Raw genomic sequence first — 243,793 nt, 5'->3', positions numbered from 1 at the left:
AATACAGTTACGAAATATTGTTATAAGTCAATCTTTCCAGTTTTTTATATCTTTCGTTATTCTTTAAAATTTATGTATGCAGATTTAAAAATATGAATTGTATATTTGTTATTATAACTCAGAACAACGCTTATCATAAAATCTGAATGCAATTCTTTTCTTAATACGACAGATTTTGTTACTTTTTGTTATACATTGTTTTAACACAAGCTAATACACAAGCTAAAAGTTAACAAGTTAATGTGTAATATATTTAAAATTATTGTATGAAATTATATATATGTATCTTATCAGATCACATATCTGAAGGAGATTTGAATAATAATTATAATGTAATTACTGATCATTAATAAGAGACCACATGCGAAAGGAAATATGAACAACGTATATGAGACGCGGGTGATTTGCTTGGTGATTTCAATGCGTGTCAATTATTTGAATATACATTGGAAAATGTGTATAATTCAAACGCATTGTTTATGTCACATTTCCTTACAAAAATATACTTTATTATTTTCCAGATGCATTGTTTTGAAAAATAAGAGTTTGACTGTCACCCTCAAATGTAAATTAATAATGCATATTTCTGATATTTTCATTTACTCATAAATATTCGTTTGAATAATATTATAATATAATTTCTATATACATACAATTATTAACTATAACAATAATTACTATCATTAGCCTATGACTTTTCGCGATGGCAATTATGGCTTGCTTTTCTTGCTATTCTTCTTACGATTGTACCCGAGGCACGTTAAATATCGTTAACGCTCCGATTGATCGTAAATTTTGTGTACGGGCAATCGCATAAATAAATTTAATCATGCGTGACTCACCGGTTCATGCGGAGAAATACCTGTGTAATACACCCTTGCATGAAATATCCATCCCAGCCGGCCGCCGCCGCATGCAATTCTCAATCTGCGCGGCAATATCGCGATTGGTTCCCTCGTTGAGTTTTGCTTCGTCTTAAGACGAGACAAATGGTATGCCGTTCTATCACCGTCGTTGCGCAGAATAAAGCTGGAGAGGGTCCGAATGCATTGTGCGAAGTAGGAGGTACCCGATCAGCGACCAATGGAAAGAGCCGCCACCCACGAAGTAATAAAAATTAATTTATCACATGGATCACCGCCTACGCCATTGCTCCGTTCACGCGAGCGAGACTTTGCAGCATCCCGCGAGATAGCGTTATCTGTCGGGTATTCAAAGCAAATAATTTCCACGCTCGTACGTTGTATCTTTGCATCAATGTACAGATACTAGATCAAATAATCGGCATCATTACATTAATTTTCGTTAGGCATATCTTTTATCTGTAACAAAGAAACACATAATTAAATTCATCGTGAAAATATTTTTATAGAATAACGCTAATATACAAATAGTAACACACACACATGATTATACATATAATGTATACATATAATTTGTCTAAACATCATATATATCTTACATTTAATTATTAAATTATTAAAAAATGCAGATACGAATGTTATGCACTTTACGATTACTGGATATATTGTTTTAAGCATTCGAAATTAAAAATTTCGAAAAATAATTGTTATTTTAACTTTTTTGATATACGACCAATATCGACACCAACGCACGTAAACTGTAGTCGACGGTTTTAAATTCAAGATGATATATGCCGGGCAAGTACCCGCTGTATCGAAAAAGTTAATATAATGAAATATATACATACATATCCAAACTTAATCGTGTTTCTCTTCTTGTAATATTATCCATTGATGCTTTACTCGACATTACGGAATAAGAAATTCATTATTTTTACAAGAAATATAAACTTTCATTAAATTTTTAGAGGGAGAAACGTATGGCGTGTACTTCAAAAAGAAATGGACTAGTGCAGGGAATTGAAAGTTTGCTTCAGATGGCGCCAGGTTCCGGTACAAATTTTGTACACGTCGATAATTTTCATCTTATCTTACCGGAACTACTTTCGTATCTTATAAATCAATCCCTAGAAAGTTGCAAATTATTTGCGCTAAAATATACAAATGTCCACTGACACACGGATCGATATATGAACACATTCGTTAAATATTATCACAAATGAAAAATTTATCGTATGAAGTTATAAAAAAATTGTTATAGTTTCTATCAATTTAAAAATATTAGATTTGATTAATTTCTTATGATTATTATATCTCTACAAAAAAAAAAAAAAAAAACTATAAAAAGTAAAAGTTTTATGAGTGTGGCACAATTTGAAAAAATTCATTGCATATATGTTCTATAACCAACGTTATGGAATAAAAAAAATAATAATCAAACATAGACAAAATACTATTAAAGATAGCTCGCCTCCTAATATTTGAAGTTTCACGATCCGGCGGAATAATCGGAGAGCTTTGACATAACCGATCGTCGATATTGCGATAACTGGTATGTGGCTGTAATACAAAACATTGCATAAAGCTAAAGGTTTATTCAAACATCAGTTATAATGCACCAACAACCAATCACGTACGATACATTTGTTTTACGAGAAGTAAAATATTAAAGGCCTATACTCTTGCATGATCACATAATGCATATGTATTGAGAGAAATCGATGAATCATATGTCTAATGTCTAATTTAAAGAATGCCGCTTTCATTGGTAGATTTTTTTTGTATGTACATACAACCGTATGAATAGGCTTTAAGTCAGACAGGCTTGCCAGAGATTAATCAACCTCGCGATGCTGTATCGTCAGAGAAATTGGTGGATTGTTTTCGCGCGGCGGTGGTCGTGAAAATTCGGGCATGAGGCATGTCGCATTTGTGACGATTGACGAAAACGTGATAGACTGAGAGGATCTCCGTCTTCGGGATGTGCGATAACTTTTGGGAGCCCTTAGCCGAAATCTACATCGCGGATCAGGAGTCCTCCGATCCCGATGATTACATTTACTGTCTTTGCAGTAGAGTATTTATTCGGTAAGTGTATGCGTGCCTCTAGTCAATAAAAAATTCGACCTTTTTTTTTTCTTCGACGATTTATTGTCTTTTTTTAAACAAAATATTCGATGCACTCACATAATAATTAGATATGCCAAACGCTGTGAAGTATTAACCCGCGCTTATTGATCAGTGGTATGAAACATGATTTAACCTTGACATCCACTCCTCCATCGCGAATAAGTAAGATTTCACGGTCAATTTTTTGAATGCTATTCTCTCATATGGCTCTGTGAATAATTAAAATTTAGAAATCGATAAGATAGTTTAGTTCAAACTCTTCTTTGTTTTCACTTTTCTAATGATAATCACATGGTGAATGGTCATGTTATAATTTTAGAATTTGAAAAATGATAACTTTCTCAAGATGTGAAGTATTTTATCTTTCTCTTCATTCGATGAATAAATTTTACAAAATTTTATCGAAGTGTAATACTATGCATTATATAGTTTTCATTATGGGAAGAAAGAAGAAGATTTGAAACTATCTCTACTCGATCAAGATGTTTAAATATTGATTTGTATCTTTTAAGTTTACTTTAAAATAAAATGTAGAATAGAATTCTATTAATAATTTTTATATTCAAAATGTACAGAAAATAGTTGAAGAAGTAAAATATATGCATGTACAAAATACATTTTAGAATGTATATATATGTTAAGGTATACAGCATATAAAACTAAATAAAATTTCTCTCTTGAATTTTTATTGCAAATTATAAATTATATATAGATTATAATTATAGATTATATAAAGTAAACTTTATAAATAAAACAAAGATATTTTATTATTTCTTAATAGAAAAAAAGAAAAGATTTCTTGTAATATAAAATCATAATAGCAAAGAAAGAGCTGATATTGAAATCTGCATTTAATTTTAAAAAATAGATTAAAACTTTTGACATTTTTTGTGCTTATAAATTTTTATATTGAAATTTGCTATAAATAATTATATTTATATTATCATATGCCATTTTTTTTTTTAGGAGCCCTGAGGTTTATACAGTCTTAGCTTCAGAAGATGCCAGTGAAGGGGAAGATATTGATGGAGATTATGTGGGAGAGATGTTGGATCTTTATAAAGAATCTGCGATCGAGACACAATCTATAGAAAAACATGATGTATGAACTAATATTTTATTATATATATATATATATATATATATATATATATATATATATATATACTTTTATATTACTTATATATATGTATATATATATATATATATATATATATATATATATATATATATATATATATATATATATATATATATATATATATATACAAAATATAATGAATAGGCAGCTTATATCTATTGTTTTTATTTTATATTAATTGTCAATTTTTTGATATAGGAAGAACCAGTAAGCTGTTATTGCAGTGCATCTCACACAGATAACAATTACTCTACAGATGAACATGACTCTGTACGTGATTCGGCTCATTGGCCCACTGCACATTCCTTAACCCAAAAACTAGGTCTGCATCAGTCAGATTCTGGTGCAGACCTCTCTGAATATCACGATCAGCATGAAGCGAAAAGTATACAGAATCTTGTAGCATCCTATGGAAAGACTTTCCAAACTGCAGAGACTGAAATTGAAAACAATTACGAAAATGTAGATATGCTAACTGAATATAAACATGTATCAGGTAATTCCACTAAAAAATTCTTAAAAGACTGTTTAAACTCTGTAATTTATCTAATTAAAGAGGATAAATATATTGATGTTTTTATGTGTTTAGATGACAAGGAATCAATGGCACAGAATTTATCAGAAAGTATCACTATGTCAAATGGAGAAGTACACAACAAAGATCTCATCTCTTTTATACAATATAATTGCGATTCTTATAATTACCCTTATTCTGCATATTATGGAAGTAATAAGAGTGCAATGGATATAGCATGGGACAAATTTTGGGCTAGAAATGGAGAACAATTAATCTGGGCATCTTGGATTGAAAAATATGCAGATTATATCAATCCTGATTATTTTCAGAATAATGTGCATATAACAGAAGATCAAAAATCACAGGATGCTGAGATTAATGAAGTAGCCATAGAAAAATATTTTGAGCAAAATACATGTTTTCCGAATCAAGCGCACAAAAATTGCGAACTTCTACGTTCTAACTTTGCAGGAATTTTCAATAAAAATAATTTGAGTGACGGCGAGTTAAAAGTCGCGGCAATATCTTCCTCGAATACTAGTTTTTCATTTGAACAAATGGGCAGGCAAGAGGTTAATGACAAAGATGCAGATGAAAATAGGAAGAAAATTATCAATTTTGAGATATCGCCGGAAGATGCTGATGGCTGGAATCCTTTAAGCCCGTTCAGTATAGAAGAAAATTATAATCAACAATCTAATGCAGAAGATGAGAGATTATTAACGAGGTGCGACTCTATTAATGGCTCGATAGCGAAAACAAATGCAACTTCTGATTCCATGACAAATGTTACCAAAATGACGCTAACTAGTTCTAGTTGCGATTCCAATTCTGTTCATTCGTCTAGTCTCATTACTTCTGTTACAAGTTCCATTGAAAGCAGTATAACCAGTAGCAGTTCCGATCAAGAAAACGAACTTTCAGTGGAAGATAATGATAAATATTGGCAACATTTGTGGAAAGAGAATTTTCAGATGCAATATCAAAGACAGTATGAATTATTTATAGCTAATTACAAAAAAGAGCACAATATAGATTGTGATCAATTATATTTTAACAAGTTAAATGAACCAATTGCAAATTCAGTTGTACTTCCACGAGATGATGTAACTTTTCAGCAACAAGAAAATATAAGTAGCAAAGAAGTTTCAGGGATTGATATCCATGAAAACCGAAAAGATGAAAGCACAGAGGTACAAATTGACAAAACTACATCAAACAAAGTTAATTCATCTGGAAATAGAAATACAAAAAAAAATAATGCATTATATTCGAAATCTAATAAATTGAGGACACAGAGGCTAATTATAGATTCAGTGGGTATGCTTATGAGAAATCTAACAATAAAGGTAGAAGAGAATGAGTCTATTGATACTGTTGAGGAAGAAAAATCATGCAAAGGACAGCAACATACTAATGCCCAAGTTTCAATAGTTCCAGAAACCAAAACAGAAACAATAGCTTCCAATAATAATTTTAATAATAATCAACAAAAATCTTCTGATGGAGGAGATGAATTTCATGAAGAAGTTCAACAAAGGTATGTATTTAATAATAATGAAACAAGTTATATAACAGTATTAGTAATAATAGTTTTTTTGCAAAACATAATAAATCTTTATTCTTCATTTTTCTCTCACCTTTCTTATTCTACTTTAATTAATTGTATTTCTATTTTTCTGATTTAGTCACGAGGATAACTGTGATGATAATGAAGATGGTTTAGAAACTGTGAAAAAAGCCTTCTCATTAATGGGCTATGGCTTAAGTGAATATGATAGCCCAAAAAAATTGCAAGGTGAAGTTGTTTATCGGAAACGTAATATTAGGCGACAAAGTTTTCAATTAATGGCAGAACTTAAACGATTGAAAACTACACATAAAACCACGTTTGATGATGTAGAAATGATTACCAAACATACAAATAAGGTAAAATTTATTCTTTGACATATTTTATGATTTTTATATGTCAAATAAGTTGTAGGTATTGTTTATTTTTTTAATGTATCTAGATTTGTGTGTGCAAATGTATCTTACATATTTAGTCATGATAGAGAGCAAAGGAACATAATTTCTAAACATTAGAGATATATAATTGGAAAATGTTAACATTTTCAGCTATGCGATATAAATATTTATATAATTAACTTATATATATTGCAATATTAATTTTATAATTTATATATTTATATTAATATTTTGTATATACGTGTACGTGATGTATATTTTTATGAAATGTGAAATGTATGTATGTATGGTTATTACATACATACGCATATGCGCATGCGCTCAACGCACACTATATATGTGCGTGGAATATACATGTGCATATGAACGTTGTTCCATCTTTGTTATTTACTGAAACTTGAACAAAGATAGAATGACACTCATATGCACACGGGTACGGGACGGATAATGTTTGTGGCGCAGCCATGTAAACATGCGCATGCCTATGCTGATTTAGAGGTTAGCAAGCACTTGTTCTGATTACAGATAAACAAGTATTTATCCTGTGATTTATCATCGGTACCTGCAGAAATCGATGTACAGTCTAATGACAAAGGTTCCTACACAAAAGCACAAGCTACATTCACATCAAGCTCTGATGATGAAGATAGTATAAAAAAGATGCAAAAGAAAAAGAAGAAGAAGCAGGTTAAAAGGTTGAACAAAATCCTCCCAAAAGAAATAGCTAATGACTATAAATTATGGAAGTATTATATCAAACGATTTGGCCTCTTCAGCAGATATGAAGATGGAATTAAATTAGATCGTGGTAGGCACTCCATATATCTCTTAAAAATTATAAACATCTTTTGTATGTATGAAGTGATAATAATATTAAATATTTCTTGCAGAAAGTTGGTTTTCTGTAACGCCAGAAGAAATAGCGAAGAACATAGCAGAAAGATGTAGATGTGATACAATCATTGATGCATTTTGTGGTGCAGGCAGCAATTCTATTCAATTTGCATTTACATGTGAAAGAGGTATGTCTATTACATAAAGATTTATAAACAAAAATATTTATGTATTGTGTTTTACAGTGATTGCAATAGACATCGATCCCAATAAAATTAAAATTGCTCGACATAATGCAGGAATTTATGGTGTAGACGATAGAATAGAATTTATTATTGGAGATTTCCTGCAGTTAGCACCACAATTGGTTGCGGATGTTGTATTTTTAAGTCCACCGTGGGGTGGTCCTGATTATATAAAGAGGAAAGTGTTCAATCTTGAAAATATCATGTCTCCCATTGGTGGGGAAAGTGTATTTAAAGCAGCAAAGGAAATTACGCAACATGTGGCCTATTACCTACCCAGAAATTCAGATCCTCTACAGGTAAATAATTTTGACATAATATGATTAATAATTTAATTGCAACTATATCATAGCTAATACTTGCACATATGAAAAAAAGAATATCCTTTTTTGCTGCAACTATATCACAGCTAATACTTGCACATATGAAAAAAAGAAATCCTTTTTTGTTGCATATCAAATATAGATATAAATAAAATTACAGATTATCAAATTAGCTGAAAAGTATGGTAAGGTGGAACTTCAGCAAAACATGCTCAATGGCAGGTTTACAGCTTGTACAGCTTATTATGGTGAATTGGCCAGAGTATAATTTAAAAGAAGAATGAAGAAAAGAAATCTTTCAATTTACATTTCAGTTATATCAGTTGTTTTTACTTTGTTTTATCAGAATCAAAATCTTGTTACACATTTTTGTTCATTCAAAAATATTTTATAATTCTATTGTAAAATGTAATACTCAAAAGGATAATGTAATTTACATTTTATATCTTTCAGACTATTATTTTACATTTTTTATGTAGAATACTTTCACAATTTTAATTATTAATAAATATACCTGCAAAAATAAAAGCACATTTTATGATATATACACTTTAAAATTGTAAAAAGGAGAACTTATTCAAGATTTTATATATATATATATATATATATATATATATATATATATATATATATATAAAATTTATGAAGAGGATTATTGATAAATTATTCGATTTTTATTTTTGATTTTCTTTTAAACAATATCTGTAATGTTTACTGCAGGAAAAACAGAAGAATGATATATTATAAAAAATAACTCTTTGATACTAGCAAGAGAATCATAATAGTTACAGAGATCATTTTATTAATTTGACATTAATTATTAATTATTATTTGTATAATTTCATGCATCAATATTAATAGTTGTCACATTTGTTTCTTCAATATCACTGGTTGTCATGTTGGTGTCTTCAATATCAATGTTTCTCACATTTTTTTCCTCAGGTTCTGCGGGTATTGTTATACCACCAGTGTCTATGCTTTCTTCCTCTTCTCTAGGAATTTTTAAAAAGCAATGCATTGTCTCATCATCCTCTTGTTCAATCGTAGAATGAGTTTTGTTTAAACTTTCTCTTGTTGATAATGAACTCTCGAGATGCTTTGATGGTATTTGTATCGTAATTGTTTGTGAAGTACCGTCAGCAGATGTTGAGGAAGACATCAAATTAGCTTCTAATGTATTTCCATCTTTCGAAAAGGCACCAAGACAGCTGTAAACTAATTGTGCTGCTGCAATGTTACCAGGAAAGACTTCTACATTCTCACTATCTGTAAAGTAATAAAGAAATTTAAATAAAAAATTCATTAAATTATTAAGAGTATATGCATGCAGTTTAACAGAATTTCAATATTACCTTTTTTTTGCACATTAGATTTTATTAAACCCTTTTCATGATCTCTTACATGTTGAATATAGCTTTCATTTTTCACTGTTTTAAAAGGACACAGATCGCACGTAAATAAGCCAGACAATAGAGGATGCCTCGATTTTAAATGATTTTTATAACTACTACTTTGTATTGCAGTATATGAACAATGTGGACATTTATACGGTCGAAATCCTATGGTAAAAAATCAAATTGCTCTTTCATAAGTAATAATAATCATATAGTTCAAATATATTTTCAGTACAATTACCCGTATGTTGCATAATATGCCGTCGTAAAGAGTTATGGTCTCCAGTCTTATATTCACAAATCTCGCATCTAAAAGGTTTATCTCCTGTGTGTTGACGTAAATGCATTTGTAACATCGCTTTCCTGGCGCTAGAATGGCCGCAAACATTACAAACATACGGACGTAGTTTCGAGTGCACGGCTTGAATGTGATTCTTTAAACATTTTGAGTTTGCATAGGTTTTACCACACACGTCGCATTTCTTAGAAGTATACCATCGGGTTACTTCTAAAGTTTTGCGATCTAAATGCATTACACGATGATTACGCAATTGACTAGCTTGCTTGAAACATTTTCCACAATCAGGACATTCATAATCACGAGTATCACTGTGCACTCTCATGTGTGTTAAAAGTTTTACCATGGTAGCGCTTTTGTAAGCTTCACATATTTTGCAAGTGAACAAACCTATATCTAAATAAAAATAATTTTGTCAATATAAATTCTTTTAATATTTTTTATACACTGTTTAGTTTGTGTATAAGAATGTTTTTTATACAAACCAATTTGATGCTTTTTCCACAAATGTAAACTACATTGACGCCACTTTGTAAATTTTACATCTCGACATACACTGCATTTGAATTTTGTCGTAGTTTCAGATTCTGTGTGACATATAATATGTTGCTGCATAATTTCTTCTGAGGCGAATTTGTATGGACAACTCTGATACGAACACCTTGTAAAGATTACATAAGTAAAATAAAAAGGACATATCTCTACAGAATATATTTCTCATAAAATAACATACTTCACATTTCTTTCCGTTAATTCTATCATTTTCTTATTACGCATATATTCTAAGCTTAATGTTTTTGGGATTTTTACTGGATGTTCTACTTTACTATTTTCAATAGCTTGATCTACATGTTCGGATATTAAGTCAGGATTTGTCAGATCAGTCAAATTTTCTTTTCCTGCTTCATCACTTCCAATGTCTGTTAATTGATGATCCTAAGAGTAAAATATATTTTATCATATTGTTCAGAGATAAAAATAAGCTGCATTTCAAAAAATTCAATTTAATTACATTAATCATATGCTCTCTGCAGTCCTCAAAAGAAGGGAAACAATTGGAACATTCGGCACACATATAAACTATCCTTACTTCACTCATATTTTTAGATTCTTCCTTTGGCTATATGCAAAACAAATCATTTTATACATTATAGATTTTTTATTATCTTTATTAAAATTATAAATTATAGTATTTAAATAATTCAGATTATTTACCTCAATATTTATAGTAGAATTTAGATGTATTTTTTGAATATGGCTTAATAATTGAATTTTATTTTGAGTTATATAAGCACATATCTTGCATTTAAAAGCAGTTACAATTTCTACAAAATCATTAACATTAACATTATCATCCTCTGTAACAAAATCTTTCCCTGCTTCTTCTGTAGTAACTTCATATTGCTCTTCCGAATGTTCATTTTTAAATATTATATTTCCATTAGTGATATATTCATTCCCACAATTTTCATTTCCCATATCCTTTGATACTAAGAGTGTTTTTTCCTGAAAATCTGTCTGTTGCATAATCTGATTTGTGTCCAATTCTTGAAGCATTCCATTTTGAAACGCATACACTTGCCCATTCAAATAAATCAAAGAAATTGACTCTTCTTCATTTTCCAGCTTAGCTTCATTTTCCTTCTCAATATCATCTGTATTTTGCTCTTCACTAAATGTATCTTTTATCATGTCCATTGGATATGGCGCAATTTTGTAAATATATTTTGTGCCATTTATATCACAACTCAAATAAGATACATCTACATTTGTTTCTTCACTCATTGCTGATAAGGATTGTAGAATGATCTAACTAAGCATTATCATATTGTTTAAGATTCAGGATATTTGCACAATTAACTTACAAGCAGCTTGCAATACAAATTCCAATATATATGAATTGTGATATATATAGATGTACAAAATTATTTGCTATAATATACAATACTCTATTCCTCAACACACACAAAAATCAATCTGTAATTTTATATTTTAAATATGTAATTCATGTAATGTACATTCATATCTGGAAACAAAAACAAAAATATTTATATTCCGCGCTGTTACAACGAAATATGTAAGCAGATTTATTTTAATATTCACGATGATTATAAATATCACAAAATGACAAATTTAAATGTACACAACATCAATATAAAATAATGAGGTTATCTCTGCGAGTTATAACAGTAAGGCTAGCAATATTGCGAGCAATAATTCAAGTCGGGATCGACATACTGATAAATTGAGTTTTTCCTACGATGATACATTTGTAAAAGGAATAGAAAATACACATTCAAAAGTATATTCGAATTCGAAATCGTATTTCGCGAAGAACCTCGCGCATACGAGCGTCTGGTTCGAGATTTCCAAATACAATTGTATTACAAAATAATAAGGGAAGTTTGTCATAAATAAAACATTGTATAAAAAAATACAAACTCACGGGAGGAATTACTTTACTTAAGTAGAAACTATTTAAGTAGAGATTATTTTAAGATGTGAGAGATATACAAAAAAAAAAGACATAAATATCAAATTTTTGCACGCACACGTGCAAACACACATTATCACGTGATCATATATGTGTGTGATGTACGCGTATATACAATCACGCATCAAACTGCTTGTTTATTGTTCTCATATATTTTTTTCCTCGCGATTAAGCGGCTTTTCTCCGATGATAGATAATTGGAAAAATATATAAATAAAAATAAGTAATTTTAGGCGAATGTAAAAATAGAATGATAAGATAGCAAATCTGATTGGCTACGTCATGTTATTATATCCTTTTTATTCGCTTTCTCATGTCGATCATGCGCACACTGATATTTTCATGTGAAGTTGAGAGAGAGCAACGTAGGAACAGAAATTAAGTTTACTGAGGTTACAGGTTGGGGAGATTTAAGAAAAATTTATTAAGAGAAATTGAAATTCCGATAAAAAGAATATCAAATCTCAACTGTATAAACAATAAAAGATCAATGACAACAAAGAAGGTAAATTAATATAAGTGCATTAAAATCATTGATGATATTTGTATATTTTTGCTGATACTTGTATATATATATATTTTTTTTTTTTTTTCAGGAACACATTAAACAAACACGTCTCAGCATTGACGATCGTGTTAAAATTTTAGAACGTCTTGATAAAGGAGAGAAAGGTGTGATTCTGGCACAGGAGTATAAAGTATCTACATCGGCAATAGCAAACATAAAGAAATCGAAAGAAAATTTGCTGAAACAAAGAAGTTCACTTATTATGTGTCAAGGAAAAACGTCCAAAAAAAGATGCACAGGTGTTGAAAATAGTCGTCTTGATCAAATGTTATATGAATGGTATCTCCAGGAGAAAAACATGGGGATTCGTGTCACAGGACCAATATTGCGAAAGAAGGCATTGGAATTAAATAAAATACTTAATGGTCCAGAGACTTTCAAAGCATCTACAGGCTTTTTGAATAAATTTAAAGACAGACATGACATTATTTTATCAGTTCGTGGAGAGAAAGACACTGATGGGGAAAAAGACTCTACTGTTCAAGATGCAAACGATGACTTCTGTCAAGAATTGACTAATGACCATGAAAAACAAGACGATTGGGAAATATTAAATCAAGTGGTTTTGCCTGAAAACTATGAAAATGATATTGATGAAAATGATGAAGGAAATGAAGAAATAGAAATAGAAATAGAAAATAAAGAATATATAGATGATCTTAATGATCTTAATGATCTTACAGCAAAGAATGCTTTTGATGCAATTAATACATTTATCTGTTGGTACCAAAACCAAAATTATTGTTCATCCGAGGATTGGCAATATTTATGGAAATTTTGGAAACATTCACTAGACCAAACTCTTCTTGCAAAAAATATATAAAATAAAATAATACATTTATTTATTTTTGTAATATAAAAAATAGAAAATTATAAAAAAATACAAAAATATAAAAGATAAAAATATATGATAAACTAATCTAAGATCTTATATTAATTTTTCATGACATCAAAATTTATTTTGTGAAGAAATGTTATTTTACACTTAGAGTTTATTCTTAAACAACTATATATGTGATTAATTATTCATTAGGATATGTACAGTATATATATAACTCCATATATATTATTTTTTACTTATTTAGACTTATATAAATTATATTTAAAGGATTTTCCGAAAATGAAAGTAACTTGTTCAAAAACTTGTTTACTTTATTCAGGTTGTATACTTGGGTGTTCTTTCTGCATTTTGTCTAGCAATTTCAGGAAAGAATTGCGAATTGTATTTCTGTTTCATGACAGGTTTAGGAGTTTCTGGTATTATAATAGGTATTGGTTCACCTCTCACTTTAGCCAAGAGTGCTTCAGTTCTTAGCTTTTCACTCTGCTCTCTAAGTTTCCTTTCTGTTCTTAATTTTTCTATATCTATACTATTTTGATTTTTGATTTCTTTTTCCATTACATGCTTGTATTTTTTTTTCTCATGTTTTTTATTTTTTTTGTGTTTCTTGCGTGTACTATGAGTTTCCTGATCGGAATGAGAATTATCAGAATTAGAATATTTTCTTTTAACATCATTTGTTTTTATTTTTAGGTCATCTTCAGGTTTAGAGCGCATAACATTCAAATATTTTCTTATATCAATTATTGGATCATTTAAAGCTTTTTTCTTTGTCTCTACTTCTACATTTTTCTCTGTATCTGTTAGTCTCTTTGGTAATTCCTCATACCAATTTTTCTTTCCAGTTGCTTCATTAGTATCTTGTCCCAGATATGTCAGATATCCGATTTGCTTTTCATATTTTTCCTTCTCTTCCTTTTTTTCTTTCTCATGTTGTACATTAGGTTTGTTATAATCAATCTTTCCATCTTCAAGCTCAGCAAAGAAGTTAACATGTTCTAATTTCTCATTGGAACTGGCAATTCTTTCACGACCATCATACTTGGATCTTGTTTGATGTCTTAATAAATTTATTCTCGCTTCAGTTTCCTACTTAAAAAAAAACCATAAAGATTACAAAACTATAACAAAGACAAGATATAATTTTGAGAAGCAAGTAACTCGATAAACTATTTTTAAATAATATAATCAATATATAACAAAAAATTTCGATAATCAATATTTTATATAATGTATTACAGACATACAGCTTTCTGAATTCGCTTCTGTTTAATTTTTTCCTCTTCAGCAGCTTTTGCTTCATCTTGACGTACACGAGCGATATTCTCTTTAGTTCGGACATGCCACCTGAATATATTACAATTAGAATATATGCAAGATATATACAAAAATACATTTAATAAAAATAATCCATACCTTTTCTTTGGTAGAATATTCATTATTGCCACTTTACACGAAAACAATCGTTTTAATATAATAAACTTAGACTCAGTAAGGTTATTTAGATGATTGTTTTGATTTGATGAGCAAAGTATAATAAATAAAAGTATAATAAATACATATAATAAATAATTTTCCACAGCGTATGATTGAAGATTTACAAATTTGGCGATATAAAGGCAGCTTTCCAACAAAAATACATATAGACACAATATCGCACGATTGGTCATGAAATAGAAAGTTTTTCGGGACTTCAAAAGGTCTCTAGTCGATAGCCAATTGCGTGATATTTCATTTTTTCTTACTGGAAAACTCCCAGAAGCAGATAAACTTGTGAATTTTTATTTTGCAGATAGTAACTTATATGATATACCAACATACGCATATGAATTTTCGAAGAAAGAGATACATGCGAGACAAGCAGTGCGCAGAGTGCGCTATAAAATTGCAGAGTACAGATGTTTTCCTCAGCAGAAACGTTTGTATAATAATCGAGGTTATAGTTGGCGTAAATTGTGCTTGAACAAATTTTTTATTTATATTCTATTTAAGAAGTAAGTAGAAGTAAATATATGTACATATTTTATATTCATAAAAAATAACACGCGCTTTCTATTTAATATATTTCAATATATATATATATATATATATATATATATATATATATATATATATATATATATATATATTTATATTAACGTATTTTTATAACTTAATTTTAAAAATTGACTTTCGAAAAAGGGATATATTATTTGCTGTTTGCATAAATGTTTCTTAACTGGTAAGAGAAGCTGATAATTTATCATAACCACTAAGATATATTTTCAATAGATATTACTATATTGTAAATATATATTTTAAATAATATTAAAATGTGTATTTATGTATATATATAGTATTTTATTATAAATATACTGAATACAGATTGCAAATGCGCATTTGTTACATAAATATATGTCTTTTTTAAATTTATATTACAGATTACCTACCATGGCTGCGACAATGCCAATAAATCCCAAACCATTCCTCAATGGTTTAACTGGGAAACCAGTCATGGTGAAATTAAAATGGGGCCATGAATACAAAGGTTATCTGGTTTCTGTAGACGGTTATATGAATTTACAGCTGGCTAATACTGAAGAACACATTGATGGCAACTGTACAGGAAATCTCGGTGAAATTCTAATTAGGTGTAACAATGTCATGTATATAAGAGGGGTAGAGGAATCCGATGAAGAGGGTGAAATGAAGGACTAAATAAAATATATTAAGCTTAAGTTTAGTATTATATTTTATCCTTATATTATTAAGTATTAACATAATTGGACTAATAAAATTACTTTTGTTAAATCAACAAGCAATTAAAATATTAAGCATTATACAGTTAAATTCACATGTGATATGTATATATTAACATGGTTTTGGAACATTAGTTACTATAGATTTTGGTCTTGATTTAAATAGAAGTTTCTTCTTTACAATAGCCTTTACAGTGTATTTTGTCTTTACAGTTTGATCTTCCTCTCCAATTGTTTCATCTCTTATATTTTCACGATGCTTTTCTAATACAACTAAAGGTTTTTCAAGTGTTATTTCCTTCCCATGTAGTACATGAATTCCAATAATCAAAATAGGTACTCCTGCTTTTGTAAAATGAAGGTCGCCAATTAATTGATTATCTGAATTTTCGATTCTTTCAAATTTTAAATCGCCTTGCAGATCTATGATAGCCCACTCTTCTGTAACTCCATTTCTAAAAAAATAATAAAAATAAGCTTTTATATATCATAAAGAAAGTTGTCCATATTTATGATAAATAATCCATTTTAAGATATATAATCGCTAAAGATATATCAAAAAAAGATTTACTTTTTAATCGGTATGATCATTTTCGTTAAATTCTTCTGTGTTCTTTTTGAACTTCTTTTGGACGATTTATATACACACTACTTCATTAGGTTAAGTATCAAATACCGCCAAAAATATCAGTCGTTCATAAACTTATACAAAAGTGACACATAAGGATAGAGAAGGAGATCACGCTGCTGTTTTTCATGCTTTTTTTAGTTGATACAATAGCGTCAACTAGATTCATTTTACAGCCGGCGGAAATACATGTTCAGATTCACTAAAATAATTATGGTTGATGTATGTGCGTGCTAATAGTGCGTCCATAATTGCGAAATTAAAATTGTGGAGAAATATTACCGACTTATTAATGTTTTTATTAGCTGCGCATGATGTTTTACCATTCTAATACTATAATTATTGAAGTATTTTTATGTATATGCACATGACAAAATAAATTTTTTAAATATTTTTTTTATTAATTTTTAAATATATAACGTAATATATAGGAAAATATTTACAATAAATATTTACAATAAATTTACAAAATTTTATTTTTTTCTTATTCTTGAAATAAAAATTAAACTATCAAGCAATATCAATTATTTTAAGGAATATTAATTTAATTCATATCGCTTTTTATAATTAATTATCAATTAATTATTAATTATATTATTTAAGTAATTTTTTAGTTTATAAATTCAGTTGGATGCATTAGTGCGCATTAAAAATTATTATATATAAGTTAATTTATATAAGCATAATTTATATATAAGGATAAGTAATTAACACGCATAATATTAGCATATTATAAACATAAGATAATTAATACTATACAATAATAATTTGGAAAAACATCACGCGCAGCTAATAAAACATTAATAAATCCATAATATATAATTTCTCTGCTAATTTTTAATCTACAAGTATTTAGCACGAACATCAATTAGCCATTTTTACCGTGACACCGAAAAATGAATCTGGTCATATAATTCCGCTGGCTCTAAAATGGATTTAGTTGATGCTATTGTATGAACTAGAAAAAGCATCTATCGAAAAACTCTTCTCTTAGATTTCTTTCTGGTATAAGCATTCCCTAGAAACTATAATGAGAAATAGCATTTCTTCTAATTATGAAAAACGTAAACTTTTAATCTGAAAAGAAACTTTTTGTGATTGAAACACTTTTAATAATTTGAATATAGACATGTACAAATATTTTTACACATAAGTCTATCATTGATGCAAAAATAAATTTCAGATTTTACAAAAATAAGTTTTTAATAAATATATTGTTTAACAAATATTTTTTATGTGTACAAAGTTTTTATATATATATACATACAGAGTGTTATCTTTTATAAACATTCGATTTATAAAATTTATGATTGAATTAATTATTAATAATATTATAAAAATAGAATAAAAACAGAAAGAAATTATTAAAGGATTAACATCTATATTATAAACAAATTATGTGAAAATGAATAGAAGGTCTATAGGAATAAATATTTTATTAATTAGATAGATGGAACGTGCAAATTTGATTTAATGTTGCATATATATATTTTATTTTCAATTTTCTTCACATGGAAGTAAATACATTGAACGCAAATCACACAACACATTTTCGCTCGAATAAATATTCATGTATCGACTGTAATAGTATATCGAAATGAAAATAGAAATGAATGCTTATAAGTGTATTTGTTATGAGTATACTATTGTTGAATCTGTGAGATTCATATATTTTAAAATAAGATTTTGATGTGTGTTCGTTTATATATCATTTTACAGATATATCTATATCAATCTTATTTATATACCATACATAAAATCAGATTTTTAATTAAATTCATCGAATTAAACATATTTTCGATGACTTGGATATAAAAAAAAAATATGCGGATATAAAATATAAATGATTTTTATTAATGAATTTTGGTACTCGATTCTTATTTCTTTGGACAATTTGATGAAATGGAGCACTTGGCATCAAAGATTAGCGATTGTGATTAACGTGAACAAGTTTTACAAGTTATCTTTTTTCTCTTAACATTTACATCAGATATACAATATATATATATATATATATATATATATATATATATATATATATATATATATATAATAGCCTCTTTCAAATGTAATTAGTTTTGATTATCTATATTGATCAATCGAGAATTAGGCGTTGAAGCTTATATAAGGAATACTAAGGCAATATCATTTGCAAAATAACATGTGCGTAATGTACATATGTTCGTGTATATATTCATATATGTACAAAAAGTTTTATATATATACGAAATATCTTCTCTCTAAGACTAGAGTACAAAATATTTTAGGAAGATAACTGTGCGGTAAGACGATCAGAAATAGGAGTGATACTTTCATTCATTTTACTCTAGATAATTATGCTGCTTATACTACAAACAATGTAAAGATTTTTAACTCTTAAGTCAAAACATATATTTTTTTACAAAAAAAAGAGATAAGCCCACTAAAGAGTGATTAAGATAGAAATGCCCTAAAGAGTGATTAAGATAGAGACGCCCTTGTGCGATTGTATTTTTTATGCTTTGTTTTCTCGTTGTAAAAAAGCATTGGCATCTAATGTTAACAGTAAATTTTAATTAATTTCTAATATCCCTAATCTAAGATCGCTTATTCTTTATATTTGAAATGCGGCATACATTTTAATATCGTAATAGTGTTACGTAAAAAAATAGCTTTACTTAACATAAGAAATTCAAAATGAGGTGCATTGTATCTCTCTCTTCAGAATATATAATTTTTTTCTAATAAATATATTTTAATTTATTTCGATGATTATAGAAGATCATAGTCAAAAATTTAATTGAAAAGTCGAGATAGATTATTTAAAGATTTTGTTACATTAACATGTGAATTATAACAATTATTATTCTATCGAACTTCTTTCTTTAAATTATTTATTAAGTACAAAAAATAAGTACAAGAAATCAGTTATAGATTCAACAAACTATTTTAACGGACGGATAGATTTGTGAAAGCAAGAAGAAGTCTTATAAGTTTAGAAGTACAATCTATGCATGATTTTTTTATAACATTCTCATGTGAACATGGTATGTAATAGCATAGTAATAATGTAGCGTTATTCGTGCTTTCATTAAGAGCAATTGATAATGCTAAAGTGTATAGTAGTATAAGTGCTTTCTATTACGGCCTCTCTGACCATATATCGACGATTTTCTATAATAAAGAGTTTGAAAACTAGAAATCTTCAAGTTCAAGTTCATAGTTTTGAAAGAACATTAAATATTTTTGTAAGTTATATTATATCACGATAAGGTACGTAAGCGTATTAACCTACCTTTCATTATATTTTTCCGGATCACTAATGTCTTTTCGGATGGATTTTTATCCGTGCTAATGTTCACGTATGAAATTGATAAGGAGAAAGGATAGTAATATGTATATATTGATATTTACAGTATGATGTTATTGAAATGCATTAATTATTAATGATTAGCAATTTCGTTGACTTTATGAAAAATTGTATATATACAATAACAGCAATGTGTCGATGTACATATCATAATACCACTTAGTGAATAGTCAACAGCATTATTTAATACTATGCATAAAATGACTTTAGTATTCATTAATAATTGTATGCCTCCTGTCAAATTATAATATATCTATAATTGTAAATCAATAAGATTCTCAATTGCTCAATAAGATTTTCAATTGCTTTTAATATTTGCAGAATAAAAATTTTATGTATGTCCGTTTAATTAAAAATTTAACAAAATATTCAATAACTTTTTGTTAAACGTAACATTAAATAATATAAAAAAAGACATGTACTTTTATAGATTATCTTATAGTTTACAAAAAAAATGTAATTATAATTATTCTGCATTTTCTAAATATATTACAAACTTTTTCATGGTGTAGTCTTGTTTTCAAGCAAGATATTTGTGTGTACACATTATACATTTTTTTTATATTACATACATATAATTACTGTATATAAAATATAATATTATATAATTAAATTTATATAATATTATATATTTACAATAATTATGTCTATGAAATATATATATATATATATATATATATATATATATATATAATTTAATTTTTCTATATACATAATTATAAACATAATTTACACTTAACACGACTTTACACTTCAGAAGATTTATTTTCTTAGAATCTTCTCACAGTTTTCGCGAGGCATAATATATCGTAGTGATAGAATAATCATTTATCAGTTAATTTTTTAATTTGCTATTTATTTTTTATAGCGAATTCGATTAGATGTAAAGCACTAATGCGCACAGATGTATACTAAAAACCGATGTACATAAATTTCATAATGTACACAAATCGACTATCAAATTTTCATTGGTCAACGTACTTATATTATAATTTTGAATAACTTTGTAGTCAATTGTATTTAGTTTGCACCAGTGCGCAAAAATTACTGTCATCATTATCATATAATCATAGCTTCAAGTTACAGCACCGCTGCCTTGAGATTTATTATAATATAATTCGGCCGAGAATAACAGATAACGATTGGATTGGTGCTAAGAGATTGGCCGGTGATTAAGTATAATCTACAACATCATCCGTTGACATCTTTTAGGAAATAATCCTTCGATTACATACAACAAAGAGTTAATCAAAATAGCATACACTAAACTAATATATACTAGGCATCATAAATATCTTAACATTTACCAAATATATTTTCCGAAAAAAATGCATCATATTTGACATGTATCATTTTGATCATATATTGTATCTTAAATAAAACATCTGTTATTTTATAAAACTTTTATAAAATTTTTGTGAAATGTTACTTTCTTTTGTTAAAGTGCTAGCTGATTTGGAAACTGCTAACATCTAGAGATTGTTATGACATTTATGATGCCTGGTATAATTATCTTCTATATTTTTCTCTAACGTCTTCCAAACACATCGACAGCATTGAGCATTCAATAATCGCGACATTTTAATGCCTCTGAAATACATGTGGTGAGGGTTGCCGCCGATACTTGGAAGACTGAGTCGAGAGATCTGAAGATATCACTCTAGATTTCTTTACACAAACGCACACAAACACAAAAATAAATTACATTCTCTTTTGTCTTGCAATCCGATCGCGTTCAGCACCGATTTCGTGGACTTAAAAATTACCCTGAGTGCATCGCGCGACTTGAAAAAGTCTCTTTTAAGTATATCCAATACTTTGTTGAAAAAAGATAATGCCGATTTAAGCAATCCGTAATCGTTGATTTCGTTACGGTTTTTTTCGCACATTCTATGTTGAATTAAATTTGACAAAACTTGATCCAACTTTCACCCACCTTGACTAAACTTTAGACTCTTCATCGGGATGTTTCTTCGAAGCTTTCAATTCTGGCGTTTTAGGAACATCCTTTTCGGGGCTGGGACTAGGACTAGGCGAGGAACTCGGCGATCTTGAGCTGCTGCTGGAGCTGGATCTGGCACGTTGCTTTCGCTCCAATTTCATCTTATAGTCGTATAAAGGACCGCGAATAATTTTCAGAGTATTTTCTAATTCGTAGGCTCGATCCTTTAACGAATTATACAAGTTAATGTCGAGACCGATCTTTCGTGCTCTTCTATGAAGTACTATGAGATGACGCCTATTCAGCACATCCGGCAGCATATATTCCTATATGAACATATAACAAAAAATAGTTCATTTGTTTCAATATTATACAATATTATACATAGTTTTAACACCATATAATGTATTTTTAACAATTTTCGTAATATTATAGATTTCTATGTATTATTTTATTATAAAATTAACCTGTCTGGTGACGAGGTAATAAATAAACCACATCATAGTAGTGCCATAAGTGACAAAGTAGGTGACGGGCTCCATTATATCCCATGAATATTCCCACCAAGTTAATCTGGCTAATGCTCCAAATTGGATTGACATCATAATTAGGAATGTCCAGATAAAGAAATTTGCCCTTTTATAAGCAGCATTTTGTATTTCTTGCAATTTCTAGAATAATTAAGAGAATGTAAAATTCACGCTTTCTTCTACTTCTTTTTTTCATTGTTTATGATGTATCGAACAATAAGTAATACGTTTTTGCTATTAAAAATATATATTTTATTTTCTACCTTATTTTATATGTAAATGAGAAAAAAGATGTGCGGATAATACCAAAGTTGGATAAATTTATCAAGAAGGAGGCTATGGAAGCTAAACTTCAGCTTCCACAATTCTTCATTAAAGTTATGTTTTCCCCGCTTTATAACTTCATAAAAAAAGAAAACAAGAACGTACGAAATATTTTATAGAAAATCTATGACATTGCATAATAACGAATATAAGTGAAATTCGCACGAAGATGGAATTAGAAAAGTATTGCTGTTTCTTCAGTCACTTGTGCGAAGCGCGATGCGAGTGTGCTAATTAGAAGAATATGGCAATTAAGAAGAGTCATAAAACCGACGCGTAGTATATGAGAAAAGACTGACAATAGAAGCGTGGCCGCATTTAAACTAATTTATGCGCGTTTACGATGGAAAGGTAATCGATGCATGCGCTTCGTTTAATTACTATTAAATCAATTAAAGAATCTATGTACTATTTCGCACAAATATATCCATGTCTTATGAATGTATAATTGTATGTCTTATGAGTGTACATCGCCAAATTGTCGCGCAATCAATAATATAAAATATTATTTTCACCTGTTCCAAAGGTAATAATTGTAATCTAATATCTTCCAGCTCGGCCACAACCGCTCTTTCCATGTCGACTTGATACTCTCGCACGTGGAACGCTTCGTAAAGTTGTGCGACAAGTGCTTGTATATCTTCAAGTTTTTGAAGATCCTCCTGCGAAAGTGAGAAATGTAGAATGATACTTGTAAGTATTATCGTTTGATCCGACAAGGAAAATATACGAACTGTAAAAGATATCGCGGAATGTGAAAATTATGATTGACCAAAATTCGTTTAAAATTCTAATCAATTGACATTAAGCAAAATATGTCACAATAACGCATTTCTAGATTATATATTAAAAATACAAAGAAAGAAGACTCGTCTTTATGTGATAACTCACTATCGTGCACCTTTCTTGCAACGGCGGCGAAACAATATATTCGTTATCGTTTATTATTAATTTGAAATCCTCTTCTAAAAGCGATTCTATCGTATTACTGGAAGATATCCTGACGCCATCTGAGAAACAATCAAAGCTTTTATTTTGCATTATTATACAACGATCTATTCGATTCCGTCATCCGTCTCTAATACCTTATTTATCAAGTAGTCATTAAAGGAAATGATTGATACGATACCTAACGATGTTATGCACGCTCGATCGATGCCACGATCCTCTGTCTTTAACATATCTAAAAAATTGCCGACTGTGTGTGTTATCGGCTTCATGGTGAACGAGCAATTTTCTCTTCTAGATGGAAGAGGCACCGTGATTCTGGGAAGCCCTTTGTAATATGTCACAGTGACATCTGAATCTATACATAATATATATATATATATATATATGTTAATATATTTATACATTACGTTTTTCTCTCTGCAAAATAAAACATAATTGTTTTTACTACGAATAAAATTAGCAGGTCTTGTGAAGACAGATTTAGAATTAGATTCTATGAATATTTTTATAAGATTTTATTCTCTTATTTCTTTTTATATGTATATATAAATCTCGTAAAACAATATGCAAAATATATATATACATATGAAAAAGCTTAGTTCTTTTTGAAAACCTATTTTTCTGTTAATGTTAATAACTGTTTCTAGAGTATTTTTTAAATCCGTATATAAGTACTCGATTCGCATCATGCGAATATCTCTCGATTGACAAAAACATAACACAGTTTGCACATGAGAAAAAGATGCATGCGTGCACGTGTACAATCGTATCATGAATTGTTCGTATATCCATTGTCGAAAGTTCGGATGGGAAATGTCGAGTTCAAACATGAAATTTAGCGTTGCGAGCGATACTCAACTTTAATTTTATCGGTATTTCTATTCAATAATATTAAATTGTATAAGATCTGTAACACAATGCATATCTCGTAGAAGCATTTTTGCTTTATATTAATATCAATTTTTTTAAAGCTTAATTAATCGATTAATCAATGCTTATAATCGATTTATTCCTGACAGTTCAATTAAATAATGTCAAAAGAATGTTAATTATTAATTATGTACAACAATTAAAATTATAACGTAGTCAGAACGGAACGTAACATCGAGGCAATGGAATATACGCAATTATAAAAGCACATTAGTTAAACATTAGTTACACGCTACATACTTGCTTTATCTGTATTGTCTATTGTATATACTTAAAGTTATATCTGTGCAATATAAATCTATTAAAAATATTTTCAACCTTTCATAACGGAACAACTCGTCGAACAATATCATTTTTTGACGCAAAACTGTTTCCTGTTTCCCTTAATTAATTAATTTAATATTGAATATTTCTGATGAAAATATTGCAAATGAAATGAAATAAAACAAGTATATAAAAAAATCCAAAATTGATAAGAATGTATTGCCTCAACTATTAATTATTTATTTAAAAAATAATGCAACAAGTTCTATATTAAATTCTCAATCTATTTGCGAGAAATTTTTGTTTAGTGATTTTTTAAATGTATCCATGCATTTTTCAAAACTAGAAAAAAAGAATGATATGGGGGATCGGTAAAACACACTGTATCCGCGATTTGCTCGCGTGATAATCGCGCAATTGAGAGCTTGACTGTGTGTATTAACCTGGTTACGAGCCGTTGATATGAAGAAGGTATTAGAGTGTGGAGAACGGAACGAGACGACCGAGGTCTTTCCGCTGTAAGCAGAACGGAACCGAGCATTAATCCGCTTGCGCTAACGATCTCTAAAAATGCATCTATAGGCGCAAGAGCCATCTCCGTTAAGTTTTTCTTTCCATTAATTTCTTCATCATTATAAATTTTAAGCTGGCAAAGAGCAATAAGACTAATTGCAAGAATTACGTCATAGAATATTGAAATTGCAAAGAATATTGTGGACGAGAAATGAAATGGTGAACGATTAGCAAAAAATTAATATACTTTGTAAATAAAATAAATAAATAAAAAATTTAACATATAAACTCTAGCTAAAATAAAAAAAATACATATTTTCGCCATACGCACATATAAAATCATATGAATCAATATGTTCTGAAATAATTTCAAAAACTTGTATATTTTAAATATCTTTAAAGAAAAAACGGAGATACAGAAATTCCAGCTTTTAATAAAATTAATTAAATTTTAATAAACAGGACTAAAAATTTCCGAACAGAAATGCGGCAATGCAGAGTTTCTCACACCTAAGATTATGAGACATAAAAAATTAACGCGTGTAACGTGTTAATGATGAAGCGGAAGAATTGCTGCTTCCGATCGAATAATTTGTAAATGTGTTGTAGAAGATACGAGTGCATATGCTATTACGGTACATTTTACATTAAATATGATTCATCAATAATTTGAAAATTATATATCAGGATTTCTCTAATTATGATTGCTGTGATAATTTTTTCATGATTAAAGATATAATTTTTTATAGCAAATAAAAGTATGTAATATTTTTCGAAAAAAAATGAAAAAAAGTATTATCTTTTATCTTATGGAATTGTCAAAAACAGAGATATGTATTATAATGGCATCGTCAATATTGTATTATAATGGCATGTCAATATTGACAAGTATACAATATATACTTCAATCATATATAAAGAATTACATTTATATTTAAAGTATATTATATAATATTTCGATATTATATGCATAATATCATATCATTCGACAATATCATTTTATACGCGAGAAAAATCTATGAGGTAATCATTAATCGTTCGTCATGGAGAGTTCTTGTCCCGAAAGGGAAACAGCGACGAGTTAGGCTCTCTCGATTCAGGACACTCAAGGAGCGATCGGTAGTGATTGACTGTAACTCGAATAGAAATTCAATATTGCAACTAAGATAGAAATTTAATGCCGCGATAATTGCGTGTTCTTTAAACGGACAGGTAACGTCCGACAATTAATACGCCCCCACGCACATGACAGACGATCGGCGGACGGTGATCCGTGTGCATCGCCCGGTAGTAGGTTGGCATACACAGGTGTGGAAGTGGTAAGAAATCTACCATCTCCAAACCGTTCGCTTCCCTTCTTCTAGTATCCGTGGTACAATGCGGTGGTGAAGTTTTCTGTGCCGCCACAGTCTACCGTAAGATCCTGCTCAATTAATAAGTGACGTGAACGTGGAACTAAGGCAACGTAGTTATTTTTTTTTTTTTCCGACAGTATTCCAACACTCCCTCAAACTACTCTGGACCTCGATTTTGCTTTATTCCTCGGAGATGTACGACTGATGATTACCAAGGGAATTTCCCGAGGGTAGGTAGATAGATATTTATGAGATTGACTACTCACAACTTATGGCATTCCCGAAGAACCATTGCCGTTAGCACTCAAGTAATTGCGTGGTCAGGATTATAAATTGAAGGGTTGAAGATAGAAGATATAAAGGTAGAGTTATATAAACTATAACGTTTATTTTAGATATTATTTAAAACGGATTTTATAAAAAGAAGATAGATTTATTGCACTAAACCCTTTGATTTAAATATGTTTATTTCGTTTTTTATGCTTTATTAAATTTAATTACAGCTATTTTTCTGAAATCTAATTTGCTTGGAGTATTATACGCTCTAAATATTTTATTCATATAACAGACCGAATACACATGCAGTTGAAATAAAAAGAATACATATATTTAACTTTAATCTCTATATAAAGATATTTATTATGTTTTTAATATAAAAACTCTTATAAATAGAATTAAAGAGTGTCTGTAGAATTAAAGAATGAATATAAAAACAATAAAAATTTAATTCACTATTTAATTATTAACTATCATCTTTTAAATATAAATTTTTTACTATATAAATTTTTAATCGTAAAAATATTATATTAGTAATATAATATATGTGCATGCACAAATAATTAAAAAAAATAAATATATTCTTGAAATTTCGTCTAATAGGTAATTTAAATTGATAGGCAATGTGTTTCTAAAATTATAAAAAAATCTTTTATATACAAGCTTCCTTACATACTTTTTAAAAATTTCCATTCAACTTTCAACCAAATTATGAAGAGATTTACGCGCTATTAATCGTCTAGAAAGTTTCTGATATGTTGACATGTGGTAAAATATTTTAAGTCGAATGAAAAAAGCGTATATTCTTGTGTAATTAATAAACGTTGCGTGAATTAAATTCAACTCGGAGAAATCCCGTATTACCAGAATTTTAAGCACGAAATTATCTTTATTCTTTCATCGACCAGTCCGTTATTCGTATATGCAATTCGCGGTGATAGTAATGTAATCTTGGGGGACGTATGTGTGGATCGCAACTATCTAACTGACAGTTTGCGTGTAACCGTACTTGACATGCTTGCAGTTTCATTTCCTCTTTTGGAAGTTACACTATCGTACTCTACCATATGAGATGTAGTGATCATTGTCTGCGATGTTTGGGACATCTCGATAATATCTTTGATAAAAATATTAAGTTTTTAAAAATATGAAAACTTAAAACTTTTATTTTTTTACGTAATTAAATTTTTAATATTTTTTAATATTTGACTTTTTAATTTCCAAATCTGCAAAATATCTATCTGTAGATTTAAAGATTTATATCATTCAGAATTTTATGCTATTTTATTTCGGAGCAATATGCAAAGTGATTTATATAAAAAAAAAAAACTACTCGATTTTTCGTGACGTGAATCCTCATGGGCTGAGGCATCTTAGGTATGTAAATAATATATGACTCTGGGATACTTGACGCTGCAGATGGATATACGTGATCGCTTGGTTGGAAGTATTAGACTATATATTGCTTATCCATACAAGATATTTCGAGCTTATATTACTTACAAAAAAAAAAAATATTTCTGCATAAAATATTTTATATTTTTTCATGGAAAAAACAAGTTTTTGATTTATTATATATAATTACTTTTTGTATAATAAAATTAAAGGACAAATATATAAATATAAAACGAAAACTCCCCAAAAATTGGATCTAATATTAATCAAGATTTTAAGTTTCGCGTAGGCGTTAAGAAATCATGCATTTTAAAAACATCTAATGTATATATTTTTAGCTATTTACATTATATATAGTATACGATCAAGACCCTTTCCGGAGAAAGTAAATGTTTACTAAAAAACAATATTTAAAAAGATATATATATATATATATATATATATATATATATATATATATATGTACATATACATCTTATCATATATATCTTTTTGATTATTGTTTTTTAATAATATGTAAAATTAAATACAAAGTAAATTAAACTCAGAGTACATACTATATAGAAATATATATTGCATGTACACTGAATTAAACAAATCTAAATTTTTACAAATCAATCCAAGAAATATTTTAATCTCTACTATCCTCACCGCGAATCATCACTAACTACATATCTCATGATGAAGAGTATAATTTTCAAAAAGTAGAGTAAAATTTAATCAAAAAACTTATCAAAAGAAAAAAATAGAATATTTTTTTGTTTTAATAATTTTATTGGGTCTGAAACCTGACGGTCAAGACCCTTTCCGGAAAAAGTTAACGTTGGAACATCCTCGGTTCGCAATAAACATATCTCTTGTACGGTCTCGTTTATATACCCTTCCTGGATCGATTTTATTCACGAGAAAGCTGCATGCTAGTGTCATCTAGTAGCAGGTCTCGGTACGAGAAGCGGGCTGACTGAAAATTTATATAACACGAGAAAGACGTAGACTAGAGCAACGAGAAAGGACCTTCATCGTAAATGCCTTTACGCTCGAGCTGTAACACATGCGCCTGACAGATCTTTCGCCTTATTTTTGTCTTCTCAAAATGTTTCCATTTCTTCAAGAATATTAAATGTACCTCGAAAATGCATATATTCCCTCCATTAAATTTCATAGCGCCGTGTTCAGTCTGTCGACAAAATTGGATAATTTCGTACTCGTTAAACACCGAATAAATATGTTGAAAACGAGGTTGACAATATGCTCCTAAATGCCTTTCACGTTATTCTGTGTGTATGCGACATAGGCTTCTATTACATAGCCAAACAGAGCAGAAAAAGCATCGAATTTACATCATCGTTTCGATAGTATCAGTTTTGTTTAAGCATACGAAATGTTCTATGGGCTGTTTATGCATTATGAATCTAAATCACAGATTAGGAAATGTATCTCTTTCTTTCTATTATCCAATGTGCCAAGAAAGTTAAAGAAGTTTAACATTGTATCATAAACTTTTAACGGGACTTTTTAACATAAATTGGAAAGTAAGTTAAGATATCATTAATCACACATACATGTAAGAAGGGAGGAATTGTATATATTTATTTAGTAATAATTGTGCCTTTAAATCTTTTATAGCTAAAGTTTTTGTTAGAACTAGCAACGTTCTTTTGTAGTGCATTCTAAATATATTATAAATGGATATAATTCTAAATATATTATAAATGGATATTGTTGACTTTAGAACTATATACGAAACTTTTATCGAAGTTTATAATGACTTCACGGCAAGTACAACGATCTGTATATCAAGCCCATTGAATAATTTATTAGAAATTTTCATGATAATATTAATACGTTATTTATCCGATTAAATGAAATAATTCGTTTAACCATTAATTTGAATACCAGTTATATGCATTTCAAATAAAAATTAATAATCGATGATAAATGAATAATAATTAATAATAATTAATATTATAAAAGATATATACAATGTTATCATATTTTATATTTCATATATCGCGTATCCAGCACAATTTATCGTTTTATCAGGTGTTTAAGTAAGGTGTGAACTGTCAAAATTATGTTATCACCAAACTTTTGAAAACATTTGCAAATTATTTAACAATATAAAAAAAATACTCTCGATGCCATTCAGGCATTAAATATGAAATTGTATCAGGTCTCTTCGTGGTCGGCCATGGGCGGTGTGCAAAGTGGAACTCATAATCTTGGCGAGGCGTTATGGGTACAGGAACGACAACGGCAGAAGTGCCATCGGTGAGTAACAGGATTTTTAATAATGCATGCAAAGTTGTGTGAAATACAGATCGATATAGATACATGGGATACACGCTGAATAAGTATTAATCCTAATTTTTAAATTCATTCCTTTTCCTATGACATTAATCCAAGAGTCTTAATAAAACTTTGTATGTATAGTCTAATTAATTACTCGCGGCGTGTCTTCAAACTCGCGTGTCTTCACCTAATCCTAAAGACTGATGAAGAAACCTTAATAGCCATGCTGAAGAATGTCTCTCTCCATTTGGGCCAGCAATTCACTAATTATTCAAGCGTCGGAAAGTTCCATTAATTATGAGGTGATCTCCATCGCGAAAGTACGAAACTAAGTCGCGTCTCAATTTATTCATATTCAACGAAATTCCTTTCACAGTTGTGATAATTGTGGATGTCCTTGCGTTCGTGTGACTGTTTTTAAAATAGCGATAGATGAAGCTTTCCTTCGGACTCTTCTCCGCAAAGCGATCCCAAAGACCGAAATAAAATAGCTATAACCGGGACAAGGCTGGCACGGATAATTTAAAAGTTAAGAGAAAATTTTTGTGCGCGCTCTCTTCCGAACTCTTCACTTTAAGAATTTAGAATTGTATTTGTTTCGTGGTTTTCCGAGACGATGCGTCACGATTAGTAATAGTTATTAGTTAATTACTGCCGTGTATATTGCCACGGTCAGGCAACGCTTATTAACACGGTTGTGGTCTAATTACTCGACTTCGTAATTAGAAATAAAATTAGGAGTCCATTTCTATGCAAGGAGAGATTCTATAGAATATTACGCAAATCCCCATTCTATTTCGAGAATTAACGAAATAAAGTTTTACATGAGTTGCAATTTATCATTTAGGTGTAAGCAATACATGCCAATTATATGGTATAAGCTAAATTATCTTCTAACCACATTTAAAATTCTTTTCCAAGAGCAATTCAAAAAATTACATTGATATTGTCTCGCAATTTTATCAACGTGTACAAAATTAATATGTTTGTCATGAAAAATACTAATCATAATTTCGCAAATATATTTTAATAATTTAGTCAGAGTGCTTTGTATAAATTGGAATATAATTTCAAGTAGAGTTCTAGTGACAAAATTATTTCGAAGCTAAACTTGGATTGTGTCCCAAATGATTCAAACATCAGTTGTGTTCCTAGATTATAGTATTCTCGTTGCACCGAATTATATTCCCAATTGAGGGATAAAATATAATAACTTGCAACATGCATAGCGTATCGACAGCCTTAATATTGCCAATAAATCATAGTAACCGTCTAAATTATAGTAACATATCAGTTTCAGTAATAATAATATCAGTAATAATCAATAATATCTATAGAATATATTTCTACATAAATAAAAATTGTAATATTAAGATATTATTAGCGTAAGCGAATAAATCTATCAAACATATGCAATATTTGCCATAATTAATTTTGAAACAAAGTTTCTTGATTCTTTCATAATGGATTAGATTACAGGCTCAAAGAATGGCGGTCAATGATATCGAACAATTATTTGACGAAATCGATTCAAATTAAATAATTCGCACAATCATTAATTAGCGCGAAACCCGCGCAGTACTATTGCGTTATGGCGTGATCGTAGTAGCGGAACACCGGATATCCGTCTTTGCACATCCGAATGCCACTCTCTCTCTCTCTGTTTCTCTCTATTTTCCTCCTGCTCCGTCCCTTTCGCTCGTAATACATACGCACACGTGCTTACCGTATGGAACAAAGGGCTTTGACAAACCGCGTGTGTCCCCTGCACATTGAAAATCATTCGCATCGCGGAGTGTTGTCAGTGCGAAGTGCCGTAGCGGCTCGGATCGCGACGCAATGTACGTTGTCAAGATTGTCTACTGTCAAGTGACGATGGAGTTCGTCGACCAGGATATTGGGAGATCGAGGTATATTATAATCGATTGAAATGTTCATTTTAAGAAGAATTATGATAACAGCGACATATTTTAATTTTAATTTATAATTAAAATTTTAAAATTATTTATATGTTTAGTTTATTTTTATCTATTTAATTTTATTTAATTTTATCTATTTTGATATTAATTTTCTGCTAAAAAAGAAATGATGAATAATAAATGTATCGAGAAATATAATATAAAAAAAATATAATAATTTTTAAAGAATAAAGTTGTAAGATGGAAGTAAGAAAAATATTTAAATTCATAAGTATTTTGATATTCTTATATGCCGTTATTTTGGCGAATTTCTCAATTTTTTTATCTATATATTATTATATTTTTATCATTAATCAATTTTATTAGAGTAATGAAAAAGTTGGCTGAATGTAAATTATTGTGAAATGCATGAAATAATTTTACGGATTTTAATAATCTGTATTGGATTTACAAACTATATTCATTGAATCATTGTGATTTAATTTATCATACTAAATAGATTGCAATCAGAAATTATCTCAAACTTTACTTAGTTATCATTTAACTGTTTGATATTTAAAAAAAATTAATAGTATAAAGATACCTATATAAACATTTTTCCTCTAATTTGTATGCGGAATTTGCGTATTTTTTTAACTCAAACAGTTTATATTTGAAGAGGAGACGCTTCACGAATATTGAGGTCTATCGATGAAACGAACTTACGCTGACGTTTATCGTCGTCTCGAAATATCCCTGGATTCAAGGTGTGGCATCGTGTCGTTCAATTTTACAGCAGATCTTCTCGTTAAGTCCTGCTCGGACATATCTATTTCTTTAACGTGACGTGATCGGATTAACGTAGCGATGTACCAACCGGCACATAATTTCGCGACCATCAGAAGAACATATTCCCATAATCTCACCATGTCACAAGTTCTATGGCGGCTCTTTAAGCGTACTGCTTTTTTAAAACGTAGTCAATTTTAGTAATTCAGAGTCGCATAAAAGATCCGAGATTTTTATGGACATTCTACGAAAGATGAGAGGAATGCGACAATATCGTAACGAGGGAATCGAGTCCTCATTAATAATGTTATCAGCATATATATTTCCCCTGTGAGAACAAGAGTATATTCTCTATTGTATAATTTCCTGTCGCTTCCTGTGGCCTCGTTTCCTGACCTTTTCGAATCGGCGGGGAAAAATCATGCAACTTACCGGAATAATCGGACCTACTTTCCGTCTTGTTTAACAAATAACGATATAGTAGATCGTCCGCTGAATCATGAAATTTAAATATAAACTCATCGTAGTTTACTCTCGAAATTGTTCTAATGAGATGCTGACGCAAACGTTTTTCAATACGGTTTCGTATGATTGAGTTCCAACTGTTGTATGCCTTCGATTTAGACAATTTGCAATCGGTCTCGTGAAGATTTTCGCTTATGTAATAATAAATTTATTACACGGGCAATGTTTTTTTTTTTTATTCGCGATGAACGTTACGTAAAGGAAGCAGTCATCCTTGAAGTGCGGTAGCATTAAAATCGATAGTCAGATTAAGTAAGAGCGATTTCTCGATTAAATATGATTTCCTGATCCATCCAAGATCTAATTTTGAAAATTGCTTGCTATATTCATATAGAAAATATATAAAGGTATTTTGATGTAGAAAAAATGGCAAACATATAGATATTGAATATTAAACTAGTCTAAAATTATTCTCACAGTTAGTGAAAATATTTTTATGAAAAAAAAACGAATAATTAATTTTTCTAAAATATTATAGCAAAGAAAATATTATCTAATTATTAAAATTTAAAAAAAATTAGTATTATTAAAATTATTAATGATAAAAATTTTGAAAATTTTTAGATTGTCAATCACTTATAACTAAAAAGTTGTCATTTTATAATTGAATCTAAATATTTTAATTAAAGAAAACTCAATCTAATATAAGAAAAGATTGCACGAAAAAAAATGCAAGATGATTATATGTAATAAAAATAATAACATTTAATGTTTTTTTTTTAGAAATATATTGTTATCTTGTTTATAGAAAGTGAATCAGAAATTTTGTGGGTGTCAATGACCCAGGATTAAATTACATACGTATCACCTCGCTTTCACACCTGGGTTTCTGGCATAAGCATCAATTTCTCCGGAATACTCTCGTGATAAAGTGCGGATCGCCGACCACATGGAATTCCTAACGATGTTTCGGGTAATCAAGCTTAATTGGTTCCATCATGCGTATTGTCGGTTAATTCGTAATTGGTTCTGAGAGGTTTTGCGAAAATTCCGTAATGCAATTGTCGGTGAAACGATAAGAACCGGAAGAATAACGAAAAATAATGAAGATCAATGAAAATCAATTCGTGCGTGAAAGTTTTATCTTCGAACATGATCATTATTGCATTCTTAATTGCATCTACATTGATTGTTAATCGCAATATTCGAAGCACAAGGGAAAAAATATTCATAAAAAAATATAATTTATCTAACAAATTAAATATCTATCAATAATAATATCATTCGAAATGTATTATGAGCTGATTACTGATAAAATATTTGCATATCTTTCTGAGGAAATGGAAATAATATATAATAATCACCTTTCTTTTTCTCTCTTTAAAAAAAGTAATTATTTTCATACCTCTATTAATAAAAATTAGTTAAGTTTTATATTTTTTATTAAATATAAATGTCAATATACAATTATAAACTATAATTGTGTATATAATATCGCAAATGCGAATATAATAAATGCTATTTTTAAACAATTCAAATATAAAATTCAGCTTCAAATAAATCGAATAATTTCTGCGAAATGTAATATTTCTAGATATTCTATAATATTAATATATGCATTTCTAAAAATGAAAAAGAAATGATTATGTTTCGCGTTCCTTGCAAGTTTTCAACGTATGAAATAACAGTGACGAGTTGAGTCGAAAACCAAAGACAGGTGACTCTTGGAAGGTCACTCGTGTATGCTGTATTCAATTGTATATGTTTTGTTTCACATGGGGTGAGATGGTTTCCTCGACAACCTTCTGATTCATCGATTTAAAACCGAGCAGAGGGGACGGAGCGGTTGTTTGCGCTCTTTTTCGACGTGATACCCCAGTTGCATATCGGTTGCATGCAACGGCAAATCGGGGTGTCGTTTGATCATTATTTCCATCATAAACGCGTATCTTGATGAAATACGAGAGATTTTTTACTGGATATATTTTCATGCTGGAAAGAATATACAGAAAATGTTGTGCGTTATATCAGGTATTTATTACAAAGGCAAAAATCTTCTCAATATTTATAGTCCATTGCACTACTTTTCCATGCATACTAATTATCTCAGAGAGTAAAAGGTATTTGAACAATTCGTTTTCATAAAAAGATTGAAATCTATGAAATTTTGTATCACTAAGATTGTTATTGTATTTTTACTTTAAATATTAATATGTTGTTGAGAACCTGTGTTAGTATAAACTGCAAAAATTTAATTAAAAATTTTGGGAATTTATGTTTCACAATCTTGGAATAACATCGCTTGTATCCTTTAAATTTCCAAAGAAAACTGTTATTTTTTATTCCAAATAGTATAATAAAATTTTGTCGAATTTTTATTTTATTCTTATTATACTTTATTCTCTTTTCTATTTTACATCCTATCGTGTTCTCTTTATCCAATTCAATTGCTTTCAAAAATATGTTGATCAATTTAATATGTACAATGCTGTTGAATTTCTACAAACATTTCATGGATCATTCATTAAAAGAAACATAAAAAATGAGCGTTACATTAAGCCGTCAGAGAAAGCGTGCAATACGTAGAAACACGGCTCAAATACGTGCATCATTAAAGTTACATGCCACGAATACTTTTCTTTTAACCGTTATGGCTGTTCCGTGCTCGAAAATATGATAAAATCTCCACAAATGTGTTGCGCTTTGTAGATTCATATCTTCTGTTCATATAAATATAAATAATGTTTTTTTGGCCAATTATATGTGTATATATTATTTTTATACTAAATTTAATCAATTAGTTCTTTGTTCTCGTAAAAATGATATGTTTCCCTAGTTCCTAGTTAATTGTAAAGAATTATAATAATCGATATTATACGCAGTTGATAATAGTAGTGATCAAGATCGACAAAATGTGGAGAGAAACTTTAAGCAACGTCAAATATTTTTAAATACGCTTTTCGTGGATAATAACTTTTAGACAAATAATAGTGTTTTATCAAATATTTTGTGTATATAAACTGTAAAAGAATATAGAAATGCTCTCTTCTGTGTATAATCAACTTTAGAAACCACGCCGACTTTCCCATCAAAACTTTATTCACATTTTTATAATAGAATTTCAGTAAAAATTGAATTTTCATGTTTGATACCCAAATGCTCTTTTTGTTCGGAAAAAGAAATAATCGATCTGCTTCTACTTCCATTCTCGAAGTTAATGAAACTCTGAAGAGAAATGCGCTACGATTCTTCAACTTGATGAGACTTTGATTAGAAGTTTGTGTGATTTTACAATATGAATTGCGACGTACCATTTTCCCTTTGCAACTCGATATAATACAAGGATTTTTAATTCATCCAGAACTAGGAAATATATTTGGATGAACTTTAGTGTGTCCGTATGAACTAAAATAGAATAAATAGAATAAGATAATTATAATAAAATAGAACACATAAATTAAAAAAAAAGTTTAATATAAAAAAAATTATGTAATCCGCGTAAATTTAAGAAAAATTGATTTATAGTTATAATATTATTATCTGAAATTATATTAATTAATTAAATAATTGCTGAGCACGTTATTTACTTTTGTTGTGATATGTATTCGTCGCGATAGTCGTTTTAACATGAGCGTGATAGCTTCTCATGGAAAAGAGGATCAAGTGTCAACAAAAATTTGTGGAGAAATGCGCAGTACCAGAATGTAACATGAGTTCGAATCAGGAAGGAAGCTGAGAAGTCTTGCTAACCAAGGAAAGTATCCCAACAACGTGTTTAAATGGCAGCTAGGCCAAGTGCCATGGTCACTTTCCTCTCTGTAGTTTTATACGACGCGCTTGTCGACTCGAAACGGAATCCCTCATGTGTTTGCCACGATGCACTCGTTTCTCTTTCATGTTCACCATCCATCTCTCACGAATCAAATCATTATAGAAAGTGAATCGCACACCGATAATAAACAGTCGTCTGTGCTATTTTTTAGACATGTTATATATTTTTATTTTTATGTAAAAGTATATTGAGAAATTAATTCTGATTAATATACGATAATTATACATATAAATTATATGGGACGAGTATATACTTAATGAAATTTTAATTGTAATTTTATTTAATGATTGAATACAAAGAAGAATACGAATTTCAGAAAAAATATATGATTCCATTTTCATAAAAAAAAAATTAATAATCTGCCATTACAATATGTTTTGTAAAAATGGAATATTTTATTATAAGATACAATTATAGTTCTTTGTCGTGTTCCTTGTTATTAATTATCTTAGTTGGCGTCTTTCTATGATGATGTTCTTGCCTCGAGATGTGCTAATTAATGATAACTTTAACAGGTCACAAGAAGCCTGTATTAATCATGATGAGAAACAATGATATGAAAATTATCAGACTTCTATAGATATTTCCACTTCACAATATATACTTTAGTTGACAGAAACGCATTATGATAAATAAATATTTTCAATAATTAGTTAAAATCATCTTATAAAGAAGGGAATATAATAAGAATAAAATAGAATAAAAATTCAAAAAATTTTAATTTTATTTGGAATTGGCACTAAAAATTCTCTAAAAACACTAAAAAAAATAATACATTGTCCCAGGATTGTAAAATGCATGTAGATATCAAGAGAATTTTTTAATTAATAAAATTTTAAAATTTCATTATTCTTATAAATATTTTAGGATAAACATAAACAAGTAATAATTTCAGTATTTCACGTAATTATAAAATCATGTAAAAATTTTGGAATAAGATATATTATAAAATATGAAGCATAAAATTTTATAAGATTTTACGAATACTTATATTCTCTTTTATATTTAAAAATGTTGTACCAAATAGATATTGCATACAAAAAGAGTATTGAAAAAAAAAAAATATAAGATATGATAAATATTTTATGTGAAATAAATAACATAATTTATTAATTGTTTAAATTATTCAACATTTTTCAATTAATTATTTATTAAAAAAAATGAAAATTATCAATGAGTAACAAAGATATCCATCTTTCGAAGCTAATATTTAAAGTTGCATGAATAATCTGTATTTTTCAGTATATATATTATTTCTTTCTTTCTAATAGTAGGAGTAATATAATTAAGAGTTTTCTCTTTAAGAGTTAACTAACATATTAATATAAACAATACAGAATAGTGAATCATACAAATTTTGTTCCTCTATTTGTCTTTTGAGTATTATTACAAATTAGATCCGAGATATGATAGGTAAATCTTTAATTTGTATTAATTCTCCGAAAGAGCGAAGTAAAAGTTTGTTGATAAAAAATTTTTCTCAATCTCTTGCGTAAAACTTCTCAATCTTTCATATGTAAAACAGTATCGTGTACTGCTTGGCATATTGACCTTGACATAATGTCGCAAGTTTAAGTTTACTAAGAATAACGAATCGGCTTCTATATGCAGTAAAGGTGCTTTCGCAGAAGAACAGTAATAACCTCGTGGATAACCTCGTGGATAACGAAGGAGATATCTTCGTAGGATACCTTAGAAGGATCCACTCGGCGAACTTTCGACACTTGATATGTATTCAAGATAAAGTATCTCTTCGTCACTTCAAATTTTGAATTGTAATTTTCAAAGATTACTTAGCGCTTTGAGAATGGAGGATTTATCTTGGTAGATGGAAATGGAAACGTTGAAGATTGAATTGTTTTAGCGAATTAAAATGGCGGAAATAAAATTGTTATAGTAAAATTTGCATGTCATTGCGAACAAACATAAAGGATTGCTTTTGTATCAAAATAGATTTAATTTCTAGATTAGAATGTCATGATAATACTTAAATAGTTAATAGTTTTGATATATTTTGATAGCTTTGAAATAATTTGATATATCGAATTCCGCAAAAATGCAGGAATTTATATATTAAATGTTATAGAAAGTATAATTAATTTTATTTTTACACGTGTATATATTGAATATATATTTATATATATTTATATATTATAATAGCACAAATTTTATAATATTTATTGCCAGATACATTAAAATAAATATGCGCAAATTTTGTAAAATTTGTGATATTTAATCTATTCGCATATAGCTTATTAATTTAATTAATGTTTATATGCATCGCGTTTTTATAATGAATTCTTTGCCAAATCCAGTACATGGTCATTGGCATTTAACCCTCATTTCTACATACATAATTTGTTTGGTCCTTCGAATCTCATTATTACCTTCGATGGTGACTATATCATCTCGATGCGTCATCAATCATGCTGGGAGTAATAATAATTATTTTAAAATTTCATAATATATATATTATGAAATTGATACTTTTTTAATTAGTATAATTTTTATTAATATCCTATGAGGAAATATATTATCGTAATATATTATTATTATTATTATAAATCATAATAATCATTTTTCGACTTAATATAATGGTAAATAAATATTATAAATAATGATTTAATAAATCATAAAATCATATCAAATTATTTTAAAAATAATAATCAATTTAGAAAGTTGAGGTAAAAATACATATTTATGAATTAAATGGAAATATTTCTTATATAACAATTCTTATATAACAAACTTCTAAAATTTATCATATAAATTCAGCTCATATACAATAACTCAAACAGACTTATTTTTTACTTCCGAAATTATAGCTTATCTCCACGTGACTACTTTTTTAACACAATCATATTTCTGAGGACAATAGTGACGTCATTGTCTAAAGTACGTTCTACTCCCACTATATAGCAGACACACCGACGGTAACAGGTGCACGGTGGCGATCGGTCTGCAGGTACAACAATACTTCGCGCCAGTCGGTGCGCAAACGAGAAAGTGAGGAGCCGGTACTCGCGATCCGACTGATAGAGCACCTCGCGCAAGATTAGCAATCATTCCGATCCTTTGATTCTTCCAGCGAGATCCGAAACCTAACATCCGGTGCGGTTCCGAGCAATCGTGTATGTGTGAGTGTGCCAGAAATTCTTTTTTTTTTTAAATTCTTCCTTTATCGATAAACGAAGCTGACCTTAATTGAATTCTTTGAAGAGTTTGAATCTCTCCTCATTACGTGAGAGGAACAATAAGGATCGTTATCGACAGATCAGTGATAGTTAGCGTTTCGACTTCATTCTCATTACATCAGTTGTTTAAGAGTCATTTAGAAAAACCGTGAGTTATCTAGATTAATTTATCTAATGTTACACATCGCGTGTGCTGATTAAGTGTCTTTCATAGCAAATGTGTCAAGTAAAGCCTTTATGTGGAGTGCTTGAAAAAAAAAAAAAAAATAATGATGTAGTGGTCTGCTTATTTTTATTGAATTTGGCAATGGAGCTATCTGTTAATTTTTAATAATATATAACATTGTCTTTAATACAAATAAACACAGTGTGTCCTGAAAAAGATTTTTGTTTGAATAAAGTTTACGCGCGAATCTGAAAGTGAAGGTTCTACATTTTATATTTTGTCGTTGGTCACCTTAATCTTGACCCTCATTTTAAGCACAGTATCATTAGTCATGGTGGAGGGTTTTGTTCATGATATTTAGATTATATGTGATATTGCATAATCATCGTTTTTTCGTCAACAAACATTAAAGGCACGAGTTGTTGAGGATCAAGGTAACGTTTCTTATTAGGATAAAAAAGATTTTTACGGTGACTCACTCAAGCTGTTCTGTCCACAAACACACTGACAACTCAACAGATTTATTTCTTCTATCTCCGGTATAATCAGTTATACGATTTGTTCTTATTGCTTTCCGCAGAGTTCACAATTTCGCCTTGATGATGCTGAATAATCGGAAAGCGAGGGAATATTTACTTCGATGCAAATTTTTCCAGTTGATATAATAATAAAAGAAAGATAAAATAACAATATTATATTAAAAATAAATAGTATAATTTTATTTTCGTTAAATTTATATGAAGAACTGCTATTAATGATATTAAAAAAAAATTTATATATACATATATATATATATATATATATACATATTTTTTTTGAGGGAGGGAGGAGAACAAATATACATACATTTACATATAGATTTTATATTCCTGTTTTAAATTAAAAACAAAAATATATATTAGTACTAAAAAAATATTATGCTACCAAATTAAAAAAAGTCGCAAAGTTGAAAAAATATTCCATTTACGAGTATATATATCATTCGTGCCGTAAATTATTTTACTTAATTATGCGAGTTGACATAAGTCTCCTGAAACGCGAGATAATCTTTAGTGTGTAAATTTTATCATTTTATAAATGCCGCGAACAAAATTGCATTTCAACTCGTAAACTCTTACGGAGACAACTAACTTTGTCGTCAGTCGGATGTCAACCATCGGCTGTTCACGTTGCGGAACTTTTTCCGGTCCAGTCACGTAGAATATTCCCGTCGCGTTTCGCTACGTGCAAAAGTCTTTAGCTTTTCTTTATGCCGTGCAGCGTAAGTCTATTGACCGGAAATCGCGACTGATTTTAATTCTGTCGCTGCTTGCGCACAGAACAAACGTTCAATGTACAGCAATGCTGTAATGCTTACGCGCATATCAAAGCGTTTTCCATCTTTCTTCTAATGTATATCAAGACATATATAATGTGTTCTAGCACCTTAACAAAGCGACTGCCTTTCGCAGTACTGGAGAAATTCTTCCGTCTTTGAATTTTACATCAAAAGAAAAATTTAGCTTATTTTCACAAAATGGAGATCGTTCGAGATATTTGTTCTTCTCTTTGACATTTTACGCCAAACTATTTATTCTATTTAAGAAAATATCAGATATTTCTTTTCTATATCAAATATTTTATTTCATAATTTTTAGAGAACAAAATAATATAGCTGTATAATGAAAAGGAAAATTTTGCGCTTTTTCTTTATTTGATAATATAATAATATTTTTTATGTTTTTCGTACAATCGAGATATTTTAATAATATTTTAATAATTCACGATTATTCAATCATTATTCGATAATATGATCATTCAGTTCAAATCTTCTCATTTCCACATTTCTGTAAAAAAGTCAACTCGATACAGTACAGGAATATTAATTGCTGAATAAATTAAAATAAAAGGCAATTGGAGTCTTTTCTAGTTTTCGCGAGCGTGTAGCAGTTGGCATGGCAGTTTAGAATTTACAAGTATCAATGAATTCACAAATAATTTAAATAAATAATTAAAATAATGTGATAAACTTTAGTTGGACATTTTGTGCCCTGACGCTAAAAATTGTTGATTATCTTTCGTTAAAGAAACATAAAGTAAAATTAATTTTATATTAATCTCTTAGATTAAAGTTTCAATTGCAAATCATAAATGTTATAAAGTGCACAAAAAGTTTTGAATAATATTCGGATAATTAATATAATAATATAAATTCTGCATTAATTTTTTTTATTCTATTCTATTAATAAATCTAATTGATCACATCTATAAAATATAAAATTAATAATATAAAAGTTGTACCTTCTTAAAGATGTAACATTTATAAAGATAACGTAACGTGAAGATGTATCTCATAAAAAGAAAAAAAAAAGAAAAAAAACAAGAGAAAAATGGACACCTGAGAATAAGCTTCTTGCATATGCATTGAAAACGACGTGCAAAGTTACCCGAGATAACTCGTGATAATCTTACGTAACCAGCTGCCATGCTCAGGCGAACACAATGAGATGACGATACGCAGTTTGCATTCGGACCTCAAGGATTCGTTCGTTAAAACGGGCAGCCAACCAAAAGGACACGTTTCTTTTCATTATGTTCACGGTTGTTCAAGTAGAAAAAGCCGTACTTGATATATAAACTGGTTGTATTGCGACATCCATTAAAAATTTTTAAAAATATTTTTTTTTATAAAATATGATAACACATATACACGCACACACAACACACACACACACACTTGTATTGTCCATTTTTATTCTGTGTTTATGTTAATATAATGTTATGGCACATTCTCCGTTTGTGCATCTCGCTAGTATAAGCTCTTTGAGCTTGAGCATGAATTGAATAGCGGCATGTATATAGAAGATCAAAGTGAGGAGGTAATAACATGTCATCCTTACATCCTTGATTTTGTCCCGTGTAGTCGAGATATACATGCAAATGGCAATGGTATAAATGTTTATTCGTTATTAATTGAAATGATATACATGCATCTTTTTATCAATATAATCGAACCGTTAGTTTTAAGAAAGCAAATTAGGCGTAATGATATTCCGCTTTTTAATTCATGTTGCATGACTAATCAACCAAAATGCAAAAAAAGAAACATCAAAATTTTTTTATTTTTCTTTTCATAAACCTCATGTGTGACGTTAGAAAATAAGAAAAAAAACATTTATCGCAAACACTAGCATAGTTTTTGTTCTACGTGCAAATGACGTTTGTTGATGAAAAATTCGCGAACTAGGAACTGTAAATGGGAGCAAGGTGAGCAATTTGATTTCATGACTGAAATAATAAAAGCACTAACGCTGGAGAATGTAGACTGTCAAAAATTTTTATTTTATTTGATAAGAATTTCTAACGCGGAAAAATGTATTTGCGTAGAATTAATATTATGCATGTTATCTAGAAACTAAATGTTCTCTCTCTCTCTCTTTTAAATATTTTAAAAACAAATCAACAAATTTTTAAATAAATGTAAGAAATTACGTTCAATCCAAGAAATTTATTTTACAAATGCAATTCAAATTCATATTAGGCAAAAATAAACCAGATACTGTGTCAATCTCATTCTAGTAATTCTAGTAATCCGATACTAACAATTTATTTGAATGAATATATAAATAGAAATTTAATGTAGCTATTACATTATAACTGTAAGATGCTTAGTTAACAATTCATTACGAGTACATGCACGTGTGCATTCAGATGCAATAAATTATAGCGAAGAAAACAATAACGGGAATTACGATCTGAATCGGCCTATTCTATCCGATAAAAAGAAAATTTTTTAAAAATACGAGTTAAAAATAAAGCCAGTGATGAATTTTATTTTAAAAAATTGCATAAGTAGTTGATTTGCACGGGCATTCTTCTCTTTACAAGACTAGGAAATTCGCCATTCGCAGAGGAATTCGCGAGCTATTATTATGCATTCTTTCCTCGTGTTTAAGTGCATAGAAATTTTTCCGGTTTCTTTCACTAATATATATTCAAATAACTTATTGGTACAATGTTAACAATTTATTCTATGATAGAAGAAGATATGAATATGCATCGGTACGTATTTACATATTAATGAACATTTTGTTCATCCAAGCCACTCAAGACAATCAACAAACTGACTCTACGTAATTTTATATCCTATCTTATATCGATATAGGACATACTATCAAATATAGTGATTGCATTGCTGCTTCATAAGCATTTATGACTTTATTACATATTAAGGATTTGCATATTCATATTACATTTCAGTAATGCATAGAGTATAGATGATTTTACGATTGATTCTTCCTAAGAGAAAATTTTATTCGCGTAACGCACAATTATATAATCCTGTATAGCGTTTTAATAAATCTTTATTAAATGTACATTCTCCGTTAATTAAGATCTGAAAAATTCTTAGATACAGACGGAGCATTTAATTAATTAAAACAAACTGAAGAGAAATTCCTAAGATTCTATTCGTTTATAATGAGATTCAAAAATTAATTCTCTACAAGTTCCTTTGATTTTTAAAATCTTTAAACTAAATTATATAACTTTTTAATTATAATTTCATAATGATTTTATTGAGGTAAAAGTACCATTTCTCTCACATTTACTCTCGAAGATCTGTGATTGAAGGAAACTTCGCAAACTCAAAAAATCTAATTTTAATGAAACTGTACAGACATGTAGGGGTGGAAGGGGGTAAATACATAAATTTAAAAATTTTCAGTTACGGCCAAAAAACGGTTTTAAGGAGCAAAAGTACCTCTCATTCTATCAAAAAAAAATTTTTTTTTTGAAAGAATTATTTTTTCAAATATTTATTAATGTAGTTAAATAGAGCTGTTTTTACATGAAACTTTTATATAAAACATTTTTTGATATCTCGTATAGTTTTCCGAGATATATCGAGAAAAGCAAAAAACCGCTCTACATATGAAAGGTTTTATCCCTTAGAACCGTTTTCGGATCGCAACTGGAACTTTCTAACTTCATTTATTGACCTTCTCTATGTATCTGTAAAGTTCCTTCAAAATCAGAATTTTCGGATTCGCGCGATTTCCTTGTGAGAAAAAGAGCACGATTACTGATACAAAGTCTGTAAAATATGTTAATTACACGCGTACATTGCACCCGGAAAACCTGTGCCGGTGAAAAGTTGTCATAGCGTATGATTTTAATATAATTGCGTTTTCTATTATTTAAACTCGTTATGCACAATTGCGCGATGTTAATTGCAGAGAGGGCAGTCGCTACGATTCCCACTCGGCGCAGTCGACGCAGGAGCGCAGCAAGCTATTGAAGCGCACGAGGAGTCTCGCAGTGATATCAGAAGACGATTCTCGGCAAAATCGAGAAGTGACAGAGCACTTTCGACTAGGCCAATCGAGCTTCGATCTGCCCAGGAAATTTCAATTGATACCAAGAGCTAAGCTGATCGATCGAAATTCTCTCAAGGATAGGTGAGCCATTATTAGATACGAAAAAGATTAAATCTTAAGTTGGGTACTTTTAATTTCACTTATTTTTTAATTAACAAATTATAATCACTACATGAGGGAAATAAAAAAATAATGAAAGTTCTTTTCAAGTTGTTCTATTTGCTCACGCTCATGTCACGTATAAATTGTTAAATTAAAAAATACATAAATTAATTAATTTGAAGACCTTTTGAAGTATTTGAAAGTTGCATTTAATTTTAATTAAATAAAAAGGTATTTATATTTTAATTGAATAAAAAGAAATCTTTCTTAACAAATAAAGATCAAAGATTTTTCTCATTTTATATTATTCGCGTATTTTATATTTAAAAAAATGCAATTTCAACAATTTTATAATAATTTCAGTGAGATAATAATAAATTGCTGACCATCAACAATATCTATTGTAGCGACATGTTTTTCAATTTGATCCCTTGACCGTAAATATGCATTAAATGCTTGCGGCGATTAGTAAAGTATTGCAATTCGCAATTTGAAACTCAATTGATCCGATGTGTTCAATAAGAACTTTAGAAAGAAATAGAATTGCTGAAATAGGATTCTAAGCTGTTATGAAATCAAAAACCGAATAGTGGCTCACGATCGACGAGCAAATTTTTTGTTATTTTGATCATTTATTTACGGTCCATTGGATGCAATCTAATTCATTGCATAGTCATCATTGATGGATAAAAAACAGCATTATTCTTTTTATCTGCATTGGTTTTTTTACACGTACATCAGAGCAATTTAATAAGATAATCATTAATCGAGATAGAAATATTGAACATTTTTGCGATGCTTTACAATAATGAGACATATTTTTAATAAAATTAATAATGTAGCTGTTTTATTACTTACTGGAAATAATGTAGTCTAGTTTACCAATTATTTTTATCGAAAAAATTTAAAAGAAAAGCTCCATAAATAAATTTCAAACAGATTTATATAGAATCTGTGTAAAAAAAAAAAATTAAATTAAATTTAAAAAATGGTAACACAAATTATAATATTTTAAAGTATTTTCTATATCTTTTCATTCCATGTAATATGTAATCTTTCTTTTAATAATTTTTTATTAGCCAATGTTATTATGCAATGTACAAATCTAATGAATCTAAATCTTATTATTAAGCCATTAGATTTTCGTACAATTTTTTTTTACTATTCATATTTTACAAGAATTTTCGAATTTCGAGCTTTACAAATACAAATTTCATGAGGACTATCAGTTAAGAGATTTTGCATTTTGCTGTTCCAGACTTTCCAAGAGTCAGCAGCATCTTTCAGATTCCTTCGAGAAGTTCAACGAGACAAAATCCTATCATTCGCGTTCGACGTGCGGTCTTCATTCAATTCCGCCGGGTCTCGCGTCTCTTCCAGATCCATTACCATACGTTCGAGGAAATCGTGCCAATCCTAATCGGCTAAATATCCTCGATTGGCCGGATCCTCCAAGACGATATTGCAGTGTACAGAATTTAGATACCGTAAGCGGATTGATCGACATCGTTGAAGACACTTGGCCCATTGAAGGCAATCGGAGTATCGACTGTATATATACGCAGGTGAAATATTTTTCTTCTCGATAAAATATCAATAATTTGAGATCAGAATATCAAATATATTAATTTATTTCACACAGAATAATAAAGATTTTTCATTCGCCCTTTTGTTATATCGAGCGGAATAATAAATTATTTAATCAATCAAACCTAGTTTTGTTATCGATGTTTACGTCAAAAATAATAATCCATCACGTTTAATTAAATTAGTTTATAATAAATTCTTTATAATGTATATCTCGATAATCTAATTTACAATGATGTATATGTAATGTAACATATTAGAAACTACTAAAATAAAATTTTCACGTAATTAGAATTTACTTGATACAGTGATGTATTGCCTTTGAGAATAGTGGTGTCGGTGGATTTCTCGATATAGGAACAAGATTAAGAAGTTTGTTGCTAACTTTAATTAAAATGATACAGATTATATCCTATCGTCTTCATCACACATACACGCAACAATTAGCTTAATTAAATATTTCAACTGAGATTAGACATTTGATACAGTTCTGTATAAATTAAACAAGTATTTTTCCACGAATTTCGTACAACTGAAATAATAATCGAATTATTACTTAAAAACTTATTGTTCTTTATTATATGACAAAAATTTAATTAAGACGGTTAATTAAATAAGAAATTTATTATTTCATTAATTTTAAAAATATGTCATTGCATTTATCATAAAAATACTTTCGGTACGAAAAGTGTACATTTTACTCGTCCTGAAAAAGGGATCAATTATAGCATTTTCTATAGGAGAGAATGTATGAAAAGCACGCGTTTAGATGTGCTTTTCTATTCAGGTGAAGCGCAAACATAAGGAGCATAGGAGTTTAGACAGCATCGCCTTCGAGGACGACGCGGAGTTGGAATACTTCGACGTATTGAATTTACTGCCTCTTTCTAACATACGGTTGGGATACGACGAAGCTGTCTTGTCGAAAGACAATAATTTTACGGCAAAGACGAAACAGGTGCACGGTTCGCGACACTTAAGAGTACTCGAACATAACGAACCGAGCAGCGCGAGCGAGGTTTCACCGACAAGGAGCAGCAACGCCACGGACGAGGAGAAATGTAAAGAGCACACGGTAAAAGAGGATAATCCCGCTTTAACTGATAGTTCTGAGAAAAAGGTCCGCGATCTCAATTTGTCCAAGGCAACGGATTCGAGACGACGAGACTCGGTGAAACGAGAGCGTCGTAAATCTGATGAAAGTCTCGAAAAAGACTCGCAGATTAGCTTGACGAATAAATTTGCAGATCAGCGCGTTCTTTTCTCCTCGTCCAAAACTGATCAGAATCATAGGAAAGCCGATGTCGAAAATCTCGTGACTTCCTGCGAGGAGGATCGCAAGGTCGAGGAGGTAGAGGATTACAAGTCGATTTGGATCTCGGATAACGAGGATCACGAGATGTCACGAAGACCGCAGGTACTCAAAGTCGTCGATAATGACGTCACTAAAAGACGCCATCGGCGTTCCGTCGTGGAGATTGATGCCATCGTCGAGGACATGCCAAAGGATAAAATATCACAGAGCATTACGAAGGAGACGAACGAGCGCTTCGATGTCTCCGTGATTAAATCAAATAATGCGAACAAGGACGATGAAGTTCATGGAAAAAATGCAAAGGTTAGTATAAGATAATAAATATAATAAAACATTTATATTGATGAGAAAGAGAGAGAAATTATTTTATATCTTAATAAGTTTGCTACTATTTACAAGATTAAAATTTTTTAGTCTTTGATTCTGAGATTTTTTATAAAAATAAAATGTTGAAAAAAGAAATAAACTGAAAAAATATGAATATATTTTTCTTAAAGAATTTCAAAAGCAAAAGCTGTTTGAAAAGAATGCGAAATAGAGACTCTGAATTTGCTGCACGCACGCTGTACGTGCACTTTGAAATTTTGAGTAGTTTCTTGAGACTTCACCAAGAGACTTCATGCTACTTTAACTTCTATATTTTCGTAAAATTTTTATTCAATTTCCGTTAAACAATTTCTAATGTTGCACTTTGCAATTTTATCTTCTCTTATATTTTCCGTAAAATTTAATTATTGATAAAAATTGATATCTCGGAAATAGAGCAAAAGTGCATTAAATTGACAAATTAATTTTATAGGACGCTACGCTGCCGGAAAATGTGGCGACGGTGGAGGATGCGAGAAATTTCTTCGAGCGGAAAACTACGGAGAAGGAAACGACTCGAAATAAGCAGAACGAGGGCAGATTCGAGAGGATCGTGAAGGAGACATCTAATATTCTCGGCAAGGCGTGCAACGTCGTAAAGGGCAGTTTAGGCTTCGAGGCGAGATCGGAAAGCTCCGATCTCGGTCTCGGTTCTGAATCTGGAAGTGACTCCCGTAGACGATCGATGGATGACGGTGCTGAGGATGATCGACTGTCCAGAAATGTCGAGAACTCATTGTCAGCCGCACCAAAAATCGGTGACGGTAAAAAATCTCATACTAATCTGACGAGATCAAGGAGCTGCGTGGACTCGATAGAATGCCAAGACGATGGTCCGGAATTCGATCACGTGCGCTATAAAATCGTCAAGTCGCATATGTTCAGCAAGAATATGTTTAACACCGCTCGGGGCGATGTCACATACGAAGGACTAATGCAGTACCTGCGCGAATATTCGTTCCAGGAATTAATGATGGACAACAACGTCGTCATCATCGAGCCGGTTCGTGCCGAACCAGTTGAACGAAAATCGTCACCATTGACCAGAACGGAACCCACGTGCAAGATTGCAGGCGCGATTCAGAAAAAGATGGAGAACTGTGAGAGAAATGATGAGCAGTCCGAGAACAGGAGCACTGGTAAAAGCTCCAGGCAATCGTCCATCAGAAAGCACTTCTTCTATCATCCTATACGAGTGAACCGCGAACTAATTGACGAGGAGCTACCGGATCCAGATACAGTAAAAAATGTGAGACGTATGTTCGAAAACACTCTCGAGAAAAAGAAGAACGCATCCGACGCCGAATTTTCTGGGGATTGCAAGAATAGGAGAAGCATTAGCATGAAGGATTTGACTAGCATCGACGACAGTCGATATGACGAAATGTCTGACAAAACACACGAAGAGTCAAGGTAGTGTAATATTGAATGGCATCGACAAACATACTTTAATTATTTACGATGCAGACACGAGTGTTTCGATAAACATATTTTAAGGTAGATTATTTTTATAAAAACGAATTAAATTAAGTATTTGAGGCGATAATACTCTAGATATAATTGAGCCTGAAATAACGTTTGGTTTAATGGAATTGCAAATTGTAATGAAGTTTATATTGGAACGTTCACATCTATTCGATTCAATTATTCGCGATTAAGATAATAATTTTTCCTGAATTCCATTAAAGTTTAATTAAGCAGACATTAATTAAAAGTAAGCCATTTACTCTGAAACTCTAATGTAAGCCAAGTTTTCACAATCTATTTTCACATTCTTCGATCACTTGTAAATAGTATAGCATAATTTCTATGTACTATGTTCAAATCCAGATGTTCCAGTAGGGCGAAAGATCTTACGAGGCTTTTCGAAACCAAGTCCGCGTCATCAACTGCCTTTATCGTTAATAAGGAAGAACCCGGAAGTCCACGAAGCGAGTCAAAGACGCGAATTCTCGCGCAAAGTTTCGAAGCTCGGAGTAGGAACTCGTCGCCAAATGGTTCAAACTGTTCTAAGAATAAAGTCGGCCGTTATCATCATCATCACCAAAACTGGGATACCGGGAGTGTGAGTTCCGGCGTATCTAGCGATTATCTTGACACCGATCCCGGGAGTGGCGCTCACTGTACATCATCTGATGATGACGATGTGAATTGTAACGATGATGACGCGAATGAGAATGGTCCGGGGCACTACGTATCGCAAGACGTCCTGAAGAAAATTCGCGAATGTGGCACTTCGGTAACTTATTACGGCGGGAAAGTTGTGAACATGCACAATGGACCGTTCATATCACCGCTGATTGGTAATAGCTTCAAGCGGGTCAATAAATCGAATGATTATGTCAAGTTCAAATTGGTGAAGAGCAATTCGTGCGATAGTAGACTAGAGCTGACCGGCAGACTCATTGAGGAGCACCGCAATTGCGATAGAGATGCTAATCTCAGGCAATGCACCATCGCGGAGACACCTAGCATCGAGATCACGACGATCGATAGCAGGCAAGAAAATGAGGAGCAGAGAGATGACGGTATCGAGCAGGTCGAACAAATGAAGAGAGAACCACCGGTGGTGATTGGTCTGGAGCCGAAGAAAGAAGATTCTAAGGAGACGAGGAGGACTTTCAAAGCTGACTTTAAGCTGGGCGATCTAGACGACTTGAGATCCAATTATCCGAGCAAGTTTATGCCGAGTGCGTTAACGAGATGGGAAGCAAACACGAGCTGGAGAGTCGGAAATGACTTCGGTAAAATGGAGTTTGAGGAATTCGAGGTGCTCGAGGATAGTCTGAATGGGATCGACGGACAGGATCAATATGTGCAGGATCAAGAGTCCTGAATGAGAAGTTTCTTGTACAATATGGTTATTTCTTTGATGCGCGATAGCGAGAATGAACGAAGATTGGAGATAACGCGATTATTATTCTTAATAAAATTAAATAAGATTTCATGGTATTAGTGAAAATAATCGTCTCTTTTGTAAGAATGATATGTAGTTTATGAAAAAATTATTTCCAATTGTACAAGAATAAACTTTGTTAAAAAAAGTTGAATATTGTTGACAAAAGTTTCTAATTTTGAAGGAAATGTTAAAACAAATGTTTCTGGCAGCAAATAGTAAAAATGCCGCAAAAGAACATTGATAGTCAAGATAATTTATTATTCAAGTTGATCAATTAATCTATTGCAGGTGGATAAATCCACACGAGTCATATTTTATAGCGATATACATAGCAAAAGTTAAATATGAAGTTATAGTACATATATATAGTTTCCATATAATATTGTATGTAGTATACAAAGCATAGACAAACGATCAACATTTGAGTGTAATGTGTAATAAATAATGTATGTAATATGTGTGTGATTTTATTTAATTATATATTAATTATTGTCTATCTTTGTAAATTCTAAAAGATTATATAACTATTAAATATTCTATTTTTTTCCAAATATCGATGAAAAATTAAATTGTTCGATATTTTACATTATAATGAAGGTTGCAAGCAGTTGTATAAAAATAATATTGTATTTACAAATGGTTTATCTCTAATCTATATTCAAACTATAATATCACGCAGCTTGAAATAGAATGAATGACATAGTCAGGAAAACTGGCTCGAATACATGGCACATATTTTAAAACGCAAATTCCGAATTAAATGACATGTTGGAAGTGCAGGTGACGCGTCATTATTTTTGGCTATATATATTTTCAGAATAGCGCTGTTGATTTATCGATTCTTTTGAAGACTTAATCGTAAATTTCAAGGGAAATCTTGGCAAGCAAAATCCATCGTTTAGTCTGATATGTTTTAAGATAAATTTATGTCGACTTGTATCGAATAGTATTGCAAATAAAAAATCTAATAATCTACAATATATGTATATATATATATATATATATATATATATATATATATATATATATATTTGTTGGTTATTAATTATATATAGATTAGTTAAATATGATTATTAATTATATATATATTTATTTATTTATTTATCTAGAATAATATTTTATTATTAATAAAATATTAACAAAATAATAATAATGATAAAAATAACAAAAAAATTTTCAATAGAAAAAATCAATAAAATCTACTATTTTAATATGCGTATAAGTATAGCATCTTGTTATAATCTAAAGAAAAATTTATATAATATATATAATTGGTTCAGTTTGTTCATTATAATTAGCGCAATTATTGATCTATTTTACAATAGATGTAATATAGTCATAAAAGTAAGAGTTGTCATAAAACTTTCAGTGTGAATTAAGCCTTACAGCCACTGCAGACCAGGCAGTGCTATAAAATGAATACCGCAAGCTTTGTGCCGTGTGACGTATACGGAAAAGTGATCTCTTCTCCTAGATACTCTCTCGTTGGACTTAGAGTAGATCATTATGGAATCGTTTCATGTCTGTGTCTCAAAGAATTCAATTCCTTTACTTCGCGGAGCTGAGAAATTCGCAAAAGTTTCGCATAAATGCTCTTAACTGATACATGACTACGTCATAATGTAAGATACATGCCATATATATTCCCTTTAACCTTTACATTCAATAACGCGGAATGTACCAATTTAATGTTTTAGTTATATACATATGATGAAAAACATTTTGCATATCACACTGCAAAAATTGATGCATGAAACGTCCTAGTGACATCAAAAACTTTAAAATTTGCATATGTATATTTGAAACTCTAAAATCACACATTGTGCAAATTAATTTCGGAACAATTTCAAACATCAAAAACTCAACATCAAAAATTAAAAAAATAGATTTATCGAGTTTTTGTTATAACGATAAATTTTAAAGTTCCCATTTTTATGTTAAACATGTTATAATTTTGTAGTTTCATATGTTATATACATAGCAATATGGAGAGAAATAATTTTATATTATATCTCCTATTATAAAATACTGCGCTTATTTACTTTTCTTTTAGAACAGGATATAACTTACCCTTCAAACATTCAATATCTATCTTTTCCGTTGATGTAGCTCTCGCATTTCTCTTCGCTTGCTTTTCTGTGGTGTTAGGCTCTTTTAGTTGCTTCATCAAAAGCGGATTTAACCTCGGTGAATAAGAACTGGCCGATAGAGAGAGACTCCTTTGAGAAATATGCCACCATCGTCTGCACCACGTTTCCTGAAACGTGCAATAACAATGTCCGTTGTTACTTATATGATATTTCCTGGAATATAAATATGATATATATAAAAATATACAGGTAGAGCGTAATTTTCGATTATTCCGTTTAATGAAGCCTGTAATCATGCAAGTTTACCGTCATTTCACGGTTTCTCAATGACTTAACTATAGTTCATCGATTATCCGATAAAATATAATAATAATAGATTTATAGATAAATATAAATATAAAAACATAATTAAATTAAATACATTAATAAGGCCAATTGTTTTCTTTAATCTGATTAAAATGTTTAAGTAATGTCTATTGAGTCTCTCGGAAGAGTTATTAATTATATTCATTAAAATAAATATGTATGTATTTAAGATATATTAGAGAGGTCTTATTTTTTTAATATATCGCAACAATAATACAAAATAATTCATCATGTGTACAACAATAATACAAAATAATTCAAATATGTATAGTATAATATATAATATATAAATATATGTATAGTATATAATATATAAATCTTATTATGTATATTAAAAATTTTAATTTTTCGTTTAATGTATTTTTTTTCTTTTTTTTTTCGAGAAGAAATTTCTGAAAACAAATTTTTCGTTTACTTTAAGGTATTTAATTTTTTGCATATAAATATTCGAGAGTATGTCAGCTGAGATACCTATGGAAAGCACGCCTAGTATTTACTTCAGAACACGGAAATGCAATATTGGATGATGGAAATCTTGTGCAAAATTTGCAAAGAGGTTTAATGTAAAAGTATAATCATGATACCGTAAAAATATGTTGCAAATTCTTGACGTTTGATAACATCGATAACAACTTTAATGTAACGTTTAATATAAATACTTTTTTTCAGCTTTTTTGTAAAGATCGGATTTTAAATTTGATTGTACAAACAGCGCGTGGTGCGTGCATAAATGTTTTTCGTTAGCGGATTAAACCGAATCAGATAAAACAAAGTGAATTCAAATTCTCACAGGAATGTATCCTCTTTCGATAGCGCTGCATCGGTTTTCAAGAGATAGAAAGAGAGAGAAAGAGAGAGAGAGAGAGAGATCGTTGTTTTTTTTTTTAGATAAAAACAGATGTGTAAAAAAAGTTGATTTCAAGAGAAAGCGCGAGAAAGAAATAAATAATACATAGGAATTCACTCCGCAAATCAAAGCACATTTTTTTTTTAAACTTTATTCCAAAGTAGGTAACTGCCTTCGGAGGATGTGTGTATGTATGTTTACCACTAATTCTAAAAATAACGAGCAAAAATAACAAATAGATAGAGATAACAAATATATAATATATATCATGAAATTTATATATATATATATATATATATATATATATATATATATATAATAGGAATATATATCAAATACTTAAAAACCTTAATTTGCTTTGTTTTCTTTTGACTCCTGCTAATTTTTTCAATGATAAAATCGATACCTTATAGAGAGCTAATATATATATAAATAAAAATATATAGCTTGATATATATAACAATTTCTTCCAACATGTTATTTTACTGGCTTCGTTAAATAACTTTCCTTTTGCGCGAATCGTGAGCGGACTGTAATGCCCTGTAATCCTACGTGTGTAGAATTAAAGGCGTTGACAAGTTGGCGTTGCAAGTAAATTTTTAAAAAAGTGACTAAGAAGATTTGGAAAACTTAACGCGAGAAGATTCTGAAAACTATACCCTATCATCTATAATCCGTCTCTTTAACTTCGAAAGCATTCAATCTTCAATTCTCTAAGATTCTTATATATGTTTCGTCAGGTGTTCGTACCGGTGGCCTAGTTTCTTATTTCTATGTCTCCTCTTACTTTTCTGATGCGTTTACTTTGACGATCTTTGTGAACTGTCGCCATCGATTCCACTGCGGCATTCGTTGGAATATTTGCATCGTGTAGCAAAAGCTATAAAATACAAATGCGTCTGACACCTGGATCTATATTGACCATATCTATCACTGTGCAGCGTCCATCGTGCATCTCAGTAGTCATTATTTATGCATTATCAAATGACATGAATTTTTAAATAGATTGTCTTTAAATAGAATACGCGTGTAATGTCTATAATGCGAATTGAAAATTCAATCAATATACTCTGTTGTGTTGCATTATTAAAGAAAATCATACTAGGAGATATACTATCATTGATTGTTTAATACGTGTTAAAGTGTCTTTTTTGATTGCCAGTAAAGTGTCCTTGTAACAATGGTTTGTGGCTTGCTTTGTAAAAAAAAAACATCCGAATTAATGAGAAATGAAAAACTATAGTCAAAATTAAAACATGAATACATTTCTATGAATTTCTTAAGGAACAACGCTATGCGTCCATTTTTCATTAATTCTAAAAGTTTGTATATCGATATTTGATTTCTAAAAATTAAATTGATTATGTTTATATAATCTTCATAAAATGTGACATTTCGTGACACTAATAAACCATATGCTCTTAATTTAAGTAGTATTTCTAATTATAGTATATAAGTAGTTATATGAGCATTCAACACGCGCGTACAGTATGTTCAAAAGTGATTGTCTCTAGTTTGGTCGTTAGCCAAAGCTAAAATATCCGAAAAATTTTTGTGAAAACAAAATTTATCCTTAAGATTTTGTATGATTATTTAGAAAAAACTTGCCACATATTTATATGGTCTTTATTCAAAAATACATATTTTATCATATTTTTATATATCATAGATATGTATATATTATATATATATATATATATATATATATATGATGTGTGTGTGTGTGTGTGTGTGTGTGTGTGTGTGTGTGTGTGTGTGTGTCAGTGAAAGTATATTAAAACAAGAAATTTTATCAAGAAATAATTTTTGCACAAATTATTAAATAAATTATTAAATAAATTATCGTTATAATGTATGTGGATTATATTTTCTAGATCAAACAATATTTTATACCACATTTAATGAGATATGCGTATATCATATTTAATAAATCTTATTTCAATATTATTCTGATGATAACTTCCTTATTGGCTATCTGTAAAGGCTGAATCTCATATATGCAGTTTCTTTATGAATTTTCCTCTTGTTAGAACATTAAATTTTTTGAAAATCATGTCGGAATACACTCAATATTACTATTCACACATATTCACAGTAACTTTTCTTGTCTCATGCATTATCAATAGTTAGAGTAGGTGTATCTATTCATATAAAAAAATTAATTTGAATTTGTACAAAGCTTTTGAACTTTTATCAAAAGCATAGTTTGAGTATCTCTATCGAGCAATAAAGTTATATTGTGATAGCAAAGTTGCAATAGAATATACTATACATTATATTATACATTATATTTCGTAGCTTTGAATTAATATTGAAACTACTTAATTTTATCCATACTTCATCTTTCGATTCTCATGCTATATCTAGATATAATTTCATTATTAAATATTATTAGATATATTATTAGATACAATTTTAAACTAAGTCATCATTTTTCTACAAACGATGACGGATATGTAACGTATATTTGTCAATTAACAGTCTTTAATGACAGATAATTCGCGATTTGTTGTAAAAAATACAAAATATTTTTAAAAATACTGTGTTTTTTTCTTCATCCATATACGATGTGAAAAGCGAACTATAGAATAAATAGGGAAATTATATATTTAAGTAGGATAAGAGATGTTAAAGTAAAAAATCTAGGGCAAAGCGTTTTCTTTCTGTGAAACGGCGAACATAATAACCCGTACAATAACCCGTAGAAAAATCAATTCTGAAAGAAATTATTATGAAAGAAGTTATCGTTCTCCTCTTTTTCGAGATACGCAATAAGCTTTTTCCGATAATAAAGAGGATGGAAGAGTATTTTTATATAGTACTAGCTTTGACTTATTGGACAATTGCAATGCAGTGTTAAATAAAATGTCCACACATACAAATAGTGTATTTATATATAAGTATAAATATTATATATTTATATATAACTTTAGTAACGCGCTTTTTAATATTTACAGTGGTAATTTTTGTTTCTGTATAAGTGAAGATAAACATTTCATTATTTCGTTGTTTCGCAGAGCCGATAAGCTCTTTCGGTCAACAACGCTTCAACCACCATTATATGGGCTGAAAATACTTTCCACGCCCTATGTTGAGCGGAGCTGGACGTTAGATAGGATCGATGGAATGGTGTAGTAAAGTCAAGTGCACGTTTCAAACTGGGAGAACCGGGGAGAACTCTTCGTATTAATCCGTCCAACGTGGCACTTCCGTTTGTTGATGCTTGTGAAAGTACATACCAGGAGCGTACACGCATCTCTATATTTCGCGTCTCAAACTTTAATTTTCACCCTTCCATTCGTGCTACATTCGCGTCGAGTAAAGGGAAAATGTACATTAATTCTATTACATTCGCACAGAACATTTTTTTTTTATTTTCGCAAGCAAACTGAATATTACACGGCACGTATTAATATTGTAACATACGTTCAGTTTTTCATGCATTTCTACGTAATTTATCCCGAACAGTTAAATGAACATTTAGCGTGTCTCTCTAAATTTAGCATGAAGGGGATCTGGTGATAAAGTAGCGCTTTCATCGTATTGCTTTGAAGCATTAAAGGGCTGTCGACAAAGTCTGTTGCTGAGCTGAAATTGACATCGTTAAACTACCCATGACATTAAAAGTTTTATCGATTGATATTAGATGCTATTAAATAAAATGACACGTAATTATATAACAATGTTATATTATCACAAATGCATAATTATCAAACAATAAATTTTTATATCAGCTTATATCTATTGTCACTGGCAGAATTAAATATTCTGTTTATAGTATAAAATTTTTAAATAATTTTATATTGCCAATATATGACCAATATCATGTATATTTCGTGAAAAAATATACGAGATGCGTAGCTTTTTTCCGATTAACAGTATGTAACTGATATGACGTTATAAATCCCCAAAATACATGTTGAGTTGACGCACATGTATGATGAGCCTTAATGTATGCCATCAAATTTAATATCAATAGATAAAAATGCTCGCTGAAAATTCAGAACGATTAAGTAATATTCATTAATATCATAAAAATATTTTCTCCTTTTTTATCTGATCATGATCCTTGAATGATATTCATAATGTGCATTGAAACGACAATGAAATACGTACATACGTACAATGAAATGTTATTTTGTACGAACCCTTAAAAAGTTACAACAAATGCAATCTAATCCACAGTGTTTATGTAAAATAGCTTGTATAATAGAATAATAAGTTTATTCAAATTGTAATATCATCCACAATCTATCATATCATATTATATTTTTAAGTATATATGAAAGTGTTCTAAGTGTATAAATAATTAAGTGTTCTAAGTTTATAAATAATTATAATTCGCAATGCTGCTGAGATAAGCTCCAATTGAACTAAACGAAAATATATAATGAAACAAAATGTTAATGCGCGAAGAATAATGTAATGAAACATCCGTGATCGAAAGAGGATTGCTTTCATCGTAAGAGAATACGATCCGCGATACATGAGATTCGAATTTATGACCCTCCAACACTTGCAGCGAACATACACGGTGAATAATGTGCGATGGTTCACGCAGATGCGTCCTTTAGAAGTGACAGTTCATCTCCATATCAGTTCATTTCTCCTGTCTATGTCATGAAAAGATCTGATAACATGTAATTTTATATGTAATCATATAAAATTATGTTGTATCAGATCTTTTTATAAATTATGTATATTTACATCTGTCCATTATATTATTTTTTTCTGTCCATTATATTCTATTTTTTTCTGATGTTTATTTCTCTCTGCTTTTTCTCCTTCATAAATATTTTGTAATATAATTGTCAGTGCTGTCTGACATTGAGAATTATGCTCACAAATCGTACAATTAAAAACATTTCACTTTAATCAACAAAATAAAAAAACAATATGGCAAAAATTATTAATGTGTACATATGATTGTGATACACATGCCTAACATATAAATTTATATCTAATTTACTCTAATTTGATTGCATGAATTTATATATATCGTGTATCAAATAAAAAAGATATAGCTCTTCGTTTATTCGATTTAATATAAATATTTTATTAATGTGATATAAGTCAATATGTTCGAATATCTTCCAAAATGGAAATGTATATGTATATATATATATATTTATATTTATATCTTTTTTACATACTCAATTGCTTGTTGTAATTTTCTTAGAAATAAAGATAATAAAAAAATTACAATTTCTTCTGTATAAATTTAAAATATGTTGAGACGTTCAATGTGACGCAGTAATTTATCTGTTTGAGAATTCAAATACAAATCCCTAGGAAAATTGGAATCTCCATTATGAAAGGCAATCGCAAGATACCTCGAGTTTCGCACAACTCGATTATCATTCTCGTTCATGCTTTTCTTTGACCAGAATATTGTTCGGAATAACACTCTACGAATCGAGAAACTCTTGTCAATGTGTATTCGATACGTCAATGAGATATACGTCAATGGGAATCAATAGAATCGCGAATTTGTAGTATTTGTCAGTAATTGTATTCGCGGCTAGCTGCAAATTGGGTCATCACAGAACGTTACTGTTAGATCTCAACGAATAATAGCTTTCAATATTGTTATCAGCTTCATCCCATTACAGTTTTCGTTTGTCTTTCATTTATTATTTGTTGCAAGTAAATCAAGCTGTTTGTTATCTTTTTAATGCGAAACGTCGAGCGAGCATATCTTTTGAGCATTCGATGTAATTATTTACTGATATAAATATATAAAGAGAAGGAATATTGCGTTGGCGAGCGTCCAACTGTCAACTGTCTTGACGAAAGGTTTACTAGAAATGCGTAAATATAACTTCTAATTTTGACTTCTAAATTATTTCTCAATTTATTGCGCAAAGATATCAGTTTGAATGAATTTTATCACATTAATAAAACTTTGTATCTATGAAAATATAGCAAGGAATGACAACTATCGTTATAATAAAAATCATAAACTTAATCAATAAATTGTTTGGATGTGTAGACATTTATAAAAATATATATATATATATATATATATATATATATATATATATACATATATATTTAAAATATTGTTAGCTCGAATACATAATTAAAAAAATATACATAATTAAAAAAAATTAATGTAAAAATCGAATTCATAATTTTAAAAAATCGAACACATAATTAAAAATCAAATACATAATTAAAAGAAAAAGAATACATAATTAAAAATCATAATACATTTTTAATTAATAACAGAAACAATTCAATTTATGTAATTATGCTGTATATATGTGATATATATGTATTAAATGGTTTAGATAAAACAATGTAATATGGATTCTGTATTGTCTTACTGTTATCATTGTTAAGTTCATTCATCATTAAATTAAATTTATGGAAGAAAATTATAACTCGATTACTTGTTTTTAATAGGTACTAATTTTTATAATCTTTACTTGATGCAGATACACGTGCGAATACACAGTGCACTTCCTACAGCATCAAATGTACTCGATATTATTTTTGTAGACATGTTATTTAACATTATGGAAGATCTATTTTTTACACTTGGAAGAAGTTTATTACATGCCCAATAATTTGAAACTGAAACTCGTAAAACACTGTTGTTACATGATATATAGGTTAACAGCCAATAAGTTAATACTCGCAAAATTCGCTTTGTTTATTACAAACAGTGGCTTTTTATGCATGTTATAACGATTATTACATAATAAATAGTGGCGGCAAAGTAATTTCCTTTACTCAATTACGATCATAATGTTCAAAGAATATTTCCGTAAAAAAAGCCAGTTTTAACCTCGCATATTTGTTTGTTAATTCTCTTTTTTATTCTTATTATCTTAACGAATTATATATGCTTGATATAAGATAATTTTAGGAGCGTTGTATGAAATTCTATTCAAGATAAATTTGATAACGTTGTAAATAATATATAAATAAACGATAGATTTATACAAATGATTTAATTTATATACGCAGCTGCTTTCAAAAATATTAGTTTAAAGTGATTAAATTAATTTTATACAGCAAAATTCTCGTAATTGTTTTAACTATTATTGAAATTACCAAACAAAATTTATTTTTGGAATAATTGTTTTCCTATAATCAAATATTAATTTAATTGTTATTTATTATGGCATACCGCACATTCAACTGTAAATGAAACCGAAATCAGAGACAGATCTTAGATCTTGTATTACATGATATACCATCTCCATTACTACAGCAGATTTAAAATTTCAATTACGCAGTGAGGAATAAATCTCATAGCTGAGTTTTAATTTCAAATTACTGCGGTTGCTTCGTTCGTGTCTCGGAATTTGCAGCAAGATATTATACGCAATACCATCGCAAAAAACGAATTTCATCTACGTCGAGATTAATAATATAATATCAATGTTGGAAATATATAAAAAGTCTCGATAAAACATTTGTGCGCTCGATCGCGTGCTAATAGATGCAAAAAATTTATTACACACTTAATCTATAGTTTATGTTATGCAAGAAAATGTCGAGGATCCGCTTAAGAGAGAACGCGAGTACAACAACAATTATCTATCTCCCCCGATGGAACCGGTCGAGGTGGAGGGAAAGCGCAGTGGAACAGATCGATGCCCATGGCGCCTGCCGCAACCTCCGCAGTCTGGAACCCCTTAGACAGCTACCACTTCGTAAATTCGTTAGATTACCAACTTTCACACTATGGTTGCGCTTGATTACTTTTCACTCAACAAAACGCGCGTCTAATATTTCTCCTTAATTATCCAACGGCTAATAGCTTGCATGTCGATGAGCAGTATTGTTGAATTCAACGGATATAATAATCTTCTCACATATAGCTGCACCTAGCAATTTTATTTCAATATAGAGGATAGCCTACTAAGTCTGATTAATCGCTCATAGTTTATGAGTGCTGCTCATAATCAATAGATTTAGTATATTAAATTTGAACGTCAACAGAGCAAACTCTATTAGCATTGGAAATCGACGCTTTATTAAGATTTACGATGATATCATGCTTGTAATTACTGAGTAATTGATTTTACGAAGTGATACGAAAAATAATTAGAGAAGATTAATGATCTCCCTATACAATGTAGCATTACAAAACATTATTCGAATAATTTTAATTAATGTTTAAGAAAAAGGATCTAATCAAAGCTAAGCAAGTTAAAAATTCCGTAACAAAAGTTAACATTAGCGTTTAATTAATTTAAGTATTGCAAATACACGATTATTTTAGCGAGCTGCTTCATCTTCAACATTCGTTCAAACATTAAGTAAAAACGATCTCAACGGCTTATCCAAAGCTTTATTTTTGCGATGCAATTGTCAGAATGCATCTCTTTCTTTCGCGATGTAGCATTCAATATTTATTGACAAGAGTAAAGTAAGATTTTCCCGGCTTTTTCTGGAAATAACAATGCTTAGCTAATTCTTTTCTTTGACGTGTCCATAGATTTAGCAACTAACATTGTTTATTAAAACTATTAGATAGTGAAAAACGAAGTCAAGTAAATAAAAATTTTGATTGAGATATTTTGATTAAAAATAATTATTTCGTATACCGAAAATGAAAGTTAGAAAAAGGCACGTTAAATTTATTAAATGTGCTGTTAAATATGTTTGTTAAATATATATACTATCTGCTAAATATCTTTTAAATTTGCTATTTAATGCTGATGTAACACATTTATACTTATGACAATTATCAGATTAGATATTATAGATATTTAATTTTCAACGAGTGCGCATAAATAATTTATATTATTTGTATTTATATTACCTGTATTATAGTATCTGTATTTATATTATTTGTATCAGAATATTTAACATGTGGCGCAGTGATATTCATTAATGAGCTTTACAAGTTAAACAAGACCGCTAATGTCAGAATACAAAGCCGGATAAATATAAGATGTTGCAATTCAGAATAGATTAATAAGCCATGTAAAACCATACGGGAACAATGATGGTCGACAAATTAAACATATTCTGTTTTAGTCCGCAAGCCACGTTAAATAGTGTAATAATATTATTTAAAATAAAAGAATAAGAGAGAGAGCAATTCTCGTATGTGATGTATGTAATCTTATTGATGTTATTACTGCTCGTAATATCCTTCGTTTATTTTTCGATTAAAATCGTCAATATTTAGCTCCAATTATATTAAATTCGTAATCTTGTTTATGTTCAACTAAAATCAGCTCTAAAAATAATTTATAAAATGTTTAGATAAAAAGAATTTCAGAAAACTAGAGATATTATATACGTATTTTTCGTGCCTAAATTATGAATTTTTGTTGGAATACAATATAATTTTTTAACAACAATCTTTTGTTTTTTAATATAAAGAAATAGCCGAAAGCAGCTATATTATAAGTATATTCACAAACCTACTTGGCAAAGCATCTGCATAAAGTTTGCCAAGGAATGTGTACTTTCATACTTACAGGACGCAGTGCTACAAAATATATATTATAAGATGCGATTCCTTTATCGAAATTGCTTGCCAATAAAATATAATAAAAGTAAAACTTCTACAGTGTACAATCTTGGACACAATTTCTTAGAAAAATGTATGATATTTCAATGTCGTTAGACTGATAATAGAGCAGTTATCTAGAACAATAGTTTGTTTTGTAAAAAAAGCTACGGATGAGATATTACTTAAATAAAGTTTGTGAATAGCATAAAATATGTCAGGAGATACGTGGAACGTGCAGAACGTACTTATATAAATCGTCGACACGTAAACTCTGCGGAACAACAAGGTAGGAGTTATTACGTGTGTACGCTTCAACGTGAAACTTTAACAAAAACTGTACGGAAAAGCATGACGTGTGTAATATCGTTGGAAAATAAACTTCTCACTGCAACGAAAATGTTTGCAAAATTTATCTGTATTGAAATAAAAATTGATATTCGACAGTCATAATAATAAAGTGTTCTAAGAATTATTTATCCTAAGATAAAAGATATCATTTTATTACGAAAAGTTATATGAAAAGTTTGATTAATATTTTTATTTTAGCATTATATTTTAATATTATAATAACATTATGTTATATATATGTATATATATATTTAATATCCACACACATATAACATATAATATTATACATATTTACAAAATATTTTTTAAATGTCGAGTGAATTATTCATTTTTATTTCAAGATAAATATATAATCATTCATTTCAATTTTATACGAATTTGATAATTCTTTCTAGCTCTCTCTCTCTCACTCTCTCTTTATAATACATATTCAATTTTTATAAAGATTATATTATTATTCCAAATAAGAGATGCGTAATTTTTTGCGATATCTCTTGAGATTGCATTAAGTAATAAATAAAAAGAATAATCAAATAAATTGTAAATTTTTAACCGAAAAAAGATCTTTCTCCCTCTTTCTTTTTCTCCTACAATTTAAGAAAATTTTAAAGATTATTAGAAAAAAAATCTAAAATTCTTTTTTGAGTTTCTTCGTTCCGAATCTAATTTTTAAATGTGCAATAAACCCGATTGGGTCTTGAAAATCTTGGAAACTTAAAGATGATAAAAACTGGAGCCTCAAAGTAATCGTACGAATTTGTGCCAAATAATTTAGATTAATGAGACTTCGCTGTAACTATCTATCATTTAAATGCAAAAAGATATAGCTAATAAATTGATCCTTGTTATTAAAATATCATTCCATATTTATTCCGTTTTTATGAAGAAACAATTAATCCCCCTTTGCGCGTAATCTAGAATTTTTTGATTAATATTTTACGATTTAATCTAAGAAAAAAAAAAAACAGTACAATAATATTTTCGCAGTAACTGGCGCGTAGTTTTGATATTGTTGGAATACGAGAACAATTTTTCAAGTTTGAAACGTTTTTAAAAACAAATTCGAGTTCACTATAGATTGTAAATCGATAACTGTCATCGACCAAAATTCAACGACTCGTGAATTGTTTTCTACATACCGTAAAAATTGTGCGCAATGTTTGTTTGAAGTTAGAATAGGATTATCCCTGTCCTAAAAAATCAGCGGCGTGGAAAGACGTGCCCATATGTTCAATATTTTTTGATATTATATAATTATATTGCAAATTTATTCTATGAAAAAGTGCATTATTAATAGATATAATTATGTAGATATATCCCAATAATTACATATGTGTAGTATTATTAAAATGTGTTATAATTTTTATTTGCAGACCAAAAAAAAATTTGCAAAAAATTTACAGAATAACAATATCTCTATTTAATTATATACTATGCACATCCTCTAATATGTTAAAGCCAAAATTATTATTATTGTTCTATTCATTATTCAATAAACTAATTCAATTACACCTAATACACTTCATTGAGTATTTAATTACTATATTTAGCTTAATATATAACTACACATGTTGCAAACCTTATCATATTTTATTTGAAAAATTAAGATATGTAAAAATATCGTGGTAGTTGTCGTATAATTAATAATTGTATATGTGTGTTTTCAGAATATTTTTATATATTATAGATTATAAATCTACATTGAAAATTTGTGGAAAATCAAACTGTTTTGATAAATGGCACAATCGATAATGCTATCAACCTTCGTTTACGCACATGGCGTCAACGACATCACCTATGATGCCTGTCACGAACGTCTTCGAACTCGTTTGTCACTTGAATGAGTCAACAATTTCATGCAAAACAGCTGTTATGTCGGCCATATCAACGAGAACGGATTGACAGAACGTATATTGGCAAAAATTACCTCACGTTTCTTTTTACGATTGTCATATCAAATATTGTACGGTATTGTGTGCGCCATGGTTGATCTGGTCTGATAGCAATTTGATCGAAACGCATCGCAATAAAATTCAGGGCGGATGAAACTTTTTTCCGAATGAAAAAATAGATTGATGGTAAGGTAATCAGGTCGTGCACTATCAATTAACAGGGTTTCATCTCCCGTTTCATTTATTTCTCTTTGCACAGAGCAATCTCGGAAGAGAATATATGCTCTCTAAAGAACAGTCATGCAAGCAATTGTTATAAAATGTTAGATAGTGTAATGAGGTTACGGAAAAAAAGTTCGCGATATCTCAATGAAACACTAATCCGATGATCAAATGTTAATCAAGCTTTCATTATATGATGATGCATATCACGATTATGAGATGAGTCATCAAATTATACGTATACGATACATCATTCCATATTCATTTCTCGCAGACTTGCATTTTACAACTGAATTTGCACGTTTTACGGTGTAGCTTGATAATGATATGTTTACATAATTTTACATTAAATGCTTTCTTCTTTGTAATGCGCTTGTAATGCGGATTTATGACATCATTTAACATCTCTAGTGACGAATAAGCATAAGAAGAAAGACGTATAAAATTTTTTATAAATATATCTCTTTTGTATCGCTATTATAAATTATAAAAATTTTTCTACTGAATCCTATAAAACAGAAACAAGAAAAAAAGTTTATGTAGACACGATATTTTTATTTCGGATCATATATCTATCGAATTAATATTGTATGATTCTTTCCGGATTGTTTCATACAAAGAGAACTAAATAATATTGAATATCATTATTAACATTTTTAAATCTTTAATAATTGATAATTAATAATTAAAAAATTATTTAATATCAACTTTGAGTTTCTACAAAACTTCAAGTTTCTACAACACTGAATTCGTCTAGTGAAAATCGTTTCCAATTTGATCGCATATCAATTTGATGACGTAAAAATCGGTTACATTTTCTGCAAGATGACTTGAAGAATAAAAATCACATGTAAGAGTTTTCAGTCCGCTCAAATGTTAAAAGTTAAGTTCTTGAAAATCTCATAGCTATTCTAAGATCTTGTTTTTACAAGGTCGTCTATTGACGTTTGAGGAGTAGAAATATTTTCGCGAGTAAATATATAGTAACATCGAGGAATGCGACGTATTTTCGGTATAATCCTGAATATTTATGAATATCGTGAAGACATCGAGATACCAGAGACGGATTTATCTCTCTTGACATTTAATCGAGAAATGTGACACGAACATAGCACTATCGATGAATATGAAAGCCTATGAAGTATCTTTGTGCTTCGCGATCTTGGGATTCTCGAAGAGAATGAATAGCACTTTACTCGCAAGGTTCTCGATCCTGATCAAATTACTCAGAAACTCGAGTTGACTGTGCAAAGAAAAAATTTTTAGTTTATATTAAAATATCGAATATTTCTTTCAAAATATTTTTTAAACTCTACATTTTTAGTTTATTTTTTAATTATTATTCTTAATTTCTTTTATTTTATTTTAAGGATTATTTAAAAAAATGAGAAACAATTTGCATACAATTTATGCTCCTTATATGCAATGTATACGTTCAATTTCTAGTCATTACATTTTTCTGCATAAATATAACTTTCAATTTTATTCATTTCTTTTCTATTTCATTTCATTTATTTTAAATTTTATATAAATTTTATATAATTAATTTATATTATATTATTATAATTTTATTCCCATATATTCAATTAATGTGTGTGTGTGTGTGTGTCATTTAAAAAAGATTTTATTTTAAAGACTAGAAGATATTTTGCTGATCGCAAATAGTAATTGTGCACGCTTATTATTTGTAAATTACATAATAAAGAGTTTATTTTTCTCACCGAAAAATACCAGCAACATATTATCATGATTAAATCGTAATATCCTTAAAAATATAATAAGCTTGACCTATATTTTCCCCGTTGCTATTTCCTTATCCATTTTAGCCGTGGCAAATTTCAAGTTATGTACTTTAATATACGCGCATGTGAACCGAGGCGAGCAGTGAAATGTCGCTATTAGCTAAATAGCTAGATGAAATATCATTACAATAGATGGTGTTAAAATACGACGCTATTTGATTCATGTATATGTCGATGGGATCTATTTTTCGCCTGGAAAATGTTCTTCTACCCGGCGACAATACGGGAAATGGACCTGGAATCGTTTAATGAGGCACAAATAGTAGTAATTCGTTTTTGCATCAAAAATGCAATATGCAATGTGCAACGTACTCGGAAAGTTCGTCGAAAACCGGCAAAATTATTGGGATTCCAACGTCTATATCCAAACTAAAGCAGTATTGCTTGTTTATACATTCCATTAATTGGATGGCTTTAAATCAAAACGCATTATTTGCAAAACATTCAAAATTGGAATTTTGTCATTCATCAGTCCCGAAAGTAGGTGCCGGAAAGCGAACATTATTAAACCATACAAATTGAAACAAAAATAAAATTTAATACATGCATATATTACATTTGATAATATTAATTCGTTTGATAATATATATTAAAGAGAGAGAAAGAGAAATTATATTTTATATATATTTAAAAAAAATGCATTGATTATATTTTATTAAATCATATTCGCGTTTTGAACGTATGTTTTATGATTTTTTATGATTTGTGATAAGAAATTTCTCTTACAAGAACATTGAGATACTAACGAGATCGGAATATATTCATATTAATAAAATATGAAATAAAATGAAAAAGTTGCAGAATTTTATTTCCTACATTTATTTTACATTCACTATTACTAAACGTTGATTAATGCCGATGTACTGCAGATATAATCTGCGCAAAGAGAGGGCGCATGAATACATGCGCGGGATGCGTGAGTGTTTGTTTTTTATCTCATAACCGCATATATTCTTCCATGTGATCAAAAGAATGATAAACATTATATTAGCATCAAATTTTATATACGATATATTTTTATCATAATTTAAGAGCTCAAAGAATAATAATTAATTTGGTATTATTTATATTTCTTCATGTTACAAATGCATAAAAATTAACTTGTTCATTCAATACTTACAAGCATAATATTTTTCGTATATATTTTTATAAGAAAACGGCATTTAAATTTTTATTTCATCTTCCCTAGAAGAAGAAGTATTTTTTCTTTTCATAATTAGTATTTGCAACGAAGAATTTAAAAGTACCTTTTAAATGCTTGGATGCTGAATAACAATTTTCTGTGGAAAAACTTAAAAAAAATATAAAAGTTTTTCAAGTATTTTCTCTACTATAAGCATGACGTCAAGATAAAAAATAGAGTCATTTTCTAGCACATTATGAATGTTTCGCGTTAATTGTGTAAAAAAACGTATATATGTTTACTTATGTATCATGTTATCGCCTCATATCTCGAAGTACCGATTATAAAACTTCCAAATCATATACATATTACAAATATATATTAAATATGATATTTATATGATTATATGGAATAATAAAGTAATTAGCAAAGCTTAAATACTATTATATAATTTAATTATCTAATTTTATTTAAAATAATTATCTAATCTTTTCTATAAACAAGTTATTTTCAAAAGAGTATAGAAAAAAAAAGATTTTTTTTAAAGCACTTGGACCATTCTTTATTACGTTCTAATCGTGATCTCATCTCTCTCCAAATATCGGTTTAATTAGCATTGTAAGAATTCGTGCGTCGTACTTACTCGAGAGAAATATAATGTCGTTGAAGGCGTTGCGTGTTTCGGAAGATGCGATAAAGATTCCGTAAATAGTTGCACGCACGAATAGAGGAGGGACTCGTATTGAAGAACGATACGCTCGTTTGAATGAGAGTGGGAGAAACAGGATATACCGAGGAACATTATATACATTATAACAGTTATCGCAGCCACGAATGGTATACCCGAGCTTCAACGCGTGTAATTATACTATCAATCCGGCCCCTAATCCGGCCCCTAATCCAGATATATATTCCAATAAAATAAATGAGACAGAACAATTTCGAAATAAGCGTAATACTTGTAGTTTCTATCCGGAATGTTTCAAACAAATGTTTCAAAAAAAAAAAAAATTTTAACGAAAGCGCTCACACACACATACTGTAACGTGAAAGAAAAGACGTCACAGAGTCGCGACCTCTCGTAACTTCTGTCAACAGACTCACCTTTCGGTATCTTCTCGTCGCAGCCAGGCAGGATGTGGCGGTCAGCACGCGGCTCATTTCACACCATCTCACGACGAATATCGCCCGGCAGGATACCGCTGCCATTCCGTCTCGGCGTCGTCGAAAAACCGGAGCACTTTGGCGTATCGCTCGATCACACCACCGTTCGCTTCTCTCTCACGAATCACGGACACAACACCTGTCTGCCACCGTCGCGGATAATCGGGCAGACCAGCGCGAACTACAACCGGCTTCGAGCAACTGCTACCCGCGGCCCGCGGCTGACGGGCGGCATCGCGCGCTCGAGCCCATACCCCATGCCCGCGAGACCCCGACCTTGCGGCGGCCAGCTGACGTGACATGCGCGCCGCGCCACTCTCGACGCGCATTGGCCCGATGTCAATGTCGCGGCATGTTTGGAATATTTGAATCGCGATTGGAGAGCATCTTCCAGAAAGACATTCGCGGATGTTTTATCATTGATATATTTAGAGATTAATACTGTCATGTGTATACAACATATTTATAATGAATTTTCGATCGACATTTCATTTCACGTAATTTAGTTTATTATAATATTATATGTATAATAATGGAAAATGTGAAAAAATTAAAGACTCTTATGTAATGCTGTTTCAAAAAAGATAATTAAATGTTAATTAGAGGGATATTTCTTTTTCTTCTTTATCTTAATATTTTATATAATATAACTGCATATTTTAAGAAATATAAATTTGTGCGATTTTTTCTTCCGTAGAAAAAATATTTATCTGATTTTTTATTAAAATGTATTTTTTTTAACTGGACATATATCAATTTTAATTGAATCTTATGTGTCTTGTCACCCAATCAATCTACCAGTATTAATCGATTCAATAAAACATCGGATAATCGAAATGTATATATACTTCATTCAAGTTTCTTATCAATTATATTAACCTTTTAATAGGAAATATTATTCTTGTATACAAAATATGTATACAACTTTGAGACTTATCTCTGTGGTGAACGATGTGATAACGTGACACAACCAGACAAAAGATTCGAAAGAAAAAAATGTCATCCATTTTTATGGATTATGATTATGACTTTGATGATTATGCTCGTTCCTTTAACAATAACACCACTATTTTACCAGTGCACTTGCATTGGAACTCGCTACTTCGCCTCATCCTGACGATTTTGTTACGCGTTGGCTTCGTCCTCGTGCAAGTTGGCAGCGTACCGGTCAACAATATCAATCTAATACTCCTTCAAAATGTGGTCGATCTATGTTGCGTCACCGTCATGTATTTCCTCACGGGCTTCCTCATCGCCTATAACGGCGACGTGGCTGGTTTGATCGGTGAAGGTTCCTGGATCGGTGATCCAACGATCGACAGGAATGAAGCGATCATCGGCTGGCAAGCGGTGGTGATCGCATCGGCGATTTACACCAGTGCTATCGTGGGTAGACTGCACACAGCGGGATATCTGCTGGTAAATATTCTCTTATCTGGTCTGATACAACCGTTGCTGATTCACTGGGCATGGACCGCCGAAGGATGGATGGCGAATAACAAATTGGGTGGAAGAATAGTCGGTTTCAAGGACTACGCTGGCGCAGGGGTGGTGCACATCGTCGGAGGATTTTCCGGCTTGATTGGATGTGTCGTTCTTGGCAGGAGAATGCTTATATTGAGAGAGTTGGATGATGCGAGTATTACCACAGGGTCCGCTGGAACCGTTTTCGGGGGTCTCCTATTAATATTCGCTGGACTTCAAGTAAATATTTTTCTGAACTAGACGACAATTTCTTAGTTATTATCATGATATATCGAAAAAAAATTTGTTTTTGACATTTTGAATTAATATAAAGTCTACTACATTATTATGAAGCTCAAAAAATTGTAAAAAAAAATTGCATTTTTTTGTATATACTGATTATTACGAAAATTAATTAATAAGAAAAAAAAATATATCATATGAGAAAATATTGTTGAAACTTTAAGAAGACTCTGTAATTTCAAAGTATTGTAGCGACTTTTAAACTTAAGAGATTTCTTTAACAATTTCTAAGCGTTCGTTTTTGAATTCCGTAGAAACTACTAATCACATAAAAACTAACTATACTAATCAGTGATGCATTTTCAGGGCTTATGCATGAACACGTATGACCGTGACAAATTCCGAATATATATGCGAGATCCATCGTACGCATACATCAACAATTTGCTAGCGGCATCCTCGTGCACGCTGTTCGTCGTGGGCCTGCATTTTATATTCAGCCGAAAAACCTTCAATTATTGGACCGTGATGAGATGCGTTCAAGGCACAATTGTCGGTGTAGTGATAGTATCAGCTGCGACGACCGAATATTCGCCGCAAATAGCTATTGCCTTGGGTTGTCTAGGAGGCATGGCATTCTACTTGATCTCCAGACAGGTTTTTAACAGCGCTTTGGAGGATTACTGCAATATCATAGCTATACACCTAGTTTGCGCAATTCTCGGTAGTATATTGGCTCCTCTCTGTGCTGCGCGCACCGACGAGGATATCGTCACGATATTGTGGAATTTCTCCTGGCAATTAATTTGTCTGGTCGCATTGTTGGCTCTGGTTGGTACGACGATGTCGCTAATCTTTGGCATGCTGGAATGCTGCAGTATACTTCGCAATAGGTCGGAAATTCTGAACCACACACGGGCTAATGCTGCCATCAATAGAGGTCCGGCGAGATCGTTTTTGCAGAGACTCTTCTTTCCTGATAGCGGATGCCTCTATCTGCAACCGAGTTTGATGTTCGGTACGAAAGATCGTCCAAATGTTGGTTCCAGATCTTGGAAGTATCAAACAGAGATAGACAAACTTGAAGAAAGGAGACCTACCGGGAGTAAATCGAATGTGAATAAAATTGACGATAATGTTATGAAAGTTCAAGTACCAGGTAAAATTTGCAAAATGTAAAGTTACTCGGGTTTCTCTTCATTATTTTTGATTATTTAACATCAAATTTTGCCTTTTTACAATTACAATTTTTTGCTTAAGAATATTTTTACATGATTTTCTCGATTCTCTTTTTCCCTCTATATTTTTAGACAATATTTTTTAATAATTATTTCAAAACCAATGCAGAAACAATTAAAAATGGAATTTATTTTTTAGAATTGTAGCTTTAAGATATGTTTTAAGATTAACATAATTAGTTTGCTCGATAAAATTAATTTCGTCGATAAGAAAAATGATATATTTACAGAACCAAGAGTAAAGAAAGCAAGACAAGTGCATACTTTGCCTGGGTGTACACCTGTGTTGATAGAAAATCAAGGTGGCACTGGTGAATCGATTAACAATGATCTTTCGGAAATTGGAAGAAGACAATTTCTTGGAAAAGAAATAAAATATATTCTAGATCCTATCGAAGAAATAGATGAGGAGATTTCGAAAGAATTTGAAATCAAAGAGAGTAACGCTCAACATAAAATTGAGGAACACAATGTTAGTGATAAAAGTTCAATCTTGACAAAAAATTTTAATACGAAAACTACAGAGCCGAGAGATTTGAATGAATCGAATTATCAGCTTCGGAGAACTGTAAAATTAATGAATCTGTATCACGAATTTGTCAAGGAAGATGTGAAAGTCGTATTGGGACCGAAACGTATGGATTCTTCATCCAGTGATTCGTGTGATGAGGATACTATATTTGAAAAGACATCAGATTTGAACGAAGGATATTGCAACAATGATTCATTAATTTATAGCGTAAAGTAGTCATGTTTCCTACTACCGCAATAAGATTTGATTGAAGCATGCGATAGATATCTGCGTGGAATGTCAAAGTGGCAAACTTATCAAAGGATAAGCCATATTGCTTAGAGCTGTCATTATGAGAATATTATACGCAGCTTTGATGAGAAAATAGTTTCGCATACAAGAGACAGACCGCTTGCTATACCTAAATTGTTCTAGTTTTAGTTTTAGAATGGCATTAATATACATAAGCAAGATATATATATATATATATATATATATATATATATATATATATATATATATAATGTATCTGAGAAGAGAATAAAAAGAATCGAGTGTGTGTATCATAGAAAATAATTATAAATAAAATTATATTAAAATTAAGAAAGATATGATTCAAAGTGTATGAGTGTGTGTACTAGAAAAAGTATGTTATATATTGTATAGCATTTTTCAATATTTGTTATTGTTACAAAACTATCTAGTCTAGGATTTTCAGTGCTTCTTTTATTAGAACTTATAAGCTATTCGTACAATTATTACAATATTTTACAATAGAATAATTATAAGTTAAATAATTAAAGTTTTGTTTTTTAGAGTGTCATACATACCTCCTACGCGCAGTTTTATTCGTACAACAATGGCATTTCTCTTTCTGTGTGACAGTCTCTATTGGAACAGAATATTTACAGAATGCTCGTTATTTCTGAGCGTATTTATACGCAAACGATTGCACCTACGAAATTTGGAAGCAGTTAGCAGTATGCCATCATTGATTATATATATAATCATCAGCATTTTATATATAATTGTAAAAATCCAAATGTTCTTATTTATTTGAACAATGCGTAATAAGACAAAAACAAAACGAATAAATATGCCAGTACTTATATTTAACATAACATGTTTTTAACATGTATTTATATAATTTGATAGTATTTGGATATTAATGCTGTACATAATTTTACTATGTTATGTATTTTACTACATTATGTTCAATCATATTATATACTCATACAAAAGTTTTAAAACATAGAAAAATAAAAAAGCATATAACTAGAGGATATAAAATAGTAAAATAGAAAAAAAACCATAAAATGTATATGTGAAATAGAAAAATAGAAAAGATAATTAAAGAAAATGTGAAATCAATGATGAGATAATGCTAACTGTTGGCTCTGCTTTTGTGCGATTCTGGTAAATTTCGCAAGGTTATCATCTACCTCTGTTTGCCGTCAGGTTATTGTCAGGTAGTAGCAAGCCGGACATTCGTTGCTACCGCCATACCGAACAAAATCAAGAATATTGACTCTAAAAATTCAACATGATTGATACATTATAATCATAATCATATATACAACACTGGTAAAATGGCACGATTCCATAAAACAGGTCAATTAATTGATATTATCTTATTATCACTAACAACTACTGTTATAATACTAATAATAACTTTGTACATGATTTATTAAACATTATGGCATAATTTTAACGGCAGTATAAAAATGAAAACAAGTCATACAAACGTAACAAAAGATTTATATATAAAAGATTATCTGAATATAACATGATCCATGCATAACTCCAATGCAGAGATCATTGTACAAAATCATCAGAAACATTCGTAATAAGAAACAACTGATGTGATGATAAATAACTAAAATTGTAACGAAAAATGTTTCCTTTATTTCATCATGTCAACAAATTCAGTTGGATGTATTAGTACACATTACTGGTTATCACCCACAAATATTTGCAATATAACTGTAAATAATTAAAACATTAAGATAACTATAATAATATGTTATTATTATCATTATTCGTATTGAACAACAATAATAATAGTTTAGTATTAATTTTACTGTTTAAATTATTTATGCCATTGTAAATTTGTATATAATAATTTTTATGTGCATCAGTGTGCACTAATGCATCCAATCAAATTTGCTATTGGATTGCTCGTCTTGGATTAGGACTTTTTCTTAATGGACCATATAATATTAATACACTTTTCAATATAAAAAGTGCGGCAAGCAGATATTATAATACATAGGTAACTTTTCCATCAGATTTTTAAACGTCCTTCTTCGCAATAAACTTCTTACAATGTACAATTATAGATAGTCACAGATACATAGACAGTATTATTAAAAATATTTGTACATATAGTTCGCGTTGGAGATAATATATATGTATAAGTGATTAATAAATTATAAAAAAAATATATGTAATATAAATCAGATCTTATTAGCATTCTTTTCAATCAGCAAAATCTCGTTAGACTGATTTTCAATCTATGTTTTTTTGAAGTACAATAAAATAGATATTTTGCATGAACATCACTCCAAAACGAGCAATTAGACACACACACACACTCACACATACACACAAGAATGCATACATGCGCATGCGTGAGTATGCATTCTGTTAGTCACATATCGAAAGTAAAAAAAAATATGTCAATAAATAATCTTGCAAAGTCGTTATGTTTCATTTGGGCTTAAGCTAAAAGATCAGACCTAATACTATACTTTACAACACTTTTCAAATCCATGATTTATTAACGTACAATACGCGACAAATTTTAAAATCTTCATACATGCATAATTCCATATATAACTTATCAGCAGGTAATCTGCGTAGTTTGTCAAGTAATTGTTTATTAATCTAACATTTGCACGAGTTTGACTCTGATAGCGTTGATTATTGCAAGCGGACTTTTGTTCGCCATCGCATCTGGGATCGAGAAACTTTGAAATTCATCTCGGATACATTTGATGTCTATTTCGAATTCTTTTTGTTCATATAATACATTTATGTTAACGTCGTAAAATATGTATTACATCAATATACAAACGGACGCGATCACATCTTTTGTTGGCTTTTCCATTGCCAGTACCAAGAATAGTATTGTCAAAATATACAGACTTCTCGTCATTATCGTCATCATCATCGATTTTAAATATATAACGAGAATTAACACATATACTGTATCTCTGAAAATTGACAGGCTCAAGAAAAAAAGCTCAGCTTCGAAATCTTACGCTCGCGTGGAAGATTAATGCAAAAAGAACTATTGATGAACCGCCTAATAAAAAAACCAACCAATATAATTCATCACAATGATCTTTACACATGAAAAATTTATATTTCTCAAAACAACATGATTTGAATAAGTCTAATATTAAGAAAATCAAATTTTAATTTTCTATACAGTGCGTTTCGTTGAAGAGTACTCTTATCGATTCGGTATCATTTGTACATAGCACGCATATCACGTTATTGTAAAACTGTTATTGTAAAAATTTATTTACTCAAGTTTGATATTGATTTTTGATATTGATATTTTTTTATAAATTTCTAAGATTATAGATATATTTTGTCTGATTTTCTTTGTCTATATATCACAAAATTGCTAAAAACAGGTCCATAATATTTTTTGTAAGATATACATACCTTTCTTTTTTAAATAAATTTCAAGCCAAATGCAAAACAATTGGTCTGTTTTTCTTGGCCCAACTTATACATCGGTAAATGGAACGAAAGATGCCTAAACACGATTGCTGAGCAATGGCACCAGTAAACTATGTATTCTTAAAATCTCTTATCTATGCGGTAACGATGATAATGATGATAATAATAATATAATAGTAATAAAATTAAAAAAAGAACTATTAATAATATTATTTTAGCTTAACAATGATCGACAATTACAACTGTGGCTCCGTAAAGCCGCTTAGTGACTAGCTTTTGTAAATTCCCTTCCATTAAATTAGGCCAGTCTACTGAGATAGGCCAGTCATGGTCCTTCTTTTGAAAATGTAGAATCCAATGGAGTTTCGAATGTACAATTAATTTACAGATCTTCCATTAGCAAACGATGTATTTCGCTAACAGCAGAAGCAAGCAGCCGAGAAACACTAGAGTTTCACGTAATTGGCGTTTGCTAGGTCATCACAGTGTCGGTGAGATCTTCCTTTAGCCACTGCGGGATCGTTCTGGACCCAAGTCGCTTTAATAATTTCACTAGAGCCGTGTTGTGAGATAAATAATATCTCTGCAAATGAGTTATATAGCGTAAAACACATGTCATATATTATTTTATAAGCATAACGGAAAAAAAAATATATTTACAAGAGCTTTACCTGTAATAATTTGTACGATCTATCTTCCATTGGTGGATACTGGCGACCTTTACTTTTTCCCAGACACTTAGTGCGATCTTCATTGGTTACTTGGCAAAAGAAACCCTTTTTCGGATCGTACCTCAGATGCGAGGAATAATTGAACGCAGGTGTTATCTTTAAAAATCGTTGCAATTCATGCAATGTTTCAACGGGATTTTGTCGCAATTGTTCGCCGTCGATAATATGTAATTGCTGCGGTAAATAAAACGATAACCATCTCTCTAAATGTTGGGCGTATTTTCCAGGATTTAGACATCTGTAATTGAGTGCAATATCATGTTGAAATTTAACTAAAAATATATTATTATAAAAATATTATATAAAAATATTTTATTTCATATATTAAGTACAAAAATCCTATAATTTTAATGCTTATTTGCTTGTTAATTTTCGACTGCTTTAATAAATAATGTCTATTATTATTAATAATATATGAATATACCAGTCTATTCTAGACTGGTATATTCATATATTATTAGGCGAATACCTCTTAACTTATTGTTCATGTTCAATTATTACCTATTTCTAAGATCCCGTAGGGGTTTTGGTGCGGAATCGCTTGCCGTAATAACCTCATGGAAGGAATAATTGTTCGCTACCGGATCTCCATGCACTCTGGTATGCTGGTACCATGAATAAGCTCGTCTAGCTGGAGACAACAATATAGTGATTAGTTTAGCCCTCGGAAGAAGCGCATGGGTTCTCCGCGGCACTAATTCTCCATCGAAATAAGTGGCAGACTTCTCAAATAGATATCGAGAACTCTCATTTTTCGACGCCGGAAAAAAGCTCATGTACCTAGAAAAGTTATGCAAACCATATATTTATATACTTTATATCTAAGAATATAGGATCAATATTTTCAATCAATCACTTACCAATCGAGGCCTTTGTAATAATTCTTTCCATTGAAAAACTGTATCTCTTCAAAAGTATCAGGACTCGGTAGATTACTGCTTATTGCTGGATGAATAGACAGAAACGTATACAATGCCGTGGTGCCAGTTTTTTGAGGTCCGATTACTAGAAATCGCGGCAATTGATCGCAAGTTTTATTACGAGACCAGATCTTTTGGTGTCTCTGATCGTCGCATGGATTCTGTAACAAAGAACAAAAACTTGATGTTGTAGAAGAGCACACAATTAAAGTTGTTGAATATCTAATCTACTTACTCCCCACACTGGATCAGCCTCTTCGGGATATAATTGAAAGTAACGTTCTCCAAGTTGAAGCGGTGGTGCACTGGATAGTCTTAAATTCGTCCAACACTGAATGAATTTTATAACCGACTCGAAAGTGTACGATGCCAATCGATCATTTCCATAATTCGACATATGCGTCATAAAAATATTTATCTAAAAAAAGCAATAAAAAGTAATTTAATTGTTTTTATATACCATTATAAATATAATAATATTAAATTAAAAAAAATATATATATAAAAAAAAGAAAATGAAAAAAAAATAGATTTTTTATCCTGGGTAAAATTAATAATAAAATTTATCGATATGCTATATAAATATATAATAATTAAAAAGATGAGCATCTATAATATAAAAGATTAAACAAAAATTGATGCCAAAACGGTTGATTTACTTACCGGATTATATACGATCGTTTGGAAAAGTTCACCGCCCTGTATCGACTCGTCCAGCTTTTCCCTCCCGCCTGGATATCTCTCGATAAAAATCGTGTGAGTAAAAAGGCCGCAAGTTTGTCTTGGTAAGACCTTGAGTATGTAAAATGAATAATTTTATATCCGACAATAAGTATCAAATTTATGATTTATGTACGCCAAAAGATCCAGTAAAATATGAAATAAGTTAATCATTTATTTTAAAAATAAAAATAAAAATTTTGAGCAAAAATCAATATAGATTTGATTTACATATTGCCTTTAATATAATAATATAATAATGTTTCTCATATCCATACGTAAACAAACATCTAATTAATTATTAGTGGAATTTTATGATCGATTTAATATTTATGATCGTATTTAATATTTATGTATGTAAATTATAACGCGCAGTAAAATGGAGATTTTCATATTTCGGAAATTACGGGATAAACAATATTTAATCGCAACACGCATTCAGTTAATACAAATAATGTTTTCAATATATTTATGTGTGCAAATTATATCTCGTATCATATCATATTTATCATTAATGTTTGATTTAGAGATGATTTAATGACTATTGAACCGATTACATAATTTTATACCTTTATGTTACGATGAATAAAGCCGCGTCTCAAACGTGCCGGCCTCAGGTGCGGATACTCTTCGGTGCTCGTGACCTTGATGTTCCATACTCGTTTCCACGCTTCGTAAAGACCTTCATGGACCGGGTAAACGCCGGAGTGATGCGGACTTACGCTGTATCCGCTTCCGGTCGGTATACCGTGGTCCTTTGCGAATTGCTTGTTCAACGCCATGTCCAATTGTAGATGAGTTACATTCTCGTACAGATGCGGTTGTTGATGGTTCCACATGTGGGAAAACCACGTAAATCTAAAAGCCCGCAGGATTTTTTCCAGATTTTTAACAGTTATTTTTATTGGATATATTGATATTGTATAAAAAATAACTTTTCAAAAATGTGTTTAAAAAATCCTTTGTATTTTTCATTCAATGTCGACGACCGCAATTAATTACCTTATGATAATTTACATCGAGGCTTTGTAACATTTTGTCGTGGGGATCGTGGCAGCATTATAATAAACTGTCGCGTGACATTATACGATAAAAGTTGTACTATGATATCGATGAGATCGTAAATTTAGTTTACACACACACACACACACATAAACACTATATGCATTATATGTATATTTTATAACAATTAATTTAATCAATAATTATAATTATTAATACTTTATAAATTTGATTAATTATTTTTAAAACTGTATAAATTTAATCAATGATGTAACATAATATTTAATTGATTAAAATCTCTGTAATGTAATATTTATCGCATTTATTGCGCTTACAGTCGATTAATACTCGGATTTGGCGTACCTGTCTACGTTCTCCAAAAGCATGTCGTCCCCCAAATTCTCCTCCGTTGTCCCGTGATGAAAATACTTCCCGGAAAACCCCAAATTGAATTTGAACCCCGGCACCAGAGTTTGAATTCTCTGCTGAGTGGCCAACAATGCCATTACATCGTCTTTTTTTAATCTAGTGCCTTTCTCGCCGACGAATATATCGTCAATGTCCACCAGGATCATACGATTTAAACTGAGACTTAATTGCCCGTGCGACAAATAAGACAACGAGTCCAGCAGTAATAGTTTGTGCAGCCAAAATCTCAGGCCACCGCCGAAAAGAACTCTTTGAATTCCATCGTATCTGCCATGATCCTGTTAAATAAATACATTTTATAAATTAAGACCTCTCTCTTTCAAAACATAAAAAATTGTATTAGCTATTTTATCTTTATCGTATTATATGTGCACAGTATATATATTAGTTTTTATGATTCATAAATATCTGCCTCGCTGTGTGTAAATATATCTTGTGACTACACAAATAGGAATGTCCGATAACGCAATGATATCTAATTATGATTCGACTTCTTCTATTCATATTGCCGCAAAGAAATAGCCGTTGTTTTATTGGCGTTTCAACTGACCGTAAATATGCGAGATTTTCTCGTGATGATACCTTCCATACGCGAACGCGATAGTCGATTTAATCATCACGCAATAACGAATATCGTTATTTTGATTTTTCTCATAATGAACGAGTACGGCAATAATCGTGAACGTCCAATGTGTTAATTATATTGTTTGGCAGAAATTTTCCGGCAACTCTGCGAAATCGGCTGTGAATCGCAAGCTTGTTAGCAATAATAACAATAATAATAATAACAATAATAACAACAATAATAACAACAATAATAATAATCTCACGGATAATTCTCGTGTGAGATGGGTGCATGTCGAGGTAGGATCGCCAGGTAGCCAGGTGATTAAATCAGGAACCAATTAGTCGTACGTTCATTCGATTAATGAGGGACTATGCGGTGCGCTTCATTTACTACCATTGGAACCGCCAATTTATTTCCTTTCGGGGATTGAACAGATCGAACGGTGCTTTGAGAGCACCGACGACGCGACAGAGAATGACGAGCAGAGGACACAATCGGAAAATTCTCAGATAATCGCGAAACGCGTCTCAAGTATACCGAATTGTGGGTATTGTCACAATGGAAGGTGTCAAGATCTTTCTTTTCAAGTTTACTTTAGTATTTAAGATGGGTGAAAATAAACGTCCAATTAAACAAAGAATTCGACCTACACTGAGATCATTGCATTTTTGTGCTGTCATATACAATAGCTCTGCTAATGCAAAAATTCAATTTATTATATGCTTTCAGCGTAGGATTTTACTGTTTTAATTCTCAGCGCAATTAAAAATTTGTATACATTGCTTAATGGATCGATCTCTAATTAACAGAAATGTATGCATTAATATTTTCTGAACTATAAGATCTAAATTCGAGGTCTCTTTCGAATTTTTCAACATGACAGGAAAAATTGATAATGCTTTTCTATTCTTAAAAAACAGTCAAGTTGGCTTAAAATTAAATAGATGCGTTGTCAATTGATCTCTCACAAAAATAGGAAAACTGATAAGAAAAAACTTCAAGCATATCTCACAGTCGCGTTGGTACAGCGACAAAGTAGTTGAATGCGAGATGTGCTTGGTGAAAAACATTACATCAAGCAGCAAAACATCAACGATACAGCATATATTCGCGTTTTTCGTTATATCGGATGATATCTCGCACATGTCTGTCGGATGAGTGCCGTTTTCTTTATATCATTTACAATTTGGTCATCCGGTGCTCTACTCGAGCGTCCATGTTCTCGCGTTTTTCATGCATCGTCGTTCCATCTCTCTTTCTTTCTTTCTCTTCCATGTCCGTTACGTCCGGAATCTTGCAGTTGCGAATTCCTGCACGAATGTAAACGTCGGCCGGGACGGCTTTACGAATTGTTTCAGTTTACCTCCGCCAACGGCGAATCTCTTTCTACACTTTTTTTTCTCTCCTCTTTCTCGTGCCTTCATTTCTTTCTCTTTCTCTTCACCTCACCTCCGTATACGTGGCCACGAGCCGTATCGCGAAAATTCCACATTTGTTTTCGTTTTCCGGCGCCACCACTGGCTCGACTGGCACAGCAGAAAGAATCGCCAGGATGAGAGGAAACAGCGGTGGAAGGGAAAAATTCAGGAAGATGAAAATGAGAGAGGTATGTACATATTCGCGCGGCTTTTATTAGTACAAAATTAATTAATAATAAATACAGCTAAAAATCGCGTTTTTACGAGATTATGAGAAAATCTTTATAATCAAAGAAAAAAAAAATAGAGATAAATGTAATATTAAACACAAAAATATAGTGTAATTTAAAAGAAAAAAAATAAAAGTTTGTAATCCTTTTATCTTCCTTTAATTATCTTCCTTATGTTTCAAATTGCTTTATTTAAAAAAAAAATTCAATCAAATTGATTAGAGTTGGATGAAAAAAAAAAAATGCATGAAAAATATTTGAAAATATTCTTATCAAAGTGTAGCTATATCTTAAATTTGAATTTTATCAATATTAAATACAATAAATACAATGAAGAAAAGATATGCACAAAGCTATTTTATTATTACAATGACAGCTATAACATGTTATGACGCGATGGAATTTGACAATTATTATTATTACTTATCGAAAAATAAACTTGTCGAAAAATATGTAAAATCTTATTATATCAACTAAGGGCTAATGTAAGAGAAGGATGAAACTCGTGTCTCTTATCGCGCGACATTCGAGAGAGTTCGTAGAAAATTTCTCTCTCTTCGACAGGATTATTCGCACCGATACAAGCACTGGATGAAATCACTCTGCGTCGTATTGTTCTAAACCCTCCTTTTGTTCAACCCCTTGCGAGTCGGCGAATCTTATAGAGCCATTCAGCTTCTTGTTTCCTACCGCGGCTGCCTTTCTTCTTTTCTTTCCTTCATTACATGTAACCGCAAAGTAAAGTGGTATACCCGAGAAATTCCCCGTTTCTGACTTTTTTTTTCCAGTGTCGCTGTCGGGTAAAAGTGAGAAACCACTCTTTGAAGATGCCTGATACCGAGGGGTCTTTCTCCTCGTAAGAAACAGAAAATCTCTTATAAGTGCATAAACGATGTATCTTAGGCTTGCGTAACGGTTTCGCTTATGCTGATTATTCCGAGTTTTAACGATATGAAAGACGGATATCATTATTAAAAAAATGTTTAAATTGCATATATCGTTCGTGTTGTATTTCGTAGCAAAAATAAAATATTTTTAAATAACTAATTGAGATATTTGCAATAATAGAACAAACTCTCGTAAAAATTGCAGATTTCTGGAGAAACTTTCTTGTCCCATATGTTCGTGCGATAAATGTCGAGTGCAATTATATACTTTGTGAGTTGTTTGTGTCCTTCTTTTCTTCTCTTCCATTACTTCTCTTCATTTCCACGGAAATTTGTACACCCTTTTAAAATGAAGAATTTCGTGTCGAAAAATTTGTACATTTTTATTTTTCGAAATCACTCACGTATCCGAGAAAAGAGTCAAATGCACAAAGCGTTGCATGAGTTAATAAGGGATTCCCAAAAGATGCGCTGAAAGCTTATGTATAATTTCCTACATGGAAACCATGGGGACCTTCTCCTAGTTGTTATTCAAAGATGGTATAACTTTGAGTTTAATATGATATGAGTGATACAAGCTCCCCGAGGTTGTATCACTCAAATCATATGTTTGTTGCAAAAAATATTTTATCCTTGAATTTAACTAAAAAATTCACACACCTTTGTATTTCTTTACTGATTAAATTTTTAACGTAGCAACGTGTTAAGTCCAATACACGAGGAAGAAAATAATTTAAACGTTCCAACTCCATCGCCGAAGGATAATACGCATGGACGCGCGAGACGGTGCATTAATTCCACAGTCGTCCGACTTGTCCGAGAAGAGATACGTGACCGGAATGTCCGACAAACAAAGTGCACGACTCACCTGAATGACGGTGGCTAGGGGACTTTTGTTGGCCGGATAGTCGAGGCTGTCTCGGTGCGCCCAAGCGAGCGGCTCATAGGTACTGTGATTGGCCTGAAAAATAGTCCAGTCACCGCCAGGAAGTGGTCCCCAGGCCGTTTCCCCTGCTCTGGTTAATCGAAGAATGGGAGATGCTGCATTCAGCTGAGCATCCTGAAGAAGGAAAAACCTGATTCTATGCGACAAAAGTATCGCTCGTTGTACTGAATTCTCTCGCTTTTTTTTAGAGACAAAATCAAATTTTCCAATGCATCACGCACGAAGTTTTAGCGCTTTGTTAAAAGAAAATCGTTTAAACTAATGCTGTGCAATAATAGATATCATAATTTTATATTCAATATGCCACTTTTAATCATGTTTTCTTTAGAATGCAAGACTTTGTTCGATGTGATACCTATCTAGAAAATTATTTGAATTTATCATTTACATATATTCATGACACCATAATCCGAAAAAAATAAATAAAAAAAATTATTTTAAGTATTCTAGGTGTTACATTTATTTATCCGGTGATCTAAGTAATCTCATTTTAATATAGTTTATGATAGAAATCAAATTAGTCACTTCCTCCTTTCTTATTTATAAATATTCACTAGAACATGTCGAGAACATTGATGAAATTGCACATTACGGTTATTTGAAGAAAGATACTATGTAAAAAAAAAATATCGCCATGAGCATGAACTTGTTTTCATCATAAAGTCTCTTTAAGAGTAGCATGATCATTACTCAAAAGATATGCCACGCGTCCAAGGCACGATGTTCCAAAGTTTTAAGAAGATTGTAACTTACTTTATGTTACGAACGTTATAGTAACAAGGAATATGCGGAAAAGGTTGATATCATAAAATTAAGTATCTAATAATACTTAACCATTAAAATGATTCAAGAATACGTTTATAGCGCGCATATAAATTAATTCTGTAAGTATTCGGAGCAATAGTGCTTTTCATGAACAACGTATAATATCGATTGCCTTATTACTGCACCCAGACTTAATACTGTGAAACTCGCACTTTTTATTACTCTCTTTTACGAGGTTTCCTTTTCATTTCGAGATCAGTTTCCGCGATATAAACTTGATTGCAGACATGAAAATTGCCACCCAGACTTTTCCTATCATCATGGTTTTCTTCGATAATTTCTGATATTGATTATGGAAAAAAAGACATTTTTTATTACACAATAAAAGAGTAAGTGACATCCTTATATTTCAATCCTTATTTCGCTCTTAATAATGACAAAATAAAGATAAATTACGATCATTTATTCTTATCTATAAGCAGTATTGATTTTAATTTTGCCACAATTGAGTAAATTAATAAATAAATAAACATATTATATTATTATGTTATATCAAAGGAATGCATATATATAAAAAAAGTATGATATATAAAAATATAATTTATATAAAATTTAATAATTTAAAATATGTCGTTTATATAAAAATCAATTTTTCAATATCGTAATATATCTGTGAGAATATGTATATTATAGAGCTTGAATATGTGATATTTGAATATGTGATCCTGGAAACTGACCTTCAATCTAAGATTTGTATGTATAAAAAGTGGAAAGCCCTTGAGTTGAGCACCAACTAGGCTTTCTTCTCCAGGAGGGGCAAAACCCACAATGCCAACTGAATATTCTCTGCAATATTTGTCCAGTAGTTCGCGATTCCATTTGTCCATCTGCAGATACTTGTTTAGATTCTCGAAAATCAGTACCCCATATCGACCCTTATCAAGATTCGTCAATACCGGCAAAGATTTACCAGTCACTTCCACTTTGTACCTGAAAACATACCAATAATTTTTCTTATTTAATATTCAAAGAATTTAAATTTTACAAAAATTTAAAAGATCTACATTATTTATATAAAGATTGAACGTTTCGTTCCCTTCATAAAAAATCAAAATAAGTTAATTGATAACATATCGTATTTTATTAATTTATAGCATCTATATAGTAAATTAAATATATATATGTATATATATATATATATATATATATATATATATATATGTTAAAAATTATATATTAAAATTTATTCAGAGATTTTTAAACATTTAAGTATAGTTTATTAATAATTTCTAAATTTCTCTAATTAAGAATTGAATAGAAGAAATTTTTGCTAATTTTGCTACGCATTATTCTTAAGAGGCTATATGTAAGATAAGCACAATACTTTTTCGGAGTTAATGTGTTCTTTAGAATGGAATAAAATATTTTTCTTCTTACGTTATCTTTCTTTTAGCACTTCGTTAATAGCTGATACTTTATGCAATCTTTCTCTCACTTCCAGAGCAAATATTTAGACGCAAATGCCACTTGCGTAAAACATATATTTTGACAATTTCAATCCAATAGTGTATCGAATGTTTAAAGTGGGATTCATAGTAAATAAAAGCAAAATGGAATATCGATAAAAGTAGTCTGGTATGAAACGGTGCTATTGTTAAACGATAAAACTGAGACATTTTATATCGAAATTTCATTTATGCAGCATCAAAAATACTCTACGAATAATAAAGCAAATGTATGTATGATATACACTTTCTCCACATAAAAATATTCAAAAGAGTTATTGAATTTCTGTAGAAATTATAGCCCGGCGACATCAGGCTGTCCCGTTCGCTGCGTTTTTAGTTTTATATCCAATATATCTATCGAATTGCAAAAAAAAAAAACAAAAAACAAAAAAAATGATACCGGTATACCATACTTCCGTTCTAAACGCGATAAAATGATTTTATTGCAGAAATAAACCGCCGAGGCTTCTCTCTCGTCGATCGTAGATCCATAGATTTCTCTCATATCCTGTCACATCATAAAGAGGTGGCGTGAATATGAAATTTATTGCACATACAATTAAAAAAAAAAGAAAAAGAAATATGCTACCTGCCAATGGTAAGTTCCTGTCCAATTTTTTAGCAGATTTTGGGGAATGGAAAATATTTCGTCCATAAAGTCGCAACGAAATAAATATTCAACAAACGCAAAATAATTTGTTATTTATAGCATATCGAAACTAAAAATTTATTATTTCCAGATAAATTATTTTCGTTAATTACTTTAACTATTAAGCCGCGTTACTGAAGTAATCAAATTATCAATAATAGAATTCGACGGCAAATGTTCGATGCATTATTAAATGAATTATTTATTACGTTTAATCGTCTCTTTTTCTTTAAAGCATCAAAACACACACACATACACATATCTGTCAATATATAGATGTTTTATACAAGAAATTCTCGTATTAAAAATTATATCACGGTTTATTATAGATATTATATTATTTAGATATTTTACTCATAAATATGTCATTATATTAAATAATAAAATAAATTTTTTTCATTTCAATAAATGATATAAATTTCAATGTTTAGAGATATGCTAAAAAAGAGGTGTTTTTATATATCGAGTATAAATATTTTAATTCACAGGTACGAAATTTTATATTATGTTTTACCAGATAATTTTTTCCTAATAATTAGTACTAGTTTAACACTTATGCTGTTAATGCACAATTTACTAGTTTCACGTAGCAACGAAGATAAATGACTCCGAAGCGTGGTGCAACGACACGGCGATCCAAAAGGGTTAAAAGCCAACCAAGAATAATCCGCCCAATGTAATAGTTTTATAATTAGATGAACGTTATTGGATTGTACGCGCCGTAACTGACTTTATTTTCGCATTAATGGATTGTGTCGACTTGCCTCGACAGCCTTTCCCGGGTACGCGCGCGCAGCAGAAAATTCGAGTTAACTAATGAATACCGGATAATTTACCGATGTAATCGATTCGATAATTGCTAACCGCCCATTAACGGCGAGTTAGCCAATTTACGAGACTAACGAACTGTCATAACGAACCATCCCCGATGCGGCTCTTTTGTTCTTGGCTAACAATCGAGCGTATCGCGCGGGCACACGTCACGCGAAGAATCCGAAAGCGAAATTCAGAAGTATCGATCGCGATGGCCATACACAGTCCCCAATCGCGAAACGATGAAAGGCTGCCTACGTGACAGGGATGATATCAAGACTTCGAAATTTTGTACTTACGGCACCGGCAGTTTCGTTAATTATATCCCGCGAACTTCGTTCCTTAAAAGTTCACCCTAGTTCCGCGACAGAAAACTTTTCTGTCTCGTCTGCGGGCAAAAGAAGATTGAATTAAGTTTAATTAGTACAGAGTGGAACGATAATAAAATTGACGTGCCTGTCGTAGTGCTTCGATATTGCGTCGTATTATGTGAATATAGTGAATAGCATTATTAATGCGAGACGAGATCAGCGAGAGCTTCTCTATCGTTATCATCCTTTTCATTTTCTATGCACGATACCGGCTTCGTTAATATATTATATCCAGTGCTCTATATCGATTAGAAACAACAAAATTGATCGATAATACAACTTGATTAAACTTAGTTGGTCTTTTGAGTTTAAGCTGCCGTGAGCTTTATTTAGTTTTTTTTTTTTTCCCATTGTTTGACTATATAAGAACTAGATAAGAAAATATATTTGACATAGATATTTAAATAATATAATATTCTCTCTCTCTCTCTCTCTTTCTCAATTTTTATTATATTTATAACGCAATAGTAAGTAATAAAGTAAGTAATAAAGTATATTTAATGTTGAAAAGCTATATGATTAATGATTTATAATCTTAATCAAAGATTACACTGTTTTGAACTCTCAAAGAGCGGTAAATCGCATTATTACTACAAAAGAAAATTAGTCTTCTGAAAATGAAATTTCCGCACGGCACCAATTTAATTAATCTGCTGTAATTTTATCGTTAATATAAGTTAGTCAAGCTTGAAAGCAAAGTATATCAACATATAAACAGATTCTCTAGTAAATCGTTTAATCAAGTAAAACGTTCAATTTTCCAGCGATTAATATACCTAGTAGAGAACTTCCTCAGATTTTAATCTTGATATTTACAGCTATGCTCTTGATAAATTTTTAATATAAAAAACAGATATCTTCTAAAGAGTTATTAAGATAGTATCTAATTTTCAACTTTCATTATTCCGTGAGCGTAGAAATTTATCGAGCAAATTTCACGTTAAAATTCAGATGTAATTCGCCGAAACTCGCGTACGAAGTGGATATTATAAATGTGAAATACCAAGCGATCTAAATTGTATAATCGTGTATAAGGGCCCAGATACATTTACATTAAGAAAATATAAGGTAAGATAATATAATTCAAGTAAGCGAATTAAATGACAGAATTAAACGTAACGATTGAGGCGAATTCGATTCGGAAAGGCAATCGCGGATTGCATTCGTGGCAGTTATCGTAAGTTATCCCTTCAGATCGAGACGTAGGAAGAGACTTTTCGCGGGATTTGTATACATATATATATATATATATATATATATATATATATATATATATATATATATATACCGACGCAACATCTAGAAGCGATGGTGGTGCTCACAGGGGGGAAATAATTTACCCCCGAGGCGTGTTCCAAAGAAGTCATAGTCAACTCGTAAATTTTTGGCCGACGCGACGCGTGCCACCCTCGCCCCCGTTTCCGTTCCCCTCATGCAGCCGTCGCTTTTCCGTGAGCTAAAAACACGCAAAAGCGCGGCGAAGTTTCCGGGAAAACAACTTCATAATTTTCGGAGGAAATCTTTCCGATTTGGCATACGCGAAGGGTCAGCGACACCAGGAAGGGAATTTTAACGACCACTCATTACTTTCAAGCCGCACTCTACCGGGTAGGTTGGTGGTGGTGGTGGTGGATCGCCTTCTTCTCCGACTCGTTTCGCTTTATGCCACCGGGCGAAACTTTTTAAATTGCTCCTTGAATTAAATTACGCCGCATAGTTGACGCAAATTGGACTAAAGGCACGACGACATTTACGACAGTGACGCGACAGTTGCGTAACGTTTCACAAAGGGAGATCTTGAATAGACTAATAACATATAGATTCGGACAATTTGAAAAGAATGCTGAGGCAATTTTTTACAAAAAAAAAAGGAACTGATAAATTCATGTCGGCATTATTAAAACTATAAAAATATCAAGAATTCCAAAAAGTTGTACGAAAGTACTCTAGTATTAAAGCAGCTTGATGTTTTATAATAAATCATTTGTGCCTTGCATTATGCTACTTGAGACTATTTTAATTTCCGTTATAAATACGCAAATTTAATATTGACATCTTCCTATAAAAAAAAAAAAATTAAAATAAATTAATCAATGTCGTGTGTAGAATCGTGATATATATATGGGTAAAACTATTTCTTAATGTCCTGAAACTTTCTTAATCTTTAGAGCTGCGCCGCAATCTGCAGTAGATCTGCAACAGGATTGTCGGAGAATCTAGCGCTGCACATGTGCTTTTCGCCGGATGTTACGACCACGGTGCCGGCTGTTTTCTCTCTCGAGTGTAGGATATCTCTTGCAAAAATAAATGTCCAAAGTTTCTCCATCTCTCCGGCATGTCGTCGTAGTTTTCATTGAAGATTTACAAGGCAGCGACACGTTAGCATTGCAAAATATTGAATTAATCCAGCGCTCGCGGACTTCCTGAATCTTTCATTCTTCGCTACCAGTGTTTTCGCACCTTCGGATTTAACCGATGGTCGGCTTTTACCCATCCCTCAGCTCTTTAAAAAAGAGTAAAAGAAATCACGATTACAATAAACGAGCGGACGCGTAAGCCATTAAGTAAACGAAAAGATCTAAGAAGAAATAAAAAGTCTCTTTCTGAAGGACCATTGTTTCAGTCGTTACGCGTTATGAATTGCTGTTTGCCGAGATAATCCGTCTTGCTTAAATGTCACTAGACAGAAGTCATTGTAGCATACAACTATACACATCTACTACCATTCCACTCCACTTTCGTACAGATAAAAAAAAAAAAAAAAACATGAAAAACGATCGCCCGGTAATCCTAATCTCATCGTAAGACCGATTTTTGTAAAGATATTCGATACTCTAACATGACCCAGATAGAAATCCTCAAAAGTATTGATTATGGATGTTTTTAGTCATCCTTGCTGGCACTTTATTAGTACTATCTTATAATATCTCTTTTTCGATACTTCTCGTATCGTAAAAACCAGTACTCTTTTGCTACAAAGTAAACGATTATCAATACTTTTTTATGCGTCGGATCGCATACCGACACGTATTTTTCAAATATCGATATCCGATATGTTCGAGTGCGATACTCGCGAAAACGCTCTTGGACTCTCATATAAACCCGCGTATTTTCTCAATGACATTTGCAGATAGCACGGCAACAGCGAAAGGTAAACGGTAATAAAAGGCAAACGTCACTCGTCGGTGCGATACTTTGCAGCTATTGTCATTTCTCGTTGTGAAAGAGACTAAAAGCAGGAAGCAGCGAAACGATGAAGAGGGAAGAGCGGTTCAAACGAAGAAGAAAACCGGTCACCCTTCGATGCGGAGAGTCGTCGTAGACGAGGTGGGCAAACACGATTTACCCTCGGCAAGGACTTATCTTCCTGGCTGGCGGCGGTCGTATCCGGCGCCGCAGCAACGGGAACAAGCGCAAACGAGAAAAGTCGTTGCTCGGGCGGATTTGCCGAAAGTGCATCCCATAGAATGAAGAGGGACGGCGACGCCGTCGAGTATAAGAAAATAAGATGCTTGTCGAGCTGGCAAAACGGAAACGACCGCCACCCTCTTGCTAGAATCTCCGAAAAAAATACAAAAAGCTGTTTTCTCGTATGTACAGAATGTCTGTTAAATTTACCGAACACATATTGCTGCGGATTGTTTAAATTCGAGTCAATTTTTCATTAATAGAAACGTCAATAATGTTTATATTAATACGATTAAGGGAGATTTCTTAGAAATAAAGCTTCAAGCACACATGCTATAATTAATAGTAAAGCTTTATCGCTTACTTTCAAGTCTTTCTACTTGAACAGGCTTATACAATTTAAAGGTTAATTAATAAAATTATTATAAGTATAAAGAAAAAAAAAAGAGAAAAAGAGAGAGAAGAGATTTATAAAAAAATAATTATTTTTAACATGTAAACAAATCTTTTCTGTAAAAATATTTTAAAATATTTAAAATAACTTTAATTTATGAAAATGTTAACATACAATTGATAAATTATTATTAATCATATCAATTCACACACATACTAATATACTCTTCTCATCTCTATTTTATAGATTAATCACTCTGAATTCCACAGATATCTCTTGTGCAGTTAGTAACAAAAAGATATCCACGTATATTCAGATATAAATTCTTCAGACCGCGAAATAACACAGTTATTCTATTTTTGCAACGTTGACTTGTTCACCACAGTATCATTGTTAAAATAACTGTTCTACAGTTTTAGAAAAATTCGTCGATTATTTTCGACATTTTCTCATTCGCGCAACGGAGTTTTAGCCAATTTCATAAAGGCGGTGCTAATAAGGAGAAAATACACTTTCGAGCGAAGAAATGGATCCTTGAAGACATCTGTACAAGAATATAGCTAGAATTTTAATACCTATTGTATATAGAGAGACTGTGCTATTTTTTGAACAAAAGCATATATTATTCTCGGAAAAAAAGAAATCAAAATTGCATTGCAATATCTATATTTTGAATGAAATAACTATAGATACAGTTGTATATTTAATCCCCATACAATACAATATGTGCAATCTTAAAGTAATAAATAATTCTCATAAAATTTAAATCTCTATAATTTACTCATATTTAAACTATCAAGGAATGTCAATTACTCACGAATAAAATCAGACGGAAGTTTGTAGAAAATAGGGGCAACGGTGATAATTGTTCTTTTTAGCTTGTCAGCCAATTTGTCACGAGTGTTTTGTTACAATCAAAATTTCTTTATCAAATCATTGAGTAGTACTTGCATAAAGTCTAATCTACTCGAGCGTTTCTCGCCTTTTATCGTGTGGGAGATTACGCGCACGCATACAAAGATATTTTATTAAGATGGGATTTAATTCGCGAAAGGATCCACCGCAGCTGGCCTATTGTGCCTCGTCCAGGACGGAAGGAGCGGCGGGCTCCGCATTCGCGTATTGTCGAGATCTCCGCGAATTCTGTACGAGAGAGAAAGAGAGAGAGAGAGAGAGCGAGGTGGGTATACGTATATTTATTCTTTTGTGCCGCGGCGCAGAATGTAAAAAGGCGATGCCGGGCGAATAAAACCTCTAGCGCGCGCTCGGCATCGCAGACCATTTTCCCAACAATCTTTCTATCATGGTTCAGACAGCCGCGCTGATGATCCGTATCTGGATAAAAATCCAATTATCCTGCATAATGGGCACGTAGCTCGCGCCGATGCGAACGGAATTAACACAGCCGTTATGGCATGGTGCGAGATTAACTCTTCGTCCGATCGCTAAAGCTATCACTTTTTTCAAATTGAGAATAAAGCACTTTTTTCCACTGACTCGATCATAAATCGTAAAAAAATATCAAGCGAGAATTTATCTATAGTGTGTTAATCTGTTGTTTTAATAAATTCTATTTTTTGTGTATATTGAATTTACAATTTTGTAATAATATTTGTAATAGTATTTGTAGTAAAAAGCCATAGATATATTCGCGAGATTAATGTCATTTATAATTTTTGTTCGTTAATACTTTTCGGCTTTTGCATCATGGATCTAATTTATTGCGTTAATTAGCGGTGAAAAAAGCCGCGCGTATTTATGCAAGCCACGCGCTCGTAATGGCTGGCTTTTACCTCTTAAAAAAAGCTGAAAAAGCATGTGGTTTGCCTGATAATAATCTTTAATTAGTGGAGCACATATTTGTGACGAAATACTGGATATAGAGAAATTGTGATAGCAAAATTTTTGTTTGCATTTACAGCATCGAAATAGCATATATAGCCCATAATTTTCCAGAAACAAATATGCATTTATTCTTTTGCATTTACCAATCGCGAATCACAAATAAAATTATCCGACGGATCTGTCCTACGCACAACATTTTTCGGTTTGAAGTCGCCATTGTGTGTCTCTATTACCAAATTTGTTCGCATCGATAAATATAGAAAACATTGAGGTTTTACACGAAATATAAAAAAAAAAAAACATTATAAAAAGCCCATTTCATTTTTTTTTATTTTTTATATTATTTAATTTTTTAAATATAAATAAAAACACCATTAGTACAATAAACAATATTAGTACAATAATCAGAAATAAATAGCATATTGTATGCGCATTGTGCGCGATCAAATTAAAAAATCGTTCTCCCCTTTAAAAAAAAACTTTATAAAATCTTCATAGAGAAGAAGAATGATTGAAGGAGTGAATTAAATATAACATTATTGTATCCTACTTTTTCTCGTATATCAAAAATCCCTCTAATATTCCTTTATCGAATAACCCACGTCAATATACACAGGACTGTCTCTCGTTTCGCTTATCACAACACCCACAATAATCCGTCTTCATTGTCCAATACTGCTTCATGCTCCCCTAGTTATATTTTTCTTTGCGATTCAGAACAACATCTCGGGTGAGCATCAATGCAACATGCTTTAGCTTAATCGCCAACAATAACTTACTGCCACGAGTTTCAAAGCATAGCCGCTTCGATCATGGACTTTGTGGTCTTCGTGGGCGATTCAAATTGACTTCCAAGTTTGCTAATTCCACTGGAGTTAGCTCTACCATTAATCGGCCAAGGTCCAGTACGTTTCCGGCTTAAGTTATATCGCCGACATAAACCATAAAGAAGGAGTGAAAACCTTGTGCATTTATAGGCAATATAAATTTATTATTCATCATGCCAACAAGATTTTTCATGAATATTAACATTATGTCTTTTTTCTTATTTTCAAGTGGAGGGGAATTGTGTGTTACATAAAATGATCGAATCTAATAATATATTTAATGTTTATTATCATTTAATTTAATATAATTAAATTTTTTAAATTAAATATTCATCTATAAAATTTTGTTCTTGCTGTATATCTGTCAAGTTTGGACAGATGTATCTTGCAAACTTAAATATATAGCTTCTATTACGTAGTTTGAATTTAATGTCATTTCATCTAAAGTTTGCTTAACTAGTTCACTTTCGTGCTACCTATGCTTTCCTTAAACTTGTATAAGTTTTTAGATTTAAGATCCTATACATATGTAAAGTTGCATAAATTTTTAAGTGTCATGTATAAATTTGAAAGAGTAATGTATGAGTCAATCTTATATTCATAAATAATCTAATCATAAAATCTAGCACTCCTGTTATTCTGGTTATTCTGAAAGTGATAAGAAATCTATTTGGATTCCCTTAGACTCTGCGGGTATGCAAATCGTGTAATACTGATGCAACTTCAATAGCATAATTAGCATACCTGCCAAAGAATTGATCGATTGTCGAGCTATTTCGAAACGTAGCATACAAAAAGCGGTCTCGCAATGAACCTGTATAATCCTAAAATATTTAGATACCAGTCTTCATGTTCGAACGACAGTGACAGTAGTTTATCGCGGCGTATGCCGATTATTCTGTATAAGCGATGATCAATAAACGTCTTATTGATCGATCACTCGTTTCGCGGGACAAGTCGGCGTGCAATAAATTTTACTCGGCTAATCTACAAACATGATAATAATCTTTCTGTTAACTACTATACTCTATTGTAAAACATGACGCGTCGACGGCAGGGCTATAAGCTGCTAATTGTATACCTGTTCGGTGTGTTGTGGTGAACGATAATAATGAAAAACTGCCCAACTTGTCGGAAATGTATGTAAGCTTCGCGTTCTGATATCTTGACAGCAGCAGATTCAAAAGAAGCGTTGTACCTTGCACGAATCAGACGTAAAATCTTATATTTACGAAGAATAAAATCTTGATGATATTACGAATTTTCTCGATTAATCTGTCGACTATTTCTGACTATATATGACAAGATAAAGAAGCAGACTAAATATTTCTATTGTTCAATATTGAGATAAGTTAATATTAATCAAAATTAATTAATTTTAAAATTAGTTTGTACATTTTATAGTTAATATATATATATATATTAGATTAAGTATTGTATAATAAGCAACTTTCTTAAAAATTGCTTATATATATATATATATATATATATATATATATATATAAATAGTAAATATATATATAAAAATATATATATAATAATATATATATATATATATATATATATATATATATAAATAATAAACAAAATAATACATATCAACTTTTGTGATAGATTAATTCATTTATAAAGTTAAATAAGCAGCTGATTTGCATAATTGCCGTATACAATAATGAGATATCTATATTTGAATATATTCAAGTTAATAAATAACGAGAAGTGACCTTTCGCAAATCATAAAGTTCAGCCATATGGATAAATGTAATAGTGTGCCAGATTCATCTTTCTCGATTGTACAAACGCACGTCGAAATTCAACGAGATAGCATCGTGTTTTCCAATACCATTAATCGGCTTCATACAATTCTATCGAGTTCGTTGAATCCAATAATCGGCTTAGGATCGTAACAAATCTCCGCGCTCGATTACACATCCTATCCTTAATCTACGAATATTTAGATAGGACACAACAGAGCATATTATTCTTCCTACAATTGGACATTAAATCGGTCACGGTCATCGAGATTTCCAGAATTTCTAATGAAATCAAATAGTTATTGAGCGCAAAATGGCTCAATGACCGATTTACGAAGCATCTCCTAACACGATTATTAAACAAATAATTGCATTTCGTCTGTTTGCATTCGTGCATTACATTGGAATTATAATTACAGAATTCCCTTATTAATTCCTTCATGAAAAGCAATTTAATCTCCGAATAAAGTTACTTTTGTTATAACAAGAATGCATGTGAATATATTATGCACCGTTATATTTTTACATCTGTTTAATATTACTGTAAGATAAAAAAATAATTATTACATTACTCAGAGAGAAACTGTTACAAATATAAAAAAGTAAATTAGTATGTTTATATTAATTAAATTTTCTCATCTAAGTGAAATTTTTCATATCAACATTAAAAATAAAATCTCTTTTTCTGAATGGAATGTTATATTAAACTTTTTTTTATAAGAATGTCAGTTTTCTATTGCACAAAGTACAATTAAAAATTGATGCAAAGTAAAAAATACAAATTCTCCATATTTTACATACACAAAATATCTTAGAATTTTGGAAAATCGGCACATCCTAAAAAGTTGTATGTCTCCTTCCTGTAAAGTTAGTTACACACCTTTCGTCCCGCTAAACAGGTAACGAATTTCCCAGGTAACGAGAATTCAAGCAGGGATTCAACATCGCGCGTTGAGAAGTTGGCAGATCAGCCAAGTCGCTCGTTCGAATTTGTCGATTCGATTACACGCGGTTCGCGTCCTCGAAGTTCCCCGCCGATCAACGTTATCGGCACTGTACGGTGCTATCGGCACGCGCATTTATCGGGTGCGATGCAAATCACGTCATTTCGGAACTAACGGAACGTTTCCCTGCTACAGTGAGCAAAATCATTAATCTAGGGATGGATGGAAATTTGAAAGTTAAATATCACGCTACAATTAGAACGTGACGAAAGCAGTAATATATGCATTACATTTTATAAATATATTTTTAGGTTTGCGCGAAAATCCAAAGGTGTACTATGTTTTAAACATTATTTTCATTTTAACTTTTGTTGTCGTGCTTTATATCTGAATTGACAGACACTTAATAATCTTAAAACATACATGTATACTAAAAATAAATTTTTAATTCCTAATTAAAATGACCGTAGCCATCTGTGGGACATTTAAAATTGTTTATCCCTTAAATTTTAAATCAAAGATTGCAAAACATTATTAATTTTTAGATTAACGCGATTAATGATTATGATATAACAATAAGATATAATAATCTTCGCAACTAATTACGCTACCTGAATCGATCGTGGCTGAAAGTTAAACGATTAAAGATACAATATTGTACATGTATTCGGCTCTAGATCATTCGTGCGATAGAAGAATGATAGTCGCGAATCACTAATCTATGGAGCTGTCATATTTTCGGGCGTGCAAAAACAAGCTCGCGTTAGATCTATTTCGCGGCGGCTTTATTTGCCTAATTACAACGACAGTGACAGCACAGTATAGTGATTGTCGATTTTATGACGCGTGACATACGGGCAGCGTAATATAGCGCAAATATTTTCGCGGGCTGTTATCGCGTACGGTCGAATTATTCGCGCGAAGGATTTTCACGAAAAGGCAAGAAAATTTGCCAGTTTATGATGATCAGATTGGTCGGTAACGTTAAATCGACCAGGGTCCTCGAGACTTCGTCGAAACGACGAAGTATTATCGAGCACGGCTCCATCGACGGCACGCGTTTATCGACGATGCAAATGACGCAGTTGTTCCCTAGAAGCGCTTCGAAATTCTATTTTGAGTAATAACGATCTGTGAAGATGCTGGGACGTTGCGCTTCAAGTGACGTATTTAGTACGTGATAAAAGACCAATTCTCTCAAAGCGAAGTGAAGAAATAAAACTGACTTTCTATGTTTTCTTTCTGTTGAATATGAATCACTGATTAGATACTAATGTGTTTTAAAATATATATAACATTTAAATAACGTTTATTAATATTTAAAGTTATTAAACATGATCACGTTAATTGAAACCCTTGAGATTTAATATAATAAAATTTAATAGCACAAAATCTCTTCTATAAAAAATCTTTGATTATTTTATTATGCGCGTTATAAGATATATTTTCAATCTAATGAATCTCATATTAATCTAGGCTGTAAAAATATATATCTATTCAGACTATCAAGAATTTTAAAAATAAATATATGCATCTCAGAATATTTATGGAAAATCAAATCAATTCTCTATAAGAAGCAAACGCTGAATTTATGAGCTCATCATGATTCAATCAGAGAATCGTTCGGCTTTTATTTGTCCTGCCGGAATGCCATTAATCGATCTATTAATCAAACCGATATCAATTAATCGGTCAAGGTTCTTGAACTTCCTGGCTCGAGCTGTATTATCGTCGCGCAGAGATATCGGCTCTCTTATCGTCGACTATGCAAATCACGTTCGCGGCCGCTCGTTTCGGGAAACGATCGCGCGCGCACACTGCAAGCGATGGTCGTTAATCGATGAGTTGTCCAGCGGAATATAATGAAGGAAAGCGACGTCGATGCTATAGTTGTCTCCCGATACGTATCCGGTAGGACATCGGTTGGCTGGTCGTTTCCGGCGTCGCGGAAAAGGGATCGATGAAGCCTCGTCCTGTAGACTCGACTATTCCATTAATTCCACGTTCGTCCAGAGCCCTTTCATCTACGTAGAATCTCATTAGCGCCGCTGTCGCTGGCGTCGTCGGTGTCGGCGACGCTCGCGCACTAATTTGCAGGTTCGTCAACAGGACCGTGCGGATTTTAAATTCCCTCTTCTATTCGATTTGCATTCTGTTGCGAGCGCATGGAAAAAAAAGCCGACTACGGCGAATGGCTGGATGCAGGGAGTACCATCCCTGTGTGACATATCTTTTTCTCTCTCCTTCTCTCCACCGCTTCTTCATCCCCTTCCCACCTATCCATGTTTCCTCCTGACAAATTGATCGCTACCGCACTCCTGTGAAACCCCATCCGCTTTTTAGCGAATATTTAATTTTCGTTTCTGCCATGAGTACGAGATTTTAAAAGCCTTTTTCGTTGAAAAAGTTATGCTCGTTCAACCAACGAGAATCGTAGACGAATATCTGTAAATCGTATTCACAATTTTATTCCCACGATAGCAGATTGTAGAATAGATCGGATAGTTCGATTGTATACTTTAAAACTTTCCGAAATAAATATCAGGAAACAAGACGACATCGATCGAGAATGCTCTTAAAATTAATGACAAAGTAATTTCTTCATCGCTAAAAGAATTGTCTCCAAAGATTCCATGATTATATAAGTGCCATTAGCAAAATATCGATATTGCAGAGTACTTTGTTTTGCAAACTGCAGAAAAAAAAACTACGGAACGGAAAAGACGTCATCATAATGGAAGAACTACAATTTCATGTTTTATATTCTATTCGATCTATTATTATAGAGATATTTTTTACGCAAATGTATTTATTTTCAATAATTAGTAAAATTAATTAGTAAAAATAATTAGTAAAAAATACAATAGAAATAAAAATATAATGGAAATAAAAGATAGAGGTAAAAAATATAATAGAGAGTCTATAAGAGAATCTCTTCATTAATTGAAGATTACATATCATCAAATAAATGCGGAAATGTGCATAGCTAAATTCTATAGCGCAGCAATAAAGAAAATCATCTTATTATATTATATATATCATTAATTCATATAAAGTTCCTTAGCCATTTTGAGAGTGATATAAGGGATCCCTGTCTCGAGAGATGTTTACTCTTTTCTTTCCATTTCAAAATCATAATGTAAGTATCATTTCTTGCTTAAATAATGTCTGCAGATATCAACGTGTATAAATTTGCTTAAAAACCATTTACACTCTTCGAGGGGCATGCTTACATAGAGCAAATTTTTATGTGAGAAAGAGAGAGAAATAAACCAATAAAAGAAGTTGAAACGGATGATCGACACAACTCGACTTTCCGTATATCTGTGGCCAACAGCCATGACTTGACCACCGTTTCTAGATTTCTGAAAACGCATTCAGCTCGCTCGAGAAAAGGAATGTACGGGGGAACATTGAGAATTATTCATGAAGGAAAATTTCGGGTCCCGTGGGATGTTCACCTCGTCTGCCATCGCTATTTCGTATGCGATGTCTTAGCTATGTCTTTCCGACAGCTGTGTAGATATTTACTGTACGGGTAAACGGCCGTTCGTTTGCCGGAAAAACCCAAAATAATTTAGAAGTGATTCGTGTAGGTATATCCTGTATAAAAGTCACGTGTGATCTTTTGCATTTATTAAAGCAAGTAATAGTTAAAACAGAAAATTTTGATTGTCCGTATTTGTTTTCTTGCGACATTAATTCTGGTAATATTACGATTTAAATTCAAAACAGCAAAATCTATACTGAATAACGCGTCTTTCCGAATAAGTCGATTCAATTACGACGTAACGAGAGAGAGAGAATCGCCATTTAGTCCGAGACATCGCTTACTCATTAATTCATGAGTCGCGCCGAGTTCCAACGAGAGAGATTTATCGTCCTCCTTCCGTCCCGGTCTAGGTTGCGATTAGATTAAATTAAAGCATACCAGAATACGTCTTTGATTAGGATGCGTCGACGGTAGTAGAGCGAACGTCGGGTGTAGCCGGCGAGCATCTATCTACTTGGTTGCAGTTTGCACTTCTGGAGCTACCACAAGTGTACGTTAGTCCTTGCCTTCTGAATAAATCATAACGTCGCGAGAGAAAAGCGCTGCCATCGATCGCATCGATGGCCCGCTTCTTCCTCGGTTGTTTGTGTTTAGGTTCGGATGACCTGCTGGTTGGGACAAGTTTCGTGAAATTTGTCTACGCTTCGGTAAGTTTGTATGCGCAGTTGGTCGACGACGCGGCAACAAAATTGGGAAACAAAGTTACGGGCGAGAGTGCCAATCGCGACGGAAAACCATATGGAGGATGTAACGGATATTCGGATCGGTGTAGGGTCGAACGGGCTCAAGTAGGATGCTCCCGGAGGAATATTTCAAGGATATCAAAGCCGTGATGATTTCTCGTTGACGAGAAATCGTTCTCGCTTCGAACTTGCAAAAAGGGGCCGAAAAGGTCTCCTATCCGCTGTATTGGTTCTTTTTGGTGGCGAAATTTTCGAGTCTTTTCGGGGCTTATCCTGGCAGTGGTTATCCGTCTCTAGAAAATCGTTCGGGCGTAATAATCGGAAACAATCGCGCACAAAGAAGAGAACATTGCTTCTGATTTCGATGTTGTTGCTCGCTCGAGGATTTTATGACAACAATAGAACGATACCATAAATTGTTTAATCAGTTTTATCATGTGTACTTTCTTGTGTCACATAACATAATAATTTTTTATTTGTTTTCCTTGAAACTCGTATTGCATGACTTGATCCATTTTTTTCAATACTTTTTTCATTATCATATTTATATTAGAAGCATCCAAATTTTTTTATGATACAGAATAAATTCTTATGTATAAATTTTTTAATATAAAATATTACATAAAGTATGTTTAACTATATCTAGATACACTTTATTCTGCAAGTAATTATTCAATAATTATATATTTCAGCTTTAACAATGTTAGTCGTTAAGTCCTTTTGACAATTCTATGCTATAGGAATGAAATTAAGATACAACTAAAAATAAAAAATTATACCAATTTTGATATCGAAATAAACAACTTTTCATAGAGATATTTTTGACGATGCGAATTTAAATCGTACATTCTCATTGAAAATGAGAATTCCGGGATACATACGCACATTGAGTGATCGAACAATTTTCTAAAATATTTTATATACTTTCTTCATAGTATTTTAACTGCTTATGCTCTCAGGAAGAAAAAGACATGAATAACGGTAATACGTAGTATGCATAGTTGTGTGTGTGTATAATTACTTTGTACCACGAAACGAGTAGAATAGAAATTGCCCCCTTCGTGGAATGCGATCGTACGTAGATCTTATTATGCCGTTTTGTCTGTGTTCGACCCTTTCTACGGGGAGAGCGCTAAATAGAAGGCGGTATGTGAGAGCCAGAATTCATTCGCAATTGAATAGAAGCCCGCGATAGAAAGAAGGGTGGTTCAAGAGGGATCTCCAGAAAGATTTAGCTGAGAGAAAGATCCTTCTCGATCCAACGATGGAATGCGAATTTCTCTAAATAATAGATGAAACTGTGGGAACGATAAATTGTCCTATTTCGCGAGAAAGCAATTCGAAAATTGCTCGTTTTTTCTATATATTTTTCCTGTTAAAATTAAATAGATATAAATAAACCACAACACACATAGATTTAATTTATATCAATGGAGAAAATCAAATTGCAACTTTGATTACAATTACGAGTACAAATGCGATTGCCAAGTGTAAAACGAATTTGTAGAATTGTACGCAATTGGCTTCCCTCGCTTTATTTACAACGTTCAAGATGTTTCAATCTTTTGTCCGCATTCCACTTATTGGATTTCGGAAAGTTCTTTCTAGGCGACAATTTGCCAGTTGCGCAATTTAATCCTTTAACTCGGTCGTGCCTTATGAGATTTTCGAAGCAGCTGCAAACCAAGTAAACAGCTCCGTAGCTAACTTTTGTCGATTGTATCTAAGAAAACAGAGACATCAAATAAAAATGTTTCACCAATTCTGTTTATCTAACTTTTTAACATTATCTAATAGTTTTGCAATGAAAAGATAATTTCCGTTGATATTAATGATTAAAAAGTAATGATTAAAAACCCGAAAATGATTTATCTGGGGAAAAGATATAATACATTTCAGATTACATTGGAAATGAGTAATCGATATTTCATCTCTCTTTTCATGTATAATTCAAATCTGTTCTAAAGACATTTATATACCAGCAAACGATATTTGATTTATTCTCATGCGTAGTTGAGATTCGATTTTGAAGCGAATGCAGTCCACCAAAAAGAGAAAAGCGAAGAGAAAAGATCGCAGAATGAATCAGCGATTTTCTGATCGTTTGCGTGGTAATACATTTTCCATCTTCGCGAGATTTAGTCTCGGGCGATTTATCCGCCAGGCGTGAACGAGTGGCGAAAGTTAATTTCATAACCCGCACTGCAACTTTCAGAGAGAAGACAGCAATATTGTCGTTGAATTCTCGCGACTGTCGCTGACTTAGCGCTATTCGTTTCATCGACTACAATGTATATGTACATGTATAATGTAGAAGAGAAGCAAGAAGTCCCCCGACAGCTTGCCGTGAGTGTCGCTTGCCAACAATCGTTCCCGGAGGACAAAATTACGTATTCCTACAAAAGTTGGTTTCCATGAAAAGTCGAAGAAAATGCTCGCGCGCGCTTTGCAAGCAATTTCAGATCTTGATCGACAGTCGTAAACCTCTCACCTCATCCAAGAAATGACGGTTCCTTCTCTCGTTCTTTATCGCGCCACTTGTCCGCGTGCGGCGATACGCCCGGTTCGCCATCCTTTTGTAATGATAAAAAGTCTCTTTAACAACTTTTCCTGATTTGCATCAAAATTTAATCTTTTTACCGTTTCGATTTAATGTTTAAAAGTATATCGTACATTTAATTGCTCCAAACTTTTTAATATCCAACATGCAATGCATTTCAAATTGAATCTCTGAAAAAATTCTACCAAAAAATGTGTAAAAAATTCTTTATCGTTAACAACCACAATTATTTGACTATTAAATTTTTTTTTGTAAATATTTATCCAAATCTGCGAGAGAGAATCCACAGATAAAAAGAAATTAAATAAATATATATAGCTTGGTTATGAGTATGTCAGAGTTCAGTATTACACGAACCATTAATAATTACACATTAGTACATATTTCATTAGTGGCATACAGTTTTTTGAATGAATGTTAATACTTTGCCCAATTATAATAAAAATGTTAAAATATATATCTATAAATAATGGAAATACAATATTATTTCATCAAAAGAGATATTAATATAAGAAAATTGGCTGCATTTATTTTTCATGTGCCAATTCGTTGAAATAGCGTTAGTTATTAAATTATAGCCCTAAATCCATCTCTCTCTTCAAAGCATTAATAAGGTATAATTGACCAAATATCATATCGATCGGGAAAATCAATATTTGAATATATTTTCACCTCAATATACATATTTCTGCATGATTTTAATATATTTAATGTCGATTAATTATTCGATCGTTAACCATTTATAATAAATCTGAAACTGTATGAAAACGCATCATAATTTACACGGTTTTACATAGACGATATATATTATATATGTATATCACAATCACAGATATTATAGAATGTTTTACAACAGATATATGTAAACAAGATTTTAAAAAACATTAAATTAAATTTTAAATTTTCTATCTATTAATATTATTATTCTGTGTGCATCAGATTATTAACCAATCAGATCAAAAATTATTTCGTGAGATTAACTTTTCCCTTTTACGCATGATATAAAAATACGCCATTTAACTACGTTTTTCAGCTTCTCAGATTTCTATCGCTTCAACTACGTTTACGAACAAGTCGTATTATCTCAATCCCTTTTAGTCTTTAGCTAAAGACAAAGAGCGAAAAGGGAGTTCGCGAGAAGGAAGGCGTGGGTGGGTTCCATCCGTCGATTGAATGGAGGTCGATAAGTGGGGCACTCGGAAGCGGCGGGCTTGGAAGTTCCGAGGGATATCTAGTAAAAAGAGGGTGATATCCGACTTCGGCGTTCCGAGGGAGCTTTGAACTCCGGCGTACAGAGCCATCGACAGAGCCTTCGGCCAAACGAACTCCCGGCGAATCCCCTTGAGGGCAAGCCGGATCGCTCGCCGGCGCGCGAAGGTCACTGACTGATGTTCTTCTATGCCGGCTTAAGAAGCGCTTTATGAATTTCTCGGGCTTCCCTCCCTGCGCCTTGATCTCTTTTACACATTCGCTTTTCGCGTGAGGTACCACGCCGACCGATCCCTCGACGCCGTTGTAAACGTGTTTTGAGACGTGATCGAAGGAGCAGAGCCAAGGATCACAAAGAAGGATCACGACTACGCCATTCATGCGTTGTACCCCTATGGAGCTCCATTTTCCAGGGAAAAGTGAAAATCAAAGAGTAATAATGCTTTCTGTTTTCGCGACCAGCAGCTTACACGCGCCATCTTACTCTCCTTTATTATATTGACACTTTTCATCATATCTTATCGTTATCGTGTATTTGGAAAAGACTAGAGCCGTAATAATGAATCGATTTCTCCTCTGTGTCCCTTTCAAGATTGAAGATCATTTTTTCGCAAACTGATTATTACAAGTCCGGCAATACTACTTCGTTACCGCGGCACGCGATATCAAAATTGTATATCTTTTCAGGAATGGTTATCGTTTTTGTTACCTTTTCATTAATTCGTCAAATAAATCATTCGCGACCCATTCTCCGTTCCTCTCCATCATCGCCGCACGATAGTAATAAATTTGCGATGCCAATCGCTCGCTGAACCACGAAACGCGTGGAAAATATACAAAATGATTGAAACGTGTAATTAATAAATCCGTCGAAAATTATTCGTATGGAAAGTTATCCGCGGATATCGCAAACGTGGAGGTAAACACATAAAACGATTCAACCGAGAAACGTTCACAATTCGACAAATGCGGACGCGTCGTGTATTGCGAAATTACGCTAGATCTCGCCCGCTCGCTCGATGGATTTCCGCGCTTTTCCAGTCGGAAGTGACACCCAAAGACAGTATGGCGTTTCAGAGACGTATTTATTACACCGACATTCTATACAGCGGTGGTGGTTGCAAAGAGGAGGAAAGGACGGGAGAAATGCATAACCGCAAGCAGATTCTGTGAGACCTGTCAAGACAATTAAGCGGGTCAGCCGCGAAGAGAGCTTCTCTATTACACCAAAGCGGAAATGTGAAATTCTCCGCGAAATCGAGCCGCGTTTTATGAGCGAAAAAAAATACGGATCGTACTGTGTTCAGTGCGACAATGGAGTCAATATATCGTGAAAAATGCAGGAATTTCACGAACAGTTCGTTTACAGAATAGCGTAGGTAAATGCCAAGGACATAATTGACCTTTGCGGTAATGATTACGACGTTTTGCTCACTTTTTAATTATTTCTTGTAAAATTTTTGCTATGACGTATTGCATAAATGACAAACTTTTATTCCATTTTTCACAATAACATATTTGCATCTTTGCAATATATTCTTCAAATATTGTCATATTCCATTGTAAATAGTATTTAAAATATTAATGTATCATATTATATTTCTCTGTCTCATAATATATTTTTGAAGAAATATAATTTCATATAAAAAATAATAAGAATTATAATAATAACAATATTATATTATTATAACAGTAACAATAATTATAGCAAAATAGATTAGTATTTAAAACCTTTTAAAATTTTTTTTTCTTTTTATCTGTACGCGTTAATTAAATTTAAGTCAAAAGTTTTGCATTGCGAAGATCGACAAGGATTTTTTATCTCGTCCGATGCGGTGCGTAAGCCAAAGAGAAAGAAATTATTGGCACGCAATGATACGGGAAGATTCGACAATCGACTAGTAACAGTAACACCGATCGCGAGACCGAACAAATGAAGGATTTTACGAGCGGACAAATCCGCAACGACGTGGAGTGTCGTAGAACGCGGCGATAATTATTACAGTTCTTGAACCGAGCAAGTGGGCCTCGATCAATCTTCTGCTGAAGGTAGATGAATTTTCCGCTTTTTCTCGCGACACTTTTGTATCGATCACCGCCATAATTGTTTTCCAATCGGCCGGCATTCGACTTTCATTGCTTCCTTGCTTCGTATTAATTGCTTGTCTTACTTCTACCATAATATCCTCCGAATTTCCCTCGTCCCGCGAAAATTTATCAATACGGAAACCACGTATGTGATGATAAAAATACGATTAGCTCTCTCGGCTGGCGCTCCCCCCAACTACTATTAATTACAGGGCTGGGATAATTAGGCGAAAACCACCGAGGGTATTAATCAAGCCGGTAATTCACCCGCTTGATTTCCGCCAGCTTAAAACGGCAGTCCCGAAATTGGCCCGGGCCCTAATCTGTTCGACATAGCGCTGGAATTTGTTTGAATTCTTGATGAGGGTTTTAATTTACCGAACCCTCGCGCACGTTTCTGTTCCTCACGCTGCTTGAGTACTCAGGTAGCTTGTTTTACATCAGCTACTCTCCCAGTTACGCTCATTCTGTTTGCTGGCCGATTTAATCCTCAAATGAAAATTGTCACCATGCCCGGCGAAAGATTCAATATAGCTTTTAAAAATAAAAGCAGAATAAATCCTCTCGATTTAATCCTCTTCCTTCCCTGTGCACACATGTAAACGCAATAGAGTTATGTGTGATTGATCGCTCGATTGCTTATTGCTAATTAAAAGACGTATTAATACACATTGGCTGATTTGCGAACATTTGATGGTTCACATCATTTGAACTTTGCCCGCACATTATTTTTTATATTTCCGATATTTACCGCGTACGGAATAATCATCAATTACATGTATATTAACTAGTGTATTGCTTATATCAGTCATATGTTTAATACATTATTCCGGAAAAAATGATAAAAAAGCGGTAGAAAGATATCTGTATAATAATGTAATTCATAATCGGAGATAATGTTAAGTCAACAGCTTCTGAATCATATTGCCATATATGTGTTATTTTGACAAAGATTACGGATTTTATCTAATACGATTCGCGAATGTTAAGAGCAAGAATATGCGGATAAATCATTCTTTCATTGGCGCGAGTCCAACAAGAAAATGAAGTTATTTTTCCTGCAACATTTCTGCTTGTCGTTCTCCGCTTCGGCTACTCGGAATAAAAAATTATTCAACATAAAGCGCTATCTCTAGAGACAATAGACCTGTGCGAGAAAAAACGTAGAATATCGCATATGGCATATGGGTATATACCCATGGGCATATGCGCACTTTGGCATGAAGCATTCTTTAACCCTTTAACGCTTCATTTACTTTCGATATACTTTCAATATTTAGTTTGGTTTTTGTTAAATTAAAACAGACACACATAATCTAAACATAATTTTGGAAAACTCTTTCTCTCTTAAAATTTATATTAAAAAAAAAAACAAAAACATAAAATATTTATCCATGTTTATCCATTTAAAGCATATCTGTTATCGAGAAATTAATAATATATTTATAAATATTAAAATCCTTTTCTTTAATAGAATACCTTCGTTCTATCGGTAATACCAAAATGTCACTTTTAATAATTATTAATTTAAAATATTATACCATATATGTTATATGTGAAATAAATAAAATATAATATTATGACGTGCATTTTTTAAAAAAATTGTTAATGCAGTTTGCATGATGACAAGTCAGCGTAATAATTTTTCTGTCTGTCTATTCTCCTCTTATGTGAGTGTGTGTGTTGGGGAAGAAAAATATATTTCTAGTAAAAGACCTTCGTCATGTTGTACGTCATGATGGTGTCAGACAGATACATATTTATTTCGAACGGAAATCCGCGAAGTCCGGCTGTTCTCGGTCGTATGTCATGTTATGGCACGCATGAGTATACATATATGTCGTTAACATACGCGCATAACGCTTCGATACACGTTCAGCCACGTGTAATTCTTTGAGAAGAGAGGCTAGTGCGACGACAAGCAGAAATCTCTAATAGTTGTAAGACCCGAATAAAAGTGAGCGAAGACTGTCACGTTTACGTAAAAGCAAAATCCATATAAAAAGGCAAGTATCAGATAAACAGTAGCACTAGATACTCTATGTGTCTGAGAATCTTATGAGTAATCTATTTCTGAGAGAGAATCATTCCGACGGATTATCATGGTTATCAATCATACTATTTCAACTCTTAAATTACAACTTTCAGCATTTATAACTTACATTTTCTTCGTTAAAAACTTTGAATTTATTTTTAAAGATAATTTTAAATTATATATATACATATTCTATATCTCTATTTCTAAAGTGTAAATCTTTTATTAGTCTTTTATTATTTAGTAGATCTTTAATCGATACAAACATTTAGATTAAATAATTAAAACAAAAAAATTACCATTCACTTAAAAATATGCTCAACATTATGCAGATAAATAACCTTAAGACCGTGCTTATAATATCCTTATATCGTGATTGGAACGATAAAAATAGACAACATCATAGCTGTATGTACAATGTTTTAAAATATCTCCCATCATAACTGAATCAATATCTATTTTTCTTATACGGGAAAAGTTTCTCGTATAACATCAGATTTGAATTACTTATGTCACGCTCGATAGCTGTCTATTCCTCTTGATGCTATTATTAGATATATCTGGATATATCGTTCATTTAATCATGGAAGCACAGTAGATTATAGCTATATTATTTTTATACCACAGATATATCGCGAATCATAACACTTGAGGGGAAAAAAAATGAAAAAGATTCAATTTCTGCACGTGTCATAGACGAAACGTAAAGCAACTTGATTTTTTAATTAGCGTGTACACACTATCGTGTATAATTATCTTTTACATATTTCTCGGAGCTGCAAGAATTTACGCCGGTAATATATCACGAGTTTCCGACTCCACAACATCTACATTAGGTAGAAGCTATTACGTTTGAAAGGACTAAAAAATGGAAGCAAACCTTAGCACGAACGAGTAGTTGTAACTACCACGAGATCGTAGCTCTTTATCCTATTCAGGGTAGTAATATCTCAAGTAATTACGCAACACACTTGTACACGTCGTATGCAGCTTGACTTGATATAAATAGCGGAGTTTACGTGACAGACGCGTTGATTTTCTTCTTGGGCGTGAAAATAAACTACGCGATTCTCCCGAAACATTACCGACGTTCCTCTTGCGAGAGAGGCTGAATAAACGCCGCATATTTTTCATCGTAATTCCGAAATACCTCTCTGTGCATGCGAGATGTTACTTTTGCGCGAACGACCGTTATAACATCGCGTATACTACAACGTACGCCAGAAATCATGAAGACAAGAAGCAACCGCTATTAAAAATTTAGCCCCGTGCGTACATATATACGGCGGCGGGCACGTGCGCGTAACGGCGTCCCATCTTTCGTAAATACTGAAGAAGCTAAAAATATGTCGTAATTCGTGCATGACAGCGTAAGATACCCGGTATATTCGCGACACATCACCCTCGGATTCACGACGACACCGTTCATCTATTTTTCTTACGTGCCAACGGATGCGCGAGATTATCGCGACGATGAAAAAGGAGCGAGAAAGACTGCGATAATGCGAGACGCATGCCGAAAGAGAGTCGGGACAATGGAGAGAAAAGGGATTCGCAAAATGAAAAGGCGGATTTGAAATGAGAGTCGTCGATGCGTGCGACGAAAAAATACGCCAAGGGTTGATCGGCGCTTCCGCCCCGACGACGCGCGCCATGGAACGTTTACTCTTTTGCACGCTCGCCACCCTTTTCCCTTATCGATGCCGCCGCAGGTAACGAAGACCATGTTGCGCAGACTGCGTTACTATCGAAGTGTAATAGAGAGGGTGTGGGAGAATGGCGTATACCGGTGTTGGTGAGAAGCGTGATCGATATCGCCGCTCTCGATTGAGAAATAGAAGATTTCTTTCTCCAGGTTGATAACATGCGAACGTTTATTGAAGGTTCCTAGACAGATACGCATCGAAAAGCCCATCGATGGAGAATGGATTAAAAAATATGGCGAAAAAGATGAGAAAATTCCGTTTGATTGACACGTGTCGAATAGAATGGGGGCGATTGAACACAATTGACACATTTGATGGTTTAATCGGTTTTCGCATATCTCGTAAGCTCTTCTTAATTCAAAATTTCTGTATCCTTTATAAAAATTCTGTTCGCGTATTTTACAGAGCTCATTAAAGCTTACTCGAATAATGAAAATTTATTTTCCATATGGAGAGAAGGAGAGAGAGAGAGAGAGAAAAAGAGAAAAGAAGGGTAGTTTCTTATTCGAATATATTCTACATATTTTAGTCCACAAAATCTTTATTCATGTAAATGTTTCCGATAGAATAGAAATATCCCGAAATATCTTATGGTGTGCGTTTTATATTTACATTATTTATCATCCACAAGATAATCGATAAAGCAATACGAGTTCACATAAAAGCAGTTAATAAGCAATAAAAGCCGCGGGAAAGATAAAACAGACGATGCTCTCTCGTATGTAAGGTAAAATGGATTGAAAACTCAATTCGCTTATAGAAACTTCTTCCTCCACCTTTATTTTTCTTACGTCCCCGGTTTGAGGAGGTATCCTGGGGCAAGATATCACGTTTTACCTAGCGCAGCTGGATCTCACAGATTCAAAACTTTCCATATCGCATTACATGTATATACCGCGGCGTAAGTAGATACGGCGATGTGCTCTTCTACGCTCGCAAAGAGGAGCGTGCACACACCAACACGAATAAATATTTCATTAGATATATACGTTGCGCATCGATATGCAACAACGGTATACATATACGCGCGGTTGTGTATGTATTATAAAATATACGCAAGCTTGCGGCGAACACGATTCGGCGCGTCGCTTTCCATATCTGCGTTTCGCAATCTCCGACAACAAAATTGCCTGCCGTCGCGCGCACAGGTGGACGATGTGCGACCAGAGCGGGCAATCCGCCTACTTTCTCTCTCTTTCTCTCGCTCTCTCTACCCTCGGGCACCGATATCGATTATGAAATTGCACCGGATAAAGCAAACGAGTGGCCGCCACGATGAGCTCGCTCGGTGGATCTCCCACGTGCTTTTCGTGCGCACGTATCGATGAAACACCGTTGGTTGGTTGGTTATCTTTTCGCGGTCCGAGTTCTCTGGATATGTACGCGAGAAGGGAATTCACCCCGCTCGCTACACATCCGCATATCGAGCCGAGTTATATATGTCGTGCGTGTTCTTTCCTCTCCCTTTTACGGCGGACGAAAATTGTCGATCCAGTCATTTGTGGTCTTTATCGGCAAGAGCTGTGTTCTACTATCTTGTGTATTGCACGGCTAATTCCCGATAGTCGCTAAAGCCTGCGGAAGCAGGCATTGGATCGCATTATCATGTTATTATTATTTAATCAGCCGCGGAAGAATCAGGAGATACATACATACGCAGAGAATACCCGGCGGTCTTTTTATTCTCTCTCTCTCTCTCTCTCTCTCTCTCACAATCTTATCCTCCTTCGAAACACATCCGGCTTAAATATTCTCTCATCGCGCACCAAAGTTCCGAGCAGCTCGCACCGCTCAATTCCTATAATAGGCTTGACCCGGCTATTACCGTTTAACGAATGCGCATATCATGAATAGAATAAATTTCACGATACACCGTGTCTCCGATAGCGGATTCGTTAAACTTTTCAGGGAAATGTTCATCACGGTAATATTTTCGCGAAATGGAAATGCGAGATTTTGCGCGCAGCTGTAAATGGGTACAAAATTGCATCGCCTGATATAGATTCGTTATACAGTTTCATCGCGTTATATGTAAGTTATACTGTACTGAACAATTAAACTGTACTTTACAGACAACATTATTAATACTTTATTCAACAAGTTATCCGAATATCAAAACACTATACTATTTCCCAGTTTATATGCACGCTTATATGTTAATGTATTGTCATGTATTAACAATATGTAACCATGCAAAATTGCATATTGCGGGATATTCCTAGATAACCACTTATTCTCACATTTTATTTTTTATTTCTTTATCTGGGATTCGTATTATTCTGTATAAATTGATATAGCTTTCTTAGTAATTTTAATTTTAAAGCTAATATAAAATCTTAAATTATTCGATCCATAGATCTCTATTAAGATTTAATTCAATGGATACAATTGAATAACAAAAACTTATGAAGTGAATATAAAAATTGAAATAACAATGTTCACATGTCGACATTTAGCCGATTTTTTATACATGTAGAAAAAATGATTCTAAAATATTTGCGGTACCCGTATAATAGTGTAAAAACTGCATGAACTTCACGACGATCGAGGAATTTGCATTTCTAATTTTTATACCGACATTCGCGAAATAACATCGCCCAACGATCTAGTAAAATTGGGATTTTCGGAATCTTTGTCGCGGAATTATAATGTCTGGAATCCAAATTTTTTAAAAAAAATTTGGATCGGCGGTACGGAATTACAACAAGATCTAGGTCACAGTTTTTTCTTTCTGAAAAAATGTCGAAATATTTTCTCTCAGTAAACACTTGCGATGCTAGCAGAAATATCGTTGTAAAAATTTTAAAAAATTCAAAGAGAAATGCTTCGTGTATAAAATACAATTTACGAATTTTTCTTAAATTCTCAATTACATATAGAAATTCGGCACATGATTTTGTAGAATTAAAACAAATATGCGAATATTTATCGTCGGTTTTTTCCTTTAAAAATACGGGAATAAAGTGCTCGCTTTAAATTCACAGAATAACATCATTTACCGTTCCTTTCTCACGAAAGAGGTAAAAGTTTATGGATAAAAAAATCACGAACTAGCGAGCTTACGACTCATTCAGGACTGTGTCGCGATATTGATCGACTTCAGCAACTATATGTCATTAACCGTGTACTTTTTGCCTAATAGTATGAACTATTGCGGCTGAGAACTCGGAAGAAAGCTTACGTTGGTAACCTCTTCTAGATCGTGCTAGAGGGTAAAATCTTTTTTTCCAGAATCAGGTCAATGCACATAAAAGACATTGCGAAATGCAATAGATGCAAGTAGGTCAGGCATCCATAAACGAGCTTTATTCATCAAAAAATAAATTATTTTATAATTATTTTATAATTATCATAATGTACGTTTATGCAATTACTCGATAAATATATTATTATTTAATCAACGATGAATAAAGCCTTTTATTCGATTTTTTAATACCTGGTATTCAAAAGAAAAATAATTTGTACTTACTTTATTCGATTATAAACTAGCAGTTCAGCTATTTCTCGGCCTAGCCTCGAATATAGAGTCTCTACAAAGACCAACACCTTCGGGTCTATCCTTAATCGTGCTTCACTACGATGGTCTGGTGCTGACGGTAGTCTAGTTGCTCCTCTTAGAGTTGAACATCGTATCGCTGGCTCCGGCCTTGTATCTCGGTGTATCAAACTGCAATAATAGAAATCATCCGTTATTATAGTTTGTGTGTGGAAATAGAGAAGATTATATATAATATAATTTTTCAAGATATTAAACATATTTTTCAATGCACAAACACATTTTCCATATTTGTGAACTATTATTTTTTATTTGAGCTATTCAGCTAGTGTGATTTTCTAGTTGTTATCAATTATTTATTTATTAAAAATTGGCAAATGATCTTTTTAATAGATAAATATGTATAGATTTGTCAAGTATTTTTCAACGTGACATTAAATTGTAAACGTGAGTTAAATTGTTAATATCATGCATTTCAAAAGTTTGAAGAATTTCCACTTTATTGATCATACATATAACGTATTTTCTGAAACTATCTCATATCTTAAAAGCTTTACATATTTATGAGATATTTTCTTGTTGTATATACATATATAACGCAAGCCCCATCACGTTACTCCATCTCTCTTACATTACAGTTTTCATGGTAATACTAAATGTTCAAAGAAGGCAAAAGGAACATCTCGATTGGTCTCAGTACAGGAGCGAATTCTTCCGCCGAATTCTTCGTAACGAAATTCCCGTAACGAGCGGCTCTCGAAGAATGCATGGCAGCTCTTTCAACCTGTCCTCAAAGTTCCTCTTTCAATATAGACAGATACAGCGCGCCCAGTGTATCCGTGAGAACGCGGATGCAACAGCAACGCAGGAATTTCGGAACGTATGCGTAGCTCCACAAAGGACCCTTTAGCGTCGTTGGAACGAGCCCTTCCGGACATTAGCATCGAGTATTCTGCGAGTTTCGTGGCGTTTACCGCGTAAGCTATGCCGACGTGGAGATAAAGATAATCTTTCTTTTCTCCTTACATTTTAACATCATTGCTGGTGTCTTGTTTCAAAGAAAAGTAAGAGGCTCAAAATTTTTTGCATTCAGTATTTAAAAAAAAAAAAAAAAGTGATATATTGTTGGAACTGTTTTTAAGAATATATATTCGATAAAGCAAATTATTTCATGAGTATGAAAAATTCTTCAAAATTAATTCTTTTTTATTCTATTTCTTATTTAATGTTTCATTTTATTTATATTTTATGTTTTCTTGACTGTACATTGAATTAAATTGGATAGAATGAATCTGTTTCATTTTCTGATTACAAATACCTTCCTCGCTGCTAAGCTCTTTTATGTTGATATTTGTCACGAGCAGATTCCGCGGTGCATTATCGGTACATGCATCGAATTAGTACGCGTCCAGTAACGGGTTTCGCCATAAACCATCGAAAATCGGACCTTTGTGGTAAAGCAGGATAAACCAGAACCGGTCGACGTTCAAATATGTGAAGGTATTTTCATAATAGAACAACAACAATTATTACAGTACACGAATCCATCGAATTATTGATTACAATACCAGCACGATCAATCATTCTCATAATTGCTATACTCGCGCCATTGATGTGTAAAAACCTTTATCGTGCAGTGCGTCGAATTACATCAATAGGTATATTCGAAATGAACGTAGATAGTATGTGCATACTAATAAACACACAGCAATTCTGTATTGAATAAATCATTATTTTTCAGGTTAGCAAAAGTAAAAAAATTGTCGCAAGTGTTTAAAATGTTTAAATGTTCATAAGAAAGAAGATATTTGTAATTAAAATTAAAAAATGGATATTTTTTACACCATATTCAATTTTAATTCTGTCAAATTCTTGTTCAGAAAAAATGCAGATGTATAAAAGATTTTTGATGAAATAATGGAAGAAATGAGATTGAAAGGCTTGGAAATTTTTGGCTTAGATGGAGGCGAAACGAATTATCGATGATGCACTTACGCTTCGCAGCTCTTATCCTCTCAAGTTTACAATTTATGCACATTAGGCGTTGCGTCGGTAGACGCATGCACGAAGCAGAGCTTCGTAGTAATGTTTACGTAGTACTGCTTTAGTCGTTATTACGGAGTGTTTGGTGTAACTAAACTCCGGGCAAATATTTTCTACGTAATGTAATCGCAGGTCCAGACATAAAATCGCGCTACGTTGTAAAGAATTCTGGCACAACGAAATTCGCGGCGTAAAACGCGGTTTAGAAAATGCAAAAAGTGAGAAAAAAAAATCTGTATAAAATATATGTAATATTTCTTTAATGACATGTTATGTCGCGTTTCTCGGATAATTCGTTAAAATTCCATCGGTGATCGATATCCGCTTATCAAAATTTCTCGTTACCATTCTCAGACGATAAGCAGCATATTCTGCAATAGCTTCCGTAAAAATATGGAAATAACAGAAAACAGAGATATCGATCGCGATATGCATACGCGTATGCATACTTTGACGGTATATCGGCTCCTCTGCATTTCATGCGCGGGTTATCGATGCAATATTCTTGACATTCGCGTGCACCGGAGTCGTTTATTCGCACACATGGGATCATTCGTAAGTATTGAGACTCTGCAATCCTATCCGCAGTTAAGAGTGTAAGAAAGACGCTGTCTATTGGTAAAGTAAAAAGGTCACGAAACTAGCTTCTTCTCCGTTCTATTAGATATGACATTTAAATGCGATTTTATATATGTTTTACTTTCTTGCCAAAGGTTTGCAATAATCGTATTATATATTAGCTTAGCATTTCGCTTCGAGTAACGCAATAGTTTGTTTCGAATATCTTAGAATAAATCGCATTTTCTCTGTTAGAATTTTCATACAATTTCTACTAAAAAAATGAAGATCGTATTATTATATAAAACAAATAAATATATTCACGCGATTAGTAATACATAATTACATGCGGCGAAAATTAATTCGAGGAAATACGATTGATGTATTTTCTAAATTTTGCAGTTTCATTATTCAAAAAGATTTGAAAATCATTTTTACATTACGGACGGCCCCGACAATCAATGTGATCACGAGCGTCACGCGCGTAATATAAATGTGTCTCAACGTTAACGACGAACAGCTATGTGGTGTGTCTGACATTTACGACGGTACAACGTGCAGATCTGCACGTGCGTGTCCGCAGCTTCAAGTACGTCATTAATCTGGGACGGAAGAGATATGATGCATCTCGTCCTATCACACATCAGCCATGATCGCGAGTAAGCGTATTAGTGCACAGAGTTATTAGAGGATATCATCTGACCCAAATTCGGGTTTCCTATCGGATCCTTATCGGTTACAGGCGTGCCGACGTGCGTAGGCACCCTTAATATGAATTTACGATAACGCTCTAAGCTCTCGAGTACACGCGCGTAACTAAACTATCTCGGTTCCTGGGAGCAGAGAGAGGAGCCAGGGAGTCTGTAATGCGACCGTTCAGAAATATATCCAATCGGAACACTTTCATTATTCAACCATTATTCTATCATGGATGAGATTGACTTGAGAACGATTGGCAAGCTTCCGACACATCGCGTCAAACATCAAAAATCGATTCCGACTCGAACAAAGTAACGTGACATAACATTATGATTGAATAAGACTATTTATTTTGTCATATAACATAAAAATGTTATCGCATATACATATATACAAGTTATAATCTCGCGTTATCATTAAATGAGGATTTAAAGTTTCGAGTAAAGTTTCGAGTTTTGTTTCGTATCAAGTCAACGGAACTGACGATCGCGTGTATCATGAGGTCAAACTTTTTTATTTTCCGTAGATCGTATAAGTGTGACATTACGAAACGTGAGGGAAAAGCCATCGCAGGAGAATTGTTTTTCAAATCAAGCCGCGCCAGCTTCTTCCTTTCTATCTTCGTGGGACTTTCGTAAGAATACGACGAAAAAAAAATATTGGACCTTGTAACGGCAGTTTCAACATCGTCTGACGTTAATAAACGTCTCTCTCGGAGAAAGAAAGAGAGAGAAGACGCGCCCTTCTTAAAAAGTAATTTTAGATTACGGCCACCATTGTCGCCTATCGACAGCTGATTAAATTACAGCGGAGAATTGCTCTTGACATAAGGGAGCGGCAAAAGAGCGGAGAAGCTCTCGAATTACTACGTCGTATAACGGCTCGTCATCTTGTACTTTTCGCGCGGATAATCAAGTTACGTCCGATGCGTCTTTATGATCCCCTTTCGTTTTTCGTCCCCCTTATATTGCCGGGCTGTGACAGGCATAGTCGCTGGCACTTTTCGTGTTATACGTGCGGGAGTCGTCTATCTGCCTTTTATATGGCGCTTTTATAGGATGTCTTCGCTAACTCGGGAAAAGTTGCAAAGGAAACGACACGAAAATCTGAAATCAAATGCATCAAAATTGCTTTCTCTAAAGCTAAAATAATATTCAAAGAATTTATTCGTACATACATATCTGTAGCTTGAAACGAGAATAATCAATATCATTTTGTAGCTTAAAACTAAAAATATGTACATAATAAAATATTACCGAGTATTTTATTTCTTTTATCTCTCTAATATAAGTAATAAAACGATATTTTATTAATTATAAATAATTTCTTGGCTTTAAAGTCAGTAGTTTATTAAAAGAACACTTGCCGCGTATTATATAACGTTCTATATTTGCAGCCATTAACGCACATTTTCCGAGCTTAAATCGTCGAATTAACGCAGCTGTTCGCGCGCGAGCAGCACGGTGCGTTATTAGATTTATCAAGTGCACGACCGTTGAGAAAAGAGCTATTGTCCGCTCCATACTTTTCTCTATGTATGGAAGAAACAATGCGCGGCTCGCGTTAGCAAACGCGCCTCATTGTCAGTATTCAAATGCGCCGGCAAAGCCGAGCGCGTAGTAGCTCCTTCCGCGCGCATACTTTCTCGTTAGAGCGGCGAGAATCCCTCGGTCAGAATGGCGACGCTAATGAATCATAATCGGTACTTTCCGCGCGGAACGCTTTAGCCAGGTTAACCTTAGCTTAGTAGACGTGCCTGTATGCAGCGCGCTTGCATGAGCTCTGTCGCAGCTGCAGCACGCAAGTGCACATCTGTGATGTCCGCGAACGGCCTGTATCAATTGATTAAATGATAAACGAAATCTTTTTCCCGTTTATTAACCTTGATGCTCCTTCCTTTTTTTCGTATTGTTTTTTTTCTCTCTCTCTCTCTCTTTCCTTCGCTCTGTTCCCTGTCTTCTCTTCGTCATTTGAATTATCTCTTGTAGAATTTTGTAATCCTCTTTCTCGTGTTAATTAGGGACAAGTATCTGAGTTCTCTTTGTGAAAAAATAATAGGGATCAACGTCATTCGATTCGTTTAGCATAAAGTTGATCGTAATCACATGTCGATTAGTGCGTACATCATTTCTCTCTCCCTTTCTCTCTCTTTCTCTCTCTCGCGCGCGCGTATCTTTTCTAATATTTATTCATTATAATCACAGACTAAATTCGTTACTCGGTGCTTTCTCGTTCACGATATCTTGTATTGCTTGTTAATGTAAATTGCTATTTTCATTGTGGAGTAAGATAAATATGGAAGATACATTACTCACGTAAATATTTGAAAATAATATTTTATCGATTTGAAAACAAACATACGTATATTAATGCCTGAATAAAATAATAGAATTATCGCAATATCTAAGTAAAATTCTTGTTACTACGGAAGGGAAAGAGAAGAATCTATCACTGCAATCACGTTAACTAAATTTTCAGAGCTAATTAGAAACATAATAATATCTAAAAATTAGAATGCAGAGAATGTTTAGTGATTTAAAATATATTTGTTTGACATCGAATGTATAAAATCATGAGAGTTTTCTGCTGCACGTATTCATATGCGATGGAACAACTGTCACTTAGAATAAAAGTTCATCGCCTGCGGCTTGTATTCGTATGCATGTTTGCGAAACGATTTCGCTTTAAACTACATGGAACACCGCGAGGCAACTCAACGAATCAAAAGCGTATTTTCGTACAATGCAATGACCAGATTGTTTTCCCTTGAATATATATATTTGAATATATCATTGCCAGATTACATAAAACATCTAGGCATTTTATAAAGTGCGGCCACAATCTCAAGTCAATATAAAAAATTATAGATAATATTTTAAAATTTGGCTAAGAATTTTAATCTTTTTATAAAACGCTAACAAGCCATCTGTCACATTGTCAAACGCAATGATTTCTCTATCGTTTTAGATTATCACTGGTTCATTTTAATCATTTTATGAACTGTCTTTGTAGAGCATTTATAGAAAATTAATAGGTAATTATGTTATAATATTAATAAGTAATTATGTATATTTCTAAATGAGAAAAAGCTTGTATGAATATTGTATTTATTACTCATTGTATTTATAAATGTTTGTATTTATTAAAGTTTTGTATTAATTAAAGTTTTATAAAAGTAATATAAATAAAATTCTTAAAAATAATGTTTGAAAACAAATAATAACAACAAATATAAACATAAAAAAAAATTAAAAAAAAAACATTTATTATGACTATTTTATCAAATGTAACATAAAGTCAGTAAAAAAACTCGCTGTTTATAAAATGACTGAAATGTATCTGTTTTATAAAAAGATTAAAATTTTTAGCGAGATTGTAAAATATTTCAATCATTTTTCAATCATGATTTGAAAATGTGGTCGCATTTTATAAAATGCCTAGACGTTTTATAAAACCACGAATTATGTAATCTGACTACAACATATATACAATTAAAAAACTTAAAAATTTTGTTAAAATAAAAAATAAATAAATATTTACATGATTAGGTATCATCAAAATATGAGTATATCTACCTAGCAAACAAATTTTTTCGAAATTAGAAAACAGTCAGCATCGATCTTCGAATTTTGCATCTCGTTTTTTCCAGTTCGACAGTAAAACTGCTCTGCAGCCAGATGTATCCGTGACACGCGAGTCCACGGCATCATTGGTAATAAAAGATCTCCCAAGAGTTTCCTTTTCTTTATCGCGCTTTCTCTATACGGCGGTCTGCGCGTAACTTTTAAGTCTCGCGCACACGCTGTCGTTTAAGTTACTACGGATCTATCTTACGAGCGCAGGTGCACACGAGTGGGCACGAACATGATGTCGCTCTGACACGAGAAAGATAGAATCGTTCGTGTGAGCACAATAATAGCTTACCTTATAATAGAATTATACCGCGATGAAGACAGAAAGAGAGAGGAGATAACAATCACATATAGAATGAATTTCCAAAAGTATTTATATATTATTAACTATTTCATTCATCTCTGTAAATACTTACAATATATCTGTGGTTTTTAATATACAATTCATTTAATTTTTGTAATTATCAAATATCGATAATGCACACAAAAAAATATTTCGAATTTCTCTCTCTCTCTCTCTCTTTCTTTTATTACATTTATAAATTGGAAATTTTCTTTGTGAAAAGTAGGAAGAGTGTTAAATAAAGGCATAAACGTATAAAATAGAAGCAACTTCTAAAGTATTTCTCATCTCGCGTAATAAAGTTGTATTAAGTTCGGGATAAATGAAGCAGGGTTACGATCTCAAGATTATACATTACCTACGTGCTTCTTTTCCTCCTCGCTTGAACTTGTTAATAAGTTTTTATGTCTACTTACTTTGATTCTGTTCTTTTATTTTACGTGGATTAGTGATACGACAAAAGATCAAATATATATATTTACATTTGCTTATGAAGGAAAAAAAAAAAAAAAAGAGTACGTTATAATCTCGATAATAAATATAGTAAAATAGCTATAAAATAATTAATGCATTATTGATAATATGTTATAAATCTAAAAATAAAATACAATTTAAACAAATTTTTATTTTTAGTCATCAATTAAATTAATTTTTCGCGAGAAATTTAATCACGTATGCAATCACATTACTCGCAGCATGCGATTCAATGATGCGATTCATATCTAAGATATTTCGACTACGTTATTACGCGCTATATTAATGGCCGCATTTGCTTAATGGAGTAGCGAGCTATTTGCAGAGGCATCGATGAGATTGATGAAATGGCTGCATCGATATTAATATGGATTCGATCATAATAATAAACGATGTATTTCGCGCGTTCGTACGCTAAAAATTTGAGAGACCAAAATAATTCTAATACTGATGTATTCTATATCAATCTTTTATTATTACTTTAAGTCAGCGAAAATTAAATTAATTAAAACGATCTCGAAATAATTTTTAAAATGATATGTATGATGTTATTATATAAATGTAATGATATTATGTAATGATTTTAATGTAACGATGATTAATATAATGATATTATATGATATGATATTATTATATAATTATATAAATGATTATATATATAAAATACAATATTACTGAATTAATATTATTGAATTAATAAATATTTTAAATGTAAAGTTTTGAGTTTAAACTTTTTAACGTGATTTTTGTTAGTAATTTATGGATTATTTATATACATTTCATTACACAATCCAAAATAAAACGGTATGTTTAAAAGAATAATTATAAAATATAGATGAATAGCATTCATCTATATTTGTCGTTCTGTCATGTATTGATGTACAATCTCGAATAAGTACTATATATTATCGGCACATATATATATTATCATATATTTTATCGGCACATTGATTTTACCCGTCTGAGAACGGATACGCTCCGCGTCACGAAGCACATTTGTTATCGTGCCGAGCCTGCTTGCTTCATATAGCTCTTAAAATCCGCACAACCCTTCGTGCTCGATCGTTCCGGTTTTCTTGCAGCGCTCACATTTCGCGCGCGAGTACGCGCGTCTTTCCATCAGGTACGTGACCGAAGCCGCACGATAGTAAATTGCTTCTGCGGTTTTACTCTTCGTGGCGACGCAAAGGGGGTCGGCGACGGGAGCCAAAGTCGAGGGTTCGAAACTGCTCCGTCAATCGACCAGTAACGGAACGACCGGAACGAGTGGAAAATCGAAGGGAGGTCCGAAGAAAACGGAATCATCAGGGGATGCTCTCTTTTTTGGTCACGATAGAATGAGAAAAAAAAACTTTGAGAAAAGATTCCTCCCTCGAAGCAGCGCGCGCGAGCGAACTTCTATCCTCTGATTGAGTGGCGAAGGTGACCAGAAGGTGGAATCCCGATCGGTTCGGGAGGACGCGAAGGGGCATCCGGCAATTTACGGACGTCCGGCGAAACTGATTTCGAGGCGACAGAAATTACTTCTTCAGGAAGTCGCGGTATTCTCTCCATTTCTATCTATCTATCTATCTATCTATCTACCTATCTATCTATCTATCCATCCATCCATCTGTTTCCGCCACTTCGCGTCCTTTCTTTCTTTCTTTGAGCTCTTATGGATCTCGTGACGACTTGCAACTCACCTCTGGAGTACTGTATCCAACTAGCTTACAGCACTGTGGCAAATCTCGTTCAGTTGCAATATGGCGCTAAAAATAGTGGGTGATATAAAAGCATAACTCAAACTCTTCAATTATTTTCAATATTGAATGAGAATTACAATCTTACATTTAATTATGCGTTATTATCAACCAAAAATCATATCAAAACTAATATATTTGTTTTTAATTTAATTTAAAGAGTAAGAAATTCAAGTAATTTATCTAAATTATAGCGTGCGTAAAAGTTTTTCCGATTTTACCACAAATTTTGAGAAAGTGGGCAATGTAAATTTTGTGGTCCTCGATTGGATTCATCCACAGCGAGCGCGCGGTTTCTTCATATCGGTGTCTCGCGGCGAGCGCATCGGAATTGCGGTGGTATCGATTTGAAATAAGCAGTAGTGGTAAATTTCATAATACACTTCTCGAGGATAGAGAACCGATATTTGACTTACACCGTACGCCGTCGAGTATTAATTAAATTTCTCGATCCGCGCGCAGATATATAAGTTAGCGTCTATAAAAAAAAATGTTTCTCTAAAATGCTTTCTACATTTTAATCTTAAAATACAATTAGCGTAAAAAGGAGGACTCAAAAAGTACACAATTATAAACGTAAGATTATAAATGCAGCTCTGAAAACTCACAAGTAATATTGCAAATGGAATATGCAAAAATGTTAAAACGTGATATAGAACGTTATGCACAAGTTAATTAAAAAACGTAATGTAGTATACTTTTTAATTAAACAAATGTGTTGATAATTATTAAATTGCACAGATGTAAGTGAAATCAATATGAAAATACTCGAGACGGCAAATCATCAAACGTAATTAACAGTTAAGTGACTGAATTAGAGGCAAAGGATTGCGGCCATTTCTTTCTGTTAACTGCTCGTAAGGCTGATATACGGGAGGCCGTAAACAAGCTTGGGGAATCCATTCTCATGGTGTAGTGTTTTATTATGGTTGCCAAATGTAATTGAACAAAATAAACGTTGAAGCAAAATACTTTCACTTCATTATGTCGCTAACGCCGATAGAAATAGAATTTCATTCGCAATCTTCCTACCTGGTCCAGTATTAAGTGAATACCTAAATTGGCAATGCAATATAAAATTGTTCGCACAGACAGTTTTTCTTTCAGAGATATCGAGATACTTATGCAATAAATAATCTAAATAATAACAAATTCTGCCATTTTTTGTGCCATTTCTGTTTATTCTTATTTTGAACTAAAACTTTTTAAAATAAATCTGTAAGATTCGCGAGATGCAAAACAGTTTGAATTTCGATAGAGAAATAATTATCTTTAACTGTAGTGATGATATATACGATCAATTTCTTCGAAATAAAACGCGAATAAAAATGGGAAAGGAAAAAAAAAAAACCTTTGCGACAAAGCCGTTTTTTTTTACACAATGTAGTAAGCTTGAATATCTCTCGTAGATATAATTGAGCGTTTCACGGATCAATTTGTCTGCATCTGTCGTTTCCGTTATGCAAAATTTTTACTTTCCATATCCAGCCGTACGGAAGTTTTTAATTTGCGCTAATTAGAGGCTCGTCCTCTCTCGCTATCGACCGATCGATTCGCGAAATACACTCGCAGTCCCGATATACAGGCGATAAATTGAGGGAGACGAAAGCGGGGCGCGCAAAAGGGGTTTTCGAAGGGCTGTACGAGAGGGGACGCCAATACAAGCTCTCGCGAGGTTTTTACTCGTTCGCAGCGGGAAACGTTGTAAACGCGTTGCATTACATGCACAAGCGCTATCGATTGACATTGGGCAATGCAAGGTTTCTTGGGAAGAAGTCGGGAGATACCAATTACTCTGTAATAATTTTAGTTCAATATAATTGTATTATTTCACGATATGTATCAATCAGCAGCAAACATTTTCGCTTTTACGCGTATATAAAGCCTTATTAATGTTGGATCATAAACGCATAAAACCACTCGTAGCAATTGAATACTGTGTAAAATACAGTATAGTATAATTACGATTCAAACGTTAATTATTACAAAGCGTTATATATCTATAATCGAGATTACGAGTGAGGGAAACGTTAATAAGCTATGCTCATATCAGTCCGGAAGAGGAGAGAGAGGGCAATGATTAATATGTCGTCAAAGGAGCGCCACTTTGATACGCCTGCAATTTCTGAGGCCTGTGGAAAACGCGAGCTGGCAGCAGACACTCGAGTACTCGAGCGATGAAACAATTAGGCGGAAATGCCTCTAATGACGCAGTAGCTGCTCGAATTTGACTGGCAAAATTCCTGACGGCGTTTCTCTTCAATCTCCATCCGCGTCTAATATATGACGCGTAACTACGTGACAGCTACTTTGATGGCATTATTCACGATGAAAATTTGAATGACTAACCGAATAGATATTCGATTATCCAATAAACGATCAAAATTATCAATCGCAAATTTAAATAATATAAAAAAAAAAATATTACGATAAAAGCATGCACTTGACCGTTGGCGAAAATAATTTAGCTGAGCGCATTCTGAGAATAATCTATTTCTATTTAAAATCTATTTAATTTAGGGTCGTTCATCTCACACATTGCTCGGATTTTATTCAGGCTTTGATTATAATTAGCTCACGCCACCATATAAGATAACAGAATTTCAAAAAGATCAGCCCCGTAACTATTTTCGAGTAACTATTTTAGTTTATCTATTTGCAATATCGTAAAAAAGAAACTAAGCACGATATTTCGCGGATCTAAAAATTTGTTTGTTAAACCGTTGGACAAATTAAGAATATTTATAATCGGTAACGTATTTAATTTTGCCTTTATTATCTCAGTTATGACCGCAATAGTAATTTCCATAGATAGCATCGAATATCATGCGGATGCAAATGAAATTGCAAATTTTACTTGGAAATTGTCCTATTTTTGATTATACGAATAATAATTAAAATTTGCTACTAGTAATAACACATTATTGTGTTACGTATAAATGACATCAAAAAAACAATACCAAAAAATATAAAAAATAAAAAAATAATATGTAAAAAATATGATAAAATGTATAAAAAAATTGATTTAAGTTATCATATTTAGGAGCAATTTTTTGATCTAAAATAATCTCACAAATAAATTTTTACGTAAAAAGCTGTCATTAATGTAAAGAAAAAAAAAACTGTTCACTCTCGTGTCTTCATAGTACAAAACTCGACGAAAAAAATAATTCTTTAATAAACTCTTTACCATTTATTTTTATCGTTAATACAAGCAAAATATTTATAGGTAAGTTTCATAATAAAATTTAAAAGATTTTTATATGTCATTTTTTTTTTACAAATTGAGAACATCATATCAAAGAAACAATTTAATATCTAGATTATATTAAGAATTATTATACATATTTAAGTGTATTCAGAGCTACTTAAAATTATTGTGGAAAATTTATACAAAAATAAATTGTAAGAAGAATTATTCTTCTCGTATTTCTCATAAATTGAATTCGTTTATATAATGAAGGAATAAAACGTTTCGCGTAATTGAGGATTGTCGTCGTTATCGTAGAAATGTCAAAGTGTCTCTCAATCTATATGCTTTTTTAATTTGCATTGACGCATATGATGCAATGGAATTACTGCAATAAGATATAAACAATCATTTGATAAACATAAATCTGCCACTGATAATGCAAAGATATACCCGAAAAATGTAAGAGAATATGAATTGGCGGAAATCCCGTTGCAACTCTATATGAAGTAAGTATATTTACATCAATAAATATTTCAACGACCACTATGTTAATATTCGTCCGTTGTTTACTATTCAAATTATGATGATACATGAAATAAATGAAACACACACAAGTTTTCTATATCATAGATTTCTGTTTCATCCATGCGATACCAATTTGACATTTATTCCACAACGCCATTTATAAACATGCAAATATATGAATACATAAAACAATTCGCTTAACAAGCAAATCGTTTATTCATACAACACGCACACACGTGCCAGATTATTATGTAATTTTCATGACTTTCTCACGATAATAAGACTCGAGTAGACTTCGATGAGCAGCGAGAAAATATCGAAAAAGATATACCGCGCTTGATAAAATAATATACGGTATTGCGTAGATTTTCTTTTGCACGGACAAATAAAAGTTATATAGTTGTCGCACGAAAGATGGTTCTGAAAAAAGGTACGGGAAAATTGAAATAGTGCCAGTCGCCTCCAATAATTGGAATCCTAATCAATAGAGCGCAATCAGTCAACCATGATGTATCGTTCAAGGGAGAGGTGCAATTTATATACGCGCATATATAGGTATATCTAGACAGACACATATACGCAGACACATAGGCATATACGCTCGCACTTATAGATGCATACTGCGTCGTATGTATCTCTATCCACACAGAGTGCTCTCCACTTGGACACAAAGAATTATTGGCTCCCATTCTGCTCCAGAGTTACCAACGGCATCTGTCTGTCCATCGGGCTTCCTTCCACCTACGTTTGCGTCCTTCTATATCCGACCATGTCATATATCAACTCTGCACAATTCGAAACATATCGCTGAAACATACCGTCTTCTCCTTTGTGTCTTCGTCGATTCTTCTCGCGTAAAACTCGTTTTTATCGCTATCTGCCTGCTTTTTTCACCTTGTTGCGGGGATGAAGCGGAAGGGAAAAAGAGGGAAAGAGCTACAGAGACGTACGACGAAAAATCACCTTGGTTCGGCTTTCAGAAAGTCACGAGAGCGGAGAAATCCGGCTGTGCCATGCTTTTACGGCGATACGATATATTTACTGGCTCCCCCGATGTGCGACATGACTTATATCATACACCGTACACATTGTTGTTGGAACGAATTTGCTATCTGAAAACGTACTTGTATCAACAATATCGATATAACATTCTTTCATCGTGTCATTCTGCGCGTTATTGGACGTTATGAATCAATTGATCGTTTGTCGATTATCTCTAATTAGTCAATTATAGGGATTGTTATCGGTATAAGACAAAAAACGTGATAATAAATTTTTATTTGACATTTTGAAGTGACATTTACAAATATCGCGTGCTCGATATCATATTTTAATTACGTTAATTTTACATTAGTATTATTAAATATTGATCGCTTACTAATTTACCTTAAATCTGTTAATTATTCAGAACAATTGATCTGTAAAAAAACGATTGCATCAGTGCAAATGTCAATCTTATGTGGCACGCTAAAAAAAAATCTATTATATATTTTCTCTCCACGGATCTCGATTGATCACATGGTATGATCTAGATTTACACTTTTCTTGCTCTAATATCGATAAATGAAATTTCTTTCTGAGTTTGTAATGTGTCTCGTCCTATCATGAGTCCGCCCGCGGATAGTTTCGAAGGGCAAACTCGTGCGGTAAAGGACTTCGTATCACCGCGTCAATTTTGCGGAGCCCTTTACTCCCTTTACGGAGGTATCTCGATACAGTCTCGCGTTAATTTCGAGACGCGGTATGATTAAACACGTGATTAGCGTCTACCTTTACACGCCCGAACACATCCGCATATTCTCCGCACACAAGTCTTTTAGACCACATAAATTAAGCTCACACTTCTATATACAGTACTTGTGTGTAAATGAGCTGTACAGCGATCTATATAAATTTGCATGTGTGTGTGTGTGTGTGTGTGTATTTGTATATGTAAATCACCTACACAAGTATCAAATGCCGTTAAATAGGACGCAGTATAACATTGCGACGAGCTGAACACAGGAGTGTATGAGAGCCCACCGACACGCAAGTATATGGAGAATAACAGCGACACTGCAGGAGATTTGTGCGGCGTCCAAGGGTTAATTCATGGAAATCTACCTGAGCCACGCCCTTCAGAATGAATTGCACGTCACGAGATAACGTGGCGAACGATATGCGGCTCGCGTTACCTCTTACATCGCGCGCTTTATTAACGATTGTTGCTCGCGCGCGAGCACGATTCACGAATTTCTTCTCCGAATTTTTTTTCGCTCGCGTGGGAGCGAGCGCAGTTGCAACTTGAGTTCACGTACGGCTGTGAATCCTGTGTTTTTCGTATTGATCGTGCCGCGTTTCCCGCGTCACGTTGCAAGTCCACCAAGTTCGGTAAAACCGCCTGTTCGAATAGGATTTGTTGATGCGTGAAGACTCGGCTCCGTATCAGGAGTTACTGAATCTGCTAGCGAGCAGATCTTCTATCGCTCTGGGCTGTCTGTAGTAAATAACCTTGTAGTTTATACATTATGATATTATATACATTATGATAACGCTCAATTTTGATCATCCGCATTTCATGCGATATTGTAGCCCGATATTATTGTTATGAATAATTGAATAATTATTATTAAATAAATATTGTTGAACAATTATATACAATTATACACAAGATTTCCGCAATATCATTCTGGCGTAGAGAAAAGTTATACCATTCATTAATTTTTTGTAATTAGATTTTGTAATTGCACTTTATATATATTTAAGCGTGATATACTAGCCAACAAAAGATTTTATCTGCATTTGCACGTATATGCATATAGAAGGAAATTCCACGTAATTCCTCGCTTCTGACGTCATAATCCAACATGCAGTGACTAGCACAAAGCCTTAAAGGCGATCTTGTTTGCGTTATGTTCGATGACTAATTCGTCGTTCCTCGGTGAAACCGTCTCTTTGAGCACGTAGCTTCCTGCGCGTGGTATTAGATGCAAGGTATCGGATATTGTATGTGCACGCTGGTTGAAGCTACAAGGGTATCGCAAACGTTTTGAATGGAGCTTTGCAAGGGGCCGTACAGCCGATGCACAGATATCCGCAAGTGGACATTGTACAATGGCAGCGCGTTTGCGTCATATCCTACAGCTAATTCATCGAAATCCACCGAAACCACCCACGTCCAATAACGGGCGTTATACCCCGCGTGGTATATGCGCACATCCTCGATTGCGGATCACGGATCGAGGACTAGCTGTGAGCTTGGCAGGCTATCACGCTGATTGTCGCTCGGTAGATGCACCTGATTACATGTTACGAGTGCGAATGCGATTAACGATATCGCAACCGTTGACTGTTGCCAAAACTTTTCACGCAATTGACGAAATCTTGTTTATACATGTTGCGCGTACATGTATGTATGTATATGTATATACAAGAGAAACGCGATACGATTAAAATTGAAAAATGAGTACCTTGCTTTTCACTTCACCTGTGCTTTATTTCGCGATATTCATTGTAAAATATTTTTTATAAATTCAAATACATTTTTATCTAAATTTTTAGATGTGAGTGAAAGAAATTTCAGATGTGTCTTAATCATCAGAGTGTTTCTAAATATTCAGAAGAGTTTGAAAATTAAAACGTATCTGAAAATTCTGACAGTGTGTGTTTGCAAAAGAGTTGTAGTCACTTTGTCTAAAATTTCAATCAATCTTTTTACAGTATTGCATTTTGAAATCAATATAGACGAGTACATACGTACTATCACCTTTAATGCATCTAAAAGTGCATAGGAGATCGCGCCTGTAGTCGACTATGCGGAAACTCGTTTCTCCCTTTTCGATGCTGTTTCGAGAGCAGTATTAAGGTTCGTGTTCGTTAATTCCGCGCTTTACGAAAAAACGAGTCACTGACATTGCAATGCGCGCCGTGTATCCAATACGTACCTTTCGCTCGCAAACCGGAGAATCGAACGATATCGACGACAGTCCCCGATACTCGTAGCTATTAATTCTTCGAGGAAGGGGAAGGGGAAGGGAAGGGAGGTTATCGGCTCACCCCCGAACCGCATTTTGTGTTTCGATTGTCGCGTGTACGCACGTTTCATCTCCCTTTGTACGCCCGACTGTTTCTCGACGATTTGTGTCTGTGTATGTGCCTGTGTGAGTGTGTATCGCGCGCGGTATATCTAGCGTAACGGAAATCCTGCATGGCCAGGTATACATGCCTCCGGGTATATTTACACCGGAATCGATGAGAATTACGAGTTAACATCACCGGTACACCACGGCCATCCGTACCGGAGGCCACCCTCAGGATTGACAGAATTAGGGTCGCTTCTCACGCACCCACGAAAGCAACAGGACAATGTTAATGGCCTGAATGTACATACCACATTGTGCCGCGACGCTCCAGCCCGGAATGCGCGACGATTTGTGACACGGTCACGTGACGTGTATTATTTAGTTGATGGATCAGTGACTCGTTGTTGCAATGAATTAACGCATTTAACTAGGTTTATGTACGAACAGTCGTACGGCATCGTATTGTTTCGTTGCATTAAAATCTGTGAGGGATCATTTCCCTCTTGTCTCGTGATGAAAATTAATACCGCCGCCGGAGGACCAATCGAGATTTAAATGTTCTTTGTTCTTTTTGTGCGTGTGTGACACAGAATATGTATATCATTGTAGAAAATATCTAATGAATTGAAATCGCTTTGATCTCGAGTGTAGCATTGATCAAACACGTCAATATTTTGTTCATTGGAAAGCGCGAATTTTATTTAATAAAAGACAACGCTTGCTTGCACAATACTTGTCCAGCCGGTGTATTAATCATTTTCAAACGGTAATATCTGATCAAAGTAAATGTTCTATCAAAGCAATCGTAAAGCAAAAGCGTTTAAAGATAACAAAATGAAAATTAAAACATCATACAATCAATACACCATTATACCGTTTCGAATCGCAACATACTTACGCTTACGAACTATCGTACACTGCGCTCTTTTAGGAAAATTATCTCGAACGAGCATCTTTAATAAGTGCAAATCTTGACGTCAACTTACGCGTACACTTCCTTTGCGATCGCGAGTTAAGCGAGAGCGTGATTAGCGCGCGATCTCTAGCGGAACCGATATATACGGGCGCTCACGGCATTTCATTTAACTCCTAATTGCGGAGCTTTTTATTCACCGTCCTTCATCCATGGCGCACGCACATACCATTGCCGATTAAATCCTATGAATGCTCACCTTCGTCTTTCGAATGAACGGACCCCGGTGGCCCTCGGTCGAGTGCTCTCCGAGTTTTTGTTCAGCCATCGCTAATGAGACCACCACCCGCGGCCTTTTCTGCTTTCCCTCTTTGCCAGAGCACGAGAGATGCACGTACTCTACCTACATACGCGACTTCGACGTAAATCGTCATGGTAGCGCGTGAGGAAGAGGGGGTGAAAAACAAGAAGCATCGTGGTGGAAAGCCTGAAATTACGCCACGCGGACACGCGCTTCTCTCTTTTTCTTCTTCTTTTTTACCGTCGCGCCGGCAATTACCGCTCGATGCCGTCTGCGAAATGTCGCCGTGTCGAAATTTCGTATGACAAACGAGATCGTAGACCGAGTTAGCAGACGCAATTTTATCGTAGACGCAATTGTGCGAATGAAAATGGAGAATATCTGTCAATATAGTATAGAGTGAATATAGTAAGAGAGCAATATCGAGAAAAAAAATGAAAAAAAATCATGAATCGACACAAATTAATTTAGATCTGTTTGCTTTAATGTATTTAGTGCATTTTTGAGATACTTTATGATTGATAGATCGAACGCATTTCTACGAGAAAAATATCTCTATTATTACGAGCGCGTTTATCAATTTAATACTATTAATTAATACTATTTATATTTAATGCTATTAATTACTGTATATTAAAACTTTATATAATGTAGCGCATGCTATATTAAAATAATATAAATAAACAAAAGCGAGAAGTACAAATTCTTGTATATATATATATATATATATAAGAAATAAAATCGATTTTTTAGAAAACCTATATACAAACTATGATTGGACTATTGTAAGAATAAACATCAAATGTGACTTTTGTCGACCACTCCCTGATGGCCTCGGAAGTCGATAAAGCGACAGAATCTCCTCCGTTGTCGTCATCCTTCGCGATTATCCTTCGCGGTAAAGTCGCGTACAATATATTACTTTCTTTCGCGATATATTGCTCTATTGGGAGAACAAGCATCGAAATCGGGATACGTCGAAAATTATGTTTGTTCTGCTAGTATATTGTCTCTTCAAACTTTCAGATATCCCGTAATCCTTGCAGGTATCGCTATTTCACATTTTCCTTTGAAAATTGTTTTTACTGTATACACACGAATTGATCAACGGAAATATTGAGAGATTTCTAATTGCATCGTTGATTTGATTAAAATGAAAACATGAACGCTCAATAATCTCAATACGAGATTCATCGAAGAGAATATTATTGTCTTTAATTAAAATCAAAGGAAATCATTCTTATATGCTTGCCGACATTAAAAAATTGTACTCTTTCGCGATCAATACTTTTACGTGTGAAAATTTATTATTAAAAAGTCTGTAATCTGAAGCCTGAAATATCTGAATAAATTTCGCAAGGAAATTCCGAAGAAATTTGCGACCAAAGTTTTCATAATTCAATTATGCACTACTTCAAGAATATAATTGTTAAAAATAATCGAAATTCTGCAAGCGAATAAATGCGATGAATAATGCATTGCTACGTTGAACAAACTCTATTCTTGATACTCGCGATACCAGCCGCCACGACGACAGAGCTTTCGCGAGGTTCACAATTTAATTAGTTAATTTTAGATTGTAAGTCGGACTATAAGTCTACTTTTAATCTGCGGTACCGCAAGTTTGAAAATTAAATTAATGTTTACCCAAATGTCATCGCGGATAATTCGTTACCGCTATAAAATTGACGCATGCATAAATATTTCGCAAAGTGCAAATAAAAGACATCAACATTATGTTAATAGCACACAAGACAATCAAAATGTAATCAGGTATATAATCACACATGATTACATTATTAATAAAAACATTAATGCGCATGAACATTGTAAAGATTAAATCTGCATATATTATTTTTTTGTATTTTTACGCACATTCTATTTGCATATATAAAGAATATAATCAGCAAAAAAAAAAAAAAAAATGCTTTATCGAATTTGATAATATTTACGGATGCAATCCAGTTCAAGAACAAGAGACATCATGTAAAAGGTGTATAACTAGTAATAGAGAAAGAAACTGCATATGTGCATGGGAAGAAGGGACGGGAGGGAAGCTTAGCGCCGATGTAAGGCCAGTCAAGAGAGGAGAAGTTTGAATTGACGTTGATTGGGCGTGTGACAAACATCCGGCCGCATTTCATATCCCATGACAGGGAGTGCCGCCTTCTCTTTCTTTGGTGCACGGCACGTTTGCACCGCGGAATAGATCGGACGATTGATTCTCGACTTACTAAAGATAGAGAAAGAGGGAGAGAGGGAGCAAGAGGAAGGGAGGGAAAAGGAAAGAAATATAAAGTCGCATTTCGTATCTGCACGTGAATGCACTTCCGCCTTTTACTTCGCGCGTGCATAATACGCATTTAAATGAGAAACAGATTTTTCTCGATGGTATCGCTACTGGCAATATTTGTTACAGCGTCGACGCATATGTATATTAAGAATATCGCGATGACGGCGTAATCGTGAGTTCTTGGATTAAAAGTGAAAGAATTATTCAGCGGAGATGAATGTACTCTTTTTTTTTTTTTTGTCAGTGGTGCAGTCGACGGAAGTCCGTGAGATATTATTTTATGGTTCGCGAGAGAAAGAACGTCGCGCGTTGCAACGCTGAAAAAAGGAAGGAGTCGAGACACCGTTAACGATAAATTTCCTGCTGCTGCCTTTTTGTGTCTCAGCATCCTACTTTAAATAGCGTTTACGCGTCACTGTCCAAAATGTAAAACAACGATTTATCGCGTGATAACGCGCCCGCGCACAAAAACAGCGATGCATAGCTGCAGACGACGCGACAGCTGACACTATCGCGGTGCGACGAGGCAGAATCCTACGAGCGATCTAAAATTGCCACGTTGTGCGTCGCCATGGATTCCGTTAATTTGTTACTGCCATCGTGATAATGCGTTTTACTGCGAAAGGAATGACGACACTCTTTGAGAGAATGCCGCTAAAATATTCATTGTAACATATTTTTATGCAAAATATTGATTGAGAAATATCACTTGTCACTGTGATAATATGCATATAATTTTATCCATAGAATGGTCCATACCTTTATAATGTTATAAACGTATAGAGATATAATATTTTATATATACATATATAAAGTGCAATAATAATTCTCATAATTGACATAAAGACTTTATATCATTTTCTTCAAATTTCACGTTTTACTCAAGATTTTATCAAAGCTCTACAGTGCGTTGATAAAAAGATTTGAAATGATAAAACGATTTAAATGATTTAACGTAAACGGATAGAGTATAGTTGAATTTAACTAGAAGATCAATCTGGTTAATCCCCTGTCGGATCGAGCTTCAATCAAATCGTATGCAGTTCGTCTTGTCTTGTCCAGATTGGCAGTGCAATTATAAATATCGAGATGTTCCGAAATATAGTTTCGGAGATACTGTCGCTAATAAGATTGACCAGTCGTGAATTATATAGATAGTTAGGAAGCTGCCAGCATAGATGTGAAATTACATGTCAATGTCCATGTCGGTTTGTATTAGCCTTTATGATTGACGACAGAGGCGGATATTCGCGTACTACGATTAGTTACAGAATTCTACCATGCCACGGGTTATCTGTTAAGATTGATTCGCATAAGATCACGGCATTATCATTTACCTCGATAGCATATGTGCGCAAGGATTTATGCGATGACGTCTTGATCTCTGAAATATAGTAGCGTATCGTAATAACATAGCATATCTCTATCTCTCTCCTTTCCTCGTTTGCAGTCTCCAATATGAAGCACGTTATGTACTGAATTGTAACGAATATTTTCCGACAACAAATATGTCTGTTAGCATTGCAACAAAGTAAATTATGATCTGGCGTCAAGGGAGTGCTTCGCGTTCGTGTAAACGTGCGGTTCTTAAAGTTGTTTGCAACTTGGCAACATACTGTCACTGCCGTGAAAAATATATCGCAAACTTTTCCCGCTGACGTAAGCGATGTTCGGTTCTCAAAAAAACAGAACCTTGTCAGCTACTTGCTGAAGAAAACTTGTTAAGCTCTCACTCGACAAGGAGATCGGCCGCGTAGCGCGAAAAATTATACTTTAATTACTTCGATTCCCGTGCGGAAAAAACTTGGCGTGTACGTAATGGCTAAAACATCGGTCACACGATATAATTTCCGCACCTTTGGAAATATCAGCGCCTGTCGCTCACGCAATATGCTTAATTTGAGTTGCTATATTTCGTGCATGCTCTTATACACACACACACACACACACACACACACACACACACACACACACACACACACACACACACACACACACACACACACACACACACACACACACACACACACACACACACACACACATATTATAATTATCATTACAATATATTTCGACAAATACAACAGATGCAATATTTGCATGTCGTCTCGCTATCGTAGGGACAGATTAAATGCGCCGTAGAAATAAAATAGAGATCTTGGTTCATTTGTGGGGTTATTCGTCTTCTCTAATTAACCGCAAATTTACTTCCCTGTCCGATGTGTATCGTGCTGCAGAATTGTAGGATATCGAAGAAAACTGGAATTGAGCCAGTCATATTGCAGAAATATATACGTACCCTCTTCATGCATATGTATACTCACATATGTATATTCACATACATATACATATTTGCACATATACATATATTTGCGTTCGTATTTGATTTAAATTGGATCGTCCCTAAGAGCAAAGGCATCTGCCAATTTGCTGAGTCCACAAACTACTTCGTTCTTGCGCGAGTTATTTAAACTTTCTACATACAAGTTCTCAGATATCCGGTTAGTTTGCAGTAAAAGATACTCATCTGCTACAATTTAAGCATTGCTCTGATTGTGGCTTTGATTGTGTACAATCAAAAGCTATTTTGCATTACATTTCTAAATTCGATTTTACAAAAAACATTGGAAAATTTTAACATTGTTTTCTAATTAAATTAAAAAGTTAAGAAAATGTATCCTTGTTCTTGTATTCTTTATTTTTCGATCGTAAAAAAAAATTAGTGTAATTTTCCTGTATATGATTTTCTTGATAACAGAACCATATGTATATTTATATATAATGGATGGTGTGTTAGCTGCGTGACAAAAATATTTTATTACTCCGGGGCATGAAAAAACGTTGCTGGACTAAGTTAGATTAATGCCTTTTGATACTACCAATATTTCTATATCAATATAAAAATTATTTTTCATAGAATTCTTGCTTTGATGTCATGTTCTCGATTTATTATCTTCTCGCGAAACAATGACAAACTATATATATATATATATATATATATATATATATATATATATATATATTTTTTTTTTTCTTTTTGTTTATTATTTTGCGCTAGTACTTGTCGTGACTGTAGATTGGATAAAAATTGCCTTGCAATTATCCTTTGCTATTATCAAAAGCATGAAAGTTATCCAGCTTCGCTATCCGTATTTTTCCATAATTATTCCGATATTATCTCACACTAGATCCTTCGCTTCGCTTTTTTAACGAGATGTTTATCAACGATCCATTTTCTCGCTCTAAACAAGAGAATTTTCTATCTCTCAATATCAATGAAAATTATTTATTTCGCAACATTTCTTTCATAATACGACTCTATTATAAAGCAATTCCCGCTGGATAATTGTTGTATTGCATTTGTTTATATTGATTTCACGTTTTCTGCATCGTTGCCGTGCGGAAAAAAAACGTCGAGGGAAATTGTCTGCGACGCGCAAGTCACACGAGATTTCTTGCAGAAGATGCCCTACCATTAGCAACGACGTAGCACGCGACCATGCAATTTCAGAGTTACAAACTGGCGCGCGCAACGGTCAGCCAACTCGCGGCTCTAATTGGTCTGCTTTGCTTCGCTTGATTACATATAAAGTAATTAAAAGTGTCACCATTCTACTTTATTTCGCGCCAAACGACTCACCTCATCTCGCGCCATTCAATACTAACCGCTCCATATTAAACCCGCGATGTATTTTTCATTGAATAATCGTTGCATTTGCACATTATTATTCATTATTACCGCAAGTACTATTATTAAACAACATGTAATCCCAACAATTTATGATAAATTCAGTAAAATAACAGTGTAACTTTACTAATATTATACAATAATGCGCAGTTGCGTTTTATTTTATTTCACATCATTACGATTTTATTTTTTACCAACATGTCAAGTTTTTAAAATTCATAATCCAAAAAAGCTGAAACAAGTGTTTTTCTATGGAAATATCGAAGGGCAAAAAGCTTGTAAAACTTTCTGCAGCAGATGCCGCGCGTAAAAACCTTGTATCAAGTATTGCCCCCATTACGATACTCGCAAACACTATTACTCTCGCATGAATATTTTTCAATAAACTTTTTAAAATCAATATTAAACAATAGTACTTTCAAATTATTTTAAATACAAAAAAAAAAAAATTAAAATTGTGTTACACAAAAATATATGAAAAATAGATTTATTAACGTATGTAATTTTTATATTTTAAAATATGAATTTAAAATGATTTGGAAAAAAAAATGTCCTGATTATGAGACACGAAGTGTTAACGTTAAACTATTACTTTTTTGTAATATCCGAATTGCTCACTCATCGTTTGCACTTACCTGGATAGTGGACCACTGCTGATGATGTAATGAGTATAGTAGAATATGCTGGCGACGGAGATAAGAAGTAGCGCCAGGACGCAACGCTTCACCGTCGCCTGCTTGACGACATAGCGCGGACCAACGGCGCCTAGTAGAGGAACGCCAGCTTCGTTCGCTGTTATCCTCATCACCATCGTCTCACTCGACGACGTCTCTGCAAATGCGACAACGCCCTGACGTGGATTATCGCAAAGTGTCCGTCCTTGAGCGAGTCAGCGGACGTATTTGCCTGTGGCACCTGAACGCCGTTATGACGTTATTCAGTGTATCCGCCGACAAGGGGCTCTGTAGCAGTTTCGAGAATCGTTGACAATTCCCAGCGAGTATCTCTTTCGTCTGTTCAACATCGAGAGCCTTCGTCGCCATGGACTTGCGTTTGCAGTCTTTCTTCGAGCATCAATGCGTGATATTGGACTCCACGATGTTCCAACGTGTATATTAATATGTATATTAATTTGTATTAATACTAATTTTTCTTGCCTTGGAAAAGCGTTGTATAAATTAAAGATTTCTTTATAAGTATCTCATAACATATACACGTTGACGGTGTCGGCAGATATACGTATTCGAGTTCGAGAAAAACCAACGAAATCCAAGTTAAAATCCCAGCTCGGAGCCACTCTCTTCGTCTATCTTTCGATCTCTCGGTCAATGAAGTACACTTTGATGATGTTAAGCAACAGCATCGGATCGAATCCTCTCGACTCTCGATTCGTTAGTCAAGGTAAATCTACTTAGTCCGGCAAGGAGAACCTTGATGAAGAAATTTCGAGACGATCGTACTCGAGACGAGCGAGAAACGGATTCAGAGTTCATTAGACGCGCTTAATCTCGCCGGTCCATCGCGCACGTCCCTAGGAAACAACGACGATCCTTCTGCCCGAGAGCCTCGATCCAACCGGTCGTGATCGGTCCCGGGTCAAATCCCCTCGTCCGTCTATCGGGTAACATCGATGACGTCTCAGCATCGAGGATCTCTACGCCACTTGTTGCACTTTCGAGAACGCGCTACGATCGCCATTTCGCAAGCAGCACGAGAATCGCGCCGTCGATCGCAACCGTCTTTAACCCATCGGGCCGGATTACCGTGGATCCTATTCTTTTCAAAATCTCAATGTCGAGCCGCGCGATGCCTCATCATTCTTAGGATTCAAATCGTGCGAATTAAAAAATCGCGATGCGTTCTCCCACAGGGCGATTGTCGCAAAACGCACGTCGTCTCATCGTCGATCTCTTCGTGCAACAATTCGCTACGCGGACATGCAGATGGACTGTGCTTGAAACTTTACATCTTGCTCTTACAAATTTTCACGAACTTTCCCGTTTTTGCTGGATAGATGCCGCTTGCTTCCGGTATCGTTGCACGGTGAACCAGTTCACGGCTCAACTATTTGTTATAGTGCACGACCGCCTTTAAATACCACCTTGGATCCTGCGACGTGCAAGCAAACTGACTCACTCACTCGTAAATTTCGAACATTTCGTATCTTCCACCTGACCCTCTTCTCATTCCCGCTTCTAGTTATCTTCCGCTTGCTCCTTCCTCTATCTGTCAATTAGAAACGATATACAGGCACAATGCTCTCTCTTCCTACGCGAAACAATTTTCAGAGTTTATCTCTTTGCGTCGGCGACCCTTCTCGTACGGCGTCGGGGAATACCACGAATCCCATGGTATCGCTCTGCAACAATCAGAATGGAGAGAGAATTAGAAAATATAAAGAAAAATAAATATAACGCAGCGAGATATTATTACCGGTGTGTATATACATACACACAAACACATATGGGATTTTTTAATTATCAATTTAAGTTTGAAATAATATTTTATGTGAAAGAGTTTATGGATCGGAAAATATCTTTTTTTTAAGCATTATTTTTTCAGCTGCAATTATTCTAAAATTACAAATCAATATTGATAACAAACAATCGTTCGAGAAAACAATGTAAAAAAAGGATGATACGCGCGCGCGCGCAAGTTAACTCGAAACGATTAAACAACAGCGGTCGGATAATTAACGTGTCCAACAACTCCAATTAATCGACCGCATTACAGCCACAGCTTTCTCTGCTGCCACTAACCTCCTCTCGAATAATTTTTTTCTCGCCGATTATATATCCGTCCTCAGCAAAAAATTCATTAATCAGTCCTTCAAGCCTCCCCTAACCGAGCGATCCCGCGGCGATACAAAACTTTCATTTTGTCTGTTGTATTCGCGCGGGTCTATTCGTCGTCGAACTCAAGGTGGGAGAGACGAAAAATGTGATAAAAAGGCACCGGGGATAAATTGAAAATGAGACTGCGAAATGGCAAAAAATGCGACGAAACGGTGGAAATGTATAAATGAATCGATGTCAAGGAGGCCCTCCGCGCAAGCCGGAAGAATCATCCTCCGCGCAACCCGGTCTCCTTCTTTCCCATCTTTTTCAGAAACTGACCGGACATTTTTGCCAGGGAAACAGGAATAATATTGATATCGTCCACGCAGAAAGCATGCTGGATTGATTTCGAGGAATCAGCGGGGAGAGAGAGAGCGGATATGGTATGGTAACTTCGGAAAAGGCTTGCTCGCGAAGGACATAGATTCGCGCGGCGACACTGGCGCACAGAATTTAATTACACGGCCGGAATGACTGACACGCTAATGGGTGGACGGAGGAACTCGTCGAACTTTGGTAATACCTTCCCCGCTTTTCTATTCCATCGTTCTATTCCTCTCGATCGAAATGCTCCATTCTTTGACTCGCTGACGTGTAATGATGAGATAGTTCGCTCGGAATGAAACTCGGCGCGAAACAAATGCTTGACGCGAACACAATGCATGCAAATTGAACAACGACAACTGTTATGCATTTACGCTATATCTGTTAGAGACGAAAATAGAATAGAATAGATATTGTTTCTTCAATGTCACACGTTTTTTATCGGACTGATAGTATTTTTAACGCATCCACATAAAATATATTAAAAGCAGCTAATGCAAATACAGTAGTATACAAGGATTTGCTACCTGAAAAACATGTTTTGCCTTTATCGTTTCATGAATATAGATGTTTAAATAGTCAAATATAGATAGTTCAAATATAGATGTTTAAAAAGTAATAAAAGAGAGAGAAAGAAGAAGGGAGAGAGAGAGAGAGAGAGAGAGAGAGAGAGAGAGAAATGATATTTCTTTTTAAATCTTTCATACGGATATTACAAAATACGTATAGCTGCTTTCTCCTACGTTCTTTAAGCAACCCCAAGTTATTTATCTCGCTAAACAAAAGCAGTAAATAAAATTTATCGCTGTGGCAACCTCGCTCTTATTTAGATATATGTGAAAACATCCGCACTAAGGTCTCCCTAATTCCCTCCAGCACACATTCAACTCCGTAATATTTTCCGGCGTAACGCACTGAAGCAACTTTTCTCGCAAATTTCGCTCCACGTGGAGTCGATTCGTTTATTGCACAGAAATAATTCCTTCGAGATTTCTTCTAGATCTACCCGGTGCCGGGTGCTTAATTCAAGAGACACGTTTTAGCTCCCCGAGAGAGTCGTTAGTCGAATGCATCACGTGCGCGGATTTAAAGGGAGAAGCCACGTAAATGCATGGGGGTCGAGATTGCACAAGGAAACTACTCGATTGGCGCAAAATGATTACGGGAACTTCCTTCTGATTATTCGTTCGTAACCATCTTTCTTTCTCCGCCCCGCCAAAAGGATCTTAGCTCTTCTTCGTTTTCCGAGTTCGCCCCCCGTTGAATCAAATTTCATTTCGGCTAGCTAGAATGTATATACATATATGTATCCGATTTAAACGTAAGCATATTTATAAGTACACAAATAGAAGATATTTTTAATCTAAAAAAAATGTATTCTATTCAATTTTATTTTCTTTCTTCAAATCTATATTTCTGGAGCAAAAAGTCTCGACAAGATTGCCATAAATAGATGATGATACGTCTCTCAAGAAAAAGGAAAGTTTCCGAGCATCAATTCAGAATGAAATATCGATCTGTGGTATAACTTTAGGTATGTACAGGTTTTAAGTTAGAATATAAAAGTGTAATAAATGTTGATGGGAAACAAATAATGTAGAACGAGGAAACAATAAAAGATATGACCAATCTTGTGTTTATAGATGTTTTGTCACATGTCGGATAAAGAAATTCAAAAATATTGATCTCGAAACGTCACATCTGTTTCTCGCAGCATGATTGGTGCGTTTCTTTTTATTTCGTCGTGAAACAAAGGTTGCGAAATCGGAGTTTCTCCCAAGAGAGTGTTTCGTACATATAGAAATCTCCCGAGCGAGACATATTTTTTTTTAGAAGATAGGACAAACGTGAAACCCGAGAATTTATCACCTTTTTCTTCAAAAAATGAAATAAGAAGATGAGTATCTTTTTACTATAAAGTTTCTTTTTCCAAATATACACGTATTTTTATATTCAAAATGTAATACAATTAAATAAATTCATTTAGATTTTACCAAGCACCATTTTAGCACCATTTGTGTGCTCTATCAAAAGTTAAAACAACGTAATAAAGAATAAATTTTTTCAAGAGTAATTGAATATCTATATATCGTACACACAATATTGTCAATCCCAAAGCTATTCTGAGTTTATGAGGTGTTTCCTAATCGATGGGAAACTTTACGAAGCATCAGGTATTAAGGTGTGCAGATCAATTTCCATTATTCAATCGAGCAATCTTCGCAGGAATTTCGAGCGAAAGAGCAGTATTCGATGATCACATACGCATGCACATTAAGTTTGAATGTCTTGCTGCTTCATTGAGCGCTTCAAGCTTAATAAAGGAATCAGCAATATGTACATCAAATACCCAACACGCTGCAACATTACGAAATTACGCGAGAGTTTCGGTTTCATTTTCAAGCGACTGACAATTGAAAATTTCCGTTCGTTTGTACATATGATCCTTGGATTATTCGCACACACATAAAAGGATAAAGGAATTATTTTTTCTTTTCTTTTTTCATCGGCCATATTCCGACAGTGGTGAACATGAAAAACAACGGTCGGAAATAATTCCTATTGCTCCCCTCCCCTCCCCCCATCCGGCTAACCGGTCGGTCGGCACCACAGCAGTGGTCTCTCGCTTTCCCGCGCAATTCGTTGCATGTATATGCACGACGTATATGCACGCTTTTGCGTGCACACACAAATGCATGTGCGTAGATAGATGTACGTTTTCGGCCAAAATAGAAGCATGAAATTAAATCCGAGAAACCTGGCAAACACACACACACACACACACACACACACACACACACACACACACACACACACACACACACACACACACACACACACACACACACACACATATATATATACCTCCCTCCCTCCGTACATATACATCTCATACGCCTCTGCTGGCTCCGGCTGCGTATGCACTATGATATCGCGATATAATAAAAATGCAATCAGCCCGACATCTCTCTGAGATTTGCTAGAAGCAGACGGTTCGCGTTTATGTGTGCGCGAGAAACTTTTGAAAAATATAATATGCACAAATGGCGCGCGAATTTATCATTTATGCGTGCACGATCGGCAATCATTTTCAATACGCGAATTAAAATCACAAATTTTGCGCCAAGGTGATATCAACAACGCATCGATAAAGCAAAACATATACGCTCTGGAAACACGTATTATAACGTTATAACATATGCATGTTACGCGCGTATTGCAATGAAATTAGATACACGTGCGAGATACGTGATCAATTAAACTGACATTTTTAAAAATCATGTTTTAGATCTAATTGTAAAGTGCATTAGTGTGCGCAAACACGTAGAGTAGACAGAGAAGACACTGGAAATGGCATGAGAGCGTCTGTCTTTGCTCGCGCAAAGGAAATCAAATATCCTGCCCGATAATTACAAGCCACGTGCCGTAAGAAATAAGCTCGTCGCGTAGACGGGTGAGGAAATTAGCTGAAAATTTGCATACTACTCGTTCGCGACAGCAATGTGATTATACGAAAAGGTTTCCAGTGTCAAGGAAATATCTGCAACTCATCGAGTTGCGCAAGAAAAATCGTACATAATAAACTGAAAAAAATATTTTCTGTATAAATAAAATTTAAAAAAGCATAAATAATTTATTAAAAAGATATGTCATAAATAAATATCATAAATTGGAGAAAAAATGCTACTCAATTTATGTTATATATATATATATATATATATATATATATATATATATATATATATATATATAATTTAATACTCACTGCTGTGTGCTTAATGTTCATTAAATTATTTCAAGGCATCGAAAATGGCGCTACAGAGCGTAAAAATAAGAAATTCTGCAATAATTAAAAAGCTATTTCAGAAATAAAGATGCTAATTTAACGGTTGGGCTCATAAGATGATTATGATGTCGGAAAGCATCGAAGTGGCGCATTAATGGTTAAAATGAAATTCCAGTGTATACTGTAATGGGAGGGATACCATCGCGGCTTGGCAGTGGTTTAAAAGCCGCGGATGAAGTACGGCCTCAGCATATTACCCGACTTAAAAAGCAATTAACTAGCTGACGAGGCGCGCGGTTTTTTCGTACGCGCATTACAATGCGCTTTTTAGGATCGTTGTATGTACACCAATGCTCTCGCTATTCATATCTGTTGCTCTCTCTTTCTCTCTCTCTCTTTCTCTCTTCTTTATATTCCTGGGATTACTTAAAAAAAAGTACATGTTATGCCTATAATGATTCGTTTAATAACATCTATGCTTTCCAAAAACGTGATGATGTATAAAAATTTAATATCAGCTGTTTTCCGTGTGTTTTTCATGATGTTGATTAAAGGTTGAGTATAATTACAAACATAATGCGTAATAAAGTAGTGATAAAAGATAGTTTTGGAGAGGGAAAGCGATAACTGCACATTGATAACGATAAGGTACTGATAAGAAAACATTTCTTCTATCTTTAATGCAATATCCTAGTAGCATGCTAATTGTTCGCTTAAGTATTTATTATTCATTATAGTTAAAAAGATATGCGCAAATATCTCATTTGCATTCTCTGTTTTTTATTCCCATCCATTTTCTATACCTAGATTATACCGAGCAAGCTTTGATAGGTACACGATTGCTTATAAAATTAAAATTTATATCATATATGAAAATATATTTATCTAATAAAAAACCCATTAATAAAATTAAATAAAATAAAGAAAATAAGTGTGAAAAATTTTCAGAAAAAAAATCAAGATCTAACTGCAAAACTGCACCTAAAATGAATACATTTTATCATCCTACGCAACAAGTTACGCAATTCTTCGAACTAAACGAGCGATTATCCCATTATTATCGCTCTGCAGCGCACCGCGGAGATAGTTTGCGGGTTTTACTGTAGCAATTTCGGCACATTTGCGGTCGCGGCAAAATTTCGTCGGTGTATTTTTATCCATCGTGACCACAACCGGAGAGCCGATCTGTCGGCGGCGTTGCTGTCATTTCGATGCCGTTGCATGCACAGCGATAGAGACAGACAGACAGACAGGCAGATGCACACGACCGGAGATAGATAGATGCACATGCATATCGGCGGCGCGGTAACGCCTCTTTACGACTGCCGTCCGTGTCGCCCTATATTTAATGTATCGTCATAATTCGTCCTGTCGCTCGTTTTATCTTCATCGGTCTCGGAATTTCGCGAGTGCGTCGAAGTTTGCGCAAATTGCGACGTGACGCGTGAAAGAATGTAGAAGCGATAGATGCCCTTCTACACAGTTCTCATTTTGCATATGCTTGCTTCGAGATCAGACACACTTCGCCATTAACGCTTTTAAGCCCGGAAGTAATAATAATAATAATAATAATAATAACAGCAATAGTAACAACTTCAATGAATGCAATAATATTATGTATTAAAACAAATACTCTCTCCTTTTCTCTCTTTTTATTCACATATTCAGGGTAGATAGAGAAATCGAAAAGAAGATTTCTCAACAAAATTAAAACAATGTAAAGTGATTTTTTTTGGTTTTTGAGAAAATTAACTTTGAAACTTGCAAAAATCAAAAATTTTATCCTACATTTGTAACTTATTTTTGCACGAGAAATCACTTTTTTTCAAGTATATTATATTTTCCAAGTTACCCTGTGTAATAATAATAACCATTATTGTTTAATCATAATATTTCAATCATCATAAAGTAATATTTTTGTTATCGTACACGTACAATTATTTTAAATATAAAAATTAAAAAGTATAAAAATATAAAGTTATATACATATATTATCAATTCAAAGTCATTTCATTATACCATAATTTATTTATTTTAATATGGGTTTCATAATTTTCCAATTACAAAATAAATGACTTATGTTTGCGTCAAAATTTTAGAAAAGAGTAAGTATGATGTAACGTGTTTTGAACTGCAATAGATCATTAATTAGCTATGCTGCTCTTCGGCGTTGTATATCCGTAGCAAGATATTTATCAACAAACGCGCGGATAATGAATGCGTCTCATTTACAATTCGTTTGAAATTATAATTAAAATTTTCTAGGAAATAACAACAAGAAACGACATACGAGATATAAATTAAATGTTATCAAAATCATAAGTTAAATGTTCAATTAATAATGCAATTTTCCGGAGATTCCGGATAAGATTCAAAAGTTATAAAAAAATGTAAGAATGCAAAATATTTCTCTCAAGATCGTGTAAAACAAGCACGTGTTGTGCCTTATCGTGCAGGTGTATCTTTGTGTCAGTGTAGGTTTGTGCGCGCATGTCTTTGTTGGATTATTGCTCACTCGTCCCTCGTTTACTTTTCGAGTGCTTCTCTCGGCGAGTACCGTGCGTCTAATTACGACTCCGTATCCGCTTATGAAAGTACTTGTGCAAACGCGGAAGAAACGTTCGTGTACACAGAAACGGGTTATCGACGTCGTTATTAAATTTAGCAGAACTACAATATTTACATTACGATTAATATTACTGATTAATATTATATGCGGATTAGAGTAATAAAGCAACTCTTTATCAATCTCTACGCGTTTTGATGATGAACGATCCTATTAGCTCATGTAATTATGCCCCGGCTGTGATTAGAGGACATTGTAATATTTGCTATTCGCTGGATGTTAATTAGTAATTTCCATATCAATCCTAATCAATCTATATTCTCTGAAATTTCCGTTTCGAGAATTCCTAAATTCAGTTTTATTCATTATCTGTATTTAATTAACATCAAATACCACAAATGAGGTCTTCCTATAAATGCACGATAGTTTCACGTTAATGTTGATTTTTTATTTAATATAATTTCTATACATAAATATGAAATAAACGACAAATATAACAAAATCCAATATAACACAAATAACAACTCGATTACATGTTGATCTAACAGAAAACAGCTTCAGAAATCCCAACCAAGTATTTTCATAACTTTAATGACTGTCACAAAACAATTAATGAGGATACTTTATTTTTTTAAAACACACACAGAACTGCTTTGCAAAATATATACATACATATATATATATATATATATATATATATATATATAATAAAAAATTTTTAATATTTACGACGGCATATCATCACCCATGAGTTCCGAGATGACCTGCTCGCATCTCTTGCAATTAATGGTCGGTAAAGTACATTTTAATAGAGCCCACTCAAGCATACAGGTCGTACAGTATGCGTTAATTATGGTTGTAAGCTGAAATTGCGATCATATCGACGTGCCGGTAACGCTGTTAACTTCCCATAGTGCTGTGTGTAGTCGTACGTTGTACGTGTTAATTCGGTGTTAACATCTGTCGTATGTACCGACTTGTAAGGGCTAGAACGCTAGGCTACGATATTTGCACTAATGATGGGACTGTAAAACGGTATTACGCGTTGCGCTGGGTATACTAACGATTTATGGTAATTAAATTCACGTACGTTTGCACGCGTGCTCAGAGACAAGATGAAGTTGTGCCACACATCTGTTCTATAAATAACATTTTATGATATTACAAGTTATATCATACATCAAGGCATTAACTCTTATCGCATAACAGAAAAACAAAAGAACGCGTATATTCATAAGCGGCAGTAATTTATGCACGTGTGACGGAATTGCTTGCCAGATTGCCAACAATAACGAGCGTTTCGACTTTAATCAACTCAATTCGGCCGAGTCCATTGAAATGTTCGAAGCTGTATAAATGCCTACTGTCAGAGGTAAATGCATTTCAAGCTTATTTAATACATGTAGCAATTTAATAGACAATCGCACTGATTGGTATAAAGCGATGAATTTGCACATTAACACACGCTATGTAATCGCTTGTGGTTTCGGAAATAATGTTTATTCGAAACCAAAGAGTGTAGTGACATTAATATAGCATTCAATATGAATGTATGTTTCTATTGAATATTATTATAAAATTTTATGAAAAATTGAGAAAGTTGATTTTCTCTTTGTAAAATATTTGTAATACTCGCGAGCAGAAAATACAGTTTTAACCGAATAGCGATATACACATATATAACGGCGCTCAATATCCATTGCGTCGAATATTATTATTAAATTTCTTGAGGAATTGGCAATAGATTTTCTCTTTGTGAAAATATAATGGCTCTCGAGAAAGGAGAGAGAATTCAATTTCGGGGCCGACAGCGGTAAATTTCGTCCCGCTGGCAATTTCGTTATGTGTGTGACGTAGAAAAGGACTGCGAAATTCACACCTCTCCAACGTCAAAGTCGCGCCTTAGCATCGAAATGCATTTCGTAAAAGGGAATGGCCTATTGAGTTTCGCTTCGCGCGAACATCTTAGAGATCTTTCCCTCTCCCCGGAGATTGTAGAACTTCAATTCTCAGATGATGCACGGTTCCCCTGTTTAGCATACCAAGTTCGCCCCACTTGTCCCGCGCATCATCTGCACTACAGTGTGCACTCTGCAGTTACCTACACACCTCCAGGATTATCGCCGACACCGTCGCCGCCGCCGCCGTCTACAACCATCACCAGCGCATCTTCGACTCCCGTTCTCGCTACAACACGACTTTCTCTTTTTCCTTTTGCCCCAAGGCATTCCGGAGTTCACCTCGTACACCTCCGCTTCGTTCTCGAACTTCCGCGACGCGGATTTACGGTTCCTCGTCCGCGACGTCGTCGGTTAAAGCATCGTGGCTGTCGTTGTCATCGTTGTCATCGTCGTCTTTACCCGCAGGGTATTTTACTTTTGCGCATTAAACCGTTGTATATGCGCAAGAGGAAAAAAAATAACATAAAATTTGCATAAGCAACTATAATAAATCTTATTTTGTTTTGTGGTCTTATCAACGCTCTTACGCAATCGCTTAAATTTTACAATTTTGTAAATTTAAATATTGTTGCTCATCTTATGAGATGCGAACAACCATGTGTGTGGTAGGCATATTTGATGAGTTTTTCAAAGATTTAACCGGAATGTAATAACCCAACTACGAAATATATGCATATAAGTAGAAGTACATGCATAGGATATTAACGGCTTAATATAAATAACGTGACTACACACACACTCTCTCTCTCTCTTTTTCTTTCTCTCCACGATTTAAATTTAAAGCTTCAATGGAAATGAAAGTGAAGAAAAAAAGATCATATTTTTTATCAGAAAATACTTCTTTTGGAATCAATAACGTGTTACAATTTTTATTTCAATTGCTGACGATACTATTGTTATCAACGTGACTATCGTCGGCAAACACGTTGCATACTGATAATGTATGCATTATATTAGAGTAAAGTAACACAACGCATTGCGCGATTACGATGGAATAACGCGTACATTATTATCATATGTAATAAGCTACAATAATACGTAATAATCGTACCAAATCATAATTAAGTATGTATTGTGGTAATGTATCATTATCATTATCATGCTGTAACACAAATGTATTAAATAAGATTAATTTTGATACATTAAAAAATTCAAAGATTTCATCAAACTTTATTTGAACAAAGTAATTGATATTATTATGTGCTAATGTAACAATGCACTGTTAATCTAATATGGGATCATCTTTTAAGGTCAACTTTATAAACTGTAAATTATAATTATTTTAATTTCATTAATACATATCTTGTGTGATGTAATAATAAGCGTCACGACTTCGTACTCTCCATTTAAATTTATGCGTAATATTGATATTTTATAGCCTTCTTGTAACCACATTATCTACTTAATATACATAATATATGTATAACAACAATGGTTACAAGTAATAACAAGTAGTCACGATATCGTATCGCAACTTCTATCAGAAATATGGTATAATTTTGAAATAATCTCGACACAACATCGTCACAAAAAAATCATTTAATCGTCACAAGAACATCGAGAATGACGACGCCCGTCGTTCAGTCATACATTTCTTACGGCTTTTGTCATATTGTATTAGAGAGTCATTAAATTGATTCTACATAAGGCATTGGAAGGTTGTTATGATTTTAATTTTTTCCCGATATTCATGTGCTATCGTACAGGATCATGATCAATTCATGCCGAAGACATCGCATCATAGGTGAAACTGCGCAACCCGGGAAAAGATTTTGATAATTTCCAAAGCTATTCCGATATCACAAGTTAAAACCATTCTATTAAGTGGACTGTCTTTTACTAGATCATTTGTTCGCATTACCGGCTGATAACGCGACGAGGCATGTGACGATTTATGTATGTTATCTCCGGGAATAATCGCATTTCTTCGGTTAAATCGCTTGAACCATTGATTTTACAACACGTGACGTTCACAATCGCAGCAAATATAATACGTGTATGCTTGAAATGCAAAAGTTTTATCAGAGAACTTGTTATTCGAAAAGTTTAATCCATTGAAATAAAACATTAGAAAAACATATTAATCACAAATTACATTGAGTAAAAATAACCAAGAAAATTTCCTTAATTTAGTTTCTTTAATAATGATAAAAAAATAATAATAAAAATAATCTTGAAAATTAATCCCGTTGTCTAAAAAAGAGATAAAAACGTTTTAATGAAGTCTAATTTCGTTTTTGAAAACTGTGTGACTGCAACATTTCGGTGAGGTTTATTATATTCTTCTCGCGATCGTAGTTTTCATAAGTGTATATCGCATTTTGTAATTGTTAGTTATACTAATGATACGCAGTATTAAAGAATATAAGTAATAATATGGAAACGGTTATATTCCTTCTATTTCTCTCGTCGGAGATTTCTGTGCTTACATTCGGAAGATAATGTACATTACACAGACCAGTATTTCAATAAATCTCTCTCTCTCTCTCTCTCAATCAGGATATAATTATAAAAATTATGAACAATTATATGATATTTGTATATAAATGTTTAGCATCCTGCTGAATATCTTGGTATAGTTTTATATAGCATCCACATTATAATTTAGAAATAAATAATATTATAATTTTAGTCCATAATAAAGAAGGAAGAAAACGTCGTGAGATAACTGTATAATTAGTGATGAATTTTCAAAAGAGAAAGCTGAAAAAAATATTTGTAAAATTATAATTCTCTGCGTTATCAAATTACAAACGCAACGCGAAATTACTCTAATAAAACCGACGTTGTGAGGAGTTAATATTATTTGAACATATCGCGCTTATTTTCCTCTTATAACCCGTTTATTTAGCTATATACCAGAATTATCCCGAGCCACACTATCAACGATGCATATTTAACGCTAATTTATAAACTAATTTTATTTTGACTTTATTATATCCATTGCATAATTTTATATTCCTCAGAATAATTACGAGAAGTACGCGTCAACTGACAATTAATTCGATTGCTTGAGAAATAAACGATAAGGATGGCGGCGATCAGATGAAACCGGTTTAATGTTATACGAATATTAATGTAAAAATTAATTTCGCCTTTCCACACTGCAGAATGATTATGAAACGATAAAATGATTGAAAATGACACGCGAAACAACACGATTGTAACTCAAAATAAAAGCTCGTATTGCTTGAATAACAAGAGCACATCATTACTTTTGTTCTGATTTAAAACAAAAGCGATAATTATGGCATCGTATCTCGTTAGTATCATCACTAGCCAATGTGCAGGTCATTTTGAATAACGTTATTAAATAACTGGCATCCTGATTCGACATTCATTCAATTTCTACCAAATGGGTAAATATTGTTTTCAATGTTTTCCGCGCTGAACTTCGAAAAATATAAACGAAAACGGAAATAGCAATTTAAATAAAATCCAATTAGACGATGGATCGCATGAAAATTCATTTACTAGATTTTCGTAATTGCATTCAATGCAACGTGAGGCATAATATCATGAATATCTCTGCAAGTATTTACGTGAAATAAAGCTCTAAATTTTTCATTAACCGCGTTAAGTTCTGAGTAAATCGCATTAAAGACGCATTAAAGAATTCTCGTGAATTCCATTTAAAATGTTGTTATCCTCGAGTCAGATTTTCAACCAGAAATATCCAATAACTATCTGACTGTTATCTTTAATGAACGAGATTTTTTTTTACGAGATTTCATACGCGAATGGAATGATCGATAGGAAATATCACGAATACGAGATATTATCGGTTTATATCAAGAGATTTATACGTACAAGTTTTTTCATCTTTCCAATCCGATATTCACGCTTCCCGTGAACCGCTGGCAAAAGAATCATATGTGTGTTAGAATCTCTCATACTGTTTTTAAAGACACTCACTCTCTCTCGCAATATTGATTCACAATAATTTCTATAAACGGTTTATTATTTTTATATCGATCGCAATACTTTTCTTTCTTTGTATAATGTGCAAAGAAATTTTTGATGTAAAATGAAACTTTTGCTGTTTTATTGAAAATACGAGTGTGTGTATGCCCGAGAGCTTGGAATCATGAAACTGCAACAAAAGCTGCATCTCCTATTATTTTCTGTTTTGTTAAAATGTGTTGTGTCGATTGTTTGGACTCTTTCCATTCTCGAAATTTCCAATGTTCTACGACATGATATATGAAGAACGTTTATTGTTCATTAACTTTTTAATTCATTCACACTTGTTTGATAAACCCAAATACATACATGTATGAACTCTTTATTCTTTGATAAAATCGCATAAAAATATTAATCATTCGTCTATAGATTGCGCTAATAATAATAATTTCATGTACGATTTGCTAAAATAAAAATGATGATATAAATATAAACATCAGACGATAGATAATTATTCTAATCCGCTAATATTTTCGCGATCGTTAACTCGAAAGAAACAGAAGACAATCTTTTTTTGGTTAATCGTAATATTGCATGTCATAGCTTTCTTTCCCTTATCGTAAGCAGCCATCCTGTCCGTGGCACGATCAGCGCTGATTTGAATAGCAATTGATGCTGGCAAAACCGCGTTGACGTATTGCCATAATGCGGCACCCGCGATAAAGTATGTGCACACACGTTGCGTCATGATAAAGTACCGGCTGATCGATGGCGACGAAGGGGAGGCGCGCGAAAGGATGCTGGGGATGGGGCGCATACGGGATAAGAGGAAGATGAGAAAAAAAAGGAGGAGGAGGAAGCAAAAGGATGGCGCCGCCGAAGAGCACAAGATATGTGCGCCAAACATACACGAAAGGGAAAGGAAAAGCCGAGGAGAATATTACGAGAGAGGAGGTTTATCGCGATTTCTGAAGAGCATCGATAAGTTTAGAATATCATATAGCCAAAATTGCTGGACGATTATCGAAACATTATGGCGAACGTGATAAGTATTCGCTTAAGAAACTGATAGAATGGAGTAACAATACGTTGCACAGATCTGCGAGATTTTGTTTGAGAATTATCGGCGATTTTCTACGTAATGTTGTGCGCTGAATACGAATCTGGGCCGTAGAAATGATTGTCTATCACAAGTTTTTGAGATAAATAAAGTAAAATGATCCAACAATGACGATTTTGGCTACATTCATGAAAGTATTTACAAAGAAAGAAAATTATTTTTTATATTTTGATCAATAGTTTCAATCGCTACAATATAATACTATTTTTCCTCTTCAAAATCAATTTTTATTTTCAAACGTGCGATTTTTTTGCCGAAATATACTAGTTAGAAATTAAGAACTTAATGAATATAGGAAATCCAAAATCGTGATTTTTGGACCATTTTATTTCATTTACCTCAAAAATCTGATAGGCAATTTCTGCGGCCAAATCCGTATTCAGCGCACATAATTACGTAGGAAACCATTTATAATTTCTCAAACAATTTTTAACATCTTAATTTCGCTGGCTTGTGTTGTTGACAAATCGCCGTAATATGAGACGAAGCAGATATTGATTGAATGATGTTTGCAAAATATAAAATATTTCATAATACAGTTCTTTTCTATGGATCTATTCATGAATTATAAAGTAAACAAAAAATTCTGTTTTTATAATTCGATATTTCAATAAAACGATTCAATTCTAAGAAAATATCAATCATCTTTAATGATCACAGCTGCTGTCTGGTCAAAGGTTTGCGATATCAAAGAACTCGAAGAGAAGCATCAAAGGACGGTCGATAAAAAATATCCGAAGAGCAGAAAGAAGCGAGAAGATTCGTCCACTTACGAGAAAAGTATCTCGATCGGAACGAGTTTAATGATGTAAGAACGAAGATTTGCGCTTTATTTCTCGATTCCTCTGTCTATTGTAAACGTTGCAAGATCATAGACAAAGATTACAAATCGACGTTGCAGATACAAAACGAGACAAGGAAAAGACAATTAGATTACGTTTATATTTTGTGACCATTATTATGTGCGCGCGAGATACGTTTTAGCCGGAAATTGCGTTTACCGATGTACCGGTTTCGATCACGTAGCCGGGACGCCGCCGGCTGCCGCTATTATCTCAGTGCACGTGCCGATAATCAAACGCTTTAGTCAGCTGTAATTAGGCAGGCATGTCCGGTGTACTACGCGCTCGCCGTTAATGATGCAGGTATTACGCGCCGAACAAGTCGCGATTGCAGGTGAACGCGCTGCGCGCCGCAAATTTTACGTCAGTTCTCGGCGCCGCGGCGGTTCTCTCTGTCCTGTCATTTTAATTGCACGTTAACAGCTGTCGAGCCGCTAGCTATCGGAGACTCGTTAACACGACTGCCACACATTCACCACTTACCGCCACTTTGGCTCGGTGTCATTAATGGCGCGTAACGAGTGCGATGTATATATATGTATGTATGTATGATATATATATATATATATATATATATATATATATATATATAGACACACACACACACACACACACACACACACACACACACACACACACACACACACACACACACACACACAGTGATCGATTTTCGCGCGGGTCCTCCATTATAAAATTTAAATGTCTTTATGAAATAGACGTTCGGGCTTGTCCGTTACAACGGATACTGGCATTAAAAATTAATCGTATAATTCTGCCGTGTGCGAGGAATTAATGGAATTTAGCTAAGCGTAACAAGTATTTACTGCTCGTGCCTGGTAATCGTGACATAAGCGGTGCCAATTACATAATACCGGATCGAGGAAGGTAAATGCGTCGTGCGCGCATTTACGGAATCGAAAGGGATGTGGATGATCTTCCAATCCGAGATAAAAGACTATTTAAAAGATATAGAAAGATATCTATATAAAATAACATTTTGATCGATAAACTATTATATATAATATACAAGTAATATTATGTCAACTAATAAAACATATATATTGATTTAAACAAATTTGAACTTATTTTCAGTTTAATTAAAATTTTATCTCATTGCCATTACTTTTACTTGACACGTGGATATCGGAAATCGGACTGAATCAATCAAACTTTAAATTAAAGCTGTATTAAAGTAAAGTTTTCGATTTATAATTTAATTTAAATATTTACGAACGTATGATTTATTTGTTATCATATGCAGAGCATTTTTTCCGAATAGTATATAGATTGTTTATCCGGTCAAAATCAGTAAACTGTCAGATTAGCGGAGCCTATATAAGTCTTGAATGCGTCAGTTTGAAGGGTCATATCTCATCGTAGCAGGGTGTAAATTTGGACCTATTATCGGTGGCACGTCGATATTGTATAACGACAGGGTATTGGCAGGGCCGGTGCGCCAGGCGTCAAGTTTAATCCGATCGTCCGGGTAGAGTTACGTTATACGCCATGAATCAACGTTCTACGGTTGCTCGACTTACGTCGTTGTTACAAGCTTAGCATTCTTATTCGAGAGCTAAACCTTTGCTCGGAAACTTTTCGAGAGTTAACGGCTACAGTCCGGTAAACATACCGAAGTTCACAAGCTTAAGATACAAGCTTTATAAAAATATATATAAGTATTTTTACACTGTTAAAAACTTTCATTTTAATCTTAGAATGTAGCAGAATTCATGAGCACACTCATTAGCACGCGAAGTAATTGGATGTAATTAAAACAATTTAATCTTCTTATCTTAAATAATAAGATTAATTATAATTAATTTAAATTAAATTGAGACTTTTTAAAAACTTAATAACTCTCGCACATAAAAATGCAATTTCTAAAATAAAAATATTAAAATGTGTATGTGTATGTGTGTGTGTAAATATTAACATTCATCATCATTCAATACAGTATCATTTCGTGAAAATTCGAATAATATTAAAAGTTCTGGCTGTATTTTTCTAGTTTTAGATAGTTCAAGTACTCTTTAAACCTCCAACAATGCCACAAGACAAACTGAGACGTTAAATTCGCTTACAACGTTTCACTTAACCTTGTAAAATTTTTATTTTTAAAGATTTATAATTTTACGCGAGTTCTATAGAAAAAAGTTGCACCTTTTAAAAGTAAAAAACAATACTTAAAATAGTCACGAGCAAACGCATATACAAGCATCCAAGTGAGATGTTGGTCTATTTTTGAAAGTTCTGTTTATTTCATAACAGTCCTTGTTAAGTTCTCAGCATATTCGTTTATTTTCTAAAGAGTTCTTATTTCAATAAGTGGGACTATGCTTTTGTCAGATAAAATTAATTCATGGAAAAATTATTTAATACCGTTAATGATTAAAACTCTTTAGAGAATACAAAAATATGCTCATATATTATACGAGAATTATGTTAAAATAACCAGAACTTTGTCGAAAATCGACCAGCTTTGTAGATACGTAACATGCCATGTGGGTGAAATAAATTAGTAAAAAAAAAAAAAATCATTTAATACATATATTAGATTATATTAATAGACTAGATTTTTTTTTAAATGCATGAATATACTCAATATTCAATATGATTAAAACTGTTTTAGAACTTTCGAAAATCGAATATTCATATACGTACATGTAGATAGTCGTATGTATACTCTTATATATTTGTTCATCATTTCTAAATCTTTGAAAATCTGACAAAAAAAATGATAAGAACAATTTTGCAGGATAAGGTGAGATATTACATAAACTTGATGTTTTAATTTACTATATTCCAAGATATTTTCTTTGATTTAACGATCAAAACTATTCAAATCAAGAATTATAGAACTATAATAAAACCAGAATTCTTAATTATATATTGTTTGTTGTTGTCACGAAATGATCAACTTCAAACACTCTTTAAATATCTTTAAATATCTTGCTCTGGAAAATTGGTCAGAACGGCATAATATTACGTAATGTTCTCAAAGTAACTCGCCGCTGTTATAATAGTAGCCTTCGTGAAAAGTATGCCACTTTACTTCAAAAGTAAATTTGTTCATGTCATCGTTAGCATGTTGGTATACTGTATCAAGTTAGTGGCGCATAGTGCGCAGATATTGTCGCGGTTAATGGATCAGGCCATTAAGTATATATTCGATCATCGGAGCGAATCACATTTCATATTTTCGTCTCTCGCAACGCTCATTCGTGGCTTGTATGTACATTCATCGCCCGAGGCATGTATGGAGCTTATCGTTTTCGATTAATTGTAAGAGAAACGCACGATGATAACTATGATCCGTGAACACTGCAAAGAAAAGAAAACAAAACGCGATGCAACCAAAACATCTACTTTTTTATCTCGTTTTTTCCCGCGGTCTCCCTCGTTCACTTCGCAAGAGTTTTCCTTTCGAAAGAATACGGAGGAACAGACACTTGCTCGTGCAAGAGGAGAACGCGCGTCACACGACAAAGTTCGTCCTTTTGTGCCGCTAGGAAAGAAGCTTATGCTTCTCTGCAAAACAAAGAAATAGTTTTCGTAATTTCAAACGCTATTTGATCCTTAACTAAGCGCCGTTGCTCGCAGCGTGACAAGAAAATCTTGTGACGCAATTTTATCTTTAAAAAATAATCTTTTTCATTAAAAAAAAATGCGTGGTTGGTTATTATTAAAAAAAATAATATGATTTATTTCGTCGCATAAAAGGCATTGCATTTGTATTCAAAGCGGTAAATTATGTGCGTTTAATGTATAATTGAAATGTAAATAAGATTGGGTATAGCTAACAAAAAAATCAATTTTATAAAGCAATTTTATTACGTTTTTTCTTTTTAGCGTAATATTTTGTGTAGTCTAAGATATAGTAAAGTATATCGTAATCGATATTATTGACACACTCTTAATTTAACCCATTTTACAGGTTACTTGAATTAATAAAATCGACACTTCGCGCGCCGATGCATATGATGCGCGGTTGAAAGTTTCGAAACTACCGAAGATTCAAGGAACTACCAATTCGTTAAGGAGCGAACACGTCAACAAAGGTGTTACCACCCCGAATTCGACGAGGCATTAGTAGAGTTCCAAGGTACAATTGTTCCACCAAAACTTCGGGAGCTGCCGCATCAAGATCCGCGCCCGTTCGAGTCAAAGACAACTCGAGTCAAAGTTCCGCCGTATTATGAAGCTGACACGGACGACAACACTTTCAACGGAATCTGTCGCGTATTTGCATTTCGCGTCGCGAAACTATTGTCCGTGAATTCGGAGTGCAAAACCCGTACTACTTTGTTACGTGTTTTACCAACAAAGCCCGTACAAAACATTTGCGATATCGGATATTCCTGATTTTTCATATTTTACGATAAAATAACGATTATTGTATTGTATGATTTAATTATTTCTCTTTCTTTTTCGGAATCTATTAAATATTACATAACTTTATTCGTTTCGGGATTAATCAACAAGTTTTTTCACAATACATTGTTAGCAAAAAAAATAAATATGTCGCTATACATATGCACCTTCAAAAAAAACATGCACAGTGCATTTTTATAAAATATATTTTTTTTAACACAAAATTTCCAATGTTATAAAATATAATATTATATATGATAAGTATATTTTAAAATTTACAAATTATATACAACATATTTTATGTTTCTCAAAAAGTCCAAAATACATGTCATATCTCGAGCTATAAATGTTCAAAATTTGCTACACTCTACGTCACGCCCTCGATTCAAGCATTAATTTGAGTTGCCGTACGAAAATCGCGTCACGTTTCTGCGCTTTTCGCAGAAATAGAATACATCATAGATAATCAACACTTTTATCCGTCCCTTTTTACTTTTTTCAATCCGCCACATTTTTCACGTGCTTTTCTTTTCTTTCGTTTATTGAAGTAATATATTCATCTTTTAGAAAAAGTGTAGTTGTCCGATCATACTTCTCGCTCACTGGCTCATAGCATCGATGATTAATAATTATAAATAAAGAAAAGTGCAAAAAATGGCAAAAGCAGTTGTAACGAAAAAGATAATTTCATATATAGCCGATTCACTTAATTTGTGAAATATATTATCTTGCAGCGAGAAACAGCTCACGATATACTTATTTGGTAAATTACACACACGACAGATTATTATTTTTATATTTCATCATTCAAACGTTTACATGATATATATACGTAGATGTATATACCGTGCCGATGACGTCCGGGCGAAAACTATGTCAAGCGTTACTAGGCCAGATTTACGGCGGCATGATCATCTGCCGCGTATGTCACGGGTAATAAATAAATCTCGTGCTGTTAGAGGAAAATTTTCGTACCTCCACAATGTGCTCAACCAAGCGGTAATACACGAAAAGCAACGATTTACAACCGTTAATCCGCAAGTGAACGCACGCACGCGCGACGCGTTTCCTGGCTTTTATAACGGCAACAACGTTCTTCGTCCTTTGACAGTAATTCCTTTGATAGTATAATCTACAAAGTTCGTAATACATTGGTACGCATCGACTGTACGAAGAATTTATTATGCGCATATATCATAAAGGATAAGAGCAGAAACAGAATCGGAACTTCTAAACCCTTACAGATAACAGATCGCTTTTCGCAAACTGGGTCGTGTCATGTAATAAATGATTAACAATAAATAAGATTGTATCAAGGAAAATATTGGAAAATTTATTTTAAAATTTGAATAACAAAGGATATTTTTCTTTATTTATCCTTCTCCCTCTTTCTCCGCAATATGTCACTTTTTATAAGTTGTATGTAAATTAAATGGCAAAATAATAAATCATTCATTGATTGTGTGAATTAAAAAAGAAGAAAAAATTAATATCAATCTCTCTTGTTTTATAATAATCATTATGATAATGCTGTATAATTTTGGAAAAATATATACGCAGTATATAAGTCGTACTTCCAATCATTGCCACAACCGTATCATATCACAGACTTGAAAGAGTTCTTTCAGAAGTATTCGATAAAATGCGCGTAATATCATCGCTTATCGTGGATAGGAGCGTACCTAGTATCCGGCTTCCTATCAATGCTATTATACGTAACCCCTCAGACGAAACACTTTGATGGATGTCCCGCATTACGCGTACATGTTTGAGGTGCGAGGCTCTGGAAACCACGCAATGACGCTAGCTGACAGAAAGAGAGAGAGAGAGAGAGAGAGAGAGAGAAAGAAAGACAGAGATCGATCGTATGTATTATCCGCCGTTCCTTTCTTCCGTGTGTCATGACACGTGCGTGGGCACAATGCGCGTGACATTCAAATGTATCGAATGCGTGGGTAAGCGCGTAGGCATTGCACTTTAATGACTGTATTTACCATGTGGCTCGCTTAACTGTTGGATCAGTTGTATACATACGCGCGTGAATCGGGTTAGATCGCAAGCGCGATGGACGTACGAAGAGACGGTAATTGGAGCACAGATCGGCTTTCGCGACACTTCCGCGTTGATTGAAGTCAATGGATCAAGCTGTGTGCGCGCACGGCAACGTACGGTAACGCGATGCCATTCGCCAACTTCGTGATAGCGAATCGCAGCGACGAAAAAATGCAGCGACGCTTTCAATGAAACTGCAAATTTTGCCGTGGATCGCCATGTCGGCGCCAGTTGGTAATTGAAAACGATCCGATTTTGTAAACGTACATCACGGTTTTGGCCGTCACAGCAACATAGCCGATGTCCGCCTGCGGTGTCCGTTTCGTTGCGGCAAAATATATTTCCTATCGACCGAGATTTTTCCTAACATTCGTTTCCGCGTTATCAACTTTTTAAACTTTTTGTTGTTCCCATTATTTTGAATTATTTTGAATTTCTGATAGTAGAATAAAATTGTTTGCGAATGTATTATTTGAAAGACACTGTAATACTAAAACGTATTATATCATACAACATGAATTGAATGACACATCGCCAATAGAAAGTTTTTATCAATTATATACAGTAAATAAATGTTTAAATTACGATTGACGCAGAAATAACTAACAGCACAACCTCATGTGGATAACATTTTTAAATAACAGTATGAATGGTGTATGAAAAAATATAAAAATAATGAGAAAACTTTTAAGCAATCTTCTTTCGATGCTTATTAAGCACGCCAATAATTATAAATTCAACGTAACTAAATATTTTACTCAGTTACAATTAAAAATAATACCCTGCTGCGTTGGTTCGAGTGCGATCCCCGAAATCGGATAGGCGAATGCGGCGCCGTTCGTTTTACATGTACCATGCGCAATCGTCGAAAAGTTAATAAACCGCATCGAATGCGAAAGCGGTAGTCGGGAAAAAAGCTCGTTGGGTTATTCCAACAAACGTACAAATTTCTCACAGCCACGTTTAACTGTAGAGACCGGTAATTGAAACCAATCCGATTTCGAATACATTTGTCCTAATTTCGAGAGCGTTAATACATATAACCGACAATCAAATTTTGCGTAAAAACAAATTGATTATGTCGTGCTTCTTTTTTTAAGAGGGGAAAAAGAGAAAGGAGAAAAAAACAAATCAATTGTCAAGAATCTGACGCTCCATTTCCTTTCTCGCGAGATGCTCATGTACATACGCTAAACCGCCAAAACGCAATTAAGCGGCGATCAAGACGATCTCGATGATGCATTAGCCGGAGAATTTAATCCCGTCTCGGGCAGAGATAAACCAGTGCGATAAACACCTCGAGCAAAGTAAGTAAGTGAAATAAGATTATTCAGATTAGCGCGAGCGAGTCATTATGGTGCTCAAACTTCGGCAAGGAGTTCGGTCATAAATGTGTAATTGCTGAATCCGACGGCGATGGTCAAGGATGATGAATGGGCTAGATGCGAGGTGGAACAAAGGAGTTATCCTCGGGACTATTTCTACGACTTTGTCAAAGTGTTACTAGTACGTCGCGGGTCGGAGGAGGACGGCCGCAAATTCAATTGGCGAACGTCGGACACAACCGAAGAATGTCTTCGCGCGTTTCACCTCATCGAGAGTAGACTACATCATTGTTGTCGCAGCTGCATTGCCAGACAACACTTTTCGCGACGATTCTCTGGCAGTTTCGTCCAATGAACTGCTGCACACCCGTCGTGCCCCTCATCCCCAACGTCAACTCGTTCTTTCAATTTCATTTTCAACACAGAAACAAAGGGGATGAAAAAAGATCCTGAATTGCACTGCGTGTGTGTTTCGTCACCGATTTTATTTAACCGCGTAGATGGCCAATAAACGGTTACCCTGACCGTCAGCCTCATGATACTTTTAAATAGAATATCACGATCGACTACACCAGCAAGCCCTCTTTTTTCTTTCTCCCGTTTTTTTAAGAGCCCTTGATAAAGCCTCTGAAGTAGCATGCATTTTTTTTTTTTTGGTACTCTGAACAAGTTTTATATCTTTTTTGCTAGTCAATTTTTTTCTACAAATACATAATTAATATTTCAAAAATATTTAACAAATATTTAAATCTAAACAAGTTTTATATCTTTTTTCCAATTTCTTTTTATAAATACATAATTAATATTTCAAAAATATTTAAAATAATTAAAATAAATCGCGACCATGGCAGTATATCTAATTTTCATTGATCAATCAGAGATTAATTTCCGGATTTTCCTTTATAAAGAAATATTGCGATTGTCAGATTTCAATATCGGTTCGGCTTTTCATCTATGATCCTCTAAGCAGCTTTTCTGACAATGACGTGTACAAAATGCATATATACCGTTTACATGTGCTATCTATTTCAGTCATGGAATAACTGACCGAGCATCGCTCAAGCGAGCTAACGCAGATTGCGGAGATTACTCAACCGCGTTCGCTAAATTCGGCTCGCGATCGCGAACGATCCTTCCTCGTAAACGGTCCTTCCGTTGCACGCGGACGCTTTATAGCCATCGCACGGACGAGATTCACGTCGATCGTGAATGGACGATCGAAAACGAGTTATCGGAGGAAATGAGTCGATATTTTACTCTGACAAGCGCAGATATCAAATTTTGCGGTGTATTTATCGCGGCTGCTCGTTGGTCGCGGGCTCTTTGTCATTTCTCTTCCTTTTCCGATTTGTCTGCGTACAGCTTGCGATAATTCGAGCTTATTCCTCCCACATATTTCTGGTCAGCGGTTTACCTCTTGGAATTCGCTCTGTGTGCGCTTGTCAATGCCTTAGATAGAATTGACTGGCTCAGAGCTATGATCGAATTGCCTGGTTCAGAGATACATCGATCTCGTTGTAGTCTTTCATTCAGTCATAGCCGAACGCTGTATATGCAAGTTTGAACAACGCGTATAATACGTCAAACTAGATTGCCATTCCGCAAGCGTTATATTGTCAACAATAGACATCCTGATACGCATCGGGAGTAATTTTCGATCAGGCAGTCGATTCGCTCGTAAACCAAAGCATGTCTCGTCTTTCTCTAGCTTTGTATTCGTCCACCCGTATCGTCATTATATTACTAATGACAATTTCATTCATAGTATGAATACTTCGGATATGACAGGATACGTCTGTGGTCAGGTAACAGTTAGGTCAATCCTAAGTATCATCGTGTCGTCGCGCCAGTCGCCGCAAACGCGCACATCGCACGAATCGCGAATATTGTGCAACCAAGCGTGGATTGATCAACAAGCGGGTAAACGTTAGAAACGTTTCCGCATGGTGAATGCATAAAGGTTTATTGGCGCATTACGGGCGAGCTGAATGCTCTCTCGTCAGAAAGTGCTACAAAATGCGATATATAGACACGCTGCATTGTGATGCAGGTGTTGCTTGCTTTATTTCTCCGTTTCCAACGACCGAAATGAATATATTTATCGAAAATTTTTACTTTTTTATATTCATTTATATAAAATTATACTTCTTTTTTTTGTATATTTCATATTTATAAAAATAAAATTAAATCGCATATAAAAATTGCGATAACTAAAATGTATTCCGCTCGTACTCGCTAAACTAAATCGTATAATGATTTTGTATTATCATTTAATTTGGAAACTTTATTCGCTATTGTCTGTGACATGAGAGCCAATCGGAAAATCAAAGTTAAGGCGATTACATCGTCCGCCTATTATGAACACTCGATTGGTCCAGCCGATTCACGCAAGGTAGAGGTAATTTCATAGATTTAGGTACCCTTCAATTCAGATTCATTGATTGCAGAATTTGATAATTGAGAAAAGCTCCGTGCATTTTATTCGCACAATTTAATAGGTTTAACATTTTCTGTTAAAAATATTTATTTTTTTACTGTAAAAAAAAAAGTAAAATTAAAGCCAAATAGAATAATAGAAAGGCTCCAAAGAGCCTTTATATAGCAAACAAAAATTAATAAAGGCAGAAAAAGTAATTAACAAATGTTTTGTTTGTTTAAAAATTTTTAAATCTGATTATATGTTACTGACATTCATTAATTGCTCCTTTTGTTCTTTCTAATTTTTATTTAATATTAAAATATAAAAGACATTGTTATTGCGATGACTAGATTAATTTTTAACAATGCACCGTAATTTAAGTTTACCGACAATACTATTTGTCTCCTTCTATTTGAAGCGAGATTTGCATTAATGGACACGTTAACATGAACTTTATCAAACATAGTAATATAGTTGACAAACTGGTATTATACCTTACGCGCAGACCGCAACAAGCGATTAGGTTTGCAAATTACACTCGGTCGAGCGCAATCGATTGCAGCTGCCGATTACCGAAAACGTAATTAAATTACACAATGGCTATGATTTATAATCCAGACGACCACCCTTCCTGCAATTCAATCGGCTCATCCTTCAGTTACGTATGCAATTCTATTATGTGTAGCGCAGTTGTATAATGAGCAATGCAAATAATGCGCGCGTTGTTTATCGTGCAAAAGAATATTAAATATATCTGTTTAAAAATTGACAAAGGATTCGCATTCCATTTGCAGTATATCGCTAAATATAAAACGTATCCTTTGTTTCCAATGTTTCTCGTAATTGTACTGGAAGGATCGTTCCAATGTTATTAAAGTCAACTCATATGTAATTGTATATCATGTATATCCCTTTGACTTTCACATTTAAACTGATGACATGAAAGCGAAAATGTACTGGTGGTATTTCGAAGCCGCGGTGGAACGTCGCATTCCAAATTTAAACAGTAGCTACATTACTTTCGTCGTCGGACCTTCGTAGGTCGACAACCTCTGAGATTGCCTGCGCGAAATAACGAATACAGACTCATTCGTTAATTCGGTATTACAAACGTAATTTTCAATTAAAAATCTAATAATAATATTTCAATAAGTAATAATATTTCTTTTCATTTTTTTATATTTCGAGAGTGTTCATTTGACTAGATATACTAAGGCTTATTTCAGATTTATCAATATCATATTAGAATTAAAATTCTGCGATGAATTAATCAATGCATTAAAAAATTAATATATGTAGAAAGGGAAACATTAGAGTTGCTAAACACATTATAGTTAATTCAAGAATATCATCTGTCCGCCGAGTCAAATATTCACATGCTTCTAAAAATAATATAAACCGGCCTTACTTAATACGTTTCCATAAATTCTGTGGTTCGCCGACTTTTCGACTTATACGGGTTATTAAGTAGAAGGCTCGAATCTTTCGTGGAAAATTTCGAGAGCTCGAAACAACTCGTATTGCACAACCGAGACACTACACACGCGAGGCTGCATCCACCATTATTCTTTTAAATATTACCCTTAATTGGGTCGACGAACCCAAGAATGCGATGGATATACACTGGCACAGTGGTTTATACCAACAACGCATTACGGCAATCGAGTTGACCCAGGAGAAGCAGGTAGTCGATGCATGCGCCAGGTATGCGTGCTTCTCCTATAGCTTTTCTTCCGCCGCCACCACCACCTTCTTCCCGCCCGTTTCTCTTTCTTTTCCCTCGTACCTTTTTTTTTCTCTCTCGCTTTTGCCTGACCGAACCGAGAGCGAGAGCTTGCCTGGGGAAACTCGTTTACTTTCCGATCGAGAGGCGATCGACCGAGTGAGCGCGAGATGGTTACCTCCGAAGGGCCGACCAAACGTACGGACCTGATGTGATAGAACCTCGATATTTCATCGTGCGCGCCTTCAAATTACATGTCCTTGTGCTCCTCACGCGAACAGGCCTTTTGCAAGCCTTCCTTTTCCTCTTTCTTTCAACGAGCTGTAGGTTTGACGATTGGAAAATTACATACCGTATGACGTGTAGATATTACGAAGTGTATATACTTTTTCTCGCTGGCCCACCGTAAAGAGAATTAGAGACGAAGAAATCCCTCGTTTGATTAATCATTATGAACACTTTTAAAGAGCACTTGAGATTTATGTCGTTTAAAAATGATGAAACAAAAATATACAACAATATAATTAATGATTTATTTTAATTAACATTTATGACAAACACGATCTTTGTTCATCGCTCAATTTTATTTTAGTATATAGAAACGGATCTATATTTTTCGTAATAAAAGAAATTTAAGTAAGTAGATATGAAATATAGCAGGAGATATTATTTCATATTACATAGAATGAGATGCGATGTAGAAATGGATTTTATCTAACAATAAGTCAATTTATATCAAAAATTTAAATGCAAATATGAATGTGCTCTATTTACTATGATAGTTCAGATATGTTTATATATATATATATATATATATATATATATATATATATACACATATATGTATAAATGTTGAGTAATCAAATCTTCATACTATTCAAAAATATTTTATTTTTACGGTTTATGTATCGTAAGTATAGTTTCCCTTATATTCAGTATAAAACTTTAACTTAAGCCATAATTTATTAATTAATAATAAAATAATTATATTATACACACATACAATGCATCCACATGTATATACGCATACCTAATGTATATATGTAAATATAAAAATAAAAATAAAAAAATAGTAAAGAATAAAAAAATGTATAGGCATAAAAAGAGATATGAGAATCGATTTACGGGAAACACGCAACGGGCAATCGTACTGAATTCTCGTATATATTGATGCCAACTTAAGATAATGCTGTGGGTGCGGTGAAGGAGTTCATCGCCTACGCTCGTCGGGCCGATGAACGTATATAGCGGCGCGCCGGAGCCGCTATATCGCGACATATTATGCGAGTATCGACGGCAGAATGCCAGCGATGCTGGGTTAAACTCGTCGTTTTAATGCCGCACGAACTGGAATACGCTCAATTATTATGCGCGAATCCGGAAGCCGATAAGCGCGCGACGCGACGATAACTCGCGGAAGGGATTTGACGATCCAGTGATCGAACGAACGAAACGCATTGCATTGTAAGCGCGGATGCAGCTCAATAGCAAGCCAATTAGCTCAGCGCATGATGCTTTAATCATAGTCAATAAGGCATAATGATACGCAACGATGGTATTTGTAATGGGTGATTACTTCTTTGCTCGATCATTCCTCAAGCAGAATCAAACAGAATCCGTGTGACGCACGTTGACCGAGAATTAAAAAAGTGACATTCTTGCTGCGGCAAATAATAAACATACGTCACAATGTTTTATGATGCAAGAAATAAGAATCATATCTAAAGTATTTCAAATACACCGTATATATTTTCAAGTATACAGATTGTATGATAAATTCTAAGTCGAATAGTTCTTGATATTGGAAATTTAATTGCAAGTTATTATTGATGATAATTTTGACTTTCAAGGATATTAAATATCTCGATTAAAATTTTATCATTTAAAGAAGAGAATTTTAAATTCGTTTCTCAATAACAAGAAAATTCGAAATTTATTTTAGCAATACATCTATCTTTGAAAATGTTGCTAAATTTGATTAATATTTAAAATTAATTTTATTTGACATCGATATGTCAATCAAATTTACATATTTTATTTCTAAATTAGATTAATATTAATAATTTCAATATAGGCGATTGACCTATATCGATTTTAATATTCATAATATCATCATTTAAATATTTCTCTATATCAGGCTTTTATCAGTTTCGCAGAAATAAATCAAAAGATTGATTTCAAATATAAAATCAAATGTCTACTTATGTCTAATTATATTCATTCATATTATATCCTTTTTATATTATTTCTCTAATTTAATAATTCCATTGTTTTTTTTAATATAATAATTATTTTTTTATCTGTATGTCACAAATTTGTATTTGTGTGTGTGTGTGTGTGTCACTATTATAATATTAAAACTACTTAACTCTCTCCCTTTCATTTTAATAATCTTACAGAAAAAATTAAGATTTTTGTCATCTAAAAATATATCTAGCCTATAAACTTCTAAGTAAAATCACTTGTCTACTTAAAATGTAACGTACAATTGTACGTTTATCACATAAAGTAGTATCATTATTTTTCTAGCGCCAATGTTAAATTGAACATGTTCTGTGAGGAAACATAATAAATCATTAATAATACGCGAAACACTGGAAGTACAGTCAAAAATCGCGTTGCATACAAGTCAACGGAATCAGATGTACATCAGAATTCGTTCATTTCGCCCGATTAGGGCTGATACGTGTCGCAAAACAAGAAATAAATCAATACGAATAATGTAGATTACAGCGATCCTTACATCGTGTCTCGTTGCCGCTAGTAAAATCCCATGAGTTCGAGCTCATCTCGTAGTACCCTAGCGTAAAGTCTTTGAAGAAAATGCCCCGAATTTGCATGTAGCAAAGCATCGTCCGGAAAATCCCGGTAACGAAAGCTATTCAAACTTTTCGCATCACGCGAGAAGCGCATCTTTCGCCCCGAAGGCGACCGTGAAAAGGGGTAATCTTGAGGGTACGATACGCGCAAACTCGGATAATTCAAAACCCGAAAAAAAAAAACGAATCTCGATTCCATCCTCTAACTCGATGCGAATTATCCGAGCGTTACATTCGAACTCTTCCCGTACATGTCGCAAGAAATGTCCAACGTTAGCACGAACTTGTTGCGAGATAAATGTCACGAAAATGGCTCGCGTCGTATCCGGGATCGGCGCTTTCGAAATTTCCACGATTCCGCGGCCGATGTTCGAAAGCCAATGGCACGTGAGATGCGGCATCGAAGTTTCTCTCATGCACGGTGAACAATTTTCGACAACGATCGGCGCAGACAATGAATTTTGCTCGATTTTGAGATAACAATATTGACAATGTCGATAATTCTGCTTTGGAGCTTTATCGAATGATAACAATTGTGTAGCAATTCAAAACTGAATCTCCGGATATCGATTTATATCGAGCAAAACTATCGTTGTTGGCTTGTCATGATTCAAGACAACGCCGACAAATATTACGCATCGCAATATCATGACGCGACATTTTTTTTATCTATATGTGCTTACTCATATATTATATTTCCGTTACCAATTCATAATTCTGAAGGCGTATTGATAAAAAACCGCAGCAAATTGATGATTAAATCTCTATTTTTGACGAATCACAGTTGCATTATTATACAAACATTCGTCTTTCAAACTCGCGCACAAATTTCGATTGGACACGTTCCTTTGTAACGGATCGTTGATTTTTAATCCTATTTCGTAGAATTTCTAAAACGAAACGCAATCATACGTGTGATACTTAAGCCAGACGAAGAAACAGAAAAACAAGCTGCAGGCTAAATCCGCGTTTTTGTCTAACTAAAAACAGCCTTCGAGTATTCTGCTGTGTGCTTAGCGCGGATGTCCTCTGTTCAACTTTTTTCAACCTATTCGCCTTGTCCCGCTCTCTCTTTCCCTCTCACCGGAAAATACTCTAGAAACGTGGAATTTTTACTACACCCTCGCGGTGCAGATTCTGACGAGGGTTCGTACGACGCATTAAAGGTGAGAGGCGTTTAAAGGCGATCTCGCCAGCGCGGAAAAGGTGCTTCTAGACGCGACTAAGAAAAAGGCAAAGAACATAACATAATGTCAGGACAGAAACGTCACTAGTAAATCGTCCGCTCTATCACGAGAATGCGTGAAAACCATTTATCAATGTCTAGTCACGCGGATATATTATATCGCACAAAATATGACTTACTTTTATGAAAATTTATTTTTTGCACCGTGATATCGAGAATATATAATTTTTTAATCTAACTTTATATACAATATATATTATATTGAATTATAATTTGTTTTTCGTTGCTGTACGGAATATTGAGTAGTCAAAAAATTGCTTTCTATTAATTTTACATTAATATTAATAGAAAGCAATTTTTTGACTACTTGTTTTTATTTGGAATTAATTTTAATGTTATGTTTTTAACCCAGATGCCTAATTGTTTACTTCGATCATAATTTAACCGCGCAAGCATTGCGATGGATAAATAATTAAAAATAAATTACGAGTTTCCTGCGACGTTTAAGATTTCTCTTACATTTAAAAATACTATAGAGCGAGATTGAGATGAAATATGCGCGCGATGTATACCGCGCTGCGGAATTAATTTTTATTCAAGCTTACAACATCATTGCAAGAATATTTAAAGCTAAGAGCGTGTTTTACTGCCGTATACAACTATTACGAATTATTTAATTGCATAAGTCATGGTTAATTAAATTCATCGCGATAAAGACGGACTGTTGAGACGCAATAGGAGCTTAATACCACGAACAAGTCGTGGAATTACAATCCCATTACAACATTCAATTTTTTCTCGACCCGATGATGTGGAGGTCGCGTTATTTCTGCAGCTAGCGGCTTAATGATATATATATATATATATATATATATATATATATATATATATATATATGTGTGTGTGTGTGTATATATACACCTACAGTCTCATCTTTCCGGTATTGAGTTTATTAGAATTATAAAACGTACAACAAATATGCCAGCGAGTTATTTGTTTAGTAATAACATCAATTCTTCCTTATATAGGGTGCGTATCAAGTATTGTAAGGACATTCTTTGAAAATTCTTTGATCTTTCAAGTAGTTTTTGTTCAAAATTTTAGGTAAAGAAAATGTTTTAAAGATTTTTTAGCGCAATTTCCTAAAATAATTTTTTTTTATTCTACACGTTTTCTAATGCTTTTTATTCATACAAAGAAAAAATATAAAGCTACTTAAGTTTCAAGTGCTAGATTTACAAAAGAAATTTACTGAAAAGAAACTGGATAGCTTTCGTTAAGATAAAAAATTTTAATTTACGTAACATTTTCATTTATCACTAAAAATTAAACTAAAAAATATATATTGGACATTCAATATTTTGTTAAGACATTGAATAAACAGAGATAAATATATATACATGTATATATATTTAAAATACATTTTAAATACATAAAAAAATAAATATACGTGCATATACACAACTTGGCTTATTAGTGAATTATAAATTGCTTACAGTATAAAAGCAATATCATTAAAGAAAGAATTTTTAGAAAAATTCTTTGATTGTGAGTCTCAATAAAATTCCATAAGAATTTCTTGATTTTTATATATGCAAAAAAAATTCTCCGAGATTTCCAGATTTTTCATGTTTTTTCAAGGAGTAAACGTCCTGCTATAACGTCAAAAATATGGACATAAGCAACTAAAATCTTGGCAAAACGCGGAATTCAAAAATAGACAACATCTACTTGTGTAGAGAAAAATTATTTATGAAAAACAAGCAAATTGCAATTATTACTTCCATGTTTCAATGTAAAACGCGTAAAAATACGTGATCCGCCAAATGTAAACAATGTAGCTGAAAACTGTGCGAGTCGATCGTACGTGTATTGATATACACATTTAATTCTTCTTACAAAAAACAATAATATACATAGAGTCATTGTGCGTATGTTATAATAAATCTGTTTAATATCTGATTTTATTCATTCGATATGAGAGCGTTTAACTGATGTAAAGATTAGCCAACCATGCATGTGTGTGCAATGAATATATGAACGATAATATTTACCAATTAAGTAGCTTATCTAACCTATCTATTTCTTATAATTAATTTTGTATCCGATACGCCGATAATCGTGTCAGCAATAGCGAATGTTACGTGAATTGAATGCAATTCCGTCATGCTTGAAAAATGTAACGATTTCTTTACGATCGTCGCTATATGTATAATCGTTATTTATACATACGCTTTACTCTTTTTGTTGAATTGACGCGCATTTTAATATTCAAAAATACACATAAAAAAAAATTAATACGCTGTTACATTGCGCACAGATGGAATTTTTCTCAAAGGACATTCACGGATAAAGTCGTGGACTTACCGTGACGAAGAAAATTCTATAAAATTTGGCAGATTCGGGGTTCGGAGAATCTCGAAGGGACGATCTTCTCTTTCCTCTCCTCTCTCGTCGTCAAGATTTACGATTTGCGAAGCAGAATTTTTTCCTTTCTGTCTTTTCGCTTCTCTCTCACTGCACTGTCATTTACGAGTCGCTTCTCCTCTCTTCGTCAATCACTCACATCACCAGCCGAGATGCCCCGCGGAAAGAGTTTTACGATGCGAAGACGTAAGCAGAAAACTTCGGACTTCTCTCCTCGTCACCCCTCCCTTTGTCTCGTTGTTTACCACGCTGTCACACGAGATCGATCGCGTCGCGAGAAATCACGGATCCCGCGAATTTCGGGGAAACGCGCAAAGGAGAGAGACTCACGCGAGATACACGGAATATACGACGTCGCGAGTTATCGTTGCCGTGCAACAGCGAGCGTGCTCCCTCGGGGCAATCTTTGTGCTTGGAGGTTAGGTTCAAGCATCTGGCGTCGTTTCTCGAGCTTCTCGCTCTCAATTGTTACGTTGAACGTCACTTTGAGCGCCCGCGACGATATGTACGCAACGCGCACCGACACCACGCAAGATTGCGAGCAACTGAAATTACGTGGAGCACCAAGTCGGAGCCTCAGCACGGTAGGACCGGTGAAAAACTGCGCGAAAATCCAACCATGCTGACTGCGCGACCGGCGTCAGACTGCCGCGAGAACGGAGCGGGGATTCAGTTGAGTGGCATCGCCCGGTTAGAGGGGTCGTCTCCCTCTCTTTATCGTTCTCATTGTCTCTCTCTCTCTCTCTCTCTTCCATCTTTCTACTGGCCGGCGGCGACCCGTCTCTCTCCTCTGTTATACTGCCGCTGCCGCTCCTGCCGCCTGTCCTCCCTACCGCCGTGCTCGCTCCCCCTACTCGACCGCCGCTCGGCTTCCCCTACCACGCCGCCGCTCGGCTTCCCCTACCACGCCGCCGCCAACTTCAGTGTGATTCAGTCCCCATATTCCCCACTCTGCGTAGTAGTGAAAGAGTATTCGGTGCGAGAAGGAGAAGTCTGTGAACTGGTGGGAATGAGAGAGCGATAGTGCTTGTGGAGAGAGATGAAGACAAGCGAGAGCGAGAGCAGGTGACAAGTTTAGCGGAACGGAGACTGCGGCTGGTATCAAGACGGAGAGGACTGCGAGTGCGCGATTGACCAGATAAAGATGGCGCAAGGTAAGCGGAGTATGTGAGAGAGAAAGAGAGAGAAAAATAGTTCGGCTGTCGCGTTCGTACGAGAGAGACAGGCGTTGGCGAAAAAGATAACGAATGCACCAGCGGCGTGACAAAGATGAACACAAGCGAGAGTACTAGAAGTAAGACGCCCTGGTCAGACAGAGAGTACCGTCATTGTCACGATAAGGAGACATACCAACGACGTATCGGTCGGAAAGAGACGACGGAAATAAGCGGAATGCGCGCGCATGCGCCGTACGCGGCACGCGGTCGCGCCCAAACGCATCACCTCGCGATTCACATATTGATGTACTACGCTCTTGCACTCGCGGCGAGCCGATTGCGGCCGTAAATGAGAAAGAGACTCGTAGACGCTAAAGACGGACGACGGGTACTCGCTCTCTCGTGCACTCGTGTGTATACATCACTTACTGTTAGATCTGCGTAGGTAGTTACGTGAGTTTATCGCATACGAGTTCGCCCAGAGGTCAACCTCGCCGTTCTAATCGAGTTTGTGCGCGTGGACACGCTATCTATTCACGCGACTTTCTATAGAACAATCTTAATTAGCGTAAATAGGGTATCTACTCTCTGAAACATGCAAAATCTAGAATTTTTTTTGTACCTGGAAAAATCAGCGAATTTTCATGGAATTTTATTGAAACTCAGCAAATTTAAAAAAAAAATTATTTCTAATAATTTTGCTTTCATATTGTAAACAATTGACAAGCAAATGAGTTACGTGTTTAAAATTGATTACAAATATATATCTATATCTTTGTTTATACATATATTCAATGGCTTAATAAAATATTGAAAATGTAGTACATAATCTTTATTGTAATTTTTAGTAATAAAAAAAAATGAAAATTTTATGCGAGTGAAAACTGCTTATCTTATCAAACTCAGCTTTATTCAGTATATTTTCAAATTTAGCACTTAAAACTTAAAAGGCTCTGTGTTTTTTCTTCACATAAATGAAAAACATTAGAAAACGCAAGTAATAAAAAAAATTATTTTAGAAAGTTACAACACAAAGTAATATATTTTCTTTACCTGAAATTTTAAATGGAAATATCAGGGAATTTTTTTACGAGATTTTAGTAGAGAGACATCCTAGACAAAGACTGGTAGAAAGTGTGAGGTAACTATTTCATACTGGTATCGATATAAATCCTTTGCAATTCGAAAACTGTAATCGTGTTCGCCCGATTACTCTTCATTTCTACCGTTTTTGGGAAATAAAATCTGCTGAAGCGAAATTTTTCTAAAAAAAATAATCCGTGCGATATTTTTTTCGCCTTTGCTACACAACACGTATCGATACGCTTTCAGTGGAGAAAAGGGATGAGCAGTGATCAAAGATTCAAAATAATTGACTTGAATTTCCAAATCAAATCTAATATATCTAATAAATCTAACTAATTCGGACGTTCTTAAATTCTCTCGATTTTCAATCAGTTGTCATTTCTATTAAATGCATTTATATAATATAATTTTTTAAATGTAGAATATACATATATAATTATTTTATAATATTCACATCTTTTCTCATTTATATTTATTATATAGTTTAAGAGGTGAATCCATTTAATTGTTGGCATTTAAATTAAATTCGAACATAATGAAAATGTATATCTTCTCTATTGAACGATATAATTTTTAATATGTAATACATCATATATGTAATACATCATATCATTTTCCGCGTTTAGTCGCCCATACAGTATCAGACAGTTTAAAGTTTAAAGAATATCGATCATTGCGTGGCAATTTTTCGCGTTGATATTATGCAATATTTCTTGACACATGGCTGGATCAGACTTTCATTGCGCTCGTAGGAATTCTATCGCTTATTTTATTATGCAGCCGGTGCGATTGTAGCCTTCCTGCATTTTTCTGAATTTCTCGACGAACGCAATTCCATGTACAAGCGGAACGCGAGACCGCGCTACGAAATGAGTCTGTGAAAATGCTGAGCCGCGGAGTTAACTAATGAATTCTGGCGTGGTTACACTAGCCGTCTCGGGTTCGGCTGCATTTCGAGGTTTTATCGTCGGCTTGAAATCAACCTGCCTGGCAGATGTTCTCTAAAACCTCGTCCTCTCTCGCGCATCTCCCGCCGTGCATCCTATACATCTCCCGTGACTACCGCTCTCTCTCTCTCGAGCCGATGAAGGAATGTCAGGGCGTAAGATGCTAACAAGTGCCGAGCATCTTATTCTGGCGCGAGAATTCGGGCGTCCCCGTTCTTCGTCACGCGTTATGCCAAACACGAGCTCCTGCGTCTGAAATTGTGCTCCCGGGATTCGGATTATGTTCTTGAATTTCGGAGTATCATGTTCGAGCATGCGAATCGTCGGTAAGAGATCATACTACTTGAATTCATATGAACGAAAAATACCAACGTAAGAGTATTTGCGCAGCGTTCTGGATATTATAGTCATCACGTTGTTCGTATGTAATCCTCTAAAGTAAACATACTATTTTTAATTATATTTATATACATTCTTGCGATTTTTTGTATGTATATGTGTAAGAATTTAATATGTATAAATATTTATATATACAAAATTGAATAATCACTCAAACTTAATAACAATCATTAAATATATCTTTTTTTTAACAAACCGCCACCTCATATCATTTCAATTGGTGTTAATTTAGTCCTCGGTGTCTTAGAACATATTCCCATTCATTTTTCTAATAGTTTCCGAGCTCTTTTATTATACGAGCTAACACTCAACGTGAGACGAAATCCCATGCCGGCAATTTTGTGAAAGTTAACAAGTTTTTAGCCGATTAGACTTAATCGTTACTATCTACTTTGCTGAGTGTTACATTATCGCCACGGTCAATTAAAATTGCGATGCAAACGTCGTTTTGCAGCCAATTGCTCTCTTCCTCTCTCTCTCAAATCTTTCGAATCTCAATTACTAGCAAAAAGACATTGTTTCCGTAATTTTATGTAAATGTGTCCGTTATTTGATAAACTTTCATGAGTTATTCGGAAAGATTATTTTTCATGCACTTGTTTTATTTTAGTAAAAATATTTATTTTTTAAATATTCAATAAAGTCAGACACGTTTCTATTAAAAAAAAAAAAACTGAAAAGAAATAAAAATATAGATTAACCTTTATTGATATTAAAAGTAAAATGTAGTTAATTTGAAAGATGAATTTATCAAAAATTGTAAAAATATTTTAATTCAATCTTGGATTGAATAAGATAGCAAAAAGAAATTGTAAAAGCTCGAACGTTTTATTAAAACATGTTTAAGTTGTTATTAATATTATGATGCTATCGAGTGGTGTTTATGTTTAATAGTTGCCAGAGGAAAATTGTTTGCCGAGTACGCGCAAGTATACATTATATTTTTTCTTTTTGAAGTTACGAGAGGAAATGAAATTATTTTTTATTCTTTTTTCAAATATATAGAATCATATTTCTGCGAGCATAATGATGGAAAATGGAACTCATCTCTATATTTCTCTTTGCTTTCTATATTGATAGAAATTATCAAGCGACGAAGCGACATATCGATTTTGAGTTCGCTTCATATACATTCTATAATTCATCATTGAAGATTCTAGGAAGTCTTCTTTTTTGTATTGGAAAAGATGCTTAATAGAATTCGTTCATTCGTATAATTAAGTCGATTGTAGTAGCAGAATAAATTCGAAGTAAACATCTCGGATTATCACGGAGAATTTTCCTAAAGACTTGATATATTAAAAAATTTCTGTCTGATATATTAAAAATTTATAAACCACGCGTGAATTTATATGTGAAAATTATCAGCGATGGTGTACAGTGAAGTCCGATAAAAAGATTTTCTCAAGTTTATTTGTCATTTCTAATGTTCTTTCTGTTCGCGCGCGTGATATGACATTGTACCTGGCAATCGGTAAAAACTGGAAACGATACGTATCTAGGATGAAATTCTGTCTCCGATGGATTCAAACGGTACGTCAAACCGGTCCGCGATCGAATCGTGTACATAGTCCATACCGGCAGCGTCTGACGGCTTTGTCAGTAGACAACTCCCTTGTCCTTGTGTTTGTCTTGTCTCTTTTGAGCTGACATTCCATAGCGCTTGGTACTCTCTGAGCATCTATCGGAAAGCGAAAAGCACGCGGATACGATATGTACAGATGAAGCGTCAGAGTGCTTCATCGCAGACGAATTTTTATCTTTTCCGTTTCTCGTGCACGCGATTCAATTTTCCTCGCTGTATTTCGAGTCGCAGAGCAATGTTCTTTAATGAGATTATAACTCGTAAAATCTTGTAAAATTTTTCTAGTTTTCGAATAGAAAAGGTATGGAAAAAAATATCGTTATTTTCATGTCACATGATTATACATGATTATGATACCGCGATTACATTCTTATATTTTTCTATAAGAAAATTTTTTATCGTTGATTTTTTGTTATTGAAAATTGATGATTTTAACAGTTTGGGAAACGTTTTTTGTGACATTAGGTATAAATGTTAACGCCACTATTAAGGCGATGGTAATCTGTTCCTACAAGTAACTCATTAATCGATACGTTCCACACCTGTTGTGGATACCACAAATGTGTGATCAAACAGGCACGGTACGCTTTGATGCATCGAAGGACACTGTACGTGCTAATTAAATGCGCCCTTTAACGTGATACAAGGTCCGCGAAGCATCTCGTATACTGGATGAACACTTCGTAATATCGATCGATAGTCTAGAGAAGGGACTCGGAAAGGGGTGCAGCCAATGCTTCGCTGAAAATATCAAGCATGTTATAAATGCACGTCACTTTTTATATAAATTATTACATAATCGCGATATTGCTTGAATAAATTGACTTTGTGTTTCTTAACGAAAAGCATTTACAATATCGTTATCTCCGCGTACGATATTTGTAGACACCATTAATACGAATTAAAATATTACTAGTCTGTAAAGCCCCGAATTATACCGCAGGATATATATTATAATATAATCTAAGATTAACATCACTTTCGAGGCAATGCTTCTTAATAAATTTTTTGTATACTAAGAAAGTTTTAAACCCTTGTTTGTTTGGAGTGGTAAAGATTCTATGTCCTCTTAAATTTATTGGCGAATCGCCTACACATAAACGGCTCGTTTTCATCGTCAGCGTTATTAATAATCGTTTGTCGGATCTTTCGTTGCGGGAGCAAGAGTAGTACACACCATTCTAACGTACGATTCTTAGCTCTTCAATTTACGACTAGCAAGTTATGCTATCCCACCGGCTGAAACGTATTGTAGTCATTAAGCGCCGATCGATTAAGCACCGTCGCACGGATGTTTATACATCCTGCACATAGGTACATGTGCTCGCGTCTGATTTATCAACGAACTCGCGGCGCCCTTGTCTGGAAATTAACTGGCGGGTTGCAACGGGATGAAAGTGGAAATGGTAGTGTACATAGATATAGTGTACGTTTGCAGACGGGCTAGAAGTCCGTTGGCAATGGAACATTAACTAATTACCTTAAACTGACAGTCCTGGCGTTTCTGTAGCTTCCTCAATTCAGCCATCGCTATCCCCTTATCGGGAGGCGGAGACAGATTATGTTAGTTAGCATGCGATTTAATTAAGTCCCTCTGACACGCCGTTAGCGAAGATCAATGGCGAGACAAACTAATTGTGAAGCTTGGACTGTTACGGATCACGCCGACGAGATGTATGACTGATTGTTGACAGGACACTTGGAAATAGTAGATGGCTAAATCTTAAGCTGCGAATTAGTTTGGTAAAAATAAAAACATTGCGTTAAAGTTTATATTATATTAAAGTTTATACTATGTAATTTATTTAATGAATATTTTCTTTTTACGATATAAGATAAAAGCTGCTATGATAGAAAAATTATATGATGATTATGACATTAATACATTTCAATAAATATTTGATTGATGATTTGATTTCAAACGAAAATTTGAATAAAAATGTTATATATTGGTATCGATCATATCGGCAACAGAGACGGATGGTTAAATAGAATTAAATAAGATAAATCAATGCTTTTTCTTCTTGTACAGAATACTTGATATGATAGATGAAATTTAGGATCTTACTGCGAGGCGAAAATTAATAATTGTTTTGTGACGAAAATTGAAAGCTTATGGAAATTCAACGTAAAAAACATGATGCATCTTATGTATGGCGGGCGCACGGTTGCAAATTTCAAGTTAAGCTGCGAGATTTCTCGCCGAAGGACGGAAATCCGTAGACGTTGCTCCGGATAGTTCCGTGCGCGGCTGCGTCGATACGTCGCGGTAACGATTTCTATTACAAAACGGATTTCTCATGCATCACCGTGTCACATTGGTCTCCCGGCGGGCGCGCCGTAAGCTCCTTTCCGCGCGCGCTTCTTCGAGGTTCTTGATCTCCCGTCTGACGTGGTGGATACATACCGGCAACGCGCGACGCGTGTCTGTGTGTCGATCGTGCTCTTGACGCAGCGAAAAATCGACGCGCGGCAGCGTGATCTCAACAACATACAGAAAAAGAGAGCGAGAGAAGAGATGGTCAGATCGAAACGCGTAACAGCTAAAGTGATTGCACGTCAACCACCTTTCTGCGACTGTACGTCGTGTGCTACGTACTTTTCTCCTCTCTCTCTTCTATGCGTCCGTTTCAGTTGTTCGACGACACCGTCGTCGTGTCTCCGATAACGCACCATGGTTCGATCGTAAATCAAAACGCAGCCTTGTCAGGGACGAAGGTACCAAACAAAATCCATAAATTTCCGCACTACTGCGCCCATGGTGGTTTCCATCAGAAGTTCTCGAAGTTCCGAAAGTAGTATTTCTGCTGCTCGCGCTGCTCCTCGACCTACGAGAATGGAGGTGCGCGCGTAAATAATCTAGGGATGAGAAGTTCAGGATACGCCAAAGATGGAAATTTGAGGGAATAGGGCTGAATACTTGATATACCTTAACGTGAGAATCATCAGCGTGACAGACAAGGACGACATTTGTTAGAGAATCCAGCAAGAGACTGGGAAATTTGAATGTTGGAAAAGGATCGCGTTTATGATGATGGCAACGACGGAATATTTTAAGCGTATTGTTTTTTCATGTTTTATACGATTATGTTTGCGGTTAATGGCGAAATTTTTCAACGCGTCATTATCTTATCAAAAGGCAGAATACCCGTCTCGGGGATATAAAATATCGTAGACTGTAGACGGAGACGGTATGAAAGGAAGTTAACGGTTGTAAAATAGAAGAAGTTAATGGCGCAAATCGGGAAGAAACTATCTGCGCTGTATTTGCTTCTTTCCGTTCGTTTTGCGGACATATACGTGCGAAGTTTGCCAATGGGACGGGAAAACTTAAATTTTTTCCATCGTTCCTTGCATCGAAATTATTTCTTGAAAATCATTAGACATTTCATCTCTCGCAACTATACTTCCAAAGTAAAGTCAGAGACGTAAATAAAAAACAAATGACAAACTATAACGATTCGAAGAACATAGCAAATTATTCAGCTTTAATCCGAGACAACATTTAGCAAAAGTTGTTAATTATATTCATGAGTAATTTTCGTTTCTTATCGCGTTTTCGTAAAAAGCACGCGAGACGCTACGTTTTTCCTCATAGTCGAGGGATGGACGTGGAGATAAGAAATCGGGCTAATAGGGAATCAGTAGGTGCTTCTTCGACGATCCCCGATGCTGTTCGCCGTGGACGAGTCCGCCACACGTACGATCATTTCCGCCTCACACCATCCAGCGGAGGATTTGTACCGCGTCGTTTCTCGTCGACGAGGAAGGTAATCGAACCGCGTTTCCACCACTGAAAGCGATATTACCAGTGACCGGTGATGCAGTACCGGTCGTTCATGGAATTGGCCACGGACGATCGTTTTCCCGGGGCGTGCGAAATTAGGTCGGTCTACGCGTGTCCGGACGAAAGTCACGGCGATCTGGGGCGGAATGAAATTGGCCGCGTGGTGACCAATGCTTTCTTTCTCTCGCCCTCGTCGATATGCCACGGATGTCCGATTTCTCGAGAATCGAGAATTTCGTAGGAATAGATATTGCTCTATCTAAACTGGCGCCGATGCTCGCAGAATGCAAATAGGAACATAACGCGCCGGATTTTCGAATATATTGATAACTGATATTTATTTAGGTTATCGCGGAAGTTTTTTTATCAAGCATATTATTATTGTTATGATTTGGATTTTTTTGTCGAAGCATCTAGGACCAGAAATACGCGCACGCTCGGCGCAAATCTGACATCGAAAATTAATGGTCCAAGTTAGATCGTATAATATTCTAGACGGCGCACACATATTATCTTAATTCGAAAAGTTTTTCAACAATTGCTCCATTCGTTGTTTATGGATCTTCCAACTTACCAATCCAATTCTGATTCTATGATTTATTTTGATTTTATGTTTGTCTTTTATTATAGCAAAATAATATTAGGCAAATTTTTACAAATTTTTCATGATGATTACAGATTTTTTTGCAGATATCATATAGTTCAATTAATAACGCGCATAATCTGCATTATATTTAAATACCGAAAGAATACCGAGTTGCGTTAATATACGGCGAATATTGGATTTTAATTAGATTATTAATTGACTCACTAGGGGAAACTATCTCTTTTATAGTATATTTTTATATTTATCTTATTTTTATATTTTTACATACATTATTAGTCGTTCATTTATAAAAGAACTGAATTTATTATTAAAGAACTGAATTTTTGATAAGCAAGCACAATTGTGCGTACATAAAATAATTTTTCCAATTAAAAAAAAGCCAAGAATATAAACGATTATTTGCATGGAACATAAAAATATTTTCTTTTGTTCTCTCTGTACGCCATTTTAATAATTAAACATTTTACCTACACTCTTAGCATTCGCTGTATCGATCGCTTACACACATTTTGCTAGAAATTTTAGACCATTTCAAAACAGAAGAAATCATGCGCTGATATGAAATTTGTTTTATATATTCTGTCAGTAGCATATTCCGGATTTTTTTGTTTTATTTACTTAGAGCTGAATGACAATGTCGTCTACTTTTTTGTTGTTTTTCTTTTAGGCAAATTTTTTAATCATATAAAGCTATTTCAGCGCGATATCGAGATGAAATAAAAGTATAACGGCATGAAGGAAGGGATTTTTTCTCTGAAAATTGTTGATTGTAACTTAACGGTGGATATTGTATTTTCAAATACCAGCTTATTTTTCTCGCGTTGTAAATCGCGTAACTAATGCTGAGTGTTTTCGTAGCGTTTTACATTACGAAAATTTTTAGAAAGCGTTCTCGATATGTTTATATTTTTCTCGTGAAAAAAAAATGGGAGGTGAAAGAGAGGAAAGCAAGTAATATGCCTGAGGTCCATGCGTTTTGGTCCCTCGACAGTATGAAATTCTCCATTTAGCTGTAATACAAAGTTGAACACACCTGGTTCTTTACGGCAAGAGCAGCGGCAGCGTTGAAATTTTCACGCGGCGAATTACGAAATTCCGTGAAGTTTTCTCCGGTTGCAAAATTCGATGCATCCCGCGACAACGATGCGAGACACGATCGTCGTGACGGTGGTCCCGGCGACGTCAAAGCGGATATTGTGTATCGCCAGCGGGAGGGAAGATGGGAGCATTGCTAAAGTTCTTTTCCGTATATTTCTTCGCGTACTCACGCGTTGCTTTTATTTAGCGCATTTTCCCGAGATCGGGGACTCTTCCGAAATAGAGTCGATCGTTCCCATTCCGGAATTTCTCATCAAGCTTTGCCGTTGTTCTCGCAATGAGTTCTACAGCTTACGACTTAGGCGTTGGCGCCTTTCACTCTGCCCAATAAAAGGACTGGGTCGTCAGCTTTAATTAGGTTCAGTAAGAGTCACCAGAAAATATTCAGAACTCGGCGGAAATATTTTCTACTGTTGCGTTTGTTATTTTTAAATTATTCGCAATGCGACCAATGCGGAAAAACAGTGCAGAAAATTCGAATAGAGAAAAATAAAGCATTTAACTTATTCGCGAAATATTATTAAAGACATTAGAAATGAATTAAAATTGAAGAAATGCGAAAAAAGCATAAGGATAAATAAGGATAGTTCCACTTCTTATTACTTACTTTATTATTTTAATAAAATGTTATAAAAGTTATGTTGCTACGTTCCATTCTTGTGGTATGTCTATGCGCTTATATTTTTATTCTGCTATGCTTAGACTCAATTATACATATAATAACTCTTTATTTTATTAAACGGCGAGATTTTCGAGCGGCATTAGCTAGGAAAATGCCACTTCATCCGGTAGATACGTATGCCAACGAGTATGACGAAGATGAATTCATTTTCCAGTCCGCGCGGGAGGATGAGTATGCGTAATTCATCAGTGTAATTGAGCTTGGGTAGACCAAGTTTGTAATGCTTCACGAATTTCATGAGCCGAATATCATTCCGTAATAGTACGTTAATTTTAGTATGCAATTATCAAGCTTCATTATAAACCAGAATGTGCTGCACTTATTCTATTGTAATTCAAGTAGGATTGATATTGATTCAAAATTCTGCCGAGCAAAAATCTGACGGAGAGAAGTTCCGTAAGGAAACGATGAAAATAAAATTGCGTGCAGATATAATTAGCATACGATGATACAATGCATAGATACGGCTTTCGTAAAGTAGACATATCGTTCTATGAAACAGGGCAGCTTCATAATGTAATGGAGTTTTCTTGTTTCATTCCTATTCTTCTTTCCTTGGCCCGTTTCTTCCTTTCCGTAGTAACTTTACTGTACCTGGCAAGGACAATGCCCTTCTTCTCTCCGAGACACGGACATTGCGACATAATACTTAAATTAATCTAGTAAATTTCCACGAAATCTCGTGACTTGCACGAAATTAGCTTACAGCAGTTGCTATGGCGAAATGTACGAAAATATTTACGTTGAATACACAAATGCAACATGTCTACGGGAAAATTAAAATATAATACGTGTCACATATTGCACGAAAAAGAAGAGAGATGCGACAACAGCTGTGCACAACAATTTTCTATTATATGAATAAACATACATTTTGATTTAGAAATTGAACGAATAAAATTCTTAATTTTCTATTTTTATCTCAATCTCCTCTTTCACGTTAAAAGATCTTAAACGTATTAACGAATAAGAATGGTAATGACAAGGGTAATAGTATTTACGATCGGCATAATTCCGACTGGGAAACGTGCGTCGTCACGTTTATCGTGGAGGCTTCTCGCTTCATGGCTTCGTAATCTAACTCTAAATTAACGCAGCCTAATTCTCGTCCAATTCTCAGTTTTGCAAACGCGGTTAACGGCACGTCGCGTTTCAGTTTTATTAAAACGAGTTCCGATAAAGTTAACGCCTGTTCTAGCCAAAACGACGCTACATTTAGACATTTAGATAAGTTAACAGGCTAGTCGGACCGCACATGAGCGTGCTTTTGCACATTTCCACCGGTTCCTCTTTTTTTTTTTTCCTCGTAACTTTTCTCTTCCCCATTGTGGAATTGTACCTTCGTCCCTACGGTGTTATATCTACGTTCGTATTTATTCCGTAGAATGGTTGACTCCAACTGTGATATCTGCCATCTCTACAGCGAAAAGCAAACTCATCACAGCTGTTCGTCGCATGCAATTTCTCGGAAAACAAGCCTTGCGGCGACTCGCGAGATTGATTGTAAGAGGCAAATTGCGTTCTCTCGTAAGAAGGTCCCATTTTTTTTTTGTTTTTAGGAACAGTAGTCACGTAAAGGGACGACCAGCAATCTCATGGAAGTAATGAGAAAGCTCGTACCTGCGCACAATTCTGCGCTATGCGCCTCGTTCAATATACGAGAATTCACGAGATTTATCAAAATATTTTGTTCTCGAATTATTCGTTATTTAACGTCGACAATATTCCTGTTCTTAAAAAAATAGGCGATAGGAAAAAATGACTTAAAATGCAACTCAATACTCTATACATACATGTCAATGTACTATTCACGATCTATTATAATATATTACCAATCTGTGAATGATTTCGAAAAATGATTAATTCAATCTGCGTCTGCGAGAGAGAGAGAGAGAGAGAGAGAGAGAGAGAGAGAGAGAGAGAGAAGATGGATATTTATTTTTATAAATGCGGAGGGCGGCGCGTTCGCGCGATTCGATATCGGCAAATATTTCATTTTACCGCCGCCGCGTTTCGTGCTGCTATACGTTTAAATACCCTTTCCCCGCTCGATGTGACGTTACCCGCCCGAACGATTCCGCCCGCGAGCAAACTATAAATCTGATAATCGCCGTACGACAGGGCCGCGGAACGAACGTGCGTGTGTCGCACGCGAAGGAGAGAGAGAGAGAGAGAGAGAACTGCACGCATGTTGTGCGCACGTATATATTTATGTACGTATGGATATATATGTATCTCGGCAAACTATTGGTTGCCGTGTTTTTTTTTTTCTGTCTCTTTTTAGTTACCGGGAAATTGATATTAAATGCACGTAGGCATGCGTGCAAACATCGCGGTTCATTAAATTAATCCAGACACGGACTGACGTATAAACGTTGAACGTGCGAGTTCGCCGCGACGTGCTCCGTCGTCGTAATTTCTCTCGGATGCGTTCTGCCGATTTTAAATCGTGCAGCGAATACTCCCTCGGCTGATTCTAAAGAAATTAAATTGCTAAATAGCTACTACATTACCGAAGCGCAAGCGTTGATAATATTGCACCGTACTCTCTATGAGATTATAACATTTATAACCGTGAGATACAAATTTAAGAAATATTATGACATTGTATAGTGCATTTTAATTAATTAAAATCAATATATTATTTTTTTAACACGTATATATATATATATATATATATATATATATATATATATATATTTTAATATTTATATTTTGAATGAACTATGAAAATTATTAGCTTGTCAATAAGTACATTAACGGTATATAAACATAATCATTTTAAGAGAACATTTACATTTTAAAAGAAAATAATATATAGTCATGCAAAATATGCTCAATTACGGTATCACGTAAAGGCTAATCGAGAAGTGAATGGTGGGTGCGGAGATTGATTCTCCTAATGGCAAATGCATTTTGCTTTTCCGGTGGTGTGACTCATCTGCACCTTTCGTTTGTTCGGCATCATGGGGATACGGTCACTAATGAGAAGATGAATAGTAGACAAAGCGCGAATGCCCTGAATAGTGGCTGCGCGAACAAAAGCTGCCACTGACAGCCACTTCGCGATTTCTTTGTTTTAGCTCATAATCGCTTATCCGTAACATCGGTTCCGACCTCTTTTAGTAATTAGACTTGGATAAACGGTATTAAAGGAAAGTGTTTGTCTGTGTGTGCATGCGTGCATATATGTACACATTTGTCATAGTTCACCGAAAGGATACGTTCTCCATGTAAAGAGATTTTCTTGAACAGATCGTTGTTTCAATATTACTTTGTCTTTCGCACAATCTGCAAAATTGTGCAGAAAACAGTTCGGCGAAATTGCATTGGTCTTGTGTCATTGGCCTGGAAGAAAAATCTTGCTGTTGGCAAGAATAGGTGTACGCCCCAAGCCCTATCTTCTCCGTGCGTTTCGGACGATACATGCGTCTTGAGACTTCGAAAGGCTCTCTAGAATTCCCCATGGTGCTACGAGTTCAAGAACTCTCTTGTGCCCCTCCAGGAGAATCGATAGATTTGACAACTTTTGACGACTTTTCGGGAATGGAGCGTAGAATTTCGTGCAACGCCTTTTTCGATTATTTCGTATATACTATAAATAACCCACACACGTATATATATTTTAATAATATTATTAAATAGTCATATTATATATTATATATTTCTTTCTGTAAAAATTACAAAGTATTTGCATTCTTTGTATATTTTTCAGTATTTTATTTGCAGAAGAATTATATGAATAATATATAATTCTTCTTTTTTTAATTTTTAGTAATTTTTTGAACGCGAAATGTATCTTCTATGAAATTACAGATTATATATATACATTATTAAAACATTTAAAATAAATCATCCATATCATATAATATAGATGTATCTATATTTCATTTCATAATAATATAATTTAATATTATTTTATAATAATATATATTATTATATATCTTTTATTAAGAAAAATTATCTTTTCAATTTTTGTCGGATATAGAAAGGGAATTGACGGAGCTGAATTTTGTAAAAAAAGCTTTTCCGCAGAATAATTATTTCTCTCCCGGCGGCGCAATAAAATTGTTAGACAAAATGTATAATGAAATTAATCGGGCAATCAGTAGCTTTAGACCGCGCGGTTCCAGAATTTGCAACGGACGTGAGAGCGATAAGGAATGTCCAATAACCCGAGTGGGTAAGTCGGGGACTTCTCGGCATGCGGAACACGTCAGTCCGATAATCTACGAGTCGATAACTTACTTGCCGAATTTCTGGTCAACCCGACACAAATTGTCTGTCCGCTCCGCACACCTTATAACCTCGCCTAATTACAAACATTATCGCCAAAACGCTCGTGCCGCGCAACAGCCGCCCATTGCCATATCATCGATCGCAGCTGCAGCCGATAATCTTGCGCTTTTTTACGCCCCACGCTTTACTTTAATTTAGCGCATTTTTCCATGCGCCGGCCGCGTGATTCCAGTAACATTAGCAGATAGCGACGTTATTTATCGCGCTGCATAAATAAACTATATCAGCGTGACTGTCGCTGATGAATGTAATTTCACGCATTTAGCGAGAAGTATTTTAGTAACAAATTATGTTAGTTTAATCTAATGTGAATCTTAGTTAACTATTCATGCATCTCTTTTTGGAAATAGAATTAGAAAGAGGCGAAATATATATCAATAAAATTAAATTACGATTAAAATTGCCTGACATTGATGAATGAGTGACACCGGTTATAATTAGTATATACGATGCATGTGATATTTATACTAGATATATAATATTTTAATAATTTTTACTGCAAAATAAATAAATTCAATATTATTACATAAAATATGATTAAAAATAAGTAATATGATTTAAAAGAAGAGCTGTCTTTGTTAAATAAAATCTCTTTTACAAGCGTAGCTCAAGAACGCTATGCAAATTTTGTTACATCCTTAAACATATTTATAACTTACCGCACGTATATAATTGGCTATTATATAAATTTTATGTTGCTGCAATTAATGAGGCAAATAAATTACAACAACAGCGATATTTTCTCCTCATCCTTTGCCGTAGGTCTGAGAGAACTTATGGTGGTCGTTAAAGTTGTCGCTTTCACAATGTGTGTAGTCCTACGTTCCGAATAACAACTCATTACCGAGTCTCATTGCGGGCCAAAGAAATTACATCGCGCCAAGGGCGCGCTCGTTTTTAGCTCACCATGTCCTTGATCGCTCTCAACCACTCACGCTTTTACTCTTCCTGTCGCTAGTAAAGCTAAAACGGGGCGGCTTGATGGAACAGCTGCATCCAGTTAATTCACGACAGCCACCGGGACTGTATACACCGTCATACGGATCTCACTTCCATCAGGGTTCTCTCAACCATTATCAATACCCCAATTTTGTTCGATAGATCACCGGAATACATAGATAATTTCGCTATTATATCGCTAGTTCGCTAGTTTCGAGTAAAATCTGTGCGAAGAAGAGACGAAAGCAGAAATGTTGAGAGGCTATGAAAACGTATTTCGGAGCACTGCGAGATGCAAGTGCCGGAGGAGAAGTCGAAAGAAAGGATGAATGTGCGATGCACATCAGTTGTGCATACATGCGTCGCCCTTTCCATAGACAAGCGCGACACTGATACGTGCTCGGGAGACTAAATCGCTCTCCTCTCGCATAGCTATAAACGCGCGTGCCGACCTGTCTCTCAAAAGTGTGACGTTCTACCGATATCAAAGTAGTCCGGGCTTTGGCCGGAAACGAATATTGGAATTGGAGTGTTAGAGTTTCTTTCTAATACAGAATAAAGTAAAATTCTTTGAAAATTTTGTCATGAAAAAAATTCTTCCGCGAAGCACAGTCATTAAACAGGCTTGGATGAAAATTACATTACATAGACCAGAATTTTCATTTTGAATGTATTCTTTTGGCTTTTTTTATATAAAAACGGATTTAGCGGTTATCGACGTTGAGCGAAAATACAAAAAAAAAAAGTGTGAAAAAGCGATCGTGTTGCCACAAATTTTATCTGTAAGTTTATGATGGATATTCAATGCTAAACTATTTCGCTTTGTTTAATACATAATATAGCTGAATTTATGCTCGTAAGAAGCTTAGCTCTGTTTACTGTTTCGTGTTAAACTTTACGGCTGGTATTCGTGCGCATTTAGCAGCTGGAAGCATGTGCATAATAGCGTCGTTCGAATTCAAACTATTTCGCTGCACAATCGAAATTCTGACCAAAATTTCTGCCAATGTGGCGTAGCCGCTTTCGAACGCGGTAAATGCAATCTCGCGTGCTGTTAGTTCGTTTTGAGTCGATGCTGACTAGCAGAAATTCAATTTTATGACAAGCGAAATTTTTTTGGAGCACGCGATATAATCACCAGTCACAAACATCATCTGAACGAACGATGCTTACAGGTTGTATTTTGTTCCAGCGATTGTTATCAAATAATTTATCTTCCATTTTTGTTATCGTAGAATTTTATATGATATTGTTTTGCACGATTGTCTTTGTCGTGAAATTAAATATTTGCACAATTAATATTATTCTAATTCTGTTTAATACATAATTCAATTATTTGCTTGATTGGGAATCATACATTGGTGCAATTTTTTTTTTTTTTCATACAATTTCATTATATGCGACTTAATTAGACATAATAGATCCTGTTAATAAGTTAAAGGCCAATTATAATAATGGGAAATGTCTGCTTAAAACAATTTCTCCGCAATGTTTATCATTGCGACGTAATTTGCAACTGGACAAGTTGATAAATACAACAGCGCACGATAAATGGTGGTGTAGCGCAACTCTCTCATGATTTATTACTCGAGGTAGATTTCTCGTCGTGGCGACAAACACTTTAAAATATGTAATAATATTTATTTCGCCTTTTACTGATGTGAATATTTTCTGCGGAGATTGTGGTTGCAAAAATTTATTTTCAACGCGTTTTTGGCGTATTGTAAACAATAAAGCACGAGCGCGGACACGTAATCCCTGGTAACGACAAATTGAAAACTCTTTTCGCACACGCACACATGTGCTTTCAATACAATTTGTGTGATAGTAAATTCGATAATCCGCTTTATATGCAATTTAGTTGAAAAATTTTCCGACGCATAATAAATTCAATAAATTAAGTATCGACTTTACTCTCAATATTTATGATGTACATTCATAAACTTACGCTGATATATCTCTGTCTCACGCAAATTTTATACCCTTTTTAGTAGCCGTTTTGTGTGATTTTATCTCTGTCAAGCTATCGACGTATACGGTAGGAAACCCGTTTCAGCTCGTTGCGAGGCGTATTCTCTTCACTCACGAAACCGAATAAACAACGACAGCCGTGCACGATCGTGAATTTCCTAGTGGAATCGCGGTCTCTACCCCACGAGCTATTCAACCCCACTCATAGTAAGTACGTGACTAAATATATTCTTTTTCATTTTCGAGGCTTTGAAACCGAGAACGGAAAAAGTGTCGTGTTCCAATTCACGTTTAGCACGACTGTCGCGTATATTGTAGATCCGTTCGTGTTTAGTCGACTTACTTCGTCGACGTGCTTACACGATGAGTTATACGCTTCTCATGAAGATCAAATTCCAGAGTAGAAATTCTTCTTTTTTCACAAACGTAATCGCGCTATGCACTAACGATAACAGCATCGTGCGCCATGGCTAAAAAAAATTTAACATATGAGTTACAAATCATAACGAATATAATCAATATGATTAACAAATATTTACAATTTTTTTAATAGACGCACATTTATAAATTATCCATCTAGATTAATATTTTCTTTTTTTTTATATTATAAAATGTTTGTTTTAAAGAAATATTTAAAGAGAGACATTATTAGTGCTAAATTGTGAGTGATAATAAAATGTTATGTTATTTGAAATGTTCAGGGACTTAAATAACTTTGTATTTTTCGAAACAAACGCGTGTTTTTTCATTAGCTTATATATATCGAAAAATATTCTCTCAAAAAATTAATTTACTGCTGGAAGTGACCTACTAAATTTATTCATGATTTGCGCGAGATAATAATTACAAAATGTTTTGTAAAAACATATTTATAATGTTTTCTTTGCATAATTATAAAAAAGAAACAAGAAATAATGGTTTGAAACTAGATTTTCGATATAATACTTAATGTAATACGTAGATTTATAGTTTCCTTGACGATCGCAACTATTTCGATGTAAAAAGTCGAAGAAAACTATATACGTAGCAGTATGTTCGGAAAGTTTTCGTGCCTTCAAAGTAATGCATTTATCGTCGCGCAGATCTTGGCGAAAAGATATTTATGAGTCTTGATACAAGATTGCATCCAAATCGCACCTTCCAAGTTTGAAAAATATTTCTTCTCACACAGTTTGGAATCCTCCTTGCGAGATACTTGACATCACCATTGCATGCAAATTTTTCTAAATTTTTGAACAAATATGTAGCAAGGATTTTGTTTATATACACTGAAAATGTATAGTTTTCTATCAACAAATATCTATCGATGAAAGTGAATTAATTCGCATGTCGAAAAATATTTTGTTGAAAAATTTGTTTTAATTGAAAACAGAGACAAGAGATAATTGTTTGAAAACTGGATGAGTTTGTAACTGTAATAAAATTAAAAGTTTATAAGAAATAACAGTTTGTGTATATGTATATATTCAGAAATACAAGAAAAAAAGTGATACTTAATATTAACTTAATTTAATAACTTAATAAATAATAAAGAAGAAGATTGCCAGAGTGTAAGTTAAAAACAAGTTGAAATAGCGATTAAGTGAACAAATATTTTTGCTTTTCATCTTGTTCGAATCTCGCAAAGAAAAAAAAACGATAGTAATGAAGTTTTCAACGTAATTGTTTAATCAGTTTCGAAAATGTCCATTCAATTGGCGAATTGCATTTGGCGTACAGTTAATGTCAGATGTACTCGAGATTTTTCATCCACATTGCGCGTCCGGAACTTTTCCCGTATGTCGCTCGTGGCGCGATAAGAAGAGGAAGAAATAAACGGCGCGGCGGTAAATGCAAGTCTAGCTGCCTAGAGAGCTGGAAACTCTATTTTATGGTAAATAGACGTTGCGCAGCACCGGTGAAAAAAGCGAAGCAGGAAGAAAGAACGGACAGGAAGTTAAGAACGGTACGGCAGTGCAGAGCCTCCAGCAGAAGGCGGGAAAGAGGCGATAGTTTCACCCTCCGGTTTATCGGTTTTCGAACAGGATGCACGATCCCACACTCGCACTATCGGCTGCACATTATTGTCACCCTCCAGCATACAAAGCTTCCATGGGGGTATTCAGGCTTAGCTTATATCGAGGTCATGTCACGATACATAAGGCAAAATGACATATGACAAAAACGACAAATGCAATTTTTTGTTCATAAACGGTGACGGAATTGTATCTCGTTCACTGAATGAAATCAGTGGTAGAAATTGATTATAAAATTTCTTTCCGCAAAGTAGAATTTTTGATGTGCATAAAATTTACATGAGAAATTCTCTACGGATTTTCTTAGGATTTGTTTTTTATCTTACTTCTTTTTTATTATTTTTTCTTGAGTGCATAATCAAGCGTTACGTCACGATGTCATAACATAAAGTACGTAAAAAGCTATTGGCCATACAAACATCTCCATGGCATATTGTTGCATATCAAGTAGCTTATCCGGAATTTTTATATCAAACGTGCAATTAAAATATCACTAAAAGAGTCGCATAATAAGAATTCTAACAGCACAATTTTCTGATATAATTTTAATGTAAAATTTAAATTGAGACCAAAATAAAATTAATGCAATCATTTCCAAGATATCGAGATAAAAAAGTAACCATTTTTCTTTATTTTAGATATTATTTTACGTACACATATACACGTGATTTTTTATCGACGAGATTATTGGATCTTGACGTTGGGAGGGCTTAGTATCCGGAAGATTTATCCTGAAGGAAAAGTTAAATACGCAACGGTTTTTTTAAGGCTTATAAGGCTTATTTTACCAATAATCTCTCTTCACGCTTATGATTGTCGCCGATGATCGCTCTCCGATGGAGTGAGATATCTCATTGAGACCTTGCTGCGGAACGATCAATGAGAGTACGTTCTGCTCTGACAAGCGGCTCGACCCGAATCGGTCGATTGCGGAATCGTCGTTAATGGGTCTCCTTCTCTCGTCCCGTCTATTCTGATATCGCTTGTGGTGATGACTTTTATATGCCCTAATATCTCAGATGAATAGCATTGACGAGTTGACTGGGGATAACTTACTGTTAGTCCAATTTTACTCGCGACGAGAGATTGGCTTCTCGTTCCCTAGATTGTCTAGATTGTTAGGATCGCGGAAATGAGCACTATCTCTCTCATTATGTCTATCTGCTGTATGATATCGTTTATGATATAATATCTTGATGTTTCATAACGAATCGTAACTAAGCGAGTTCAAATCAATCTGAGAATATGAATATGAAAATGAGAATAAACCTCATTCGCATGAATTTCATTGATCGATTCGGTCTTCTTTTGCTTCGGGCTTAATTTTCATTCAAAATTACCGTTTTTATCTCGATCCATTGATTTGAAGTGTAATCGTCCGCGAAACGGAATATTGATTCCGTTTATTCAATTCGCATAAAGTTGCGCGTTAGAAAATAAAATGGACGTTAGTTAAAAGATAAACGATTCGTCGAGTCTTGATTAATTCGGGAGTGCAAAGTGTCGCGCGTTTGTTTTCATCGTGCCCGGGACAGTTCGTGTTTTCGCGAATAAATGCAACAATAGCATGAAAGAAGGAGAAAACTTACTTATTGGGCGACGGTGGAATAACTTTGGAAATAATTTATATTATATTTTATAATGCGCGCGTCTATTACTTGTTTATTTGGGTCGTTTATTTGAATCATTAAAGAATGAGAGAAATAAAAGCTTTCTTAAAGAATATTCATTTTTTTTTTTTTTGGAAATGATATAGTTATTCCATTAAGTATATTGGTTTGTTATTATATGTATTCGAATTTTATATTTAAATTTTATGAATTTAATAATATTTGGATATATTAATTATTTTGGGCATTACTGTTATTTTATACATATATATTTATATGTTACAGGTCAGCTTATCTAATTCAGTACAGTCATGTCAAGTACATATATATAAATATATCATACGAAACACTTTTTTTTTTATTTTTTCGTTTTTAACTTTCATTTATTCCATACTTTTTTTTTTAGATACGTGACTATTTTTTATCTTTTTTAGAAAGATTTTTTTCATTAAAATAAAAGTATTTGTGTGTGCGCGATGAAAAAGTTTTATGCAATTAGGCTCTTGAAAGATTGACGTATATTAATTGCGGGGTACTTCACGTATGCATATATCTAAAGCTGATATCAGTTGCTATTATTTTGCTACAAGAAGATTAATGCTTGCGCGTATATGTAACGCTTGCGGTATGTATAACTACTGTATTATGGAAACGAGGTTAGCAGTAGTAGTTTAGCGATCAACTGGCTTTTCTTGGGAACGCATAGTGTAATTAAGATATAATTGTGTTATCTCCTTGACGAGGGTAGAATATATAACGATATGAAGCAACACCAACGATGAAAGTTATCCGAGATTAATTTCTGACGTATACGAAACTTTTACAATATATACATATATTTAGGGGGAGAAGTAATGATACGAATAATTATTACATTATACACAAATTATAAAAGAATCATGGCAATGCGTATTAGTACGCTTATAATATTAAAATAATATAGTTATTTTTTTTTTTATTTTTACTTGCGACACAAATAATGTAGCCGAGTGTTACAACCAAGTTTTGGCTATATCGGATCTTTTTTAATTACTCTAGTTACAATTTTATTGCCAGATTGTATCTAGTATTTAATATCGAATTTAACAACATAATTATATTGTTTTGCAATATAATTACATTGCTTATCTAATATTGAATTTGATAAATTTGATATTAGATATAGATACAATCTGACAGTAAAACTTTTATCATATATATATGTCAAGTATTTGTTCTTTTCGCCGCAATTTTATCTTGTTTACAAATACAAAGAATTAATATTATGTAAATATGTATAATAAACATAAATCAGAGGCGCTGTTCGCGCTTGTTAGAGTATCAAAGCATCTTGCCCGCCCATTCGCAGCATGTCTATCTCGTTGGTGTATTCAACCAACCGCAGGGGACAAAAGCCACGATAATATGTGCAAACTGACGAGGGCGCAAGAAACTGTTGGCTGGATGTTTGCTGGATATAGCGCTTGCATTATGAGAAATGTTACTTTAGAAGACGGCGCGAATAATTTATACGACACCGATATTCCTAGAGGCGATTAAAAATACGATGTATTATTAAGGGGAAGCGAAATCTTTTGTCTGAGATATTTGTTTCGCGCATATAAAAAGGAATATTTTAATATTACACATTTTATTAAAAAAAAAATAAAATAAAATAACAAAAATATTAGCAGCGTTGATATCTCACATAAAAAATTTATTAAATAATTATTGAACATTGTACATTGTTTCTAAATTATTTGTTTTGCTTTTTATCAGGAAGCAGACGTATATTTAACGCGTGACGTGCACGCGATGTTGTGTTATAACAAATTAGGATATCTAAATGCTTGTGTAATTCTCATGATTTCGGAATGCGGAGGGTCACAGTCAACTTCAATCGTCCTAACGAAGTGACATTGATTAATCATGGCATTGTATTGTTACGCGAATTATGTTCATCTCGAGAGGAATTTGAAAGCCGTCTAGAAAGCTCCTATAGCTCTTTTATAGAAGATAATAATATATCTCTTTCATTTGATTTTCTTGCTTTAGTACAATACAATATAATTACAATACGTCGCTCATTTATAGAAACAGCATTATATAATATGTCATAAATTATTATTGATTACTTTACATTATTAATTATCTATTATTAGTTGTAATAGCATAATATCGCGCGTTCGTATCGTTTAGAATTTCAAACTATTTTTATTGTTAATTAGATTATTATTAATAATTAGGTTAAATAGTTCATATTCGTTGCATTTTGATATAAATGATTAAAACGAATGCATTATACAAAAGCTTTTTGTATCAGAATATTTGGTTTTACCTGAAAAAAACAAAAATAGATATTACATCCGAAAGCAATGAATTATTATTCAAATTAAATAATGCAAATGCGAAACCAATTGTTTTACACATTTTATTTAATTTTATCGTCAACAATCGATATCCTATTGTTCTGTATATTCAATATTTTAGCATGAGATGACGCAGGTAGAGGATAAAGCGTCAACGACCAATTTGACACGCAAAAAGTTCGCAAATCGTGTCTTAACGCTCGTGGCACCACCTCGTCGTCGCGTCTAACGATCCCCGGATATACGTTAACGGGTATTACCGGTGCTGACGAGCGACGGGACGCGTTTAAGGATTAAAGTCGAGCTTATGAAAGCCAGGGTGGAACTCGCCGCGCTATGTGTGTACGTAGATTCGAGAGCAGATGTTCGTAATTGCACTCCTCTCTCTACTTGCTTCTGTTATAAGTGGTGTGCCGCGCGTAAAGTTCTCTCGGAGAAAGCCGTTGTTTCCGGCGCGCTTCGGTGGTGTTTACTTGTCGGTACGCGGTGCTCTCGTGTGCATCATACGCGAAAATGTAACCGGATACTAGTTAGAAGTATTCGCTCCAACGCACACATAAGTAAACGCGCGGGTGTTGCATTTTAAACACATATTCGCGTGAAAGGTATTGTATGTACCGACGCGTACATAAATATCTATGTGTTTAATCATTTGTATGCAAATCAATTATACACATACGTATACAGTTTATTTCGAAGTATTGCAGCGTAAGTAAGTATAAACGTTTAGGTAGATATGTGGATATTACGGTAGTGAGTGAGAGAGAGAGAGAGGGGGGGAGAGAAACAAAGAAAACATTCAAGGTGTGGAAGAAGAAACCTCGTTAATTTCTACGATGAAACAAGCTGGTGAGATTTACTTATATTTTTCCCAGAGTGCTTTTAGCTTTTATGTCGGAACCCTGGCGCTTCCTCCGGACTAAAATAATTTTTAATTTGCCTTAATCCCTCGCGCTCCGTATTTAATACTCATACGCGCGAATTGCAAATGTTTATTGCCTCCAGTATACAATAAGAAAATTGCGCGCCGTATTTGTTTTTTTTTTTTAAATTAATCTAACATTTTTCTTTCATCTTTGCAATTCATTGGAACCTTCCATGATTCATATAAAACGGATAGCGCTTCTTAAAGGAGAACCATATCGGTACAAACTTCCGTTATTTTCACGTGACTAATATCCCTTTTCTTGATGAATTTCTTGGTTCTTGTCAAAGCAATCTGCCATCTTTTCAAGATGATCCAAAGTTCGCGTAAAGAGATGAACGACGCGTGACTTTAAGATGGATGATCGTCGCGACTTTCGAATTAATCGATACTTCTTGGAGGGATTAATTTAACTCGGATAAGAAGAAAAATAGCTTCTCCCTTTCTCTTTTTCTGCTTAGGTTTATGTCGTGTTTTTACTTGGGTGGCTTTCACATTATTTATGCAGAAGCGACGTCTGTGCGATGCAGCCAATGCGAAGTTAAAGACGATAGTAAATTTTCAGAGGAGTCGCCGTATAAAATGCGAAAGTAAATACATGATATATCAACGTATTGCATTTTTAAGAGAACCATTGTGATTTTTATTATAGATAAATAAGATTATAAATTTTAATTTAATTTAAATAAATTTTCGTGCGCTCTTCGCATCACGACGTCGGGCTTTAAAATCTGTGTACTTAATATATATAAATAGGCAACCGCAGCCGTGTAAACTAACGAGTATATCTTTCACGTGAGTGAAAAAATGCGAGCTTTATAATTGTACCATGACCTTCGTAAAATCATGTTCAAAGAATAAAGCGTAGAATCGGATTGTGTGCGGCACGTTTGATGAACAGTGTCGCGAAATGTATAAAATCTGTGCGAATTTTTACAGCTGGTGTAGAAATGAACTTTTTTTTCGATCTCAGCTTGTATTTTATCGGCCTATATTTTTTCAAAATTTTTGTAGCAGAGTCAACAAAACGTGATACGTCGTAATCCGTGATCAATTTCCGTGTCCCGAACTTGAATAGGTGACAAAAGTAATGACAGTTATGTTGTACGTCCACGTGAAATCCGCCGTAAGAGCGGATTCTCTTCTCCTTTCCTGCGCTCGTTGCTAATTGATCCGTCGGCATCGAGAACACGAAGCGTCTTTCCTTGCGCTCACAAAAGCTATCTCTCGAATTTACTCGCACCTTTGCTGGAGTTTACTTAGAAGCCTGGTGCAAGATTGGTGAAGTTCAGACGAAAGAAAATTCGGATAAAGTGAGAAATGAAGAAAAAGAAAGAATAGACTGTCCGCCTTCCTACTCGAAAATGCAACAATTAAAATTTCTTCCGTTTTCCGCGATAGTGTGGCATGAGAAATTTAAATGTCCGAGATATCACGATGCATGAAAAGATACATAAAGTAACAGTAATGCAGCGTCATTGTAGTGATTTCTTTTTTGGACGTGAAACGAGGACAGATTCTCCATACATGTTTAAAAATTCGAAAAATTACACTAGTTTGTAAGGTTTTTTGTAAGAGCATTAAATACTTTTTCTAGGGTAATAATTTTAAACGCTGGGCACGAATCTGCCATCAAAAACTTTCATGTCAGGTTTTCGAGAAAAATGGGGTTGAAACTTTCCAAAAACGCGTTTTTTAGCATTTTTAAAAATTTGTAGCAGACGAATCCGATGTGCAAGAGACTTCAGAAAAAGCTCAAATAAAAGCTGAAACATTGTACTTTAATATAAAAATATATCGAATCTTTTATCGCAGGTACAGTTCAAAGTGTTTAATCGCAGTAAAAACATATTTTTTTTCACTTGTTAAAAAAATTATAATTTTTTACTTTTAACTAAATAATTTTAATCTCGTGTATTGAATCTATGATTAAAATTTTTACTGTTTGCGACAGTTTTGCAATTAGATTGCATGGGACAATCATTCTACTTGACACAGTGCGATTTCACCTAAAAATAAAGGGCGCCTGAGGTTCGATGGCACCTGCGATGAAAGATTCGGTATTTTTATAATAAAGTACAATGTTCAAGCTTTAATTTGCGCCTTGTCTAAAGTCTCTTGTATATCGGGTTCGTCTGTTATGAATTTTTAAAAATGATAAAATTTTTTAGGGGGTTTTAAATCCACTTTTCCTGGCGTAATAAATCATTTTATCTTTGGATTTGGATTCGTCACTTCAAAATACGTTAAAAAAAGTTGTTTCCATTTTTTTGCCCTAAAAAATTTGTAAACTAGTATTATCTAAATGTTTTGTATAAATCAAAAATTTCCTAAATATATACATGAGAGTTTATGTACAGATTAATATTATTTAAACAATATTTTGAAGGAGCAATTATAATAGAACTACATATGCGATATACTATTAATTATCTTTCATTCATACTTATTATAAGCCGGTGAAGCTAATTTCAGACAAATGGCTTCTTAACATTGCTTTGCGAGAAAGTAGTTAATGAAACGGCATCCAGCAGCGAGATTTATAATCTCGCAGCTTAATGAACTTGCAGAAACGATACGCAATAATTAAAAAGTACATTCTCTTAGATACATTTATTAATCGTTAATTGTATGTATATTAATCAGAAAGTCGGGCAAGCTGAATTACGACCTCAGAATAATGAAAAAAAGCAAAACTTGAATAACAAACGCGCCTTTTTTTACATCCTGTGTAGATCAAAAAAATAATGAATTATTATATGTGCGAATAATCGAGAGATTCAATGTCAAAATCTGGCTAGTCGTTTGTTCGCGCAGCAAGATAGTGGGCTGACGGACTTTCGACCTCAAGTTAACACCACGCGCGATGAATATTTATCGAGTCAGCAGTGTACTGTGACAAATTAACGTCGGCCAGCGCACGTGGCCGAGGTAATCGCGTATAATGAACAAGTTTAATCGCGATATTTTAATGGGAGCCCGGAAATTAGCGACGAACGTGGCGGGGAGGAAGGAAGAACACGCGAAACTTCAGTCATTAGACAGTTAAGCGTGGTTGAATCGTTGCGACACCTCAGCGGTTCGTCCTCGAGATCTGAAATGCCCGACGATTTCTCTTGACAACGAGAGGCGGCAGGTTTTGTCGCATGTTGCTTCAGCGCCAACTGCAAACGTGATTCGCGTGCCAAAGTGCCGCGAAATACCAGGAGAACGCTCGGGGAGTAACGGGTCGAACGAACGGACATGGAAACGCGTTAACCGCGTATGGGTGTTGAACGTACGGATTCTGCCCACTTTTCGGGCGAGAAAATTGCATGTCTGTTTATGCCGTGGAATTGTACGGCCGCCGGGAGAAGGCTGTATGTCGCGGCGCCGCGCGCCCCACAAAAACGGCGAACGGTTTTTGCGCCGAGCTCAAATCCTAGTCGTTTGCACTCCTCGCTAACGTGCTTTCTCTCTCTCTCTCTCTCTCTCTCTCTCTCTTTTACCCCGAGGTTGAATACGTATTACATATGCATAGTTTCATAAATTCGCACTGTGATACCGCTTGTTCGGATATTCGAGCGCGCGTCTTGAAACGCAGCCAGGAAACCTGTTTGTAATATTATCGCGGTTGGTATACGAGGCGGTAGATATCGTTGATGGTTTCTCGGGATACCGATGTTCGATCGAAGAGGAGAGCATCGAAACGTTGATACTCTTGCCATTACGCGAGTGGTGTCCATCTCCAATTACTACGTTGACTTTTGTTAGATTACAGTGAACTGCACTTCGACTGCAGACTACAATCGAGAATGGCTATTGTCCCGATAGAAGATACGCGAATCGATGGACGCAGATTGGATCACTATCGACATCAATGACATTGAGACCCCGTGGGGGGGTCTCTAAAATTGTCAATTCCATTATCGAAATGTTTGCTCTGTCACTCAGCCGTCTTGTTTGCTGATACATTGTGTGTTTTAAGCTTGCGCTTTAGTCGGTCGCGGAATATTAATAATCTTCGCCGTAATTGAGTTCCTTAATTCAGCGTCAGCACGCTGATACGCAACAATGGTCCCGAATCGTTTTTCTCCTCGCTGCCAAGTTGTTTCATCGGTATACCACGAGCGGATTATTAATTGCTACCTTAGCGTTTTGATAAATTGTTGCAGTCGACTCTCGTTACCGCTCATTTGCGAGATAAGCATGTAGAGAGCGGAGTGTGCGTTAAGCCCGACTGATTTGGATAATACTCTGAAGTAAAGTGTTCCTAGACAAGTTGCGCGAATGAAAATGAGTAAATTTATCGGCTATTTTAGCATTAAAATTTATTTTAAGTGTTCTATAATTTGCGATAAAGTTTGGAATACGAATTATATTCATATACAATTTCATTTATAGTTTAATATATAAAAGAAGAGAAAGAGAGAGAGAGAGAGAGAGAGAGAGAGAGAGAGAGAATAGTGAAGCGAAATTAGAATTAAGTATAAATGTAAAAATAAAATTATATTTTAGTTTTTGATATAATTATATTTAACCTAACACATAAAATTATAGATAATATTTTATCTCGAATCTTGACGCGAATAATATATTGTTTAACACTGGCTTAATACAGAAAAATAATTGTGCCGTGATGTTGGTATTTAAAATTTATTCTTGTCTTAATTGCGATTCACATAATTGTAAAATAACAAGTCTTTCTTTTAATGCGTTTGACTTTCTTCCGCCGATCTCACTGTACGCTTACGCGGTGAAGTTTTATGTGGGATCTTCGCTGAAAACAGGAGTGTTCATTTCCTCGATGCCGTGACTTTTCGTTGGATTTATTGCTAGAATCTTTCGCAATAACGGTGACTGTAGAGCGAAAAACAGAGTGAAATATTTTTATATCACTTGCTACTCATGATTATGACATCTCGCAAAATTTTGTGAAAATACTTTAGATGGAATTAATCACCGTTGGAATTTCGTATTAAAAAAACGGTGATTAATTTTTCGAAATATCTTTTTTTATCGAATTAAAAAACAGGATTGTAAATGTAGAATAATGTGAGAAAATAATTGAGAAAATAAATGATACAACCATTTTCTTATGATACGTGTAATTTTAACGTTACAGAAATGAAAGCGAGAAAAGAGAAATCTATAAGCATAGCCTATACCTATACTATCGAGTTCTAAGAATATCTCTATATGCACATAAAGCAGAAATTGGCTCTGTTCCACGTTAGATACTTCTTCTGCTTTAAAGTAGAAATTCATAAAAAAGCGCTCGAAGCATCGTGTATATTTTCTAGTAGAGGAAGTTTAAAATAATTTTATTCGGACAAAAAATATGAGCGCAGCCAGTAACTTTTGCTGCTATGCCAAGTAATAAAACAGGTTGCTACAACAGAGAAAATTTATTCAAATATTTAGAGTAGCTTCTGACGATAAAGACATTTATTTTCAAAATGGCATAGGATAGTATTTACAAATCTGTTTAAAATATGTATATTGCGTTAATATGTATTAATTTGCTTCGATATAATTAATATTTTCTAACTCATATTATTTTGTTAATAAATAATTTTCATTTAATGTTGATTTTATATGATGTTTAAATAAATACAGAATGCGCGATCGAATAGTAACAAAGTGAAAAATTTATGAGTGCAGCTGAAAATATAAATTATTTTATTTTATTTGTAAATTAATCAACATACATATCTTAAACTTTAAGTGTATTAACATTTTTATCTTTGTTACAATTAAATTGCTTAAATTTTTATTTCGCCAAGATATTTTACCAAGATAAACGTATTGTTTTATATCGCTCGAAATATATAGGCAGGTCGTTCTCGAAGAAGAAACGTCATTTGGTTTTGTGAAAGCAAGCCTTCGAACGTGAGTAATGCGAATACGTTTCCCTGGAATAGAGGCAAGGCGCTTTATTTCCGTCGATACGCATTTCCTTTCGTACGATACGTACACACATCTGATACTCCCGCAGTTCATTTTCCGTATTCGTTCGTATAACGTCCCTTAACTGGGTGGCGGAAAGCGCATTATTTACACTAATCTGCTAGACATATGTACGGAGTATCGATCTTACAGCTTATCTTGCAGATCTGCTTCATCGCATAGAAAAAAAAAATAACAATAAGGTTACGGTACATCGAGCTTATAGAAGCTCGTGTTCAGCGCAATATTATATTTAACTAACAATAATAATGCTTTACTGTATGCATTACGAATGACGTCCAGTTTCTTTGGGGAAAACGCAAATGCCCACCCATTCTACTACAAATATTTGCACTGAAGTCTCCCGTTACTTGGGCAACGTAGACTTCGTCGCGCCTCCGTCCGCTTCTCTTCTCTCATCTCCACCTTCTCCTTGTCATCCTTATGATCCGAGGGACTTTCCAAGTTTTCTAATTAGTATAGTGCCCTCGGGTAAGAGGCGAAGTCGGCCTCTCGACAGTTCAAAATGGAGAAAATGGGAATGGTCTTTGAGTCCTGTGCAGGGAACTTTGGAGGTGCCCCATCTCCTCGGCTTTTTGCGTCTCTTCCTCCTGTTCGCGTACAGGAGCCATAGAGCCGCTTGCTTCATCGGCTCCGAGATTTCTCTCGCGACGCCGCGCCGCGCCGCCTCTTCCTTTTATTATTCGCGTTCGGCCGGTCATTCAACGTCTCGCTATCTCGGCCCGCTGTCATTCTAAAGCGCGAAGTTCCGCTCAGACGAGAGAAAAATCGCGATCGGATGGGGAAGGATTATTCCGATGGCTTGATGTTCGTGTATGCGATTAAAGTCAACAGGTTCTTGTGTCGGAAAGTAATGGGATGCGGGGATCGCGTGGATTTGAAGTTCCGCTTCGAGGAACGATGGATGAAAAGGATTAAGGGAATGCGTAGCTCCGCGCGAAATGTGCTTCATAAATTTAAATCATTTTCGGAGTGATTTATCGATGTGAAAATCGAGGAAACTCTGCGGATATCTGGAATTGAACGGAAAAGAATTGATTTGTGGCTTATTTCGCAGGCTTAATCTATTTCGTAGTGTTATCGTTTCTAATGGAAAAAGAGGGAAAATAAGCTCCGAAGATCTTTGTAATTTACTATGATATTCTACTTTTTATATATATCCTTATGAACTCGTATGCGTGATAAAATATAGATGAGACAAAGAGAGAGAGAGAGAGAAAGAGCAACACGAATAATATATGCACACACATATACAGCGACTAGAATTTTCCGTTTGTTTGTTTTTTCGAATATAATAATGTCCGGTTCGATTTTAGACTATGCCACAATATGCGCATATTTTGCATTAATCGATAAAAAGTCAGTGATTAATAGTCACGATGGAAAATAGTTGGCGGGTTACAGTTCGTTATACATGATTTCAAAGAGAAGTTTTTTTTTTTTTCATAGAGATAAGAGTAAATCCGGATTCAAGCGTATCGTTTTACAAACATGTTTTTTGGATTGCCTGCTTTATGAAACGCTAAAACTATAATAAATTAGCATGCCATGCGATAGCTAGTTAATGATATTTATAACTTGTTGATGCACACGTACGATTAGGAGTGATAAATGACTAAAAATCTTATTAATTATGTTTGTATAATTTACTCAATGATTAAGATATTTTAAACTTATATATAATATAAGAGAGAAAATTTACTTTTTAATTGTTTGCTCACAGTATAATGGCGAACGAATATGCACGAATATAACGAATAATTGCGAATAATAAAATTTTCGGACTGAATGGCTTCTGTAAAAAGAAGAGAGAAGAATACTTCTGCGCGCGAATTACTCTTTTTTTTATCAAACTTTAGCTCGGTAGCCGTTATTTGCATTCACTCCGCTATGTGTGGGCAGTTTGCTGTAAAAAACCGTGAACAAACAACGGAAGTTAGTTCAATTACGGCCTCGCCCGTTAGAAAATACGTTAGAGATATTATTCCCTCCGAATTGGACTTTATCGCGTACGAAAGAAGAGAGGCGTGAAGAGTATTTGTCCGTGTATATGTGTGGTTTTTTTCATATTTTTAATGGACAACGTTTGAACAAAGCAGGACACGATAACCCGAGCTATTCGAAATGGACCGATTCGATCCTAAATCAATTATCGTCCAACGTTCCATCAATTTCTAATTGACGCGATAATAAATTTTACCGTTTCCCCCGCCGTTGCCTATTTCCATGTCGCCGCCACCCGGATTTCCTCACCCTCCGATTAAATTTAAGCGCTTCGGTACATACCGCTCTCCGCGCCCGAGCATATCGCGGCACGCTTTTCGGCCATTCCGGGAGAGACTTAATGGCTCCCGATGGCATCGTCGATGAGCGGGCCTGCTTTATATGAGGTTCCTTCGAGAATTGATGAGTGTTTTCGAATCGCGGCTCGTACGCCGATTTGTCAGCGATAATGACGCGTGGGACTTTCGCGCGCTCCCTGCGTGCTTGTTTTTAACGACCTGCGATTTCAGAATTATGGCCGAAATAATCGCGCCAGGAACGCCTTTTATTAAACGGGCCCATTAAATTTACTTTTATCGAACGCTGTCAATGATAATTGAACGCTACTTCCTAACCATTAACGATGCTTTTGACGAAGAATACAGGAATTTTTTTTTTGTTCTATTTCAAGTGCAAATTTTGTTTGGGGAAAAAAAAAAAACTAGTTAAAAATGGGCAAATGAAACTTTTTTCGAATGAATGGATAAATTCAGCTGCGCTGTTCGTTTGCCATCGATTTTGGAAATTGGGGTGGAAATTGAGAGGGGAAAGAGAAAGGATAGTAGAATGACAATTGCGCGTCCGCAAATGATTGACGTTGAATATATATTACATAATCTTGTATATTGTAAAACATCTTACTTTTAGTCTATCAAACTTTTTTTTTGCATTCTTAGTGAAAAATTTTTCTTTCTATCTTATATGAACGCGAAAATGCGTTCTGTTACATAATGTCATTAAAGTCTTTCTATTGAAGAAACGAAGCTATATAATCGATTTTAGGACAGTTTAATTTCACGATCTAATATGGCAGGCGCACTTGAATCTTCTAATCGAAATGGAAGACGCAAACTGCGAATCTCGTCAACTCCCCATGGGATTAAGCTTATACGGAACCGAAGTTAGATCCATTTTGCTGGAGACGAATACGTCGTATTCCTTCCGAAAGTAACTTCTCTCTATCACTTTAATGCAGTTCACTCGTATTTTCGAGAAATTTTGAAAATGTCAAACGATGACTTCTTGTAACGCTAGCTTTAAAAATAGTTTATCTTGACACGTGACGACTATCGAAGATGATACGATTAGGCGATTCTCAATTATAAAACATGCAGCTTGCAAAAATAGAGACATGCAAAAATAGAGATACACGCGTAACTCGTGCACGAAACGCATTGGCATTATTATGATAGGTGCGTTGTAACGTGCACACGCAGAAGCGCATTGTAAATTCAGCGTGTGTCGTGCACAGACCGGAAATAATATCTATCGATCCGACTTCACGGTGGGGAAGCCGGTGAAGCGCGGGATAAAAGTGCATAGCGGGTGCATCCACCGTGAGAACGGCATAGATCGTCGTCGATCGGTAGATAGGTACGGACGTGCGTTTCCATACGTCATACGATTCGTCCCCCCCTGGGCGGATACGTCCAAATCATCGACGAAATGTGCCTGAACTGCACAATCAGAAGGAACGTGCGAGATTCGTGCTTGTTGTGCGTTACACGATGTGCGATATCTCGAATTTTCTGGCAATTTATGCTCTGGAAATTATCGATTTTTATGTGATATTAAAACGATTTTTTTTTTTGTCGGAAATCCTTTTCGTCGGAAGAAGAAAGCATATATGTGCGCTTAATTAAATCGCAGAATTGTTACTTTTAATAGTTGTAAACGCAAAAATATACCTTACATACAATCAATTTTTACGAAGAATATAATAAAAAAATACTTATATAAATGTTATATATATTTTATAATATATATAAAAAACAAAAATTTATATCGACTTAAAAAAATAATAATTTGTATAATTGTATTATGGGACTTATCTAAAGCGAAATTGAACAGACCTACGGTATAGATATGAGATACAAATAAACAGCTACAATTTATTTGAACAAATTTAATATCTAGATCCAAATTTTAACTATTTACTTAACATTCTATTACAGAGATATTAAACGTGAGTAAATTTTAACTAGTTTAGATTGTGTATATGTTTAGATTATGTATATGTCGTAATCAAAAGAGCTCATTTGTCAAGTATAATGTAAAAAATAAAAACATAAATGAGAACTCAATACGTATACAAAAATGGAATGGAAACAAAAAGAATCTCTAATGCATTATGAAAACTGGTGTTTTTTTTTTTTAAATTTTTGTTGATTGACAATCGCGTATCGTTTCCCATGCAATCAATTTGAGAGAACGAAAGCGCGAGTTGTTTATGTGCATACATCAAAACAAAAAAAAAAGAAGGCACAAAAGATCGATAGATTTGCCACGAATTCGCATGTGCAAAAATAGATGCGGAAACCGCTGTGTATTTTGTGAAGGTTTGTGGAGAGTATAATAAAACCGCGCTATTGCAAAAAAGCCGGATATTCACACTAGTTGAATGCCAAAGTTGATGAAACGTCAAATTAATGTATATTTCCGTTCGACAATATTGGAACATTATGGCATTTCGTCATGCAAATTGGGTTAATGCTACAAACGAATGCTCGGACAAATGTTCCCATTTTAGTCACATAATTATAGCGGAATAATTCTCTTAATTGTCTATTTTTTTATTTAATTTCCTAATCGAATTTTATATGTATCGCATCACTCTCGATGTGGCTTCGATATAGAATATATTGTTAAATCGATAATATGATTTTTTTTAATTCATTTCGATCGATCTTTACTTTATTTTCTATTTTGATCTTATCAAAGAATTGTTATACTCGAAGTAACAGAATGGAATTCGATCTAGTTAGGAAAACTATTCTGTGCTTTTCTCGTAAATTGCTTAAATTCTTGTTAAGTCGTATTCCGATAGCAATGTCAATTTTGTGAAGTATTTGTCATTAGATCTGGAAGTGATGTCGTTTTTTCTTTTTTTTTAATTTCATTGCATCATACATAAAAGTTTTTGTCGAGATTTTGCGTATTACTCTAAGTGATGTTAAAAATTTCGTTCGTCGCGTCATATGAATGATACGAACGCGAAGGCAGTGTTTTATTCGAGATAAACGTTTTCTCGCACAAATTTATTCGTGCGATTGAAATACCGCCTATTTCCTTTCATGTATTTCATGAATTCTGTGATTTTAAATTTAAAGCAAACGATATTACACAGAGATAGATACACGATCTTCACTTTTGATTTTATAGTGATATTATATTTTATAGATGAATTTTTATGTAAATGCATGATACGACAAAAAAAATTTTATGTAAAACTTTAACATGATAGCGGAACAAGATGTGAACTTTATAGAAGAAATTTAAATAATAGAATGCAATGACATTTAATTAGTTCAATCTTTCCGATTTTTATGAAAGATGCAATCTTGAAAAATAAATAATATCGAGTATAGTCCATCTGATTATCATCTAGTTGCTATATTTTTTATACGGCAAACTTTCCTCTTAGAGAATCGGCCGCAAGATGAAAGCTCTCGAAGTCGCTTCTCCTTAGATAGGAGTCGCGCAAGGAAGAGGGCAAAGTTTGAGAGGGGAATAAATGGCACTCCTCTCGCTTCGACTTCCATCCTTCATTTAGCTTGTACATAACTCTTCCATTTACATTGCGCTCGGTTGTGAGTTTCTTGTTTTCCATTTTTCCTATTCCTGCTCTCCGCGATTAATTACCCGCGATATCAGTTCGCGATCAGATTCAGAAGCGGGACGCAAGTTCGCTGCGGAATAAAACATCTCTATTTAAATCGACCCAACTGATGCGTCTTTCCTGAAAGAAATACCATCATTATTTTCACCGTAGTACAATAAAAGCTTTTGCGTGCTCGGAAATAATCTCGCGAAATTGTGGGCTCTCTGTGAATAGAAAATATAAGTCAAAAATCATGGCTTGGAAAATAGGATCATAACATTTTACGAACGGTAAATTTTTTTTTCTCGACTTTGATATTATATTCCTACATCATGTGGAGTGCGAGAGTGGAATATTTTCAGTATGCCTACTACATTAAATTTTAATAAAGACTATACTTGTTTTGGAACTGATTCATTTGATTCATTGCTTGAATTTAATTTCTACCGATCAAAGTAAGTCTTGCACGATCTCCTTAATTTCGATATTTTATTTCGAATGACATATGAATTTATAAATTTGTACAAAATACCGCAAGCAACATAATTTTGAATTTGTGTCTGTATTATCAGAGACTGGAAGGATGAGACGCAGGGTCGGCCGGAAAAGTCAGTGGAAAAAAACTATAAAAATTCCAAATAATATTTTTACCACTGGCATGGAGTTTATCCAAAAAAATGTGGAATTTTGCTAACTCTGATGAGACAGTTTTCGTCCTAAAGAAAATCACAATAACTTTGACAGGTTTCCGAATATATCTTATTTGAAAGTCAAAATCTGAAGAGCTAAGGAATAAAAATCGATATCGAGTGAGAAATCGCGACTTCTTTTGCTGCACTTTTCATTTTCGACTTATTTTTCCGTGCATATAGCTACTACAACTGATGATCAGGTAGAAGCAACTCGTTTCCACGGTATTCGATAGTTACAATTCAACACACCGAGCTTATCAATTTACCCGTGGAGCACCTAATCAAGTTTATAAAACTTGATTTTAGCAAAAGTTGCCACGAGACACGGGCCGTTGTTTCGTTCTTACTGCACGGAAGTTTCGTAATTAACGGATGGCGTAATTAATTTTTATTCTTTTTCAGCTCTCTGAGATTTGCGCTGTTTCTTGTTTCTTGTGAAAGAAGAATGGCTTCATCATGCTTTATCGTCGCCGTGCTTCTTCCGTTGCGACGCCAGCTACGAGTTAGTACTTAATGGTTAATCCGCAAAAATAAGCATTAACGTTACTCCATTTCCTGAAAATGTTATGAGAGTTATGAGAAAAGAAGATCAAGCCATGATTCTTGTCTTGTTTAATTTGGAGTTGTGGTTCACTCGACACTATTTAAACTTAACTTACAATTAGTAAAGACAATGGAGTACATTTTAATTTATGTGGAAAGATTTTTTAAATGTCTTTCCGCATCGATACTTTACGATAAATATGATTCACAACAAAGAGTAAACTTTGCAAAAATGACGAGCAAATGAGACAAAGTTAGTCTTTTGATATTTTTGCTTGCTGGCGGTAGCTGCCGTGTGTGTTAAATGGTAATACGATGCCGTTAAAATCCTGTAATTATTACATCGATTTTGATTTCTTCAAAAAAATATTTGATTTCTTCAAAAATATATTTTAAATCTGCGTCTGCAGTTAACATTTTAATTATTGTCACTATTGTCGAAACTTTAAAATTCGTTGGTTTGCTGCGAGCCATTAGAAAGCCGGGAGCAGAGAGAGGTAATTTCTTCTTTCATAATATCGTTCTTGTGGCGGAATGAACACTATATTAACGCTAAGTGCAATACTCATCCTAGGATCGCAGCGTAGTTCTCAGTTCACCGAGGCTGTCATCGCCAGGCATCCCCGGTAGCGTCGAATGCGACGGGGACGCGTTCGCAATTTGGTGCAATCCGGGGAGTAATACAGAGACGAGCGTTCCCGATTGGCCACTTTGGGCAGTCGTAACGCGACAACCACGAGATGCATGTCGCCTCGAATTAGACCGAGAGAAGCCTTTCCGCTTTCAGCGGATCGATTTCGAGATTATCGTTGCGGTTAACCGAAAGAATTCCCTCGCTAATCCTCTCTCCGCGCCTTCCTCCACACAAACCGCGCCGCATTTGCGTCAGGGATTGTGTCATGAAGGGCTGCCACGACTCTCGGATCCCTTTCATAGCCGTGCGCGATCTTCAAATGCCATTTGCAAGAACCGACGTGGCTGTCCATTTGACGAGGAGCCGAATATGCGGCCGAGATGGAAGCGCTTTGAAGCGAATTGCATCGAGCGACTAAGACAGGTGGTAGCGGAGGCATGAATGGCGATTTTCAGAGAAAATCCGTCGATGCGGATAGAGACAGTTATATGAACGATATTTGTCGAACATGATTTATAACGCCGTGACTGCGCGGAAGTATGCTACGTCGATTTTTATGATCGATTTCTTTAATGGTCTTTAAAGCTTAACAACGTTAATCGTAATTTTATAGTCTTTATTATTAAAGCTTTCTTCTTTATTAGCTTAGCTTTTTTATTAATAACTAACAAGATATATAAAATTAATTAAGCGAGAGTTGGAGATGTCGAATATTCCTGAAATCTCCTCATTAATCATTAAAATATGCTTCCTGTCTGAAATTTTCGATTTCTATTATTTGCAGCGGATTAGCTGTGATTTCATTATTGCCAACGTAAACTTGTCGTTATCAAAATTACCCGACACCGGAAAGGATATAGAAAAATTTGCTCCAGATATATTCCCGTATAGCTTCTATCTTTCCACACACGTACATCTACTTCTCTTCCGCGTCGTCGATGCGATATATCGCTCGAAAGTCGATGTCAGTGACCCGGAATTTGCATTTCCGCGGAAAATACGTCAAGGGGGAGAGAGTGAGAGAGTGAGAGTGGCAGAAGTAGGATCGAGGTGGTGCTAGATGGTTCACGGGGTGGTGAGAGAGATAGGAAGAATAGAAAATTTCTGTTGGCGCTTTTCTGACGTAGGAAAAATGGAAGAGGGCAGGAGGGATGTAAACGCGTATAAACCGGAAAGATTTTCCCGTGGGAATAAGCATCGACAGGTTCGTAATTAGATGCAATCTGGCACGATTTCAAGCGGTGTGCGCGCCGTGTTCGCGTATAATGTTCGACCATTTTCATTTTATTCCTTGTTGCCGAGCCGTCGTCGAGCAGACGGACGAAAAGATCGACGTAAATTCCGCGCTTGGGCGATTGATCACAATGGAGAAACGATCGATTTACCACAATTACTCACTCTAGCCGCGCAACAATCAGAAATTGTCAATTTGCATCGCGATACTGCATCATAGATAAAAGTTGAAATGTTCCGTACTTGTTCGAAACGGACAAGCGAAGATTAAAAGCTATGTGGTTTTAATGAAGCAAGATTTAAATTAGGATTTTGTGGATATTATATGGAAAAGATCGATATCTAAATTATTTCTCAATAAAAATGAATGTAAGTTATAATTTTTGAAGAAACTATTGTCGATCTCTAGTTGGGAATTAAAAACGAACATCATAGTTAAAATTACAAACGAACGACGCGTGATATTGGTGGAATAGATCTGGTAATGATGTGACGTTACTGCAAAGTATTAAATAACTTCATGGCACTAATTAAACTTTGACAATAAATTGCAACAGTTCGGCGGCGTCGCTGCCGTGCGTGCAAGAGCTCTTTTAATCAAATTTAGTAGACAGCATTCCGCGCCGGAAGAGCGCTCATCAACACGATATACTCAATTCCGACCATCGAACGAGTCTGATGGACATTTAATGACGAAATGTGCGCAGACATAATAGGTATTACCAATACGCATTTACGCGTATGTTGCGCGGCATATTTCGCATCGATTGCAATTCCCGGCGCGGTTTAGATTTGCACGTATAAATCGTCACGCATTCGCATAAAAATTGAGAAAATATGAGACGATTTCCGTTAAGTCCTTAAAAATAACACGACAATTTTCGATTCAATGAGTCAATTCGTATTTAATTAACGCAAATCATTAATTTTTTTCCGCCATTCGTAAATACGTTCCGAATACATTCATTAGAAGACTCGAAACATCGTTTTATAATCGTTTGCGAAAAGCTAGAAGAAATAATGCGGACTGTTGATAGGCGGATCGACGCTGGTCGAAATTGAATTCAATTTAATTAAGTGTTCACTTGCGAGATGATATTTAACGATAATTTGATTACAAGAATTGAATGACGATTAAATCTAACTCGCAGTTGACCTCTGAACTGATTTTGAACGAAAGAGAATACACGGTGTCGAGTTTCAAATACGCATGAACTGTCCTCCAGCGATAATTACTGCAAACTGATTATTGGAATTAAATGAGTTTAACCCGTTTTAATCGGAAATACATCGCATATATTCTAATTGGAATTTCGCTTCGTACAAAATTTGCCAAATTGTGATGTTTAATATATAGCGCATATATAAACAGATATATTAAAATTTTATCGTGTCTGAATATATATCGATTAATTTTGTGATTTCGCGCAACTTGAATATGTCAAATATACTTATTGTTTCACAATAGCATGAATTTTAATTACACATTTCCAAACTTTTTCAAAATTAAAACAATTTGAAATCACAAATCTTTTATTATATTAGAACAATATAAGCGTACGCTACGCGCGCGCTATTTATTTTGTGTGTATGTATAAATATTTTAACTCTACTTCTCCGTTTCTTCAAAATCAAATAAATAAAAATTACATACACACTTAATATTCAAACTGTCAAATGTGTCGCTCAATCATGACAGGCTTTTATATAAAAAGTAAAGTACAGCGTCGAAATAATCGATCAGCATCGGGGAAAAGAGGCAATAATACTTGCGAGTATTGATTTATCTTATTAAAAATGGATATCTCGATGAGAGTAACGTCATATTATTAAAATATTAGAAAATGTATGCGTTATATTATAAAATGCGCCATTTTTATAAATGATAATAGATAAAAATGATAAAAATTGCGATATCTCTTACAATAAATAAAGGATCTGCGAAAAAAATTATTGACTTAAATATTAAGAAAATCGTTCCATTGAATTTCTTCTCTAATCGCGACCAATATTGAGAAATTATTTGTTATTATAATATAATTAATAATTAATTGACATTTATAAATAATATATAATGTATATGTATATCTACTATATGTATATATCACAACGATAGATCTCGTATCGCATATTTCATAATTTATTCATTGAATCAAATAAAAATTAAAGTAATAGGAAACCAAATTATAAATTATTGTTTTCTTTTCGGTTTTTACGGACAATAATTATTTTTTTAATAACACACAGAGTCAAATATATTTTGTCTACTATATCATTTGACTTTTCGACGATTTAAAAATAATTTGGATTAAGAATGCTGTAAAACGATCGCAAAATCGAATAATTAATATAACAATAAGCTTAGTGATACATTAATTGTTTAATAAATAATTGATCTATAATTTGAAATACTTATATAATCTAATAATTCGCAAATATATTTTATAATACGTAAAGTATTTTTCAGCAGCGAAGTAGCAATAATGGTAACATGGTATTCCACCTTGGCAACATAAACATTGGCGCGCTATTGTTTACGTATCACAAACTTGTTATTATTTATACGGAGACTTGAACAGAACTATAGTAAGGCGAGACGCTCCGTTAAATTCGTTTTTTATGTGTTATCATTCACACGACTATTCGAGCAGTAAGGTAGCAGTGCGAGACGCTCCGTCAATTCCTTTCTTAAACGCGATCGCGACAAGTATCCGTAAATAATTTGATAAAATTAATATTTAGTTATCTTTTACGTATCTTAAATAATAATTATAATTTAATATTATAATTAAACGTAATTATATCGTCATGATAGGTCTCAAAGTGTACTTTGTATGATGTATATACACATTTAATCAAAAATAGGAATCAAAATTATGAATTATTGTTTTGTTGCAATCCTTACAAGCAATAATTATTTCTTCAAAAATACTTAAATATATTCCGACGTTTTATCGTTTGGCTTTCAATAGCATATAAATATGATTCGGATTAAGTTCACGCAATTAAACAATCGAATCGCAAAATTTAAAATATACTTTATACACTTTAATATTTCCCGTATGAATATAATAGTACGTAAAATATTTCGGCAACGACTTTTCAATAACATAGTATTTTACTTAGTATATAATAATATGTATTACATATTATTATAAATAGTATTTTATTATGATATAATTAACTAAATTAACTTATTATTATTTCACATATTATAATTAATTAATACATTACATATTATAATTAAGTAATTTTGATAACTTGATATTAGATTAATTGAAGTAAAGTTATATCAAATGCACGACAAACTCATGTCTCATGAGTATAATGAGCATAAAATTACGTTTATATCAGCGATACCAATTAGCTGATAACGGAAGAAATTTTTCTTTTTTATTGATCTCCGAGGTCAATAAGCTACATTTTTGGATGTAGCCAGAATTAATATGGCCAGGATCAATGAGAGATAGGGCCAACTGGCCCAATGGAAGCAATATACGTTGCTTCTATTAGGGTGTGCGAGTAGGGTATGAGAGTAGGATACGCGAGTAGGGCTCCTTCTCTCTCCCTCTTTCTCTCTCTCTCTCTCTCTCTCTCTCTCTCTTTCTCTCTTTATCAATCTATCTGATAAAAATGTAACTTTTACTAAAAATACTGAAATTATTAATCGAGCGTGCCATATGTTTTTTTCTAGAATCCACAAAACTTGTTCATGACTTGATGAAGTTCTTTTTTGTACATATATATTTCAGAGAAGTTACTTTAGGATACGACATACAAGAAGAAGAGATAAAAATCGTTGAATACTTCGTAGCCGTCTGAACCTATGCCTAAACGTTCTCTAAATGTAAATCCAGAGATTACGAGAGGATGATCCTCTTTTTCGATGTGGCAGTAGAGGGGGGATTGCACTAGAGATATCTAGCCGTCTTATCGGCGCTATTTTGGGAACGGCGAGTAGGCAGCATTAACTAAATTGTTTTTGGTCCTATCGTTGTTTTTCCATGTTGAATATCGAGAGAGAGAGAGAGAGAGAGCCGAAAAGAGGCGAAGTTCTTGCACGTTTCCGCGAAACTCGCTCTCATAATTTCATCCGACCACCCACCGTGTTCTCTCCCATTGCATTTTAGGGAGGTAGTCGGACGGAGACGGGGGGATGAGGTTGGAGGTCCGCGCAATAAAGCCTGTCCTGGGAAAAAGGGACGAGGAAATTCGGCGAGAACCAAGCCGCTTTTTATTACTACCGCTAATTTACCTTCCGCAAAGTTTCGCCAATTTCCGGCCGTAACTGCGACTGCTTTACTGTCCGTCCTCTGACCCTTTTTTTTCACTGGCCCTCCCTCCGCCCCCGTTGCTCTCCCTCGAGCTCTTTGCTCTCTATAGAGCATCGCATAACCCGTACAATTTAATCTAGCGACAATCTACTCTGCTCCTCCCCCATCCGAGAACAATCGAGGAAGAATATTATTTATGGCATACCCGCCGTGTCCTTTACTGTCGCAATAATTTTCATATAATCGCTTGAACTCATGCACGCAAATCTATAAGAAAAATCTTGTAGTTAATTGTAAGATCTTCGCAGACGATGACTTGTCAAAATGCGATTGATATCTTTCGGGCTCGAAAAATTACGATCGATGATTTTACGATAATGTCAATCAGATCGTATTTTAGTAACGATAGCGGAAGCCGCAACTTGACCCACTTGTTTGATTCGCTCTACATAGTCGCTTTCTTGTCATGCTTCTGAGATATTCTGTCTCCGGTTATCCGATGATAAACTAGAACGCGAGTTGTTTCCTGCGTATGAGTAGCTACATGGAATAACTACTCTGTCAAAGTAGTTCGCATTTACAGTCTTTCTTACGTTGCAATAGAAATTGCAATATACTGCTTCGTATTGCGATTCTTCAGAAAAATATTAATAAAAACTGACATTGTGATAGCATTATATCCTAAATAAATTAAATTTTGAATTTAATCGGTAAACATTACATTAATTATAATATACATAAATATATATATATATATATATATATATATATATATATATATATATATATATAATTACTTTTAGATTTAGCCAATATAAAATAATTAATGTAATGTTTAAATTCAAAATTTAATTTATTTTAGGATATAATGCTATCACAGTGTCAGTTTTTATTAATATTTTTCTGAAGAATATACACACACACACACATAAACATTCTATCCATTACAATTATAATTATAATGCTGCAAATCACTAATGTGCTTAATGATAATGTAATTGTCTCTCTCTCTCTCTCTCTCTCTCATTACTATTATAATTAAATCGCAATCCAAATTGTTATTACTTGATTAATTCGTCAAAATAAATAATTTTCGTAAAATCTTTACAACCTTGCTATATTCCACGTATGCATGAATTTTGCTTCGTGTCGTGTTTGACGTACTCTCAGAAGAATAGAAATTGTCAAATGAAATGGTGTAGATTTTGAATATCTTTCCTCGACCGAAGCCCCTCGAGTGTACCTTGAGTTTTTACGTAATGATCGATGCGGCGCGTCGTGCCGCGTCGCATCCACACACGGATGCACTCGATGATGCAGCCGACCGGTAGCATGAAAGTGCATCGCTCGCGCGCGAACTCCCTTCGTATTTTATTAAACGTCCGAGGGTCTTACACGGAAAGCGGGGATCGATAAGTCGTTGGACGTTCACGTTTCACGTCACAGGTGCATTGCCCTTTGTGTGCACTGATATGTCGCGATGGGTTTCAGCAAATAACGTGTGGCCACGGATCGCAAGACTTAACGTCGGTGCAGTCCGGTGGCAAATAGAAAATTCTTAGCCCCTTGTATTATAATTTTATCCGCCGTTTACATTGTAAAATTGTAGTTATACACGTATAACTTTCCAACTTGCGACGCAAGAGTAGAGCCTATCCAAGTGGAATTTAACGAAATTTAATACGTGTCACATTTCAATATTTAAGTGGTTCTAGAGTATGCCAGATGTAGCGCCGTTATTATAACTTGCGAGATATATTACCCTTACAAAGTAATTGGAAGTACTTGACATCGGTTGACATGGTTGAGGACGTTAGTTCTTTGCTACGTAATAGATACGTAATGTCTCTGCATACTTGATTTTATTTTCGTTTATTTTGAAATAATTTTAGAATTTGAAATAGTTTTCGCGAATGGGATTATTAGAGCATTGTGTTTTGAGACTGCACTGGAATAGCAATTTCATGACCAATTCCCGACGTCACTTATTTCCTCTTTGTAGCATTGTACTTTAATTATGCTATTATAGAAGCAAAGTGAAAATTTTGCACATGCATACAACTCTCACAAAAATGGGAAGATTAACTTTAGTGCCATTATGCTAACTTTAGGGCATAAAGCCTGAAAATAAATCTGAGGAAGACTTTTTATTTGAGTTAATTTAATATACTGCACAAGAATGAAAGAAAAAATGAATAATACTTCCTCTTTTCTTTTATTCCGTGCATTTTAGGATAATTTAAATGATTGCTGTAATTGAAAAATAATAATAGTTTATAATAAATTCAATATATATTTTATTTATTGTGTGCGTGAAAAGAATCTTATTATTAATATAGAAATTATAGATGTAGGAAAAAATATGTTATTGTGTATGATATCAAGATAATTTTTATCAGTTCCAATTTAGTTTCAATAATCGTTGCCGATGTAAATTGCATATTTAAAAAATCCTTAAAATGAGAATGTTCCACTGGAAACCAAACTTAATCACACCGGTGGAAAAGTGGTGAAGAGTTTCCGGGATTATCCTCAACAGGCGATCCACGGCTTGGCAGTAATTAGGAAAATAATTTATGCCCCATTGGGAACTGAGAAAGGTATCTGGCGGAGCACAGAAAGCTCTTACCGCAAGTAGAAATTTATGTGCAAGCACATCGGTAAGCCGCGCGATTAGCATTTTTCTTTTATGCACGCAAACGTATGCAACGGGACTACAATATGTATTGTGAAGCATTATTATCTATTAGATTTTAAAATGATTTTGATTCGTCAATTTGCGTTGTTAACTGTTTAAGCGCCGTCGTTTCATTCGTAAAAGCGCAAACTCATGATTCGCGCAAGTGGAAGTTATATTTGCGACACGCTTTCTCTCCCTCTCTCTCTCTCTCTCGATATAGCAGAAGAAATTGCAATTTCGACGATTTGTCGTGAGGTCGACATGTACTCTGCGTCCAACAAAGTGAATTTTTTGTTATCACTGCTTGTATCAACGGTTTTTGCCAAGAATAGTGTATATATTTTAGCAAAGTAACTCGCTGAATTAGACCCGCCAGACGATGCTTCACACATGATTTTGACAATTATTCGTTGGCACAAAATAAAATATTACGTGATTGGACTCTTTCACAGTCTCGGTTTTTTACCAGGGCGATACGCAGTATTGTTATTTGCAACATAAAAGCAAAAGAAGAAAACGAGTGCACGTATAATGAAAGAGCGTATGCCGAAGAGATATACGCGTACATATACGTATGCAGTATATAGTATGTGTATAGGTCTATTATCTACGAGGCTATTTGCTACTTTTCGATGTATTTCGACGTTATTTCGATTCAACGCTTCATGTTACAATACACATACGTATAACATATGTTACAATACAATACAATTACATACAATAGCTGTTACGTAATTTTACCGTACTTTTCCAATGCATGTGATATTGAACAATCTTTTCTACAAACATCGATTTGCAAATGACAGATAATTTTATAATTATTACAGAAAATTGTCAGAATAATCATAAATCACTGAATTTAACTAATAGTGGAGAATATAATTGATTAAAATACAACGTGATTTACAATAAAATTGGTCTGGAACAAAGACCAATTATCGAATTATTTATTTTTGCAGTTAATTAGCTTTTCATCATTTAACGAGATAGACGCGAATTAGGCGGATACGCTTTTATTGATAATAGCACGATGCACAATAAGTAAGTCCTCTAGTAATAGTACAAAGAGACGTTTGAATGTGGTAGAAAATGGAAAAGGGGCGGAGGAAGAGAAAGAGAGAGAAAGTGAGTGAGCCAGAGAGAGAGAGAGAGAGAGAGAGACGAAGTAGTATTAAATCGCGGAATTATTAAATTAATTTCGGCGCCTCGATGAATAACGGTCTGTCGATTCATACCTAAGCGAGGTGGTGCCCTATTGTCTCCATTTAATTAATCACCGCGCGAAATCGTCTATGCAAATAACTTCTCAATTCCTTAAAAAATTCTAGACATGCTACTAAGGAATTCGAATGATTCGAGTCATGAATATTCGATTTGATTAATTGTAAAATATATTACAAGTGCAGAAAAAATAATTTACTTTTACACATATCTCTTCTCCAATTCGCTTTTCGCTCAATGCTGTATTAAAGACAAGTGTTTTCATGTTATTTATTATGATTTTTAATTAATTTTTTAATTTTATTAGTCATCGTACATAATATTCACAAAGACTGCAACACTCTCTTAATGCAATCGTCGATAATCAGTAAAAGCAATTTCCTGTTAGTGTCTGGAAACTTGCCATAAACTAAGCGACATCAAACCTGAGATCGATCTGTAATCCCGCGTTAACGACGTTTTAATTCGATCAAGGAACGCTACAGTGAGTTTACTAAGTTGATTGAGGCGTTTCAAGGAAGATAGTCACAGGAAAAGTAATAAAGGAACAAAGTGAAATAACTTGATAAAGAGTCGGCACAGGCACTATCCATGACATTTCGCGTTAGTATATCACAATAATTAATTGCTCGCGAATATCTTGAAAAATATTGTTTAAATATGAAAAAAAATTTATTTTATATAAAAACCTATTTTATTTGAAAACATTATTTGAAAACAGAAATTTGAATATATATAGTTACTTAGTTAACTAATCAAAGGAAGAATTACTACAAGAAAAAAAGAGAGTTTTTCTAACGTTTTTATTTAAAATAAAAACGTATATATATATATAGACATTATTATATGTATATTATTTCACATTTATACGTTGGCGTAATGAAATATCATATAACCTACTTTTTCAACCATCTATTCTTTGTACATTCGCATTCGAAAGTGCTTGTCAACTGCAGCTACGTGCTCGTATGTGCACTCGTATGTGTACAGCTCATAGCTCGTAATTCTGAAAACTCAGACAGCGTGCTTACGTTGACGTTTTCTCGTACAAAAAAAAAAAAACAAGCAAGACAAATTTATATTGCATATCATATTATATTGTATCATACATACATATATATGTATATCATTCTCGGTGTTTTAAATTTTAGAACGATTTTAACTGCCACGTTGCTATTTATACCTCGCGATTTACACAAGAACGCTAATGAGTATCATCGTGAAATTTTTACAAGCGCGGACTTTAGCATTGCATACCATACGACGCATGCAGGTGCTTAATGCAACACATTATCGCGCGGACAGATTAAAGTATAGCATAAAGACTCGCATCTCGGGGGAGGGGGGAATGCATTTTCGCAATGCTTTTATCACGCGAGCTCGCCGGACGCTGTTTGTTTGTGCGTTTGTCGATGCGCTTAGGTATATCTTATGACTCTCCTACGGGGCACTAACGGCCCGTAGATAGCAGATGACGCTCCGGGGATGCACTAAGATGTTAATTTAGCTATTACTTATAGCCCGGACTACCGCCTTCGGGTCTGCACCCGAGAGAAGTTGGATCACCCCGCTGGCCGTGTCGGCGCGTTAGTTACGAACGGACAAGCCGGAACTACCGGCAAACTCGTTGCCCCTTCGCCGGTTCCTTCCTCCCAGATAGGATCGATTTTGGTTCATCGTCAGTCGACAGCCGCCGGCCATAACGCGATATCGAATAGGTCGCATCGCGTGTAACTACGGCCTACATAAATCGAATCAACGATTTTACGATCGTTGATCGACGTATATCCGCCAGTCCCCTTTCCCTATTCCCTCCACATTTACCTAACAGTCAATTCCTATTGCGTTGTGCGAGAAATCGTTTAAGTTACGTTGCCGCATTTCATGAATTACGTCATGCGATAACATGACAGAAGCATGAGCGAGCACCTAGCGATAGGTAGATGTTGCTTGAATAACGTTAGATTGCAATTTAAGACCTTGTGGCAGACTACGAGAATTTCCCATCTTGTATAAGAGCAATTTCTTGTAGCTCATTGACGATACAAGTAATAACAATAACAGCGATTACAGCGATATTTGATGTGGAGATAATTTTTTATATAATTGTTTTGTTGGATGCTTGACAAATGTCTTGTTAAAAATATTATGCAAGAACCGATGCATTTTTAGATTAATTCATTAAATGATAATTCATTATAATAATAAGAATGGCAATTTCTATTATTTTAGCGTGTAGATTTTTTGACCTTTCAACACATTCTCCAAAGATTCGCCTGTTTGCAAAGTTTCCGTTATCATTCTGAAAACGAAACCAATTTTCCATTTGTCGATTTGGAGAGAGACAAGTTTGAGAATCGTCTTGACGGAGTAGACACGTAGCCGATATGATACGTATGTAACGTTAACGAATGTCATCGTGGAAAGTTAAAAAGAGTGCTGATATCTGCAATATAGACTAATATTGAAGTTTTTTCTCCATTTTCGCATAACGGTAAAATTATTGACATTGGTTGTCTTACAAATATTTAACATGACAGTTTTTCACCTGTGTTTACTATAATACTATATATAATTCATTTTTATAAGAAAGAAGTTGATTTCTAATATATTAAATGATGAGTCAAGAGTACAGAAGGACTTGTTTGTTGTTTATGTAATAAATTTAGCGTTTTGCTTACCTAAGTTATTAAATGCTGACTTTTGCTGAATCTTAATCTTTTGCCGCGACGTTAAAAGGATTGCTTCAAGAAGCCTGAAATTCAGCGAACGGTGCAACCGCCATATTTTATACACAGAAACGTGTACTATCGTCCTCGAGAGTTTTAGGATTTCACGAAATGGATATTGCGATCACATTTTATAACGAATTACTTTGATGCGATTAATCATGAGACGTGTGAACATGCGAGGAGATGAATTAAATTATGAATGCATTAGCAAATGAGATTTCATTATCACTGGGTGTATGTGCAAAATTATAAAAGTTAATATTCCGCAAGTACAGAATTGCGTACCGAGTGCATTGTTGGAATTAGTTATCATAAAATTTCGTTTGATTTTATTATTTTGCGCGATTGAAATTTATATCTTTTTTCTAGTTCCTTTCAACCGCATTTTTCAAAAAATATGAGAAGCTTTAATAGTACCGAACTTTGATGAATTAGCGATTTTAACATCTACGATATAATATGATATAATATACATAATCAATACATTCAACATAAATTTTTTTCAAAACTCATCGTTTATAATATTATAATCATTTCGAGATATTTATTGGATACACGCAGCTGGTTTTATTTTGCTTCGTAAAGTTTAAAGACGCCTCTTGAGAAATCAATAAAAAAAAAAAAAGATACGATATTTCAAGAGCCTCTAAGTTTTTTCACAAGAACGGCCGACAACAACTCTGTTTGAGTGGCCAAATGCAGCTAAAAGAAGTGGCCACACGCCGGTGGTCATGTGACGAATATAAAGTTTCTCTCGTAAATCTCCGCGATGAAGTGACCGCAACGGAAGATGCTGGCCAACAAAGAGACTACCAGGCGTTCGACTACGCGGAAACGCCTTTCCCCATTCTATCTAACCGATCGAAGTATCTGACCGATAAACCACGGTCAACCCATATGTCCGACACCGCAGGACGATAAAGAATCCCGTAATGTGCTGGTAGGTACAAGATACGAAGGGAGCAAATAGAGGGAAACGGGGACGATGAGATGGACGACAATGGTGTAGAAAGAGATAGATGAGAGTGAGAGTGGGGAAAGAGAGAGAGAGAGAGAGAGAAATCTGTCGTCAAGCACCGGTGGCAATCCCGATCGACGACGGCGGCGAGAGATCAGGTCGGGAGACGACGAGCTGAAAGTAAGTGGGAAATGAGACTCTTCTGCATCCGGTAACATTGTTCCCACCACTACTCGCGGGAAACTTTCCTGGTCGTGATGCGCGGGACTCCCGGATGATGGGAAGGGGCTGCCGATTTCAAAGCAGGTGAGGACAGGAAATGAATCTAGAGCCGCTGTTCAGGAAGCTGCGGAAACCGTTTCCGATAATTGCTCCGGAATTGTCGAAAATCGCCGTCCCGCGGTACTATTACGTTTGCCAGGATGTAATTCGAGTTACAGCGACTGTACGATAATATTCGGATAACAGCAATGAAAAATGAGTTTGTTTATGAATAACCATTTTTACTCCACGTTAAATTTACTCAAGAAATTATAATTATCAATCTTCACATATTTTTTGTTATATATTTGTTATATTTGTTATACTTGTTATATGTTATATTTTTGTTATATATTTGTTATATGTTCAGTTCGTTAATTTTTCAATGATTTACTTATATTATGTATGCGTATCGTTACTATGTCGGGCGACACAGAGATAGAGACATTGGAGAGAAAGATATAAGAAATTCAAGAAGTGAAAAAAATGGAAAGACACCGAGAGAGCTACTTCATCGTCCTCCTTTCTCGTCCCACGTGGGCCTTTTGGATTAATCGCGGGACGTCTTGAATGTCTTTCTTACAGGACATTCTCTTTCCTACTCAAAGGCGCTTTCTTTGTCGTAGCGTTATAAATGGCATGGTTTTTAAAGCGTTCGCCGCCGAGACGCTTAACAAATTCGTTCGAGGATCGTCGGCTCTTTTAAAAGGCAAGGGCTTGCAGGAGATCTTGCCTTCTTATCCTCCCTTTCCCTTCTCCTTTAATCGAAGCTGTGTCGGTCTCCATTATTAATCAGTTTGTTATCGTCACGAAGGTCTTGCGTCAGAAGAAAAATTCCGCTGAATGATCACTGCCGAATCACGGAGCTGTAGTTGTCAGAGAGATTAATGTGTGTATATAGATGCTAGATTCATTTAAGTTTTTCCCATCTAAAAATTGATAAGTGTCTATCTTTTAAAGGAAACGGAAGTTTTTCTGATTTTTAAGCCGCAGATAAAAGAAAGACTTGTGGCAATAATCTTGTTATGGTGATAAAAATTAATAACGGTTAAATTTATCGGATACAATAAGAAGCGATATTATTATCCCGGGTTATATTCCGGGTTAGTGTAGTACGAAATAATGTAATGTGTTGTTTTCATCAATAATATATTGCGCTAATAGCGCAATATAATACAATACTATGTTGCTAAACCCAAAATTTATTCTAGCGTTAAATTTCAAGTCTGCAAGAACGCGTCTAGTGTTGTACACTACGAATACTTCAAATAATATAAACATCAAATGTTTACACGCGCGGACAAGGCAAATATTATTATCTCTCTTTCCCTTTCTTCCCGATTGCTCCAATCTATATAATACATAATATCGCTGCCATTAATTAGCATCTCTTGAAATACGATTTGCTCAATATATTATTACATTATTACATCAATTTAATTATTATTCGTTTAGAGTGTATGGTTGAACAACTAATAGAATTATATAAACTAATTTTAACAATTTTTATTACCTATCTTCTTTATTTTATTATCTAAATTGCATTATTTTATATAGAATATCATAATATCCTGTAAAATATTGTAATTAATAGAATAGCTTTAGATTTAAAAAATCTTGAGAAATAAGAGAGAGAAAGGGAGAGAAAGAGATTTATATTCTGTATATTTCGTAACAAGATGGGGCGCGAAATGGTCCCGTTTATAATATTAAATACCTCTCACAATGGTTGGCTCCGGTTGCAAGCAGAATTTCGTAATTTCATGATAGAGGAGAGAAGAGCTTGCACTGGACCTTACTTGAGGTTACACAAACCTGTGTGTGCTTGTGCAAGGTACTAGAGAAAGGGGTGCTCTCTGCCCTTCATTCGTCTCGAATTCTATGCGGAGGTTTGCGTACAATACCATCTGTCTCGGAGCGCTTTCTCTTGGGATTATAGAAACGTCGTTTTCAAGCAAGCTCCAGACAAAGTGCATAAACTTGAATTCCGCGTAATAAGAATAATATATTATATAATTTTATAAATTTTTTTAATACATTTTTTGCGTGCGCGCGTGATTAAATAAACAATTTCTCGCAAGAGATTTTTATGCCTTGCATCGACGCTCTTTTCTGAAAATGAGATTAAATAACATATATTGTAATTTATTCAATTATTTCATATCAGAAAATGTCTATATTTTAATTTATTTTATATATATTAATATTATATATAAATATCATTTATATATCTTGTCTTTTAAATCATGAGGGTTTGAGGAAGTGGTTCGTGGTTTAAAAAATTTTCATAGTGCATGTTATGGTGAATTAATCAACACTCGTCAATTTACAATAACACATGGACATGGACTATGGACATTTTTTAAGCCACGTATTACTTCTTCAAGTTCTCCATTCCAAAAATTTTGTTGAGATTGCGTCAGCCAATCCGCGGCGTTATCACAATGTGCATTAATTATGAAATAGCCTACGTATATTCTGCTTTAGTATAAGTCATATTGCAAACGTGCAATATTCTTATATATTAGATTAGGTAACGATCTGCTTTATTCATTTGCAGCTTTTACAGCTGATATCACGTTGCTCAAAGGGTAAGATAATTTCCACATTACACCACGTATTCTCCATATCCTCTTCTAATTACCTACACATCTAGCTTATTAAATGTATACTATTTATTTATCAAATTAATTATTTAACAGGATTTTAATACGACAGGATTCCTTAGTACATTTAGATTATTAGATAAAATTGATATGTTCATATCAGCAGTATGTGGTATCATACGCTTGTATACTCGTCGGACGTACTCGAGTGTGTATTCGAATACTTAGTCATGCACTCTATCTCTGTTGAATCGTTAACTGATCGAATGTTCATCAAATATTTATGAATGTGTAACTATGTGCGTCGGGATAGAACGTATATATATTTCTCCAAAATCGCAATGTGTATAATTCCAATTATGTCGAACATTCGTGGAATAATTGCCGCAGATTTCAGTTACGCGCGCCGAAATCGAACGAATGCATCGTGATCGAAAATTTGCTAGAAATCAGTTTGAATGTTTTTCTTCCAAATTGTTCATTGATTCTACTACTTTCGTTACAGCCATCTTTTCTCCTCTCTCTCTTTTTTTTAAGCAACATACATACACTGCTCTCTGCTTCTCTTTCTGAGAATCGCTTTACATTTCTATCCCATATTCGGCTATTCTCTCTATCACTCCTATCGCTTTTTGCATCGCACATCCGCAGGCGTCCGTCCACTATCGTAAATATTGGATATCCATTATGAAATATTGGATGATATCGGATAATCGACGTGCAGCCGATATAGTCCGCAGCCAATACGTACTCGCGTTTCTGGCAATACCAACGACGGACTCGCGCCGGAGGGGAAAATTGCTTTGCTTGCGGTAGCATCTTCGATAATTAATATGCCTTGTTGGAATTCGCATTTGACAGAAAAATAACGAGTGAGACTAGCTGCAAACGTTGTTATTAGCGGCAATGAAACCGCAATATGGATTCTATGGTGGGAGCGGAATTAATATCAGCGTGAATAACTGGTGTGCTTGAATAAATGTGTCTGCTTCGTCAATACTAATATTACTACGAGTAAAAATACATTCAATATTTTGTCGTTCCATATTTTTCTTTTGAAAAATAAATATTTATGTTTTTAATACAGAGAGATTCATGCTGATTTAAAGCAAATGTTAATAAGTATAAATCGCGTAACATTTTGTTGCAATATGATTTTGCTGAAAAAATATATTTATTTTTATATTACATGTTAATATTTTTAATTAACACAGCAATACAAACAGTAAAATATCACTGAAAAGAACTAGTTAGTGGCTGACTTTTCAATAAAATCTTGCTGTGATAATTAATGAAACATAAAACGCAGGAACAAAGTATGAATGTTTTCATTGAATATCAGTGAAATCTTCGATAAAATCTTGTCACTATTTTAATTAATCACATTTTCATTGATTCAATTTAAAAGAGAATTAACATATAAATATGTACCCGAGATACAATAACAGAATTTTCTTTCATATCATAATCAGAATAAAATATGCCTGTTATTTAATTAAATAATACACAAAAAAATTTGTTAAAATGATAGATTTAATAGTTATGATATTTAAATACATATCACCATTAAGTATGTGCGACATTTTCGTCTAATGAAAGGAGATTTATCGTCTGTGTGAACATTAATTCATGACAAACGATATCTAACGTATGCATCCATTTCATTGTCTATTTCAATCTCATTATATTTGTAGAAAACGAGATACCTATCTCCTTGCGAATCGGACAATTTTGCATCTTGTCTATTTCATTTGTCGTTCTGTATGGAATTTAGTAATCGGTTCAGCGTAAGATCGAAAGATGCAATATTTTTCGGCACACATCGCACACAATTCACATATGTATTGATGAATGTGCATATATGTATAGGTGTATCGGCAAGCCGAATCGAGAGATTGTGCAATGCATTTGAATCCGCAGGACCAAATATAGCTGAAGGGAACAGAGGGATACGTATCTGTGTCCATGATGGACATTGGTAGTGGAACATTTCACTGTGCAACAATGCTTTGCGGCAACAATGCGCAAACAAATGATTCCGTTGTATCCGTTGTAATTACTGACGGCGTATGTTAGGCATATTCCCTCCCTCATTGCACGTGACCCCACAGCTTCTCTTTCTCCTCCTCCTCTTGTCCTCCTTCTCTCCATTTTGATTGTGGAATTAACACATTTCCGCACATATCGATTTATTTAACATGATTCTCTCTATTGACAATTTCTCTACGCGTCAATTGGAATTTATAAAAAAAAAAGGGCGAACAGTGTAATTGAACATATCTAATGTTTGAGTTTTTTTTTTCCAAAAAAGAAAGCCACATGGTTTAATCATAAATCATAATTTGTTCTATTGTACATTTAACTAGATTTTTCTGATCCAAAGGTTAAAATAATCGCTGCAATTAATAAATTACAGCGAAAATATCTTATTATGAAAAAATTCTTAATTTTATTTTAATGAATGTAATATAAGTAAATTATATATACAAATGTGTGTAAATATATTCATATATATTTATACAATATATATATATATATATATATATATATATATATATATATATATATATACGCGGGGGTATGCGCGCGGGTCTGTGTAAAATAGAGAGATAAGAGCTGATGGTGGGATATCGAGCAATTCTTTATTTCTTATTATAGGAATTTCAGACATTCATATATCATTCTTATGAGTGTATTTATTGAATCTGCTTGTGCATTGTTACTTCTAAAAAGGTTAAACGTTCTAGAACTTCCTGTCACAGATGTTAACATAGTAGAGGCATTCCAATTTCACAGACGCGCCACTGTTTGTTTCGCCACACAAGACGTACGGCACTATATTTGTTTTTTGAATAAAGGAATTCTGTTGTGATCCAGAAATTCACGAGACATGCATACGTAATTCTTCCGGTATGCGGGACTCTCTTGTTTCTCTTCGTGGACAATATTTCAAGAGCAAAGCTGCTTCCATGAAGTTGAAGCTTTATCTTCACAATTGCACCTTCTATATGGCCGATGTATTATTGTTTGTTTGTGAACTAGGCTGCATTATTTGTCTCTCTAATAATTACGGACATTTTTACGTAAACTTCCTTAATGTAATAAATTCGAACAAATCGAAGAAGAGAAAATTTAACTTACAGCTATTTGCATTTTGTCGAAGTTATAAACCAATGTATTAAATTACTGTATTAATGTAATTTAATTTTCATAACTTAGACATAGAAATTATATATTATATTGCATTAATAATAAAATGCGTGATTGATCATATCTCTAATTTTCAATTGCTCGTACTATTTTTGGTATCAAGCAAATTCCGCTAGAAGACGCTAGAACTTCAACATCCATCCGTTGGATTTTCCAATCGTAAACAGCAACTTCCGATTCGCATTCCAAGCCGGAGGCATTTGGAAGGTTGGCGGGACTTACGGGGATATAACTAGTAAGAGATGGCTTAATAACAGCGCAACATTGCCGAGGGTTGCGCACGTGCAACTACCGCCGGCATACGTGCACGTGTACAAGCGGCATTAGGATGACGCTCCACCGTCGAGGATTGTGGACAGGAAGGAGGGGGTGGGTATCTTGTGGAGGCGGATACATAACTACGATGCCTGACATCGGGCAATATTGAAGCAATAATCTTGGCCCTCCTTACTTCCTGCCTCCGCCGGCATCTCGCGCGGCGCGTTACTGCACTTTGGTACACGAAGATATTAAACTTGCGTCCTCTGTGTGTGCACACGTGCGCGTATGAGAGAACACACGCGTCGACGCGTGTCCCCTCACAGTCTGGGGTTGTTCCGTTAAACGATACGGAGACGGAGAGTATCGACTTCTCCTTCAACTCGGTTGCCGTTGCTAAAATAGATTGAAAGCGAAATTATGTTTCCGAGAAAAACAATCATTGATGCATCATTAACAGAATAGTAGATTCGTGATACATATTTTTCCTTAGGATATACCTTTAAAAAATATATGTGTATTTATTCCTTAGATTGTACTTTTTTTAAGAAATACGAAGCTATGTTTAGAGATATTCCACAATGAAAATATTAAGACAGCTTCGCGTTTGAGAAAATATCTAGAAAATGAAATTTTTATTGAAGGGGGTTACATTTTCTCTCTTGAACGCGTATAGTTGTCTGTTTTTTTTTACGTTGTAAACGATTTTCTGGCAAAATGTCATTTCTTTCTATTTATTCTAGTAAAGCTCGATGTTATAAAACGCGCTTATGTAAAACCACGACACGTGATTTCGGCGTTAAGCGCCCTTCGGTGTTAACAGGGACTGATACAAGACGACGCCGGTGCTGTTCCTCTAGATACTCTTGTGTATATAAACTTTACACAGGAGAAAATAATTTACCAATCATGCTGATGTATTCAAATGAGATTCAAATTCCCTTCAATATTCAGCGCGCGCTGTTTTACTTTCAAAACGATAAGCTTCTCTCACTGTTGGCGGCTGTTATCGCTCGATATGCGTCCTATATGCTTTACTCCACCTTCTATTATTCATTTTCCTTTGTGCCCCGACTTTCTTGCGCGTTCCAACGCGTTCTCCAAACGTCGTTCCCTTCATGCCGCTTATATCGAACCATCCTCGATGGCAAGTTTCTTCGTTTGAAAACTCGATACAATGGCACGTCGCGCTTGCCGCCGTGCTTTTCGTATTATCGTTTATGAAATAAATCAAGCGATTCATATCACATTTTGCTCAAGTTTCAAATGTATATTGTGCGGCACGCTTCATATAATATTGCTTTTCTATTGATTTGAAAAAAATAGCGTTGTATAGCATATTCATCGTGAAAATTATACTTTTATAATATAATCGTCGTTAATTGTTTCGGTGATTTTACGACGCGTATATATAAAAAATTAGTATTTCACAATTTAACATGCGCATGAAATGGTGCTAAAAATCTCAAAAGGGTACTTTCGATAAAATAAATTATGCACGGATAACCACATCGATTGATTTTGCAAGAGCTCTCAAAACGTGTTATTTCGGGCGAAATGCCATGTAGATCTTTCGGTTGGGAATACCATCGGATGGGTCGGGCCATAATGATCTTCGGCTTGGAGCCGACTGAAAATTCATGATATCGATATTCGCGGTTTTGCATGCGGAATCGAGCGCATTTGGCCGAGATGCGAGCACGTGAAAAGGAAGATGGCGCGACGTCGGGAAACGAACGAACGGGGCGAAAGCGTGGAGAAAATCGGCAACGATCCCCGCAAAATTATTTGTAAGCGATGACCGCAAGCAAAAATTACGCTCTGTGCGCGAGAACGATCGCTCCGAAACTCGCTGGCAGGCAAATCTGTTATCTTATACAACTGCCCCCTGCATCGCAAGACGCAGCTTCGATCGCCCATATATTTAGAAAGCGCGGTTTCGGGAATCCGACGGATTTAGTAGCAACTTTATTCGGTCTTAAATTGCCGGCCCACTTGGCCGCCATTTGTGTATACACCGATTTAACGTGCCAACTATAAGAAAATTTCCATCCCACCAGACTCGACGATGCGCATACGAGAAAATACGAATACAGCCACTTGTTCGTCTCGGCGGAACGATTAATCGCCGAAAACATACACGAAGATTTTTCCGCGAACAACAAAGAAGTAAAATAAATTTCTGCTCGTGCGCGCGAATTTCCATTTCAAATTCGCCTGGCTGAAAAAATATAACAATATCGTTTTTGTGATTAATAAACAAATAGCTTTAAAGTTTTAAATATTATTTTAAATATTGTATAGCTTTTTTCACTTGCACAATATATACGCATTTTGAATAAAATATTGATACGATGTTTATAATTAATGTCACACGCATTGCATCTTTGCATACAGAAAATCATAGATTCCATATTTCATTGATATACCGCGGACACATGGCGCGCTGAAATTTGTCGAAACAAATGACCCTTTTGTTCTATGGAATATCGATCTTTTTTTCGCCGCAATGGATCTACCGATAGAGGCGATATCAATTTCTATTATCATTTTACCTGCCGTACCGCCGCGCAATTCGATTACTCGTAGGAAATTCTGACGGGCTGGAATTCAGCGAGCCGCATGACCCACATGCGAGGAAAGGATTTCAGGAATGTGTGAGTGATCACCGTGTGCCGGAGAAATATATCCGAAGTGACTACTCTGATTTCCTGGATGTCGCGGAGATTACCCTATCTACTTTCGTGGACCGTCGAATTTCTCTCAGACAATTCACCAAATAAAATCCAATTCTGTTGACGCGCGTACGCGGCTATGACTGTAAGACACATGAATAAAATACGAGAGAAAGCGCATGAAATCTGGAAGACAATAGTGATGAAAGCACGCGTATGACAGGCGAAGTGTGGTTCACATTTGCATATTTGAGAGCTTTTCGAATTAAATGCAATTAATTTTCAATTTTAATACAATATAATTTAATTTTAATTGTACATAGAAGATTAATAATATAATAATATAGTAATATTAGTAATAAAGTTGTACAGAGAAATGATAGATATATTTAATATTTATTAAACGATAAAAAAACCGGAAAGTATAAAAATAAAAACAAAAACAAAGTAGTAATTAAATATTCATGAATATTGTTAAAATTAAGTATGCTCATTTTGAAGTCATTTTCGCTTGGCTCTATCTTCGGAGTTAATGCACGCGTTATCGCTATACGCGAACGTGAATTATGCATAAGGTAATTCGATTACTCGTGGGAAATTCCAATAAGCTGGCGAAGATACCGACGTTCGCGTGCAAGAAGTACGCGTAAAGAACGACTCTAGGAATTCGTGAGTGATCACCGTCGGGGTAAGAATATATATAGAATCGATCGCTGTGATTTCCCACGTGTCACTGAATTCTCCATTTTCTATTCGCTTTTTTACACTGCATTAGAACGGAATTTCGAATTCGCCGGTCGATTCCACCCTTGCCTTCTCTGCGTCGAAATTGTATCACATTCGCGATCGAATGCAGAGTGACGTGTGTGGGAGGCAGAAGGCGCCTTAGAGGATGAGGAGAGAAGATCGCTATCGAGGAGGTGGAGAATTCGATGGGTTAGATGCTCTTGGTTCAGGTTCGTTTTCGAGATAGAGGAGGGATGCGCGGAGAAAAGTCGAATCCACGACGAAAATCCTCGGAGCTTTAAGGTGCCTGATGGTAATCTAGTCACATATAAGCATGAGTGTCAAAAGAAGGTCACAGAGAGAGGGGGAAGCAATAGCGAGCAGATTCGTGAGTAGTATGGCAACGAACGCGAGAGACGACCGAGAGGGTTGCCTTTCCTCATTGGATTAATCGCAACATAATTCGAAATCTCATTAGATTTGCTCCGCTACGGAGTATAATTTTTTGTCCATTACATTGACCACAAGAGACGTCGAAAAAGAACACCACTTCTTCAATCTCGAGGAAAATATCTTTCGTTCTCTTGCCATCGCGATCGTCTGTCCCGGCAAAACTAAATCAGACCGTTGTTTAGAAATCAGATTATTTTGTTTTGTTCGTTCTCTTTTTCTTTCTTTCTTTCTTTCGTTACGATTTATTGTTCGATCAACGAAATATTGCTCAAGTAATAAACTCTTTGCTATATGAAATGGCAGTTTGTCCAATGAAAATAGCGGTTTTATTAAGAATTAATTTCAATCCTCGATTAAGTCGTTCAATAATAAATTCTACGATACGCTAAATATATAGTTATTGCGCTCACACAAAATATTTTTATAGCATCTCTCGTCTTTTCGAAAAGCCTTTCTAACTCTTAAAAAAGTACGACGTTAAGGAGAATCGACGGATACGCGCAACGATCGGAGACTCTCGATTTACGATGTCGCATTCAAAGACTATAACGCCGCACGCGATTCAGTTGGTCGACGGAATTCCCTTGCTATCGTGCGCCGCCCTTTCATCCCTCCTCACATTCCCCTTACCATTAGTCTGGCAACCGCTGGAACACGCTTCACGGGGCGAACGGGTTGAAAGATGGCCGACTGTCGCGTGGTAGTACCGTGGGAGGACAGTACGCTCGCTGGTATACGAACTAGAAGTTCATGGAACTTTCGGTGCATTGTTGTGGCGGGCACGACGTCGAACTTGGCAACGGTACCGGAAAAGAGAGGTGATGATGCCTCAAGGGGGTGGCGGCAAGGGAGGCTCCGACCGAGACGATCGTTCGTATAGAAGGAAGGTCGATAGAGAATACAATACGCGTGCAAACGTCGTCATCGTACGCGAGCATCGCGTAAGGAGGCGAAATTGACGGAAACTTTCGTACTTTTGCCCGGCCGAGAACAAAAGACACGCATTGACCAAACTTATGAAAAGCGTAACGCGACAAGCTGTATGATTTATCGATGTATTTTCTTTGTACTATCACGCGATTGAGAAATCCAGCATTCGTGGCTCATTATTTATGCCTCTCGTGTATTTTATTATGATATCGATGTGACGCCAGGAATGAACGGTCAACGATAACGTGAATACCTTGCGTCGAAGTTACAATGCGAGACAATATCGAAATTTCAATGCACGTTCATTTTTGTTAGATAAAACGTTTTATAAAGGACGGCCGGTGAGTGTTTGACGCGCGTGCACGATTGGAATCAGTACAACAGTGTAATTATAATTTTATGCATCGACGTAAAATTAAATCAGCTTAAATCGAATGAAAACGTGATACCGGCGCCATGGGAGAATAATTGTCCTGGAATTGTTGCGTTACGCTAGCGGGCGTATATATCGGACGCGCGTTATTTCTAATAATCTGTCGCGACATTAATATTCATGGCGCGAAAATTCGTATATTCCGTGTTTTCTGTAACAACGTCACTTGTAAATTACATGTAAGCATCGAAAATTTAATATCACCGGACGCTCGGCTGCCGTAGATATTAATTGCTCGACGTATCGCAACTGCGATACATACGCGCGTATCCGCGTGCGCCTAGTAAAAATGTATGTTTTGATTTAATTTTATATAATATTTAATTTAACCGGGTTATTTTGCATCATCGAATTGTTGGTTATTTAGTGTATGACATTATCGTTTATCTTGTCATCTAAATAAATATATCGCAGTATGATTATATGTTTAATTCGTGATTTCGGACACAAGGTGCTGCAAAAATTGATAAAAATATTTTTACTGAGATTTTAAGCATATTAATATTAATTAGAGAATTTATTATATTGAAAGCTTTTTTATTTTAATTTGAAAAATATATCTTTTTTTATTATATTATACAAATCTTTGTGCAAGTTCTTTACAAAAAATCTTTGCAACCACGCCCTCCTTTTATTCGGTATAAATGTCTATAACGTATATAGAGCACAAATGGAGCGATCAAAAAATCTCAGATTAGGTCTTCTTTGTAGAGAGAAGATGGAAACTCGTTACACGCGTGGATAGCATTCTTTATGTGAAATAGAACCGATTGAAGGAACGCAACGATTAAAAGACGAAGTGACTACGATAGAAGGAAGGAGATGAGTTAGACCGAGCAAATATCGGAAATTGTATGCGATACTTCCAATGATACGTCCGCGAAAAAAGGGAAGTGAGTTTCACACGCCATGGCTATTCCTTCTTATGTCATTGTTCATATTTTTTTGTTTCATTCTCCGCTTCTTACATTCCGCTAATTGTTCCACTATTTGCTCTATCACAGAATTTGTTTTGTACGACTTGGTTACAATTTTTGTACACGTTCTCGTTAATTAATCTTGTCCGGAAATCGCGGCGATATAATACACAACCCCATTAATATTTTCCAACGCAATATAGATAATCGCCACGTCGAGTTTGCCTGATTCGATTAATTATCAATAAAAATTCGAAAAAAACCCGATTTTAGCATAAGTGTTTAAAAATGCAATGGACACCGATCATTTATTCATCGACGCATTCGTCAAGCAGCCAAACGCATCGATGCCGATTGATTATTCAATTACTTGATGCTCTTTATTATCTGATACGCACAAATTACTACGCAATATATTAGCTTCCGTTTTATGAATATCCGGGATTGCTATTAGAAGTTTATTTATTCCTGAATTTTAATTGAATGGGTTACTGACAAGGAATAATATAACGAGTTAAATTCGAATTATAGTAAACGCTCATGAGATTATATTTTCATAATAATGAGAAACATGCTCGATCTCCGTTAATATTTTAACGTAATGCATAATATTTTATATAAATAATCTGCATGCATGCGCGTACGAGGGTTGTAATTAAACTATAATCATTCTTCGAAATACTCTCCCCGTGTAGTGTATGGTTATTTGTCACTGTCAATCAAACTCTCTTCACAATTTCTCGCGGATTATCCTTAAAATAACGGATGAACTGATCATATTGTCACTGGCCGTTCTGCATCAAGCAACTGAAACTACAAGCTCTCTTTATATTCGCAATAACGTGTGCAAAATTGGTACTAAACTGATTTTTTTTTAATTCAGCGTTCCGCTGCCCTGCCTCGTTACCCTTCATATCCAGCTGTCAGTTCCAGATGATCTG

The 243,793-nt window shown here is 33.9% G+C and overlaps 10 protein-coding genes across 18 annotated transcripts; 5 read left to right on the top strand and 5 right to left on the bottom strand.

Annotated features, from left to right (window-relative positions):
* The first annotated feature begins 2,669 nt into the window (after positions 1 to 2,669).
* LOC126848369 (uncharacterized) lies at positions 2,670 to 8,549 on the top strand. The gene is made up of 9 exons (XM_050589212.1): positions 2,670 to 2,951; positions 3,960 to 4,095; positions 4,333 to 4,630; positions 4,724 to 6,191; positions 6,340 to 6,580; positions 7,145 to 7,427; positions 7,510 to 7,641; positions 7,699 to 7,997; positions 8,182 to 8,549. The coding sequence occupies exons 1-9, from the start codon at positions 2,845 to 2,847 to the stop codon at positions 8,287 to 8,289; spliced, it is 3,072 nt and encodes a 1,023-aa protein (XP_050445169.1). The 5' UTR covers positions 2,670 to 2,844; the 3' UTR covers positions 8,290 to 8,549.
* Positions 8,550 to 8,651: 102 nt separating this feature from the next.
* Positions 8,652 to 12,247, bottom strand: LOC126848379 (zinc finger protein 708-like). 5 transcript variants are annotated; one of them, XM_050589232.1, is made up of 8 exons: positions 12,160 to 12,247; positions 10,929 to 11,739; positions 10,726 to 10,833; positions 10,447 to 10,649; positions 10,199 to 10,374; positions 9,657 to 10,109; positions 9,374 to 9,580; positions 8,652 to 9,287 (listed from the first exon to the last, which is right to left on the bottom strand). In XM_050589232.1, exons 2-8 carry the CDS (start codon positions 11,496 to 11,498, stop codon positions 8,863 to 8,865), a joined length of 2,142 nt encoding a protein of 713 aa, XP_050445189.1. In that variant the 5' UTR covers positions 11,499 to 11,739; positions 12,160 to 12,247; the 3' UTR covers positions 8,652 to 8,862. The 5 variants fall into 5 exon arrangements, with proteins under 5 accessions (XP_050445189.1, XP_050445192.1, XP_050445194.1 ...); XM_050589235.1 differs by having other exon boundaries at positions 10,929 to 11,522; positions 12,160 to 12,206; XM_050589237.1 differs by lacking the exon at positions 12,160 to 12,247 and having other exon boundaries at positions 10,929 to 11,500; positions 11,579 to 12,119.
* A 188-nt stretch (positions 12,248 to 12,435) lies between these two features.
* Positions 12,436 to 13,728, top strand: LOC126848405 (jerky protein-like). The gene is made up of 2 exons (XM_050589296.1): positions 12,436 to 12,712; positions 12,804 to 13,728. The coding sequence occupies exons 1-2, from the start codon at positions 12,698 to 12,700 to the stop codon at positions 13,596 to 13,598; spliced, it is 810 nt and encodes a 269-aa protein (XP_050445253.1). The 5' UTR covers positions 12,436 to 12,697; the 3' UTR covers positions 13,599 to 13,728.
* A 66-nt stretch (positions 13,729 to 13,794) lies between these two features.
* LOC126848403 (leukocyte receptor cluster member 1 homolog) lies at positions 13,795 to 15,209 on the bottom strand. Its single transcript, XM_050589295.1, has 3 exons — positions 15,033 to 15,209; positions 14,864 to 14,963; positions 13,795 to 14,705 (listed from the first exon to the last, which is right to left on the bottom strand). Exons 1-3 carry the CDS (start codon positions 15,053 to 15,055, stop codon positions 13,932 to 13,934), a joined length of 897 nt encoding a protein of 298 aa, XP_050445252.1. The 5' UTR covers positions 15,056 to 15,209; the 3' UTR covers positions 13,795 to 13,931.
* Positions 15,210 to 15,450: 241 nt separating this feature from the next.
* LOC126848415 (small nuclear ribonucleoprotein F) lies at positions 15,451 to 16,333 on the top strand. Of its 2 annotated transcripts, none has more exons than XM_050589309.1 (2): positions 15,451 to 15,610; positions 16,037 to 16,333. In XM_050589309.1, exon 2 carries the CDS (start codon positions 16,047 to 16,049, stop codon positions 16,311 to 16,313), a length of 267 nt encoding a protein of 88 aa, XP_050445266.1. In that variant the 5' UTR covers positions 15,451 to 15,610; positions 16,037 to 16,046; the 3' UTR covers positions 16,314 to 16,333. The 2 variants fall into 2 exon arrangements, with proteins under 2 accessions (XP_050445266.1, XP_050445267.1); XM_050589310.1 differs by having other exon boundaries at positions 15,469 to 15,620.
* LOC126848412 (chromosome transmission fidelity protein 8 homolog) lies at positions 16,320 to 17,271 on the bottom strand. The gene is made up of 2 exons (XM_050589307.1): positions 16,926 to 17,271; positions 16,320 to 16,809 (listed from the first exon to the last, which is right to left on the bottom strand). The coding sequence occupies exons 1-2, from the start codon at positions 16,943 to 16,945 to the stop codon at positions 16,467 to 16,469; spliced, it is 363 nt and encodes a 120-aa protein (XP_050445264.1). The 5' UTR covers positions 16,946 to 17,271; the 3' UTR covers positions 16,320 to 16,466.
* A 3,800-nt stretch (positions 17,272 to 21,071) lies between these two features.
* Positions 21,072 to 72,649, bottom strand: LOC126848389 (calcium uniporter protein, mitochondrial). 2 transcript variants are annotated; one of them, XM_050589257.1, is made up of 7 exons: positions 72,352 to 72,649; positions 55,144 to 55,330; positions 24,257 to 24,433; positions 24,019 to 24,137; positions 23,643 to 23,789; positions 22,741 to 22,944; positions 21,072 to 22,599 (listed from the first exon to the last, which is right to left on the bottom strand). In XM_050589257.1, the coding sequence occupies exons 1-7, from the start codon at positions 72,454 to 72,456 to the stop codon at positions 22,273 to 22,275; spliced, it is 1,266 nt and encodes a 421-aa protein (XP_050445214.1). In that variant the 5' UTR covers positions 72,457 to 72,649; the 3' UTR covers positions 21,072 to 22,272. The 2 variants fall into 2 exon arrangements, with proteins under 2 accessions (XP_050445214.1, XP_050445215.1); XM_050589258.1 differs by lacking the exon at positions 72,352 to 72,649 and having other exon boundaries at positions 24,257 to 24,495; positions 55,144 to 55,284.
* On the top strand, positions 23,698 to 53,988 carry LOC126848364 (uncharacterized). 2 transcript variants are annotated; one of them, XM_050589199.1, is made up of 8 exons: positions 26,818 to 27,200; positions 27,278 to 27,370; positions 30,985 to 31,082; positions 46,664 to 46,885; positions 48,165 to 48,471; positions 49,281 to 50,111; positions 50,608 to 51,587; positions 52,005 to 53,988. In XM_050589199.1, the coding sequence occupies exons 3-8, from the start codon at positions 31,003 to 31,005 to the stop codon at positions 53,008 to 53,010; spliced, it is 3,426 nt and encodes a 1,141-aa protein (XP_050445156.1). In that variant the 5' UTR covers positions 26,818 to 27,200; positions 27,278 to 27,370; positions 30,985 to 31,002; the 3' UTR covers positions 53,011 to 53,988. The 2 variants fall into 2 exon arrangements, with proteins under 2 accessions (XP_050445155.1, XP_050445156.1); XM_050589198.1 differs by lacking the exons at positions 26,818 to 27,200; positions 27,278 to 27,370 and adding an exon at positions 23,698 to 23,820.
* A 758-nt stretch (positions 72,650 to 73,407) lies between the features above and the next one.
* Positions 73,408 to 76,104, top strand: LOC126859408 (putative ammonium transporter sll1017). Its single transcript, XM_050610689.1, has 3 exons — positions 73,408 to 74,115; positions 74,485 to 75,277; positions 75,587 to 76,104. The coding sequence occupies exons 1-3, from the start codon at positions 73,408 to 73,410 to the stop codon at positions 76,102 to 76,104; spliced, it is 2,019 nt and encodes a 672-aa protein (XP_050466646.1).
* A 474-nt stretch (positions 76,105 to 76,578) lies between these two features.
* LOC126848372 (bifunctional heparan sulfate N-deacetylase/N-sulfotransferase) lies at positions 76,579 to 178,901 on the bottom strand. Of its 2 annotated transcripts, none has more exons than XM_050589218.1 (13): positions 178,090 to 178,901; positions 143,120 to 144,843; positions 117,993 to 118,190; positions 88,914 to 89,166; positions 87,334 to 87,525; positions 83,297 to 83,640; positions 82,501 to 82,789; positions 81,875 to 82,003; positions 81,447 to 81,629; positions 81,152 to 81,372; positions 80,793 to 81,071; positions 80,232 to 80,529; positions 76,579 to 80,143 (listed from the first exon to the last, which is right to left on the bottom strand). In XM_050589218.1, exons 2-13 carry the CDS (start codon positions 143,293 to 143,295, stop codon positions 80,033 to 80,035), a joined length of 2,673 nt encoding a protein of 890 aa, XP_050445175.1. In that variant the 5' UTR covers positions 143,296 to 144,843; positions 178,090 to 178,901; the 3' UTR covers positions 76,579 to 80,032. The 2 variants fall into 2 exon arrangements, with proteins under 2 accessions (XP_050445175.1, XP_050445176.1); XM_050589219.1 differs by lacking the exon at positions 178,090 to 178,901 and adding an exon at positions 145,845 to 145,914.
* Between the last annotated feature and the right edge of the window lie 64,892 nt (positions 178,902 to 243,793).

Source organism: Cataglyphis hispanica, chromosome 3, assembly GCF_021464435.1.
Source record: "Cataglyphis hispanica isolate Lineage 1 chromosome 3, ULB_Chis1_1.0, whole genome shotgun sequence".
NCBI classification, from domain to species: Eukaryota; Metazoa; Arthropoda; class Insecta; order Hymenoptera; family Formicidae; genus Cataglyphis; species Cataglyphis hispanica.
The sequence above is the reverse complement of the archived record's forward strand: the minus strand, read 5'-3'. Positions and strand labels throughout refer to the sequence as shown.

Bases quoted from the DNA above. Each gene is read 5' to 3' on its own strand.
- LOC126848415 (XM_050589309.1), top strand. From the start codon at position 16,047: ATGGCTGCGACAATGCCAATAAATCCCAAACCATTCCTCAATGGTTTA.
- LOC126848403 (XM_050589295.1), bottom strand. From the start codon at position 15,055: ATGAATATTCTACCAAAGAAAAG. The intron at 14,964-15,032 runs GTATGGATTATT...TAATATATTCAG, and splicing joins AATATTCTACCAAAGAAAAG to GTGGCATGTCCGAACTAAAG. The intron at 14,706-14,863 runs GTATGTCTGTAA...TTTTTTAAGTAG, and splicing joins AGAAGCGAATTCAGAAAGCT to GAAACTGAAGCGAGAATAAA.
- LOC126848364 (XM_050589198.1), top strand. The intron at 46,886-48,164 runs GTGAGCCATTAT...TTGCTGTTCCAG, and splicing joins CGAAATTCTCTCAAGGATAG to ACTTTCCAAGAGTCAGCAGC. The intron at 50,112-50,607 runs GTTAGTATAAGA...TTAATTTTATAG, and splicing joins TTCATGGAAAAAATGCAAAG to GACGCTACGCTGCCGGAAAA.
- LOC126859408 (XM_050610689.1), top strand. From the start codon at position 73,408: ATGTCATCCATTTTTATGGATTATGATTATGACTTTGATGATTATGCT. The intron at 74,116-74,484 runs GTAAATATTTTT...ATGCATTTTCAG, and splicing joins TAATATTCGCTGGACTTCAA to GGCTTATGCATGAACACGTA. The intron at 75,278-75,586 runs GTAAAATTTGCA...ATATATTTACAG, and splicing joins TATGAAAGTTCAAGTACCAG to AACCAAGAGTAAAGAAAGCA.
- LOC126848369 (XM_050589212.1), top strand. From the start codon at position 2,845: ATGTGCGATAACTTTTGGGAGCCCTTAGCCGAAATCTACATCGCGGAT. The intron at 4,631-4,723 runs GTAATTCCACTA...TTATGTGTTTAG, and splicing joins TGAATATAAACATGTATCAG to ATGACAAGGAATCAATGGCA. The intron at 7,428-7,509 runs GTAGGCACTCCA...TATTTCTTGCAG, and splicing joins TGGAATTAAATTAGATCGTG to AAAGTTGGTTTTCTGTAACG.
- LOC126848412 (XM_050589307.1), bottom strand. From the start codon at position 16,945: ATGATCATACCGATTAAAAA. The intron at 16,810-16,925 runs GTAAATCTTTTT...TTATTTTTTTAG, and splicing joins ATGATCATACCGATTAAAAA to AAATGGAGTTACAGAAGAGT.
- LOC126848389 (XM_050589257.1), bottom strand. From the start codon at position 72,456: ATGGCAGCGGTATCCTGCCGGGCGATATTCGTCGTGAGATGGTGTGAA. The intron at 24,138-24,256 runs GTATCGTATCAA...ATTGTTTCTCAG, and splicing joins AGCGTGCATAACATCGTTAG to ATGGCGTCAGGATATCTTCC. The intron at 22,600-22,740 runs GTTAATTTTATA...ATGTTCATATAG, and splicing joins ATTACCTCGTCACCAGACAG to GAATATATGCTGCCGGATGT.
- LOC126848379 (XM_050589232.1), bottom strand. From the start codon at position 11,498: ATGAGTGAAGAAACAAATGTAGATGTATCTTATTTGAGTTGTGATATA. The intron at 10,834-10,928 runs GTAAATAATCTG...TTTTGCATATAG, and splicing joins ATTCTACTATAAATATTGAG to CCAAAGGAAGAATCTAAAAA. The intron at 10,110-10,198 runs GTTTGTATAAAA...ATTTTTATTTAG, and splicing joins GTGGAAAAAGCATCAAATTG to ATATAGGTTTGTTCACTTGC.
- LOC126848372 (XM_050589218.1), bottom strand. From the start codon at position 143,295: ATGGTGATGAGGATAACAGCGAACGAAGCTGGCGTTCCTCTACTAGGC. The intron at 82,790-83,296 runs GTACGCCAAATC...GCGGGCTTTTAG, and splicing joins CTTTTGGAGAACGTAGACAG to ATTTACGTGGTTTTCCCACA. The intron at 81,373-81,446 runs GTAAGTAGATTA...TCTTTGTTACAG, and splicing joins AGGCTGATCCAGTGTGGGGA to AATCCATGCGACGATCAGAG.